The 288,358-nt window shown below is 39.6% G+C and overlaps 6 protein-coding genes across 27 annotated transcripts; 4 read left to right on the top strand and 2 right to left on the bottom strand.

Annotated features, from left to right (window-relative positions):
* Positions 1-10,716: 10,716 nt before the first annotated feature.
* Positions 10,717-16,854, top strand: IZUMO1R (IZUMO1 receptor, JUNO). Of its 2 annotated transcripts, none has more exons than XM_017978511.4 (5): positions 10,717-10,872; positions 11,806-11,946; positions 12,657-12,866; positions 13,334-13,469; positions 13,596-16,854. In XM_017978511.4, exons 2-5 carry the CDS (start codon positions 11,809-11,811, stop codon positions 13,862-13,864), a joined length of 753 nt encoding a protein of 250 aa, XP_017834000.1. In that variant the 5' UTR covers positions 10,717-10,872; positions 11,806-11,808; the 3' UTR covers positions 13,865-16,854. The 2 variants fall into 2 exon arrangements, with proteins under 2 accessions (XP_017834000.1, XP_035120208.1); XM_035264317.3 differs by lacking the exon at positions 10,717-10,872 and adding an exon at positions 10,961-11,038.
* Positions 16,855-82,097: 65,243 nt separating this feature from the next.
* On the bottom strand, positions 82,098-94,198 carry GPR83 (G protein-coupled receptor 83). Of its 2 annotated transcripts, XM_003734147.7 has the most exons (4): positions 93,644-94,198; positions 89,205-89,330; positions 87,247-87,380; positions 82,098-85,216 (listed from the first exon to the last, which is right to left on the bottom strand). In XM_003734147.7, exons 1-4 carry the CDS (start codon positions 94,025-94,027, stop codon positions 84,592-84,594), a joined length of 1,269 nt encoding a protein of 422 aa, XP_003734195.2. In that variant the 5' UTR covers positions 94,028-94,198; the 3' UTR covers positions 82,098-84,591. The 2 variants fall into 2 exon arrangements, with proteins under 2 accessions (XP_003734195.2, XP_035121130.1); XM_035265239.3 differs by lacking the exon at positions 89,205-89,330.
* Positions 94,199-111,264: 17,066 nt separating this feature from the next.
* Positions 111,265-220,569, bottom strand: MRE11 (MRE11 double strand break repair nuclease). Of its 18 annotated transcripts, none has more exons than XR_013523160.1 (21): positions 198,747-198,800; positions 197,750-197,865; positions 195,977-196,109; positions 192,270-192,430; positions 185,339-185,426; positions 184,376-184,517; positions 181,624-181,738; positions 176,948-177,133; positions 175,851-176,022; positions 163,729-163,809; positions 159,786-159,912; positions 157,020-157,123; positions 155,619-155,792; positions 152,224-152,286; positions 143,442-143,661; positions 142,083-142,166; positions 141,734-141,764; positions 128,063-128,121; positions 126,727-126,794; positions 121,161-121,236; positions 111,524-112,109 (listed from the first exon to the last, which is right to left on the bottom strand). XR_013523160.1 is itself a non-coding variant. In XM_035265235.3 (20 exons), the coding sequence occupies exons 2-20, from the start codon at positions 197,767-197,769 to the stop codon at positions 112,053-112,055; spliced, it is 2,130 nt and encodes a 709-aa protein (XP_035121126.1). In that variant the 5' UTR covers positions 197,770-197,865; positions 220,256-220,569; the 3' UTR covers positions 111,265-112,052. The 18 variants fall into 18 exon arrangements, 14 of the variants coding, with proteins under 14 accessions (XP_035121126.1, XP_078196055.1, XP_078196058.1 ...); XR_013523162.1 differs by lacking the exon at positions 141,734-141,764 and adding an exon at positions 132,512-132,625; XR_013523161.1 differs by having other exon boundaries at positions 142,083-142,163.
* ANKRD49 (ankyrin repeat domain 49) lies at positions 198,938-204,501 on the top strand. Of its 2 annotated transcripts, none has more exons than XM_002754669.6 (3): positions 198,938-198,993; positions 201,521-201,867; positions 202,973-204,501. In XM_002754669.6, the coding sequence occupies exons 2-3, from the start codon at positions 201,613-201,615 to the stop codon at positions 203,432-203,434; spliced, it is 717 nt and encodes a 238-aa protein (XP_002754715.1). In that variant the 5' UTR covers positions 198,938-198,993; positions 201,521-201,612; the 3' UTR covers positions 203,435-204,501. The 2 variants fall into 2 exon arrangements, with proteins under 2 accessions (XP_002754715.1, XP_009005474.1); XM_009007226.5 differs by having other exon boundaries at positions 198,938-199,128.
* Positions 220,570-220,615: 46 nt separating the features above from the next.
* On the top strand, positions 220,616-240,720 carry C10H11orf97 (chromosome 10 C11orf97 homolog). Of its 2 annotated transcripts, XM_035265238.3 has the most exons (4): positions 220,616-220,830; positions 225,728-225,832; positions 236,380-236,505; positions 240,409-240,720. In XM_035265238.3, the coding sequence occupies exons 1-4, from the start codon at positions 220,686-220,688 to the stop codon at positions 240,411-240,413; spliced, it is 381 nt and encodes a 126-aa protein (XP_035121129.2). In that variant the 5' UTR covers positions 220,616-220,685; the 3' UTR covers positions 240,414-240,720. The 2 variants fall into 2 exon arrangements, with proteins under 2 accessions (XP_035121129.2, XP_078196062.1); XM_078339936.1 differs by lacking the exon at positions 240,409-240,720 and having other exon boundaries at positions 236,380-236,708.
* A 16,810-nt stretch (positions 240,721-257,530) lies between these two features.
* Positions 257,531-263,618, top strand: FUT4 (fucosyltransferase 4). Its single transcript, XM_009007228.5, has one exon. It carries the CDS (start codon positions 257,786-257,788, stop codon positions 259,418-259,420), a length of 1,635 nt encoding a protein of 544 aa, XP_009005476.4. The 5' UTR covers positions 257,531-257,785; the 3' UTR covers positions 259,421-263,618.
* The last annotated feature ends 24,740 nt before the right edge of the window (positions 263,619-288,358 follow it).

The raw sequence follows: 288,358 nt of genomic DNA, 5'->3' as shown, positions 1-288,358 counted from the left end.
GGTGGGTGGATCACCTGAGGTCAGGAATTCCAGACCAGCCTAGCCAACCTAGTAAAACCCCGTCTTTACTAAAAATGCGAAAGTTACCCAGGCATGGTGGCATGTGTCTGTAGTCCCAGCTACTCACTAGGAAGAGTGAGGCAGGAGAAGCACTTAAACCTAGGAGCAGAGGTTGCAGTGAGCCAAGGTGACAGAGCAAGACTCTGTCTTAAAAAAAGAAAAAAAAAATAAATGTCTTTACACAATGTCTGTAACACATTGTGCATGTACAGTTTAAGTCCTCAGGAGGTAGTGGTAACACAAATGTTCCCCAAACATTTTCATCATGGAAAGAATCTGTTATTTTGGAGACTGGAACTTCAGAAAACATCCTTCAGAGACTGGTACACGGTAGTGAAGCAAAAATTAGAGATATTCTAAACCCCAGTTTCTTCATGGCCACAGTTGGGATGATGGCATTTAGGGTTGCTGTATGATAACCTGAGTGACATGCTTGTCCCAGTGGCTGCCACATGTAGGTGTTTAAGCTTTTCAGATTTTATTATTAGATTTAATGCCAATGATACATTCAATAGACTTTTATTTTCTGTTTAATGTAGAATCGGGGGAACACAGACTTGAAGCTAGATAGACTGGAACTCAAATCCTTGTTCCATTGCTCACCACCGATTATGGGCTTTAACAAGACATACAAAATACCTTCCCGGCAACACTTAGATAACCATTTTGTTGATAATAGGAGGCAATTTGATACATAACAGTCACATGAATCCACCCTTTAACAACTTGGCACCCATACACCTCCCCTTAAGCCACATTTAATATCCAAATAAAGACAACAAAGTGATATTTCCCCTTAACATGACAAAACTATCCTGTGTACAGAAAATGCTAATCCTTTCCATAGGACAGAATGCAGATTCTTGGATGATATTCACTCTTTTCCTTGCATATTTTGTAGCTTAAATAGAGTGGACCACATATGACAATGATGACAGTGGCCCCATTAGAACATATTACTATATTTTGCTGTACCTTTTGTATGTTTAGATGTAAAAATACTTATTATTGTGTTACAATTGCCTACAGTATTCAGTACAGTAACATGCTGCCTAGGTTTGTAGCCTGTATAGGTCATGTAGCCTAGAAGCAATAGGCTATACCATTATATTAGTCTAGGTGTGTGGTAGGCTATACCCTCTAGGTTTGTTTAAGTACACTTTATGATGTTTGCATGATGTCAAAATTGCCTAGTAACACATTTCTCAGAATATATTCTTGTCATTAAGAACACAAGTACTGTGTTGTGTACGGTACTGTGATATAAGGTTAACTATTGGCCAGGTATGATGGCTCACACCTATAATCCCAGCACTTCAGAAGGCTGAGGTGGGATGATCCCTTAAGCCTGGCAGTTTGAGACCAGCCTGGGCAAAATAGCGAGGCCCATCTCTGCAAAGAAAAAGAAAATAGCCAGGTGTGGTGGCGCATGCCTGTAGTCCCAGCCACTTGGAAGGCTGAGGTGGGAGGATCACTTGAGCCCAGGAGTTTGAGGCTGCAGTGAGCTGTGATCATGCCACTGCACTCCAGCCTGGGCAACAAAGTAAGAGCCTGTCTCAAACAAATAAATAAACTTAATTATTACTAATATATCTTCTGTTGTATGATAAGGAGATAAGACTGAACAACTTAACTTCTCCGAGGTGATCTTTAAAAATGGGTTTAGAACACCTACATAGGATTTTTTGCTCATTCCTTCATTCAGTAGTCATTCATACCAATCAATGTAAACTGTTATATTCCCAAAGACATTCATATATGACACAATCTTTGCCCTTGACTAGCAGACAGGCAGTGAGATGGGCTGTGTCAAGAGTTTGGTATGGGACCTGGAACAGAGCCAATGCTTGAGAAATCTTAGTTGCCTTCTTCTTCTTCATGGAACAGGTAAGACACACCTCTGAGAACAACATCCTCATAACCTGGATTCCTTCTCTTTACCCAAAGAGACCATTTATCCTTCAGTAGAAATAACCCCAGAACATTTCTTCCAGATTCAAAGAAAACACCATGCCAAGGAATTTGGCAGGTAGAAGAGATAAAGCCTTTCCACATTTTTATGAACCAGTGCAATGCTTTGTCTTTAAGGGCAATACAGCAAGAGCCTCAATGGTTCCTCTTAAGCCCCGGTATGCATTGCAACCAGACATTCCGCAAATTTTGATCATAAAATAGAACCATCAACTCAAATATGAGGAGATATTTAGCAACTTAAAATCTATTATTGTTTCATAAATTGAAGTCTTTGAATATTCCCAACTATTAACACTTTTCAGAGACTTAAGTCTTAAATAAAGCAATTAAAAAGCTTCACATAATGTTACATCCCATTGGTCTATAATAAAGGTCACTCAAGAGTCACAAAATTTACTTTTCTAGAAATGGCAACTGCTTAATGATTGTATTGCAAGGCAATTTACCCGTAGCCTCTGGAAAATTGATTTTCCTCTCTCTGTCTTTTCATTTGTAAGCACAAGGGCATAACAAGCCAAATATTTGCCACCTTAAAACGATTTACTTTCCTTTATTTTCTTTCTATAAATCTGTAAACTACATTGTGTACCTTCCAACCATTCTACAAGATTTCTCAGACATTTTCAATGTAAGACAAAGACTAAAATCCAGAAAGATGCATATTTGTTTTCTCTAGTCTATGAAGTGTAACCTGACCAATTCCATTCTTCAAACTTGAAATTGTGTACTCGCCTAAGGGGAAAAAAAATTCACCAATTGCATCTGCCAAGCCTTGTGGTTTACAGAGCCATGAGGAGTCAGGAAGAGGAGCCTGGCAAGACACAGGTCACCTAACAATAGGTGAGAGGTGAATAAAGAGAAGAAAAACAATCATTTTTTACAAAGTAGAAATCTAAACACCTGCATTTTGCAAATGTATATGACGATAAAATATGACCATACACAGGAACTCCTATTTCCCAGAATTTTTCCTGGTAAGCTTCTTGGCAAAATGAATCATAGGAATTTATTTTTTTTCTTTAACTGAAAAAACAATCACTTGTTCATTTAACAAATACTATTGAGTGCCTATCATGTACTCAGAACTCTGGTTATACGGGTGAGACTGACAGACACAGTCTCTACTGGTCTAGAAGTTTACAGCCCAATGGGGAACACATGAGTGGGAAGGCAGTTCTGGAACAGTGTGGCAAGTGTTGTGATTGAGATAACCCAAGAGCCATGAGAGAGACTACCTGGGCAGACACTTAACCCAGATTTGGGCTTCCTTGGATGTAGATATCTTCCATTTGAGATCGAAAATAACAAGTCAGCTAACAGAAGATACTACATGTTTTGAGGATGATGGGGGAGGTCCCATGTGGAAAAGAACAGCATGTACAGAAACGTGGAGCAACTGTGATCACAGAGAGTTGAAAGTATTGAAGACAGTTTCGTTTAGCTGGAGTTTGGGGCCCTGTCTTTCCCACATGAGGAAGGATAGGATTACAGATAAAATTCTAAGGCTGATACCAACGTTGACTTACATCCTTGGATAGTGAAGGGAGATGGGGGGAGGACACAGCCACACTAAGAGCCATGTTCTGGGCAGCCATGCCTGCAGGGGGCCATTGGACCATATGTATTATACCCATGCAAAATTGTCCCAGTCTAAAAGAACATATGTGGGAGTGTTTCAAGAGCCTTTGAGAGGAGCTACTGATAAGTTTGTGCCTATTGAAGCACTTTTCATTTTAAGCATACCAGGTTGGCATGAGGGGTATTCACTGAAAATTGGACTGTGAGGAAAGAGCATGGTCTGTGGAGTCAGAAACACTGAGTTGTACCCCAGGTCCATGTCCCATGGATAGTCACACCTAACACATTCCATTCACTCACTCACTCATTTATTCAAACATTCAGAGGCTCTTCTGTGTACCATAAACTGGCTGGAGCTGGTAACAGAAGGTAATATGGTTCAGCTGTGTCCCTACCCAAAATCTCATCTTGAATTATAAGCCTCATAATTCCATGTGTCCAAGGCAGGGCCAGGTGGAGGTAATGGATCATGGAGGCTGTTTCCCCATGCTGTTCTCATGATAGTGAGTGAGTCTCACAAGATCTGATGGTTTTATATGCATCTGGCATTTCCCCTGCTTCCACTCATTTGGTCCTGCCACCCTGTGAAGAAGGTGCCTGCTGCTCCTTTGCTTTCCACCATGATTGTAAGTTTCCTGAGGCCTCCCCAGCCATGTGGAATTATGAGTCAATTAAACCTCTTTCCTTTATAAATTACCCAGTCTTGCACATTTCTTCATAGCAGTGTGAGAACAGACTAATACAGAAGGATAAAGTCCTCACTCTTAAGGAACTCCAGAGTCTAAGGAGGGAGGGGCAAGCAAATATGCAGAATATAGTATTACCCTGTATTAATTATGATGCTGAAAAGAAGCACTGAATGCTCTGGGAGTCCACAGAAGAAGGGGCAAAAGCAGGTTCTCTTGTGATGATGGTGTCTGCGCAGAGCCTGAGATGGTGAGCAGGCCAGTGGAGAAGCAGAGAAAGGTCATTCCCAGCAGACAGAGCTGCAGATGCAAAGGAACAGAGCAGTGATGGCTCATTTAGAGAGCAGGGAGTAGCCCAGTGTGGCTAGCATGAAGGGTGAGGATGGGATGCGGGGAGAGAGGTTTCTGTCATAACCCATGTCAGATGACGTAGAGGCTCAACTTATCATGTTAACGTATTTGCATGAGGTGGCAGAGGAAGATGGGTCCAGCATAGCTCCAGGCACGGTGACTAGAGGGAATGGATCACATTAGCCAATATAGAAAAGGAGACTGAATGAGGGGCTAAGCACAGTTAAGTGTATGGTGCCTGTGAGAAATTCAAATGCAATACCATTGGAAGTATATAGGTATGTAATTCTACAGGTTGGGACTGGAGAGAGATTTAAGAGTAACCACATATAGATCATCACTGAAGCCATGTTGAGGGTGAGACTGCCCAGAGAGACAGTGTACCCTAAGAAGAGGCCCAAGAACAGAGCCCCAAAAGCACTTAAAGGGCAGATGGAGGAAATGGAACCTATCAGAGAGACCAACAAGAAACTATTTGAGATGTAGGAGGAAAGCCCTGAGAATCCAGGAAGACACGGGTTTCAGGAAGTCCAGGGGGACTGAGTACATTGGTCAAAGGCAGCTGAGGGGTCAGGAAGGATACAGATGGACCTTGCCCACTTGACTGAATAATTTAGAGGCTTCTGCAAAATATGGCAAAAGTGGATCCCAGGGAACAGTGGTGGAGCCAGGCAGCAGGGAGGGATAATGAACATGAGGTGACACAGAGGAACCACCATGAACGTACACAGGTTTTATAGAAAACATGGCTAGGAAGAAAAGAGTTTGGTAGCTAGGGTGGAACTTAGGGTCCAAGGGCAGTTCCAGGAAGGGATGTTGGGTGGATTGAAAATGTATTAAGAGGATGGGCATGTGGCTTATGCCTCCCAGCACTTTGGGAGGCTAAGGCGGGTGGATCACTTGAGGTCAGGAATTCAAGACCAGCTTGGCCAACATGGTGAAGCCGCGTCTCTACTAAAAATACAAAAATTATCCAGGTGTGGTGTCATGTGCCTGTAATCCCAGCTACTGGGGAGGCTGAGGCTGGAGAATTGCTTTAACCCCGGAGACAGAGGTTGCAGTGAGCTGAGATCATGCCATTGCACTCCAGCCTGGGCAATGAAGCAAGATGCCATTAAAAAAAGAAAATGTAGGGAGAACAGTTGCATATTGTAAAACTGCATGCAAACCTTAGTTACTAGTTATTAATGGTCTCTGGTATACCCAGCAGCAGCCTGTTTTGAATGTGACAATGTGGCATAAGTGTGAGTGTGATGAAGAGCAAGGCAGCCATCAGCCTGAGAAGGAAAATAAGGAGCAACATTTGTCTTTGTGCCATAGCTTTCTCCCCATCAGTAATTTTCAGTTAATTCCTAGTCCACAGAACATTGGTGTTTTGCTCTCTGTTCTCCCCTTACTTGGACTCTCTTCAACAGTTGATGAGCTTCGCACTCATTTCCCTTGTGCTGATTAGACCTAAAAAGCAGCCTTCTTCAAGTGGTGATGAGAGGCCCCAGCATTAATGCTCTGAAATCTCACTGAAATTATCAGAAACTGAAGAAGCTCTGGTTGGAAAATCTGGGAGTAAGGAAGAAAACTGGAAGAGGAAAGGCAGGTAGGGGAGGGGTGGGGAGCAAAGGCTGAGAGGAGAGATCACTATAAACTAGAAGGAGGAAGAATAGAGGAGGGAAGGCAAAGAAAGACAGGATAGGAAGGAAGAGGGGAGGGGAGGGAAGAAGAGGAGAAAGAGAAAAGAGGGAAGAGATGGGAAGAAAGATGGGGAGTTGGAGGAGAGAGAAGGGAGGGGTCACCTTAAGTTAGAGAGAGAAGGTTAGGTGAGCACATAAAGGAGAAGAAAGGGAGGGAGGAAAGGAAAGAAGGGCGGGGAAAGGGAGAGATGGGATAGGTCAGGTTAAACCAGGGAAGTCTGAATTAATATTCCATGACGAGATGCTGGGTGGATTAAAAATGTATCAGGAACAATTGCATATTGTAAAACTGCACACAAACTTTACTTGCTAGTTATTAACACTCTCTGATACAGTCAGCAGCAGGAAGGAAGAGAGGTGGGAAAGAGACAGAATAGGTCAGATTAAACTAGAGAAGTGTCCGAGTTAAAACTGTTTTCAAGAACTACAGTTTGGGCCAGGCACAGTGGCTCATGCCTGTAATCCCAGCACTTTGGGAGGCTGAGGCAGGTGAATCACTTGAGGTCAGAAGTTTGAGACCAGCCTGGCCAACATGGTGAAACCTCGACTCTACTAAAAATACAAAAAATTAGCCAGGCATGGTGGTGCACACCTGTAATCCCAGCTACTGGGGAGGCTGAAGCAGGAGAATCGCTTGAACCCGGGACGCGGAGGTTGCAGTGAGCCAAGATTGTGCTACTGCAATCCAGCCTGGGTGACAGAGCAAGACTCCGTTTCAAAAAAAAAACATGCAGTTTTATTCTACTCAAGTATTTGTCCTCATTTACTCCACAAATTGTGGAGTATGCACTCTGGGCCAGGGACTATGTTTGATCCTGTGACCTTTCTGTCTTCCTAGGGCTGCTTATCAAAGAGAGGCAAGGTTGAGCCTGTCTGCAGGAATTCATTTCCAATGCAGGAGGTATGTGCAATGACTGCAGCAAGCATAAACTCCAAGAGACGTGTCACCAGCCATGACAGCCATGCAAGCTTCCCTTACGGGGAGTCATCAGGTCTGAAAACTGAGGAGTAAGTATCCCTAGACACAGAGGGCGGGCTATGACAGAACAGCCCCGGAAGAGGGGCCCCTGTAAGGGGCAGTGCAGTGACAGGCCGTCAGGCCTCAGCAATGCCTGGAGCATCGGTGAGAGCAAGGACAACAGATTAAGATTGAAAAGTAAATTAAAACCACATTTAAAAGGGCTGGTGTGCCATGTTAAGGACCTGGGACTTACCTTAAGGTCTAAAAAGATTTTAAACATGGGAGTGTCATAACTGTCTTTACATTTTTAAAAGATCATTCTGAAAAACAAGACTGCAAACAAATGCTGAACACTGGTTAATGATATGCATGCTTGAATTACTGAGGAAAACATCAGTTTGCTGATATTTGCAATTTACTTTGAAATGCATAAAAATAGTAAGACTGATACCTCGATGGAGAAAATGATAGTTGGCTAAATATATAATAAAGAAAATATGATAAAATGGTAATGGTGAAATCTAAGTGCTGGGCATATGAGAGTTAGTTCACTATAAAATTATCTCAACTTTATGTTTGAAGACTTTCATAATTAAAATACTGATAAAAGAATTACATGAAAAATATACCTGCATTCTTATGTTTACAATAGTAAATCAACTTAAGTGTCCATTGACAGATGAATGGACAAAGTAAATATGGTAATATACAATGAAACACTACTCATCCATACAAAAGAATGAAATCATGTTTTTTGCAGTAACATGGATGGAACTGAAGCCACTATCTTAAGTAAAACAACTCAAACAAAAAGTCAAATACTGCATTTTCTCACTTAAAAGTGGAAGCTAGTTTGAATAATGTGTACACATGGACATGGAGCATGGAATAACAGATGTTAGAGATTCGGAAGGGCGGGAGGGGGTGAGGTATGAGAAATTATGTAATGAGTACAATGTATGTCACTCAGGTAATGGGTACACTAAAAGTGCAGACTCCATCACTATGCAATATATCCATGTAACCAGACTGCACTTATACCCCTTAAATGTATACAAATTAAAAAAAATCCTGAGAAATCACATCATTATGACTGCTACATGGTTAAAGAAAATGATGGGAGAGCTCTAATTTGGAGGTTGTTGCAGTAATTAAGGAAAGAGCTGACCATGGTCCAGACAGGAAGTAAGGGATGTGAATTCAAGAGAGATTTAGAAAGTTAAATCAACAGCTCTGGCGATGGGGTAGACATAGAGGGATGGATAAATTAATATCCCTGTTTACCTGCCCTGACCAGAAACCAGTCAAGAGTTTAGATGAGGATGGTCATTCGGGTTTTGGGTGAGAATTCATGAGACCCACTAAGAACTCTGAATCACTGAAGTGTCCTCCGGCTGGCCTCTGACATCAGATTCTCACCAGGAGACTCTTGGATCTAGTTATTCACTTTCATAGTCTGTTCTCGAACTCAGTGGGCTTCAGGCCCTGGGATGACCTCAGGATGGATGAGGGGAGGGAAGTCATCACTGCCCGGCATCCCTAGTGGCCCCAATCCAGAGCTACGGATGGGTTGCTTTACCCACTGCCCTGCCCTCCTTGTCCTCCCTCAGAGCCCTCTAAAGTCTGCTGTACCTCTTCTTTTGGAAATTTAAGTGTTCTGTTTTGCTGTGTGTTTGTGTTGTGTTTTTTTAGAAAAAAAAATTGTTTTGAATCAGCCGCTTCAAATGGCTTCATCTACAGTTAGCTTTGATTTATCTGCTTTCAGTGGGAAAACAGATTTCTCTGGAAGACTCATTCACAATAAGGCAAAAATGAGCTTTGCTCAAGGGTTGCAAGCTATGTCTGCTGAGAGTAGATGCTGGTCAGCCTGATGGTTCTCTGAAAGGCAGCCTTGCTCTCTGGGTAATTCCTCCCTCTCTCCCTCCACCTGCATCGGTGCTGGCTGCAATTTTAGCTCATTTCCTACAGCTTCGTTCTGGAGATCGTTAGCAAGTCGCCCTTCGTCCTTCTTCCCTCCCTGTGAAGTACAGTTACCAGAGGACCTATTTCCATTTCAATAATTATTCATGTCTGGATTCTTGGCTCTGGCACCTCCACAGCCATTTTAAACCCCAAATCTCTTACCTTGTCAAGACTTGGAGCTTCCTGTATATTCGTGAGGAACTGAGCAGAACATGAGAGACTGCTTCTCCCCTTGTTAGGCTACAGAGGTGCTGCTACCATGTGGTATCTGACCCTCAAGAGGAGGCTCCAGGCTCTGCTTAAGGTGGGGATATGGGAGGCTGGGTTGGTAAGCATCACTGTCCTAGAATAAAGCCAACACACACCTCACAATGCATGCACAACCTCATTATAGTATTTAACTTGAAAAAAAAAAGCAGACTTCACCTGAGACCCAGACCGTATCTACTCTTTTAGTCCTAGAGGTTTCTCTTTCACCTGGTCCTTCAGCATTAGATAGGGAGTTAAGTATACCTCAATTTATAACCCAGCTCTGCAACTCGCCACTGAGCCTCAGTTTCCCCACAGCTAAATCAAGGAGGGTGTTCTCACTGGTGGTCTTTTTCAGACATCAGACCCTGTAGACAGCACCAGCCTTGTGCCTGGGTCCTTGCTATGATCACCCAGCTGTGGAGAATGTCATCTTTCAACATGAGTAGGTTTTACACATCAGTTTTGTAGCTGAACACCACAGAATGCATTTTATTCTATTCCATTAAAAAATGCTTTCAGTGTTTTCATTTCCTTAGCATCAATAAAACTTCAGTGATTTCAGCTACTTCTCTATCAGAGAGAACATATTATAAAAACAAAGAAATATACTCCTTTTCCAGCTTTTTATTATCTTTGGGACTCTCCCAAGAATCCTATCCAAGTTTCCAGCCTCTCCTTAGCTGAAAAGTACAGTCTTGCAAATATTATCACTGCTGAGAACACTTGTAGAATGTTTCACAGGACACCGATTCCTGTGTGCTAAGGGAGGCTGTTTGGTGGGTTACGGAGGTACTTTCTTTGCTTTGTTCATATGTTTAAATTCTTGGGTCTCCAAAGCCACACTTCATCTCTGCACCCTGCCTGCTGGATCTGCTCTCGAGAAGGGAAACTCGCTCCTGTGGGCTGTGCAAGAACACTGTCAGAAAAGCCACCAGGGGACTGAGCTGATGCTTGGCTAACAGTGAAGGGGCAGGTAGAGCTACAGAACAGAACACAGGAGGGCGGTGTAGAGAGAGTCTTCAGGGGACAAACGATAAAAGATAAGGAATATAAAAAGATAAAAGAATAAACAATAAAACCATAAGACTTCCTCTATCCCAGGCACAATGCCAAGTGTTTTTTTTTTCCCATGAACTTTCTCTTCATTTTTCCCAATCCCATAATAAAAACTTCCTTTACAGAGGGAGAAACTTACAGAGAGTTTGAGCCATTTTCTCCAGGGCAGCCAGCTATTGAGTAGCAGAGCTGAGAGCTCAACCCAGCAACTTATTGAAGAGCCCCGGATCCTGCCTCTGACGGGGTCTTTGTTTCTCTCGGGAAGCAAACTCCCTCAGAACCCACAGGAGGCCTGCAGAGCTGGGTGAGACAGAGGCTATTTAATGGGAGCCACGTGGAGTTCTGCTCCTGCACCTGAACCTAGTAGAAACCAGGCTTGGTAATAAGTGGGCGGGACATGGAACTCCTCTCAGCCTCACAGTCTCAGGGGTAGAAGGGAGCAGGAGCACCTGGAGACTCCTGCCTTGAAAGTGAGTGTGAAGAGAGTGCTGGAAGGGGCAGCATCTTTCCTCCTTTTAGCTAACAGACCTGACTCTTTAAAACTATTTGAGGCCATGGCTGAGGTGAAACTGGTGCTCTGGAGAGAAACAGCCTTAGATTTAGACTTGAGGATGGGCTCTGAAGAGGGGGCTGGGCTCTTCTTCCCCAGGATGTCTGAGGCTCTTAGCTCCGGTAGGCTAGAAGTTTCCAATTTCACTATGATGGGTCCAGATCAGGCTAATGCCAGACCCAGGGGTTGGGGGAGCCATGGGCTCCTAGGTCATGAAACTGAGGTGCCTTGTTTCCTAAGTGGTTGAGAGTTTGAGGCCCAGGGCCCCTCTGCCTTCTGCTTTGTTTTGTCTCTTTCCTCTACCTCTCGTTACCACTACTACCCAGAACAGAGTTGGAAATATAGTGCTCGAGGAACACCAGAGGAAGGGCCATCCTCCTCATTCCTGTGATGGGGATCAGGCTTTAAATGTGGAAGGTTCCTCCTGTCTGACTCATGCCTGGGCATGACCCTGGCTCTGCTGGGCCAGCAAGGCCTCCAGCACTGTGTCAGGCCTCCAAGGATTATTCGCCTGCCCTGACTTTCTGTGATGCTGCCTCCAAAAGAAGGTCCTAGAAGCAGCCAGAGTGTTGCAGTCACTTGAGAAAGATTGAAGTCCATCCTCCTTTTTCAGTGCCTGCTATGAGGGAGGGGGTAGTGTGGGGTGGCCTTTCCATGGAGTGTGCAGCATAGGTGTCTCTGCAACAGACCATGGCATGGTGGTGGCCGCTCCTGCTAGAGCTGTGGACAGTCATGCCCACCTGGCCTGGGGATGAGCTGCTCAACATCTGCATGGATGACAAACACCACAAGGGAAAGCCCGGCCCAGAAGACAAGCTCTACGATGAGGTACAGAGGCCAGACCTGGGGATGAGACGGGGAAGATCAGGGAAGGGACACAAATGCCAGGGTAGTCTTTGGACCTCATCAACCCTGATCATTTGGTTCCTGGGGTTGGGATTTGAGCAAAGGCAACTAGATGGAAAGAGCCTATGCCTTTTTGAGACCATAGCGCCAAGTGATTCAAAGTTCCCGTTTCTGACTGCTCCAGCCGCTAGGAAAGCAGGGATAGATGGTGATCCTAGAGGTCCATTGGTGACCAGCATAGATGAAACAAGCCTTCCTGCCAACACATCCTGGGGAAGCATATGACTTACGTGACCCCTCCCCAAGCTCCTAAAGGCAATTGCCAGGGATATGGGGGCAAGAATACAGCTGGCATGCAATCCCAGATTCTCCTGGGTCTTGCTGAGGCTCTTCTACCTGTTTTGCCCTAAAATGCTTCTGCTGCCTCTCAGGAGCTGAGAGCCTAGAAGTTGTGTTCCTAGAGGGCTGCAGCAGCCTGTGGAAGAAAGTCAGTGTGCAGGTGCCTCTGCTTTTTGGGTAAATATCGAAAGATTATCAGGGTTCCTCTTATGTAGGGGCTTACCAGCTAAAGGCATTCCACTTGCTCAGGCCTTCTCCTAAGGGACATTTTCATTCCACCGCCCTTCTTCCCTGGACAGTCAGCAGTCCTTGCCCCTTATGCCTGGGCCTTTTGTTTCTTCCTCTGGCTTCAGTGCATCCCCTGGAAGGACAATGCCTGCTGCACATTCGGGACAAGCTGGAAAGCCCACCTAGATGTGTCTCCACTCTACAACTTCAGCCTGTTTCACTGTGGACTGCTGATGCCTGGCTGTCGGAAGCACTTCATCCAGGCCATCTGCTTCTATGAGTGCTCCCCAAACCTGGGGCCCTGGATCCAGCCAGTGGGAAGCCTGGAGTGGGAGGTAAGAGGAAGATCTGTACAACACCCTGTTATTGTGCTAACAGCCAGCACTTTCATCCCATCTTATGCTGATGCCTCTAAGATACTAGTAAGAACAGGAGGTGTTACCTCCCTACGGACAAGAGCAGAGCCAGAGGCCCCGGCTGGAGAACCACATGGGGGAGACTGTTCCGACAACAGTGGGATGAGGGGCTATCACCGAGGGAGGCTTGGTGGATTTAGATGGACCCAAGTTTCAGTCTCATGTTCTGTACTTACCAGCTGTACAGCCCAGGACAAACTATTCAATCTCAGCCTCAGTGGTATTATTTGTAAAATAATACTTAGAGACCATATAAAAGATGTGTATACATATAATGTATACACATATACATTATATGTGTACCTGGCACAAATACCACTGTAGCTATTAGTAGTCTTCACTTCTCTGCTATTATTGTTCTGATCTCCGGCTATGACTACATGCAGGCGGCCCCAAGTGGGCAGGGAGAGCGAGTTGTGAATGCACCGCTGTGCCAGGAGGACTGTGAGGAGTGGTGGGAAGACTGTCGCACGTCTTACACCTGCAAATCCAACTGGCATGGCAGCTGGGACTGGAGTCAGGGTGAGTGGTGCTGACAAGGCCTTGGGTGGGGGGAGCAGGCTCCTTGGTGGCCCCCACAAGGGTGTAGGTGCAAAGGCTAGGGATTAGGGCATAGGAGGTAAGCTGTCCCTCCTCCATCTCCTGCAGGGAAGAACCGCTGCCCTAAAGGGGCCCAGTGCCTCCCTTTCTCCCATTACTTCCCTACCCCAGCTGACCTGTGTGAGAAGACTTGGAGCAATTCCTTCAAGGCCAGCCCTGAGCGACGGAACAGTGGGCGGTGTCTCCAGAAGTGGTTTGAGCCTGCTCAGGGCAACCCCAACGTGGCCGTGGCCCGCCTCTTTGCCAGCCCTGCCCCATCCTGGGAACTGTCCTATGCCCTCGTTGTCTGCTCTCTGTTGCTGCCATTCCTTTCCTGAGAGCCCTTCTTCTCCCACCCACACTCCTGCACATCCACCAACTATTGGTCAGGCCAGGCCATGGCCACCTGTTTCCTCAGGCCTTCCCCTAAATGCAGTGGCACAGGCTAGGGTCTGCAGTCCTACCCAGTCCCCAGCCCATGCCACTGCTCCTAGGGAAGGGCCTGAGGAAGGAAGTGACCACTGAGGCTTCAGCGGCTGGTGCCTGAGCCCTGCACATTTGGTCTGAGGCCCCTTCCACTGCTCTGCTCTGCCTTAGCTGGCCTGGGAGGCAGTTGGGGGCAGGGAGTGCCAAGGTGACTGGCCCCCACCTGCCTTAAGAAACGGGAACTTTCAAGGGGCTCAAGCATCTTCCCGTCCAGTGCACGCCCACCCCTTTCTGTGACAGCTGATAGTGGCAGCCCTGGCCTCCTCTCCTCCAATGGTGTCTCCAATAAATCAGCAGTTGATCTCTCCTCTCCTTGACTTCCTGTTTTAGCTTTATGGGCAGGGACCCAACATGCACACAGTGGGAGTCAGTTTGCTTGCTGTACCGAAGTCTCAAAGTTAGGTTGTTACTTGCCTAACAATTATTAACTTCTTAATATCTGCTGCACATCCTCACAACACTTCTCTGATGGGAGTACTTTCAATGCCCCCTTTTTTCAATAAGTGACACCCCTTACAAAGACATCCCTAGAGCCAGGGTGAGGGATGGGGCCACCCGGCACATCAGTTCTAATTTGGCTACCAAAATTGAAGTGGCTACATTGACTGCTTCCAGGGTTCCCTCTTTCCTTTTAACCCATTCATTTTACCCCCAGAATCACAGCACACTGGTCTAAAATTTTGGAAATCTGAGTTCTAATCTGGCCTTTCTGCTTTCTTTTTTTTTTTTTTTTTTTTTTTTTTGAGACGGAGTTTCGCTCTTGTTACCCAGGCTGGAGTGCAATGGCACAATCTCGGCTCACCGCAACCTCCGCCCCTGGGTTCAGGCAATTCTCCTGCCTCAGCCTCCTGAGTAGCTGGGATTACAGGCACATGCCACCATGACCAGCTAATTTTTTGTAATTTTTAGTAGAGACGGGGTTTCACCATGTTGACCAGGATGGTCTCGATCTGTTGACCTCGTGATCCACCTGCCTCGGCCTCCCAAAGTGCTGGGATTATAGGCTTGAGCCACCGCGCCCGGCCGGCCTTTCTGCTTTCTATGTGACTTTGGGCAACTCCTGTGATCTTCATTAAGACTGCCTTGGTTTCTCTCTCTGCTGAAAGGAATGAGTTAGTTGGATTTAACTTATGAAAAAGAAGGAAGAAAAAGGAAAAAGCTAGCAACCTGTTTGCCAGGAGATAGTGTATGCTTCTCAGATAGTGTGCCATGACCTGAAGATGGAAGCATTAGAATTGAACTGGGGACAGGGCCCTGACCTCACACCCTGGCTGCAAGTGGACCAGCAGCCGACCTACCCACCCAGCACCTTCCAGATCCTGGAGCCAGGCGGTTTCCCAGCACTACAGGATGCTTTCCCCACAATCTTTTCTTTGACAAAGAGAAGATTCTAGCTTGACTGCACTTGATTTGACTGGCTTTTCTAACAACTGCTTATTCTTGCCAGGCACCAGCCAGCCCCACTCATTGGTTAAACTCAGCCTCCATTCCTTCTGCACTCGCCTCACAGGCTCATCTACTGAGCAGACCTTGTCTCAGGAGAGGCACTGGAGTCACAAAACCAACAAAGAGAGTCCTGCCAAGCACGGCCCTCAGTGTCTAGCGTAGAAGAAAGATAACAGCTGCAGTGGGGACAAAGATGTTCATAGGAAGTCTGAAAGAAAGGAGCTGGGTGGGGGTTCCTCACAAAGCCTCACAAAGGGGTGAGTGAGGCAGGAGCCCCAAAGGAGGAGGGAAGCTCACTGAGAACAGAAGGGAAGTGCGAGTGAAAACCCAGTGAAGGCCCCAAGGTATGAGCCATATGAAGCAGGACCTTCAACTGCTCTTAATCAATAATTGTGACTTCAAAAGTACATATAAATGTATCAAAAAATCTTTTAAAGAGCTTAAGAAATTTAAAATCTCTTAAAAATAGAAAACTGAGGTATCTGTGGCTGTGTGCTTGATAATAAAGCAGAGAGGTTAATGCCCTTTTTAACGTGTTTATGAAGAATGGCCAAAGGAAGGTTAAAATTGGAGTGGCCAAACAAGAGTAGTCAGGAAGCCCTAACAATTTCATACTTCACGATCACTTACCATGCACCCTGGATCTCTGGGAATTATGTAATATATGTTGGCTCATTTGATCCTCACAAAAGCCTGTTATCCTCATTGTATTATATTTTCCTTATTTATTATTATTCTCATTTTTCAGATTGGGACATACATATAAGTAGGTTTGAAACCAGCTAAGTCTGAACCCACAGTTCCAGCTCACAGGCTTACACTGAACAGCCTGCTCCATAGTTGAGTGGAACTGAAGTGGATTTGGGAGTGGTTGCAGAGAGGGAGGGATGGCTTGTGGCAAGCCACAGTCAGGAAAGAGACTGAGTCCTACCCCTTCATGTGATCAGGAGTCATTACCTATGGGTCACATTTGACAGTTTAAACAGGCTTCCAAATTAACCCACCTGGGGAAGGTCTTGTGATTCATGGTGACATCCTGTCCCTGAGAAAGAATCTTATTATGAGTTTCCAGATTGTTAACATAGTGATTAATGTGTAGCCTACCGACATTGAAAAGGGTGCTGATTTATATCTACATATTAAAGTTCTATTGTCTTCCACACAGATATTTTAGCCTGTATGTTGCGATCTGTATCCAATGGCTGTAACCTGTTGTACCCTCCAATGAAATGGACTACTTTGGTATGAGAAGTCCCCTCCCTTCTCCTAAGCTTTCCTATAAAGAGCCTTCCCACATGTAGCAGACTCCAGAAGACTTCCAACTTTGTTAGTGTGTCTTCCTGGGTCAATACTGGCTTCCAATAAATCTTTACGAATTGTTTCTGCTTCCAACAAACCTTTACAAATTATTACAAATAGCCTTAATTTTGGTCAACAGGAGTGATGGATTTTAAGCAATGGCGTAGAACTGTCAGATTTGCAGTTAGATTGTGTGTTTTAATCAGAGTGATCCATGCACATGGCTCACACACAAAGGCCAAAGGATTTCTAATGCAAAGCAATAGAGTGGCTGCCAGCTCACCTGTTTACCAGGCTCTTAGCCAGGGAGCACCCCTTCTAACCATTTCTGGATTCAGCTATGAAAAAGTTACAAAATATGGCTGACCTTTTCTGCCACACATTCAGACTATCTTTTTGCTCTCAGCTCTGCTTGAATTTATCAACGTAATCTTCCATTCTTTTAAATTCTGGCAATCCACTTCTAATTTCCAGGAGACCTTTTTATTTCCTTGTTTTTCACAGCTTGTTGTTTTTGATTCATGGATGTAGTATCTTCTCAAATCTCACTGAAGATCTAATTACAATGTTTTTAACCTTGTTTCGAGTCTCTGAGTGACCTGTTTCCTCCAAGGTCAATCTGCTCTGTTTTTTTGATGTTCTGCATGCTGCTGGTTCTCTCTGAGTCTGGTGGCTTTGGCTGTCATATTTAACAGTGAGGAGCTGGGTTGATTTGTATAGTAAGCTAGTACAGATTTCCTCCATGGTTGTATATAAGGATCTTCATTTCCCTTAAATAGCAGCCCTACTGGAGAGTTCTGGGTATGTGGGAGGAGTTTGCTGAGAGAGAGACCTTGCTTCAGAGTGTGAAAATTAACCAAGAGCACTCAAATAAGAACAAGCAAAGGCTATTTGTTCAGAGCTTGCAAGGGAGTCATCACTTGCATTTTGCCAGAGACTCAAGGCAGGGAGGAGAGTGGGAAAGATTTAGAGCGGATAAAAGGGAAGGCTTTGGCCAGGTGCTGTGGCACACGCCTTTAATCCCAGCACTTTGGGAGATTGAGGTGGGCAGATCACCTGAGGTCAGGAGTTTGAGACCATCCTGGCCAACATAGTGAAACCCTGTCTCTACCAAAAATACAAAAAATTAGCTGGGCGTGGTGGCAGGCACCTGTAAGCCCAGCTACTCAGATGGCTGAGGCAGGAGAATCGCTTGAACCCCAGAGGCAGAGGTTGCAGTGAGCTGAGATAGTGCCACTGAACTCCAGTCTGGGCAACAGTGCAAGACTCCATCTCAAAAAACAGGATGTCTTTGGATCTGCTAGGCTCAGAGGCTGTGTGAGCAGGGGCAAGCTATAGGCAGGCTACCTAGAAATGGCCATCCTATGTGTTTGGTTCAGGGAATATATTTAGCTTTTTCTGATTGGTCCTAAGTTGGAAATGGAGCCAAAACTAAGAAAGCTGGATATTATTAATAAATTCTGGGCCATGTTGGGTCGATTGTGATAGGGGTTATTCTTTGGCTCCCTGGACTGGATCTTCCTGAAGCCTTTCCTGAGTGCAGTTAGTAGGTTGGCTACTTGTGGGTCAGAATCCTGTTTTCTATACAGCTACCCATTGCTCATTTGTAGATTCAGTCTTTCAATCCCAGGGATAGAAATTAGGAGACCTAACAGTTATTAATCAACTTCTGGCTGTTTGGGACTGTTGCAGGGCTGATTGTTTGGCTTCCTGGGCCAGTTGCTAGAGAGTTAGTTCTGAGGTCCTGCAAGTCTCATTTACAAGATAGTAGGATGGCTTCTGGGCTGGTTACTACAGGTAATGAGTTAGAGCTCTGTTGTTATATGTGGTCTGGCCATTGTCCGTCAGTATATTTAGTCTCTCAAGACCAAGTTAGCAGGTGCTATGTTGGGGTATGGAGCCTTTGCATGCCAGAATAGGAATGGTTCTCTCTGGGATGCTAACAACCATATGTGAAATTTCAGCACAATCCAATTAGCTGGATGTGGTGGCATGCACCTGTAGTCCCAGCTACTTAAGCGGCTGAGGCAGGAGGACTGCTTGAGCCCAGGAGATTGGGGCTGCAATAAGCCGAGACTGCACTACCGCACTCCGGCCTGGGAGATAGAGTGAGACCCTGTCTCAATACACAAAAACAAAACAAAACCCAACTTCAGCACTATCCAGAATTTTATTTAATTTTTTAGAGAAGGTTCTTTTACCCTGGGGGCTAAAGTTGGCTTGCCTGAGCACTAGATTTGGGGAGCCAATATGGGGGGTGTAGAGAGACTTTCTTGCTCTGCCCTCAGTGCCTGCCAGCTCTGAGCCCAGAGCCTCTCAGAGTTTCTGCCTGATGGGTCAGCTCTTTTGTCTGCTACCGCTGCTGCCTCCAGTTTCTCTGGCCTCCTTGTTTCCTCTGATATGCTCTCATGTGTTTCCTGTCTTCTAAATATTTGTTGAAATCTCTTGTTCACTGATTATTTCCTTTACATGCTCTTGATAAAGGAACATGGAAATAATGATTTTAGTGGAATCTCAGGTATTCACTCCACTCTCTGTGACCAAAAGCTGTAGATTTATTAAAGACTCAATGGTTGTTTAAAGATTCGATGAAAAGAAAGGGAAACGGAAGACAAGAAGGATGAGAACAATGAAGAGAATGAATTTGCAGGAAAGAAATGAAATCAGAAGGCAGATGCTAGAAACCCAATTGTGAGCAACTTTCTGTGAGGCATGAAGTCAAGCTACAGTAGAGGCAGTGGACATGAGAGGAGCAGATTTGGGAACTATGAAGATAGAACCAATAGGAGCTTAGAGCATATTTTTGCATAAAGTGCCACAAAATAAGTATAAAATGTTAGGGAGGGAGAACTGTCACAAAGAAACCAACAGCCTTGGATAACTCAACTCTGATGCTTCCATTTATAAGAGGAACTTTCCCCACCCTGGATTGTACTAGGTCTTGGTAGGAGGGAGATACTGGAGGTCGTTCCTTCTCCTGGAGCAACCCAGCCACTTCTGATGATGTGGGAACATCAAACCCTATTCAAGTCCTTCCTCAGAGACAATGGGAAGTCCTGGGTGGCAGATGAAAAACAAAAACAAAATGGCCCTCTTGTATGCTGCCCTTGCTTTAAGATTTTTTTCTGAGTAACTGTCCTCAGTAAGATCTCTTATTGAGAGCAGCAGTTGCTGCAGCCTGACAGTCATGCACTGACAACTTGTTCCCAGACTGCCTCTGCTGCCTGATGGAGAAGTGCTAAGCACCCCTGCCATTCCTCTGCACCTCACCCCCACTGACCTCTTCCACAAAAAGGACTGCTTCCTTAGGTGCTTCCCAATGTCCTGTTGCTTTTGCTGTTGGAAGACCCAGAAATGAAGATTATTTTGGTGTTCCAGCTGGTGTTGGAAGCTAAGCTACAAGGATGCAAAGGCATAAGAATGGTAAGGAGGATGGGTCAGATCACTTTCTCCAGCTCCAGTCCTTGAGATATTAGTCCCTTCTTGCATCCCCAGGGGACACTTTTCCTGCCAGCAACCCCAGTCGCCCATTTTTTTTGTTTTCCCTCCTACTCTGTTTTCCTTACATCCATCCTCAGATTTACTCTCGCACAGAATCATAAATCACTTTCAATAGTGCTTTTGCCACAAATGAACCAAATAGAAACATCTGGAGAAGGAGAGCGGTCTTCGCAGTGAGGAGGAGCCGATGATGGGCTCTGAGATGCTGGCAGGATGTCAGCAAGGGATTGTCCATCAGACAATTGACCCACAGGGCAGGAGAGAGGTCTGGGCTACAGATGAGAATCCTGGACTCACTTTAAGTGTGGAAGTAGATGAGTTCTCTAAGGTAAATAAAGAGAGAAAAAGGAAAAGCTTGTGGGGAATCTCTCTGACTCACCTACAGTCAAGGAAGTAACAGGGAATGGAGCTGGTAAAGAGTCAGAGATGCAGAAGCCAGGTAGAAAGAGGATGGAAGGGAGCTGCATCTCTGAGGGGCAATGTCAAATTTTAATTAATATTTGCCAGCTACATATTAATTAATTCATAATCACTCCATTTTTACTCTATGCTGGACAATGCTGGTCCTGAAAATTGAAACACTGAATATACAAATGAACAGTGACCAGGCAATATATAAAACAGGACTCTGACCCACAACCAGTAACAGCCAGCGCAGGAAACAAACCTACTATCCACAGTATCCATTTCAGGAAACCAAAGAATAGCCCCTATAACAACTAACCCAAAATGATCAGGAATTGATTAATAACTTCCAGCTTTCCTATTTTCAGCTTCTGCATTTAACTTAGGACCAACTGGGGAAAGCTAAATATGCCCCCTCACCAATTATATCGAAGGCCCTGCTTCTAGTTAGCTGCTGATATAGTTTGGATATTTGTCTCCACCCAAAGTCTCATGTTGAATTATGATTCCCAATGCTGGAAGTGGAGCCTGGTGGGAGGTGTTTAGATCATGGAGGCAGATCCTTTTGACTTGGTGCTGTCTTTGTGATAATGAGTTCCCATGAGATTAGGTCATTTGAAAGTGTGTGGCAGCTCCACCTTTCCACCCCCAAGTCTCTCTCTCTCTCTCTTGCTGTTACTTTTGTCACACAATGTGCTTACTCTCCCTTTGCCTTCTGCCATGACTGGAAGTTTTTAAGGCCTCCCCAAAAGTAGGTGCTACAACGCTTCCTGTACAGCCTGCAGAATTGCAAACCAATTAAACCTATTTATATGTATGTATATACATAAGATATATAATATATAATAGATTTAATAAAGATATAATACATTTAAAATATTAATATTAGTTGACATTAATATTTATTAATAGGTAAAAATATATTTAATCAATATGTATAATACATAAAATACATAGTACCCAGTCTTAGGTATTTCTTTCTAGCAATGCAGGAACAGACTAACACAAATGCCTACAGCTTTTCCCTGCCCACAGCCTTCCATCCAGGCAGACCCAAAGCCTTCCTTTTATTCAATCTAAGACTTTCACACTCCTCTGCCGGCCTTGAGACTCTGGCAAAATGTAAGTGATGGTGGCTGACTCCCTTGCAAGCTCCGAATAGCCTTTGCTTGTTCTCATGTGGGTGGTCTTCATTTATTTCCACAAGATAGAATCGCAAACAAGGCAAACATCATTTCTGGACATGAGGAGCTTATATTGTACTCAGGAATGCATTAACAACATAAGCAGACGGTTAAAACGCAAAGAACTACAAATAAGATGATTCTTAGGAAAGAAGCATACAAGGACCAATAGAGGGTTGAAGAGGTGGCTAATTTAGATGAGGCGGATACGTGAAAGGAATAGGTGGCCCGAGAAAACACTTTGAAGATTGGGGTGCATATTTGTAGGATAAATGGAAAGTGCTAGTGAGATGAAAACAGGGCAGAAGAGCTGAGGGCGGGGGTTAGGTGCTCAGTATTGAACGCAAAGATTTTTGGAGGTGGGACACTTTTTCCAGTGAGATGGGAGAAGAAATAAAATGTTAAAAAGTGATTTCAGAATTAAAATGCTTCAAATGTAACCTTTAACTCAATTAATGTTGAGGCTTGCCACCTGCTGGAAGTTTAGAAGCCCGTATCTGTGGGCCAGTGGGAACATTCTGGCTGCAGTGCGTCACATGGGCAGCTGCTCCTCACGTCCAGTTTCCCAAATTCACATCCTGGGCGGCTTGTCTATTCCCAGCCATATGGTAAATGTAAAATGTCCAAAGGATTAAAATACACCCAAGGTTGATAATGTGACTTTTTTTGGCCCTTTGCTGAATGCGCAGCCGAGGAGCCCCATCTACTCAGCCTGCTGAGCTCAGCCCCTTGCAGGAGGGAGCATGTGAGTGAGCGAGTGTGGTATCTGGCTGCCCCATCGAAGTGCCCACACAGGAGCAAGCTCCAAGTGGGGCCCATGGCCAGATCAGGCATGTGGCCTCAAGGTGAACGTGCAGCACCCAGACAAGGGTGCCTGTGACACCGAAGCCCCAGAGGGGGTATCCAGTGTGATAATTCACTCTTTTAGTTCCATTGTCCACAGCTTGATGGACAGTGTCATGTTAGCAGCTCAGTTGGCCCCTGGCTTCATCACATGAGATGGGTGCCCTCTGCTGGCAAGGGCAAAGTGCCAATGTGACAGCTTTTCTGTGTACCCACACCCAGTAGGCCCTGAGCTCTTGTCCAGCATCCAAGAAGAATGAGATCATGCTGACTGCTGCAGGATGATAAAGGTGGAAAATGTTATTGAGCTACACAGAACAGCTCCCAGCAGAGAGGGGATACAGTCAGGTGCTTTCTCTGTCTCCCTGTATGGCTGGGTCCAGGACTTTCTATGGACTCAGAATAGGGAGTGGATACTGATTTGTTTGTGTGTATGCAAAAAAGGTTAAAGTGAAGACACCGCTCAAAGGCAGGCACAACAGTGTAGAAAACCAATTAGGACAGGATAGGTAAATGTAAAATAGGCAAAGGGTGGGGATCAATCGGAGGAAAGTTGCCAAATGAGAAGACAGGTTCTTAAGCCAGTCCATGGATTTTATTTGTAGCTTGCCTTTCAGGCTTTAAACTGACTTTGGTTTGGAAGTGGGATTTCCTCAGGGACCTGTCCCTATCTGCCTAAGCATTTGGCTGCCTCCTGTTGCTTTCAGTAACATTTTAAAAACTGAGACAGAGTCAGAACATTTTAAGAATAGAAACTAAAAATTGGCACCAGCAATGAAACATCAAAAAACAAGTTCATTTCAGCCTTTTCTGAGCTCTGCATCTGTCTATAGAAAGAGGGGGGCTATGGTTCCAGATCCTAGAACCCCTCATTGTAAAGCTGACGGAGTCAGGCCTGTTGACTACTTTACACAGAAAGAACTTAGCACATATCAGGGTCTGATTACTTCAATTCAAAGGAGATCTTTGGAAAGAAAGAGCAATTTTCCCTGGAATGGAATCTGGAGCCTTAATAACAAGCTCTAGGAAGCCAGATCATAGACAAGAACAAAGAAAGGCAAGGAGAAGAGCTGCATTTCTCATCAATAGCTAAGTTGAGTTTATCCTCCATGGATACAAGTAAAATGTGGTCTGTCCCCTCCCCGCTCCCTTACTCTAGAACTTCAAAATAGCCGCAGCAAGGCATTGAATAATATGTGTTGCTAAGGTTTTATTATTAAGAGGTATGACACCACCCAGTTCTTAACCGATTTCCTATTCCAAGGAAGCTCAGAAGTAAGATAGGAATATTTGTCTTACACATGACTTAATAACTACACACATACATAAACAAACTTACAAATTGATGGTAAGTAATGAGTAGGATAGAAATTTGGGTGAATATTTTCATAGTTTTGATGAGGTGAACTTTCTAAAGGCAGCAGCTACAAAGTAAAAGATTAATAGATTTACTACGATTTTTAAAAGGCAAGAAAGAAAGGAAAGGAGTTTTTTAAACACTGTAAATAAAATTAAAGGACAGATAAAAATAGGAAGAAATCTCTGCAACATATACATACAGATGTTAATATTTTTAGTACAACAAACGTTTTTAAACTATAAGCAAAGGATTTGTATAGGTAATTCACATTTAGAATAAACTTGAAACTCCTGCCTAGAACTCTGACCTCAGCTCCTAAGACTTTTGCTCCTGCTTACCTCTCTCCAGTGACCTGGGATTGCTTCTGGTTCTCAAACAGACTATGCTCATTCCTACCTCAGAACATTTGCACTTGCTTGTTTTTTATTCCTGCGATGCTTTTGTCCATATCATTGCATACCTAGCTCTTTCTCATAATTTGCGTTTTAGTTCAAATATCACATCTTCAGAGAAGCCTTCCACAATTACTCAAGTCACCATTCCAAGTCATCCTCCATATCACCTTGTCTTATTTTTTATAGCTTATGTTACCATCCGAAATTGTGTGTGCATGTGTGTACCTGCACTGTCTCCCTCACCTCACTCTTAGAAAGCAAGCTTCATGGGGGGAGACCCTCCCCTGTCTTATTTATTGCTGTATCCCCAGCACATGGAAAATTTCCTAGCACATAGCAGGGGCTCAACAAATATTTGTTATATGATTGAATGAATAAAGAAAAATGAGAAAATATAATCAATAACCACTAGCAAAAATTTAGTTATGGGGTAATTAAATAAATGCAAATTAAAATAACGAGAACCTTTTAAACACTAATTAGATTGGCAGTGATTAAAAAACAGCACTGTCTGTTTCTGGGATGCAAGTTGATTGATACTTTATAGAAGGCAAACTGTTAAAATGCATTAAAATATAAAATTGTCAAATATTTTCAGCCCACAATTCTACTTCCATGAAAAATCCTAAGGAAATGTCACTTCTACTTCAGACTGAAATGATAAATCCACAGATCCAAGAAGATAAATGAATCTCAGCACAAGAAACATGAAGACAACATCAAAATAAATCATAATTAAATTGCTCAAAATCTGTGATAAAGGGAAAACCTTTAGGCCAAGAGAGGAAAACATCTGATACATTCAGAGGAACAAAATTAAGGGTAACAATGTATTTCTCATAGAAAATACTGCAAGTGAGAAGACAGTGGAGTGACATTGTTAAAGTGGTGAAAGAAGAAAACTGTCCACTTATAATTCTATGCCCAGAAAATACATCTGTTATAGGCTGAATTATGTCCCCTCCCTTCCCCCCCTTCCCCCCGCCAATTTCATATGCTGAAGTCCTAATCACCAGCTCCTCAGAATGTAACTATATTCTGACATAAGGCCTTTATGGAGGTAATTAAGGTAAAATAAAGTGATATACGTGGGCCCTAATCCAATACGATTGGTGTCCTCATATGAAAAGGAGATTAGGACCCCATACGGACTGAGGGGCAACCATCTGAGAACATAGTGAGATGATGGCCTTCTTCAAGCAGCAGAGAAAGGCCTCAGAGGAAACCAAACTTGCCAAACCCTGATCTTGGACTTCTGGCCTCCAGAACTATGAAAAAATTAATTTCCATTGTTTACACCATCTACTCTGTGGTATTTTGGTATGGCAGCACTAGCACCTAATAAAATGTCTTTTTTAAATGAAGACAAAGTAAAGACATTTTTAAACATACAAAGTCTAAACACTCATCCCTAGCAGACCAAGACAATAATAAGTGTTAAACAGGCAGAATAAAAATGATAGATTAAAATGTAGATCTTTGCAAAGGAATGAGGAGCACTGGAAGGATGAACTACGTGGATAGATATCCAAGATTTTAAAAAATGACTTCAATCTTAAGCCCAGGAGTCTGGAACCAACCTGGTCAACATAGAGAGACTTCATCTCTAAAAAAACAAAATACAGTAGTGGGGTATGGTGGTGTGCACCTATGGCCTCAGCTACTCAGGAGACAGGTGAGAGGACCTCTTGATTCTAAGCGGTTGAGGCTGCAGTGAGCCATGTTTGCGTCATTGCACTCCAGCCTGGTCAACAGAACAAAACCCTGTCTCAAATTTTTTTAAAAAGTCAAAGAATAGAAATAGATATGCATGCTAATACTAACCAAAAGACGGCTGCATCAGCTATATTAATATCAGGCAAAGCGCATTTCAGAGCAAAGAGTATTATAAGACAAAGGTCATTTTTTAATGAAAAAGTAGGGCATAACAATCAGTAGGGCATAACAATCAGTAGGGCATAACAATCCTTACTGCTTATATATCAAATAACAGAGCTTCAAGATAAGTGAAGCAAAATATGATAAAATGGAAAGAAATAAAAAATGTATAATTTTAGTTAGAGATGTTCATCTCCTACCTCCATAACTGGTATAACAGTTGGTACACAGAGAATCAGGATATAGAAGATGAACAACATGGTCAAGCAACTTGACTTAACTGGCATTTCTATCATACTCAACTCAAGAATGGAAGACTATATATTATTTTCAAGTCATATAGAATATTTACCAATACAGACCATAATCTGAGTCACAAGACAAGCCTCAATATATTTACAAAAATTCAAGTCATACCAGGTTTATTTTAGACCATAATAGAATTAAATTAGAAATCAATAAACAAAAGATCTCTGAAAAACTCCCAAATATTTGGAAACTAAACAGTGTACTTTTAAATAGTGGATACAAAAGAAATAGAAAGAAAAATTAGATATTACTTTATACTGAATGAAAGTAAAACACAACATATCAAAACTTCATGAAATGCTGCAAAAGCAGTTTTTACTGAGAAATTCATAACACCAAATGTCTATTTTAGAAAAGAAGAAATGCTTCAAACCAATTGTACGGCCAATGCTCCTGACAGCAATAACTTAAGCATACCCTGAGAATGACCTTATGGTTTAAGAAGAATGTGTGTTCAATGTTCTGAGCTAAGGAATCTAGGAGTGGCCAACCCACAGATTCACTCTTTATCTATGAATGACATCAGGACCCCTGACCTGTTCCTGGAACGCAGGATGTGTAAGAAACTGAGGCCTATTGTTTTGGGTAAATGGAGGTTGCCAGGTGAACGGTGCTACGCAGAGGGCGCTAAGCATGACACCAATGACTTCAGCTTCCACTGTAAGAAATTATTTTTTTCAAAAAATGAGCAAAGTAAACTCAAAGTAAAAGAAAGAAAATATTAAAGATTAGAGCAGAGATCAATGAAAAACAGAAAAACAATAGAGAAAATCAACGATTCTTTCATTGCAAATAATGCAGACTTTTCTTCAAGGCGAAGCCTTCCCTGACACTATGAAAGCAAATGCAATTTTTTTAATCAATATATATGTGTAAACCTGTATGTGTATACATGTGCATTTACTAATGATTATGCTTTGCATTCATTTCATTTAACAAAATGTATCATCTTTATTAAAGCAACCCTTCATATATATATATATGTATATTTATATATTTTTAAACTGAGTCTTTCAGATGATTATAAAATTGATAATTCTGTAGTCAGACTGATTGGGAAAAAAGACACAAATTATTAATATTAGGAATGAGAGAGGAAGCATTACTCTAGATTCTACAGATATTAAAATGATTGTGAAGGAATATTAAAAACAACCTCGTGTCAATAAATTGCACAATTTAGATGAAATAAGTGAATTATTTGAAAGACACAGATTATCAAAGCTCACTCAAGAAATTATCTCACTGGGCATTGTAGCACATGCATGTAATCCCAGCACTTTGGAAGGCTGAGGTTTGAGGCTCACTTGAGGCTAGGACCAGCCTGAGCAGCATAGTAGGAACCCCTCTCTCCAAAAAATATTTTTAAAGAAATAGATTATTTAAATAGCCCTATATCTATTAAAGAAACTAACGTTGTAGTTAAAATTATTCCCACAAAGAAAATACAAGGTCCAAATGGATTTACTGGTGAATTACAAAAAATATTTAAGAAAGAAATAATACAAATTCTACAAAAACTCTCCTAGAAATTTGAAAAAAAAAAAAAAAAAAAGCCAGGCATGGTGACTCCTGCCTGTAATCCCAGCACTTTGGGAGGCTGAGGCAGGTGGATCACCTGAGGTCAGGCGTTTGAGACCAGCCTGACCAACATGGAGAAATGCCATCTCTACTAAAAATACAAAATTAGTCAGATGCGGTGGTGCATGCCCGTAATCCCAGCTACTTGGGAGGCTGAGGCGGGAGAATCACTTGAACCAGAGAGGTAGAGGTTGTGTTGAGCCGAGATTGTGCCATTGTACTCCAGCCTGGGCAACAAGAGCAAAACTCAGTCAAAAAAAAAGAAAAACAAAGAAAGAAGGAAAGAAAGAAGAAGGAAGGGAGGGGAGAGGAAGGGAAAAAGGAAGGGAGGGAGAAAGGGAGGGAGGGAGGGAGGAAGGAAGGAAGGAAGGAAGGAAGGAAGGAAGGAAGGAAGGAAGGAAGGAAGGAAGGAAGGAAATTTGAAGAGAAAGACATACATACCTCCCAACATATTTATTTTTAATTTAATAAGTTTAATCAGCACCCTTTTACTGACACATAACAGGCAACATGAATTGTTACCCAAGGAAAACAGAGCTATAAAATAACACAAGAAAAGTTGAATTTGATGAAGTAGATGGAGGTAGGTCCTGGGCAAAGGCCCCTGCCACAAGGAAAGAGAGAGGAAGACCCCTATAAGGAAGAGCCACTCTCTGCCCCAGCTGCCCCTCACATCTCAGTGGTGAGAAACATTTTCTATATTTCACTGAGGTGGTACTAACATTTCCAGAGCACTACACTACTGAAGAGAAGATTGTAGCCAAGAGCAACTTTTCATTCCATATCACATTTTGGTTCATAGATCCTGAGTGTGCTACAGTTTACCAAGGATCTCCCCTGTGCTGAGTTCTATGCTGGGAATTTCCAGGTATAACATTCCTTCTCATCCTTACAACCACCTCTGTTATAGAAAACACCATTCAGTACAATGCACCCTGCCCAAGCCCTAAGTTTCTTTTGCAGGCCAGGAGAGGCCAAGAGATGAGATAAGAAAGGACAAACAAACCATCACAAGTTTCAGGTCAGATTCGCTCATTGGCATAACCCACGTGGCAGGCACCTCCTTTTTCTCTCTCAAAAATTATGTTTGTAATCACCTATGAGAAAGGGAGAAACAGGCAGAGGGGAGGCAAAGAGTCCATCTTACTACTTCCTCAACTGAGCCATCCTTCTAAGGGTGTATCTGCACCCCTTTGTGGTCTGTAATTAAGTTGTTCCCTCAGCCTGGTGAATGAGCTCTTGAGTCGCCTCATTCCTGGTTTCCTACCTTCCCCTCATTGGATTTGGATAAAAATTTAAGCTGATCTTTACTGCCAAAAGCCACACAGAGTTGAAAAAAAGTGACAGACGTTTCCTTGATCTGTCTTTCAGTCTTTGAAGAATAGAATAAAGCCTTATTGACTGAAGCTTCAAAGACATGCCATTTCCCAATGCTTTCTCTGTTTCTCCTCTTTTCTTATCATGGTCCCTTCTCTTTAAGATTTCAGATACCCTGCCTGACCCTCCCTTCAGAGGAACTGGTCCCTTATATCTTTGTTGGACATCAGTGTACCATGGTTGCAGGCATATGACTATCCACAGCTTTATCTAACTTAGTAGAATTGATCTTAACCACACCCGGTTCTACTAGGAAGTGAGGGCATGGGGAGAGGAGAGTTGGGACATGGAATCCTGGAAGGAGAGAAAGTGGAGTTATAAGTTTTCTGCTCTGAGTTGCATTCCCCCTGCCCAAGGTATCTGAAATGCAACATATTTTACCACCATGAAATTTTTTTTCTTTCTTCAGATTTCCTATTGTCAAAATAGGCAATTACAAAGATCAAATTCCTTCTTTTGGCATATTTCTTAGAAAATAGTAATCCCCATTTGAATTAATTAAAGGCTACAGTCAACAAGCAACTAGACAACTCACAGTGAATGCTAGGGTACGAGGTAGAGAAGGGAGACGATGACTGGTCTCTAGCCACCTCTATAGGAACATCCAGAGCAGTGCGGCCCCCAGCATGGTTGGTTTTCCTCCGGTGGCCAGCAGGAGGCAGCAGAACACATGGGAGTTGAGGAAGAGCTGTAGAAATGAAGATGGCCCACTTGAGAACAGAGGCCAATTATTCAGCGGTGGTTATAACAAGGGGGTGAGCCACCATCACTTATACTATGACAGAGGCTCAAGACAGGCAAAGGAGAGTGGGAAAACTTTATAGTTAAAAAAAAAAGTGAGTGGAACAGCTTTAGGTATGCTCTGATTGTAATTTGTCAGTATGCGGAAGCTGGAGGCAGGATGATTAGAAGTACAGCACCTTCCGTGATTGATTCGGGGAACATTCTATGCTTGGGCCTCAGTTGGAAGTAAGAGCAAAGAATAACGAAGCTGGCAGCCATTGACTAAGTCCTCCTTCTTCTGGAAAAGTTGCAACAAAGGTTATGGTTTGGCTTTCTGGCCAGGTTTTTGCAGAGTTCTATTGTAATACACAGTCTGCCATTGTCCACTTATACATTCAGTCCACTTGTACACTCTGATTCAACACCATGTTTGGTCTGCCCTTCCTGCAACTACCTATGGGTGACCAATAGGAGGCTGACTTTGTGTCCTCCCATGGAGGACTCCCCTCATCAACCTTGTGATAGCTATCCATTGCTATGTGTCTTCGTGCATTTCGTGCTATTATTACAGAATACATGAGACTAGGTAATTTATAATAAAAAGAAATTTATTGGCTCACAGTTTTGGAAGGTAGAAAATCCAATATCAAGGTGCAGACATCTTGCAAGGGTCTTCTGCTGTGTCATCTGATGGCAGGAAAAGAGGAAGAATGAAAGAAAGAATGTGTGTAAAAGGGGCCAAGCTCTCCCTTTTATAACAAACCCACTCCCACAATAATGGCATTAACCCATTCACTTCATCTTCATGGCCTAATGGCCTCTCATTAGGTCCCACCTCCCAACACTGCTGCATTGAGAATCAAGTTTTTAACACCTGCTTTTTGGGAGACACATCCAAACCATAGCACTGTGTAACAAATTTCCCCGAAAGTTCGTGTCTTAAAACATTTATTATCACACATTTTCTATGGGTCAGAAATCCAGGTATGGTTTAGCAGCTCCTCTGGCTCAGGATCTCTTACAAAGATGCAGTCAAAGATGATTGTGTCATCATCTTAAGGCTTAACTGGGGAAGGATCCATTACCAAGCTCTCTCACTAAATTTGCAGAATTTGCTTTTTTTACAGGCTGTTGTACCAAGGGCCTCAGTTGCTCACTGGCTGTTGGCCCGAGGCCACTTTTAATTCCTTTTCACATGTTTTTCTCCACAGGACAGCTCATAATATAGCAGCACATTTCATCAGAGTCAGCAAATCAAGAAAAGCCAGGAAAAGAGAATCAAGAGAATCCGCAATCAAAATAGAAATGATGGCCTTTTGCAACCTACCTTCCCTTCATTGGATCTGGATAAAAATTTAAGCTGATCTTTACTACCAAAAGCCACACAGTGTTTCCAATCTAGCCCCAGCAGAGACATTGATTTACCTTTGCCTTATATTTTATTCATTAGAAGCAAAGCATTAGGTCTAACCCAGAAAGAGCCACTGGGTGGCGGGGTTAGGGGGCGGTGAGGATTATAGAAGGGAGTGAACACCAGGAACAGGGATAGTTGAGGGCTGTCTTGGAGGTTGTCTAATCAGCAAACTCTGTTAAATAGAGGCAAAACCTGGAGATACTGTGGGTTTGGTTCAGACCACCGCAATAAAGTGAGTATCACAACAAAGCCAGTCACATGAATTTATTGGTTTACCAGAACATATTAAACTTAAGTTTACACTGTATTGAGGTCTACTGAGTGATAGCATTCTGTCCACTAAATGTACATACCTTAATTTAAAGATACTTTATAGCTAAAAAATGCTGACAAGCAACTGAACTTTCAGCAAGTTGTGATCTTTTTGCTGGTGGAGAGTCTTGCCTCCATGTTAAATACTTTGCTTTGGATTATGCTTTGGCTTAAGGGAATATTGTGGCTGGTTTGATTGTTTTATCCAAACGACTAACATTTTCTCTATATCAGCAAGAAGGCTGCTTGGCTATCTTATCATTCACGTGTTCACTGGAGCAGTACTTTTAATTTCCTTCAAGGACTTTTCCTTTGCATTTGCAGTTTGGCTAACTGGTGCAAGAAGCCTAGGTTTCAGCCTATCTCAGCTTTCAACATGCCTTCCTCATTAAGCTGTTTATTTCTAGCTTTTGATTTAAACTGAGAGATGTGTTCTTCTCACATGTAAAATATATTCATTCCATCCCAATAGCCACAAAAGTGTTAACTTGTTCAGTACCAACTCAAAATTCTATAATCTAGAATCTCATCAAAATACCACCTAGATTAGATATGGGTGAGATTCAGGGTATGATTCACCCTGAGGTTTATTGCTCTCCAACGGTGAACTTGTAAATTCAAACAATTTATGTACTTCCAAATACAATGATGGGATAGGCATAGGATAGACATTCCCAGTTCAAAAGGGAGATATAGTGAGGATAAAAGGGATAATGGGTTCCAAGTAAGTCTGAAACACAATAAGGCAAATAACATTAAATCTTAAGGCTCCAGAATAATCTTTAATTCAATGTCCTACCTTCCAGGTACCCTGTGGGGGTTAGGCCATGAAGGCTCCAGGGTTTTGCTGGGCACATTCCGTGCAGCAACTCTCATGCTTTGGAATCACATGTGTAAGGATCTCCCAGGTCGGAGCTGCATGTTGGTGGCTCTACCAGTCTGGTGTTTAGGAAGTGGACCTGCCTTCATGACCACACTGGGTGTTGCACGAGTGGAGATTCTTTGCAATGGCCCCATCCCTGTGGCATTTCTCAGCCTGGGCGCCAAAGCTCTTCAGGGCATTTTTTGAAATCTAGCTGAAAGTAGTCATGCTTCTATGATTTGTGCAGTCTACACACCTGTAAAGATGGCACTGCATGGACACTGCCATGGCACTACAGGACACTGCCTGTAAAGATGGCACTGCATGGACACTACCACTTGTGCCTTCCATAAGAACAGCCACTGCTACACCTGGGCATGCTTGAGCCACACTTTAGGTGCCTAAGGAGTGCAGCACTGGAATGCAGACAGCAGAGGCCTGAGGTGGCCTGATGCCAAGGTTCTGCAGGTGCTTAAGGCCCCGCATTTGACATACTTGTCTTCCAGGAGTTGCACTCTGAGCCTGTGCTGGGAGAGGCAACCCTGACTATCTGCATTGTGTTCAGGGTTATTCTTTCACTGTCTTAATGAACAGCATTTGGCTTCTGCTACCCATAGGAACCTCCTTAGCAGTTGCTTGGTCACCCCCTTCATTTTCTCTCCCTCCATTGTGCCATTTTATTCTTTACAACATAGCCGTGCTGACAAATTTCCAAACATTTAAGTTCTGCTTCCCTTTTGGTTGTAAATTCCATCTTTGATTTGCTTCTCTATTCTCATAATTGATTATGAGCAGGCAAGGGAAGCCATGCTGCTCATAATAAAACATGAGAATAGAGAAGCCCTTAACTCTTCACTTGTAGATTTCTTCTGCCGCATATCCAATTTCATTGCTCATTCATAAATTCCTCTTTTCATAAAACACTAGGATAAGAATGTAATTCAGTCAAGTTCTTTACTGTATTTTAACAAGAATAGTCTCAGCTCCAGTTTCCAATAATATACTCCTCGTTTCCATCTGAGAACTCAGAATGAACTTTACTGTCCATATTTCTATCAACATTCTGATCACAACCTCTTAGACAATCTCTAAGAAGATTGAGACTCTCTCTATAACTTTCCTCTATTTCTTTTCTTTTTTTAATTGTACTTTAAGTTCTGAGGTACATGTGCAGAATGTGCAGTTTTGTTACATACATATACATGTGCCATGGTGGTTTCTTGCACCCATCCTGTCATCTACATTCGGTATTTCCCCTAATGCTATCCCTTCCCTAGTCCCCCACCTTCTGACAGGCCCTAGTGTGTGATGTTGCCCTCCCTGTGTCCATGTGTTCTCATTGTTCAACTCCCACTTATAAGTGGGAAAATGCGGTGATTGGTTTTATGTTCTTGTGTTAGTTTGCTGAGAATGATGGTTTCCAGCTTCATCCATGTCCTTGAAAAGGACGTGAACTCCTCCTTGTTTATGGCTGCATAGTATTCCATGGTGTATATATGTCACATTTTGTTTATCCAGTCTATCATTGATGGGCATTTGGGTTGGCTCCAAGTCTTTGCTATTGTGAATAGTGCCATAGTAAACATACATGTGCATGTGTCTTTATAGTAGAATGATTTGTAATCCTTTGGGTATATACCCAGTAATGGGATTGCTGGGTCAAATTGTAGTTCTGGTTCTAGATCCTTGAGGAATCATCACACTGTCTTCCACAATGGTTGAACTAATTTACACTCCCACCAACAGTGTAAAAGCATTCCTATTTCTCTACATCCTCTCCAGCATCTGTTGTCTCCAGATTTTTTAATGATTGCCATTCTAACCAGTGTGAGATGGTATCTCATTGTGATTTTGATTTGCATTTCTCTAATGACCAGTGACAATGAGCATTTTTTATATGTTTGTTGGTGGCATAAATGTCTTCTTTGGAGAAGTGTCTGTTCATATCCTTCACCCACTCTTTGATGGGGTTATTTGTTTTTTTCTTGTAAATTTGTTTAGGTTCTTTGTAGAATCTGGATATTAGCCCTTTGTAGGATGAATACATTGCAAAAATGTTCTCCCATTCTGTAGGTTGCCTGTTCACTCTGATGATAGTTTCTTGTGCTGTGCAGAAGCTTTAGTTTAATTAGATCTCATTTGTCAATTTTGACTTTTGTTGCCATTGCTTTTGATGTTTTAGTCATGAAGCTTTTGCACATGCCTATGTCCTGAAGGGCACGGTCTAGGTTATCTTCTAGGGGTTTTATGGTTTTAGGTCTTGCATCTAAGTCTCTAATCCATCTTGAGTTAATTTTTGTATAAGGTGTAAGGAAGGGGTCCAGTTTCAGTTTTACGCATATGGCCAGCCAGTTTTCCCAACACCATATTAAATAGGAAATCCTGGAGGGGACTCAAGATGGCGCTGTAAGAACAACCCAGGATTGGAGCCCGCGTTGAATTCGCAAACGGTGAGTCAGTGCTGCATTTCCAGACTGATCTTTGTTGCCCACAGAACGGGGAAACTCCCAAGTATAAAAAGACATGGGACGCCAGGCAGTAGGTCTGCCTGGCGAAGCCGGCAGCCGGGGCGGCGGCGGCCGGCCCTACCCAGCAATCCCCACAGGGCGCGCTTGTCCGGGTGCCTTGTTGAACCGGCAACCTGAGACTTGAGAGGGCTGGACTTGAGACTGAACGAGACTTGCACAGTAGCCCAGCCCAGGGGATTGCAGGGACAGATCGTTTGGGATACCCAGTGGGACGAACAAAACCGCGATTTCAAACTATCCCGGGCAGACGGTCCGAGACGCTCTGTGGGGGAGGGGCGTCCACCACTACGGAGGCAACCTGCCCCAACTGATATACATGCCCACTGCTGGGGCAGCCAGCCGTTGCCAAGGCAACCCGCCCCAACTGAGATACACGCCCACTGCTGACGCAGCCTGCCGTTGCTGAGGCAACACGCTACAACGAAGAGACTCCGCCGCAGGGCGTGGCAGACACCACAGCAGAGCCAGCAGAAACAGCACGAATCACACAACAGCAGGGCGGAGCCTCGGCAGCGAAACAGTGGCTAGTCTGCCTTTGAGCTGGGCAGGACACCTGATCGGACATCCAAAAATAAAGCCCAAACCCCTCAACACAGAGCATTTGAGAAAAAAAAAGGGTTGTTTAATGAGCTGTGTTGCAGCAGAATCAAACATAGCAGCCTAACAGCCCTGAAGGAACAACAGAGTGCACAGCTCAGCAATTAAACCCCTATAAAGTACAAACTGTCTCCTCAAGCAGCTCCCTGACCCCTCTATATCCAAAAGACTGTCATTAGGCAGGCATCATCCTGGGACAAAGAGAGCAGAAAAAGAAACTGGTAGCATCCCTCGCTGTGCCACGGCTACTAGAGGTGCACCCCAGACAAGCAGGGTCTGGAGCGGACCTCAACAGTCGTACAGCGAAGGGGCTAGACTGGTAGAAGGAAAACCAAGCAACAGAAATACTTCATCATCAACATTCTGGGTGTCCACTCAGAGACCCAAACGAAAAGTCAGCAACTACGCAGACGACCAGCGGACAAATCCACAAAGATGGGAAAAACCAGCGCAAAAAGGAGGAAAACACCCAAAACCAGAACACATCACCTCCTAGAAAGGACCAAGACTCCTCACCAGCAAGGGAACAAAGCTGGACGGAGAATGACTGTGACGAAATGATGGAATTAGACTTCAGAAGATGGATAATGAGAAACTTTTGTGAGCTAAAAGATCATGTATTAAATCAATGCAAAGAAACTAAGAACCTTGAAAAAAGATTTGAAAAAAGATTCGAGGAAATGATAACAAGAATGGATACCTTAGAGAGGAATATGAATGAATTAAAAAAGCTGAAAAACACAATACGAGAACTTCGCGAAGCAAACGCAAGTTTCAATAGCCGAATTGACCAAGCAGAAGAAAGAATATCTGAAGTCGAAGACCAACTCAATGAAATAAAACGAGAAACCAAGATCAGAGAAAAAAGTGCAAAAAGGAATGAACAAAGTTCCAAGAAATGTGGGACTATGTGAAAAGACCTAACCTACGTTTGATAGGTGTACCAGAAGGGGACGAAGAGAATGAATCCCAGCTGGAAAATACTCTTCAGGACATCATCCAGGAAAATTTCCCCCACCTAGCAAGACAAGCCAACACTCAATTGCAGGAAATACAGAGAACACCACAAAGATATTCCGCAAGAAGAGCAACCCCAAGGCACATAATCGTCAGATTCAACAGGGTTGAAATAAAGGAGAGAATACTAAGGGCAGCCAGAGAGAAAGGTCGGGTCACCCACAAAGGGAAGCCCATCAGACTCACAGCAGATCTCTCGGCAGAAACACTACAAGCCAGAAGAGAGTGGGGGCCAATATTCAACATTCTTAAAGAAAAGAACTTTCAACCCAGAATTTCATATCCAGCCAAACTGAGCTTCAGAAGTGAAGGAAGAATAAAATCCTTTGTGAACAAGCAAGTACTCAGATATTTTGTCACCACCAGGCCTGCTTTACAAGAGCTCCTAAAAGAGGCACTACACATAGAAAGGATCAATCAGTACCAGCCATTCCAAAATCACACTGAATGCTAAAGAGCTTCAACATAATGAAGAATCTACAACAACTAACAGGCAAAACAGCCACTTAGCATCAAAATGGCAGTATCAAATTCACACATAACAATATTAACCCTAAATGTAAATGGACTAAATGCACCAATCAAAAGACACAGACTGGCAAATTGGATAAAAATCCAAAACCCATCAGTGTGCTGTATCCAGGAAACCCATCTCACATGCAAGGATACACAAAGGCTCAAAATAAAGGGATGGAGGAAGATTTACCAAGCTAATGGAAAGCAAAAAAAAAGCAGGAGTTGCAATTCTCATCTCTGATAAAATAGACTTTAAAGCAACAAAGATCAAAAGAGACAAAGAAGGCCATTACATAATGGTAAAAGGATCGATACAACAAGAAGAGCTAACGATCCTAAACATATATGGACCCAACACAGGAGCACCCAGATACATAAGGCAAGTTCTTAATGACTTACAGAAGGACTTAGACTCCCACACAATAATAGTGGGAGACTTTAACACTCCACTGTCAATACTAGACAGATCAACCAGACAGAAAATCAACAAGGATACCCAGGGCTTGAACTCAGACCTGGAGCAAGCAAACCTGGTGGACATTTACAGAACTCTCCACCCCAAATCCACAGAATACACATTCTTCTCAGCACCACATCACACCTACTCTAAAATTGACCACATAATTGGAAGTAAAGCACTGCTCAACAAATGCAAAACAACTGAAATCATAACAAACAGCCTCTCAGACCATAGTGCAATCAAGTTAGAACTCAGAATTCAGAAACCGACCCAGAACCGCACAGCTTCATGGAAACTGAACAACTGGCTCTTGAATGTTGACTGGGTAAACAACGAAATTAAGGCAGAAATAAAGAAGTTCTTCGAAACCAATGAGAACGAAGACACAACGTGCCAGAACCTCTGGGACACATTTAAAGCAGTCTCTAGAGGAAAGTATATAGCAATAAGTGCCCATATGAGGAGAATGAAGAGATCCAAAATTGACACCCTATCGTCAAAATTGAAAGAGCTAGAGGAGCAAGATCAAAAAAACTCAAAACTCAGCAGAAGACAAGAAATTACTAAGATCAGAGCTGAGCTGAAGGAGATTGAGACACGAAAAACCCTTCAAAAAATCAATAAATCCAAGAGCTGGTTTTTTGAAAAGATCAACAAAATAGACAGACCACTAGCCAGATTGATTAAAAAGAAAAGAGAGAACAACCAAATAGATGCAATAAAAAATGATAAAGGGGAAATCACCACAGATTCCACAGAAATTCAAACCATCATCAGAGAATATTACAAACAACTCTATGCACATAAACTAGTAAACCTGGAAGAAATGGATAAATTCCTGGACTCCTGTGTCCTCCCAAGCCTAAACCAGGAGGAAGCTGAAACTATGAATAGACCAATAACAAGGTCTGAAGTTGAGGCAGCAATTAAGAGCCTACCTCACAAAAAAAGCCCAGGTCCAGATGGGTTCACAGCCGAATTCTACCAGACACACAAGGAGGAGCTGGCACCATTCCTTCTAAAACTATTTCAAACAATCCAAAAAGAGGGAATCCTTCCCAAATCATTTTATGAGACCAACATCATCCTGATACCAAAACCCGGCAGAGACCCAACGAGAAAAGAAAACTTCAGGCCAATATCCATGATGAACATAGATGCAAAAATCTTCAATAAAATATTGGCAAGCCGATTGCAACAGCAAATCAAAAAACTTATTCATCATGATCAAGTAGGATTTATCCCAGGGATGCAAGGCTGGTTCAACATACGCAAGTCTATCAACGTAATTCACCACATAAACAGAACCAAAAACAAAAACCACATGATTATCTCAATTGACGCAGAGAAGGCATTTGACAAAATTCAACAGCCCTTTATGCTAAAAACCCTCAATAAACTCGGTATCGATGGAACGTATCTCAAAGTAATAAAAGCTATTTATGACAAACCAACAGCCAATATCATACTGAATGGGCAAAAACTGGAAGCATTCCCTTTGAAATCTGGTACTAGACAAGGATGCCCTCTCTCACCACTCCTATTCAATATAGTACTGGAAGTTCTAGCCAGAGCAATCAGGCAAGAAAAAGAAATAAAGGGTATTCAAATAGGAAAGGTGGAAGCCAAATTGTCTCTATTTGCAGACGACATGATAGTATACCTAGAAGACCCCATCGCCTCAGCCCAAAAACTCCTGAAACTGATAAACAACTTCAGCAAAGTCTCAGGATATAAAATCAATGTGCAAAAATCACAAGCATTCGTCTACACCAATAACAGACTTAAAGAAAGCCAAATCAAGAGCGAACTGCCATTCGCAATTGCTACAAAAAGAATAAAATACCTTGGAATAAAACTCACAAGGAATGTAAGGGACCTCTTCAAGGAGAACTACAAACCACTGCTCAACGAAATCAGAGAGGAAACAAACAGATGGAGAAACATTCCATGTTCATGGTTAGGAAGAATTAATATCGTGAAAATGGCTATACTGCCCAAAGTAATTTACAGAATCAACGCTATCCCCATCAAGCTACCATTGACTTTCTTCACAGAACTGGAAAAAACCACCATGAACTTCATATGGAACCAAAAGAGAGCCCGCATAGCCAAGTTAATTCTAAGCAAAAAGAACACAGCGGGGGGCATCACACTACTGGATTTCAAACTATACTACAAGGCTACAGTAATCAAAACAGCATGGTACTGGTACCAAAACAGAGATATAGACCAATGGAACAAAACAGAGGCACCGGAGGCAACACAACATACATACAACTATACAATCTTTGATAAACCTGACAAAAACAAGTAATGGGGCAAGGATTTCATGTTTAACAAATGGTGTTGGGAAAACTGGCTAGCCATGTGCAGAAAGCAGAAACTGGACCCCTTCCTGACACCTTACACTAAAATTAACTCCAGATGGATTAAAGACTTAAACATAAGACCTGGCACCATAAAAACCCTAGAAGGAAATCTAGGCAAAACTATCCAGGACATAGGAGTAGGCAAGGACTTCATGAACAAAACACCAAGAGCATTGGCAACAAAAGCCAAAATAGACAAATGGGACCTAATCAAACTCCACAGCTTCTGCACGGAAAAAGAAACAGTCACTAGAGTGGATCGGCAACCAACAGAATGGGAAAAAATTTTCGCAGTCTACCCATCTGACAAAGGGCTGATATCCAGAATTTACAAACAACTCAAGCAGATTTACAGGAAAAAAACAAACAAGCCCATTCAAAAGTGGGCAAAGGATATGAACAGATACTTTACGAAAGAAGACATATATGAGGCCAACAATCATATGAAAAAATGCTCATCGTCACTGGTCATCAGAGAGATGCAAATCAAAACCACATTGAGATACCATCTCACGCCAGTTAGAATGGCGATCATTAAAAAATCTGGAGACAACAGATGCTGGAGAGGATGTGGAGAAAAAGGAACACTTTTACACTGTTGGTGGGAGTGTAAATTAGTTCAACCATTGTGGAAGACAGTGTGGCGATTCCTCAAGGCCTTAGAAATAGAAATTCCATTTGACCCAGCAATCCCATTACTGGGTATATATCCAAAAGACTATAAATCGTTCTACTATAAGGACACATGTACACGAATGTTCATTGCAGCACTGTTTACAATAGCAAAGACCTGGAATCAACCCAAATGCCCATTGATAATAGACTGGATTGGAAAAATGTGGCACATATACACATGGAATATTATGCAGCAATCAGAAATGATGAGTTCGTGTCGTTTGTAGGGACATGGATGAATCTGGAAAACATCATCCTCAGCAAACCAACACAAGAACAGAAAATGAAACACCGCATATTCTCACTCATAGGTGGGTGATGAAAAATGAGAACACATGGACACAGAAAGGGGAGTACTAAACACTGGGGTCTATTGGGGGGAAAAGGGGAGGGCCAGTGGGAGGGGGAGGTGGGGAGGGATAGCCTGGGGAGAAATGCCAAATGTGGGTGAAGGGGAGAAGAAAAGCAAAGCACACTGCCATGTGTGTACCTACGCAACTGTCTTGCATGCTCTGCTCATGTACCCCAAAACCTATAATCCAATAAAAAATTAAAAATAAATAAATAAATAAATAAATAGGAAATCCTTTCCCCATTGCTTGTTTTTGTCAGGTTTGTCAAAGATAAGATGGTTGTAGATGTGTAGTGTTATTTCTGAGACCTCTGTTTTGTTCCATTGGTCCATATGTATGTTTTGGTACCAGTACCATGCTGTTTTGGTTACTGTAGCCTTGTAGTATAGTTTGAAGTCAGTGTGATGCCTCCAGCTTTGTTCTTTTTGTTTAGGATTGTCTTGGCTATGTGGGCTCATTTTGGTACCATATGAAATTTAAAGTATTTTTCTCCAATTCTGTGAAGGAAGTCAATGGTAGCTTGATGGGGATAGCATTCAATCCATAAATTACTTTTGGCAGTATGGATATTTTCACAATATTGATTCTTCCTCTCCATGAGCATAGAATGTTTTTCCATTTATCTGTGTCCTCTCTTATTTCCTTGAGCAATGGTTTGTCGTTTTCCTTGAAGAGTTACTTTATATCTCTATTCCTAGGTATTTAATTCTGTTTGTAGTAATTGTGAATGAGTGCTCACTCATGATTTGGCTCTTTGTTTGTCTGCTATTGGTGTATAGGTATGCTTGTGATTTTTGCACATTGATTTTATATCCTGAGACATTGCTGACGTTGCTTATCAGCTTAAGAGATTTTGGACTGAGACAATGGGGTTTTCTAAATACATAATTATGTCATCTGAAAACAGAGAAAATTTGACTTCCTCTCTTCCTAATTGAATACTCTTTATTTCTTTCTCTTGCTTGATTTCCCTGGCCAGAACTTCCAATACTATGTTGAATAGGAGTGGTGAGAGAGGGCATCCTTGTCTTGTGCCAGTTTTCAAAGTGAATGCTTCCAGTATTTTCCCATTCAGTATGATATTGGATGTAGATTTGCTATAAATAGCTCTGATTATTTTGAGATATGTTCCATCAGTACCTAGTTTATTGAGAGCTTTTAGCATGAAGCAGTGCTGAACTTTATTGAAGGCCTTTTCTGCATCTATTAAGATAATCATGTGGTTATTGTCATTGGTCCTGTTTATGTGATGGATTATGTTTATTGATTTGTGTATGTTGAACCAGCCATGCATCTCAGGTATGAAGACAACTTGATCATGGTAGATAAGCTTTTTGATGTGCTGCTGGATTTTGTTTGCCAGTATTTTGTTGAGGATTTCCTCATTGAAGTTCATCAGGGATACTGGCCTGAAATTTTCTTTTTTTTTTTTTTTTGTATCTCTGCCAGGTTTTCGTATCAGAATGATGCTGGTCTCATAAATAAGTTAAGGAGGAATTCCTCTTTTTCTATTGTTTGGTATAGTTTCAGAAGGAATGCTACCAGCTCTTCTCTGTACCTCTGGTAGAATTCAGCTGTGAATCCATCTGGTCCTGTACTTTTTTTTGATTGGTAGGCTATTAATTACCACCTCAATTTCAGACCTTTTTATTGATCTATTCATGGATTTGACTTCTTCCTGGTTCGGTCTTGGGAGGGTGTATATATCCAGGAATTTGTCCATTTCTTCTAGATTTTCTAGTGTATTTGCATAGAAGCATTTATTCTCTGATGATAGTTTGTATTTCTGTGGGATGAGGGGTGACATCCCCTTTATCATCTTTTATTGTGTTTATTTGATTTTTCTCTCTTTTCTTCTTTATTAGTCTGACTAGTGGTCTATCTATTTTATTGATCTTTTCAAAAAACCAGCTCCTGGATTCATTGATTTTTTTTTGAAGGGTTTTTCATGTCTCTATGTCCTTCTGTTCTGCTCTAATCTTAGTTATTTCTTGTCTTCTGCTAACTTTTGAGTTTGCTCTTGCTTCTTTACTTCTGATGTTAGGGTGTCGATTTTAGAGCTTTCCTGCTTTCTCTTGTGGGCATGTAGTGCTATAAATTTCCCTCTAAATGCTGCTTTAAATGTGTCCCAGAGATTCTGGTAGATTGTGTCTTTATTCTCATTGCTTTCTAAGAACATCTTTATTTCTGCCTTCATTTCATTATTTACCCAGTAGTCATTCAGTAGCAGGTTGTTAGTTTCCATGTAGCTGTGCAGTTTTCAGTGACTTTCTTAATCCTGAGTTTTAATTTGATTGCACTGTGGTCTGAGTGGTAGTTTGTTATGATTTCCATTCTTTTGCATCTGTTGAGAAGTGTTTTACTTCCAATTATGTGGTCAATTTTAGAATAAGTGCAATGTGGTGCTGAGAAGAATGTATATTCTGTGGTTTTGGGGTAGAGAGTTCTGTAGATGTCTATTGGGTCTGCTTGGTCCAGATCTGAGTTAAAGTCCTGGATATCTTTGTTAATTTTCTGTTTCATTGATCTGTCTAATATTGACAGTGGGATGTTAAAATCTTCCACTATTATTGTTTGGGAGTCTGAGTCTCTTTGTAGGTCTGTAGCAACTTGCTTTATGAATCTGGGTCCTCCTATATTGGGTGCATATGTATTTAGGATAGTTAGCTCTTCTTGTTGCATTGATCCCTTTACCATTATGTAATGCCCTTCTTTGTCTCTTTTGATCTTTGTTTGTTTAAAGTCTGTTTTACCAGATACTTGGATTGCAACCCCTGCTTGTTTTTGCTTTCCATTTGCTTGGCAAATATTCCTCCATCCCTTTATTTTGAGCCTATGTGTATCTTTGCACGTGAGACAGGTCTCCTGAATACAGCACACTGATGGGTCTTGATTCTTTATACAATTTGCCAGTCTGTGTCTTTTAATTGGGGCATTTGGCCCATTTACATTTAAGGTTAATATTGTTGTGTGTGAGTTTGATCCTGTCATTATTAGTCTAGCTGGTTATTTTCCCTGTTAGTTGATGCAGTTTCTTCAGAGTGTCAACAGTCTTTACAATTTTTTATGGTTTTGCAGTGGCTGGTACCAGTTATTTCTTTCCATGTTTAGTGCTTCCTTCAGGAGCACTTAGAAGGCAGGCCTGGTGGTGACAAAATCTCTTAGCATTTCCTTGTCTGTAAAGGATTTTATTTCTCCTTCACTTATGAAACTTAGTTGGCTAGATATGAAATTCTAGGCTGAAAACTCTTTTCTTTAAGAGTGTTGAATGTTGGCCACCCACTCTCTTCCAGCTTGTAGGGTTTCTGCAGAGATCTGCTGTTAGTGTGATGAGCTTCCCTTTGTGGGTAAACCAACCTTTTTCTCTGGCTGCCCTTAACATTTTTTTTCCTTCATTTCAACCTTGGTGAATCTGACAATTATGTATCTTGGGGTTGCTCTTCTTGAGGAGTATCTTTGTGATGTTCTCTGTATTTCCTGAATTTGTATGTTGCCTTGTCTTGCTAGGTTGGGGAGGTTCTGCTGGATAATATCTTACAGAGTGTTTTCAAGTTGGTTTCATTCTCCTCGTCACTTTCAGTTACACCGATCAAACACAGATTTGGTCTTTTCACATGGTCCCACATTTCTTGGAGGCTTTCTTTGTTCCTTTTTATTCTTTTTTCTCTAATCTTGTCTTCTCACTTATTTCATTAAGTTGATCTTCAATCTTTGATATCCTTTCTTTCACTTGATCAGTTTGGCTATTGATACTTGAGTATGCTTCACAAAGTTCTTGTGCTGTGTTTTTCAGCTCCATCAGGTCATTTATGTTCTTCCCTAAACTAGTTATTCTAGTTAGTAATTCATCTAACATTTTTTTCAAGGTTCTTAGCTTCCTTGCATTGGGTTAGAACATGCTTCTTTATCATGGAGGAGTTTGTTATACCACCTTCTGAAGCCTACTTCTATCAATTCGTCAGACTCATTTTCCATTCCGTTTTTTTCCTTGTTGGTGAGGAATTGTGATCCTTTAGAGGAGAAGTGGCATTCTGGTTTTTGAAATTTTCAGCCTTTTTGTGCTGGTTTCTCCCCATCTTCATGGAGTTAACTGCCTTTGGTCTTTGATGTTGATCACCTTTGGATGGGGTCTCTGAGTGGACATCCTTTTTGTTGATGTTGATGCTATCGCTTTCTGGTTGTTAGTTTTCCTTCTCATAGTCAGACCCCTCTGCTGCAGGTCTGCTGGGGTTTGCTGAAAGTCCACTCCAGACCCTGTTTGCATGGGTATCATCAGCAGAGGCTGCAGCACAGCAAAGGCTGCTGGCTAGTCCTTCCTCTAGAAGCTTTGTGCCAGAGGCACACCTGTCAGATGCCAGCCAGAGCTCTCCTGTATGAGGTGTCTGTCAGCCCCTACTGGGAGGTGTCTCCCAGTCAGGATACACAGGAGTCAGGTACCCATTTAAGGAAGCAGGTTGATCCTTAGCAGAGCTTGAATGCTGTGCTGGGTGATCCACTGCTCTCTTCTGAGCCATCAGGCAAGGACTTTTAAGTTTGCTGAAGCTGCACCCACGGCCACCCCTTTCCCAAGTTCTCTGTCTGACAGAGATGGGGGTTTTATCTTTAAGACCCTGACTGTGGCTGCTGCCTTTTTTTCAGAGATGCCCTGCCCAGAGAGGAGGAATCTAGAGAGGCAGTCTGGCCACAGCGGCCTTGCTGAGCTGATGTAGGCTCCACCCAGTTTAAACTTCCAGGTGGCTTTTTTTTACACTATGAGGGTAAAACCACCTACTCAAGCCTCAGCAATGGTGGACTCAAAGCCTCTGCAATGGACCCTCCCTGCATCAAGCTTGAGCATCCCAGGTTGACCTTAGACTGCTGTGCTGGCAGCAGGAATTTCAAGTCAGTGAATCTTAGCTTGCTGGGCTCCGTGGGGTGGGCCCTGCTCAGCCCAACCACTTGGCTCCCTGGCTTCAGCCCTCTTTCCAGGGGAGTGAACAGTTCTATCTCACTGGCGTTCCAGTCACTACTGGGGTATAGGAAAAAAAAAACCAAAAAACTCCTGCAGCTAGCTCTGTGTCTGCCCAAATGGCTGCCCAGTTTTCTGCTAGAAACCCAAGGCCCTGGTGGTATAGGCACCAAAGGGAATCTCCTGGTTCACAGGTTGCAAAGACTGTGGGAAAAGCACAGAATCTGGGCCGGATAGCTCATTCTTCATGGCACGACACAGTCCCTCATGGCTTTGGCATACTCCCTCACAACTTCCCTTGGGTAGGGGACAGAATTCCCTGACCCCTTGGGCTTCCCAGGTGAGGTTACACCTGACCCTGCTTTGGCTTGCCCTCCGTGGGCTGCACCCACTGTCCAGACAGTCCCAGTGAGATGAACCAGGTACCTCAGTTGGAAATGCAGAAATCATCTGCTTCCTGCCTCATCTCTCTGGGAGTTGCAGACTCCTATTTCTATTTGGCCATCTTGAAGCCTTCTCCCACATTCCTCTTTTTCTAACCCTCACCAGAATCACCCTTTATGGCTTATTCATGGCAACAGAGACATTCTCTAGCCTGCTTCTCCACACTTTTCCAGTCTTTGTCCATTGCTCAGTTCCTGAACTTCTTCCATATTTTTAGGTGTTTGTTACAGCAGTACCCCACTTGTCAGTACCAATTTCTATGTTAGTCCGTTGAGATAATAAAATACCTTAGACTGGGTAATTTATAAATAATAGAATTGTACTTCTCACAGTTCTGGAGGCTGAGGAGTTTGAGATCCAAACACCAGCAGATTGGGCATCTGGTGAAGGCTTGCTCTCTGCTTCAGATTGTGCCTCTTGTTGCATTCTCACATGGTGGAAGGGGCAAGGCAGCTCCCATCAATCTCTTTTATAAGAGTGCCAATCCAATAAGGGCTTTGCTCTCATGATGTAATCACTTCTGAAAAGGCCTCACTTCTTAAAAATCTCAACATATGAATTTGGGGAGACAGCAATATTTAAACCATAGCACTATCACTTATAAATTATTTACAGACTGTGGCCTGAGTGATCCATACATTTTTGCCACTTCCTGGATTTTATGTCTTTTATCTGTAAGACCTGACAGTGAAGAAGTGAACAATGTGTTGGGTTAATAGAATCTTAAAAGATTTTCATAGGTGTCCAAGCAGAACTTGGGGAAAACAGGCCACACAAAGTCTCAAGTCTATCTTAGAAAAGGAAACTTTTACAAAAATTGTACAGATCAGGCTCTTTTCATTATGATAGTATCTTCTGCAACATTCTCCCAATGCCAACCCTCCCTGATCCCACCACTAATACACGTCACATCCTATAATAAAACAAATGGACAAGCAGGGAAACTTCCAATATTTGGCTGCTTGAGGTGTTGCTTATCTCCTTTCCACAGTTTTCTAGAACTCCTTGACATTCAAATAACTCCCTTGCTTCTCTAATCATTTCTCACTTCCTGGCACCTACCATGATATTTTAAATTCTACTTGTTCATCACAAGAAATAATTTTCTATCAGGAGAGCTATAAACCACTGCAGATAAGAGGAAATACAGAATGTAACAAAGGTAGGCAATTACGTGAACAACATTAAAAGCTGTTTGGCCTTGGGGAAAATGTGACTCACTTGCTGTGCAAAATCACTTGTTAAAACACAGAACATAGAGTAGAGGGTAAGCATATTCCTAAAATTTTGGTTTTCAGGGCAGCACAAAGCTGTTATATTTGGAAATAGATTTATGAAAAGATCAACCTTCAGCCTCTATCATTTCAATAAATATGAGCAGTATCTTCCTTGGTCCTCTCCATAGCCCTTGGGAGGTTAGTATTATTATCCCCATTTTGTGAAAGAGGTTACCAGGTCTGGGCTTTGCAGGAGCAAAGGCAGGAAGACAAGGTGCAAGGTGAGACTCCATAGGTAGGTACACAACAGGAGCCATGAAAGAGTTTTAACAAGGAATGACAGGTTCAGCTTTGAGCCATTTTAACACAAGGCATGAGGAGTGAATTGGAGCAGCAACGCTGAAACATGGAGGCCAGTTTGGAGACCATTGTGTTTTCCAGAGGGAGGCATAGCAAGTGCAAAATTTAGAGATACTCACTCTCAGGGCTATGCAAGTGCCTGCTTAAATTTGTGTCCTTTTTGGGGGAGATCCAAGAGGGCTGAATAGGAACAGCTCCAGAGTGCAGTTCCCAGTGAGAACAGCACAGAGGGTGAGTGCTCACTGCATTTCCAAACAAGTTTTCACTGCTTACAGATCAGGAGATTCCTGAGCTGAAAAGCACCATGAGTTTTCAGCATGGTGGTTTCAGCCAGTGCCACACTGGTGCACAGAAACTCACACAAATCTGGGCAGCCATTTCAACTGGTGCCTAGAACGCCTGGGAGACAGACCTGCTCATTCAACTGAAAGGGAGGGGGCTGAGACAGGGAGCCAGGCGATCTGGCTTGGCGGGTACTACCCCCACAAAACAAGAAATCTGAAACACTCTGGATTGAGAGTTTCGCAGCAAGTGCAGCTAGACCGAGGACTGTCCAGCTCAGTTGGGGGAAGGGTGTCCCCCACTACTAAGGCAGTCTGTCACTACTGAAGCAATTCACACAGCAGCTGTGTAGAGCCTGTGGCAGCTTAGCAACACCTCTGCTGGCAGACTGTGACTAGACTACTCTGTGTGGGGCAGGGCATCTATGAAAAAAGGCAGCTGCACAACAGGAACTTATAAATAAAACCAACCTTTCTAGGACAGAGCACCTAGGAAAAGAGGTAGTTATGCTTTCAGCTGCAGCAGACTTAAAGGTACTGCCCAGCAGCTCTGCACTGAACAGCAGAGCTCCCAGCACAGCACTGGAGCTCCTATAAGGGACAAACTGTTTCCTGAAGCAACTCCCTGACTTCCGAATACCCAAAGAGACATGTCATAAAGGAGAGCTCAGGCCAACATCTGGGATGAGAACAGCAGAGAAAGACACCGGCGGGAATCCCTTGCTGTTTTTCAGCCCCTGTGGGCAATCCCCAGGCAAGCGAGGTCTCAAGTGGACCTCCAGTGGTCCTGCAGCAGAGGGTACTGACTGTTAGAAGGAAAGCTAAGAAGCAGAAAGAAATAGCTTCAACATCAACAAAAAGGATGTCCACTCAGAGACCCCATCCGAAAGTCACCAACTACAAAAACCACTAAGATGGGAAGAAACCAGTGCAAAAAGGATGAAAACACAAAAAACCAGAATGCCTCTCCCCCTCCAAGGGATCACAACTCCTCATCAGCTATGGATCAAAGATGGATGGAGAATGAATCTGATGAATTGTCAGAAACAGGCTTCAGAAGGTGGGTAATAACAAATTTCTCAGAGCTAAAAGAACATGTTCTAACCCAATACAAAGAAACTAAGAACCTAGAAAAAAAGATTAGATGAGATACTAAATAGAATAAACAGCTTACAGAAGAATATAAATGACTTAATGCAGCTGAAAAACACAATACAAGAACTTTGAAAAGCATACACAATTTTCAATAGCTGAATTGACCAAGCAGAAGAAAGGATATCAGAGACTGAAGATCAACTCAATGAAATAAAACAAGAAGGCAAGAACAGAGAAAAAAAATGAAAAGAAATGAACAAAGAAATCCTCCAAGAAATATGAGATTATGTTAAAAGACCTAATCTATGTTTAACAGGTGTACCTGAATGTGATGGAGAGAAGGAATCAAAGCCTGAAAACACTCTTCAGGATATTATCTAGGAGAACTTCCCCAACCTAGCCAGGCAGACCAACATTCAAGTCCAGGAAATACAGAGAACACCACAAAGATATTCCTCAAGAAGAGCAACCCCAAGGCACAAAATCATCAGATTCACCAGAGTTGAAATGAAGGAAAAAATGCTAAGGGCAGCCAGAGAGAAAGGTCAGGTTACCCACAAAGGGAAGCCTGTCAGACTCACAGCAGATCTCTTGGCAGAAACCCTACAAGTGAGAAGAGAGTGGGGGCCAATATTCAATATCCTTAAAGAAAAGAACTTTCAACCTAGAATTTCGTATCTAGCCAAACTAAGTTTCATAACTGAAGGAGAAATAAAATCTTTTATGGACAAGCAATTGCTGAGAGATTTTGTCACCCCCAGGCCTGCCTTACAAGAGCTCCTGAAAGAAGCACTAAACAGTGCCTCACGCCTGTAATCCCAGCACTTTGGGAGGCCGAGGTGGGTGGATCACGAGGTCAAGAGATTGAGACCATCCTGGTCAACATGGTGAAACCCCGTCTCTACTAAAAATACAAAAAATTAGCTGGGCATGGTGGCGCGCACCTGGTAATCCCAGCTACTCAGGAGGCTGAGGCAGGAGAATTGCCTGAACCCAGGCGGCGGAGGTTGCAGTGAGCCGAGATTGTGCCATTGCACTCCAGCCTGGGTAACAAGAGCGAAACTCCGTCTCAAAAAAAAAAAGAAGCACTAAACAAGGAAAGGAACAACCAGGACCAGCCACTCCAAAAATGTACAAAATGCTGAAGACCATTGACACAATGAAGAAAATGTGTCAACAAATAGGCAAAACATCCAGCTAGCATCAAAATGGTAGGATCAAATTCACATATAACAATATTAACCTTAAGTGTAAATGGGTTAAATGCCCCAATCATGGGAAAATTGGATAAAAAGTCAAAGCCCATCAGTGTGCTGTACTCAGGTAACCCATCTCACGTGCAAGGACACTCATTGCTAAAAATAAAGGTATGGAGGAATATTTATCAAGCGAATCAAGAGCAAAAAAAAAAAAAAAGCAGGGGTTGCAGTCCTAGTCTCTGATAAAATGGACTTTAAACCAACAAAGATCAAAAGAGACAAAGAAGGGCATTACATAATGGTAAAAGGATCAATGCATCAAGAAGAACTAACAATCCTAAATATATATGCACCCAATACAGGAGTACCCAGGTACATAAAGCAAGTTCTTCATGACCTACAAAGAGACTTATACTCCTACACAATAAGAGTGGGAGACTAACACTCCACTATCAATATGAGACAGATCAACGAGACAGGAAATTAACAAGGATATCCAGGACTTGAACTCAGATCTGGACCAAGTGTACCTAATAGACATCTATAGAAATCTCCACCCCAAATCCACAGAATGTACATTATTCTGAGCACCGCATGGCACCTACTCTAAAACTGATCACATAATTGGAAGTAAATCACTCCTCAGCAAATGCTAAAGAATGGAAATCATAACAAACTCTCAGATCACAGTGCAATCAAATTAGAACTCAGAATCAGAAACAAACTCACAACCACAGAACTTCATGGAAACTGAACAACTGGCTCCTGAATGTCGACTGGATTTACAATGAAATGAAGGTAGAAATAAAGATGTTCTTTGAAACCAACGAGAATGAAGACACAACATACCAGAATGTCTGGGACACATTTAAAGTGTCTAGAGGAAAATTTATAGTAATAAATGCCCATATGAGAAGTAAGGAAAGATCTAAAATTGACACCCTATCATCAAAATTGAAAGAGCTAGAGGAACAAGATAAAAAAAACTCCAAAGCTAGCAGAAGACAATAAATAACTAAGATCAGAGCAGAACTGAAGGATATAGAGACACAAAAAATCCTTCAAAAATCAATAAATCCAGGAGCTGATTTTTTGAAAACATCAACAAAATAGACTGCTAGCCAGATTAATAAAAAAGAAAATGGAAAAGAATCAAATCGATGCAATAAAAAATGATAAAGGGGATATCACCACTGATTCCACAGAAATACAAACTACCATCAGACATTACTACAAACAACTCTACACACATAAACCAGTTAATCTGGAAGAAGTGGACACTTGCACCCTCCCAAGCCTAAACCAGGAAGAAGTTGAAACCTTGAACAGACTAATAACAGGGACTAAAGCTGAGGCAGCAATTAATAGCTTACCAAACAAAAAAAAGTCCAGGTTCCAGACGGGTTCACAGCTGAATTCTACCAGACATACAAAGAGGAGCTGGTACCATTCCTTCTGAAACTATTCCAAACACTACAAAAAGAGGGAATCCTTCTCAAATCATTTTATGAGACCAACATCATCCTGAGACCAAAACCCAGCAGAGACTCAACAGAAAAAGAAAACTTCAGGCCAATATCCATGATGAACATAGAGATAAAAATCTTCAGTAAACTACTGGCAAACTGATTGCAATAGCACATCAAAAAGCTTATCCATCACGATCAAGTAGGCTTCATTCCAGGGATGCAAGGCTAGTTTAACATATTCAAGTCTATGACACTAATCCACCACATAAACAGAACCAAAGACAAAAGCCACATGATTATCTCAATAGATACAGAGAAGGTCTTTGACAAATTCCATAGCCCTTTATGCTAAAAACTCTCAATAAACTAAGTATCAACGGAATGTATCTCAAAGTAATAAAAACTATTTATAACAAACCTACAAACTGGCTAGCAGTATGCAGAAAGCTGAAACTGAATCCCTTCCTGACACCTTACACTAAAATTAACTCCAGATGGTTTAAAGACTTAAACATAAGACCTAACACCACAAAAACCCTAGAAGAAAACCTAGGCAAAACCATTCAGGACATAGGCATAGGCAAGGACTTCATGACTAAAACACCAAAAGCCAAAATAGACAAATGGGACCTAATTAAACACCAGAGCTTCTGTACAGCAAAAGAAACTGGCTACCAACAGAATGGAAAATAATGTTTGTAATCTACCCATCTGACAAAGGGCTAATATCCAGAATCTACAAAAAACGAAAACAGATTTACAAGAAAAAAAACAAACAAACCCATTCAAAAGTGGGAGAAGGATATGAACAGACACTTTTCAAAAGAAGACATATATGAGGCCAACAAACATATGAAAAAATGCTCATCATCACTGGTCATTAGAGAAATGCAAATCAAAACCACATTAAGATACCACTTCACGCCATTTAGAATGGCGATCATTAAAAAATCTGGACAGAACAGATGCTGGAGAGGATGTGGAAAAATAGGAACACTTTTACACTGTTCGTGGGAGTGTAAACTAGTTGAACCATTGTGGAAGACAGTGTGGCGCTTCCTCATGGACCAGAAATAGAAATTCCATTTGACCCAGCAATCCCATTACTGGGTATATATCCAAAGGATTATAAATCATTCTACTATAAAGACACATGCACATGTATGTTCACAGCAGCACTGTTTACAACAGCAAAGACCTGGAACCAACCCAAATGCCCATCAATGATAGACTGGACAAGGAAAATGTGGCACATATACACCATGGAACGCTATGCAGCCATAAAAAACGATGAGTTCTTGTCCTTTGTAGGGACATGGACGAATCTGGAAACCATCACTCTCAGCAAACTGACACAAGAACAGAAAATCAAACACCGAATATTCTCACTCATAGGTGGGTTTTAAACAATGAGAACATATGGATACAGGGAGGGGAGCGTCACACACTGGGATCTGTTGGTGGAGGGCCAAGGGAGGGACAGTGTGGGGTAGGGAGGTCTGGGAGGGATAACATGGGGAGAAATGCCAGATATAGGTGACAGGGGGAAGGAGGCAGCAAACCACATTGCCATGTGTGTACCTATGCAACAATCCTGCATGATCTGCACATGTACCCCAGAACCTAAAGTACAATTAAAAAAAAATTGTGTCCTTTCAGTGGTGGGAGGGATAGCATTAGGAGAAATACCTAATGTAGTTGATGTGTTGGTGAGTGCAGCAAACCACCATGGCACATGTATACCTATGTGAAAAACCTGCACATTCTGCACATGTATCCAGAACTTAAAGTACAATGAAATAAATAATAAAATAAAATAAAAATTTGTCTCCTTGCACCTAACTTACCTCACCCCAGTTCCAGCTCACTGTAAATATGAACTGCCAAATTTATAACTGATCATTTACCTATTGTCTGAGGTATTTGCTCTGATGAAAATCTTCAAGATGGAGGAGTCATTACTAAAAATTTGACCCTGTAAAATGCTACTATCCCAACAGACAACAGCACATATAAACACACCTATGAGCCTGATAAAAAGAGCTCATTTCTGTGGTCAGCAAGGTGGGGTTGACTGCTGAGGATGAGTTGCTTGGGAAAGTGTCATGACAATGGAGGAAACAGATGCTTTTCCTTCTGATGTGGGAACAAGTTTATCAAGAGAATGGTGGCTCCTCAGTGTGGGAGGTAGCTCAGTTTTAAGAGCCAAGATCATGCGAAGGAGGAGAGTGTTCATCCATCGGCAAGGCAGCCTTAGAAAAGAATAGAGTTGAAGTTTCTTGATATCCACCTGCGTGCTTCACCAATAGCCTTCAAAAATTTCCTTGCACGTCCTCTAAACAAACAAATCGCCAACCATAACATAACAAAACCCTTGAGGATGAGAACAAGCGGAGGTGAAGAACGGGAAGAATAAAGCCTCAAGGGTTGTTGTGAAAATTAAGTGAGAAAATGAATGGTAAGTCCTGTTAGCACAATGCCAGATACAGTTCTCATTCCCTTGATGTTCAATTGTTTCATCCTTTCTTTCTCAGCTATTTAGGGAATCTGATAGATAATATAATAAGAGCTATCATTTGTTGGACAATTACAAAAGTGTAAGTACTTTGTCTGCATTATTTAATCCTTACAATGACCTCATTTTACAGATAATGAATTGAGGCTCAGAGAAGTTCATTTAGTTGTCTAAGAACATGCAGTTGTAAATGGCTTAAATGGATTTAAGGCCCAGTTAGTCTGACCCTCGTAGAGCCATGACATTAACCACTGCATCCTACTGCCTTTCCTGGCTTCATAGCCAAAGGATGGGTCAAATACCTGGCAAAGGACCTCACACTGATCCCTGTTTCCCAGAAAAGCACCTCCAACAATTTCATGTCTTGAAGCCTCTCACTGGAGCTGCTCTGGGAATATCTCTCTTCTGTCAAAACCTAATTGTTTCTTGCTATTATTTCAACTCATTGAAACTTATTTAGCTGAGTTGGAAAAACTTGAAATAACATGAAATTAAAATGTTATTTCAAAATACTTATGTCATCATTCTTCATCATAAACAGCTTCATCCTTTGGACTCCTGGGCAACAGTGATTCATTTCTGACTTTCAAGATCATGCCCCAGTAGGTAAAAATAAAATGTATTTTAGGGCTAACAAGATAAAATTATTCATTGCCAAGGGACTGAGGCTCAAAAATCATTTTTGCTTGAATAGAATGTATGAAAAATAATCTAGCTGGCTTTTCTAACTATTGGACACCTCTTCTTTGTGCTTTTTTCCTATTGCTGTGCTTTTTATTCATGCTGAAGTTTGAGGGCGGCTTTACATCCTGCACCGCCTGGGATATGTCTATTTGTAGCACCATATGGAATGCCAAATATTCACCAAACAACATATACTGAACTTTCACTATTGTGCCTTCAAAATAAGAAAAAGGAATCAGTTGTAAATGGCTTAGCTGGATTTAAGGCTCAGTCTGACCCTAGCGGACTCACTGCTAGGGTCTCACTGACACGAGACAGCAGATCCTTGACATTTTCCAGAAGCATTCCCAAGAATCTGACAAATCCCTCAGAATGACGTATGTGAAAATGTTTATATTGGAACCTAAATGCCCTCCAAATTACATTTTCATCAAAAGTCATGTGTTTCCTATATACAACCTTGCAATATAATTAAGTAGTCCTATTTCACTGAAGGTTTAGCCTCCTCTTAAGAAGCAAACTAGGGTTGTCTGGGCACTCACTGAAAGTACCATGAAGTCCTCTTTTTTGTTTTTAACTATATTGATTGGTCCTGTTCACATTAGACACCTGAGCCCTTTCTAACATTCCCCTCTTTAAAGTAACTTGAACTTTGAATCTCTGGCCAACCATAGCGACTTCTTAGAAGTAAGTGTAGGAAGCTACTTTGGTCATTCTTCTCAGTGAGTAATCAAAGTAAGTGGTATAAATGTTATAAAACAGAAATGGAAGTTTAAGAAAATTATTTATAATGATGCTCGTTATAGACTGGATTGCTCCCCGCCCCCAAATTCATGTGTTGAAGACTTAACCTGCAATGCAACTGTATTGGAGGTGGTCTTTTGGGAAGTAATTAGGATTCAATGAAGTCATAAGGATGGGGCCCTAATCTAATAGAACCAGTATTCTCATAAAAAGAGGAAGAAATAACAAATTGCTCTCTTTCCTTCTCTTTTTCTGCATACACAAAGAAGAAAGCTCATGTGAAGACACAGCAAGAAGACAGATACCTACAAGCCAGAAAGAAAGCCATCACTAGACATCAACCCTGATGTCAATTTGATCTTTAATTTCCAGCCTCTAGAATTGTGAAAAAATAAATTTCTATTGCCAAGGGTGTCTGGCCTCCTCCTTCTGGCCTCCCTGGGCCACACTGAAAGGAAAAGAATTGTCTTGGACCACACATAAAATACACTAACACTAATGATAGCTGATATGCTTTTTTTTTTTTTTTTTTTTTTTTTTTCATAAAGACAGGGTTTCACCATGTTGGTCAGGCTGGTCTTGAACTCCCGACCTCAGGTAATCCACCCACCTTGGCCTTCAAAGTGCTTGGATTACAGGCGTGAGCCACCATGCCCAGCCAATGTTTTAAGAAAGTTTACGAATGTGAGTCAGGCTACATTCAAAGCCATCCTGGGCCACTTACAGCATGTGGGCTGCGGGTTGGACAAGCTTGGTTAAAGCCCTCCAGCCTGTGGGGTTCTTTTGCTCTGGCAGCTTTAACAAACCAATATAATACCACTGGATAGACTTAAAATAATTATTTAAACAACAAAAGTAGGACGTGGTGAGGGTTTGGAAGCAAAGTCTGGAGAAGTGAGGAAGTAGAGAGCTGTAAGTGAGCTAATTCCTCATGGGTTTTGGCTGTTGCTTTTAAAAGGCTTCATTGTTTAAATAGCAGTTTTCGGTATAGATTTCCCATATATCCTCTGCCTGCACACATGCACAGCCTCTCTCATGATCAACATCCCCCACCAGAGTGGTACATTGGTTACAACTGATGAGCCAATTAGACACGTCATTGTCATCCTAAGTCTGTAGTTTACATTAAAGTTCAATCTTGGGGTTGTACATTTGTATAAACATTGGACAAGTCATGTATCCACCATTATAGTATTATACATAGTAGTTTTGCTGCTCTAAAAATCCTCTATGCTCATTAATTCATTAATTAATTCATGATTCCCTCCCCTCAGCCCCTGGAAACCACTGATCTTTTTAATGTCTTTATAGTTCTGCCTGTCTCAGAATGTCCTATGGTTGGAATCACATGGTATGGATGTAACATTTTTAGATTGTCTTCTTTCATTTAATAATATGTGTTTAAGTTTTCCATCATGTCTTTTCATGGTTTAGTAGCTCATTCATTTCAGCACTGAATAATATTACATTGTTTGGACGTACCACAATTTGTCTACCCATTCACCTACTGATGGACATTTTGTTTGCTTCTAGATTTTGGCAAGTATAAATAAAACTGTTATAAACATTTATATGCAGGATTTTGTGTGGACATAAAATCTTGTTTTTTACCTTTGGGTAAAAAACAAGATGTGCAGTTGCTGAATAGTATGGTAAGAGTATGTTTAATTTTGTAAGAAACCACCAAACTCTCTTCCAAAGTGGATATACCACTTTTTGCATCCACATCAACAATGAATGGGAGGTGCTGCTGCTCCACATCCTCCTCAGCACTTGGTGTTGTCATTGCTCAGGGTTTGGGCCATTTGAGTAGGTATGGTTTCTCACTATTTTTTGTTCTCAATGCTTTCATTTCTTTAAATTTCAAATTATCTTAAATACTCATCATGTCTGAAATGTGTACATATTTTCTGCTTGATTTTCTGTTTATGGGGACTCCTAAGTAAGCTTTTAAGTTGCACACCATGTCTTAAATAATTCATATGTAAGAGAAGGTGAATTTTAAAAACTTCTTCAAGAAATACTTATGCAAAGTGAATTGTAGAATTTTGTTAAGGATGCATGATAAGGCAAATGCAAGATGCTCTGTGACTACTAAACATAGAAATGTTCTTTAAAACTAAAAAATGGAAGGGTCAAGATGTCATCAACAAGAAGTAAATTAACAGCTAAACTGGGGTGTAGGAATTGATGTGATAACTGCTAATGGTGATATCAGGATTGAATATGCATTTTAGATGCTGAATTTATATTGCTTTTGTGAACACAGAGGCTACATTCATTGGTGGGGAAGGGGAAGCTGGAACACCCTGCCTAAAGACAGAAGCCTGTAAGTGGCTTTGCTATCAGAGTGAATAGTGGAAGGAGGACTAGTGGTATGAGTAATGATATAGAAGCTTCCCATTTATCCTATACCATAGAAGTAAAAATAGAGTTACCCACAAGAAACTGGAAATCAAGGACAGCTCCAAGTTTGGATGTAAGGCCAAAGTGACAATACTCACAGGGTATGGAAAGCCTAAGCTGAGAAAAAACTTTAAAACTCATCAGAGTGGTAATGACCAAATAGATTGGTCAGATTCTATAGTAACAACTAAACATATGGAAAAAAGTATTAAAGCAACTAGATGAAGGCCCTGCAGATTTGGATGGGAGTCCACCCTCAAAATACAGCAATTACAATTGGCATGATTTGAGAGCTTAAGATATTACACACGAAACTCAAGGGACAAATTTCAGGGCTTGCATAAAAAGGAACAATATGATGTCCTTTGCAGGTGTATGGATGGAACTGGAAGCTGTTATCCTCAGCAAACTAACACAGAAACAGAAAACCAAACACCGCATGTTCTCACTTATAAGTGGGAGCTGAATGATGAGAACATATGGACATATAGTGGGGAACAACACACACAGGGGCCTGTCATGGGTGGGGTTGGGGAAGAGAGAGCATCAGGAAGATAGCTAATGGATGTTGGGCTTAATTCCTAGGTGATGGGATGATCTGTGCAACAAACCATGAAGACACACATTTACCTAAGTAACAAACTTGCACATCCTGCACGTGTTCCCTGGAACTTAAAAGTTGAAGAGAAAAAAAAAGTTCAGGGATTGTAGAGTGGTAAGAAAATTGGGGGGAAATTGCAGAGGAGAGGGAGATACAGAAGGGGTGAATCCCAAAATATGAATATAGACTGAGCCCAAATCCTGTAAAGACAACTAAACTGTGCATGTGTTGGAGGCCCCAGAGAGCCCAGCTGAAAAGCAGCAAGAAAGTGGGTAGAGATTTCAGCTGCTGCCCACCATAAGGGACATCATGGTTAACTTCCTGCAATACCAAAAAAAGAAAAACAAAACTCCTCAGAGAAACATAATATCTCTCTCTAACAAGCCACTATAATGTCCAGTAGGCAATCAATGAGAAATCACTAGACATACAAAGAAATAGATAAATATGACCCCCTATTCTACAAGAATATCAGGCAATAGAAGCAGTCCAGAGATGACCTAGATGTTGCAATTTGCAGACAAGAAAATTTAAAGCACAGCTATTATAAATATTTTAATATTTTAAAGGAAAATATATTCAAAATGGAGGAACAGATGGAAAATCTCTGCAGAGAAATAGACATTATTTACAAAATCACATGGGGGATAAATGGAACTTCTATAATAATGATATTAGAAGGACACACAATTCCTCTTACAGGTAACAATTATAAAAACTGGACAATATTATTAAAAACAACTATTTGAAGGCACTACAAAAAGTGTGAGTGACAGGCAGGCACTTGTGAAGAGTTTACTTTTGAATGACCAATAATGTATCAGAAACGAAATGTGAGTTTATGACTTTCTTCTTTTTGGAGATCCCCAATTTGCCAAGTTCTGGTGAGGAAATAACTATGGCAGCCTTGCCATCTGGGAGGAACACGTAGGATTTAGAGAGGTAGAAAAGCTGAAAATTTAAGAGGGCAATTCTAGACATTAGAACACTACAAAAGGACTGAGATTTAAAATCTGAGTATAAATTTTGCCAAAATTCTTGGCTTACCACTAAAATATGCAAATATGAGGGAGCTTTCCAGGGAGCCAGGCTTAACAAAGCAGAACCTGGGAGCCAAAAGAACTGAGCACAGAGGTCTGACCACCATGGCTGCTGAAGCCGGGACAGCCTAATTCTCCCACTGATCACAACTAAAAATTCTAAACAAAATTCTAAAGGCAACTACTCGAGGACTCTTAAAAGTCAAAAAAAAAAAAAAAAAAATGGCTAATTGTGGAGGTGAGCCAAAACTTGGAAAAGTGATACTCTAAGGTGTAACACTCTCAGGTTTGGGAGTGCTTTTTCCTTTTTTCTCCAGGTTTTGTCCAGTTTTCAAGCTGCATGGTAGAGCAGTAATGTAGAGAGCTAAAATTTTAATCAAAACTCCTTAATTCTGGCGAGAGAAACCTGATAAGGGGCCTCTGTAAACTGAAGGAGTATAGTGTGTGCGTGCATGTGTGTGTGTGTGTGTGGTTGGCTGGTTGGTCGGTTGGTTGGTTGGTTTGCAGGTGCCCTGGGGAAGAGAGAGCCTGGAAAGGGGACTTCTTAATTCTGTGTGTGAACCTGATGTTGGTGGGCTGCGGAAGGTTCCCAAATGCCGGTAGAACCTCAACCCCAATCGGTGTGCAGACTCTTGACATCATTGCCACAAGGAATTCAAGGATGCATCAGAAAATAATGAAAGTATGGAAATTTACTGCAAAGTAAAAAGTACACACTCAAGAAAGGGGAGTGAGGATGTACTCGAGAGAGAGAGAGAGATGAACAGTTGGGTTTGAGGTTTCTACCTTTATGGATTTCTTTAACTAAGGAGTGGAATATTCATGAAGATTCCTGGAAAAAGGGGAAGATTTCTCAAACTGTGGTGTCACCCATTTTTATACCAAATGTGAGTGTTCCTGGAACTGCCACGATGCTGGTTGTTGTGTGATTTAGTTTGTTAATGAGCATATAATGAGGTCCTAGGAGAAACCTAGGTAAAATCCAGTATAATATTGGGTCCAGTTGGTCTCAGCCAGCTTGGCCCACACCATGATTTTCAGGATCTTATTGGCCCTACCTTAGGCAGCTATTTCAACAGTTTCCTTTTTGTTAGTCATCCAAAACTGCTGCCTGGAATTTTCTGTTCTCCTGCAACCACCCTGTAATATTCCTATCTCAAACCAGCATAGGTCTTGGGCTTACCCCAAGTTTCACATGCCTGGGACAGACCCATAGAAGCATAGCAAAGTCATTGAGAACTAAATTAAAAATTTAAACCAACACTTAAGTCTCAGACTAGCCACTAAGTGGCACATACACGAGATAAACAGCAGAGCAAAGATTGGAAAATTGAACTGAGATTGAAACCACTGGTCAAATAGATGAGACAGAACTTGTAGTCTAAACTGAATTTAGTCGATCTCCTGCTAAAATGAAAAATCAACATTCTTTATAGAATTATAAAGGGGTTCAAGTCTAAACAACACAATATTCAAAATGGTAGGACACAATCCCAAATTATATGACAAACAAGTAACCAAGAAAGTATGACAAATTTTCAAGGAAAAATGATAGTCAGGAGATGGCTCAGAGATGGCTCAGATATTAAAATGATCATACTTCAAGCAAGCTGCTATTACTAGGCTCATGAGATAAAGGTAGTCTCAATTGAAGTAAATGGAAAAGTAGAAGTGCTCATCAAACAAAAACTATGAAAAAAAATGGAAAATTTCAAAAATGAAAAATAAAACATGAAATAGGATATTCACTAGATAGGCTAAATAGCAGAATGGTTATGACAGAGTAACAAGTTAGTAAACTTAAAAATAGATTTTTTAAAAAGTTATTCAATTTGGAGAACACAAAGAAAAACTTTAACTAAAAAATAAACAGATGTAGGAACTTACAGGACAACGTCGAAAGGTCTAATATACATAACATTGGAGTCCAAAAAGTACAGAAGAAAGAGAACATGAGAGAAAAAATATTTGCAGAAAAAACATACCTGAAAACTTCTCAAATTTGGTAAAAAAAAAATCAATATTTAGGTTCAAGAAGTTCAGTGAAATTCAGACTGAATATATTCAAAGAAAAAAAAAGCCTGGCATATCATAATGAAATTGCTGAAAACCAAATATTTGAAAAAAAAAATCTTGAAGTAGCTAGAGAAAAACAACAATTCAAATGAATGCATATTTTTCTTAGAAATCATGGAGGTCAGAACACAGTAGAATAACTTTTTTTTTTAAGAGACAGGGTCTTGTTATATCACCCAGGATGCAGTGCAGTGGCATAATCATGGCTCACTGCAGCCTCTAATTCCTGAGCACAAGTGATCCTCCCACCTCATCCTCCTAAATTGCTAGGACTACAAGCATGTGCCCCCACACCCAACTAATTTTTTAATGTTTGTATAGATGGCATTTTTTCATGTTGCCCAGGATGGTCTCAAACTCCTGGCCTCAAGTGATCCTCCCACATCTGCTCCCAAAGTGCTGGCATTACAGGTTGAGCCACCATGCCCAGAATAACTGTTTTTTGTTTTTTTGAAACAGGGTCTCATTCTGTCACCCAGGCTGGAGTATAGTGGTATAATCATGTCTTACTGCAGACTTGACCTCCTGGGCCCAAGCAATCCTCCCATCTCAGCCTACCAGGTAGCTGAGACCACAGGCATCCACCTCCAAGCCTGGCTATTTTTTTTTTTAATTTTTGTGGAGATGAAGCTTCCCTATGTTGCTCAGGCAGGTCCCCAACTCTTGGGCTCAAGCAGCCCTCCTGCCTTGGCCTACCAAAGTGCTGGGATAATAGGCATGAGCCACCATGCCCAGCCTAGGATAACATTTTTAAATTCTAAAAGACTGTCAACCAAGAATTATATGCATTCTACTAAAGTGAATTACTGAATTTAGTATGGTTGGAGGGTAAGAATTATGTGTAAACACACACACACACACACACACACACACACATACACAATGACCAGACAAGATCTGTCTCAAGAATGCAAGGTTGTTTAAACATTTTTAAATTAATTAATGTAATTTACCATACTCATGGAATAAAGAATAAAGAAAACCCACACTAACATCTCAATATATGAGAAAAAAAATCATTTGATAAAATTCAGCCATCTCTACTCTACTCTAAGGGCTCTAAGAATAGAAAAAAAATGATAAAAAGTATTTATAGAAAACCTATGGCAAACATCATACTTGAAATTCTGAATGCTTTCTACTTAACATCCTAAACAAGGCAAGCATATCCATGTTCACCACTTCTTTGTACGGAAAAATATAATTAGTACACTAAAACAAGGAAAAGATATAAAAGTCATATATTTAAAAAGAAGTAAAACCATTTTTATTTGTGACATAGTAATGCACATAGAAAATCCTAAGGAATCTATAAATGAAATCTATTAAAATGAATTACTGAATTTAGCATGGCTGCCAGATAAGAGTTCAATATTTTTTTTAAAAGTTTTCTACATCTTGGATCTATAAGAAGGGATGAGAAGTACCAGAAGCAATAACCTAGCAAATGCCCTTAGGGGCTGACAGAGGAAAGGAAATTTAATCAAACAGAAATTAAAGTGAGAAAAGGAGACTCAGCAAAACTTTGTATAAAAAGGGAGAGAAGAGATTCCAGTTTCTCCCAAAAAGAAAATCAAACATCTGGCTAATAAAACTGCTTTGCATGTATAAGATCTAAAAATGCATACAGCATTTCTGAGACACAGAGCTAGATAGCTCTTCCTTTGAAGTGGCTATGTCTGGGTTAATTAACAGTTTCTCTACCAAGAGCTAGATGGCTCCTCCTTTGAAGTAGCTCTGTCTTTGTTAACTACCTGTTTCTCTACCTGAAAGCCTCCGATCCCTAGGATCTGGGAGTGTTACTTACATAAGAGGGAAGTTAGACTCTTGTTTCAGTTTCACTGAGGGACCAATTCTACAACTATCAGAATAACACCAAATTAGTATGAGACAGACTTCAAATCATGTCTTATTTTCCTGAATTCCTCAGCTGTACCAAAGATGTAAAAAAAGACTCAGATTTGGAAGAGAAAGATTTATGAAAAAAAATTTTGTAGAGAGCTATTGCCTGTTTATCTCTCATCCCCTTGACAGATGAGAAAAGTGAGTTTCTATTTTTTTTTAATTTTAAGCTATAAAAGTCCTTGGGAGTCTCTGTCCCCTGGAGTTCAGGGACACTGTGGACATGTGTCTGTTCCAGGCACTCATAGGAGGTAGGAAAAGGACTGACTCACTGCTTTGGTGGTATAGCAAAGAGAAGGCTGCCATGCTAGAATTGCCTGCATTGCTTTAGTGTGTCTGCAGAAAGAGTGCTTGAGTGTTCTCTGAGAACAAGATGTCAATCACACGGAGAGAGAGAGAGTAGAACTGAAGTTATGGGGGGGGGGCGGGGAATAGATTCTAGAATGCAAACCACAGTGGAATGGATCAGTAGTAAACAAGAGGCCCAGGGCAGAGTGTTCCCTGGAACACTGATCAAATGCATCCCCTTCGTTGTGAGGATTATATTTTAAGAGGTCTTTGAAGAGCCTCTGCAGAGCCATTGGAAACACCTATAAAACAAAGTTGGCTTTAACTATCTGCCCAAACCAGAAAGGATGGTCACCCCACCAAGTTAAGAACTCTTAGCTCTCTTCCCTCTCTTTGACTCATTTCTGGTTGAAGATCCAAACAGAAGCTAAAGAGTGAAAGTTGTGATGAGTGATGTCAGAGAAGCCAGTCATGCCCCTAATTCTGAGAGTAGAAAACTTCCCCAAATGTTAGAGAAGTGGGAGAAAATTTCCCTTTAGATAAAGATTAAAGTACTGACTCTTGTACCTGATACGTTAATTTCTGAAATAAAAATTTGAAACAATTTTTGATGTAAAGGTCTATTTATTTAAAAGTAAGCAAAAAAATTGCCATAGACCTTACAACATGAAAAACATGACACATGAAAGAAAAAATTAATAAATTGGACTTTATTAAAAGTAAAAACTTCTGCTTTGCCAAAGACACTGGTAAGAGAATAAAAACACAAATCACAAATTGGGAAAAAGTATTTGCAAAATACATAACTGATAAAGGATTTTTGTACAAAGTATACAAATAACTTTTACAGCTCAACAGTAAGAAAACAAACAACCCAACTAAAAAGTGGGCAAAAGATCTGAACATCTCATCAGAAAAAATATGCAGATGGAAAATAAGTGTATGAACAGATGCTAAGCACCATTCATTATGAGGAAAATGTAAATTAAAACAACAATGGGATACATTCCACACCCATCAGAATGGCTGAATTCTGAGGATGTAGAGCAGCAGAAACACTCATTTATTGCTAGTAGGAACGAAAAAATGTAACTCATTTTGGAAAACAGTTTGACAGTTTCTTACAAAGCTGAACATAGTCTTACCACATGATTCAGCACTTAGGCCCCTAGGTATCTACCAAACAGATTTGAAAACTTAAATTTACACAAAAAATTAGCAAGTGGATATTTATAGAATATTTATTTATAAATGTCAAAAACTGGAAGCAATCACTATGTCATTGAATAAAGGTAAATGGATGAACAAATTCACACAATAGAATACTATTCAGTAAAAAGAAAAAAAAAGGAATGAGATGTCAACCCACGATGATGGATGAATCTCAAATGCATATTGCTAAGTGAAGGAAGCCAGTCTGAAAAACTATATACTATATTATCCCAACTGTATAACATTTTGGAAAAGACAAAACTATAGAGACAGTAAGTAGATCAGTGTTTGCTAGGGGTTCAGAGTAGAGGAGTAAGGTGAGGGTTGAATACATAAAGACAGGGATTTTTTTTAGGGTAGTGAAACTATTTTGTGTGATACTATAATGGTGAATATAAGACATTATGCATTTGTCAAAACCCATGAAACTTTATAAAACAAACCTTAATGTATACAAATTTAAAACATCATGTTAGGATGTCAAGAGATGCCTGGATGGATCTCAGGATAGAATGTAGGTAGAACAAAAGAATCTAACTGTATTACAATTATTTAAAACAGTATCACTGAAGGGGATGGAGAAAAAAGTTGGTGAATTTGGAAATTATAACTTTCCAAAAGTAATTTTAAAAATGGAACCTGTGAGACTAAAGGCAAAAAGAACTGCACATATGCACAGTACTCTAGTTAATAAAGTTGTTTCTCACAGGAGTATGAGTTAACAATTCTGCTATTGCTGTACGTGTATATTGGAAGTGAACAATTAAGTAAATGGATGGTCAATAATGTGAGCCAGTTTTCTCACTGTCAGAGGGGGAGTTTAGAGGAGGTTAGAATGATCCATTTGGCAATGGTTTAGAGTTGAAGACATCAACATGAACTCATAATTAATATATATAAATGGTTACAGATACACAGAATATACAAACATATTTTCTTGCTCTGCCAGCTGAGAAGTCCTAGAAGTAATGACAACCCAGTAGCAATGGACACATTCAGCACTCAGATCTTGATTTCTTTCTTTTTTTTTTTTTTTTTTTTGGTGCAATCTCCGCTCATTGCAACCTCCACCTCCTTGATTCAAGCAATTCTCCTGCCTCAGCCTCCCAAGTAGCTGGGACTATAGGTGGCTGCCATCGTGCTGACTAACTTTTGTATTTTTAGCAGAGACAGGGTTTCACCTTATTAGCCAGGCTGGTCTCAAACTCCTGACCTTATGATCTGCCTCAGCCACCCAAAGTGCTGGGATTACAGGCATGAGCCGCCACACCCAGCTTCAGATCTTGATTTCTAAATTCCTTTCCCAACAAAAGAAATCAGTCTTCTTGAGGAAATAGCTGATTTTAGGACAAGAGCAGGAAATATACCAGATAAGCCTGGAGCATCTCATAGCTCAAGAAAGAAAGTACTAAAAAAAAATCCAAAACAAAAAGCAAAAACCACATTGATGGAAGCATGTCAACAGATAGAGGAGCTAACTAAAGGAGCTCCTCACAGCCAAAGCTGGAACAAAATGAGCAAAATTAAGTAGTATTGAATTATAACCCACAGGTAAAAATCCATGAGTCTGTATTGATACAAAAAAATGATTGAATAAATAAATGGGAGAAGAGACAAATCTGCTGTGCAGTAGAATTTCAAATAATTTATGTAGCTAGCTTTACCTTCAAGAAGGTGGAGCATAACTCCACTCCTTAAGTGTAGGCTGCACAGAGTGACTTCCTTCCAAAGAGTACAGAATGAAATCTGCAGTTGGTGAGGGAGAGTAACTGTACAGTGTGTGATGGTTAATATTAGGTGTCAGTTTGATTGAAGAAAGGCTAGATGGCTGGTAAAGTATTGTCTCTGGGTATGCTTATGAGAGTGTTTCCAGGGGAGACTGACATTTTAGTCAGTGGACTGGGAAAGGAAGACCCACCCTTAATGTGAGTGGGCACCACCCAACTGCCTGCAAGCACAGCTAGAACAAAGCAGGTGGAAGAAGGTGGGATAAGTTTGCTTGCTGAAGCTTCTGGCTCTCTTTCTTCTTCTCAAGCTGGACACTTGCTTTTGCTCTTCTTGGACATCAGACTCCAGGTTGTTCAGCCCTTGGATGCTGGAACTTGAACCAGTGGCTTCCTGGGGGCTCTTTGGCTTTTGGCCACAGACTGAAGGCTGCACTGTCGGCTTTCCTGGTTTTGACGTTTTCAGACTGGGACTGAACCACTACCAGCTCCTTTCTTTCCCCATGCAGATGGCCTATCATGGGATTTCACCTGGTAATAATGTGAGTCAGTTCTCCCTAATAAACTCTCTTTTGTATATGCATATATCCTATTGGTTCTGTCCCTCTGGAGAACTCTGATTAATACATGGTGGAAAAACTTGAGCAAAGTTACTTAGTCAGATTTTAATATCAATAGTGACAATTCATGTTTTGATATAATGCAGTAAAAATAGCACTTTACTTCTATGGTCTTTCTCCCTCAAATTCAAAACTCCATCTAATCATGAGAAAAACATCACACAAATCTCAGCTGAGGGACATTCTTCAAAATACCTGACCAGTATGCTTTCAGACTGTTGAGTTCATCAAAAGCAAGGAGAGTTGCAGAAATCATCACAGTTGAGAGGAACTTAAGGAGACAGGAAAATGAAATGAAATAAAATGTGATGTACTGGAGGGAATCCTGAAACAGGAAAAGGACCTCAGGTAAAACCTAAGAAAATTTGAATAAAGCATGGACTTTAGTTAATAGTTATGTATGAGTATTAATTCAATATTTTGACATATATGTCATACCAATTTAAGATATTTATAAGAAATAATAACTAATTTTAGGTAATTTTACCTAATTTTATTACCTTGTAATTATGTGAGCCAATTAGGTATTTTACCTAATTTTAGAAAAATTTTCTTACTATAAATATAATGGTATGACATGTATGTCAAAATATTGAACTCTCTATACTGCTTTTGCAAATTTTCTTTATGTCTAAAACTATTTTAAAAGATAGAAGCTTATTTTAAAAAGTCATAGAGTCTGTCCACCTTCATCTAGGTATGGTAAAAGATTACAGAATGAACAAATGTTTAAATTATGAGGGAGTCAAAAAATAAAGTTTGATAAAACCATACAATTCATCTAAAATTCAGGGGTCCTGACAGAGGCGAATGCCAACTTATTCATCAGAATACCTGTGCATACATGAAACTTCTACAGTTCTTCTATAAAAAACAATTCTTGCCAAATATGAGCTAATAAACAAAAATTACAAAATATACATGGAAATTCACCCTCATAAAAGAGACAATTACAACAAATTGGAAAATTTATAGTCAAGAAATGATGGAAAATGGCTCAATCTCTGAAGAACTTATATGACTTACCTGTTCAAAGATATAAAAGAAGGAATATGGTTCATCATACCACAAGAGGATATTCAGAGAAAAAAAGCAGATATATTTCAAAAAGGAATATACAGTCACATGAAAAATATAAGAAAATAGTCATTTGGGCCAGGCACAATAGCTCACACCTGTAATCCCAGCACTTTAGGAAGCTGTAGAAGGTGGTGGGTCTCTTGAGCCCAGGAGTTAGAGACCAGCCTGGGCAAAATGGCAAGACTCATCTTTACAAAAAATACAAAAGTGAGCTAGGTGTGGTGGCACATGCCTGTAGTCCCAGCTACTGTGGAGGCTGAGGCAAGGAGGATCACTTGAACCCAGTTGGAGCTGTGGTGAGCCATGATTGCACCACTGCACTCTAGCCTGGGTGACAGAGTAAGACTCTGTCTCAAAAAAAAGCCATTTCCATTTTTTAAAATGCAGTAAGTAGTAGACTCAATTCAGGTAAAGAGAGAAGGAATGGATTAAAAGATCTCTAGAAATTATATGGATGTAACACAGAGACATAAAGAGATGAAAAATATGAAAGAGAAATTAAGAGTCAAAGGAAATCTAATAGGAAGCTCCCAAAAACTGACAAGTGTTTCAGAGTGAGGAAAAGAGAAAATACGGGTAGGTAATTGATGTCCACTCCAAATCCAATGTTGAAATGTGATTCCTGATGGGAGAGATCCAAGATAGCTGAATAGAAATAGCTCTGGAGTGCAGTTCCCAGCAAGAACAATGCAGAGGGTGAAAAATTATCACGTTTCCAACTGAGTTTTTACTGCCCACAGACCAGGAGATTCCTGGGCCAAAAAGCACCATGAGATTCCAACACAGCTGAGCCGGCACCATGGGTTTCTGCACAAAAGCTCACACAAATCTGGACAGCCATTTCAACTGCCACCTGGAACTCCTGGGAGACAGAGCCACCCAGGTGATCTGACTTGGCAGGTCCCATCCCCACAAAGACCAGCAATCTGAAATGTTCTGGAGTTAGAGTTTTGAAGCAAGCGCAGCTAGACCCAGGATGGTCAAGCTCTGTAGGGCATCTGCCATTACCAAGGCAGTCCACCACTACCGAGGCAGTCCGCTATTACAAAGGCAGCCTGCCATTACTGAGGAAATCCACCATTACTGAGGCAGTCTGCCATTACTGAGGCAGACCGCCATTACCAAGGCAGTTCTAACCGAACCTCTGTAAACAAAACTGCAAGGACGTTTACACAGCAGCTGGGCAGAGCCTGCAGCAACTATGCAATACCTCTGATGGCAGACTGTAATAGGCTACCTTCCTGCTGGGCAGGACATCTCTAAAAAATGCAGCAGCATGTCAGGAACTTATAAATAAAGCCCCACCTTCCCAGGACAGAGCACCTAGGAAAAGAGGTGGTTATGAGTTCCACTGCAGCAAACTTAAACATACCTGCCCAGCAGCTCTGAACGGAACAACAGAGCTCCCAGCACAGCACTTGAGCTCTGATAAGGAACAGACTATCTCCTCACACAGCTCCCCAACCCCCATATATCCAAAGACACACCTCATAAAAGAGAGCTCAGACAGACATCTGGTGGGTACCCTTCTGGGACAAAGATAACAGAAGAAGAAACTGGCAGCAACCCTTACTGTTCTGCAGCCCCCACAGGTGATCCCCAGGCAAACAGGGTCTGCAGTGGGCCTCTGGCAGTCCTACAGTAGAGGATCCTGACTGTTAGAAGGAAAACTAAAAAGCAGAAAGAAATAGCTTCAACATCAACAAAAAGGATGTCAACTCAGAGACCCCATATGAATGTCTCCAACTACAAAGACCATAGGTAGATAAATCCACAAAGATGGGAAGAAACCAATGCAAAAAGGATGAAAACACCAAAGATCAGAATGCCTCTCCTCCTCCAAGGGATCACAACTCCTCACCAGTAAGGGAACAAAGCTGAATGGAGAATGAGTCTGATGAATTGACAGAAACAGGCTTCAGAAGGTGGGTAATAACAAACTTCTCTGAGCTAAAAGAACATGTTCTAACCCAATGCAAAGAAACTAAGAACCTTGAAAAAAGGTTAGATGAAATGCTATCGAGAATAAGCAGCTTAGAGAAGAATATAAATGACTTGATGGAGCTGAAACACAACATAAGAACTTTGAAAAGCATACACAAGTTTCAATAGCTGAATCAACCAAGCAGAAGAAAGGATATCAGAGATTGAAGATCAACTCAATGAAATAAAATGAGAAGGCAAGAACAGAGAAATAAGAGTGAAAAGAAATGAACAAAGCCTCCAAGAAATACGGGATTATGTGAAAAGACCTAATCTATGTTTGAAATATGTACCTGAATGTGATGGAGAGAATGAATCCAAGCTGGAAAATACTGTTTGGGATATTCTCCAGGAGAACTTCTGCAACCTAGCAAGGAAGGCCAACATTCAAGTCCAGGAAACAGAGAGAACACCGCAAAGATATTCCTCAAGAAGAGCAATGCTAAGGCACATAATTGTCAGATTCACCAGAGTTGCAATGAAGGAAAAAATGCTAAGGGCAGCCAGAGAGAAAGGTCAGGTTACCTACAAATGGAAGCCCATCACACTCACAGCATATCTCTTGGCAGAAACCCTACAAGACAGAAGAGTGGGGGCCAATATTCAATATCCTTAAAGAAAAGAACTTTCACACTAGATTTTCATACCCAGCCAAACTAGGCTTCATGAGTGAAGGAGAAAGAAAATCCTTTATGAACAAGCAATTGCTGAGAGATTTTGTCACCATTAGCCTGCCTTATAAGAGCTCCTGAAAAAAGCAATAATCATGGAAAGGAGCAACCAGTACAAGCCACTCCAAAAATGTACCAAATGGTAAAGACCATCAACACAATAAAGAAAATGTGTCAACTAATAGGCAAAACATCCAGCTAGCATCAAAATGGCAGGATCAAATTCATACATAACAATATTAACCTTGAATGTAAATGGGCTAAATGCCCCAATCAAAAGACACAGACTGGAAAATTAGATAAAAAGTTAAGACCCATCAGTGTGTGGTATTTAGGAAACCCATCTCATGTGCAAGGACACACAAAGACTCAAAATAAAGGGATGAAGGAAGATTTACCAAGCAAATGGAGAGCAAAAAAATGCTGGAGTTGCAATCCTAGTCTCTGATAAAAGGGGCTTTAAACCAACAAAGATCAAAAGAGACAAAGAAGGGCGTTACATAATGGTAAAAGGATCAATACAAGGAGAAGAGCTAACTATCCTACATATATACACACCCAATACAGGAGCACCAAAATACATAAAGCAAGTTCTTAACAACCTACAAAGAGATTTAGACTCCCACACAATAATAGTGGGAGACTTTAACACTCCACTGTCAGTATAAGACAGATCAATGAGACAGAAAATTAACAAGGATATCTAGGACTTGAACTCAGATCTGGACTAAGCAAACCTAATAGACATTTACAGAACTCTCCAACCTAAATCCACAGAATATACATTCTTCTCAGCACCACATCACACATACTCTAAAATTGATCACATAATTGGAAGTCAAACACTTATTAGCAAATGGAAAAGAACAGAAATGATAACAGTCTCTCAGACTACAGTGCAATCAAATTACAATTCAGGATTAAGAAACTAACAGAACTGCACAAGTTCATGCAAACTGAACAACTGGCTCCTAAATGTCAACTGGATATACAATGAAATGAAGGCAGAAATAAAGCTGTTCCTCAAAAGTGACAGGAACAAAGACACAATGTACCAGAATCTCTGGGACACATTTAAAGCAGTGTCTAGGGGAAAATTTATAGCAATAATGCCCATGTGAGAAGCAAGGAAATATCTAAGATCCACACCCTATTGTCAAACTTGAAAGAGCTAGTGGAGCAAGATCAAACAAATTCAAAAGTTAGCAGAAGACAAGAAATAACTAAGATCAGAGCAGAACTGAAGGAGATAGAGACACAGAAAACCCTTTGAAAAATCAATAAATCCAGGAGCTGGTTTTTTTTAAAACATCAACAAAATAGACAGAGTACTAGCCAGATTAATAAAAAAGAAAAGAGAGAAGAATCAAATAGATGTAATAAAAAAGATAGAGGGATTATCACTACTGATTCCACAGAAATACAAACTACCATCAGAGATTACTAAAAACAACTCTATGCACATAAACCAGTAAACCTGGAAAAAATGGATAAGGTCCTGGACACTTGCACCCTCCCAAGACTAAACCAGAAAGAAGATGAAATGATGAACAGACCAATAACAAGGGCTGAAGTTGAGGCAGCAATTAATAGCCTACCAACCAAAAAAAGCCCAGGTCCAGATGGGTTCACAGCCTAATTCTACCAGACGTACAAAGAGGAGCTGGTACCACTCCTTCTGAAACTATTCCAAACACTCCAAAAAGAAGGAATCCTTCCAAAATCATTTTATGAGACCAACATCATCCTGATACCAAACCCTGGTGGAGACTCAACAACAAAAAAAACTTCAGGCCAATAACCATGATGAACATAGATGCAAAAATCTTCAGTAAAATACTGACAAACTGATTGCAACAGCACATCAAAAAGCTTATCCATCACGATAAAGTAAGCCTCATTACAGGGATGCCAGGCTGGTTCAACATATGCAAGTCTTTAAATGTAATCCACCACATAAACAGAACCAAAGACAAAAATCACGATTATCTCAATGGATGCAGAGAAGGCCTTCGACAAAATTCAACAGCGCTTTATGCTAAAAACTCACAATAAACTAGGTGCTGATGGAACATATCCCAAAATAATAAAAGCTATTTATGATAAACCCACAGCCAATATCATACTGAATGTGCAAAAACAGGAAGCATTCTCTTTGAAATCTGGCACTAGACAAGGATGTCTTCTCTCACCACTCCTATTCAATATAGTATTGGAAATTCTAGCCAGAGCAATCAGGTAAGAAAAAGAAACAAAGAGTATTCAATTAGGAAAAGAGGAAGACAAATTCTCTCTATTTGCAGACTACGTGATTGCATATTTAGAAGACCCCATTGTCTCAGCTCAAAATCTGCTTAAACTTATAAGCAACTTCAGCAAAGTCTCAGGATACAAAATCAATATGCAGAAATTACAAGCATTCATATACGCCAATAACAGATTAACAGAGAGCCAAATCAAGAGCTAACTTCCATTTACAATTGCTACAAAGAGAATAAAATACCTAGGATTACAAGTAACAAAGGATGTAAAGGACCTATTCAAGGAGAACTACAAATCACTGCTCAAGGAAATAAGAGAGGACACAAACAGATGGTAAAACATTCCATGCTCATGGTTAGGAAGAATCAATATTGTGAAAATGGCCATACTGCCCAAAGTAATTTATAGATTCAAGTCTATCCCCATCAAGGTACCAATGGCTCTCTTCACAGAACTGGAAAAAATCACCTTAAACTTCGTGTGGAACCAAAAGAGAGCTTGCAGAGCCAAGATAATCCTAAGCAAACAGAACAAAGCTGGAAGCATCATGCTACCTGACTTCAAACTATACTACAAGGCTACAGTAATCAACACAGCATGGTAATGTTACCAAAACAGAGACATAGACCAATAGAACAGAACAGATGCCTCAGAGGCAATGCCACACATCTACAACCATCTCGTCTTTGACAAACCTGATGAAAACAAGCAATGGGGAAAGGATTCCCCATTTAATAAATGGTGTTGGGAAAACTGGCTAGCCATGTGCAGAAAACAGAAACTGGACCCCTTCCTGACACCTTATACTAAAATTAACTCCAGATGGATTAAAGACTTAAACATAAGATCTAACATCATAATAACCCTAGAAGAAAACCTAGGCAAAATCATTCAGGACATAGGCATCAGCAAGGATTTCATGACCAAAACACCAAAAGCATTGGCAACAAAAGCCAAAATAGACAAATGGGATCTTATTAAACTCTAGATCTTCTGCACAGCAAAAGAAACAATCATTAGAGTGAACTCGCAACCAACAGAATGGGAACAAATTTCTGCAATCTACCCATCTGACAAAGGGCTAATATCCAGAATCTACAAATAACTAAAACAGATTTACAGGAAAAAAACAAACCCGTTCAAAACTGGGAGGAGGATATGAACAGACATTTTTCAAAAGAAGACATATATGAGGTCAACAAACCTATGAAAAAATGCTCATCATCACTGGTCATTAGAGAAATGCAAATGAAGACTACATTGAGATACCACCTCATGCCAGTTAGAATGGCGATCATTAAAAAATCTGGACAGAACAGATGCTGGAGAGGATGTGGAAAAATAGGAACACTTTTACACTGTTCGTGGGAGTGTAAGTTAGTTCAACCATTGTGGAAGACAGTGTGGTGATTCCTCAAGGACCTAGAAATAGAAATTCCATTTGACCCAGTAATCTCTTTACTGGGTATATTTCCAAAGGATTATAAATCATTCTATTATAAAGACACATGTACACGTATGTTCATAGCAGCACTGTTTACAATAGTGGAGAACTGGAACCAACACAAATGCCCATTGATGATAGACTGGATAAGGAAAATGTGGCATACATACACCATGGAATACTATGCAGCCATAAAATCTATGAGTTCATGCCCTTTTTAGGGACATGGATGAATCTGGAAACCATTATTCTCAGCAAACCGACACAAGAACAGAAAATCAAACACCGCATGTTCTCACTCATAGGTGGGTGTTGAACAATGAGAACACATGGACACAGGGAGGAGAGCATCCCACATTGGGGTCTGTTGGTGGGGGCTAAGGAAGGTACAGGGGATTGGGGAAGTTTAGGAGGGATAACATGAGGAGAAATGACAGATATAGGTGATGGGGGGATGGAAGTAGCAAACCACCATGCCATGTATGTACCTATGAACAATCCCACATGATCTGCACATGTACTCCAGAACCTAAAGCACAATTAAAAAATAAAAAAGAAATGTGATTCCCAATGTTGGAGGTGGGGTCTGGTGGGAGGTGATTGGATTTGTGGGTATGAATCCCTCATGAATGGTTTAGCAACATCTGCTTGGTGATAAGTTATTTCTGTCTCTGTTAGTCCATGCAAGATCTGGTTGTTTAAAAAAATCTGGGACCTCTCCTCTCCCTTGCTCCCACTTTCACCACGTGACGTGCCTGCTGCCTGATCCCACTTCGCCTTCCGCCATGAGTAAAAGCTCCCTGAGGCCCTCTCCAGAAGTCAGGCAGATGCCAGTGCCAAGTTTCTCATTCAGCCTGCAGAACCATAAGCCAATTAAACCTCTTTTCTTAATAAATTACCCAGCCTCAGATACATCTGTAGAGAAACACAAAGATGGACTAATACAGTGATATTCCATATGATAAGGGCATTTTATTTTTCAGAACTGAAAAAAACCATAAATCCTTAGAGTGAAGGATCACACAGAGTTCTAAACAGAAGAAATAAAAACAAATATACACCCAAACACTCAATAATAAAAAGTAAAAATGTCAGAGACAAGATCTTAAAAGCTACCAACAAATGAACCTTAAGGATTTTATGTCAAGTTAAATGAACTAGGCACAGAACTACAAATACTGCATGATTTAATTTATATGTGGAATCTAAAAAGTTGAACTGATGATAGAAGTAGAGGGTAGAATGCTGGTTCCCAGGGGCTGGGTCATGCCAGGAGGGAGGTGAGAGAAATAGGGAGATGTTGGTCAAAGGGCGCAAAGCTTCGGTTAGCTAGACAGGATGAATAAATGCTGGCATCATGGCACAATGACTACGTTTAGTAATAATGCAGGATATACTTGAAAATTGCTGAGAGTAGATCTTAAATATTCTCCCTACTAGTAGAATGACTATTACACGAGATAATAGGTATGTTGATTATCTTGATTTAATCATTTTATAATGTATATTTATGTCAAAATGTTATGCTGTATACCATAAATCTATATGTTTTATTTGATTATGCCATAATAAAACTAGAAAATAAAAAATAAGATAAAAAGGAAATGTTTTCCCTACCAAGTAAAGACATTCCAGTAGCAGATTCTGCTTCACTAATAATAGATGCCAGAAAGAATAAAATAAAGTTCTAAAAGTGTTAAGGTAAAATGACAGTCAACCTGTTATTCATTGCACTGCTAAACTAATATTCCAGAGTAAGTGCATAGTAAAGTGATTTTTAGACTTTCAAAGTCTGAGAGCGATTGCTTCCTATAATCTTTGCTATTACAAATACATCAGATTGGTTCCTTTTTAATATCCACTCCAATGGCTTCCTGACATTATAGAGGCTGGAATGCTTTAAAAAATGACATATCCTGAACCCTTTTGTAGTTCGTGATCTGCTTGTAATTCAGGTTCTGGTAGGGGACAAACTCACAGGGACTTGGAAGACAAACGTGAGCTATGTAATGTAGAGGCTGTGAGAAGGTCAAAGAGCCCCTCTGGAAAATGCTGAGTTGGGGGCATTTGGTTCATCTGTTGCATCTGCAGCAGAGATTCTACTATCCTAAGTGTTTAATGATAACCAATTGCAGCAATAGGTTTTCTTCCAGTGCAGTCTCATAGAATAATTGGGCATTTCTCTTGGTTGACTACTTCTGCTTGTTAAATTTCCAAACCTTGCTCCCTAGTGTTCCTGAAAAGATTGCCATCTCTCAGATATCCTGTAATAAATTACTTTTACTTAAGCTAGCTAGAATAATTTTTGTTTTCTACCACAAAGAACAGTGATCAATAAAGAATTCATTCCAGAAATCCTGACAGACTACGGATTTTCAGGACATGGGAATCTGGAATTTATTCTTATTTCATAGGGTTTGAAGGCCATGAGGATTAGGTAGCATTATAGGATGAGGCACTGGTGTCCTAGAGCACACAGTGGACAAGTAGTCACCATTCACATTCCCACCAAACGTGAATTTGTGAGGAGTCAAATGATAAAGGGAATTTCGACTTATGTCCTCCTCATGGGTTGGGGGCATGCCTTGCCTGTAGTTAGTTCCTGACTTCCTAAGTGTAGAGAAGGAATACTTAAAACTGGAAGAATCTAAACATGAGAACAATCATAGTAGTGTCACATGCAGGCTCCAGGAGCTTCTCCTCCCAGTGAAGACAGTAAACCAAAAGGAACATCACGTCCTTGGAGGAACCATAGAGGCTTGTCCCAACATCAAATATTTGAAAGGTATGGAGATGGGAATTCCTATTAAAGCCCATTTGAGTCACTTGCTTGGTCTCTACCTAAGACAGATGGGTCTTAGTTCACATGCATAGAACTGGGGATAGCAAAGTATCCAGTTTCTCAACAGAAGTGCTAGAAAATAGAAGAGAAAGGAGAAATGCTGATTGGCAGCATAATGGCCCCCAAATGATGTTCATCCCAATCCCTAGAAGCTGTGAATATGTTCAGGCAAAGGACAAGTAAGTTTGCAGATGGATTTAAGGTTGCTAATTAGCTGACTTTAAGACAGTAATAGATTATCCTGGATTACTAGGTCAACCCAATGTAATCACAAAAGTCCTGAAAAGTACAGGGCAGGGGCAGAAGAAGCAAGTCAAGGAAATACGACTATGAAAGAAGTTCAGAAAGATGTAAAGTGGTTGGCTTTGAAGCTGGAGGAATGGACAAAGGGCTATAGGACACGGACAGCCACAAGAAGCTGAAGAAAGCAAGGAGACGGATGCTTCCCAGAGCCAGTAGAAAGCAGTGAAGCCCTGCTGATGCCTTAATTTTAGCTCCAGGACATCTGTGTCAGACTTCTGAGGTTTCTACAGAACGGCAAGATTATGCATTTGTGTCGTTTAAGCAAATTAGACTGTGGTCATTTGTTAAGGCAGCAATATAAAACTAATATAAATGTCTTCAAAAGAGAAAATGCTTTTCAATCTATTATCCTGTACTTAGACATACTGCTAATTAAATGTGAGTTTAAATTAAAGACATTTATTTACAGCTATGCAAGATCTCAAAAGAAATGAATTCCTATGCATCTAAGCAGTTTTGGGAAACTGCTGCAAGATGTGGACTTCCAAAATAAGGGAGTAAACCAGATAAGAAAAAGACAGGAACCTTGGAAACTTGCCTAGAGCTAACACTGGAGAAAGTAGAAGGGAAGTCCTGGGAGAACAGGCATTCTGCAGATGTAGAGAGCAACTAGCCCAGAGCAAAGTAGCATAGATAGCTCAGGAGGTTGAGCGGAACCAGTTCTGATGCTGGCTGGCAGAGCACTCGAAATGTGTAGCCAAGTCTCAAAGGGGTTTTAACTGGAAAAATTGGAGAATTCATTATATAGAAAACTAAGCAAATAAACACAGGAAAATTTTAATTCAAGGAAAACAAAGTTGTTTTGAAAAGGAAATGTAATTGTTATATCTTGATTGCCTTGGCAGTGAACTATATTTGCATGTTTTAATAATGCAAATATAAATGTAACCTGATTGGAAAGATGCAGGGGAGAAAAGTGAAGGCCTAGACTTCTAGGCCTCCATTTCCATTGGTTTACTGCTTGTTTGTTTATAGACCACAGGGGTACAGAATTGGATTGATCAGACTCCAATTCTGGTACTCTTTTAATGTTGGTCCATGTATGAACTGCTTTTGGCAATCTGGTTCTTTTAAATAATGTAATAAAAATCCAGGAACTCACTGCCCAAAACAAAATAATGAACCTAGACAATTATCTAAACTTGTCTCCATCCCATACTAACCCACAACCTTTTCCACCATCTGGGGTCACCAACATTCTGAATTTGGTGTTCACAATTCCTTTGCCTTCCTCATATTTCAGCTGATTCACAACTAATCTGAAGACAGGGTCCCCAGTGGACTAGAAACAGAAATAGAGAAGGAGCTATTAAAATAAAGCACTATCCCCATGAAGTAGTAGATAGTTCATTCTCTGCAAGAGATTATAAAACCTCAAAAAAGATTCTGAGCCCCAGAGTTTTCTCACATTAAATATCATTTTTTTAGTCTTTCAAAAAAGCATATAGTATTGCATGTATTTCATTTCTTCCTTCCCTAACCACTCCTTGAAATGAAAGAGAATTAGGGGGGTGCACAGAGATACAGAAGATGCTGAAGATGCTAATGATCAATGCTAAGGGGCTGGCAGCATCCACCTACCATCCTCAGGCTACACTCTAAACCAGGCATGTTTCCCCAGTGGAAGCTGCAAGATCCCCAGTCTTCCCAGATTCCTCCCTGAATCCAGACACCTGGGAAGGACTCCTATCACCATAGAGATCCCTGTGGCACATCACAGCAAGCTTAGTAGCAGTGAGGGTTTAGTGGAGTTCCACCTGTGCTACCTGAGGAGCTTGAGTCCAGGGTGGCTATGGAATGGCTGTTTTTCTTGGCAACCTGCCATCATCAGTGACATAGCTTAGATATTTGTCCCCTCCAAATCTCATGTTGAAATTTGATCCCCAGTGTTGGAAGTACGGCATGGTGGGAAGTGTTTGGATCATGGGAACACGTCCCTCATGACCAGCTTGCTGCCATCCTTGTGGTAATGCATGAGTTCTCACTCTATTAGTTCTTGGGGGAAGTGATTGTTAAAAAGAGCCAGGCACCTCCCTCCTCTGTCTTGCTTCCTGCCTCTCATCAGGTGATGCCTGGTGCCCTTTACCTTCTGCCATGAATGGAGCTTCCTAAGGTCCCACACGAGTGGCAGATGCTGGTGCCATGCTTCTTGAACAGCCTTCTGAACTGTGAGCCAAATAAATCTCTTTTCTTTATACATTACCCAGTCTCAAGTATTCCTTTATAGCAAGTCAAAGTGGACTAAGACAGTCAAGCAGGCTTCACCAACTTGGGAGCCACTTAGAATCTTTTTTGGAAGACAATTCTAACCAGAATTGACCTCACAAAGCAGCCATATATCTTGCCTAAACTAAAATGATGGATTCCTTGACCACTGAGCTGCAAGAGGCTTTGGAGCTCATCTAGTCAAGCATTTCCCAAAGTATGTAACTCAAGCACTAGATTTTTAAGATGGTTGATAGATTTTACCCAAAAAGGTGTCTCTTAATGAGGGAAATGTGAAGAATCCTAGATTTTTTAAAAATTAAGATTCTATTCTGCATACCTTCTCAGAACCTAATCTCCAAGAGGGTAGCTTATTCCCAGTTTATCTGTGTGTGATCTTTAGCAGGTTATCTAAGTTAGGTGAGCCTGTTTCCTCATCTGCATAATAATGCCCACCTTGGAGGACTGCTGTGAAGGTGAGTGAGATAATGAGCTCTGAGGCATTTAGCGCAATACCTCACATAGACAGTGGTAACACATTCTTAGTTCCTTCTCCTTCTCCTATGCCTTTCATTTTTCTTTCAAATTTTCCTCTAGGCTTAACAAATTACCCCTATTTACAAACTTCTGTGAAATTGTTTGAAACTAATTTCCTGAATTCTGAATAGCTTCAGGTAATTACGTATGTAATGAAGGCTTACTCAGCTTACCTGGTAGGAAAGCAGGACCCCAGGCTATGGGGGGTCGAATGGTAAACACAGGGAATGCGGTGTGGACTGCACATTGGCAAGTGGGAGAATCACTCTCAGGGCTTGAGTGGCAGCTTCGCCTCATCCTGAGTCACCAAGGAACAGATGGAGTCCCAGGTTAAAACATGTGAAGAAACACTAGACGAAGAGGCAGAGGTTCCTCAACTGGCTATTTACTTTTTCAGAGGTTTAACCTCTGCATCTGTAAAATGCAGGGCTGGGTAGATACTCTTCATGCTCCCTTCCTCTCATCCCTGCTAACCCCATCTTAAACGTTACCAGTTGTGACATAATTGCAAATCCAAGAGGCACAGTCCACACACCTGAAATAAATTTTATTGAGATGAGCAATTTACGATAAAACACTTTGCAACACATTGGAAAAACTCATGTTTCACAAATTTTACATTCACAAATACAAGTCACTTTTGCTCAAAGGCACACAGGGACCTTGGGGAAGGGACAGACCTAATGAGCCATCAGTGGGCGCTCCCCCAGAAAAGGGTTTTCTCTGAGACTTGGCAGTACCAAAGTTCCCTAATTATGGGTCAACATAGGATTTAAAAAAATTTTATGATGATGTGAAAGCAATACCCATTGAGTAGAAACAATAGTTCGCATATCCATACAACCATTGTGGTTTTCACTTTCAGTACAGTATTCAATAAATTACATGAGATGTTCAGTACTTTATTATAAGATAAGCTTTGTGTTAAATGATTTTGCCCAACTGTAGGCTAATAGAAGTGTTCTCAGCACATTTAAGGTAGGCTTGGTTAAGCTACGATGTTTAGTAGGTTGGGTGTATTCAATGCATTTTCAACTTCCAATATTTTTGACTTACCATGAGTTTATTGAGATGTAAGTCAAGGAGCTTCTATATTCCTAGACACTCTCAGTGAGGAGTGAAGTGCAACATTCTCCATGCTTCCCAGAGCAGGACAAACCTGTATCCCTGCTGCCTTGTCTTATTCTGGTTCACAGGATTTCTATGGTAACATTCAGATGAAATCATTAGCTACTTCTTGACACGAAAGAGACAATAAGTACAGACACATGAGCCATTTGTCCTGAAAAATCCATCTGGGGATCCCTGTGCGCTTAGAAGACTCTCTCTGCCCAATGAGAGTCATGTTTTTGTCCATAATTCAGTAAGTGAGTTTTCAAAATTTTGTGTCTTAACTAGGATAATGAACCCTCATAGTTCATTATATGAAAGCAGATGATGTGACCAAGTTCAGTTTCAATGAACAGCCACGAGGTCTAAGTGACAAACTCTTTCTCCCGCAAACCTGTTTCCTACTGAGCTCATATCCATGCTTTGCTTTCAGGGTTTATCTGGTACTAGAAGGAAACCTATAAACCAATGCTAAACCTGCAAACCAGGGCTAAACCAGTATGACAGTAGCAATTGTTTAGAGCAGATGAATTAAGCTGGATTCTGCCTGACAGGTCTATTTTCTGGTGACGCACTGAGCCACTCAGGACCAGACGGAAGGTGATAAAAAACAATCATTCCTTGGAACGAGATTTCTCTGGCAAGTTAGACCCTTAAGTATGAAGGTTTCTTAAGGATTCCATAGGTTTCTGAAAGTGAAAGTGACACCTGAACCACTAAAATGATGTTGACAGCAAGAACCCTCATTACTCAGACAACACAGAGAAACGACCTGTCTAGACAGCTTGGAAGGATGAGGTGTCTAAACACAATTACTTTCAGCATATTGGAAAGCCTGCTCCCTCATCTCTTGTGAAAACAGAACAATTTTTCACCACCTTTTGTTTTTGCGTGATTGCGGGGGAGAAGGAATCATGCCTCCTAGTTGAGTTTGATTCCCTGGTTCATCTTGAGGCTGCTCTGAGGAGGAGCATGTGATCCAGGCCCTTCCTACCACTGTCTATGACAGGGCCAGTTCTGCCTGCATGGTGACAGGCTTCACCTTGGGTTTTCTCACCTCTTCAACTCCTCTGGTGGACACCCCTGGGAAAGGTGGTCAGAAATATTTTGCTGTGCCCCTGTTTCTTGTTAATCATTACAATCTAAATGAAAAAGGGTAAATGAAAAAAAAAGTTCATGCAAACATGCACACAGTCACACACACAAAGGAAAACATTGCAGATAGAGCCACAGCATGTTCACAGATGTTATCACAAATTGATGGGATAAGAGAGTGATTGTGTGTGTGTGTGTTTTTCTGAATTTTTCTAAGTTGCAATAATAATTTCCCTTTGTTTTAAGGAACCCAAGTTGGTCCTTTCTTCTCTGGATATTGCTAGGCCACTGAAGACTTGTGATTCTTCATGGCCCAGTAACTCCAGAAAGTAAGGCATGAAAATATCCATGCCAGCTCTGGCTTGCTGGCATTTCCCTGGCCTGTGCACCTGTTTCAAGCAGAGCTCTGTGCATCTGGGTCACCATACCCAAAGTATGATTCAGGTCTCCCTTTGGGATGCTCAGCAGTAGGAAAGGCTGTAAGGAAGCAGCTGCCTCACAGATGGAGGCAGTTGAATGATTCAGCTCCTATCTGGGCCAAAGTTGTCCTCTGTCCACTTACTCAGAGATCCAGGCTGCTATACCTCCAAGTATGTCTTAGATGGGAATTTATGAACACATGTCTAGTTGGTGGTGCCTTTTAGTTTTCACATCACATGGGGCTAGGAGGCTGGACAGTTTCCTAGGAAGTGAAGAGTCCTACAGCTTCTGCAGGAGTGTGTTTCCAGCACTCTCAAGATCATGTGTGAGAACAGGTTCTCTTTCTCTGCCTCAGATGGAGATAGACCCCTCCCATTGCCTCTTTCCTACCTCCTCTAACTCATCATCACAATGGGTTCCACAGATGACAGATCTGTCTTCCCAGACTGGAGTTGGGAGGTGGGCAGGAGGTTATTGGTGAGGGGAGCCCTCTGGCCATCATTCTTCTCTGTCCAGGCCACCCTGAAGGAAGGAACTGGGGAGGGTGGCCTCTCCTCCTGAGGCTTGGGAGGTCTTTGGCACATGTTCAGTAATGCCTTTAGCTCAATCCTGAAGTTCTCGTTCAGCCAGCAGTATATGAAGGGGTTGTAGCAGGTGCTGCTCATGGCAAACCAGTGGAAGGCAAAGTAGAGGGCATTGTTGGTGCGGATGACCTTGCTGGACAAGAGGAGGACGTAGCAGTTGAGGGGGAACCAGCAGAGGGCAAAGAGGACTACCACCAGCATCAACATCTTGATGGTCTTCTTCTTTTTGCGCCTCAAGGCAAGGTACTGCTCTGTGGTCACATCGCCAATTGTGTTACACAGCCACAGTTTCTTGGCCACACGAGCGTAGGCCACAGAGATGATGAGGAGGGGCAGCATGTAGAGTAGGATGAAGGTGGCCAAGTCCAGGTACTTCCAGAAGAGGTCAGCTGGCTCAGGGAAGTCTGGCAGGCAGAGGGAGCGCACAATGTCCTCGCTGGGGGCAGGAAGCCGGAAGGCAGAGAGAGTTAACAGAGAGGGGATATTAGTGTGGAAAGCCTTCATTCCAAGAAGCACTGGTCTCTCCTTCCACTGGGCTCCTGGTACATCCATCTAATATATCACTTTTGATGCTGTAGCCTAATCATCTGATTACATTTCTTCCTCCCCCACTAGGCTGGGAATTGCACAGAGGTAAATAATACACCTGAATTTCTCTGTGTTCTCTACATCTTGTGTTATTCCTAGCCCATAGTAGAGACCCAATAAATATTTGTTGAATAAATGAATGAAACACTCATGTTCTCAGGTTGAAAACTAACTCATCCTTGAGGAAATCTTAGATTTTCCCATTTAAAAGGGAAAATCTTTTTTGTTTTAAAGGGAAAACTAAGGCATGAACAAAAGAAATGATGGGTCTTGAGCATATGAGTGGTAAAGCCTGAGCTAACATTCCCTTTGGCCACTCACAGAAAAAGTATTATTTCATGTGGAATTTACCCCAGTCCTCTTCAGCCTTTTAAGGAATACCCATGTGGCTTGGTGCTCTAGTTCTATGTGCTGGTGGCCATTACTAACAAAAGAGAGAGGAAACTTCCTTTATTTTTTGTTAGGGGAAAAAAGGAAGTCTTTCATATGGAAAGGTAGAAGGGCAATTTGGATGTTGGGGGTTCTGGGTGTGTGATTTATTTCACCATCCTAGAGTTCCTGGAGGGGGCCTTTATAAATTAGTTGAATTCTGCTTTCTGGGCTTCTCTTAACCCTGCTTTTGTCACAGGGGTGTGGGACAGGGTGTAGGAAGACCTGTAATAAAAGACTGAGAGATGGAGGAATAGGAAAGCCCAGCTCCCTGGCCTCAAGGTGAGGCAAAATCTGCACTCTCAGTCTCCTCCAGAGCTCCCTGGGAGCAGGGGCAGCTTCCCCTGAAATCACACCCTTCCTTGGACTCTTCCTGGTCCCTGTCCAGCCTCTGCCACTCTCTTTCCCATTGAAAGCACTGCCTCAATTAGCCACTTGCAGATGTACCTGCCTTTACCACAATACCTGTCTCTAAGGAAGCTCATCTAAAACAATGAATGACAAAAATTACTCTAAGAGGCTGGGTGCAGTGGCTCACACCTGTAATCCCAGAACTTTGGGAGGCTGAGGTGGGTGGATCCCCTGAGGTCAGGAGTTCGAGACCAGCCTGGCCAACATGGTGAAACCCCGTCTCTACTAAAAATACAAAAAATAAGTTGGGTGTGGTGGTGAGTGCCTATAATCCCAGCTACTTGGGAGGATGAGACAGGAGAATTGCTTGAACCTAGGTGGTGCAGGTTGCAGTGAGCTGAGATCCTGCCATTGCACTCCATCCTGGGCAACAGAGCGAGATGTCTCAAAAAAGAAAATCACTCTGAGATCATTCATTCATTCAGTAAATATGTACCGAGGGCTTGTTATGTGGAGACAGTAAGCTAAGTGTTGGGATCACCAAGTTAACAAAGAAACGGCCAGTTCTTTCCAAACTGACAGTCCAGTAGGGAGATCCCCTAATGAACCAGTTTAAGCTTTAAAAAACCGAGTGTTGCAAGAAAGCTATTCTCATTCAGTGAGAACTATGATAAACATGCGGGAGGTCGGGGAGGTAGAGAAGGCTGCCTCAGGTGCAGGCACACATGCAGATTTTGTTTGTAGGTAGTGTGAAAGGATTTACACCTTGCTCCTTTTCAACAAGGCCTTGGTGACTCAGATCTCAGGCTGTGTGAGTACAGCACCCTGGTGACAGAAGCTGATAATTACCGCTTTGTCCTTGCAGAGAACCGGAAAGAGAATAAGGAAGAAGCTAAAGAAGAGAGAAAGCAGACAATATGTAGAGGATAGGCATGGGCCAGGAGGTAAGAGGATGGGAGCGAGACAGAAAAGGGCTCAGTGAGGCAGGTCCTAGTTACGCAGAGAGTTGTGAGCCTGGGGGCCTCCGTTGTCCCTTGGTTGAGGCTGACTCGGGAGAAGACAAGAGTCCCCAGGCAGATTCCTACGAATTCATCTCACCTGTATTTGAAGGTAAATAATTTCTGGCAGATAGCGTGTGGTAGTGAAAAGAACGTAGCCATGGTCCAGATGACAGCGATGTAGATGACACCCTTTGTGATTGAGATCCGGGGTTTCAAGGGATGCATAATGACCTGGAAAACAAGCAAACTGCATCATTAACTGAAGACGTTTTGGAACAAATCAGAAATCTGGGCCAGGTGCAGGAGCTCACACCTGTAATCCCAGCACTTTGGGAGGCTGAGGCAGAAGGATCACTTGAGCCCAGGAGTTCTAGACCAGCCTGGGCAACACAGTGAGACCCTGCCTCATAATAATTTTAAAAATTACATAAGTATATAAAAAGAAATCTGGATGGCACAGCTCACTTGTCACATAAGGCAGGCCCTATTGATAAAGTCAAGCACCACTTATGTTCATTACTGAGCCCCTGAGCTATACCAGGTAGCTATGAAGGAGAGGAAGCCCAGCCATGCCCCACCTAATAGCCCACCTCCAGCGGTAGAAAGAAAGGTTCTTCTGGATTCAGAGACCCCAGGCAGGTCATACTCAGGCAGGTCATACATTTGCCTCTTGCTGGTCATACTCAGGCTGAACCAGGGTCCGGTGAGAGGACCAGGAAGGTCCGGGAGGAAGGCTGTTCACATGGCACCAGAGCAAGTCTGGGAGAGGGGCAAACCCACAGTCAGTCCCACCTCCTCGGGATCTGCGTTCATCTTCCCATGATTCTAGACCCCTTAGGTTGTGATGGACTCCGATAAGGTCTGAGCTGACAGACAGGAAGAGGCCATTCTCATCACTCATCCTGGGAAGTTGCATGGACAGTTATGTGTGAGTTCCCAGCATGTTTATGAAAGCCGTTACTAAAATTGCACCAGGGCCCAGCTCTCACACACCTATAATAAAGTCAATGTTACAGGCTTCAGGCTGAAATGCATCTTGGAGTTGCTACTGTATGTCAACCAATTCTCCAAAAAGGTTTAAATAAAGACTTAGGGATTTTAAACCATCTTCATATTAAAATGAGAAACATTATATTTTGGAAAAGGCATTTTGGGATAGGTGAGTCCAGGGTCAGGAAGAAGAGGTGAGGAAGAGCTGCCACACCTCTAAATGCCATCCCAGAACACACTGGACCTTCTGGCTGTGTCCTGAGTTTTTTTTATTCCTCTCAATGTTTTCAAGGTTTTATAAGAAGAAGCAATGAGGCTTCAGAAGTTGCCAGCACATCTCTGTTCTGGATTCAGCCATCTCTGCCCCTCACATCCCCGTGTTCAGATTGCTGAAGGGAGTGGCAGCCTGGGCCAGGAGCTCCAAGCACTTCTCAAGGTCTCCATTGGCCTTGGGACAGAGCCCCTTGTCGGGGTTTATGTTGCAGCAACATGGTCAAAATGAGCAAGGCTTAGCCCCCATTCCTCAAACTCAACCTTAGCCCATGGTCAACACTCGGCTGCGTTAATCTGGGGTAAGCACAGGCCAGGTAAAGGTAATCCGAAGTCCTTCTAGATAAATGAAGGCAGATGGTTAAGAAAAGGCAGGAAATATTTATATGCAAAGTTTTCACACTTTACACTAAAGCACCTGCAACATAAATTAAGAGTTGATTCTTAGAAAATTATGGCATTTCAGAGATAAGTGTTGTCTCTAACCTGCATTTACTCCTCTCTCCTTTTTTGTGATTTTCCAGGTTTGCTTTCCTATCCTCAAAACAAGCTCACTAATTTCTGAGACAGAAAATGCCAGCAATGAGTCTTCATCGGATCAACAAAGAATAACTTTTTGTGACCATTAGGACAAAGGGTTTAATATCCCTAACCTATGTGTTCATGTTGATCAATAAGAATACAAAGATACTCATTGAAAACTGGGCTAAAACCCTGTCTTCCGAGCCCCTGCAACTTCCTGGAAACGGGAAGCAAGAGAGGGAGGAGCAGAGTGTTAGAGGTAGCTGCCCTCACCTGGTGGCGGTCCACTGCAATGGCTGTCAGCGTCAGTGCTGAGACGTGCAAGGAGCAGTACTGGGCAAAGCGGCTGACGTGGCACATGCCCTTCCCAAACACCCATGTGCTGTTCACAAAGCGAACCTGGAGATGAGCCCAAAGACGTTAGGAGACAGGCCTTGACTTTGACACCCATCCCCGGAGGTCTCTGAGGAGCATGCCTTCGGGAGGATTCCTCCAGCTCCTCCCTTCTTTCTGCCTATGATACTGAATTGTGAAGTAAACATGATTTTCTCCAGCACAACTCATTTTCATTCATTCAATTCAACAAACCCTGCCATGCTTAGGTGCCAGGAGAGCTCGTAAAGGATGTGGGCTTTGGAGTTGTACTTCCCACCGCTAATAGTTTCTTGTTGTGAGGCCTTGGGCAAAATAGGTAACCTGAACCTCAGTTTCATTTGCAAAAAAAAAAAAAAAAGCCCTCAAAAACCTCTGCCTTATGGGCTTAGCATAAGGTTTAAATTTTTTCAGTGTCTGTAAAGGGTAAAACACAATGCTGGCAGATTGTTCTGCTATTATTAGAAGTAAATAGTTGCTATTTTTACGTGCAATCATAGAATTCATTCTTGGTCCACACAAGTTCACTGTAGTGTGGGAGAAACATCTGAATTGTCACAACATAGCATATGGGCTGTGTTGGCAAATCTTGGCTAAACTGGCCTTGTAAGTCATCATTTGGGGAGGAACCCAGGGACCTGGAAAGGTGGGGACAGGTGTGGGGAGAGAAGACAAGCTCCCCAAACTGTGTAGGGCTCTAGAAGCAGGCCCGGTCCTTATCCCACATCACCCAGCACTACTTACTCATTCAATTAGTACTTGAGCAGCTCCTGGGAGTAATGACCCATGCCTGAGAGAGATCAAGCATTGATTTTGATTAAGGAGTTTGCAGCCAGGGCAGAGGAGGGCTCAAATAACTCAAGTGCAAGACAGAAAGTAATCAATGCTCTGTAGAGACCCAGACAAAAAGCCAATGGGGCCATCAGAGAGGGATGGGAGTGGACAGAGGCACAGAAGCATAGAAATAGAGCAAGTTGGCCCAAAAGAAGGAGTATAATGTAGTGACTTACAGCAAGGTGTCTGCCACTGAGCACTGTGAACTTGGGCAAGACAATGGGCCCTCTGAGCCCCACTTTCCTCATCTGTAAAATGCGCTAACCCTTTTCACATGGTTGTTAAATCCTTCAAGATTGATAACACATGTAAAGGAGGTAAAACAGTGCCTAGTACATAGCAAGTACTTAACGCTATCAATTGCCGCTATTATGACATATGAGACATTTAAACTGAGGAGGTATTTGTGCATGTGGAGATGAGGACAAAAGACACTGGCACTAGATCAGAAGTTCCAGGACCTGTTTGGGGAATAAGGAGTGGATTGGTTTGTCTGGAGTGTGTGATCCAGAGTCATCACAAGTCAGGCCAGATCTTGAAACTAGGACAACAGACCAGGGATTTACTCTCTTTGTGGAAGTCAGGGAGGAGCCATTGAGGCTGTTGAGCAGTTCAGTAACAATATAGAGCTAGAAGTCTTCAGCTACTCCTCCTTCTCATTCCCCACATTGGAATTACCAAATCTAACCAGTTTTGCCTCTCACTGTTTTTTAAAACTGTTCCCTCTTCTTCAGTCCTAAAGCCATGGGCCTCGTGGGATACCCCATCATCTCTCCCTTGGACTATTAGAGCCTCTGAACAGCTTTCCTCATTCTCCGGGTTTGTTCCCTTAGAATTCAGCCTTGACATTGCTGACAGCATTTCCGCTAACCACAATCAGATTGTTGTCACCCTCCTGCTTGGAAGCATCCTGGCTCTTAGTGGGACAGACTATCCAGGTGCCTTCACAACCTGGCCCCGCCTTCCTTTCTGGCCACCTCCACTTCCCCTTCCCCTGCCCACTCCTCCATTGTTTCCTGCTGCTCCAGCCTCATTGAGCCACTCAACGTTCCCTCAACACACCATGAACTTTGATGCTTCCAGGCGTTTGTTCTCCCTGGTGCTTCTGTCTGCACTAAGTGTTCATCTCGACCTAGGAAATTCCTGCTCAGCCAGGTCTCGTTGAAATGTCACATTCTTTGTAGTCTCCTTTGACCCTCTCATGGGACTCTGATGGGTCAGAATGAAAGAGCCCCCCCTCCAGGATCTATTACATTCTGTGTGTGTCTCTACCTACCACGGGAACTGTCAGTAATTGTCCGATTTTCTCTCCATCATTCAGAGCTGGGCTTCATGCTGACTGCAGTAGATGAAGTGTATAGGAAGGAAGATCAGAGAGGAAGGATATTGTTGCTAATCAGCCAAAGGCAGGGGTGCCTGTCCTAGTTGGGGGGCCTGTGCTGAGTAGGCTGAGGGGTTGGAAGCTACTCCCCACAACCTTTTCCCTTTCCTACCTGCCAGCACCTTATAAGCTGTAATTAGAGTTTGGATTGGGGGGATCTTGATGAATCAGGTTCAAGGCTAAACTGCTTTGGCTCATACTGGAGGGGGTGCTGGGTTCTCAGGACCTTGACATCCCTTCTCTTATAGATTCTCTGGGACAGGCATTGCCAGTTCTCAGGTATAGCCTGTCATTGAGTTCGTGGTCTCCCTACCCCTTCTTGTGTCTGCTGCTGATCCAGCCCTGTATCCTGACTCTGGGCAGCGGCAAAAAATAACCATGTTGTGTGACTTCCAAGTTCCCAACCTTGGTGGCCCAGCCCAGCCACACCATTGTAGGTTCTTAGGACAGAAACCAAGGGAGGGGTCACAGGGAGCCAGGATGCTGTTGTCTTGTGCTTCGAGACATCCAGGGAGAAAGGGAGTATTTGCAAGTCTGCTCATCCTTGGGTAATGCCCAGGGGATATTGAGCGGCCACCAGTATGTTAGATGTAGGCTGAAAGGAGATCAGAACACGTCCAGGGTTTGGAGTAGCAGAAGCTAAACATGGTCCAAGAGTGTCCGTCACTCCCAGCTGGCTGGCTTAGTTGGACCGACCTCTGGACTTGAGTTAGGGGATGGAATTCTCATCCTGGCTCTGCCAACTACTGGCCAGGTGGCTTTGGACAAGGGAATGAACCTCTCTGTGCCCTAGTTTTCTCATCTGCAAAATGTGAGTAATATTCTAATAGGTGAGTACTAGAAAGAGAATGTGAGGGTAATTTTTCAATATAAGGTCTGGAAGGATATTTACCCAGGTGGATGCACTTATGGGGGATCATCCTGTGTTTTTTACTTGTCTATTATATGTGGTTATGTGTGTATGAGAGACAGAATGGGGAGAGAGACAGAGAGGGATTAATAGATTACTGCACTGGTAATCACTCAAATAACAAAGTTATTCCAAAAAAAGAAAAAATATAACACACTAGAGAAACATGCAGTATAACTGTCACTACAGTTGCTCAGTCATTGCCCTCACAGTCCCAAATCATCCATGAGAGCCACACTCCCAGGTCACAGCAGGACACCACCAATGCTAAGTAGCCAGGGCTTGGGGAGGAATCCCATCAGCTGCCAATGTGCAAAATGCCCCCAGCCTGCCCCATCTGTGGGGCCCAAGTCCACCTTCCCTCAATTCTTCCTCAACATAAACCTCAAACACAGCCTTATTATCAAATCACAGAAGGGAAATGCACTTTAAATAAGTGGTCTAGGAAAATACACTTAATGTTCCATGAACAATTAGCAATCGTTTGATATTTCAGTTGTAGTGTAAAGCAGCATCCCATGGGTTCGGGTGGGCACTAAATAGGCTGCACTTCAGAGGAGGGGGACCTGATCATCTCTGCTGACATTTCAGGGTCACTGATTCATTGCTCAATTATCAAGGTAGCCCAGACCCAGTGAGATGAAACAGGAAACGGTCATTCATTTCAGCTGGCTGCAGACACTCAAACCATTGACTCAATGCCACTGCCCCAGAAGCTCTGGCTTAGAAGGTGATGAGACAGAAAGAAGTGGGGAGGAATCAGAGAGTGGGGCAGGGGAAAGAGAAGAAGAGAGGAGGTGGAGAGAGGAGAGGTAGGGAGAGGAGAGGAGAGAGAACAGAAAAACAAAATCACAGAGAGACTGGCAAGAATAAAAAGCAATAAAGAGAGGAGACAGAGACAGACAAATAGGGACACAAAGAAAAAGGATGAGAACAGTGAGAGAGATAGAGAAGAGAGAAGGAAAGACTTCAGAGAGAGAGACAGAGACTGAAAGAGACTAAGAAAAACAGGAGAGAGACAAGAACCGAGATGACAGAGAAAAGACTAGGACAGGAGGACAGAGGCAGAGGAGAGGAGAAATGAGGAGGAAAGAAACAGACGTGGAGACAGAAGTGGCGACCCACAGAGAGACACAGAAAGGCAGAGGGAGGCGAGGGAATTGAGAGGAGAGGGGGAGGAACAGAAGGTGGGACGGCAGGCGGCGGGCCCCTTACCAAAGTGAAGGGGGTGTTGAGCAGCGTGATCATGATGTCGGCGACTGCCAGGTTGACGATGAAGAGGCTGGTGGCCGAATGCATTCGCTGGTTCTTGAAGATGACATGACAGACCAGGACGTTGCCAAAGAGTGAGAAGACGATGATGAAGGAGTAAGCCGCGATGAGCAGGGCTTTCACTGTGGGGTTCTGGGACTCAGCGCCGTAGCGCCTCCTGCCCACAAAGTTCTGCCAGTCGGAGAAGGTGTAGTTGTTCCAGGAGAAGTGCGAGGCGTTGGCCACAGCCAGGGCCGCCTCGAGGCTCTGTTCGTCGTCCCGGTCCTCGTGGGACTCGGTAGCTCGCCCCAAGGGGAGGAGGCAGAGCAGCACCAGGTGAGAGACCATTTTGCAGGAGCCCCCCCACCCCTGGGAGCCTGCTGGCCGGGCGTCCCTGCCCGCCGGTCTCCGAGCGCACAGCCGGGGTGCGGGGCGCAGAGCGCGCAGGGCGGTCCCGCGGACCAGGGAACCCGGACCCGCGGAGCACCGCGCCGCCAGCCACCAGCCCGCGCTCGGCACGCCAGCTCGGGGCTTGTTGGAGCACTTTTCTATCTCTGCTCCCACCAGGCTGCTAGGAAGAGCCTCCGCCTATTGGGCAGCGCGGCGTCTCTGTCGGCTACGGTGACGCGCTCCGGCTCTGACAAGCCTGACTCCCCCCACCGTGCTGGGTGGCGCCGTTGCTGCCCCCACGCCCAGCCGCTCCCACTCCCGCCTGAAACTCTTCCGACAGGGGTTCCAGGGCTCTGTGCCCAGCGCGCACACACTCGCGTGGTGTCTGCTTAAGCCTCTTGTGAAGGAAGCAGGCAGGCGGGTGGGAGGAAGCCCACTGGGGCACTTGGGATGATGAGGGGGCATGCTGCTAAAGCCGGGTCAGTGACAAGGATATATTCATTTGTTTCTACCTAAGCCTTAGCCTTGGCACAGTTTCAGTGTCGAAGTGGATCGCTGGCGTCCTGGCGGTCCCAGGAACAAGGCAAACCAAAAAATTGGAGACATTAAGGATTCTCGAAGTCCCACGAGTATCCAGTTATCAGAGGTGCTGGAGCGCTTATTACAGGCTGTTTCTTTGACAGCTCCCAGAAATGCAATGTGGGGAGCTTTGTTTTTCAAGGAAATTCTTCAAAGCAGTTCTGATAGCATCAAAGAAGCAAAGAAGAGGAGTTTAGCTATGTGCTCCCCACTTGGGTAACTGAGTTTTTCTGCCATGGAAGTCCATGAAGCTGTATCTTTAAGGGGTATTATGACCCAGGCTGTTTTTCATTCCCCACCTACTTCTTCAGGAAACCTTGCTATCCTTGCTCACCTGTTTTCACTTCTACGGTGAAAACTCTCCCACTCACTTGTCCTCTGCCACCCACATGCCTGACCCTGTGGTTAAGACCATGGGGTCTGGAATTAGGGTCTAATCCCAGCTTCACAGCACTTCCTAGCTGTGAAATCTTCAAGCCATTTAACATCTTTGGCCCTCGTTAAGAGGTTTTCTTTTCCTAAATGTGAGGTTTTCAGAGACGCCTGTATACATCTCTCACTGCATTGCCCTCTGGTGCAAGAGATGCAATTATCTGTTTGACTACTTGTAACCACCCCTGACCCTCAACAGGAAACACCATGTAGATTCTTTCCATTGTGCCCTGAGGAGCAGTGTCCTTGGGCTGGGACCCAAACAATGACTCAAGCTTAGGTATCACTCTTGTCTCCAGTTTTTCACTTCACATTTACTCTTCAAGCAACTGTGTCTGGAGGAAAGGATGGCCAGTCGATATCCCTCAATTAAACTGAAGGACCTGGCAGGTCTCACAGGATTAAGTGGCTGAAATAGGGGATTATGTGACAGATCCTAGAAGGGACAAGGTGCTAGGCTGATGAAATAATACATCTTTAGCTCCAGGAAATAAACCAAGAGACTGCCTGTAAACACGTAACTCAAAGCTTGGGTAGACGTGCTGCTCCATCAAGATGACTTGGCATCATCTTAGGGAGGCAAGGCTGGAGTATGATGTTTATTTAGAAACAGAATCCTAGTCAATCAAATTTCAAACTGTGCCCAGTGTCAAGAAAGAGCATATGGATAGGAAAGGAATAGTCAGCGTCAAGCTTAGAGAAAGAAGTCAAAGGGAGCCAGTGCCCTTCCAAGCACTCTCCTCCAAGTACCCCAGCAGGTGCTTGCTAGCCGGCATATTTGTAATTTGGGCCACCTAACTAACGTCTTCACTTTGATTCCCTGCTCATAATGCCCACCTTGTAAGTGTGAGGGCATTTATGCCAGAAGCCTGAAACATCCTTTCTGAAAGAAAAGGTGAGGCATTGTAGTTCTTAGCTTTCCCCAAAAGCATCTCCTGAGACGAAGACTCTAGTGAGAGGGCTCATTTGGGAGATGAAAGCAAACACCAATAGGGAAGTGAAGATATGTGACAAGAAAGGGAAAGCAACCAAAAAACAGTGCTGTCAAGCCAGTGTAAGGCGTACACATCAGCTACTCAAGCCAAGGGGTGACAGAGCTGTGATATCCATACTCCACCTCCTGTTAGTCACTGGATGAAGGCTTCCCCTAGGAGTGTGCTCCTTCTCCCAGGATGCTCCTGAACTTCTTGCCTGCGAAGTGGACAGCCAAAATGGGCTCCAGAGGCAAAAGAAAGGCTTGGGCAAATAAATGCTACTGCTGGCAGTTACAAGTTGCACTGGTGTGCTCTGAAGGAGGAGGCCATCCTGAGAAAATCCAAAGGTAGGGTTGAGGTCTGGAATCACTTCCTCTTCCTCTTCTCCAGGCATTCAGTTCTCCACTCAGCCAGGCCTGGGCCTTCTGAGCCCTGCCTAGCCCTCCTCTCAGCCCCATACCACTGTCCCCAACTTACCCTGAACTTCTAAAACCATGGTCTTTAATGAAATAAGAATATCCCCTCACTTACCCCACAGGAAGGCTGAGGTTTTTTTTTTTTTTTTTTTTTTTACTGAGACAGAGTTTCGCTCTTGTTGCCCAGGCTGGAGTGCAGTGGCACAATCTCAGCTCAATACAACCTCCATCTCCTGGGTTCAAGAATTCTCCTACCTCAGCCTCCCAGGTGGCTGGGATTACAGCCATGTGCCACCACACCCGGCTAATTTTTTGTATTTTTAGTAGAGACAGGGTTTCTCCATGTTGGTCAGGCTGGTTTCAAACTCCTGACCTCAGGTGACTTGCCCAAAAGACTGAGTTATTAAAAGAAGTTCTTTCCTCAGAGGTGTTACGGGTCCTGTAAATCACTGTTGCTCTTCCTAAGGGGTTACGGGAAGACACAAGCAGCCCTTACAGTGAACCAGCCTCTTTTGTACATTACAAATAAAACCAAGGACACTGAATAGTCAGTCTGTGCCAAACAGTAAGTATATTCCTACATCTCTAATAACAGTCCCACATAGTAAACATAGCAAAGAGCAGAGGGTTTATTGTTTTACTCTCTCAAATGTACTTGAAACAAAGAAAGAAAAACAATAAACCACTTTGCACATATTTTAATAAAAATGAGACCAATAATTACCGAATATAGTCCCCCCTTATTCATGGGGTACACATTCCAAGATTCCCAGTGGATGCCCAAAACCGTGGATAGTACCAAACCCTATACAGGCTACACATGAATTTCTTTTTCCCTCTTCACAATTTCATGGATAGAGAATTCGCTCTTATTACAGATCTTAGAGGCCTCAGCTTATGATTCCCCTCCCCCCTTCCTTATTAAATCAAGAACTTTTACCTTTTCACATAAAGGAAGTACTTTATGGCTTCTAGCTGGCATATGCTAATTGCCAGCATTGCTACTTTTGCAGCTTTGGGGCCATTATAAGCAAAATAAAGATTAATTGTACACAATCACTGCAATGCCTTGACAGGCACTCTGACAACTGAGGTGGCTACTGAGTGACTGAGGAGCAGGTACTGCACAGATATGCTGAACAAAGGGAGGAGTCACATCCTGAGTGGACAGAATGGGGTGGTGTGAGATTTCATCAGAAACTGCAGAAAGCGAAACCTTGGATAAAGGGAGACTACTGTAATATCACATAGAGATCCAAGAAAGAGGTTTTGAGAGCCTCACCACATCAGTATTCCTAACACTGCAAACAATGCCCCTTTAACACCAATATTATTCTCTGAAAAGGCCCTGCTTGAGTTAAAAACTCAACACACTCACAGATCCTTATGGTACTAATCACAGTGGCAGAAGGGAAGAAACAGCAGTTCAACAGTGCCAGGCACATGACAGTCACTCCTAGTTTGTTTAATTGTACAAGTTGTATGTTATCGTACTTGAATTACGAATGAACCAAGGAGGCCTGAATTACCAAGTACAGCAGAAGACATGTTCAAATGCAATAAAAATGCAAAATGTGTAGGCAGGCTACGCTAGGAATTGCTTTCCAAGTTCCAATACACTGAGCCATAGAGTAAAAAGGTATTATTTAGGAAATGTAAAAAGAAGTACACCCAAGCTCCAACTTCAAACAGTTTGTGGCCCCAAATTAAATTGTAAGTTTCTTGAACTTACTCTGCCCTTTTACATAGAAACTTTTCTAAATGGTGGCTAGGGTCCTGAGCCAAATCCAACAACCCATTTAACCCATATAAACGGTAGCATTAGTTGTACCACAGGATTGCTAGCTAAAGTTTGGGGCTCCAAGGGTTTATGCTTCATTATCTGCTCCTCTTGAATTAAATGTCACCCGGGGTGATCTCAGCCACCTTCACCAGTTTAACCATCTATCACTCACCAATGACTACAAGATCTGTACCTCACTTACCACCTCTGATAAAAGCTCCAAATCTGTATTATGTAATATTTCACTGTTAATTGGACATTTTCACCTGGAATACCCACACACTTCAATAGGCTCCAAACTCTATAATCTTGCTCTTCCCTCACTTTCTTGTACTTGATCATTTTCCTATTCACTCGTCCACCATGGTTAGAATCTTGTGGTCATCTTACCCATCACCAATTTCATGACACTATGTATTTGAGGATGCTGTTTCTCTGCCTGAAGTCATGCTCTCCACCACCTTAGAGCCAGAAAAACTCCTCTTTCTTCTTCAAGACCCAGCTCAACTGTTATCTCCCCTCTGAAGACTGTCTGATGCCCCTGACTGCCACAACCCCAGAACAAGCAAAGACAGTATTCCCTAATCTGCTCTTTTAAAAGTGCAGATGCATTCTCTGATACTGTACTTCCATTGTTGGGGTCTCACAATTTGCTACACATGTATTTCCTATGAGATTCTCAGCATTACCAGGCCAGGAATTAATGTATTCCTAATGTTATCTCCTACAGCCTACTACTAAGACAGGGAAAACAGGTAGTACTGAGTTTGAGAAACTGGCCCTGGAATCAGACAACCCAGGATGCAGGTTTTTATCTCTCTAAATACTTTTTTATCTGTCTAGTAAGTTCCTGGGACATATCTAATTTATTAATTTTAATTTTTTATTTTTCCATAAGCTACTGGGGAGCAGGTCTCATTTAGTTACATGATTAAGTTTTTTAGTGGTGATTTGTGAGATCCTGGTGCACCCATCACCTGAGCAGCATACTCTGCAGCATATTTGTAGTCTTTTATCCCTTGTCCCCTCCCACTCATCCCCCGAAGTCCATTGTATCATTCTTATGCCTGCCTTTGCATCCTCATAGCTTAGCTCCCACATATCAGTGAGAACATACGATGTTTGGTTTTCCATTTCTGAGTTACTTCACTTAGAATAATAGTCTCCAATCTTATCTAGGTCACTGCAAATGCTGTTAATTCATTCCTTTTTATGGCTGAGTAGTATTCCATCATATATATATAATATATACATATATATAATACTATATACACTATATTATGGTGTATATAATGTATATATATATAACCATATACTACATATATTATATACTACATATATAATACTATATATGTACATATGTATACTATCTATTATATATGTAGTATATATATTACATATTATATACTATATGGTATATAGTATATATATACTATATATAATATATAGTACTCCATCATATATATATATTAATATACATTATTATATGTTATATATAAGTATATATATAATACAGTGTATATATATAAGTATATATATAATATAGTGTATATAATATATAGTGGAATACTATAATATATATTATATATCATTATATATACTGATATATATTATTATGGATCACATGGTAGTTCTACTTTCAGTCCTTTAAGGAATCTCCACACTCTTTTCCATAGCAGCTGTACTACTTTACATTCCAACCAGCAGTGTAGAAGTGTTCCCTGATCACCACATCCATGCCAACATCTTCTGTTTTTTTGATTATGGCCATTCTTGCAGGAGTAAGGTGGTATCGCATTGTGGTTTCGATTTGCATTTCCCTGATCATTAGTGATGGTGAACATTTTTTTGTATGTTTGTTGACCATTTGTATATCTTCTTTGAGAATTTTCCATTCATGTCCTTAGCCCACTTTTTGATGGGATTATTTTCTTACTGGTTTGTTTTCATTCATTGTAGATCCTGGATATTAGTCCTTTTTTAGATGTATAGATTGTGAAGATTTTCTCCCACTCTGTGAGTTGTCTGTTTACTCTGCTGACTGTTCCTTTTACTGTGCAAAAGGTTTTTAGTTTAATTAGGTCCCAGCTGTTTATCTTTGTTTTTATTGAGTTTGCTTTTGAGTTCTTGGTCATGAACTCTTTGCCTAAGCCAATGTCTAGAAGGGTTTTTCCAATGTTATCTTCTAGAATTTTTTATAGTTTCAGGTCTTAGGTTTAAGTCCTTAATCGATCTTGAGTTGATTTTTGTATAAGGTGAGAAATGAGGATCCAGTTTCATTCTCCTACACGTGGCTAGTCAATTATCCCAGCACTATTTGTTGAAAAGGGTGTTATTTCCCCATTTTATGTTTTTGTTTGCTTTATTGAAGATCAGTTGGCTGTAAGTACCTGGGTTTATTTCTGGGTTCTCTATTCTGTTCCATTGGTCTATGTGCCTATTTTTATACCAGTACCATGCTGTTTTGGTAACTATGACCTTATAGTAAAGTCTGAAATGAGCTAGATATGATGTCTCCAGGTTTGCTTTTTTTTCCCCACTTAGTCTTGCTTTGGCTATGCAAGCTCTTTTTTGGTTCCATATGAATTTTAGAATTGTTTTCTCTAACTCTATGAAGAATGATAGTGGTATTTTGATGGTGATTGCACTGAATTTGTAGATTGCTTTTGGCAGTATGGTCATTTTCAGAGTATTGATTCCACCTATCCATGAGCATGGTATGTATTTCCATTTGTTTGTGTCATCTATGATTTTTTTCAGCAGTGTTTTGTAGTTTTCCTTGTAGAGTTCATTCAACTCCTTTGTTAGGTATATTCCTAAGTATTTTATGTATTTATTTATTTTGCAGCTATTGTAAAAAGGGTTGAGTTCTTGATTTGATTATCTGCTTAGTCACTGCTGATGCATAGAAGGGCTACTGATTTGTGTACATTAATCTTGTATCTGGGAACTTTGCTGAATTCTTTTATCAGTTCTAGGAGCTTTTTGGAGGACTCCTTGGGGTTTAGAAATTAAATAACCTGCTCCTGAATGAGATTTGGGTCAAAAATGAAATCTAGATGGAAATTTAAGAATTCTTTGAACTGAAAGACAACAATGACACAACCTATCAAAACTTCTGAGATACAGCTAAGGTAGGTGCTAAGAGCAAGGTTCATATCTCTAAATGCCTACATCAAAAAGTCTGAAAGAGCACAATCTAAGGTCACACCTCAAGGAACTAGAGAAATTAGACCAAACCTAACCCAAATCCAGCAGAAGAAAGGAAATAACCAAGATAGAGCAGAACTAAATGAAATTGAAACAAAAAATACAAAAGATAAATGAAACAAAAAAGGTGGTTCTTTGAAAAGATAAATAAAATTGATAGACCCTTAGCAAGATTAACCAAGAAAAGAAGAGAGAAAATCCAAATAACCTCACTAAGAAATGAAACAGGAGATATTAAAACTGACACCACTGAAATACAAAAGATCATTCAAGGCTACTATGAATACTTTCACACACATAAACTAGAAAACCTAGAAGAGATGGATAAACTCGTGGAAAAATATAACCCTCCTAGCCTAAATCAGGAAAAACTGGATGCCCTGAACAGACCAGTAACAAGCAATGAGATTGAAATGGCAATTAAAAAATTATCAACACAAACAAAGTCCAGAACCAGATGGATTCACAGCAGAATTCTATCAGACATTCAAATAATTGGTACCAATCCTTTTGACACTATTCCACAAGACAGCAAAAGGAACCCTCCCTAATTCATCCTATGAACCCAGCATCATCCTAATACCAAAACCAGGAAAGGACACAACCAAAAAAGTAAACTATAGACCAATATTCTTGATGAACATAGATGCTGAAATCATTAACAAAATACTAGCTATCTGTATTCAATAACGTATGAAAAAGATAATCCACCATGATCAAGTGGGTTTCATACCAGAGATGCAGGGATGGTTTAACATAAGCAAGTCAATAAATGTGATACAACACATAAACAGAATTAAAAACCAAAATCACATGATCATCTCAATAGGTGCAGAGTATGCAGAAAAAGCATTTGACAAAATCCAGCATCTCTTTGCAAATAAAACCCTCGGCAAAATTGGCATACAAGGGATATACCTTAATGTAATAAAGTCCACCTATGACAAACCCACAGTCAACATAATACTGAATGGGGAAAAGCTGAAAGCATTCCCTCTGAGAATAGGAACAAGACAAGGATGCCCCCTCTCACCACTCCTCTTCAACACAGTACTGGAAGTCCTAACAAGAGCAATCAGACAAGAGAAAGAACTCAAGGGACTCCAAATTGGTAAAGAGGAAGTCAATAAAGTGGCATGTTCTGGGGGGGGGAAAAAAGAGTAAGTCAAACTGTCCCTGTTTGCTAAGGATATGATCAATTACCTTGGAAATATCTAATTTAAAATGATATCAATATCCATCTTGTATATACCTACCTTCTGTGAAAGGAACAATTTTTCTGGTTCTGTTGCTGGATAACCACTTAAAATGAGAATTTCTTCCTTTTGCCTAAATACAGTTCTTCTAATGGGTAGAGCCATACAATTAGTGTTTCAAGGAGATTTTCTATAATTCTATAGGTTGAGTCACATTTCTTAACATCAGCTCTCATTCTATGCTCTTAATTGCTATTGGGCTATTTTTTTCTACTTCTTTTTCATTTCTTCTGTGTGCATTCTTTTGAATCAGATCCTCAGAATGAGAAAGAGGATAATTAGCCATAATACTTAAGCTATTTGATTAATACTGCATCTTATAGAGGAAGAATGATTAAAGTGTTTTTTTTTTAAATAGCATTACCAAGTTAAAAATTTGTTAAGGATATTTCTAGAAAGCATCACAGGATCAGCAACTCATTTTCACAGGATGTAAGCAATAGCTATCATTGATCTTAGGCTCTTTTGAAAATGCTTTAATAGGGTTCTTTTTTAATTTTTTTGAATTACCACTTGAGGCTGTTAATTTTGAGCATCAGAAAAATAAGTCTTTTTCCATATTAATTTTACACTGACCTATTTTATAAAGTTCGTGCTATAATAGAAATAAATTCTAGCAATTACAGTTGAAGATGCAGCTTGCAGCCAATGGAACCATCAAGACCTTGCTAATCACTTCATAAGCATCATTGCATCTAATCACAAAACATACAAGGTAGGTATTTTAATCTACTGAATGGGGAAGCAGATGTTCTGAGACTGACTTGTATGAGTCACAGAGCTAAAAGGACTGGAAGATTGAAGCCCAGGTCTGACTGACCAACAATCTTATCATTAGCTTCTGGGTGAACAATATCATTAAAGCCTAAAACCAAATGGAAGAAACCTTTTACAGTGCAGTTCACAAAATCAAATAAATGACTAGGTATTGGTTAGGGTGCAGTGAAAGAGGTGCTCTCATGTTGCTGGTGGGAGTATAAATGGATATATCCTTTCTGCAAAGCAATCTGGTAAAACTGTCATAAGCCTTAAAATATTTTCATCTCCTTTACCTGAAATTCTATTTTTTACTCTATCCTAGCCTAAGGATATTATTTTTTAAATGTCGTCAAAGATTTATGTACAACTGACTGTATATTTGATTTTAAAAGAGCCCTTTTGTTTACTGTATATTCACATGTGCATATATATGCAGATTAAATAATACAATGTCTGGAATTTGCTTCAAAATAATGTGGACCCAAGAAAAGAGAAATGGATTCAAGCAGAATGATGGATACATGTAGGTTTATCACACCCTATCTCCACATAAAAAAATTTTTAAAATTATGTAAAAAGATGATTCCATCAAGCATTATTTATTATAGTGAAAAACATATTATGCTGTGGTATTCCATGACCCAAAACACTTTGCAGTCATTAAAAGGGATGCTTTTGAGAAAAATCTAGTAACACAGAAAATGCTCTCAGAACAACACAAGCAGGACACAAACTGAAACAATTTCACTTCAATTATGTGAAGAGTTAAAGGGGGCACAGTGAAATCTTAATATCAGGATCATTATGGTATCCTTTTTCTTCATATTCTTTTGCATTTTTCACAAATACCATTTATACCCAGAAAAAAACCAATAGTTTACAGAGGGTAATAGTCCATCTTTATCTGTAACAGGTTCTTTATTATTGTCACTGTCCAGAGATGGATAATTGGTCTGATGAGCCAACGGAACCAATCTGACAAGGTGGCAATTTTGGATAAGGAGCTGTTTAGACATCAAGTTGATGGCTTCATAACTTAAGATTCTAATGCCTCTACTGCATAACACAGTCATTTGTGTTTACAAGAGGTATTTCCATTGTCAAAGATTGAGGGTGAAATTAACAGCTCTGCTTTATTTCTGTGAGTGCTTTGGAATTTTTTTCTTTTAATAAAGTCTACTTAGGTCTTCACATAGTCATTAAGTATTCAGTAATACTTAGCACATAGCATTAAGTATTTAGTAATGCATTTAGGCACCATGCTAGGCTTGGTTTAAAAGACAAAAAGAGCCAGGGGCCTTCCTTTAAGGTAACTCAATTTCATGGGAAAGGCAGTGTCGAGAGTTATGGCATCGTAAAATAAAAGGTTGTGGAAGAGGATAATTCAGGATGAACCCAGGCTGGGAGTCCACAGCCTGCCAGAAGGCACCTGCTGTTAAGAATTGTTATTTAGCAATTAAACTTGTAGCTATAGTATAAATGGCATGGTCTGAGCATTGTGGCTCATGCCTGTAATCCCAGCACTTTGGGAGTCTGGGTGGATCACCTGAGATCCAGACTTCGAGATTAGCCTGGCCAATGCAGTGACTGTCTCTGCTAAAAATAGAAAAAAATTTGCTGGGTATGACGGCTCATGCCTGTGATACCAGCTACTCGGGAGGCTGAGGCAGGAGAATTACTTGAATCTGGGAAAGACGGAGGTTGCAGTGAGCCAAGATCGCATCACTGCACTCTAGCCTGGACAACAGAGCAACACTCAAAATTTTAAAAAAAATGGCATAATTTTCTTCACATGATTTAGAATTTTATCATTCTGCTCTTAATTTCAGCCTTTTAGAATATAATGTAATTTCGTCGAATAGGTGGGTCAAGATTTTCACCTTCAGATCCTATATGTTTCCTTTGCTGTGTACAGTTTTTTCCCCTGAGATGTATGATCATATTTCAAACACCACAACCTTCCCTGGTTCCACTGCCTGAAAGCTGCGTCTCCAACAGTAATTGCTAGAATTTGTCTTTATCAGAGCATGGACTTTATGAAACACAAGGAAGTTAGAGTCAGATGAAAAATACAACTTTTCTTTTTCTGGTGCTCAAAATTAATGGCCTCAAATGGCAATTAAAAAATCTTATTAGAAGCATTTTTAGAAAGCATGTAAGATCAATGATAACTATTGCTTGCCTCCTGTGAAAATGAGTTGCTGATCTGGTGATGTTTTCTAGAAATATACTTAAAGACATTTTTACATGATATTGTTCTTAAAACAAACAACCTACTTGAATCATCATTTCCCCCTCTGTAAGATGCAATATTAATCAATGGCTTCTGCTAACAAATAATTATTTTCTTTCATGTTCTGAGGATCTGATTTGCAACAAAGCACACAGCAGAAAGACAATAGAAAAAGCCCCACAGCAATTAAGAGCATAAAAATCAATTCCCAGCTGGACTGTAGAGTTCAATTGGAAAGGCAAAACATAAAGTTCTGGAAGGTAACATAGAAGAAGCTCATGACCTTAGTAAAGAAATGCTTTTCTTGAACACAATATCGGTGGCTCACGCTTGTAACCCAGCACTTTGGGAGGCCGAGGCGGGTGGATCATGAGGTCAAGAGATCGAGACCATCCTGGTGAAACCCCATCTCTACTAAACATACAAAAAATTAGCTGGGCATGGTGGCGTGTGCCTGTAATCCCAGCTACTCAGGAGGCTGAGGCAGGAGAATTGCTTGAACCCAGGAGGCAGAGGTTGCAGTGAGCCGAGATCACGCCATTGCACTCCAGCCTGGGTAACAAGAGCAAAACGCCGTCTCAAAAAAAAAAAAAAAATTTAAGCCTGAATCAATGTAAGTTGGACTTCATAAAGTCCAATTATGCAATTATAAAAAAAAGCTACATTTTTTAAAAGAACCTCTGTTCAATTAGACACCATTTATACAACAAAAACCAAATCCAGATGCAAGACCAGATAAATTTGACTATATTCAAAAGAAACTGTTGCATTGCAAAAAAAAAAAAAAAAAAAAACCCACCATAAGCAAACTAAAAATACAAACAAGAAGTTGGAAAAATTTTTTGCAATATGTTATAGACAAAGGGTTAATATCTAATATTTAAAAATATTTTTTATATTGAGGGAAGAAAAAGGAGACCAGACATCCTAGAAAAATGAATAAAATACACGAACAAGCAATTCACCAAAAATGGATGTAAAAATGGCCCTTAAACATATTTTTAAAAATTCAACTTAATTCATAAGATAAATGCAAATTAAAGTTACACTAAGATGCCATTTCTAGTCCATCAGTTTGGCAAACAATAAAAAATTTGATGACATACATTCTTCTGATGGTGAGGCTATAGAGAAATAGGTAGGCCACACATTGCTGGTGGGAATACAATCTTTATAAAAAGGAACTTGGCAGCACTTTACAAAACTACATGTGCATTTACTTGTTTACCGAATAATCATACTTCCAGGAATTTACTCTGAAGATAACACTTCCAAAAATTTTAAAATACTGGTAATATTATTGCAGAATTAAAAATACTAGTATTAGTATTGCAGTATTATTTGTAATTGTAAATATTAGAGCCACCAAAAGGCACAAGCACAGGAGGATAGAATAAACTATGGCATTTAAACTCCATGGAGTACCATGAGGCTATAAAAAAGTAAAGAAGATCTCCATAAAATGATATGGAACAGTTTGTACAATATAATGTTCAGACAAAAAGAATAAATATAACATAAAACTTTTTTTTTTTTTTTTGAGACACAGTCTTGCTCTTTCACCAGGCTGGAGTGCAGTGGCATGATCTCGGCTCACTGCAACCTCATCTCCCAGATTCAAGTGATTATCCTGCCTTAGCCTCCTGAGTAACTGGGACTACAGGTGCACGCCACCATGCCTGGCTAATTTTTTGTATTTTAGTACAGACGGGGTTTCACCATGGCCAGGATGGTCTCTATCTCCTGATCTCATGATCTACCCGCCTTGGCCTCCCAAAGTGCTGGGATTACAGGTGTAAGCCACCACGCTCAGCCTATTCTTGCAAATTTCTGTAAAGTCGATACTATTTCAGTTTTTAAAATATGATCTGGACGTAAAACTACTAAAAACCTCAGAAATCAAACTGGAATGAAAAACCACTAAAAACTTTCTGGTATATCTATGATGGGTTTACTTATTCATCTCATTGTTTATGGTAAAATACTTTAATGAGTGTAAAATAAATGGCTTCATTTACAGACTATCCAAGAGCCAATGGAAATGCAGTTGTGCCTCCCATCTATTAAGCAATGGCCTTTTGCCTCTAGCAAAATGTACTCAAAGTCAGATATACCATGCAGTCAGTTCAAATGCACTAACAGGAAGACTGCACTTATATTTATAAGCTTATATGCAGAAATTTTTGATTTTTACATAAAATGTAAACATGAAACAGTTGGTATTGATACTAAATAGGCACTGTGATCAAGGGTACTTATGCACTAGTTTTGGGTATTTGTACATGAACCAACTTGACTACACAGTGGCTGAGAGGCAGAACAAAGTTTGTATTGGCCAACCAGCCTAATACCCATTGAACCTCTTTTGTTAATCAACCATAATGTGCAATAACCAGCCAAGTGCCCCTTAAAAAAATCACTTTACCACTTTCAATGTCAAGGCACCACAGACTAAATATCCTTTGATTTGACTCAAACTGAACAGTAACATTTAAAACACACACTGGAAAGCAGTGCAGTTACCTCTCAAAATAGACAAAGACGGTTTAATTAAGAGGTTGATGAACCATATGTAGAATAATCAGAATGTCAAGGTAAGTACCAAAGAGAACATATGTAGCTATACAATGTGAGGTTCTAATTCACCAATTTTTCTTAGTAGTTGTGCCAACAGTAATTGGAGAAACATGTTCCTAATTGTTGATAGGTTGCATCTGGGGAGAGGATGACAGGTAAGCATACACATTTTGATAGGTACTCAATGTCTGAACTTGAAGAATAAAAATGCATTGCTTTTACAACTTAAAAAGTGCTAAAATCAGATCCAGTTATCTGATACAGCAGACATACAAATGTATATGGCAATAGCAAGTTATGTAAGCTTGCTCTTTAGCTCAAACTAAAATTCTAGTATTTTCTGACCAAACTAAGTTCAAAAGTACTAAATGAAAATAAGATAAGCAAATGATGAAATGTGGATCCTTTTCATTCAATATGGAAACTCATTGGACTGAAAAACCCAAGTCTTTATTATACCAAACTTCTATAATAATCTTAATGATAGTTAGCTTTTAAAAAACACAAAATACAAAATACTATGAATTAAATGTATGACAGATACAAAAAAGACATCAGATTACTTTGGGAGAAAGGTGCTTTTAAAATCTGTTTCCAAAGAAAATATTTTACATTGAGATACTTTTTTTTTTTTGAGACTGAGTTTCACTCTTGTTGCCCAGGCTGGAGTGCAGTGGTGCTATCTCAGCTCACTGCAACCTCTGCTCCTGGGTTCAAGTGATCCTCCTGCCTCAGCCTCCGAACGAGCTAGGATTACAGGTGCATGCCACCATGCCTGACAATTTTTTTGTATTTTCAGTAGAGACAAGATTTTACCATGTTGGCCAGGCTGGTCTTGAACTCCTGACCTCAGGTGATCCACCCATCTCAGCCTCCCAAAGTGCTGGGATTACAGGTGTGAGCCACTGCACCCAGCCCATTGAGATTTTTTTTTAGCTCATTTTTTTCTAAGAATGTATTTTTCTCTTTATGAAAACATAAAATGTTCCTTTTCTTTATAAACCTTTATATGCAAAATTGATCAAGCTCGTAAATTCCATAACAGGGTGAACCAAATGAAATACATAAGTAAAGGAATTTACATGATTAGAAGGCTAATTATGGTATCACAGCATAGGTTTAATATTAATGCATAGGTTTTAAATTTATTGCAACTATACTAACTTCCTAATTTTAGATTTGCAGTTGCGTCCTCCTAACTGCATCTAATGGCAGAAGCACCACCTTGTGGCAAAAGTAGGAGCTTTTAAATTACAGAAGTCAGGGCTGGTAACCCAGAAAGGAGAAAACAATTTAATGGGCTTGCAGGACACTGCTATTTTATTTCCTGACCTGGATTAGGATTCCATCAATGCTCACTTTATAATTATTTGTTAAACCATATGACTTTTCTGTATTTATTGTATTTCCTACTATTAAAAGTTTAGGGAAAAAACTCTTATTGTACCTGAACTAAAGGTCACACTCCTAAATGCTTGAATTTTCTAAGCATCAGTTATATTTTCTGGAATTTCCTATAACTTTGAGGAATTTTTAATCTTGTAAATGGACTGTTGTGTTTTTATGATAGGAAACAAAACACCAGAAAGATATTTATTCTTTGGTAAGCGACAGAAGAATTCCCTACAGATGTTTTCCTCTGAATGTTTTCATCCCTGCGAGTCTCCCACAGCCTCCAAGAGCAAATGTAGGTGCTTTCAAATCATCTAAAAGACCTCTACACTCCTATACCAGCAGGTCTGAAAACTGTTAGAAATGAAAAACAAAACCAACAGATTTGCAGCATCAATATAAAATATTAAGGATTTATAGCACATTTAACTATGTAACAATATTCAATCAAAAAAAGGTTTCCCTGTCACATTTTATTTATCCTATTTTCAGGTCTTGATACATACTATTCACAAAATGATCTGAATTAGCTGGAGAGATTTTCATCCTCTGTAACTGCTATGGCATCACTTTCCTTAGAGGTGAACTAAATTGCATTTAGTACCTCTTCTTATAGCCAAGAGCAATTTTTTTATTAAGGGGAAGAAGCCTTATTCCTTTTTTCCTAGGAACTTGTCAGGATACTTTAGTGACCAAACCCTCACTATTACTCTCATCCAGACCCATCTAACTGATGCCTAAGAAGAGCCACTAGCTGATGAGGCCCACAGCTCACTCAGAGCCAGTGTGCCTTGTGCAGGAGTGGGGGGACAGCATCACCCAGACACTGCCTCCTGGAAGACACTGCCTAGTAGCTTCCATTCCATCATGGACAGCACTGCTCACTCCTGACTTAACCTCTGCTTTGTTCAAATACTAGAAATATTAGATTTCAAGTGCAATAAAGATGTGGGCAGATCTGCCTGAGAATATTTCACAGGACAATGCCTTCCACTGAGTTAATGTTACTTGCTCAAATAACTCGTATGCTCAAGTTAGGTACAGAAATACTTTTAAGAAAGTCGTTAGACTGTAACCTTGCAATTTTTGACTTAGGCCTCTTCAAAGGTGCTATAACGAGGCAGCCCTAACCAAATGTCTGTTTCTTATAATTTGACACATTCCAGGTATGACTATTCTAAAGGTCATTGAGTATCATTGAATCAAGTTTTTGTTTCTACCTATGAATAAATGTCAGGCTGTTGTACTCCCAAGATGTATATCTTCCTTGAAGAGTTTTTAAGTGAAGCTGTCATGTAAGACTAAAAGAAGGAATAATCTCAGGGATCCTTTTACAGAGTATTAAAGAAAAGAATGGGATTATTTAACTTAAATCTGAAGATGTCTGATTCTTATTTCTCACTGAAAACAAGTAAAAAAAGAAAAACTTAACATGAGTTACTAATATTTCCAGAACTGCCCATTCAGAAACGTTTCATGGGACCCAAAGTTAAGATAAAATATTGTTAATGAGTAATCTTGGCATTGATGTTCTACATTAGATATATTTCTATACTTTACTGTAAGGTTCAACTGACCACTCTACCAAAAAAAATTCTTTAATCTTTTCAAGAAAATGTATTTTAAAACAATTTTTAGCTTTTTCTCCTAGAAATAGGCACACACATATGTATGAAACAGAAGAAAAATAAAGGGAGAAAAGGAGAGGGGGGATGTGGGCAGAGAAGGAGAGACAGAACACCATTAAGGATACAGAATAATAAAGGAAATTACTACCACTCAATGAGAACATAATCTTTTGAAATCTTTGCTATAAATGGAATAAAAAACTAAGTAATTCTGATAGGTTATTCTACTCTTTTTAATAAAAACATATCTAATCAAACTATTAGGTACTTCTAATCATTTAGACTTATAAGAAGCATTCAAAAGAAACAAACATAGTAACAAACAGTGAATTTAGGCACAGGTTCACATAGATTGCTTTACTTTCAGGGAATCCCGAACCTTTAAGAAATTACTAAAATTATCAAGAAGTTAGTTAAATTTTATAAGCTCTTTCCCTCAACTTTGGCTAAATGTAACCATATTAAAATATTGATATAGTTTTTTTATCATGAAGCAGAAATGTTAAATGATAAATTTATTTTAATCTTTACTCAGGAATGGTATTGAAACAAAGCTCTTACTATAACAACCAGGTTAAAAAACAGGGTGAATCAATGCTATTGTATACGTCCTTGAGCTAGAAATTTCTTACTTATGGAGTCGTGCTCAGGAAACAATATTTAAAATCTTCAACTGTAAACTCTGAGCTTGCAATGCTTTGATTTTTCCTGTATCTCACATGTTTTTCAGTGCCATTAAATATATTATCTTCTTTTCCTTCTTAAAGAACTAGTGTTCATGAAAGGATCATCATCGTCATCCTGAAATGAGATACAAATGTTGTATTAGTGACTGTTTCACGCTTCACTGAAACAAGACAGAAGTTCTTATGGGCAAAATAATACCAGTGAGAGTCATTTCACATGGGGTAGACTTTATTTTTCTATTTCCTTTATAACTGTGAAATATATAAATCCAATTAAATTCTTAGTGAGCATTAAAATAAAAATTTATCCTGCTGTGTGTGTGTGCATGTATCTACAATATAAACCACATACATTTCCCTCACTAACCTTAATAAAGAGAAACGAAGTACAGGTAAGCCAGAAAAAAAAAATTCCTCATTTTATATTTGGTTTTTGAATAGGTTTTTTCATTTACATTTTATTACAGTTGTTATCTACTCTTCTGGAAATTCACAGTCAAAAAATAATGACGCCACATGGAGATCTAACTCAGAAACAGCTGTAATTTTTATTTCCCATTACCCATTTAATGCTAGAAATAACTAGCTACTCTCATACTCATGCAAAAAACAACCTAGCAAAACAAGCTTTCAAATAGTTTTTTGGATTAAAAAATATATATATGTAGATTTCAAGAGTTCCAGTGCTACCGGGCTATAGATTATATGCATGGTAAGAATTAATAGAAATACCAGATATTAACTAATAATTGAAAAGAATGAAAACAACCTCAGATAAGCCCAATTATATGATTTTATCAGGATAACATAAAACTGATTCCTAAGTATTCTATAAGTATTCAGAAAACAAAGCAAATTTGTTTATAAATTTTTTTATTTGTGTTTAAGACATTAAAAGAAGAAATCATTTGATGCTAAGCTTTGTTGGTGGTATTAGCACTTCCAAATGTTAGCTAAATTAACCATCTCTGGTGAGAAATGGATGCCTTAAGAAACACAAATTCATTATCATTTACTGATTGATTTTCTGCTACTATCAAAGGCAAAACTTAAACCAGAGACAATCCAAATGAAGTGTAACAGATAATTTGCTAATAGTTTGTCTTTGCAGTTAACACAGCCAGTATACAAATTTTTAACTGTAACATATAACCGCATGTATATCTAGATGTTTTGGGATAAACAAATGAGTCAATAACTGCTCACTTCCCTCCTGGAAGCAACCTATTAGCACTTAACAGGTAGGCTGATCTCTTGCTGCCATTTTTCTTGGCAGCCTGAGTTGAGTCTTCTCAAGCTGTTTTAAACCACAGCTGAAATATAAGGAACATGGCAACAGCAGCCAAAGCTAAAAATAAAAGGCGTAAGTCACAGGTTACAGAGTAGATAAACCTTCAGGAACTTACACTATGTGAAATAAGCCAGTCACAAAAAGGCAAATACTATATGATTCTACTTATATGAAGTACCTAGAGTAGCTGATTCATAGAAAGAGAAAGTGGAATGATAGTTACTAGGAGATGAAGAAGGAGAAATAAAGACCTGTTATTTCAGGGATACAGATTTTCAGTTTTGCAAATTGAGAAAGTGCTGAAGATCTGTTTAATATGGATATATTTAGCACTGCTGAACTGTACACTTAATAATGGTTAATTTTATATTTTTTGCTACAATTAACAATTATTAAAATAAAAAAAAATAAATGAAAGGGGTGATAAGCCTAAGAGAAACACCTTCAAGCAATTCAACAAAAACTAGCATGTAAGTCCCTTAAAATGGTCCCCATGAAGGAAAGGGGAAGGGCAGTATCCTTCAGTCATGTAGTTTTCTTTAAACTTAACTGAAACAACAAATTAATAAAGGCAAGAGGCAAGTCCTGACTTAAACCTCTTCCTGTTCCTCCTTTTCATTCATGCTGGAGGATATTTCATGGTTGCAGACAACCATCTGGAATTAAAGTTTTTTCCAGAAATCCTCCCAGAAAACATTTCAGACAATGCTTGAATACCTACATGTCATGAAATCACCACCATGTGCCACCCTCTACATGACACATATAGAGCATGTAGTGAGTACTAAGTATTCATTAAAGTAATATTGAAAGCTCTTGGGATATCATCATCATTTCTCCAAGTGTAAGTAAATGTTAGCAGCTAAACAAAATTTTGATTCCACTGTTAACTGGGCAAATAAGAGCTGAGTGAATATCATATTTTAAAAATCTACAGGACTTTTAAATCTAAGGTAGATACATTCATGGGCACTCAACATATGTTACTTATTAACTCTTAACATTAACTATAGTTCAAAGGAAGGTTATCAATAAAACTATTTTTTAAAATAATTTTTAGTGGAAGGACAAGATGGCCAACTAGACACAGCCAAGAAGCACCACGGCCACTGATAAAGACCAAAATATCGAGTAAGCCAACATTTTGAGCAGATCTTTGGAAAAATGCACGAAGAGTTGATAAAGGTGACACAAACCGGAAGCTGAAGAGGGAGACAGCTGGGAGCCTTGCAGGGGTTGCCCAATGCCAGGGCTGGTTCCCGGTCTCGAAAGGCTCCTAGGAAGTGGTGAGTGAAGGAACGATGAGACAGCCCATTCTCACTATGGACCTCCAAGATCCTAGCTATAAGAGCTCTCGTTTCCCCCAGAGACATTTCAACTGGCAGGGGGATCTGCCCAGACAGCAGGCAGAGACAGAGCTCCAGAAAGCACGGAGCCCAGGAGTTTTCACACGCAGGGCAGCTGCAGCAGAAGGTGGCCACAGGAGCCCATCACCCAAGACTTCTTATTTCCCTTGGGGCAGGACTAGCCTCACCTGACTGCTAGGGCAGGATGGAGTGGGGCCAGCTTCCCTGTGGGACAGAGGAACATCGGTTCTGCAGGCCCTCCTCCCCTATGACTCCTTCCAGGGCCTCTGCCAAGCTGCCCTGCAGGAATGTGTGCACAGTGCAGCCTTTGCTGCCCAGCCTGAGTGTTTTGCTGGTGGCTCCACCTGAGTACCTTCCTGGCAGCCTGGGAGCATTTCAGATTCCCCAGCACAGCCGGTACCTGACTCTGAGGGTTCAGATGATGGAGCCATAGGCTGGTCCCAGTGCCACAAGGCTACAGCACACAGCTTGGGGCTTCCAAGCTAAGAGCTGTGGCTGGCACTCAAGTTGGGGAGAAATCTTTCAGAACACTGAGAGGAGTGGGTTTATGGGCTGGTGCAGGAATGGGATGTGCTTTCCTCCACAGTGCTGGTCTGGGAAGGGTATGGCCTGTCTGCCAGCTGTGGCCTCTGGCTGAGAGAGCTCTGCAACCCAAGACACCTAACAAGGGAAATGCAGTTGAGGTGCCAGTGATAAGAGAAGCCTCACCCATGGCCCAGGAATGGACCTGGTAAAGTGGTCGTCTCTCTCTCTGCTCCCACCATAGAGCACAGCTGTGAACACACAGAAATACAAAAGAACTATGCAGCTGAGTAAGAGCCTATCTGCTTGACATTAATGTTAAATGTTAGCTAACAGATCACAGCCAAAATTACAACACCAAAAAAATTCTGCCAATATACATATCTGTGACAAGCAGGGCAAGAATCTAGCCACAATAAAGATCTATATAGAGCTGTGGCCCTCTGAAAGCACCCAGAAACAAGGCCAACTGACTATACTCAACTTACACTGCAGTTGTAACATGAGAAAGAATCTATATGAGATATGTAGAAAGAATCAGAGCAAGAATTCTGGCAATTCAAAAAGCCAGAATGTCCCCTTACCTCCAAATGAGCCCACTAGCTCCCTAACAATAATCCTTAACCAGATTGAAATTACTGAAATGACAGATGTAGAATTCAGAATCTGGATGGCAAGGAAGCTCATCAAGATTCAGGAGAAAGCTAAAACCCAATCCAACGAATCCAGTAAAACAATCCAAGGGCTGAAAGATAAAATAGCCATTTTAAGAATAAACAATACTGAACTTCCAGAATTGAAAAATTCACTACAAGAATTTCATAGTACAACTGAAAGTATTAACAGCAGAACAGAATAAGCTGAGGAAAGAATCTGAGAGCTCAAAAACCAGTTCTTCAAATCAACTTGGTCAGACAAAAATAAAAAAAAGGAATGAAGAAGAATGAAAAAAACCTCTGAGAAATATGAGACTATGTAAAGAGGCAAAACCTATGATTCATTGACATTTCTAAGAGAGGAGAGAGAATAAGCAATATGGAAAACATATTTGAGGATTTAGTCCAGAAAATTTATCCCATCTTGTTAGAAAAGTTGGCACGTAAATTAAGAAATATAGAGAATTCCTGTGAGACATTATATAAGATAACCATCCCCAATGCATACAGTCAACAGGAAAAAAAAAAGAACTTAAAAGCAGCTAGAGAGAAGGGTCAGTTCACTTACAAAGGGAACCTCATCAGACTACCAGTGGACATCTCAGCAGAAACCTTACAAGCCAGAAGAGACTGGGCGCCTATTTTCAGCATCCTTAAAGAAAAAAGAACTTCCAACCAAGAATTTCATATCCCACCAAACTAAGCTTCATAAGCAAAGGAGAAATAAAGTCTTCCACAGGCAAGCAAATGCTGAGCAATTCATTACAACTAGATCAGTCTTAGAAGAGGTCCTTATAAGGTGCTAAATATGTAAACAAAAAAACACCACTGGCCGGGCAGGGTGGCTCAAGCCTGTAATCCCTGCACTTTGGGAGGCCGAGGCAGGTTGATCATGAGGTCAAGAGATCGAGACCAACCCGGTCAACATGGTGAAACCCCGTCTCTACTAAAAATACAAAAAATTAGCTGGGCACTGTGGCGCATGACTGTAATCCCAGCTACTCAGGAGGCTGAGGCAGGAGAATTGCCTGAACCCAGGAGGCGGAGGTTGCAGTGAGCCGAGATTGTGTCACTGCACTCCAGGCTGGGTAACAAGAGTGAAACTCTGTCTTAAAAAAACAAAAACGAAAACAAAAAACAACACAACACCTACTACCACAAAAACATATTTAAGAACATAGCTTAGAGATGCTATAAAGCAACTACATAATCAAGTCTAGAAAACAACCAGCTAACAATACGATCGTACGACTGAAATCTCATATCAATACTAACCCTGAATATAAATTGTCTAAATGCCCCCACTTAAAAAGAATACAGTAGCAAGCTGGATAAAAGGACAAGACTTGACTGCTGTTGTCAACAGATCCATTTCACATGTAATGACACACACAGGCTCAAAGTAAAGGGATGGAGAAAGATTTAACATGCAAATGAAAAACAAAAAAGAGCAGAAGTCGCAATTCTTTTATCAGATATAACAGACTTTAAACCAAGCAACAGTAAAAGAGAACAAAGAAGGGCATTACATAATGATAAAGGATTTGATACAACGAGAAGATCTAACTATCCCAAATATATACACACCCAGATCCATAAATCAAGTTCTTCTTAACCTACAAAAAGGCTCAGACAGCAACAGAATAAGAGTGGGAGGCTTCATCACCCCACTGACAGTGTTAGAAAGATCATCCAGGCAGAAAACTAACAAATTTAGGACTTAAACCTGATCAATTTGACCTAACTGACATCTACAAAATACTTCATCCAATAACTGCAGGACACAATTTCTTCCCATCTGAAAACAGAACATATTCTAAGATCGACCACATGTTCAGTCATAAAGTAAGTCTCTATAAATTCAAAAAAATCAAAATCATACCAAATATACTCTTGGACTACAGTGCAATAAAAAGAGATATCAATATTAAGAAGATCTCTCAAAACTACACAAATACATGGAAATTAAACAATTACTCCTGAATAACTCCTGGGTCAGTAATACAATTAAGGTAGAATCAAAAAATTCTTCAGAATTAGTAAAAATTCATTCATTCATTAATGAAATTAATTTCATTAATGAAAATGAAAATAGAATCACAACTTACAAAATTTTAGGGATATAGCTAAAACTGTTGAAAGGAAAGCTTGTAGAACTTTACACCTTGATTAAAAGGATCTCAAATTAACAATTTAACATTGTACCTAGAGGAACTAGAAATAAAAGAACAAACCAACCCCAAAACTAGCAGAAAAAAGAAATAACTAAAATGAGAAGAACTGAACAAAACTAAGATGTAAAAATCCATACAAAAGATCAATGAAACCAAGAATTGGTTCTTTAAAAGAACAAACAAAATTGATAGATGGCTAGCTAAACAAAGGAAAAAAAGAGAAGATCCAAATAAATACAATCAGAAATGACAAAGATGACATTACAACTGACTCCACAGAAATACAAAAGATCTTCAAAGAATACTATGAACAACTATTCACACACATTAGAACATCTAGAGGAAATGAATAAATCCCTCAAAACACACAACATGCCAAGATTGAACCAGGAAGAAAGTGAAAACCTGAACAGACCAATAATAAATTCTGAAATTAATCAGTAAAAAACTGACCAACCAAAAAAGTCCCAGACTACATGGATTCACAGCCATATTCTATCAGACATACAAAGAATGGTACCAATCCTACAGAAATTATTCCAAAAAAATTAAGGAGGGAGGCTCCTTCCTAACTCATCCTACAAAGCCAGCATCAGCCTGATACAAAATCTGGCAGAAACAACAAAACAAAGAAACGTCAGGCCGATATCCCTGATGAACACAGATGCAAAAATCCTCAAGAAACTAGTAAACCAAATCTAGCAGCACATCAAAAAGTTAATATGCCATTATCAAGTATGCTTTATTCTTGAGATACAAGACTGATTCAACATATGCAAATCCATAAATGTGATTCACCACATAAGCAGAATTAAAAACAAAAATGATATGATCTCCTGAACAAAATAAAATCCAACACCCCTTCATGATAAAAACCCTGAACAGACTAGGCACTGAAGGAACATACCTCAAAATAATAAGAGCTATCTATAAAAATCCACAGCTAACATTATGCTGAACAAGCAACAGCTAGAACCATTCTCCCTGATAACTGGAAAAAGACAAGAATGCCCACTCTCACCACTCCTATTCAACATAGTACTGGAAGTCCTAGCCAGAGCAATCAGGCAAGAGAAAGAAAGAAAAGGCATCCAAACAGAAAAAGAAGTCAAACTATCTCTCTTTGCTGACGATATGATTCTATACCTGGAAAACCCTAGAGACTCTGCCAAAAGGCTCCTAGAACTGATAAACTACTTCAGCAAAGTTTCAGAATTAAAAAAAAAAATCAGTGTACAAAAATCAGTAGCATTTTTATACACCAACAACGTTCAAGCTGAAAGTCAAATCAAGAACACAATCCCATTTACAATAGCCACAAAGAAAATTAAATACATAGCTATACAGCTATATAGCTAACCAAGGAGACGAAAGATCTCTATAAGGATAATTATAAAACACTGCTGAAAGAAATCACAGATAACACAAATGCAAAAACATTCCATGCTTAGGAATTGGAAGCATCAATGTCATTAAAATGGCCATACTGCCAAGAGCTATCTACAGATTCAATGCCATTCCTATCAAACTTCCAACATTATTTTCACAGAATTAGAAAAAACTATTCTAAAATTCACATGAAACCAAAGAAGAACCCAAATAGACAAAGCAACCCCAAGCAAAAAGAACAAGGCCAGAAGTATAACACTACCCAACTTTGAACTATATTATAAGGTTGTAGTAACCAAAACCAGTATTGTACTGGTATAAGAACAGACACAGAGACCAATGGAATAGAACACAGAGCTCAGAAATAAAGCTGTGCATCTACAGCCATCTGATCTTTGAAAATGCTGACAAAAACAAGCATTGGGAAAAGGACTCCCTATTCAATAAACAGTGCTAGGACAACTGGCTAGCAATGTGCAGAAGAAAATGGATCCCTATCTTTCACCATATACAAAAATTAACTCAAGATGAATTAAAGATTCAATAGTAAGGTCTCAAACCATAATAACCCTAGAAGAAAACCTAGAAAATAGCTTTCTCAACATTGGTCCTGGCAAAGAATTTTTGGCTAAGTCCCCAAAAGCAATGGCAACAAAAACACAAATGAACAAGTAGAACCTCATTAAACTAAAGAGCTTTTGCATAGTAAAATAAACTATCAACAGAGTAAACAAAGAAACTACAGAATGGGAGAAAATATTCACAAAATATACATCCAACAAAGGTCTACTATCTAGAATCTATAAGGAATGGAAATAAATCAATAAGGAAATTCAAATAACTTCATTAGAAAATGGGCAAAGGACATGAACAGGCACATTACAAAGAATAAAACATACAAAGCAGCCAACAAACAAGAAAAAGTGCTTATCATCACTAATCATCAGAGAAATGTAAATCAAAACCACAATGACACCAATTCACACCAGTGAGAATGGCTATTACTACAAAGTCAAAAAACAACAGATGCTAAAGAAGTTGTCAAAAAAAGGGAGTGCTTATACATTGTTGGAATGTAAATTAGTTCAGCCAATATAAGCCATTTGGAAATTTCTCAAAGAACTTAAAACAGAGCTACCATTCCATCCAGTAATCCCATTACTGGCTATATAACCAAAGGAAAACAAATCATTCTATCAGAAAGACACATGCATTCATATGTTCACTTATTCACAAAAACAAAGACATGGAATCAACTTAAGTGCCCATCAATATGGACTGGATAAAGTAAATGGTGGTACATATACAACATGGAACACTATGCAGCAATAAAAACAACTTAAAAAAATTAAAAATAACATCAAAATTATGTCCTTTGCAGCTAGAGGCCACCATCCTAAGCAAATTAACATAGGAACAGAAAACCAAACACCACATGTCCTCACTTATAGGTGGGAGCTAAACACTGAGTATACATGGACATAAAGAAGGGACACTGGGGGCCCTAGTAGACACTGGGGACTACTAGAGCGGGGAGTAGGATGTGGGTTGGAAAACTGCCTGCTGTGTACTATGCTCACTACCTGGGTGATGGGACCTGTACCAAACATCATGAAATTCCCATGTTATAAACTTGTACATGTACCCTCTGAACCTAAAAGATGAAATTATTTATCAAATAAAAAAGTTCAGTAACTAGCTAGCAGTCTCAGTGTAAATATCATAAAGTTATAAATTAGTTAAAATTTAACAATATTACTTAGTTACCTCACTTGATTCAAAATCAACCCCTTTCGACACTTGGCTCTGGGACATGTTTTTGTTAGATGATGCGCTGGACCACCTGAGGCAAAACAAAAACAAAAATAAACACAATGAACTACATAATTCATCAAGTGTGCCTTGCTAGCTAAGTTTTTCAATCTAGCAGCCACTATGAACATAGATAACACACAATTCCCTTAAAATTTACATTAGAGGCAATAAAACTTAACTGTAAGGAAAAGGACTCGGGCAGGCTTGACTTCTGGTTTTGCCATTTACTAACTATGTGGCTTTGAGCAAATTACTTAACTTCTACGTGGTTCAATTTCCTCACCTATAAAATGAGGACAATTGTTTTATAAAGATTAAATGTGTTACTATGCTTAAACACTTAGAACAGTGCCTGACACATATTAAGTACTACAACGATGCTTACTTATATTATTATAGTTACTATCATGTACTAAAATATATCTATTACCATCTTCCACTTCTGAAAACTGTGGGAAAATTGAAATATTTTCTATTCAAATCTCAGTTAATAAGAAAATCATGATTCCTACTTTTTTTTTTTGAGACGGAGTCTCACTCTGTTGCTAGGCTGGAGTGTAGTGGCGCAATCTTGGCTCACTGAATTCTCTTGCCTCAGTTTCCTGAGTAGCTGGGACTACAGGCGCGTGCCACCATGCCCAGCTAATTTTTGTATTTTTAGTAGAAGCAGAGTTTCACCATGTTGGCCAGGACAGGCTCGATCTCGACCTCATGATCCACCCACCTCGGCCTCTTAAAGTGTTGGGATTACAGGCATGAGCTATCGCACCCAGCCTATGCCTACTCTTATAAAACTTAACTTGTAGTAAATTCCTATGTATTTGAAGTAATAAGAAATTTAAGTCATTTTAGATTGGGGCCGGTAAGCAAATCTAGCCCATGGCCAGGTTTTTTTTTTTTTTTATTAAATGGCCCATAAGCTAAGAATGGCTTTCACATTTTGAAATGGTTACATTTTAAATGGTTATACTAGTATCTATCTATGTAATATCCCTGGTTTTGCCTCTTGATCTGCCAAGCCTAAAATACTCCCTATCTGGCCCAGTAAGAAAAAGTCTGCTGATTCCTGTCTTCAATAAAAGCGGTGTTTATAAATTCTTAATCAAAAACTTCAACATGATTTAGGCTGTTATAGTGAAATAAATATGTCCAAAGGTTTTATCTAGAAAAATAGAATGAGAATCACAAGATCTTAATGGAAGAAGTAAATAGAAAAATTCACAGGTCCTTTGTACAAAAGTAAAGGGCAGGAGGATTTGTCAGGCAAACTTGAAGAGCAACTAAAGTTCAGAGGCAGCAGATCAGCACATTTATCAAAGTCCACTCTACTAAGTGGCAGAGCTTAAAGGGTTTAAACTATAAATAAAACACCATGCATAACCTGCAATTACTAAAAAATTCTGCAAAAACAGTCTAAATTAGAAACACAAATCTGCCAAGGCTGATTTCTGATTTGTTTCCAAAATGTCAATTTCTAAACGGCCTCTCAAAATTTAAAGGATTCTTATGGCTTGCACAATGGACAGAGAGGTTAATTACTGTACCAAGAAGCAACAACAAAGATGAGTTTGGGGTCAGAATGCCTGGCTTGTCTGACTAGTTGGGTGACCTTAGGTAAGTTACTTAGCCACTGTGCTTCACACTTCATTGCAAAATGGGGATGATAAAGTTATAACTATATCTATCTCTCGGGGATGTTGTGAGGACCACAGAAGTTAATTCACATGTAAATTGCTCAGAGCAATGGCTGGCACATAGGAAGTGCCAAACAATATAACTGTGAGTTATATTTCTATTTCATGTCTAAAGGAATTGGCAGACATTTACACAGCTGAAATGTAAGCCAATCTACTGTGATAACAAAAGGAAACTATTTTTTCTTTAATATCCTTAAGCATATATCAAAAACAAAAATATCAAAATAGTATTTTGATTCATTTCTGAAAAAACAACAAAAAAACCTAGGAAGCTAGATTGGATTTGTCTGTGTGTGCTTTAATTCACAAAGATAAGAACAACCAAACAAGGAGTTAGAAAGGGGCCCTTATTTCCTTCCAAAACCTGAGGTATCCTGAAAATCTTCCAAGAAATCTCATTTTCCCTAAGAGAATCTGAGTTAAGTTTTCTATCACCTGGAACCAAAGAAGTTCTATTTAATACACAAAAATGAGCCTGAGAAATTCAAGTAAATCTTTATGAGCTAAAAGAAGTCCCTCCACTACCTACCATAAATATATAAACTGACTTGCATCTGTGCCTATCTTGGTATTCTTGACTCTCTAAAGGCAAGTATGGGCTTCTGCAACTGTACTCTCCCAGTTTTTTCTTGTGTCTTTCTTGTTTTTTTTTTTTCTATTCTACCCAAAGGCTGGGTAAGGTTAAAACTGCAGGCTAGGAAAACAAACCCTCTTCTGCTCTGCCTTCTTTTTTCAGGTGATCCCATCCATCCCAATGGCTTTAAGTACCATCTGCATGCTGTCCAGAGGTAAAACTTAAGTATCATTTCAAAACCCTTATCTGAGTTCTGAACTCATACATTCAATTGCCCATAACCTCCCTTCATTTAAGTTTCTAGGCATCTCAAACTTTTCACATCTAAAGTGGAACTTTTGATTATATGCCTATCATTCCCTACAACACATCTGTCCTTTCTTCTTTTATACCCTTCTCAATATATGGCACAAATCTAAATGCTCAAGCAAGAAACCAAAAATAGACATTGATTCCTTATTCTCTCTCACTCCAAACATTTAATCCATCCCCAAGTTTTATCATGTCTATCTTCAAAATACATCCTGCAACCAACTGTTTCCTTCATTTCACCCACCACCAGCCCGTGCGAGCCTCCATCATCTCTCTTACCCCGACTCCCTACAGCACCCTCCCTTCAGGTAAGCTTGTTTACACTTGTTCTGCAACCACAGTGATCCTTTATAAATGTAAATCAAAGGTGCCACTCCTCTCTTTAAATCCTTCTGTGGATTCCCACTGCCTTTGTAACATTCAAAACCTTTGTCATGCTTATCTGTTCCTGCAGCATGATTTACCCTGCCTCCCCTTTCTATTCTCACCTCAAACCATCTCCTTTTCCATCAGGCTTTAGTCAATGGCTCATAAATAACATTATTAAACTTGCTTCTTCAACAGACTGTGAAATGGTTTGGGCTGTGTCTCTACCCAAATCTCATCTTGAACTGTAGCTCCCATAACTCCTAAGTATTGTGGGAGGGACCTAGTGGGAGATAACTGAATCATGGGGCAGTTCCCCCAAAGTATTCTTATGGTAGTGAATAAGTCTCACAAGATTTGATGGCTTTATAAAGGGAAACCCGTTTCACTTGGCTCTTTTTCTCTTTTCTTGTCTGCTGGCATGAGATGTGCCTTTCACCTTCCACCATGACTGTGAAGCCTCCCCAACTACGTAGAACTCTGAGTCCATTAAACCTCTTTCTTTTGTAACTTGCTTAGTCTCTGTACATCTTTATCAGCATTGTGAAAATGGACTAATACAGGCTGCATGTACTTGTCCCTCTGCTTTTTGGAAGGCCACATTTCCTTTCTTAAAATTTCGGCTTAAATGTAGCCTCCCCAGAGGCTTTCCCTGATCATCCTTCAAAGTAGATGCCAATGTCCTGTGCCATTGTTTCTTCTTTCTGCACCAGATAATTTCCTTTAATGCGTCCTATCTGATCTGCTGATCACCAGCTCAAACGTTACCCACCTTCTTTGTAAAACCTTCAATGATCTTTCCCAGGAAGACATTGGCACATCCCTTAGATTTCATTACACCTGAATAGAACATTTATCTTGGTGGATTAGCAGTGCCCTCTAATTAGCATGCCACTAAAGTGTAAATTCCTTGAAGGAAGAAATATTTCTTTTATCTTTCTATCCCCAGAACCTAGCATAATGTTTAAAGGATCCAATAAGTGTGAATGTGGAACTATACTTACACTCTTTCTAACATTAATCTCTAAGTCCCATACAGCTTATATTCTCAGTGTGGTCAACACCACAGTCAAAGAACAAAAATAGAGTGGGGTGAAAAATCATAGCTATTACAATGGTATTTCACCCTCTTATACTCAATCCTATGCAACAAAAATTTCATTCTTTAGGTATTTAATTTCTAACGTTAGGGAAAAATTGAATTAAATCTAAGTTAATTAATTTTTCTCCTTGGATAATCAAGAAGTGGATGAGATCATAAAAAAAAAAGCTTGAGAAACATTGATATAAGCCTTTTTCATCAATCACCCTTCTTTCTGGAGTTCCTGCTCATGCCTTTACTCTGAGCTGGGACAACCATTCTCTACCCTACTAATCCAAATCTTGCCTTTGAAACCTTATCACTGTCTCCATTAAGCTGCTTCTTTTAGGTCACATTCCTTGCTCCTTTTTTCACCAGCCCATCATACTTATGGGTCTGTAATATAAGATTTCATACCTAATTATGTACTAATTCACTCTCTGATGAATTCAAATGTTTATTTCTCTTTTCCACTATAATTGAAGTTACCTGAAGGCAGAGACCATATTAAAATATGCATATGCCCATCAGACCTAATAAAATGCTCAAACAGAAAATAAGTACAAAATAAGGCAGCTGATTACTGTGTTAAGTAGAAATTCTCATTAATCGAGCTTTAGTTAAGCAGTGTGCAACCAAAATGTTAATGCATAAAAGCAAATGGTAATAGTGAATCAAGTCGGGCTTAACAGCAACAATGGGAAAAAACTCCAAAACACACAGGAAGAGCATGCAAGTCCTCTGAAAGCAGAGTGAGTCTATGTGATCCCCTTTTTAGTGTTTAATACAGCACCATGTGTAGTCAAGTATATTTAAAAAAAAAGACAATGACAAAAAGCTGAAATCAAATGTTAGCAAAATACAAAAGTATTTTCTGTTAGGAGAGAACAAAGTCTTCTATTAAGAAAAGCACAGAGGCTGAGTGCAGTGGCTCACATCTGTAATCCATGCACTTTGGGAGGCCGAGGAGGGTGGATCACCTGAGCTCAGGAGTTCAAGACCAGCCTGGGCAACATGGCGAAACCATGTGTCTACCAAAAATACAAAAAATTAGCCAGGTATGGTGTGCTTGTCTGTAATCCCAGCTACAAATTTCCCATCCTCAGGAGGCTGAGGTGGGAGAATTGCCTGAGCCCAGAAGGTGGAGGTTGCAGTGAGCCAAGATCACATTACTATACTCCAGTCTAGGTGACAGAGTGAGACCCTGTCTCAAAAAATAAATAAATAAATAAAAAGAAAGAAAAGTACTAATAAAGTCAAAAGGAAAAAAATTACAGGCGATTTCAATTTTCACTGAAAATCCTTGTACTAATGCTGCATCAACTCTATAAACTCTTGGTCTGTTTTCACTCCCCTTCATACTTTGCAAGTTGAAAATCAACTAACATAGAAAACTTTTATGGCATAGAAAAATGTGTAACTATGGAATTCTGTATAATTTTAAATTTTTTTCAGATGTTTATTTTTCCAGAAAATCGCTGTACCTACCTTTGATCTGTCTTTGAAGTGGTAGGAAAAAAGTCTTCTTCCATATCTGATTCATCTACCTCAATCACCTGGCAAAGAAACAAAGCACCAAACAGTTCTCGTGAGAATAGAATATCTGAATAAAAATGAAAATGAAGAAGTGCATTAAACAATTAAATCTTAGTTATATATGAGCCACAAAAAAGGAGATAGAATACCATAACTATTAAAACTAATACTCAGCCTGGCCTCCCTCCAATGTTGCTCTTCATTCACAAATGTTACTTTCTGTTCACCTCCGTTCTGGCCATCCCAGGTGCCTGAGCACCTAAGGGAACACAGTTAGATTTGTGAATGATTTTCATAGGCTCATATGCAGACCTTGTGACTTTCCTCTTGGTTTCTGATGAGAGACCATCAGTGTTCCATCTCTAACTTTAAATGAGGTATCAGACCATGTGGGAAATACTAGATATCCTTCTGTTAAATCTGTCCCTTTTAAATACCATTTGTTAGTGTTAAGACCCAATAAAGATATTTCTGGCTATTAAGTATATGATCCAAAATGATATTTCTCTACATTTTCTGTTATCTTGACATTTGATACATATATTTGCCGTATCTTCATCCAACTGAAGTGCAGATGAAGATGAAGCCAGGGACCAAATACTGAACAAACAGCTCCTGAGGCTAAGGATACTGCTAAATATCCTACAATGCATAGGAGAATCCTTCACAATGAAGAATTATCTGCTCAAAATGTCAACAGTACCACTACAGAGAAACCCTGATATAGAGGGAAGAGTATTGGCTTGGGAGTTAAAACACATAGTTTTGAAAGTGAGGTAATAATAGAGGTCAAAGCCAATTTTGACTCTTTGGAATCAAAGGAAGAGCAGAAGCCCCAAGCTAAACATAGGGCAGACCACATGGATCACTGGACTCCAGTCTTTTAGTTCATCTTAAGTCTAGCATCAGCTCTTATGTCATAGCCAGTATTTTGGGGAGATAAGTAAGAAAATGAAATCTAGTACAGATAAAGCCTCTATATGCACTGAACTCATCTTCAACATTAGCATTCCACGCACGAGCTCTTTTGGTTCAACACTGTTATCTTTGAAAATATTACTGTATATATAGTATTTATGGATTTCTATAATAACCATTATTTAAAAAAACAGAGCAACCAAGAAAAAATATCAAATTCTAGAAACTCTAGATAATTGGTAAAGCACCTTCCAGCTTTAATGTTCCATACTTTTTCTTCTTTTATTTACTTCGTAAATCAAAAAGTTGACAACTCATAAGGCAGAAAACATAAATTATTAACACACAACTATAAAACTTTTTTTCTTACCTCTGAATAATTCTTAGTAGTAACATTTTGGGAAGGCTGCTGTCTTGCAGATTTAAAGGCTAGAATGAAAAAGATGAAACATGCATTATGTTATTCTTAAAACAACTTAGAATAACTTGCATATTTCTTTAAAGATTTTCTGAATCCTATCTGCAAAACTGCATGATGCCTAATTACAAAACTATTTTTTATATTTTAAAATCTAAAGGGAGATAGAATTATAGGTACAAACAACTCAATGCTGTCAGTCTCATTATTTCCCAGCTTATTTGAATACTGTAGTATTTATAAATATACACACACTAAAAATATTTTATAGAAAAATACCTGAAGGATAAAATCTAGTCACCTAACCAACTGAACTAAAAATGTATTGAAGGAAAGACTCCTAATCCCTTATTTCTTTGTTGCTGATGATACCTTTATCCCTGTCGCTACATTAGGAGCCATGGGGTTCTAGTGGTTTCTCATTTTCCTCTACCTTGGTAACCATATTTAATACCTAAGAAATATTCCACATGAGAATTCTAGAAAATAGCATATCTTTTATTCTATGATAAAAATTATTTTGTATCCATACCTTTTTTTCTTTTAAACTTGGTTAGATACTTGAAGTTTGGGTAGCTCTTTATCTTTCCTTTTCTTTTCCCTTGACATCTAAACCTACAATAAGGCTAGGTATGGTGGTTCACTCCATAATCCCAGCATTTTGGGAGGCCGAGGCAAGTGGATCACTTGAGGTCAGGAATTCAAGACCAGACTGGCCAACATGGTGAAACCCAAACTCTACTAAAAAATATATACATAAATTAGATGGGCCAGGTGGCAAGCTCCTGTAATCCCAGCTACTCAGGAGGCAGAGGCAGGAGAAGTGCTTGAACCTGGGAGGCAGAGGTTGCAGCGAGCAGAGATCATGTCACTGTGCTACAGCCTGGGTGACAAAGTGAAACTCCGTCTCAAAAAAAAAAAACCCTTCAATAAATTTCAAACATCTCATTTACATTTATTTTCTCCTACACCTTACCAGTTTGCTACTATCAAAAATATCTTCCCCAAGATAACTTACAAACTAAATAGGGCAAAGAAAGAAAGAATTTAAACAGTGAAATACTCAGAAAATCCTGCAAAGTCCAAAATTCTCCTAGTCAGAAAATTAACGAATTTTTCTATTTAACCTAAATGTGTTTGCACTTATTTCCTATTCTAGGTTCTATCCCAAAACTTGTAACATCTAAGAGTAGAGATGAGAGGCAGAAACGGTGTACTTATCTGCTTACTCAATTATTGGTTTCACAACCTACTCTACTCAAAAGGCTAGACAGGGCATTGAATAAAAAGCCAGTGAATATGATGGTTTCAAAGAGTATTTCTGCTCAATATTTATTCACTGACTCCTCTAACTCTGAGATCCTAGAAAATAAGACACCTTTGTTTTTATCTCCAGTGGAAGGCAAAAGATGAATGAATGTTTGTGAAATAATTTTAGTTTAGAAACTAAGCACTATGTTCTGTTAGGAAGACAATACAGTCTGGTGGTTAAAAGCTCTGGTTTTGGAGTTAGGCTCATTTTAACTTACTAGCTCGACTATGGCCAAGTTCCTTGGCTTCTTTAAATCTCAATTTCCTCACTTGTAAAACAGTGTTAATACTTCATGCAGAAAACTGTTGAGAGGGTAAGAGGTAGTGTCTAGCAGATAAAAAGCATTCAAATACATGTAGCTATTTGTGGTAGTAAACACAGTAGCAGCAGTGGCATCCACAGTGGTATAAATGAAACGTAAAGGCAGCGGCTTCAGAGGTACTTTTATTCACTTAGCCACTGTCCTCTGCTGACTAACTTCAGTGGAAAATCTGGGCTGTCAACTCTTATTTACGACTCCTGTGGCTATAAGTTCTACCTTTTCCAATAAAACTGCAGCACAATAATACACCATGGACCTTGTTATAAGAGAATTTGACCTTTACTTATCTCTTCACTCCTCCATTTATAAAGGGATCTAGAAGTTACAGTCTTTATTTGTTGCTCTGTCCCAAAGGGATGACAAGTATAGTTACTACACAACAGGTATTCTGTAAGAGACTTAAAAAAAAAACCAAAAAACCAAAAAACCACCAAATCCAACCTGACAAAAATGTTTCACAAATGTATACTTAAAAAATCAGTTCGTTTTTCAAAAAAGGCCTAGTACTGGAGGTAATCAGTTAAGTTAGCAAAACCAATATATCAAATCAATTAGATAAAAGGAAAATTTAGACCAGTGATTCACATAAATTCATCTTCACAATCTTATTAAAAAACACCACCACTAATACCAGCTGTCATCTATTGCATTTTTACCAGTTGTTGTGATTAGTAACGTAAATATTTAAGCTCATTTAATATAATTACTTTGAAGTCAGTACAACATTGTCAATTTTATAGCTAAGGGATCTGATGCTTACAGAATAACACCAGTTCACACTTACTGAGGGCTTAATATGCATAGATTCTGCCCGGTACTTCACATGCATTTTCTCATTAATCCTCAAAATAACAAAATGACGTAGACGCAATCATTGACCCATCCTACAGATGAGAACACTCAATCCTAAGACGGAAAACGTAACGTATTTGCTGGAGGACACACAGCTAGTAAAATCCAGAAGTCAGGATTCAAACCAAGATCTTCCTGACTTTAGAACCATAGTCTTAACCCTTATGCTACACAGTCTTTAATTTTTACTCAGTCATTGTCAAGTATTTAACAAGCATGTACTGTAACGTGTCAAGCACAGTGGATACAGTGATGAGCAGGAATGGTGCAGACACCCTTCTCACATCACTTACAGTGCAAGGGTGCTGAGCGAACAATAAAGAGCTGGCTGTGGCTGACCCAATGGGCCTGACTCCAGAGCCTGGGTTCCCACCATGCTCTGCTGCAAAAGGCACCATAATAAGATTTTTGTCTACAACATAACTCAGGAAATCTGATGTTTTGTATTTAGTTTATTTACGTAGCCTCTTTTCATGGAGGAATACTGTTTCCTTAACAAAATTAGTCAAGGCAGTCTGTAAAACTTTTAAGGCACCATAATTGGTCTCCAGTCTCGACACAAATAGGTTTATTCTATGTTGTCAATGGGTAACAGTCATTACAGACTAGGTTATTCAGACAAAATGATCTCTTATTGTTTCCAAACTCACTTCCGCTGACAACAATCCAAATTAGTATCTCAAACATTAAAAAAAAATTCTCAGTGGCACTGAAGAGCTGATCACATAGCAAGGAATTACCAGGCCAAAACTGAAGAAAAGCTAGCACTCAGAGGTAAGCAGAGTCCTTTCCCCGAGTTCACTTTTCAATAGGGAAAATGTTAACACTGGTTTTTAGAGTTCTGAAGAAAAAAAGAGAGAGAGCTACCATAGCCCAAGGCCTGCCCAAAGTGGGAAGCCTGATTCATTTCCTCCCGTGTTTAGGTGGGGCCCCAATGGTTAAAGAGAGAAGCAGAGGTAAAAGCATGTAACTGAGAATGCCCATTTTTCTTTTTCTTTTTTTTTTGAGACAGAGTCTTGTTCTGTCACCAGGTTGGAGTGCAGTGGTATGATCTCGGCTCACTGCAACCTTCACCTCCCAGGTTCAAGCGATTCTCCTGCCTCAGCCTCCCGAGTAGCTGGGACTACAGGCGCATGCCAACACACCTGGCTAATTTTTGTATTTTTAGTAGAGATGGGGTTTCACCGTGTTGGCCAGGGTGGTCTCAAACTCCTGACCTAGTGATCTGCATGCTTCAGCCTCCCAAAGTGCTGGATTACAGGTGTGAGCCACCACACCTGGCTGAGTACCCCCACTTTTCTAAGAGATAGTTCAATTATTTTTTTTTTCTCTCTCTTCTTTTCTCAATTCTCCTTTTCCCTACTTTCTACTTAGTTCTTTAGAAATACAATTACAGTCTTTTACTTCCTCTTTATCAGACACTCCCTACAGGGGGAGTTCATCTGACTATGTGCTTAGAAGCTCCAGGGTGGGACGATCACCCACCAGGGGGTTGCCTCTAGAAATAACAGTGGATTTACAACCCAAAGTCCTGTTATGAAACTCTCTCCCATCTTGAGAATTTTTGGCCACCTTTATAGCCTATTCCTGCCCATGAAGATGCCAATTCAACTCCCTGGTAGGAAAGATACCAAACTGGCATGCAGACCCCTAACTTGTTCGCTTCCTCCCCTGCAGGCCATTCCCGATAGGACCCCTTTAAAAGCATCCACTTTCTGCTACAAAGTGGGAAGCAGTATCCTTAAGACAGGAACCCTGTATTTCTTCCCCTAAGTTAGCTTTGGAATAAAAAGTCACTTTCTTTATTCCACACTTTGGTCTTTTTAATTGGACTTTGCCAGCAGCAAGTGACTGAACCTGCATTTTCATTACAAGCACGTATCACCTGACTGGTCCAAGAAACCCTCAAATTCACCTTAAAGTGGTCTAAGACCTGTGGTGACCTAGAAGTCTGGAGAAACAAACGTGAATCTTCTCTGGAGGAAAACAGCTTCACCCAAGGTCTCAATTTATTCCTGCAGATGATTTTCTAGGGACAGTAAATAACAAAGCATGGAAGGAAATACGTCACCATAAATGAGAACCATAAATGAGACACTAGGTTATTAGATACAGAATACAAAAGAAATCCTTACTGTGTACACACAAAAAATTAAAGACAGGCCTAAAAACATCTTCAGGAAAACTTTAAAAATGATCAAAAGTAACAGAGCATATTTTGAAGGAAACAAATAGGCTGGATGTGGTGGCTCATGCCTGTAATCCCAGTACTTTGGGAGAAGGCAGGAGGATCACATGAGGCCAGGATTTGAGACCAGCCTGGCCAACATGGTAAAACCCCATCTGTACTAATACTACAAAAATTAGCCAGGTGGACAGGTGTGGTGGTGCACATCTGTAATCCCAGCTACTTGGGAGGCTGAGGCAGGAGAATTGTTTGAACCCAGGAGGCAGAGGTTACAATGAGCCAAGATCACACCACTGCACTCCAGCCTAGGCGACAGAGAGAGACTCTGTTAACAACAAAAAGGGATCAGAAATAATTACTCAGAATATAGCAAAGAAAGAGAAAACAGAAAATATAAGAGTCATGGGAGGACAGAGTGAAAAGGTCTTATATATATTTAACTGAAGACTCAGAAGGAAGGAGAATATGAATAGCATAGAGGTAATATCTGAAGGGATAAATAGCTAAAGATTTTTTAGAAGTGATGGAATACCAGTTCAGAGATTCATGAAGCTCAATAAATCCTAAGCAGGATAAAAAAGGATACCATCTTTAGAGACATCACAGTGAAACTGCAGAACATAAAAACAGCAAGCTGAGGGAAAAACGGATTACTTTTTAAAAAACAAAACAAATAAGCTTAATATCTGATTTCTTAACTACAGTGGAAACTCAAAAACACATTTTCAGTGATGAATTCTACCCAATGGAGTCAAGGAAAGCTTCACATAAAACAAGCCAGGTAACGATTTCACAGGGCAGAAAAAACAAATAAAACAAAAAAGCCAGGACAAAAAAAGATAATTTGGGCAAAAGTAAAGGTAGATAATCTACATATACGACTAGCAATTGCATGCTACATGGAAGTGTTCATTATTTTATTCACTCTTTTTCTATGTTCCTGTTTTCTCATTTTTAATATTAGTAACAATAACATTTCATAAATGCCTACTATGTGCCAGGCTTTTTGATCATTTAATATTCAGAATAACTCAATACAATAGAGATTACTATTTGCAATTCATATCTAAACAAACTAGGAGAGTGAGTGACTTGTCTCAAGTCACAAAGCTGTCATTTGTTGAATGCAAGGTTGAACTCAGCATGGATCCTTTACAATTTACCAGGGTGCCTTTTCTCTTTCTTCCTCTTTTATATTAAATCTACCAAGAATAAAACAGCATCTTTCCAGATGCCATTTACTAAATGGCAATAAAGACAACATGTTTCTGAAGCAAAAAGGTAAGGATCTTAGCTGGCTCTTCTGAAGTACTAAATAATACTTGAGTAAAATTACAGCAATGGAATTTTTTGTAAGCTTTAAGAGTCATTTAATCAACCTGACTTTGTATCTTTTCTTCAGTGGCAGCTGTCATCTGATAAATGTTGAAAATTCCTTTAATGGAGTGATATTTACGACCAAGGCAAATTAGTCCATCTTTATATTAATTACATAGGTTATTCTGTATAATGTAAAAATTTTTCTATGGAAAACCTGCAGCTAGATCTCTAATCTTATCTTGCTCTGGAAACCAGTACAGTGGTCAGCTACTGGTTGTGGAGTTCAGAGAATGTGAGATCATTCTCAGATCTGGTACTGACATATTATGAGATCTAGGGTAAATTATCTATCTTCTAAAGCCTCAGTTTCCTTTTCTGTAAAACAGGAATAATATAGTAAGTACCTACTCCACAGATCTGTTAAGAGGCATGCAGTTTCATAAATATTAGCTATTACTGCTACTATTAGTGGTTTTATCAATTGAGGGCGAAACTGCTTGGCTCAGTTCCCTCACATATAAAACAAGGCAACAGTTGTTAAATCTTTCAGGTCCATTCTATCAGATGAGAAACTTAAATCAGTATGTTTCTAGCAATTCCCATCCACCCCTACTGGGCCAGGAGTTCTTAAGCTGGAGAACACGAATGGGCTTCATGGGGGTGGCTGAACCCTTTGAAATTCGGTGCAACTGCATGTGAAAGCTTATTTAAAGGAGAGAAGACACAGGTCTAATCAGAGTTTTAGAGAATCCATAAGCCAAAATAGATTAAAAAGCACTGCCTTTGGGACTAAACAAATCAAACCTATTTATTACACATTTTGCATGACAGAACATAATCTACATAAAGACCCGAATCTTTCCTAGGTTAGATATTGTATGTTCCTTCAACCTTTTTTTTTGGAGACAAGAGTCTCACTCTGTCACCCATGCTGGAGTACAGTGGCACGATCTTCGCTCACTGCAACCTAGGCCTTGAGGATTCAGGCAATTCTCCTGCCTCTTCAGCCTCCTGAGTAGCTGGGAGCATAGGCGCACACTGCCACACCCAGCTAACTTTTTGTATTTTTAGTAAAGACAGTTTCACTGTGTTGTCCAGGCTGAATTCAAACTTCCTGGCTCAGGCAATCTGCCCACCTCGCCCTCCCAATATGCTGGGATTACAGGCACGAGCCACCGGGCCTAGCCAATCATTTTTTTTAAATTGTGACTTAAGTTCTGGGGTACATGTGTATATCTTGCAGGTCTATGGCATAGATACATATGTGCCACGGTGCTTCGCTGCCTCCATCCCCTGTCATCTACATCAAGCATTTTTCCCAATGTTACCACTCCCCAACCTCCCCACCCCCCCGCTTTCCCTCCCCTAGTCCCCCACCCCCCAACAGACCCCAGTGTGTAATGTTCCCCTCCCTGTGCCCACGTGTTCTCATTGTTCAACATGCACCTATGAGTGAGAACATGCGGTGTTTGCTTTTCTGTTCTTGTGACAGTTTGCTGAGAATGATGGTTTCCAGATTCATCCATATCCCTACAAAGGACATGAAGTCATCCTTTTTTATGATTGCATAATATTCTATGGTGTATATGTGCCACATTTTCTTTATCTGGTCTATCACTGATGGGCATTTGGGTTGGCTGCAGGTCTATGCTATTATAAACAGTGCCACAATGAACATATGTGTGTTTGTGTCTTTATAATAGAATGATTTATGATCCTTTAGGTATGTGTACCCAATAATGGGATTGCTGGGTCAAATGGTATTCTATTTCTAGATCCCTAAGGAATCAATCACCACACTGCCTTCCACAATGGTTGAACTAATTTGCACTCCCACCAACAGTGTAAAAGTGTACCTATTTCTCCACATCCTCTCCAGCATGCTGTCTCCAGATTTTTTAATGATCGCCTTTCTAACTGGCATGAGATGGTATCCGAATGTGGTTTTGATTTGCATTTCTCTAATGACCAGTGACGTTGAACACCTTTTCATGTTTGTTGATAGCATAAATGTCTTCTTTGGAAAAGTGTCTGTTTATACCCTTTGCCCACTTTTGAATGGGTTTGTTTCTTTCCTTATAAATTTGCTTTAGTTCTTTGTAGATTCTGGATATTAGCCCTTTGTCAGATGGGTAGACTGCAAAAATATTTTCCCATTCCGTTGGTGGCCGGTTCACTCTAATGATTGTTTCTTTTGCTGTGCAAAAGCTCTGGAGTTTAATTAGATGCCATTTGTCTATTTTGGCTTTTGAGCTTTCGGTGTGTCAGTCATGAAGTCCTTGCCTATGCCTATGTCCTGAATGGTTTTGCCTACGTTTTCTTCTAAGGTTTTTATAGTATTAGTCTTATGTTTAAATCTTTAATCCATCTGGAGTTTTAGTGTAAGGTGTAAGGAAGGGGTCCAGTTTCAGCTTTCTGCATATGGCTAGCCAGTTTTCCCAACACCATTTATTAAACAGGGAATCCTTTCCCCATTGCTTGTTTTTGTCAGGTTTGTCAAAGATCAGATGGTTGTAGATGTGTGGCGTTACTTCTGAGGCCTCTGTTCTGTTCCATTGGTCTATATCTCTGTTTTGGTACCAGTACTATGCTGTTTTGATTACTATTTTTTTTTTTTTTTTTTTGCCTGATTGCTCTGGCTAGAACTTCCAATACTATATTGAATAGGAATGGTGAGAAAGGGCATCCATGTCTACTGACAGTTTGCAAAGGGAATGCTTCCAGTTTTTGTCCATTCAATATATTGGCTGTGGGTTTGTTGTAAACAGCTTTTATTATTTTGAGGTATGTTCCACTGATACCTAGTTCACTGAGAGTTTTTAGCATAAAGGGCTGTAGACTAAAGGGTTGTAGACTTTTGCTGAAGGTCTTCTTTGCTTCTATTGAGATGATCATGTGGTTTTTGTCTTTAGTTCTGTTTATATGATGGATTACATTTATAAATTTGTATATGGTAAACCAAACTGCATCCCTGGGATGAAGTCTACTTGATTGTGGTGGATAAGCTTTTTGATGTGCTTGCGTTCAGTTTGTCAGTATTTTACTGAAGATTTTTGCATCAATGTTCATCATGGATATTGGCCTGAAGTTTTCTTTTTTACTTGTTTATCTGCCAGGTTTTGGTATCAGAATGATGTTGGTCTCATAACATGAGTTAGGGAGGATTCCCTCTTTTTGTATTGTTTGGAATAGTTTCAGAAGGAATGGAACCAGCTCGTCTTTGTGTATCTGGTAGAATTCGGCTGTGAACCTGTCTGATCCTGGACTTTTTTTGGTTGATAGGCTATTAACTGCTGCCTCAACTTCAGACCTTGTTATTGGTCTATTCTGGGATTCAACTTCTTCCTGGTTTAGTCTTGGGAGGGTGTCAGTGTGCAGGAGTTTATAGATTTCTCCCAGATTTACTGGTTTGTGTGCCTAGAGCTGTTTATAGTAATCTCTGACTGTAGTTTGTATTTCTGTGCAATTGGTGGTAGTATCCCCTTTACCATTTTATTGCAACTCTTCGATTCTTCTCTCTTTTCTATTAGTCTGACTAGAAGTCTATTTTGTTGATCTTTTCAAAAAACCAGCTCCTAGATTTATTGATTTTTTGAAGGTTTTTTGTGTCTCTATCTCCTTCAGTTCTGCTCTGATCTTAGTTATTTCTTGTCTTCTACTTGCTTTTGAAGTTGTTTGATCTTGCTCCTCTCGCTCTTTCAATTTTGATGACAGGGTGTCTATTTTAGATCTTCCCTTGCTTCCCATGTGGGCATTTATTGCTATAAATTTCCCTCTAGATACTGCTTTAAACGTTACCCAGAGATTCCGGTATGTTGGGTTTTTGTTCTCATTAGTTTCAAAGAACATCTTTATTTCTGCTTTCATTTCATTGTTTATCCATTCACCATTCAGGAGCAAGTCGTTCATTTTCCACGTAGTTGTGCACTTTTGAGTGAGTTTCTTAATCCTGAGTTCTACTTTGATTGCACTGTGGTCTGAGACTGTTTGTTATGATTTCCATTCTTTTGCATTTGCTGATGAGTGATTTACTTCCAATTACGTGGTCAATTTTAGAGTAAGTGCAATGTGGTGCTGTGAAGAATGTATATTCTGTGGATTTGGGTGGAGATTTCTGTAGAAGTCTATTAGGTCCTCTTGGTCCAGATCTGAGTTCAAGTCCTGGATACGATTGTTAATTTTCTGTCTCACTGATCTGTTTAAATATTGACAGTAGGGTTTTAAAGTCTCCCACCATTAATATGTGGGAGTCTAAGTCTCTTTGCAGGTCATTAAGAACTTGCTTTATGTATCTGGGTGCTCCTGTATTGGGGGCATATATATTTAGGATCATTAGCTCTCCTTTTACCATTATGTAATACCCTTCTTTGTCTCTTTTGAACTTTGCAAGTTTAAAGTCTGTTTCATCAGAGACTAGGATTGCAACTCCTGCTTTTTTTTTTTTTGCTCTCCATTTGCTTGGTAAATCTTCCTTCATCCCTTTATTTTGAGTCTATGTATGTCTCTGCACATGAGATGGGTCTCCTGAACACAGCACACTGATGGATCTTGAGTTTTTGTCCAGTTTGCCAGTCTGTATCTTTTCATTGGGGCATTTAGGCTGTTTACATTTAACATTAATACTGTTATGTGTGAATCTGATCCTGCCATTTGTTACTGGCTGGTTGTTTTGACCATTGTTAATGCAGTTTCTTCATTGTGTTGTTGGTCTTTACCATTTGATATGTTTTTGGAGTGGCTGGTACTGGTTGTTCCTTTCTGTTTAGTGCTTCTTTCAGGAGATCTTGTAAGGTAGGTCTGCTGGTTACAAAATCTCTCAGCAATTGCATGTCCATAAAGGATTTTATTTCTCCTTCACTTATGAAGCTTGGTTTGGTTGGGTATTAGATACTGTGTTGAAAGTTCATTTCTTTAAGGATGTTGAATATTGGCCCTCACTCTCTTCTGGCTTGCAGGGTTTCTGCAGAGAGGTCTGCTGTGAGTCTGATGGGCTCCCCTTTATGAATGACCTGACCTTTCTCTCTGGCTGCCCTGAGCATTTTTTCCTTCATTTCAACCCTGGTGAATCTGATGATTATGTGCCTTGGGTTTGCTCTTCTTGAGGAATATCTTTGTGGTGTTCTCTGTATTTCCTGGACTTGAATGTTGGTCTGCCTTGCTGGGCTGAAAATGTTCTCCTGGATAATATCCTGAAGAGTGTTTTCCATGTTGGATTCATTCTCCCCATCACATTCCAGTACACCGATTAAGCACAGATTAGGTCTTTTCCCATAATCCCGTATTTCTTGGAGGCTTTGTTCATTTATTTTCACTCTTTTTTCTCTAATCTTGCCTTCTCATTTTATTTCATTGAGTTGACCTTCAATCTCTGATATCTTCTCTCCTGGTTGATCAATTTGGCTATTGAAACTTGTGCATGTTTTGCAAAGCTCTCATACTGTATTTTTCATCTCCATCAAGTCATTTATGTTCTTTTTAAAGCTTGTTATTCTAGTTAGAATTTCATCTAACCGTTTTTCAAGGTTAGAACATGCTCCTTTAGCTCAGAATAGTTTGTTATTACCCACCGTCTGGAGCCTGTGTCTGTCAGTTCATCACACTTATTCTCCATCCTGTTTTGTTCCCTTGCTGGTGAGGAGTTGTGATCTCTTGGAGGAGGAGAAGTGGTCTGGTCTTTGATGATTTCATCCCTTTTGCACTGGTTTCTTCCATCTTCATGGAGTTATCTACCTTTGATCTTTGAAGTTGGTGATTTTGGATGGGGTCTCTGAGTGGATGTCCTTTCTGTTGATGGTGAAGCTATTTCTTTTTGTTTTTTAGTTTTCCTTCTAACAGTCAGGCCCCTCTGCGGTACGACTGCTGGAGGTCCACTCCAGACCTTGCTTGCCTGGGAATCACCCATGGGGACTGTAGAACAGCAAGTATTGCTGCCTGATCCTTCCTCTGGTAGCTTCCTCCCAGAAGGGTAACTGCCAGTTGTCAGCCAGAGTTCTGTATATGGTGTGTTTTTGGTTACACAGGGGTTGGTTAGTCGCTTGAGGAGGCAGTCTGTCCCTTGTCTTCCTGCAGAGGCGCTGCTGGTCTGCCATGGGCTCAGTCCAGCTGCTGTGAAGCTTTCTCTGGTGATTGTTTACACGGGTAAGATCAGCAATGGCGGACGCCCTTCTCCTCAACGAGCTCGATCATCTTGGGTTAAGCTTTAACTGATGTGCTGGCTGCGAAACTCTCAAGCGAGAGGGCTTCAGTTTGCTAGTCTTTGTCGGGGTGGGACCCACCAAGCTGTATCACCTGTCTCCCTGCTTTCAGCTCCCTCTCTTTCTGGGGAGCAGGAAGTTCCATCCCGCAAAAGCTCTTGGTCCTAGTCAAAGCATCTGCTCACATCTGTGTGAACAACCTGTGGTGCAGACTGGAGCTGCTGCTCAGATCTGTGCTAGTAACTTGTGGTGCTTTTCAGTCCGGTGGGGATCTCCTTGTTTGTGGGTTGCAAAGGCCATGGGAGAAGTACAGTATCTAAACTGGAGTACCGAAGGGGAAGAGTCCCTGATCCTCCATCCAGTTGCACTTTCTGGATGAGGCAGTGGCCAATCATTTTTTTATATTATTTGGTATCTCTTCTGAATGATCATATATAGTTGATAGTCTCCTTGAAATATAATTCCAAAGAGGAGTATGGTATTCTTGGCATGATATGTCCGATTTAGTACACAGGGAGAACTTCCTTGCTGTGCAAGCTTGTCCAATCCATGTCATTTTGTTATTGTTGTTGTTCTGTTTTGTTTTGTTTTAGGTTTTTAGCACCCTGATGCCATAGTTTTTAGTTTCTGTCACTAGTGATACAAGGAAAGAAGGGATAAGAAAGGGACTTTACTGGCCCAACCAGAAAGAGAAACTAAGAACCCATGACTGTATTCTCTCCCTTGGACACCCCTACAAGACTCATTAATACTGTTTATTTATTTTATACTATTTATTTCTATTAATACTGTTTAAGACATCAATAGATATGGACAGTTGGGTCTGCAAACATAACTCTTACTGACCTAAGTCTTTTCACCTTGGTCGCTGTTAAACTCACATACCTCTCACTCTATCTGTGCAGCTGTCCTTCTGGACATAAATAGAGTTTATATTTCCCCTGATAAACTTCATCTTCTGAGACTTAGTTCAGCTCCCCAGTGTGTCAAAAATTAATCCTAGCTATAAGATTATAAATATTATAATTATAATATTTAATAAATTAATATTTAAAAATATTATAAAAGTGAGACAACCAAAAATAACTAATAGGGTAATATAAATAAAATACATATGAATATATTCTAAATGCTAAATAAAAAAAATCACCACTTATCTTAACACATACTTTTTGTAAATATGACTAACATTTTAGGGTAATCACAGAATTTATAATATTAAAAATAGTTAAACAGATCCCCTTAAGTTGAGGCCAATTTTTAGAGCATGAAATATATAAAAATTAATTTCAAGAGCCTAGCCATAATTTCTTTTAAATATAGGTCACATGACTTCTCTATATGGAAAGTAGAAACTGACAGAGCAGCAAGAGGAAAGCAAGGAAACAGCACATGCCATTCCTTTTTTTCGACCACTGTCCATATAGTGACCTACCGATTCACTTTCCTATGTTTCCAGGATCTCTCTGTCAAAGAGAAACAACAGTAACATTTAACTAAAAGTAAGAAATTATAAAACATAATTTTAAAAGCTTACTTTCTTCAGTAACTCTAATACATAGCAAAGATCTTTCTTTTTCCAGTTTTTTTTCTTCAATTGTTTTTTTTAATTGCATTTTCTGTTTACAATAGTAAAGACCTGGAGCAAAGATTTCTAAAAACAATTTATCCTGTGATTCTAATTGCCCTTTTAATTTCCTAATGATGGCAACACAAATAAGGGCTATTAATGGGGATTATCTAATATTGGAATTTATAAATAACCACTTGCAGTCTATACTCACCATCTATAATAGACATATTTCTAGATGCTGACACAGTGGTCTTTGAGTTTCTGCTACGAGTAGAAGTTTCCAGACCAGTGCCTGCTTTCAGAATAATGAATAGTCAATGTACAATCGTATCAGCAGCTAAGGTTTATTTTACACAACACCAAAAAATGAAAGCTAAATAGACTTATGTAAAACACTCTGTCTGTAAAAAGCCAGACATATATATAAGAACAAATATCTAGAGTCTGACCAATTTTCAGAGACTGAAAATTCTTTTAGGCCACATTGTAGTTAATATTTATCCAATTAAAATGTAAGCAAATAGGCCGGGCGTGGTGGCTTACCCCTGTAATCTCAGCACTTTGCGAAGCCGAGGCAGGAGGATCACTTGAAGTCAGGAGTTCAAGACCAGCCTGGCCAATATGGTGAAACTCCATCTCTACTAAAAATACAAAAATTAACCGGAAGCAGGAGAACTGCTTGAACCTTGGAGGTAGAAGTTGCAGTGAGCTGAGATTGCACCACTGCACTCTAGCCTGGGTGACGGAGCAAGACTCCATCTAAAAAAATATAATAAAAAAATAAAAATAAAAATAAAAAATTTTAAGGAAAAATTTTGTAAATGTAAGAATAGTGAAAATAATCATCATTAAAAGACAGAGATTTCTCTCCCTGGAGATTTTAAACCAAATTACTATTCATTTTACCAGCTTAAAATTCCTATGGATACATATTTAATAAAAAATTTTAATCCTTAGAGATGAATTGACATAATGTGTGAGAAAGTCACTGAATGACCAATTTCTATTGGCTTGAACTATTCAATGACAATAGTCTCACAGTAAACACAATGACAATGTTAATGACTACTTTTAGAAATCAAATTGGAGGCAGTTTTCCTTCTTAAACTGACTTGATTAAGATATTTGATAAGCATGTGGGTATTTGTATCTTATGACCATAACAAAAAAAATAATTTTATGATCTGAGTTTTCTTCCTGTTGCCAAAGGCTTTTAGCTAACCATTTTCTTTAACAACTCATATTTGCCTATTACTTTGTACTTATGAGAATATATATGACATAAAATGTACCCAAAAGGTACTGTGTGACAAACACAGTGAAGCTTTTATAAGGTATGTGTTAAAAACAATTAAAACCCTAAGTGCAGGTGGCCATTCAAAATTTATTTAAGTAAAAGGCACACGTGAGAACTGCCTTAAAGACTGTCTTTATATATTACAAAAATAGATTTTTAAAGAACCATGTTTTAGAAATAAAAACTTATAATTCAATTCTGATGAGATCTAATTCTGTATTTTCCACTCAACTGCCAAGTCTGAATGTGCATATGACTAAACTCAGCGCTTACCTCTTCCTCTTTGAGACACTCCTCTAGATGCTGAATTCTGCCCTCTTCCTCCTCGTCGACCTCTTCCTCGGCCTCTTGCTTTGCTGGCTGCTCCTGAGATGCTATCATCAGAGTCATCAGCCATCTGTTCTGCTAAACCTATACTCATAAGGTCATCAGCACTAAAGGCAGAAGCAGACTCTTCTGACTGAGATCTGAGTGCTCTGGCCCTGTTCATAGCCTAAAAGGGAGAAGAAGGAGAAAGTACACACAAGCAGATAATGCACTATCCTACAAATAATTAATTTAGGCATTGAGATGAACTAATCATGCTATAAAAAGATAAAGAAGGATGGCAAGGTGGTTCATGTCTATAATCCCAGAACACTGGAAGGCTGAGGCAGGAGGATGCCTTGTGCCTGACAATTCAAGACAAGCCTGGGCAACATGGGGAAACACCGTGTCTACAAAAAAAAATACAAAACTTAGCCAGGCATGGTGATGTGAACCTGTAGTCCCTGCTACACAGGAGGCTGAGGCAGGAGGATCACTTAAGCTGAGGAGACAGAGGCTGTGAGCTATAATCACACTACTCCACTCCAGCCTGTGGTGACAGAGAGAGAGCCTGTCTCAAAAAATAAAAACAAATATATTTATATATATGTAAAGGAAAACCTCCCCACAAATCAAATTTAATGCTTATTATCTGTGAGATCAATCTACCATCCTACCTGTAAAATGAGACCCTCTGAAAAGGTTTACCAAGAAAAATAAAATCCCACAGAATTAAAACTTTCAGAACTGGAAGGAATACTGGCAATCATCCCTAATTCAATACCACATTTGACCATAACAGACTGTCATCATTTGAGCTACTTTCAAGAATAGGCTTCTAGTAAATAACAAGGAAAAAAAAATTACAAAAAATAGCTGTTATCTCTGGGCAGTAAAATTTTAGGTGCTTCCGTTTTTCGTTCTTGAATATTACATATTTTCTACAACATGCTTTTTCTAAAAAATTACTTTTGTAATCAGAAAAAACATGAGCAACAATGTCTTACAAATATATGCTAAAGAGAATTAAGGGCTGGGCATGGTGGCTCACGCCTATAATCCCAGCACTTTGGGAGGCCAAGGTGGATGGACTGCTTAAGATCAGGAGTTAGAGATCAACCTGGGCAACATGGCCAGAACTTGTCTCTTAACAAAGTATGAAAATAGAAAAAAGGCTCCAAGAAATATAGGATTATGTGAAAAGACCTAATCTACGTTTGATAGGTGTACCTGAATGTGACAGAGAGAATGAATCCAAGCTGGAAAACACTCTTCAGGTTATTATCCAGGAGAACTTCCCCAACCAAGCAAGGCAGGCCAGCATTCAAGTCCAAGAAACACAGAGAATACCACAGAGATATTCCTCAAGAAGAGCAACCCCAAGGCACATAATCATCAGTTTCATCAGGGTTCAAATGAAGGAAACAATGCTAAGGGCAGCCAGAGAGAAAGGTCGGGAAAAGGGAAGCCCAGGAGACTCAGAGCAGACCTCTCGACAGAAACCCTACAAGCCAGAAGAGAGTGGGGGCCAATATTCAACACCCTTAAAGAAAAGAACTTTCAACCTAGAATTTCATATCCAGCCAAACTAAGGTTCATAAGCGAAGGAAAAATAAAATTCTTTACAAGCAAGCAATTGCTGAGAGATTTCATCATCACCAGGCCTGCCTTACAAGAGCTCCTGAAAGAAGCACTAAACAGGAAGGAACAACCAGTACCAGGAACTCCAAAAATATACCAAATGGTAAAGAGCACTGACACAATGAGGAAACTGTGTCAACTAAGGGTAAAACAACCAGCTAGCATCAAAATGGCAGGATCAAATTCACGCATAACAATATTAACCTTAAATGTAAATGGGCTAAATGCCCCAATCAAAAGACACAGACTCGCAAATTGGATAAAATATCAAAACCCATCAGTGTGCTGTATCCAGGAAACCCATCTCATATGCAAGGATACACAAAGGCTCAAAATAAAGGGATGGAGGAAAATTTACCAAGCAAATGGAGAGCAAAAAAAGCAGGAGTTGCAATTCTCGTCTCTGATAAAATAGACTTTAAAGCAACAAAGATCAAAAGAGACAAAGAAGGACATTCCAGAATGGTAAAAGGATCAATGCAACGAGAAGAGCTAATGATCCTAAATATATACGCACCCAATACAGGAACACCCAGATACATAAAGCAAGTTCTTAATGACCTACAAAGAGACTTAGACTCCCACACAACAATAGTGGGAGACTTTAACACTCCACTGTCAGTATTAAACAGATCAAAGAGACAAAAAATTAACAAGGATATCCAGGACTTGAACTCAGATCAGGACCAAGCAAACCTAATAGACATCTACAGAACTCTCCACCCCAAATCCACAGAATATACATTCTTCTCAGCACCACATCATACCTACTCTAAAACTGACCACATAATTGGAAGTAAATCACTCCTCAGCAAATGTAAAAGAATAGAAATCATGACAAAGTCTCTCAGACCATGGTGCAATCAACTTAGAACTCAGGATTAAGAAACTAACTTAGAACTGCAGAACTTCATGGAAACTCAACAACTGGCTCCTGAATATTGACTGGATAAACAATGAAATGAAGGCAGAAATAAAGCTGTTCTTCGAAACCAATGAGAACAAAGACAACATACCAGAATCTCTGGGACACATTTAAAGTAGTGTCTAGAGGAAAATTTATAGCAATAAATGCCCACATGAGAAGCAAGGAAAGATCTAAAATCGACACCCTATCATCAATTTGAAAGAGCAAGAGGAGCAAGATCAAAAAAACTCAAAACCTAGCAGAAGACAAGAAACAACTAAGAGCAGAACTGAAGGAGATAGAAACACAAAAAACCCTTCAAAAAATTAATAAATCCAGGAGTTGATTTTTTTGAAAAGATCAACAAAATAGAACACTAGCCAGATTAATAAAAAAGAAAAGAGAGAAGAATCAAATAGATGCAATAAAAAACAATTAAGGGGATATCACCACTGATTCCATAGAAATACACACTACCATCAGAGATTACTATAAACAACTCTATACACATAAATCAGTAAACCTGGAAGAAATGTATAAATTCCTGGACACTTGTACCCTCCCAAGCCTAAACACGGAAGAAGTTGAAACTCTGAATAGACCGATAACAAGGGCTGAAGTTGATGCAGCAATTAATAGCCTACCAGCCAAAAAAAGCCCAGGTCCAGATGGGTTCACAGATGAATTCTACCACACATACAAAGAGGAGCTGGTACCACTCCTTCTGAAACTATCCCAAACACTCCAAAAAAGAGGGAATCCTTCTTAAATCATTTTATGAGACCAACATCATCCTGTTACCAAAACCCGGCAGAGACTCAACAAAAAAAGAAAACTTCAGGTCAATATCCACGATGAACATAGATGCAAAAATCTTCAGTTATTTTACTGTGCAACAGCACATCAAAAAGCTTATCCATCATCATCAAGTAGGCTTCATCGCAGGGATGCAAGGCTGGTTCCACACATGCAAGTCTATAAACTTAATTCACCACAAAAACAGAACCAAAGACAAAAACCACATGATTATCTAATAGATAAAGGGAAGAGCTTCAACAAAATTCAACAGCCTTTATGCTAAAAACTCTCAATAAACTAGGTATTGATGGAATGTATCTCAAAGTAATAAAAGCTATTTATAAAATCACAGCCAATATCATATTGAATGGGCAAAAATGGAAGCATTGCCTTTGAAATTTGGCACTAGACAAAGATGCTTTGTCTCACCACTCCTTTTCAATTGAGTATTGGAAGTTCTAGCCAGAGCAATCAGGCAAGAAAAAGAAATAAAGGTTATTCAATTAGGAAAGGAAGAAGCCAAATTGTCCCTATTTGCAGATGACATAATTGTATATTTACAAGACCCCACTGTCTCAGCCCAAAATCTCCTTAAACTGATAAGCAACTTTAGCAAAGTCTCAGGATACAAAATCAATGTGCAGAAATCACAAGCATTCCTATATACCAATAACAGATTTAAAGAGAGCCAAATCAAGAATGAACTGCCATTCACAATTGCTACAAAGAGAATAAAATACTTAGGAATACAACAAATAAAGGATGTAAAGGATCTCTTGAAGGAGAACTACAAACCACTGCTCAGAGAAATAAGAGAGGACATAAACAGATGGAAAACATTCCATGCTCATGGTTAGGAAGAAACAATATCGTGAAAATGGCCATACTGCCCAAAGTAATTTACAAATTCAACACTATCTCCATCAAGTTACCCATGACCCTCTTCACAGAACTGGAAAAAAAAACACCTTAAACTTCATATGGAACCAAAAGAGAGCCCACAGAGCCAAGTCAATTCTAAGCAAAAAGAACAAAGCTGGAGGCATCAAGCTACCTGACTTCAAACTATACTACAAGGATATAGTAATCAAAACAGCATGGCATTGGTATCAAAACAGAGATATAGACCAATGGAACAGAACAGAGGCCTCAGAGGCAATGCCACACATTTACAATAATCTGATCTTTGACAACCCTGACAAAAACAAGTAATGGGAAAAAGATTCCCTGTTTAATAAATGGTGTTGGAAAAACTGGCTAGCCATGTGTAGAAAGCAGAAACTGGCACTAAAATTAACTCCAGATGGATTAAAGACTTAAACATAAGATCTACACCATAATAACCCTAGAATAAAACCTAGGCAAAACCATTCACGACACAGGCATGACTTAAACACAAAAAGCATTGGCAACAAAAGTCAAAATAGACAAATGGGATCTAATTAAACTCCAGAGTTTCTGCACAGTAAAAGAAACAATCATTAGAGTGAACCATCAACCAACAGAATGAGAAAAAATTTCTGCAATCTACCCATCTGATAAAGGGCTAATATCCAGAAATACAAAGAACTAAAGCAGATTTACATGAAAAAAACAAACCCATTCAATAGTGGGCGAAGGATATGAACAGACACTTTTCAAAAGAAGACATTTATGAGGCCAATAAACATACGAAGAAATGCTTATCATCACTGGTCATTAGAGAAATGCAAATCAAAACCACATGGAGATACCACCTCACACCAGTTAGAATGGTGATCATTAAAAAATCTGGAGGCAACAGATGCTGGAGAGGATGAGGAGACATAGGAACACTTTTACACTGTTTTTGGGAGCGTAAATTAGTTCAACCATTGTGGAAGACAGTGTGGCGATTCCTCAAGAAAAGAAATAGAAATTCCATTTGACCCAGCAATCCCATTGCTGGGTATACACCCAAAGGATTATAAATCATTCTATTATAAAGACACATGCACACATATGTCTTTAATCATATAATAGAATGATTTATAATCCTTTGGGTGTATACCCAGTGGCACTATTTACAATAGCAAAGATGTGAACCAACCCAAATGCCCATGGATGATAGACTGGACAAGGAAAATACACCATGGAATACTATGCAGCCATAAAAAAGGATGAGTCTGTGTCCTTTGTAGGGATATGGATTAATCTGGAAAGCATCATTCTCACAAACTGACACAAGAACAGAAAATCAAACACTGCATGTTCTCACTCATAGGTGGGTGTTGAACAATGAGAACACATGGACACAGGGAGGAGAGCATCATACACTGAGGTCTGTTGGGGAGGACTAGGGGACGGACATTGCGGAATAGGGAGTTCAGGAGGGGTAACATGGCAAGAAATTCCAGATACAGGTGACGGGGATGGAGGCAGCAAACCACCTTGCCATGTATGTACCTATGCAACAATCCTGCATGTTCTGCACATGTATCCCAGAACCTAAAGTGCAATAAAATATATTTTTTTAAAAAGTTAGGAGAAACAAAATAAAGCTTGTCCAAGTATTAGCATAAAGATAAAACCATAGATTAATACATTAATAGATTTCAAATGAAAACATTATAATAAATAAATCTAATCACTGGGTCTTTGGGTCAAAACAATAACATTAATAAAAATCACCACATAGCTTTAAAGAAAGGAAGAAAACACAATTATACATCATTAGAAATAAGAAGGACAGGCATAGAGGCTCACACCTCTAATCCCAGGACTACAGCTGTAGAGGCTCATATCTCTAATCCAAGCACTTTGGAAGGCCAAGTCAGGAGGATCACCTGAGCCCAGGAATTAAAGACCAGCCTCGGCAACATAAGAAGATTCCATCTATGTAAAAAAAAATTTAAAAATTGGCTGGGAATGGTAGCACACTACAGAATGAGACCCTGTCTTAAAAAAAAGAAATAAGAATGGGAGGGCATACTCAAGACTTAGGAGAGAATGATCAATTCTAAATAATCTGGAAAATTAATACCTAATCTGACCCAAGGGAAAAAAAGAAACATAGGTTCAACAAATCAATTATCAAAGAAAATTTCGAGAAAATTATTAAAAGAAAAATACTCCTAAAAAAGAACCACAATCAGAAAGTTACATAGGTAAATTCTACCAAACTTTAAAAAAACAGATAAGCCCCCCACTATTTCAATAGCGCCAGAGCATACAGAAAGACAGCTTCCAAATTGTTTTCACAATAACACCAGTATGACACAGTACTGACAAAGAACTTCATGCACAAAAAGAAAATTACAGAATATTATTTATGATTAAGAAAGCAAACAGAGGGACTCCAGAAGCATATGGAAAGACCAGTATATCCATAACCAGGGGGTTTACAAAGTGATACCAGGATGGTCTGATAATAGGATATCTATCTATCTATCTATCTATCTATAAATATATAGATATAAATATAATTCACTATATTAATAGAACAAAGAAAGAAAAAAATCCAAATATTTATCTGCATATATACAGAGCCATGTAATTCACCAATCATTCTTGATTTAAACAAACAAACCTGAGGAATAAGTAGATATGTTCTTTATGTGTCAAAAACCCTAAATATGCTTATATTACTATGTGTATGTATCCCAAAGTGCTGGGATTACAGGTGAGCCACAATGCCTGGCCTAAAAGACTTTAAGGCATTATGTTTTTTCTCCAAATAGAAGAGCTAATACTCCTGTTTGTCTGTTTAAGTAATTTAAGCATGGTGTTAGGATTCATATTCTAAGCCAAATGATTCTGCAAAGCTGTGAATTACAGCTTGGCAGCACGTCAGACTCCATTTCCTAAGTTCTAAATAGTATGCGGAAAATGAAAAAAATTGTAACATTCTATGGCATGCTGAAAAATTACCTAGGAAGCCCCGATTACATTTTAAGGTTAAAATATAGCTGAATATCTGAACTCATAAGTTATTTCTTCTGTAAAACTCCCATTTGAAATTTGTCACTGCCTCTCCTACCTTCCTTGTATAAGATGTTCACTCTTACTCCTTTAAAAGCTTAATGAAAAACTGAGGTTTGTGGCTTCACACATAAAGAACTCATTCAAACATAAAGAAACATTGTTGTACCATGTTAAATTGAAACTGTTAATCAAATTTAAGCCAGATATTTAAGAAACAGGAATCATTTCTTCCTAGCATTTATTCTTGCAATTTGGCAAACTATTTCTATTTTAAGTGTGCCTTATAAGATGAATATAAATAAAATAAATGTGTTAAGGCATTTCTAATCTATAACTTCTTTTCCTTAGTTTAAAATGTTGATAGGACAGAGGACAGAAAAGTCTAGACTTGGAGTCAAAAATATGTTCAAATTCTACCCCACTATATGACCTTGAGTCTGTTCTGTCTGCTCATTTATAAAACGGGCACCTAGGAAAATTAATTCAATAAACATCTTCTTTACACACATGTCTCTTACCTACTAAATTGAGAAAATCTAGTGGATACAGACCATAGCTTTTTTATATGTATAGTCCTAATATAAAGCAGAATATCTAACCCATAACAGGGACTATGCAGAATGTCTGCTGAATAAATGAAATCAAGACAAAACTAACAGCACACAATTTATAAGATAACTTTTAAGTACTAGATAGCAATGATAAAACACTAAGGACAATTAGAAAATAAGAAAATACATTTCAATCATAAATTCACCAAGTACCAGGTAGAGGCCCCAAATTTAAATGAAGAGTTGCTAACTTGTAGTTTCAACCCTGCAATTAGACTGACAAGACAGTGATGATGGTGCTTAAGCTAATTTTAATATTTTAGAATAGATAACAGAAACTATTTATCCATGCTTGCTTACTCATGGTTAACACTGGTAACCAAAACACTTTAAGTTTCTTTTTTGCCCCAAATAATATTAGCTCAGTAAGATAAGATTTTATCTATAAGATGCTCTGGTAACAATTGGATGTAATTTTGAGTAATAGGGGCTTTTGTTGTATATATCCCCATACACATACAATTAAATAGGTTTTATTTATTTTTATTTATTTATTTTAAAGACAGGGTCTTGCTCTGTTGCCCATGCTAGAGCGCCATGGTGCAATCATAATACGGCCTTGAACTCCTGGGCTCAAGCAATCCCCTACCACCTTAGCCTCTCAATTAGCCAGGACTATAGGTGTGAGCCACTGCACCTGCTAAACAGCTTTTAGGCAAAAGGGAAAAAAAGAGCAATGAGCAGAATATTTGTGGCTGAACTGAAATCAATCAAAGGCAGCTATCCTAAGCCAACCCCAGCAAACTCCAAACCACCAAACCTACAGACTGACTATTCTAAACAAACCTACTAGTTATTCTAATTTAAGGAAGTGACATATAAACATAGGAATTTATGGCAGAATAATTACCTCACGGACTTCATCATCTTCTTCATTAGTATTTTTTTTTCTGCTTTCTCTGAAACGACGCACCTAGATCATGATAGAGTAAATCACAAACATGTTGCTTATTCCAGTTATGTAAATATAAAACAAGGGGCTATAATTAAGAAATGCTTTATGTTATAACATAAAACTTGGAAATTTAACAATCTGACTCACAAAAGAGTAAATAAATTATATCTTTCCAATTACTTATATTAAAACTGCAGAATGTACTCTTAAAAAAAAAACTCATATTGACCCAAAGCAAAATTATATTACCTCCTGCCAAAATGTTTCACATCACTGAAAGTCTTTCAGACTGCAGAGGCAAAACTCTAATACCCCATGGGTGTTACATTTCAGTAAAATTAGTTAAAAACAAAAATATCTTCTTGACAAGCCTCGAAATATTTATTACATTGCAAATGACTCTTGTGTACCTGGCTACAAGACATCCAGGAGGCTCTATGAAATGGCATCTTAAGTGGGTAGCCCCTAAAAATCCATTTTTATTAATAGTCAACTCCTGAAGGTTGCAAAGCTTGGTACCTGGTTCTTATTTAATGGTTCCTGTTCACAAGGCTCTTAATATACAGCTAGGTAGTTAGAGACAAGCCCATTTATTTAATAATCTACTCAGCACATATTTACTGAGCACCATGTGCCATGCACTTTCACAGAAACTGAGAATACAGTTATTAACAAAACAGACAAAAACCTGCTCTCATGAAATCTATGATCAAGTGTATACATGAGAGAGGGAACAGCAAATAAGACTCCAGTGTAAGAGGCTGGAGCAATTAGAGGAATCAACAAAAGTAACTGAAAATATGCAGCTAGTGAGGCAGGAAGAAAACAAGAAGAGTCCAGTATCTTGAAATCCAGCAAATAACATGTTTCAAGAGAAGGTTGAGTGAGATGTAAGATAAAAAACTGACAGTGGATTTAGCAATCACAGTCACTGGTGACCTTGACAAGAGCAACTCCACTGGAATGATGGGATCAAAATCCTGAGTGGATAGATTCAAGAGAAAAAGGAGAAAGAAGAATGAGGCAGCAAATACAGAAAACTCTTTCAAGCAATGCTGCTCTAGAAGAGGAACAAAGAAAGAGAGCAGTAAAGGAAAATGGGACTGAGAGTTTTGTTTGTTTCTTAAGCGGAAAGAAATAAAAGCATGTTTGTTATGATTGGTAGAGGAAAAACACAAGAATAAAAATATTTTAAAAGATGACATAGTATGTAATACTGCCCTGGGTGATATGTAGCATACCAAAGGTGCTAAGCCATTCACAGAAAAGAAATGAGAGTCAGAGTAAAAACAATGAACAGGGCCTAGGGGTCAGACGGTATTCTAAAAATTTTACATGAATTAATTCTTTTAATGCTTACAGCAATCTTGAAGGAGGACCTATTATCATTTTATCCTCATGTGAGGATACTGAGAGATAGTTAGGTTTAGATAACTCAATAATGGGTACACAGCTAATAAGTGTTTTGATTTTTGAACACAGTTGGTCTGGTCCAGAGCAACCATGACATACACACACACACACTCCCCCCCGCAAATGCACACCACACACACACTTTGCTGCTCAGGAGTCATAATGTCACTCCTAGTGAGGATGGTCATGTTTTATTTCTGGTAGGTACCTGAAAAATCTATTTATGCTATAAATCGGCAAACCCTAAACATCCAGAGTCAGAGTGAATGGTTTTAAGAGTGTGAACTGCCTGTCCTACCTCTAGAAGTACGAGGCATTAAATAATATTAGTTACACATTGGCACCATAAGGCTTTAAGAGAACCATTTTAACCAAAAGCACTAAAATAAGGGAATGAGTTTGTTTTCTTTTAAATGATACTGTTTTATTCTTCTGCTTAGGGGGAATTAGGGAAATAGAGAAAGTGATTGCCTGTAATACAACTACCTTGACATAACTATTGATAATATATCTGGGATATTTTCTTTATTTACATAAACATACACAATTACATATAAAATAAAAATAACTGAGATCATACTATTCACAGTTTTTCATCTTTGAAATTCTTTTCCCGCTTAACATTATCTTAGAAATATCTTCTCATGTTCTTCTTCCAAAATGTTATTTTTAAGCCTGTGTAAAATTTTATATGGAATACGTGCCAACATTTATTGTATCCATTTCCAATTATTCCCCACTACCAACTTAGTGTTCTAAGATGAATCACTCCATACACAAATCTCTATCTCACCATTTTTGTATGGTAATTTCCCAGGCTGAGTTAAAGGGTAAAACTTAAGCCTCTTAATATACACTGCCAAACGGCTTTTCAGTAAAGCTGTTGAAATGTTATGCTCCTACCAGCAGTGTGTTAGATACTATTTTCTCAAATTGCTGCCAATTTGACAAATAAAAGATGTATTTGAGTTTCTTTGATTATCCTAGGCTAAACACCATTTTCATGTGCTTATTGGCCATTAATATTTCTTTTATGAACCACCTATTCATGTCATTTGTTCATTCTTCTAACAAAATGTTTAATTATTTTTAAGATTCCTAAGAGCTCATTAATATATTAAGAATATTAACCTTTTTTCTGCCCACATACAAATATTTTCTTCATGTCAATAACTTTTAATTTTGTTTCTTGGCAATATGATACGCAAACATTTACAATTTCTATGTAGTCAAGTCCAGACAGCTTTTTCTGTGATTATTTCACTGCTTCTTGGTTAGCAAAAATTTTCTAGATGAAATTCAAGATCTCAATCAAAACTTACGAAAAAATTAAAATGAACAGAAATTACCATCCTACAAGTTCAGTTTTTTTTTTTTTTTTTTTTTGGAGACAGAGTTTCGCTCTTATTACCCAGGCTGGAGTGCAATGGCGCGACCTCAACTCACCGCAACCTCCGCCTCCTGGGTTCAGGCAATTCTCCGGCCTCAGCCTCCTGAGTAGCTGGGATTACAGGCATGCGCCACCATGCCCAGCTAATTGTTTGTATTTTTAGTAGAGACGGGGTTTCACCATGTTGACCAGGATGGTCTCGATCTCTTGACCTCATGATCAACCCGCCTCGGCCTCCCAAAGGGCTGGGATTACAGGCGTTCCACCGCGCCCGGCCCCTACTTTAAAGCCCTTTCAGGATCTTCAAGAGATACTATCCATGGGGAACAAAACGCTTATTTAGTACCAACCATATGCAAGACTCGGTTGTAGGCATTTTCTTCATTGTCTAATTTAATCTTCATTTTATCATTTCAATTTTATAGATATGAAAACCAAACAAATCAGAAAGGTTAAAAAGTGATTTACCAGAAAAAAAGAAAATCTCAGAACTACTCTTAAATAGAGAATATTTAAATACACCTAGACACTCAAATTAGTTACTTACCTCCTCATCGATTTTGTCTTCTAGGGCATCAATATGACGTTCTTTAAGAAATCGCTGTGTTTTCTCCAACTGATATTTCACTAATTCCTCAATGGCATCTTTCTCCTCCTTGTCCACAAATTCTTGTACTGCTTCACCCATCCCTCTTTCTGTTAGTAGTGAGAGCTGCACATTCTGTAAGAGTCATACAAAATCACTGGATGCAGAAATAGCACCTATGCTGAATATGTTATCAGGAAAAAAATACAGGACTGGTGAAATGTAGAGGCCTGATGGCTGGGATACTGAGTCCAAAAATGGCAGCTATGATTAACAATGAAATTAACCAGTGTGGTAGGCAAAATAAAAGCACCATAAAGATGTCCACTTCTTAATCTCTGGGACCTGTGAATACATGGCAAAGAGGAACTAAGGGTACTAATCAGCTGTCTGTAAAATAGGTAGATTATTAGAGACTATCCAGGTTGGCCCAGTGTAATCCAGAAGGTCCTAAAAAGCAGAAGACAGAGGCAGATGGGAGCTGGAAGGAAAAATAACTGCAGGGAAATGGTTAGAGAGATACAACATTGCAGGATTTAAAGATAAAAGGGGACCAAGATCCAAAGAATGAAGGAGGTAACTTAGAAACTGGAAAAGGTAAGGAAATGGATTCTCCCTTAGAACCTCCAAAAAGGAAGACAGTCATGCCAAAATCTTGATTTCAGTCCTGTGTAAAATTTCTGACCTACACAACTATAAGATAATAAATTTGTGTTGTTTTAAACCACTAAGTTTGTGGAAATCTGTTTCAGCACCAATAGGAAACTAATACAACCCGAGGATCTTAGAGTGGCACATACTCATGGCAGTAAGTTTCAGTGGCTTCACCATCATGTGGCTGTCTTTGTTTGCAGAATTCTAATTACATCCAAATATGAGAAAACTAAATCTGGATTGAGACCTTTGCAACAGAGACACAAAATAAAGTAAGAGAATAACAACATCAACAGTAACAGTTATGTTAATAATGGTATTCAGAGTTAACATTAATTAAACACTAATTTTTTTTGATGTGCAGCAACTACAAATGAATTGTCACCCTACTTACTTCTAAGTTGCTATTACGAATGTCCCTGATTTAACAGTTAAAATTATTCATTTAGTTTAATAATTGCAACCGAGAGACAAAGAGAATAACATCAACAATAATGGCTATATTAATAATGGTATTAATAACATTAATTAAACACGAATTTTCCCTGATGTGCAGCAACTGCAAATGAATGTAATCGTCACCCTACTTACTTCATAGAAACATTTTGAGGATTCATTTTGTTTAAACTATCAACTAAACATATCCTATATTAAAATCTGTTACTATAAGGTATCCATTATTCAAAATGTGAACTCTAAGAATATTACCTTCTCTGTGGTTTGAAAATACTGTTTTACAAGATCTTCTACCCTTAAAGTTGTTCCTTCTGAAGAAGGTTTTGTGATAAGTTTCCCAAAGTTGATCTCTTCTCCTAGAAAAAAAGCAGTATATCAAAAAAAACCTTTTATCATAATGTTAAAGCGGACATACTCATTCCAAGCTGTCAGTGGAGCAGGTAAGGCCAAACTTTACCAACACCCAGCTTGCTCAACCTGGTAAATTTTGAGGCAAAACAAGCCATTTTTGTTAATAGCTATGACGGACAAGTCAGTATTCCTTGTCCGTACTCCAGGTAAAGGTCTCTTGTAGCCGTTCTCACTGGGTGAAGCACAGACTTCTGGAGGTCCTCAAGTCCCTTTCAGGGACTTGACATTTCAAGTATAATGTCAAAAATACTCTCATAATAATCCTAAGATGTTATTCGCCTTTTTGCTGTCTGCCATCATTGCTACACTGATGATGAAAAAGCCGTCCTGGGTACTGCTGGTGCCTTGCGATGGGTCAAGGTAGTAGCACAAAACTCTGCTACGAATAGTAGTCACGACCATGTACTCATAGCTCAATATACAACAAGCCATTTTCACTTAAGAATGTCCCTGATTTAACAGTTAAAATTATTAATTTAACTAAATCTCAGCCCTTGAGCACATAACTTTTTAACATCCTGTGAGATAAAGGGGAAGTATGTTTAATGCACTTCTGCTGCATTACTAAGCAAGATGATTGTCTCAAAACCAGTATGAGACAAGAAGTTAGGAAGCACGGAGTCCAGTATTTGTTCTGTCAATAACCCTTGTCAGGTAAATGAATGTCAAGTATCTACAAGTGTTAAAAACCCAATGACGAAAAAGATAGAATCCCTGCCCATAAGAAAAATGACTACAATACAAGGTGGTAAGTGCTCCCAAGAATATAACACATAGAGAAAAAAGCAATTAATTCCTCTCAAAGAAGGCAGAAAATCATGTATAGGTATCAAACGCAGCTGTCATTTGAATCAAGGCTTGCAGAACGATTAACATTCACTGAGCAAAACAGGGAGAAAAAAATTTCAGGCAGAAAAAAATTTCAGGCAGAAAAGACCTAGAAGGGAAAGAGACACAGTGTTCACTGTTTTTCTTGCCAAATGGTGGGACAGGTGAAGAAAAATCTCTTTTGAATTTCAAAGCAGGAGAGTTAATGTTACTAAATAAATATGATTACTACATTTTACCATGCCAGACACTGTTAAGAACATTTACACACAGTGTATCATCTAATCCTCACAACAATCCTGTGACACCAGGATACTTCTTAGCCTGATTTTAGAGATGAGAAAACCTAGCAGAGGTTTAGTAATTTGCATGGTGTAGTTAAGTGGCAGAGCTGGCAAAGCAACAGAAAATGCTTTCAATAAAACACACAAAAATGCCATTGTTTCCATTGAGCAACTTGGGTTTACACAAAATTTTAGAAATCGCTAGAACAAAACTCACTACAGATGAAACTCTTGAAAGATATTTGTATATTCTAGTGGTGTATTCTGTTTTTCTTCTAAACGTTACACCCATAAAATTTCAAGCAATTGATATAGATGCATAATCTATTGCATAATGGAAATAAACCATTGTCAAGAAACAACTAATTGTAACTTACAACACAAAAATATAATTCTCTGATATGGATTTCCCCCTCCTAAAGCAGTATTATATGAGCGCTACTTGAATATCTGAATGATTGTTTCAGGTTGAATTCATAGCATACCCAATATCTGATTACAATTTGACAGCAAAAATAGAAGCCTATTAAATTTAGGCTCATAAAAAGCTAGGTAGCTTACTTGTAAACAAGAACCATACATTTCTATAAAAATTCTCTGACTCAATAACTCTAATAAGAGTCTCTATATTTCATATGTACAGTACTTCTTATGAAAAAGCACTATTTAAGTCAGATGACCCTTTTTTTTTTTTTGAGATGAAGTCTCACTCAGTCACCCAAGCTGGAGTGCAGTGGCACAATCTCAGCTCACTGCAACCTCTGCCTCCCAGGGTCAACAGATTCTCCTGCCTCAACCTCCTGAGTAGCTATGATTACAGGTGTGTGCCAACACGCCCGGCTAATTTTTGTATTTTTAGTAGAGATGGTGTTTCATCATGTTGGTCAGGCTGGTCTCAAACTCCTGATCTCATGAGCAGCCCGCCTCGGCCTCCCAAAGTGCTGAGATTACAGGCATGAGCCACCATGCCTGGCTGTGACCCTGTTTTATAAAGGCTAAAAAAGGGGGAATTATTTTTTGTGAAATTTAATTGGAAATTAATTACCTGGATCATCAGAAATATCAAATTATAAAACAACCGTTATTTCCAAAGTCTGAAGTCGTCCTAAATCGCTGTATACTTGAAGGTCAAAATACTTAATAATGCAAAAATTAAGAGTACATTTCCTGAACATTAACAATATATACTAAGTAATACATATTTATTTTGAGCAGTAAATCTCTAAAGTCTGTGTTATTACTTAGCAGGACTGTTTAAAAAAAAAACAATATTTACAGAGAAAGTCTTCCATTTCTTTATTGATATCCACAGGTTTAAGAATGATTGCTATGTAATTTTTAGAAGACAAGAGACTTAATTATTCTAACTGTCAGTTTATTTAAGACATTACAATCATATAAAAACATCTTTCATTATTATATTGCAGTTTTTACTAAAGATTCATTCACAAATCCTGTATGAGCATTTTTTAACCTGTAAAAATAACTAGCTTACCTGTTTTTTCCTTTTGTTCTCTGTGCCTGAAGAAATGGATAACGTCTTTTGGATTAGCTACCCGATCCACAAATTTCTGGCTAAAGCGAAGAACATTGAAAGGTTCAAAACCTCCACTATAGTCCACCTGAAAACACAGAATAAGCTATGAAGACTAAGAAACAACAATTTGCCAATTCTTAAGAAACGCACTAATCCTTCAGTATTCAGCATTTATGCTTGATACTTTCAAATTTATGAATTAATTTTCTACAATAGATCATGATGGACTATATCATTTATCCTATTGAGAAACTAACACTTGAAAAGTTTATAAGCATAAGCAAAATACTTTGTTGGATAGAATCAAGGTATGGCAATAATTTCCACAATGCAGAATGATTATGTATAACACTAATAGTCTACCATGCAAACCATTTGAAAAGGAGACAGAATTTCTACACAATCTCCTGAACTTTTAAAACAAAAAAACACCAAAATAAAATACTAGCCCTAGATGCATTAGTAAATTGGTCTATCTTAGAGATATGCCTTCACACTACAGAAAGATGAATGCTAGGAAAATCCAGGTAAGAAGAATGACATCTGCGAGCCTTGAGAAATGATTACCTTCAAAACATGGTATCTCACTGAAACTGACAACTTTTCTCAAGGTAGGCTCTTTCTACAGAAGACTATAGTGGTAAACAGACCTTTACAAAGAGAAATACCACCTTTCTTTTTTTTTTTTTTTTTTTGAGACGGAGTTTCGCTCTTGTTACCCAGGCTGGAGTGCAATGGCGCGATCTCGGCTCACCGCAACCTCCGCCTCCTGGGTTCAGGCAATTCTCCTGCCTCAGCCTCCTGAGTAGCTGGGATTACAGGCACGCGCCACCGTGCCCAGCTAATTTTTTTTTGTATTTTAGTAGAGACGGGGTTTCACCATGTTGACCAGGTTGGTCTCGATCTCTCGACCTTGTGATCCACCCGCCTCGGCCTCCCAAAGTGCTGGGATTACAGGCTTGAGCCACCGCGCCCGGCCCCGAGAAATACCACCTTTCTTTCTCAGAGATATGTTCTCCTAAACTAGCTGTTCTCAAAGTATTCTCTGGGGACCAGCACTGCACCACCTCACAGCTTATCCAAAGAGCTCCCTAACTAAAGTGCTCCCACTTTCACTCATCATCATTGTCTGCCAAGGTTTTTTCTTCATTTATTTGTTATTTGTGTATTATGTCTCTCTTCAGACCTCCACCTCCTATAAGCTCTAAAAATTCAAAATCTCATGTTTTACTGTCCCTGTATCCTGCAGCATCCGTAACAGAAGGTACTCAATAGGATTTATCCAATGAATCCATGAATGTCCTTTAGTCAGTACAATGTATTATTGCAATATTACTTATATGACAATATGTGCTGTTTTATGAATAAATTTGTAATTTATCATGCTTAGGAAAAGAAACGCCAATTTTCTATTTAAGTCTAGTTAGTTCTAATGCCACCAGGCAGACAAAGATGAGAAAATAGGGATATTTTGCCATGGTGAAGAGAACTATGTGATTCCCTTAGAGTAATTATTTTTGTATTACCCAGACCATTTTTTCCTTTTTTTTTTCTGAGATGGAGTCTCGCTCTGTTGCCTAGGCTGGAGTGCAATCTCGGCTCAATGCAACCCATACCTCCTGGGTTCAAGCATGCCACCATACCTGGCTAATTTTTGTATTTTTAGTAAAGACGGATTTTCACCATGTTGCCCATGCTGGTCTCAAACTCCTGATCTCAGATGATTCAGACGCCTAGGCCTCCCAAAGTGCTGGGATTACAGGCATGAGCCACTGCGCCTGGCCTCACCCAGACCATCGCTACAGTTATCAGACTATAAAAGAGAAAATACTAAATGCTAAATTTATTAGGTCTCCCTCTCAAATTCCTCATTTATAAACGTCTGGTCATTAACAAATTTTACCGGATATCCTCAATATTCTAGATATGCTGCTCAGAGCCAGGGATATAACAACAAATAAACACAATCCTGGTTGTCAAGAAATTCACAAGCTGACTGGGAAGACAAACATGTCAAAAGATCATTGCAAGCAGAATGTGAGTGGTGCTATAAAAGGTATGTATAAAGTTGAATGAGGACACAAAGGAAGAAGCATGTACTCTGGGGGGAGGTCAAGAAAGCCTTCTTTAAAGACGGAGGTTTTAGGTGGGTACTGAAGAAGATAGAAGGGAGGAGAGAAGTATGCAGCAGGATCACATGGAAACGGTTCCAGTGAAATAAATTCCACTGCACCCAGGAAATAGAAGCTTTTGGTCCAATGAGACTGGAGTTCAGGATGTGATGGGAGGAAAAGGAGGAGCTAAAATGTTTGGTTTAGAACAGATCATGTAGACCCATGAACGCTACCCTAAAAAGTTTAGACTCTTTCCTGTTAGTGCTAGGGAATAATTAAGTTATTTTTAGCAGAAAGACATGCAAAACTATGTTTTATGAAGAGGATTTTGGCATTAGTGTGGAGAGAGAACGAAACCGGAGGCAGGGTCCGGGTAGGAGGCTGCAGCAATAGGCCAGGAAGCATTAATACAGGCCTCACTACACCAGTGACAGTGGGATAAAAAAAAGGGACCAGATTTACCAATTGTGTACCAGACACTATTTAATCCATTTAGATCTCATAAATCTATGAAGCATTAGGGTGGTGCAGAAGTAACTGCAGTTTTTGCCATTACTTTCAATGACAAAACCTGCAAAAACTTTTACACCAACCTAATGCAAACCACGGGATGAGATGCAGTTGCTTGAGGTCATACAACTGGTGGTTGGGACGGAATGAAGCTCAGGAAGTCTGGCTCTAGATTGCACTCTTTACCTCTAGTCTACATCCCAGGACTTCTCAAATTTTAATGAGCATATACATTTCTTGGAGATTTTTGTTAAAATACAGTGGGTCTGATGCAGGGCCTGAGACTCTGCATTTTTAAAAATTTCCCAGGGGACAACAACACTGCTGGTCTAAACACTACACTCCTAAGTACCAGGCTTTAGGGGGCCCTTGCAGATACAGAACAACAAGGAGGTCTAAATAAAGACTTAGAAGTCATCACTCTATTAGTGGTCGTTAAACCTGTATGCTTAGACTGAAAAGAGGGCTAACTATGAGATAGGAAGGGATACACATAATTCAGAGAATGCCCAAGAGTAATTTAGCAAGGTGAGACACAATCTATTACATTTAACAATTAAAGATCATCTTTTCCACTGGCTATGAAATCAGAGCCTTGGTTATAGTGAACCGAGGAAGAGAAAGTTAGATGAGAGCTATAGGTTATGTACTTTTAGGGGCTTTGAAGGAGGGTAAGCAAGATGGGGTAGGTGTTAGGAAAAGGGAAAAGCATATTGGCAAAGAAGTCTGTTGTGTTTCTTTAACATGATAGAAAGGATAAGCAGATTTATAGGTACAGGAAATAATCCAAACAATAACCAGAACAAACTGTACAAAGTAGATTAGAAGGATGTGTTATAGGAAAAAAATAAGAACAAAAGCGGAAGCAGAAGAAGGTAAGTGAAATCAGAAGCACCAGAGAAGAGGTGGAGCCTCAGTGAGGTGACATGGGAGCAGACCAAAGGGAGATAAGGGCAGGTCCCATTTGCCCGAGAAACTGCAAGAAGGCCAAGGTGCTTAGAATGAACTGCGTAGAGGAGGGTAAAGATGAAGTCAGAGAGCTCGGCCAATCTATTAGATATAACAATAAATTATTAAGAAAATGAGAAAAATAAGTTACAAACCTATCACTTAAACTGTGATTAACTCAAATCCTTATACCTTTGTTTTTGTCTCCAAAGGTGATTGTTCATATTATTACGAGCACTCTCCTCACTACTTTTCAAAGAAACCATGTAAATTGTACATTACTATGCTTTGAAAATTAATAATGTTCAATTTGTATAAATAGGACTTACTCGCAGTCGTACAAGAGGCTTCTCTGGCTGGCGAGAATTACCCAGACGTTCCCGTTCAGCATTTTCAAGCATTCCTTCAATCTCAAAAATTTTAAAAAGATTAAAAAACAAAGTGGTAAATGTAGTTTAACTTGGCTGAATAGCAGCTTGCAATCAAAGGAATTTTCCTGAACTACATAATCATCTTTATTTCTTAGGCACCTTTTAAAATATACCTTCTTGTAATGCTCCTTTAATACTATTTGTTAATGTTTTTCCTTCATGAAAGTTCTTAATAATTTTTCAATCTCTAATTATTTTAGAATCAGATTTAAAATATTACTACTCATGTTTCAATTTTCTACTCATGTTTCAAGAAGGCTTCCTTCATCTTACCAAATTAAAACCAAGTAAGTCTAGTTTTTCAGTCATATGATCCATGGGAGGCTCACTAGAATATTTAGGGATCTATAAGCAAGGACTTTGGATTATTTATCTTGGAAAAGTTCAAGGTAAAAGAAAAGCAGATTGATGCTTTCAAATATCTGGATTTATCTCATACTCTGAGAGGACAAGATAATAACATCTTAAACTTGTAAGAGATCTGAAGACAAAAGCACTTGTTCTATACTGTTCTTAACGGGAAGACCAAGTTACAAGGAGACAGTATTAGATTCTTTCCACAAATTATGTGCACAGTGATTAGCTATCTTCAGATGGCCAACTTCATAGCTGAACAATTCTAGTTCTTAGGGAGTTCTTGTGTTGGAACAAAAACTGCCTTCTTACAACTTGGTTCTGATCTCAAGAACAATATAGAAAGACTGCTTTTGTCCTCAGATTTCTTTCACATCTAAGATTTTATAATCTTGTCCTTTAAATTATCTGTAACAATGAAGTCTAAAATAACTTTCTGCAATGATTTTTTATATGTGCATATTCAATATGGTTATGTAGATATAAAGTACTTGAAATGTGGGTAGTACAAGTGAGAAACTAAATTTTAAATTTAAATTTAATTAATTACATGTAAATAGCCACATGTGCTAGTGACTACCATATCAGACAGCACAGAGGAGATCTATAAGAACATGATCTCCTAGGTCAATTATTTCAATTCAACAAGCATTTACAGAGCATCTTTTTGCCAGGTACTAGGTCCAGTGCTAAGACAGAAAAGAAAGATATGGGGCCTCTCCTCAGAGTTCAGAACAGATTCACATGCTTATAAATAATATAACTTAACAAAGTACAATAATAGAAATGTATATAAAATGCAGAGAAAACAGAAAGTTATATGCACCTCTGGTGTTTAAAATGAACCTCTATTACTTTTATGTCATCAGCATCTGGATTCGTGTTACCAAAGCCCACAGAATTTAGGAGAGATTCATCCAGTGGACCTCAACCAGAGGTAATTTTGCTTCTCTAAGGACATTTGGCAAGGTCTGTAAACATTTTTGATTGTCATGACCAGTCAGAAGGGGTACTACTGGCATCTAGTGGGTACAGACTAGAGAGAATACTGCTAAACATCCCATAGTGCACAGAACCGCCTCCCACAACAAGGAATTGTTAGTTAAAAATGTCAACTAAGCCAAGGTTGAGAAACCCTGGGCTGACTCCAGGGAAGGGCATATGACTCAGGCCTGGATCAATCAGTGCAAAAGCAACTAATGCATTTTCTATCTCTCTGGCTTGAGAGACTGGATTTAGGGGGATTTGGAAATTTTAACCTAGGTTTGAGTTTCTGGAGTCAATCATCTTGAAACCAGCATACAACATATTACTCAAAAAGCTGTGACACTGAATGAATCACCTTATCTAAGGTTCAGTTCCTATAAACTATAGATGGTAGAACCCACCCACATTTAGCATTGTTGGCTAGATTAAATGCTGTCAACGGTGCACGTCACATACAGTAAGTCAGTAAATATCACTGGGCATACTTATTATCATTGTTACTATATTACATGATTTTTCATGAAAATAAAACATAAAGTAGGACAGCTGACAGAGAGCAAGAACTGAGCGTCAGCAAATGATACTAATTAAGCTGTCAATCCACATACTATTATTAAATACATTCATCTACCCAACCTCAGTAGTGGCTCGATTTTCTACAGAGACTTAGGAATGGCAATCTGCATACAGAGGAAGGTTTGGGACTTACTTTGCAGCAAGAGGGTGCATAGCAAATATATTTTTCACATTTGGGGTAGCTTTCAGGGCAAAAGGGACGCCTAATACAGATTATTAGAGGCTAAGGCTTTTCCCACACATAATATTCTTTCATTTCTCAAGCAAAGTCACTGCCTGCTTTCATAAATAAAATGAACAAATTATCCAATCAAGATTAAAAAGGAGAAAAGCATATTTCTCAAGATGGCTGAATAGCAACAGCTATAGTCTGCAGCTCCCAGCGAGATCAACACAGCAGGTGATTTCTGCATTTCCAACTGAGGTACCCAGCTCATCTCACTGGGATGTGGATGCAGCCTAAAGAGGGCAGGCAGAAGCACGGTGGGGCACTGCTATACCCAGGAAGCAGAAGGGGTTGGGAAACTCCCTCTCCTAGTCAAGGGAAGCTGTAAGGGACTGTGCTGTGACGAATGGTGCACTCTGGCCCAGATACTAAGCTTTTCCCAAGGTCGTTGTAACCTGCAGACCAGGAGATACCTGTGGGTGCCTATGCCACCAGGGCCTGGGTTTCAAGCACAAAATTGGGCAGCCGTTTGGGCAGATACTGAGCTAGCTGCAGGAGTATTTTTTTTCATACCCCAGTGACACCTGCAATGCCATCAAGACAAACTGTTCACTCCCTGGAAAAGGGGCTGATGCCAGGGAGCCAAGTGATCTAGCTCAGCAGATATCACCCCCACTGAGCCCAGCAAGCTAAGATCCACTGGCTTGAAATTCTCGCTGCCTGGAGAATAGCAGTCTGGAGTTGACCTGGGACACTCGAGCTTGGCAGGGGTAGGGGTGTCTGCATTACTTAGGCTTGAGTAGGTGGTTTTCCCCTCACAGTGTAAACAAACCTATCTGGAAGTTTAAACTGGGAAGAGCCCACTACAGCTTGGCAAAGCTGCTGTACCTGGACTGCCTCTCTAGATTCCTCCTCTCTGGGCAGGGCATCTCTATCTCTAAAAGAAAGGCAGCAGCCCAGTCAGGGGCTTATAGATAAAACTCCCATCTCCCTGGGACAGAGCACCTAGGGAAAGGGGCAGCTATGGGCACAGCTTCAGCAGACTTAAACATTGCTGCCTGCCAGCTCTGAAGAGAACAGCGGATCTCTCAGCACAGCAGTTGAGCAGAACATACTGCCTCATCAAGTGGGTCCCTAACCTCCAGGCCTTCTGACTAGAAGACACCTCTCAGCAGGGGTCAACAGACACCGGAAGGAACAGGCAGCAATCTTTGCTCTTCCGCAGCCTTTGCTGGTGATACACAGGCAAACAGGGTCTGGAGTGGACTTCCAGAAAACTCCAGCAGACCTGCAGCAGGAAGGAAAACTAACGGAAAGAAATGGCATCAACATCAACTAAAAGGATGTCCACACAAAAACCCCATCCAAAGGTCACCAACATCAAAGACCAAGGGTAGATAAATCCATGAAGACAAGGAAAAACCCAGCGCAAAAAGGCTGAAAATTCCAAAAATCAGAATACCTCTTCTCCTCCAAAAGATCACAACTCTTCACCAGAAAGAGAACAAATCTGGATGGAGAATGAGTTTGACGAATTGAAGAAGTAGGCTTCAGAAGGTGGGTAATAACAAACTCTTCCAAGCTAAAGGAGCATTTTCTAACCCAATGCAAGGAAGCTAAGAACCTTGAAAAAAGGTTAGATGAATTGCTAACTAGAATAACCAGTTTAGATAAGAACATAAATGACCTGATAGAGCTGAAAAACACAGCACAAGAACTCTATGAAGCATACACAAGTATCAATAGCCGAACTGATCAAGCAAAAGAAAGGATATCAGTGACTAAAGATCAACTTAATGAAATAAAGCTTGAAGACAAGATTCGTGAAAAAAGAATGAAAAAGAACAAACAAAGCCTCCAAGAAATATGGGACTATGTAAAAAGACCAAGCCTAGATTTGCTTTGTGTACCTGAAAATGACAGGAAGAATGGAAACAAGTTGAAAAACATTCTTCAGGATATTATCCAGGAGAACTTCCCCCACCTAGCAAGAGAGGCCAACACTCAAATTCAGGAAATACAGAGAACACCATAAAGATACTCCTAGAGAAGAGCAACCCCAAGACACATAATCGTCAGTCACTAAGGTTGAAATGAAAGAAAAAAATGTTATGGGAAACCAGAGAGAAAGTTCAGGTTACTCACAGAGAAGCCCATCAGAGTAACAGCAGATCTCTCTGTAGAAACCCTACAAGCCAGAAGAGAGTGGGGACAATATTCAACACTCTTAGAGAAAAGAATTTTCAACCCAGAATTTCATTTCCAGCCAAACTAAGCTTCACAAGCAAAGGAGAAATAAAATCCTTTATAGACAAGCAAAAGCTGAGACATTTTGCCACCACCAAGCCTGCCTTACAAGAGTTCTTGAAGAAAGCACTAAGCATGGAAAGAAAAAACTGATACCAGCCACTGGAAAAACATACCAAAGTGTAAAGCCCATCGAAACTATGAAGAAACTGCATCAACTGATGGGCAAAATAACCAGCTAGAATCAAAATGGTAGGCTCAAATTCACACATAGCAATATTAACCTATAATGTAAAAGGGCTAAATGCCCCAATTAAAAGACACAGACTGGCAAATTGGATAAAGAGTCCAGACATGACGATGCGCTGTATTCAAGAGACCTATCTCACATGTAAAGACACACCTAGGCTGAAAATAAAGGGATGAGGAACATTTACCAAGCAATTGGAAAGCAAAATAAAGCAAGGGATGAAATCCTATTCTCTGATAAAACAGATTTTAAACCAACAAAGATCAAAAAAGACCAGGTCAAGTGCAGTGACTCATGCCTGTAATCCCAGCACTTAGGAAGGCCGAGGTGGGCGGATCAGGAGGTAAAGAGATCAAGACCATCCTGGCCAACATGTGAAATCTCGTCTCTACCAAAAATACAAAAATTAGTTGGGCTTGGTGGCATGTGCCTATCATCCCAGCTACTGGGGAAGCTGAGGGCTTGAATCCAGGAGGTGGACGCTGCAGTGAGCTTAGATCACACCACTGCACTCCAGCGCAGTGACAGAGCAAGACTGTCACCAAAAAAAAAAAAAAAAAAAAGACAAAGAAGGGCATTAAATAATGGTGAAGGGATCAATGCAACAAGAAAAGCTAACTATCCTAAATATATATGCACTCAAATACAGGAGCACCCAGATTTATAAAGCAAGTTCTTAGAGACCTACACAAGACTCTGACACAATAATAGTGGGAGACTTTAACACTCCACTGTCAATACTAGACCGATCAACGAGACTGAAAATTAACAAGGATATTCAGGACTGGAACTCAGCTCTGGACCAAGCACACCTAACAGACATTTACAGAACTCTCCAGCCCAAGTCAACAGAATATACATTCTTCTCAGCAATACATTGCACTTATTTTAAAATTGACCACATAATTCGAAGTAAAACATTTCTCAGCATATGCAAAAGAACGTTAATCATAAAAGTCTCTCATAATACAGTACAATCAAACTGGATCTCAGGATTAAGAAACTCACTCAAAACCACACAACTACATGGAAACTGAACAACCTGTTCCTGAATGACTACTGGGTAAATAATGAAATTAAGGCAGAAATAAGTTCTTTGAAACCAATGAGAACAAAGATACAACATACAAGAATCTCAGGGAAACAGCAAAAGCAGTGTTTAGAGGGAAATTTATAGCACTAAATGCCCTCAGAAGAAAGCAGAAAGGATCTATAATCGACACCCTAGCATCACAATTAAAAGAATTAGAGAAGCAATAAATGCAAATGCTAGTAGAAGACAAGAAATAATTAAGGTCAGAGTAGAACTGAAGGAGATAGAGACAAGAAAAACCCTTAAAAAAAATCAATGAATCCAGGAGCTGGTTTTCTGAAAAGATTAACAAAATAGATAGACCGCTAGCCAGTCTAATAAAGAAGAAAAAAAACAAGAATGAAACAGACACAATAAAATATGATAAAGGGGATATTACCACTAATCCCACAGAAATACAAACTACCATAAAAAAATACAACAAGCACCTCTATGCAAATAAACTAGAAAATCTAGAAGAAATGGATAAATGCCTGGCTACATACACCTTCCCAAGACTGAACCAGGAAGAAGTCAAATCCCTGAATAGATCAATAACAAGGTCTGAAATTGAGGCAGTAATTAATAGCCTACCAACCAAGAAAAGCCCAAGACCAGAAGGATTCACAACCAAACTCTACCAGAGGTACAAAGAGGAGCTGGTACCATTCCTTCTAAAACTATTCCAAACAATGAAAAAAGAGGGACTCCTCCCTAACTCATTTTATGAGGCTAGTATGAACCTGATACCAAAACCTAGCACAGACACAATCAAAAAATAAAATTTCAGGCCAATATCCTTGATGAACATTGACGCAAAAATCCTCAATAAAATATAGGCAAACCAAATACAGCAGCACATCAAAAAGCTGATCTACCATTATCAAGTCAGCTTCATCTCTAGGATGCAAGGCTGGTTCAACATATGCAAATCAATAAACATAATCCATCACATAAACAAAACCAATGACAAAAACCACATGATGATCTCAATAGATGCAGAAAAGGCCTTCAATAAAATTCAACACCCCTTCATGCTAAAAACCTTCAACAAGCTAGGTATTGACGAAATGGATCTCAAAATAAAAAGAGCTATTTATAACAGACCCACAGCCAATATTATACTGAATGAGCAAAAGCCGAAATCATTCCATTTGAAAACTGGCACTAGACAAAGATGCCCTCTCTCACCTACTATATTGAGTAGGAGTCCTACTCAATATAGTATGGGAAATTCTGGCCAGGGTAATCAAGCAAGAGTAAGAAATAAAGCATACTCAAATAGGAGGAGAGGAAGTCAAGCTGTCTCTGTTTGCAGATGACATGATTATATATTTAGAAAACCCCATTATCTCAGCCCCCAATCTCCTGAAACTGATAAGCAACTTCCACAAAGTTTCAAAATCAATGTGCAAAAATCACAAGCATTCCTATACACCAATAATAGACAATCAATGTGGAAAAATCACAAGCATTCCTATACACCAATAATAGACAGAGAGCCAAATCATGAGTGAACTGCCATTCACAACATCTACAAAGAGAATAAAATGCCTAAGAAGACAACTTACAAGGAATGTGAAGGACGTCTTCAAGGATAGCTACAAACCACTGCTCAAGGAAATTAAGAGGGGACACAAACAAGTGGAAAAACATTCCATGCTCATGGAAAGAAAGAATCAATATCATGGAAATAGCCATACTGTCCAAAGTAATTTATAGATTCAATGCAATCCCCATCAAGATACCACTGACTTTCATCATAGAATTAGAAAAGACTACTTTAAATTTTATATGGAACCAAAAGAGAGCCGGCATAGCCAAGACACTCCTAAGCAAAAAGAACAAAGCTGGAGGCGTCATGCAACCTGACTTCAAACTATACTACAAGGCTACAGTAATCAAAACAGCATGGCACTGGTACCAAAACAGAGATATAGACCAATTGAACAGAACCAAGGCCTCAGAAAGAATACCACACATCTAACAACCCTCTGATCTTTGACAAACCTGATAAAAACAAGCAACGGGAAAAGTATTCCCTATTTAATAAATGGTGTTGAGAAAACTGTCTAGCCATATGCAGAAAACTGAAACTAGACCCCTTCCTTACACCTTATACAAAAATTAACTTAAGATGGATTAAAGACTTAAAACGTTAAAACCTAAAACCCTAAAAACCCTAGAAGAAAATCTACACAATACCATTCAGGACATAGGCATAGGCAAAGACTTCATGACTAAAACACCAAAAGAAATGGAAACAAAAGCCAAAATTGATGAATGGAATATAATTAAACTAAAGAGTTTCTGCACAGCAAAACAAACAAACAAAAAAGTATCATCAAAGTAAAGAGGCAACCTACAGAATAGGAGAAAATTTTGCGATCTATCCATTTGACAAAGGGCTAATATGCAGAATCTAAAAAGATTCTTAAATTTACAAGAAAAAAACAACCCCATCAAAAAGTGGGCAAAGGATATGAATGGACACTTCTCAAAAGACATTTATGTGGTCAAAAAACATCTGTAAAAAAGCTCATCATCACTGGTTATTAGAGAAACGCAAATCAAAACCACAATGAGATGCCATCTCACACCAGTTAGAATGGTGATCATTAAAAAGTCAGGAAACAAGAGATGCTGGACAGGATGTGGAGAAATAGGAATGCTTTTACACTGCTGGTGGGAGTGTAAATTAGTTCAACTATTGTGGAAGACAGTGTGGCAATTCCTCAATGATCTAGAACCAGAAATATCATTTGACCCAGCAATTCCATTACTGGGTATATACCCAAAAGATTATTATAAAGACACATGCACACATATGTTTATTGCAGCACTATTCACAACTGCAGAGACTTGGAACCAAGCCAAATGCCCATCAGTGACAGACTGCATAAATGTGGCACATATACACCATGGAATACTATGCAGCCATAAAAAAGGACAAGTTCACACAGGAACCTGGATGAAGCTGGAAACCATAATTCTCAGCAAACTAACACAGGAACAAAAAATCAAACACTGCATGTTCTCACTCATAAGTGAGAGTTGAACAATGACAACACATGGACAGGAAAGGGGAGTATCACACACCGGGGCCTGTCAGGGGGTGGGAGGCTAGGGTAGAAATAGCATTAGGAGAAACACCTAATGTAGATAACAGGTTGATGGGTGCAGCAAACCACCATGGCATGTGTATACCTATGTAACAAACCTGCATGTTCTGCACATGTATCCCAGAACTTAAAGTATAATAAAAAAAAAAGAAAAAAAGATAATGTATTATTTTTTTGAAAAGGAAGAAAAAAACTAGAAGAGGAATTTAAATAAAGATTTTTTTTTTTTTAACAAACATTGTAAGAGGTAACCGAAGATAAGATTGTAAGAGAGCACCTGACTACTCTAAATAAATCCACCACTCCTCTAAATAAATCCACCACTTTTGGCCTGAACAAATTACACTCCAGAATTTTGATAAAACTTGCCAGTTAACACAATAAACCATTTGAGAGAAATCTGAGAATTCATGTAAAAATGAGAAAGAAACTTGCTAGAAACCTGGTGATAACTAAAATAAAGGTGAAAAGATGGTGAAATCTGCAAATGAAACCATACATCAAGGATATTAGTATCGATTCCAAATAAGATTCTAGAATGAACTGTCCAAAAGATGTGTTTACAAACAATTAGAACAAAAAGTAACTGCTAAGTCAGCATGGGTTTACTTTATTTATTTTTTTTTTTGAAAGAAAGAAAGACAAAGGGGGAGAGAGAACAGGAGTCTTGTTCTATTGCCCAGGCTGGAATGCAATCTAAAAATAGGTATTAAAAAACTGTTTTATGCCAATAATTGTGCTTAACAGCAGAGACAAGAAGGAATAAGGGAAGAAAATAACAAACAAACAGCCAACCAATATTTCATTTAAGTCTGTGAAATGCTATGCAAATGCTGAAGAGTGATTTACTTCCAATTATGTGGTCACTTTCAAAATAGGTGTAATGTGATACTGAGAAAAATGTATATTCTGTATACCTGGGGTGAAGAATTCTATAAATATTCACTGAGTTTACTTGTTCCAGGTCTGAGTTCAAATTATAGATGTTCCTGTTAATTTTCTATCTCGTTGATTTGTCAAATATTACCAATGTGGTATCAGAGTTTCCCGCTATTATTGTGCAGGAGTCCAAGTCTCTTTATAAGTCATTAAGAACTTGTCTTATGTATCTGAGTGTTCCTATATTGGCTGCATATATATTTATGATCATTGACTCCTGTTGTTGCATTGATCCTTTTACCATTATGTAATGTCCTTCTTTCTTTCAGTCTTTGTTACTATTAAAGTCTATTTTGTCAGAGACGAAAGTTAGAACTCCTGTTTGTTTTGTTTTGTTCTTGCTCTCCATTTGATTGATAAGTCTTCCACCAACCCTTTGTTTTGTCTTTGTGTGTCCTTGCTTATGAGATGGATCTGGATACAGCGTATCGATGGGTTTTGACTTTTTATTCAATTTGCCTGTCTGTGTCTTTGATTGGGGCATTTAATCCATTTAAATTCAGGATTAATATTGATATTTGTGATTTTAATATTGTCATTTAATGCTAGCTGGCTATTTTGCATATTAGATGACACAGATTCTTCATTATGGAGATACTCTTTACCTTTTGGTAAGTTTTTGGGATGACTGATACTGGTTGTTCCTTTCTGTGTATAGTGCTTCTTTCAGAAGCTCTTGTAAAGCAGGCCTGGTGGTGATGAAATCTCTGAGTGCTTGCTTGTTTACGAAAAATTTTATTTTTCCTTAATTTATGAAGCTTAGTTTGGCTGGTTATGAGATTCTGGGTTGAAAATTCTTTTCTTTGAGGATATTGAATATTGACCCCCACTCTCTTCTAGTTTGCAAGGTTTCTGCTGAGAGATCTGCTGTGAGTCTGATAGGCTTCCCTTTATGGGTAACCTGACCTTTCTCTCTAGCTGCCCTTAGAATTTTCTCCTTTATTTCAACCCCGGTGAATCTAACGATTATGTGCCTTAGGGTTGCTCTACTTGAGGAATATCTTTGTGGTGTTCTCTGTATTACCTAGAGTTGAGTATTGTCCTGCCTTACTAGGTTAGGAAAGTTTTCCTGAATAATATCCTGAAGAATATTTTCCAACTTAGATTCATTCTCTTCATGACATTTGGGTACACCTATCAAATGTAAATTAGGTCTTTTCACATAGTCCCATATTTCTTGGAGACTTTGCTCATTCCTTTTTACTCTTTCTTCTCTAATCTCGTCTTTTCGTTTTATTTCATTAAGTTGGTCTTCAACCTCTGATATCCTTTCTTCTGCTTGATCAATTTGACTGTTAAAACTTGTGCATACTTCGCAGAGTTCCCATATTGTATTCTTCAGTTCCATTAATTCACTTATATTCCTCTCTAAATTGTCTATTCTCGTTAGGATTTCGTCAAACCTTTTTTCAAGGTTCTTAGTTTCTTTACACTGGGCTAGAACATGTTCTTTTAACTCACAGAAGTTTCTTATTATCCACCTTCTGAAGCCTAATTCTGTTAATGGGATGCACTTGTTCTCCATCAGGCCTTGTTCCCTTGTTGATGAGGAACTGTGATCCCCTGTAGAGGGAGAGGCATTCTGATTTTGGGTATTCTCAGCCTTTTATGCTGGTTCTTCCCATCATTGTAAATTTATCCACCTGTCGTTTTTGTAATTACTGACTTTCAAATTAGGTCTCTGAGTGAACGTCCAACTTGTTGATTCCCAGTGCTGGAATCTGAGCAACCCACTGCACCAGCTAAAACATCGGCATTAAGATTCATGGTGCTTTTCTGCCGGGAATCTCCGGTCTGGCTTACTTCTTGAGTCCCTTTTTCAGTAAACTGAATAGGCAACTCTGCCTTCCCAGAGCTCTGAACGTTGACCAAAAGGGGACCCAGTCTCATTTACTCTGCACCAAGAACTGCTGCGACAGCCACAAGAGTCGCACGGGCGACCCGTGGGGCTCCTCTGCTGGGAATCTCCTGGTCCGTGAGCAACAAAAATTTGTCTGAAAGTGTGGCATCCTCTCGTTCTTTGCGCTTTCACTGGGAGCTACAATCCCGAGCTGCTAGTAATCAGCCATCTTTGACCTCTCTAAACAAACATTTTTTTTAACATCCAGTATTACCGTCTCTCAATTATTTTAAAAAATATCTTGGACACAATTAAACATGTTCAGTGAAGAACAGTGGTTCCTTACAGGCTTCATGAGAATATAATCAATATAAAGGCTTCCCTCTACTCTATTAAAAATTATTTAATTGAAGGTGAATAATTCTTCAACTAAAGTAGATTTCACTGATTTTATCAAAAAGAATTACCTTCTCCAAACAGAAGCTTTGTATGGCTTGAGTTACTTTAGGATTATCTGGGTTAAAGATGTCTGGATGATTAGCTAGAACAATATCCTCCATGAAAAACTGCCGCACTGTGTGAAGAGGAATTTTCTGCATATTCATCTTCCTCCCTTTAATACGCAGCAAACCAACATGTCTGAAATGGAAAGAAATGAACACTGAGTCACAGTGCAAATTTCCTCAGGAAAATGTGCACATCAAACCTATTATATTTCCTAGTTTCTACAAAATGTTTATTTATAAAATCATACTCTTAAAAATAAATGTTTCTGGTAATTTAACCTTAATGTTATCACCACAGGAAAAGATGGTAGACATTTTCCTTCCCCAGAGTAAAATTGAGTCATCCATTATTATTTTTGTTTGATCAGTCTTGTAAGGCTAGACAGACATAACAATAAGTATAATAAAATTTTATCAGGACTATGATGGTAGTATATGTAGACTATAGTAGTACACCTATATACCTATATATATGAACATACATGTACACAAATAAACAAAATGATTTTTGTAGTAGACTCATGAAGGAAAAAAAAAACAATGAAAATAGATCCTATGACCATATTGATTTAACCCTATTATCATTATAACAATCAGAACTCAAGTGATTCAAAGGATAAAGCCTATAATAAAAACTGAGTTTAATCAGCATTAACTATTTAAAATCATATCATTCCCCTAAAATTTTTTAAAAATAATATACTACAATATTGCATTTATAACCAGAAATTTTTCAATTAAATGCTTTTAGGAGAATTTTTTATAAATAAACTTTGTGAAATTAGTAATCAACAAAGCATGGAAATATAATAAAAATGTGCATCTTGAATTTGCCTAATGAGCAGCAAAATAACACCAATTGGATGTTCTCTTTTTGAAAATGGCTTAACGTGAAAAAACAATATAGAATAATCAACTTTCAAAAATAAATCTATCATATAAACAACAATACTGCCAGTTAGCAGTAACCTTAACATAAGCCTTAAACCTATGAGATGATTAGTTATTATAGTAAAGATTTCTTAAAAATTGGCTCAAAATATGTAACAATCACTCACTTTTTTACAGCTTCTCCTGGGGAAAGAGAAGTAACCACTGAGCTTCCAGGTTGTGAAATATAAAACAGCTGTTGCTCATTTTTGGTTGGAGCTATTTTACACTCATGTTCATGTCCCCAGATAACAAGATCAATGAAGTCATCCAAAAATTGTTCTGGAATGAAGTTAGTACTTCCATGTTTACTTCTGTATCAAGATTTTGAAAAATAAATATAAATTCAGTGATTAGAAAAATTTCGTATTAATGAAGTCTATACAGATCTTTCTTTCTCCATTCACTAAAGCTTTTATTCCATCCTTCTATGTACCAGAAAGTGCACAGGATTGGGAATGTAAAGATAATCAATACTAATTCCTGATCTCAAGAGCTTTACAAACTTGTAGGACACAGAGAAGTGGAAACCCTAAGACAAAGCAGTCAATTATACCTTTGGAGGAAGATCATGAAAGGTTTTACACAGGAAGGAGTTCCCCTTTGGTTAATCAGAAAAGCATGAACTCCATCAGTAACAGAAATCTATAAATCAGCCTGACTATATACTAAAGAAAAATACAGAAAATGAAAGTGAGTTAAGTAAGTATAAATGTGTCCAATAATTTCTTAACATTATCTTTTAACTAAAAAATTTAATGGGAGTAAAAATGTCAATCTCACATAAGCGCTAAGAGTTTTCAAAATCAAACATTAAATAAATGATTTGCAAACTATGACCTTATACTTAGATTAGTTATAATTTAAAGATACATGAAATTCCCTAATATTAACTTACATCATTGGAAATTCAAGTAAAAGTGTTCACATACTTCAACTGAGCATTCACTTAATCCAAACCAATATTCTTTCATTCACCCAACAAATGCTGTCACCCAAACACTTTCTACTTTATGTCAGATGTCCCAGGCTTCTTCTAGATATTGCAGACGCAGTGGTGAACAAAGTCATTGTTCCAGTGTGGGAAACAAGCAATACAGGTTGAGTCCCTAATCTGAAAATCTAAAATCCAAAATCCAAAATATTGTAAGTGCCAACATGGCACCACAAGTGGTAAATTCCACACATAAATACTTAACACAAACTTTGTTTCATGCACAAAATTATTTTAAAACATGTATAAAATTAAGTCCCTGTGTATAAGGTATATATAAAATGTAAACAAATGTCATGTTTAGACTTGGGGTCCATCCCCAACATATGTGCAAATATTCCAAAATCCAAAAAATCCAAAATCTTAAACACTTCTGTTCCCAAACATTTCAGATAAGGGATACTCAATCTGCAGTGTAATATGTATATGCATGTGTGTATGTATCACATGTATAACTTGTCAGTTAGTGATAGGTGCTAGAAATAAAAATAAAGGAAAAAGTGACATAGAAGTAGCATACTACTCTACATACACAAGTAGTTAAGAAAGGCCTCTCCAACTAGCAACAAATGAGCAGAGAAGTGAGATGAAGCATCAGTACACAAAGAGAAATTCCTAGGCAGTAGAAGAGCAGATGGTGCTTAAGTGGGAGTGTGTTCAGTGAGTTCAAGAAACAGCAAGAACAGAAGGGCTAAGCAGAATAAACACAGGGAAGACAGAAAATAAAATCAAAGAATACACAGGTTTGTGTATCCAGGAATGTTTTTATGTAAAAAACATATATCTAAGGTATGAGATTATCACAACTACTAAATTCCCCAATAAAACATCATGCCATTGGGTCTTCATTGACTGCTGGCTCTTTCCTAGAAGAAGGAGAGGTTATACTTGTAGGCTGACAGTAATTTGTGACCTAGAAGGGATCATAACATCCTTGTTGAAAGATTTTGCATGACAAAGTTGTCTGCAGACTCAGATTCTTTTTTCCTTTGAAACAAGAGAAAAAAACAGTCAATATAGAGAAATAAATGTGAAATAAGGTAAAATGCAGAAAGCTCAAGATTCTCACCCAATCTAAAAAATCTTTTTTTAATAACTCTTATGAAAGCAGTAACAGAAGAAGTAACTAAGGATGCACAGGGTGACAAATGAATCTAACGGCATTATCAAAGAATCACATAACCACAGTGAAGGGGAAGGGGAGAAAAGGAGCTAAGTAACTTTGGAAAATTAGGTTTCAACTAAATATAGAAACACTAAAGACTATTAAAATAAGTTACATATACATTGCAACTTAGTTGGGAAAGTTGTTTTTCACAGGAGTATGAGTTCACAATTTTGAAATTACTTTATTATTTCAAATTATACTAGGATTGGAAATATAATTAAACCAGGATTGAAAAAATAAGAATGTTATATATATTTATAATATGATCCAGACTTCTGTTAGACAAAGAAGTCACAAATAAGGAAACGGAAAAGACAAAAATGGACCTTATAGGGCTGGGTAAGAATCAGTCTTATCATTGGTTTTTTAAACACATATATAGACATGTATGTATGCATGGGGTTACTATACACACATCTATCAATTTCCTTAACTCTGTTCATTAAGAGTGCTGAGCCTGGTAGCAATAAGCATACCTGGTACCCATTTGTGGGTTTCTAAATACCACTCTCCAATAAAAAGAATCAGAGCTCCTTGGAGAAATGGTTGACTTCATGGCTAGGTAGGAAAATATTAGGTTGGTGCAAAAGTAATTGTGATTTTTGCCATTACAAGAGCCTAGAGTATCCTACGGTGCCAAAAAGCTAAGGTCATACCCCCTAAAAAGGTGGAGAGATGTTGAAAAGACACAGAAGCCAACATAAAAGAGAATGCAAGGGTCAAAGCTAGAATAATCTGAGGAAAAGTAGCAACTAAAAAGCTGATAGTACTGCATCTTCAAGTCCATAATGACATAAACAAACAAGTAAATAGAGAAGAGACAAATTTTCCTTAGAGAAGAATTCCATTAATAAATATAGAAAGAATGAAGAAAATCAAAACTCACAATTAAAATATGACAGCATTAATTATTGGAAGTAAGATCACCCATGGATGCTAAAGTTAGTGGGTAAAAGTTTAAGGTGAAACAGGGCATTTGCATAGTCTCAAAGTATTTTCCCCCAAATTTTTATTAATTGAAAGGTGGAAAATTGGAACTTTACAGCAGAGAAATCTGTTATATGTCCCCTTAATCAAATGATGAGGGGGGCAAGGAGAAAAATCAATAATATATGGTGACTACCCATTCCCCTTACCAATGCTGCCATTCTGCCTTTCATTCTGGCTTAAATTCTTAGAATTACTTATGAGTTTTCCTTTCAACTCATCATCCCTAGTTTGGCATAGTACAAAAAAAGTGGCAGAACTGGAAAGCTTTACAGAAGGAACAAATCCCAATGGTGCAAAGTTATATGAAGACCACACATATCTAAACTCTGACTTGCTCCTCCTTTGAAACTCACAGTTTATTCAAGAACTTACACATAAGGAACACAAGTCAGCCTCCTAAACCCTTTCTTTTACTGAGTATTTAGCATAAGTCTGCATTCATTGAATGCTCGGAGTAGTTTGCATTCAATAAATGTGTTCTGTAAATATAGTTGGCCCTTTGAATTGGCAGTTTCATGGATTCGACCAACCACAGATAAAAAATATTCAGGAAAAAAGAAACAACAATAAAAAATAATGATAAAAAACAATACAAATTTTTTAAGCAATACAGTATAACAAATATTTACACAGCATTTACACTGTATTAGGTATTATAAGTAATCTAAAGATGATTTAAAGTACACAGGAGGATATATGTAGGTCATATGCAAATGCTGTATCATTTTATTCAAGGGATTTCAGCATCCCAGGATTTTAGGTCCTGGACTCAACAACCCTGTGGATACCAAGGGACAATTGTAATAAATTATATAATCAGGCCCAAAACCGTTGAGTTCTTCACCGACAACTTCTCAGCTGTAACCTTCACATTTGTTTCACTGCCATCATTGTCACCACCTCACATTTTTATTGCAGTGATCACATAATAAATCTTGTTTCTTCAAGTCTGTCTTCCTTTCAATCAATCCTATACCCTACCAACAGATTAAACTTCTTCAAACTACTAACAAAAGAAAGCTAATGTAGCTATATTTGTTCCTGGAAGAAAACTTGCATATAAGCAAAAGGAAACATGTCTAAGAATGTTCATAACAGCAAGGTTTATAAAACCAAAAACTGTTCACTGACAGGAGGCAAAGTATAAATGTACACATCAGTAAAAATAAATTACATTTCTAAGCATCAAAATGGATGAATCTCAGTAACGTAACGCTGAAAGTAAGTTAGCTGTAAAATATATAGCATAATACAATTATAGGTATACATGTGATTAAACAGCAAGGAAAAGCAATGAAATGATTAATTCAAAATTAATAATGCTTCCCTTTGGGATATGGCAAAGCAGGTGAAATCAGGGAAAAGGAGTGGGATAAAGGAATGGACAATTCAACAAAAAGATTCTACCTTTTTGTTGAATTGAAAAGTATTCATGGTACGCCTTATACATATGCTATAAATACTCTTGTAGGTATTAATATATACTAAAAACAATATCAAAATAAAATCACACAAAGTAAATCTACATTTTGTCTGATTCTGCACTGACAACCTTGAAAAACTGAGGGCATTTCATTGTAATAGGTGAGCTGCTCAGAAACAGATTTGGAACCTCAGCACTCAGCTGAAACTTTTTCAGAGAAAACTTTTACCTGTTCTGATGAATCACAAATAAGTTAAACCAAGAGTTCTCATCTTCTTTGGGTCTCAACATTGTTACTTTTTTATTGACAAACATTCGATAGAGCCTTTCATCTGGAATGGATCCTGAAATGGACATTACATTATTTTTAAATTGTTTTCTTATTTTGGCTTAAATAAAATGAATCTATTTTGCTTCTAAATTATGTGCTTCTCAAAGTATTTCACTTTACTCGAGATATGTATCTGAATTCTGGAATCATTTATAAGTTGGACTGTACCAGGTTCTTTTTTTTTTTTTTTTTTATCTTTGTTCTTTTTTTTAATTGAGAGAGGGTCTTGCTATGTTATCCAGGCTGGCCTCAAACTCCTGGGCTCAAGCAATCCTCTTGCCTAAGCCTCTGAAAGTGCTGGGATTACAGACATAAGTTACAATGCCTAGTTTTGCAGGGTTTTTTGTGTTTGTTTGTTTTTTGGGTTTTTTTTTTTTTTGAGACAGAGTCTCACTCTATTGTCCAGATGGAGTGCAGTGGTATGATCTCAGCTCACTGCAACCTCTGCCTCCAGGTGCAAGCAATTCTCGTGTCTCAACCTCCTGAGTTGCTGAGATTACAGGCATACACCACCATGTCTGGCTAATTTTTGCATTTTTAGTAGAGATGGAATTTCACCACATTGGACAGGCTGGTCTTGAACTCTTGACCTCAAATGATCTACCTGCCTTGGCCTTGTGCTGGGATTACAGGTGTGAGTCACTGTGCCCAGCCTGTTCCAGGTTTTTGATAACAGCAGTTAATTGCATTTGAAAAACATTTTCCATTTCAGGCATATATATGTTCAAAACCAGCAAAATGTAGAATAAAAATCTGAGTTTTCTATGCCTAAATTCTTATTAAAACTTCTAGTAATACTGTTTTCACTATCCCTTTGTTATAAATTCCATATTCTTTTGATCTAACATATAAATTATAACATGCATAAAAATATTAAAAGGGATCATGGCCGGGCGCGGTGGCTCAAGCCTGTAATCCCAGCACTTTGGGAGGCCGAGGCGGGTGGGTCACAAGGTCAAGAGATCAAGACCATCCTGGTCAACATGGTGAAACTCCATCTCTACTAAAAATACAAACAATTAGCTGAGCATGGTGGCGTGTGCCTGTAATCCCAGCTACTCAGGAGGCTGAGGCAGAATTGCCTGAACCCAGAAGGCAGAGGTTGCAGTGAGCCAAGATAGCGCCATTGCCCTCCAGCCTGAGTAACAAGAGCGAAAATCCGTCTCAAAAAAAAAGGGGGGGGGGATCATAAAAAGTATATTTAAAAACAATATCCTTATATTGTTTTAAATAAAATACAGGGTGTTTTTTAAATAACTCAATGACTTTCAAACAGTTCTCAGATTCCATAGGCTCACCTTGATCTAGTGAAGGAAACTAACAAAAACAAGTAAACAAAATGATTATAAATATTAAATATTATAGAAGGAGAAAAAGCCAGGATGCTAAGATGGAGAATTAACACTACGGAATTAAGGAGTGGACAATGCTGCTACTTTATATACTGATTAGAAAGGGTATCAGAAGAAAAGCCAACAACATAGAAGTCTAGGAGCCAGAAGAGGCCTAGCTCCCAAGGAGAATTCTACAAGAATAAACAGCTGGGGTGGAATGCAGAACATGTAACTGGAGACAGAAGTCAACACACACAAAGCCCAAGGCACTAGAAGATTAATCTACTTGAGTGTTGAAACACTGAAAACACTGGCAAAATTGATCATAGGTAGGTAGGTAAAAAGTCTGAGAGAAAAAGCAATAAAGTTTAGCCAGGCAGCATAAGCTTAAAGAGAATGGGGTGTTTGCAGGCAGAAAAGGAGGTGGTAGGTGGAGCATGGAGAACAGAGATCCCCACTTCTGTCCAAAAGCCAAGGGTAAGAGAACTGCATGGGACACAGGAACCTCGGGGGCCAGCTGGGCTTCACTGAAGGTTAGAAAGTGAAGGCAACATGCAGAGAAGACACTGATAATAATGAGGAATTTGATAATTATAAAAAGAGTTTTAGAATTTATAAAGAAGAGCTGGGGCACATGGAGGGGTGCAGGATGGAGAGAGAGTCCAATTAAGGAAGGTATAATAGAACAGGATGAGATAAGATTTTGGGAGAAAATAAATGACCGAAGAGATGTGCTTCTGGAGGTGACTGAGGCATAATGGAATCTGTCCTTAGTCTGAATGGAGGAGGAAAGACAACTTTTCTGGAGATATGATCCCCATTAACACTGCAGTGATTAAAACAACTGATAATAGCTTTTTTTAAAAAAGCATATTTCGCTTCCTGTTCTATCACTTGCAGAATCATATATAACACCCAGATTTCATTTTCCTTATCTCTAAAATAGAAATAACCATGATGCTTTTCTACTTGCCAGAGGTATTATGAAAGCTGGACAAAATTATAAGCTAGTTGTATCATACACTGAAGACTTCCAAGATATCAAAATGCAGTTTTGCTAATTATTCTACAATTCTAACATTCAGGATTCTGTATCTGAGTCTAAAAAAAAATTCAAAATAATAAATAGTAAGGAAAAAACATTTTTTCTCCAAAAATTTTTACCAAAACCATCCATCATTTGTTATAGTCACCAATAAAGAATAATAAGGTTTGCCCCATTTTTCCAAACAGACACAACTTAACTCCAAAATTTCATTTCTCAATTGTTTAAAGAATCATATATGGACATTAATAGTAAAATATAACTCTCTTACCTAAACCATATAGCGCAATCTTTGTGCTTCCTTTTTGAAGCAAAACCGGACTAATGTCTATCTTCTCCACAGACATTGAACGTCCAAAGTGATTTACAAATCCAGCACAACTTAAAATGTCCAGGGCACACAGTGCATCTGCCTAAACAAAATAATTTCAAAGAATATTAGTGTGTATATAAAAGTAAGTATCTGCATGAAGATCGTCTCACCTGTTAAAAGCATACTCCATATACTACTTACAAAAACACAGATGAGGATAGTGTCTTCTCAAAACAAAATTATAATAGTAAAAGTATTTGCTACATTTTTTTGTACTATAAATCACACACAGCAACTGGAATCACAGGCCAAATGCAAGGTAAACATCTCATCAAAACTTATCATGATGTCTCGGCCACAAAAAAGTAAAAATCAGCCATGAGATAAATGCTTTGTAATATTAAGCAAACCTCTTAAAACCTGGGGAAAAAAACACCATAGATAATCAGTGATATTAATTATAATCAGTCATAATATTAATGACCAGATAAAACAAAAAGATACTTTGAGTGTAGGATCTCTAGTCTTACTTCCATAACAAACAAGTAGTAAGATAATCTAATTTAGATTTAAAGATGTTCATGAAACAATCATTTCCTAAAAGTGAGATTTTATAAGATAGTTATGAAAACACTGGCAAACTGTAAAGCTATATAAAAATGTTAGGTATTCATTCCTACTCCTGGCTGCTTATTGTTAATATCAGCACTAATGACATAAAAGCACAGCTCATACACCAATTCTTATTCCAGATTTTTAAAAAATCTAAAAAGCAGCATAAAAGCTTGTATGAATGTGAAAAGTCAACTTGACTTTTTGACTCAATTTAACTACACAATGGGAAAAAAGGGAGGCATGCTTTCCACAAACTAAACTGACCATTTCCAAAATTCCAACAAACTGTAAGAAAACAATAATTACCCCCGTGGGATCATCATGATTGCCATGAATACTAAACACTGGAATTGAAATGTTGAGATTGCCATCTTGATAGTTCACCCATGGAAACCTTAAAAATAAAAAATAAAAAGTTACTTAAAAATTCCTATAAGGGACAAAAGCTGTTTTCCCTAAGATTCTCCACCAAAATATTAATGCAATCATAGGCAAACTGCATAATCTACATTGGCATATGACCCTAGTTTAGAGCTTTAAAAAATAAAATCTGAGGCAACAATTCATTTCAATTAAAGTTTGAAAATATCTCAAAGTACTACATTTTAAAGAAACTCCAACTATAATAAACACTGCTTGTGGTATGTATGAGTAGTATATCTGATATCTGATTAATGAAAAGTTAATAGACCTTCAGAATTTTAAAAACCTAGTATATGGTTTTTATCTGTAGTGGGGGGAGGGAAGAAAACCCATATACTTTAGAATCCTGAAGAGGTATATTAAAACGCCCAACTCTGAGTGCAAATTAGTTCAGCCATTGTGGAAGACAGTGTGGCAATTCCTCAAGGATCTAGAACTAGAAATATCATTTGACCCAGCAATCCTATTACTGCGTATACACCCAACGGATTATAAATCATTCTATTATAAAGACACAAGCATACATATGTTTATTGCAGCACTGTTCACAATAGCAAAGACTTGGAGCCAACCCAAATGCCATTAACGATAGACTGAATAAAGAAAATGTGGCACATATATATCGTGGAATACTATGCAGACATAAAAAAGGATGAGTTCATGTCCTTTGCAGGGACAAGGATGAAGCTGGAAACCATTATTCTCAGCAAACTGACACAAGAACAGAAAACCAAATGCCACATGTTCTCACTCCTAAGTGGTTGTTGAAAAATGAAAACACATGGACATCAGGAGGGGAACATCATACACCAGGGCCTGTTGGGAGATAGAGGGTTAGGGGAGGGATAGCAGGGGGTTGGGAACAAGGGAGGAATAGCATTAGGAGAATTACCTAATGTAGATGACAGGGTGATGGATGCAGCAAACCACCACGGCACGTGTATACTTATGCAACGAACCTGCAGGTTCTGCACATGTACCTCAGAACTTAAAGTATATATATATAAAAAATCCTGCCAGCTCTATCACTTACTACCCATGCAATTTAAAGTCTCCTGTCAGCTCCTACCCCCAGCTATCCAGATACCCTTCTCAGAGACAAATAATGTAAGCAATTTCTAGTGCATCTTTCAAAAGGATCCTATACCTATACACACAGATAGATTATCTTCCTCCTTACATAAATGATAGCAAAATATGGATTTCTGCATCCTGCTTTTATCACTCAACATTCTAGAAATCATTCCACATCAGCACATGAAGACCTTTCTTCTGCTCTGTCAGCCACACAGTACTCCATTGCATGGATTACCACAATGTGTTTGAACAGTTCCCTACCAATGGACATTTAGATTCTTTGCAGTCTTGTTTTGCAAACAATGCTACAGTGAGTAATCTTGTACAAAATAATCTTGTACAGTGATTAACCTTGTACAAAGGAATCTCGCACAGTGAGTAATCTTGTTACCCTTATGAGTCTATCTGTAAAGAAATACCTGGAAGGGAATTGTTTGGTCAAAGAGTACATGCATTTGTAATTTTGATAGGCACTGCCAATTTCCCACCATAGAGGTTGCTAAAATTTACATAATGCAATGGTAATGCACTAGTGAGGGACGGTTTACCCCTACCTCACTAACATAGTATGTTATCCAGCTTTTAAATCTATGCTGGTAGTTCTCAATGCTAGCATCATGTTGGAATTATCCTAGGGATCTTTTAAGAAATGCCAATGCCCATGACATACTTGGAGAGACTCTAAGTCAGTTGGCCTGGAGACTGGGCATCCATATTTTTAAAGATTCTTAGGTATCTGTACTGTGCACTCAGGATTAAGAGTAACAGACCTATGCCAACCTGACAGGAGAAAAGTATTTCAGTATAGCTCTGTCTCTTTCTTATGAGTAAGATCTAACTTTTTTTTTAAATATGTTTAAGTGTCATTTAAGTGTCATTTTATTTCCTTTTCTATGAAGTATGCCCATATTCTTTATGTATGCATAAGTAACTCCTGAGTTTTATTGTCTTTAAAGAACTGCTTATTGGTGAATTCAGCCTTAATTTGCAATCAGTTGCAAATATTCTTCCTGATTGAACTCTGACTTCTGGCTTTGCTTCAGACAGTTTTTGGCCTATAGAAATTTATTTTTGCAAAGACGAATGTATGAATCTTTGATGGCTTCTGGGTCTTGTACCATACTTAGAAGCCTATTCCACATCTAGATTTTTAAAATATGTCTAACAGTTTCTCCTAGCAGTTTTACTGAATCCGTTATTTCCCCTGAATTGTGAGATGGCGACTTTCATTAAATACTAAATTCCTGCATTTATTTGAGGCTATTTCTGGAATTTCTATTCTTTTTCACTTACCTATCCATCAATTCATGAGCCATATCACATTTTCAATTACTGTAGCATTGTTATATATACTTCAAATCTAATTGGCAACTCACTCCTTAGTAGTCTTCTTTTTCAGGATTTCCCTATCTGTGTTTGTCTGTTTCTACATGAACCATAAACTGGAAGATTAAATTATCCAAAATGTAACACAGAAGTAAAGTTATGGGCAATATTTTTTAAGAGTATGATATATAAATAATATTCAGAAAGAAAAAGAAGGGAAACAATATTTGAAAACATAATGAATAAGAATTCCCCCAAGTTGCTGAAAAACAATATTACATTAAAATATATGAAAAGCCCATGCAGGATAAACAGAATTAAATCTACAGCTAAGTAAGACCGAAACATGTTAAAAACAAAGAGATAATCTTGATAGTTACCTGAGTATTGTCTTTATTCTAGTCACTACTCTAAGCATCTTTTTTATCATCTCAATCTTCTGAACTCTATAAAATTGGTGCATTTCTTTCCCATGTTGTAAATGACAGAACTAAGGTAGAGTGGTTAAGTGACTAACCTAGTCTCACAACTACTAAATGACAAAACCAGAATTTGAACTCAGACTGTTTTATACCAGAACCCATGCTCTTAATCACTATGCTAAACTTTCTAGCAACTCAACAACAGCAGACTCTTCAACAGCAACAAAAAGAGTTTACCACTCACTGACACTCCATGAAAACACTACTGAAAACTGTACTTCAGAAAGAAGAAAAGTGAGTCTAGATAAAAGAAATGAAACACAAGAAACAACAGTGAGCAAAGAAATGGGTAAACATGTACATAGGGTGGAGAAACCGTTTTTAAAACAGAAAGCAGTTTAAAAATAAGATTAAAGAAAGAAAACACTAAAGTCAAAATATGTCCCATTTGGGGGCAGTGGCTCACACACCTATATTCCCAGCACTTTGGGAAGCTGAGGTAAGAGGGTCACTTGAGGTCAGGAGTTTGAGATCAGCCTGACCAAGGTAGTGAAACACCGTCTCTACTAAAAAAAAAAATACCCAGATGTGATGATTCACACCTGTAGCCCCAGCTACTCAGGAGGCTGAGGCAGCAGAACCGCTTAAACCTGGGAGGTGGAGGTTGGAGTGAGCCAAGATTGTGCCTCTGCACTCCAGCCTGGGTGAGAGAATAAGACTCCTTCTCAAAAAATAAAAATAAAAAATAAAAAATGTCCTGAGTTTTAGATTTGAATAGAAGGAGGGCAGAGACACTGATCACAATTTTTAAAAACAAGGATGAAGTTAAGTATTATAGGAATCTTTCAAAACTCAGTTATTATGCAGCCAAACTATCAATCAAGGGGAAAGTAAACAGAAAGATTTTCATGTAGAAAAAAAACTCAAAAAAATTTACCTCCCAATTTAAAGTCACACTTTAAAAAATAAGTAAGAAATAAATCTGGCACTTTGGGAGGCCAAGGCGGGTGGATCACAAGGTCAAGAGATCGAGACCATCTTGGTCAACATGGTGAAACCCCATCTCTACTAAAAATACAAAAAATTAGCTGGGCATGGTGGTGCCTACCTGTAATCCCTGCTACTCAGGAGGCTGAGGCAGGAGAATTGCCTGAACCCAGGAGGTGGAGGTTGCGGTGAGCTGAGATCGCGCCATTGCACTCCAGCCTGGGTAACAAGAGCAAAACTCCACCTCAAAAAAAAAGAAATAAATTTGGGCGGGGCATGGTGGCTCAGAACTGTAATCCTAGCACTTTGAGAGGCTAAGGCACGAAGGCTGCTTGTGCCCAGGACCAGCCGGGCAACACAGTAAGATCCCATCTCTACCAAAAATAATTTCTTAAAAATTAGCAGGGCACGGTGGCTGATATGGTTTGGCTCTGTGTCCCCATCCAAATCTCATCTTCTAGCTCCCATAATTCCTATATGTTATGGGATGGGCCTGGTGGGAGATAACTGAATCATGGGTCGGGGGGAGCTTTCAGTGCTGTTCTCCTGATAGTGAATAAGTCCCATGAGATCTGATGGTTTTAAAAACGGGAGTTTCCCAGCACAACCTTTCTCTCTGCCTGCCCCCATCCATGTAAGATATGACTTGCTCCTCCTTGTCTTCATCATGATTGTGAGGCCTCCCCAGCCATGTGGAACTGTACGTCCATTAAACCTCTTTCTTCTGTAAACTGCCCAGTCTTGGGTATTTTCTTTATCAGCAGTGTGAAAACCGACTAAAACAGTGACACATGCCTGTAGTCCCAGCAACTTAGGAGGCTGAGATAGGAAAATAAGCTTGAACCCAGGAGGTTGAGGCTACAGTGAGCTATAATTATGCCACTGCACTACAGCCTGTGCAAGAGAGCCAGACCCTGTCTCAAAAGCAAAAATTAAATAAATAAATAAACATGAGTATGTCTATCCTTATGGGTTAGTAGGTACACATATTTTTCTTAGCTCTGTCCACTGAGAGATTAGAAGCAGAAACAATACAATAGTAATGTGCACATCTAACATCCAGATATTGGTTTCCAAATAACATTCTCCAAAATGAACCAGGGCTCCCTGAAGAAATGGTTGAGTCTGAAGCTAAGAAAGATAAAGTACAAAATTAGCCTGGAACATCTTACAGTGAAAAAAATCAGAAGAAAGGGTGGAAAATGGGGGCATATCAAAAGCATACAAGAGCCAATCTCAAAAAGAATCCAATAGCTAAAGCTGGAATAATTTAAGCCACAAGTAAATTATGTTGGTATGAAATTATAACCTAAAGAAAAAAATGAGTTTCTACTGATATAACAATTGAATAAATAAATATGGGAAATGAGACAAATCTTCCTTACAAAAGAATCTCAATTAATACATGTAGAAAGAATATAGCAAACAGAAAATCACAATTAGACTATCACAGTTATAACTGTTGTTAAGTAAGATCCACTAATGAATGCTAAAAGTAATGAACAAATTTTAAGAAGAAACAGAAAAGTTGCATAGCCTCAAAATATCTCCCCTAAAATATTTAATAATTACTTTGGTAGTTTTAACTTATGTCCATCAGAAATGGAAACGTAACTCCCCTCCCTTTGAGTGTAAGCTGAACTCACAGAGACTCAATTCTAACCAACAGCATATGGAAAAGAAGAAATAATAACTTTAAAGTGGAGAAACCTGGCAGAGGCCAGCTTAACCAAGTGATCAAGGTTAACATCACCAGTGATAAATCAGGTTGATGTCATGCATCTCCTGATGTGATGCAAATGAAAGGGTACTTTGCTTGTTGAATATTCTCCCCACAAACCTGTAATCCCAATCTAATCATAAGAAAGAAAGAAAAAAACCCAAACTGAGGGACATTCTACAAAATACAGGACCTTTTTATAAGTATCAGGGTCATGAAAGACAAGGAAAGACAGAAAACCTGACACAGGCTCAAGAAACTAAGGAAACTTTTCTACTAAATGCAATGTGGGATTCTGTACATTTCAGAAAAGACATGACGGGCGGGGAGCAGTTGCCCATGCCTGTAATCCCAGCACTTTGGGAAACTTAGGCAGGCAGATCACCTGAAGTCTAGAGTTCAAGGCCACCGTAGCCAACCTGGAAAAACCCTGACTCTACTAAAAATACAAAAATTTGCTGGGTATGGAGGTGGAGGTGCGGGGCTGTAATCTCAGCTACTAGGGAGGCTGAGGCAAGGAGAACTGCTTGAACCCAGGAAGCAGAGGTTGCAATGAGCCATGATCACACCACTACACTCTAGCCTGGGCAACAGAGTGAGACTCCGTCTCAAAAAAAAAGAGAAAAGAGAAAAGACATGATGGTTTGTTTATAATATAGGAATTAACAAATATCATAAACAGTCCCAAAGGCACTAATGGAAAAAAGAAAACCCAATAGATTTAACTACATAAAAATTAAATATTTCTGTCAACAAGAATCCATAAACAAAGTCAAAAGACAAGCTACTGATTGGGAAAAAAAATACATGCATCACACAGGTTTAGTAACTAGAATATATAAGTAACTTCTGCAATTCAGGTAAAAAAATACACAAAAATATCTCAACTTTTAAAATAGGCAAAGGACATGAACAGAAGAGGATACCAAAATGTATAATAAAAACCTGAGAATATATTCAATCCCATCTTTTTTTTTTTTTTTTTGAGATGAACTCTTGCTCTGCCACCCAGGCTGGAGTGCAATGGCACAATCTTGGCTCACTGCAACCTTTGCTTTTGGGGCTCAAATAATCCTCCCACCTCAGCCTCCTGAGTAGCTGGGTCAGTCCCACTATTAATTAGGAAAATACAAATGAATATGATGATGTACAAAACTTCAAACAATGACATTTACTATGAAAATAGCTTATAATGAAGGCAAAATGGTTGTGTGTTTATGTGTCTTATACAGAAAATACTATACACAAGTAATCATTGAATCAAGTAAACCAGTATACTTACTTACTAAAACCAAAGTTGACTGATTGATCACTGAGAATTTCAAACTGGACAGGCCGATCACCCATACAATATTTTCTTAATAACTCGAGGCAGGTATGTAATGTTTTCCTTGAGGGCTTATTTTCATGAAAAAGATCACCACCTAACAAAATGAAATCCACCTGATCAACAGAAAATGGTGTTAAAATTAGTCTGTTTTACAGGTACAAATTTTGTAAACCAAAGATGAAAGAAAAAAAACTCACAAAAGACACTATTATGTACAGCAATTTAAAAATTTACATTTTATTCAAAGGGACTTTTCATCAGGTAATTAATCTGACTCTAATTTAGCTGACTAAGCTATCTTCAAAAAAGCCATCTTCCAATTACTACACCAAGTCTGATTCAGGCTACTCAAGGTGATCATATTTTTTCTATTATTCAAATCAAATTTAAACTTAGCACTTTAACAGAACATATGGAATAGATACCAAATTCAATCCAAATCATTCATTCAATTCATTCAGCCATTATTTACAGAATCAAGAGAACGAGTAAATGTAATATGCCTCTAGAAGTCCCTACATGGGGCTATGGTGTGGTGGGGGGTGGGGAAGCAGTTATGATTAAGGAATGCAGGGAAGGGAAACAAAGGAAGCAGAAGGGCAGGAAAGGGCAAAGTAGAAGTAAGTAGCTTACACTCAGGGGAGGATTCTGTTTTAGGACTCAAGAATCACAAAAGCAAGAGCACATGCAGGATTCTCCAGCAGGAAACAGACCTCCTTTGGCCACAGTTTCTTTGCCTTTGAGGAAGGAAAAATGTACCTTACAAGGATTCTTTTAAGAATCCAGCCATTCTATTACTGAAAAGTCAAAAAAGAACAGATGCTGGTGAGATTACAGAGAAAAAGGAACACTTACACACTGTTGGTGGGGGTGTAAGCTGGTTCAACCATTATGAAAAGCAGTGTGACGATTCTTCTAAGAGCTAAAAATGGAACTACCATTTGACCCAGCAATTCTATCACTGGGTATAAACCCAAAGGTATATAAATCATTCTATCATAAAGACACATGCACACGTATCTTCACTGCAGTACTATTCACAATAGCAGCAACATGGAATCAACCTAAATGTCTATCAATGGTAGACTGGATAAAGAAAATGTGGTACATAGAGACCATGGAATACTATGCAGCCATTAAAAAGAACCAGATCATGCCCTTTGGAGGGACACAGATTAAGCTGGAGGCCATCATCCTTAGCAAACTAACAGAGGAATAGAACACCAAATACCACTTCTCCCATTTAGCTGGGAGCTAAATGATGAGAACACATAGACACAGAGAGGGGAACAACAGACACTGGGACCTACCAGAGGGCAGAGGCTAGGAGGAGGGAGAGGATTAGGAAAAATAACTAATGGGTACTAGAATTAGTATCTGGGTGCCAAAATAATCTGTACAACAAACCACTGTCATATGAGTTTACCTATATAACAAACCTGCACATGTACCTCTGAACTTAAAAGAAAGAATCCAGCCACTGCCTCACTCAATTATCAAATTTAAAACGTGTACTCACTGCTTTCTGATCCTTTCCAAGCATTAAGATTTAGCATGAACAAACAAAAGATTTTTCACTCTCATGGAGTTTTCCTTCTAGTGAAGATGACAGATAAAAAACAAGTAAAAAATTCAATAAATTATTTCAAAGAGTGCTATTAAAAATATGCTATGAGGCCGGGCGTGGTGGCTCAAGCCTGCAATCCCAGCACTTTGGGAGGCCGAGACGGGTAGATCATGAGTCCAAGAGATCGAGACCATCCTGGTAAACATGGTGAAACCCCATCTCTACAAAAAATACAAAAAATTAGCTGCGCATGGTGGTGCGTGCCTGTAATCCCAGCTACTCAGGAGGCTGAGGCAGGAGAATTGCCTGAACTCAGGAGGCGGAGGTTGCAGTGAGCCGAGATCGCGCCATTGCACTCCAGCCTGGGTAACAAGAGCGAAACTCCGTCTCTCTAAAAAAAAAAAAAAAAAAGCTATGAAAAAAATAAAGCAGAGTAATGTGATAAAAGAGTGCTTGGAAGCATCAGGGAAGATGTCTCCAAAAAGGTAAGACTTGAACTAAGAATTCAGAGGTTGACCCCAGCAAGATCAAGGTGCTCCAAGCAGAAAGAACTAGATGTGCAAAGGCCTCAGAGTAGCACATGCCAGTGTGGATGTAGCATTGTAAATCAGGCAGAGGGTAGCAGGACGTAAAGTTTCATGGCAGGGGCCAAGATTGAGTTGAACCTTGAGTATGAATTTTATACTAGATTCAATGGAAGGACACTTGGAATATTTTAGGCAACAGAGTGCCATGATCTGATTTATTATTTTAAAAGTTCACTTTGGCTGCTATGCTGAGTAGATGTAGCAGCAAAGAATGGAAGCAGAAAGACCGAAGGGGACCTACTGTAGTCCATGTGAAATGTGATAAAGTTTTGGACTAAGTTTACTAGTGTGAAGACAGGAGTAGAGAGGCACCATTTACATTTGAGAGGAAGAACTAAGGACCTAGCAGATAAACTGAAGAGAACTCTACAGAAAAGTCAAGCTTGGAGGTGTTAAGCTGCAAGTCATCATTTATGTTTATTCTCCAGTTCTCTCCTGGGCTGATGTTTCAACTGCCTGAATTTTTCAATTTTTCCTGACTGTCCCATTGCAGTCACCAACTCTAAATTTGTCTAAATCAGAATTTGTCAACTTCCCACACGAGGAAGTTTCACTTCCTTATCTATTTCTATTTTTGTGTAACTATTCACCCAAACTCCACATATCTAAGAGTCACTGTCATCCATTTGCCCTCATCCCCATCCTCTACAACTAACCAAAGTACATAAATCCTCTCTTTGCAGTATCTCTTGCATTCATTTCCTCTTTTCCATCCCTAAGGTCAGCACTTCAAAAAGTCTCAAACTGGTCTCCAATTCATGCTATTATACTCTGCTGCCAGAAGACTTTCTATTGAACTGGGTGGAAATTTCTCAGTCTGATATTTGAAGCCCTCCTTAATGCAGCTCAAACCCTCAATTCTAGTCTCTCAGCATGCTTGCTAACTATGACCTGATGGAGAGGCAAACTGACTACAGGGCCCCTAACATACCTAATACTGTCTCACCTGTGCCCTCACTCCTGCTTCACATGGATGTACATTCTCTATGCTCCCCACTGGCCAAAATTCTACCCTTCCTCCAAAGCCCACGTTAAACACAACCTTCTTCATTAAGCTCATCTTGCTATCATATAAATGTGATCTTTTCTGCCTCTAAACTCAAAAGAAATGCTATTCAGAATTTTCTTAGGGCTCCTATCACATACAACCTTGCATCAGAGGATTGTGGATATTTGTCTTATCTTTCACACTGGTTGGCTTCTATGTCCTCTGAAAGCAAAAGCTTTGACAGTCACATTTCAAGCAGACACTACCACAGGATCCTGCATTCAGTAAACACCCCAAAAACATCTATACATTTTAACAGACTATTTACAAAAGTAGCTCCTACTTGAATTTAGCACACAAAGCACATAAAAATTGGCGTTGAGCTTTTAGTATATTGACATTTAAGCAGGCAAAGTAAGCACCTGAGCTTATAAAACAATCTCTAATTTTAGAAGGGAAAATAACTTGTTAACCAAAAGAATATAGTAGAAATTGCACAAATATAAACCACACTCACTTCATTTTCCTGGGCAAGTCTTAAAATTTCATTGAGTGTTACAAAGGTATCATTTCCTCTAACTGCATCTTTCTCCATAAATCCAAGATGAATATCTGTTGCAACTAAGATTTTAAACGTGTTTTCATCATCACTATATTAAGAAAGAAACATTTCAGTATATTAATAATTTATTAAAAGGATATTCAAACAAATTGAGACTTAACTTATAAAACAAATAATAACAGATATGGAATAAAATCCTTTTTTAGCCTTATAATTCATCTGAAAATCTAAAGCAGTCAACATATCACTAATGTTACAGTTTTCCTAACCACTAGTTCAATATAGAACAAATATACATAAATCTTTACAAGGCTCTATAACTGCTTCAAAAATTTATAACCTTGTTATAACCAGTTTTACAAACTCATGTAACCCAGGCCTACAGTCGGCTTGTTTTCCTCTTCTGTTGCACAGCAAAAACCAAAGAGGTTTGAACCTATATCTAAACTTGTTATTAATCTGACTTTGTACTCTTCTAGAAAAATCAAAGTTAATTTAAAAAGCCTTCCTCTAAATTTATAAGTCAATTTTATACTAATATTATAGTAAGTTACATTCAGGCCCCTGAAGTCACCTGCTTGACTCTACTCTCTCTATACAGAGTCAGGTTTCATTAATAAAATTGGCCAAGTAACAAAACAGAGTTGTTTCAATTTCAATTTGGCAAGATTCAAAGGTACTTAAACGTGAAGTAGCAATGCAATAGTTATTAATACTCACTTACACTAAATTTAATTTTAATTGTATAAAATACTTTTATTTCTATGATCTTATCTCAACCCCCCACAGACAGTCAGGCATTAGTATCTCTGACAAATGAGAAGGCTAAACCCAGATAAATTAACTTCTCTATTACAAAATTAGGGACAGAAACAGGACTAAAACCCATGATGAAAACTCAGGCTATTATCAATAAACCACAATGAATTTTCTAAAAATTTCTGTATATACCTCCAAAATTCAAATCTTTACAAAGAAAGGATATTTCCAGAAACAATTTCTCTTCAAAAACTTCAAAAATGATACACACACAGTTCTGACTGCTATATCCAAGAAGGTATGTCAGAATACCTTTCAAATCACAATACACGTTTCTGTAGCAATTTATAAAGTATTTTCACATGAATTCTCTCATTTAAGCCTCAAAATTAATCTGAGAAAGGTATAATTATTCCAATTATACAAATGGCAAAACTGAGGCAAGGCTCAGAGAATTGTTGACTTGCCCCAAGGTCACACGGCTAGTAGCATCCAAAGACGGAAACCAGGGTGAAGACTCCAAGTCTAAAGTCTTTCCCACGTAACTTTTACAGTCCTTTTATTTAGTCCCATTTTGCTCAAATTCATTTTGAGCTTATTTAATACTAGAAGAATTTACTCTAAAAATCTCAAACAGAAACTGCATTGACTAATAAGAATTTGTTAGGAAAATTCAGGAATATTTATAACTTCAATAATTTACGACAAAGCCTAAGAACATATGCTTAATACTATAGCAATATATATCGGATTACGGCAAGACTCAATCTATAGCTGTATATTAGCTTCCAGTTAAGAAACAGATAAAAATTTAAAACATTCTAAATATCCTTTTTGATGACTAATATTTCTGTTCACAAGCAGGTTCCTTATTTACTGTTTATTAAATAAGTGTTCTTTTATTGTGATCACAGTTGACAAGCTTTAGAAACCCAAAATAAAAAGGGATATCAGAAGTCAGGTGCTTACAGTGCATCTGCATGGCTCATTTTTATGGTCAGTGAAGCTCCTCTGGGACCAGGTTCTTCTCCAAAAACCCCTGGGTCCAGTACTCAAATGTCAGAAAATGCACTCGATTCCAAATTCTAAAAACAAAATTACATCATAAAACACATTTTTTTTAAAAGCCTGCACATATTTAACCAACATGATTTATACTGCATAAGGTACAGACGTCTTAAATAAGCAGACTGGCAAATCTAGAAGTCTCATTTTCATGTAAACACCCACCATACTTTTAATTTTTAATGAGCTAAGCATAGAAAATAACACATCTCCATGCCATTCTAGTTTCATCAGCATGATTAAACTCCTATTTTCCTTTACCGTGCTCTTATGGGAAATTAATATATGTTAAATAAATGTGCAAAAAGAGTGTCACATACAGTTCTGGTTCAACACACAACTCTAGATATGCAGATATTTTTAAGTTTCACGCATAAGTTACTCTGGAGAAGGGAGGCAATCCTGTATTTCCTGCTCAAACACTCGATTTTTTTTTAAAGAATCTGGCTTGTTTGGAAAACGGAAGGGGCCCGCGTTTAAAGCAAATGTAAATAAACACTTGGTCTGCGAAGGAGCACCTTTAGACACCAGCAGGATGACTGAAAAAAAGCTAAATTTGGGGAGGCGAGGCTGCCACCGCGAGACAACCCCCACCACCTCTGGAGCTCCAAATTCCGCCAGGATTCCAAGCCTCAACACGCCCTTACTGCGGGGCGCCTCGAAATTAGAACGCAGAGGACCCGCCAGGACCCCTCCCTGGCCCACTCGGCCCAGTCTTCCCGAGGTTCCAATGAACTCTGGGCTTCGGCCTGGGAACCTGCAGAAACAGGAGGCGGATACAATTTCTAAATTACTCCATTCCTGGACTCTTCAAAGCCCCACCATCGGGACCCGAGGCAGTCTACTTTCCGGAAAGAAACGGCGGGATCCGTGAGAAGAAAACAGCACCATCCGAACTTGCCTCTGAGAACACGCAGGGCCAAAAACCTGAATTCGGCGGGAGAGAACGGCATCCGTTTCTCTCGCGACACTTCAAGGACAACGTAGGCGCTTCAAGTCCAGTTTGGCTCTCATTGGCTGCCGCACGCCGTGAGGGGGCGGGGAAAGTAGCGGAGAGGACCGGCCTCACGCAGGAGCCAATACTGAGCAGCCGAGGAAACGAACCCGGAAGTGAGATGATGCACCGAAGCGATTTTCCCTTCTGTCAGGTGGGTAGTTATTCCCTGTCCCGGACCTCGCTTCCTGGTGGACTCGCGCCATCTAAGAACTCCTGAGCCCATTGGAGTGGGTAGCCTGTGGACACAGGTCGAGCCCTGCAGGTCGGGCCGCGTTGTCGTCCCCAGGTAGGGCTGAAGCCGCTTCGCCGCTCTTGGCAGTTTGGAAGGCCGCAGACGGATCTCGTGGGCCTGTGAGTTCTCGGCCGGTGGCAGTGTGCCGGAGCTAGATGCCCTCTCCCTCCCTCCCACTCGCCAGAACATCTACAGGTGTCACCCCTAGGTCCTTGAGTTCAGCACGTCTGTATTGCTTTGTGCTGAGAGCAGTAAGATATATAGTGCAGTGAAAAAAATAATGTGGAACTTTTGAATTAGAATGTTTGCCCTTTCAGTTCCATTGAATGGTCCTTGATCTAGGGCAAGTTGTTTTAATCCATCTGAACCTCGGTGCCTTCACCTGCAAGGTTTATAGCCGCGCTCATCACTGAGTTGTTTGTAAGGAGTTGACATAGTTCGGTTATCTCTCAAAATAGGATGTGCCCTTTAAGTTAGGAAACATACCCTGATATTCCTGATACCGTCATTAAGTAAGGATGCTAATCAGTTTTGATTTTTAACTGTGAATCGGGTAGGTGCGCCTACGTTTGGCTTTTTAAACTAAATATGCCAGTAAATTTTTTAATTTATTGTACATGGATCTGTAAACTCAAAATTTATATAAGGCGAGTTTTTATTAAAAGGAAAGGCACGTTGAGGTAAGCGTAAGATCTGTGATATAAGGTTACTATATTTGATATAATTACAAGTGAACTTTACATTATTTATTAGCATCCGTTAAGTGTTTAATGAATTGATGTATACTCATTTTTGTGTTGCAAGGTTCAGGAATTAGTTTAAGAAGGAAAAAGTGGAAGCTCCAGGAGAATTAATAAAACACAAAGCAATTCTGATTGGGTGTCTCTGATTGGGACTGAAAAGTGGGATCGGCCTTAGGAACACTTTAGTAAAATTCTTACGTTTTACAATAAAGTAACAGGTCCAGAAAAGTTACTGGACATGAGTAATAAATTTAAACTTGAGTTTTGTGCTATTGCCACTAGTAATAAAATTTAGTACATTAGGATTCTATACTGTTAAACTTGTGAGATTAAGTACAAAGAAATCAACATCTTGGGGTTATGCCTAACTCTGGAACTTCTCAGAATCCATTCCAGGCAAAATCAAGTGCCAAGACTTTAATTAAATTTAATGCCAGATGTATTTCTTAATGCTTTCTATAGACAAGTGGTAGATAAATATAATTTAATGTGGTCCTTATCTTTAAGCTTATAATATTTAAGGGGTTAAAACAAGAACAAAGTTAGTGGTGAAATACAACAAAGTGTAGCACCCAAAAAAAGTAGAAAGCAGAGTGAGATCTAAATGGGAAGATCAAGAAAGAATGAAAGAGATAACATCTGAGAAGAGCCTTGAAAGACTGATAAGATTTCAACACATATAGTCCGGAGGCTAATAATTGGTATGTTTAAATTCTCTATTGATTTTTCTCCTTTTCTTTAATTAAGGTTTATATGCTGTGTAACTCTTTAAGCGGATACTGGTTTATAAATTAATGTGGCAGCTTTGTAGAATAAACATCAGTTCCTTCAGGAAGCCTTCTGTAATCCCTTAGGACTAGGGGAATTAGGAACCTACTGTATACTCATGGTTTCTAGACATGGTTCTGTTACACTTATCATGTTGTCTTTGCCAGACACCTGGTATCTTTGCCAGTCACCTACACTAGAGTAAGCTTCCTGAGGTGAAGACATGGGTCTTGCTCATTACTGAATCCGAGTACCCAGAAATTGGCACATACAAGACATTCTATTCATATGAGTTGTATGAAGGAAAGAATGACAGCCAAAATTCAGTTGAAAACAAGGAGCCAACTAAGAACTATAGTTGCCTATCAATGAATAGGACTACTTTTTAAAGCAGGGAAGTTTCCTAGGCCTGAAATTATCAAAGTTGAAATAGGATAATTAGTCTAGATGTTGCAATAAAGATATAAACACTGATCAGAGACTAGGACAGATGTCCTTTTGGGGGCTATTCCATCATCAAGAATCCCTGATTCTTCAAAGTAGTTTTTTAGGAATTAGAAGTTTTTATGTCTGCTCTATATTATCTGTGTGTCTAGTTTATAAAAATCTTGAATGCACCTGTCTTCATTGTATTAGTTATACTTCAAAACCTTCAAGCATTCATCACTCTTAGCATAATACCATCATACCTAAAGATTAAAAATATTACAGTAATATAGTTTACTTAGAAGAAAACAACAAAAGAAGCATTAGACCATTAAAGAGCATAGATAACTGAAATCTGTCAGCGCCAGTATTCAGTGTATGTAAGGGATATCCTGAGGAAAACAAGAGTTTAGACAGAGTTTAATTGTGTATGTTTGTAAGATTTATCTGTATAATTGATAAAGCTTGAATTACTGTTTTACTAATAACTTTTGTATTTGTATTTTCAGATCTTGATGAATAAAGCAGTCATAATCCATCTCTAGAAAGATTGTTTTTACCCTGGCATTTGAAATGCTTTTTATTTAGAATAATAGTAAAAATGGAAAAAGAAAAAGGAAATGATAGAATACCAGATCAAGAGAATTCCTTGGATTTTTCTGAACACTTTAACCAACTTGAATTGTTGGAAACACATGGACATCTTATTCCTACTGGGACTCAAAGTCTCTGGGCAGGCAATTCTGATGAAGATGAGGAGCAAGATGAAAAAGATGAAGAGTGGTATCGATTGCAAGAAAAAAAAATGGAAAAAGACCCAAGCAAATTGCTTCTTTGGGCTGCTGAAAAAAACCGGGTAAAAAAAAAAAAAGAGGGAAGCGTAATAGTAGGAAAAGCACTGGGTTCAGTCCAGAAGACTACCCTTACCATTGTGGCCATCGTACCTATCTCTCAATTATGAGGATCAAATGAGGCAATGTACATGGAAGCACATATTAAGCTGCAAAATATCATGCTAGGTATTATTTGGGGGGTTAAGGATAATTATCCATAAAGATAACAAGCAAGCATCTATATTTTAAAATAATTTAAAGTCATTAGGCTCATTTAGGAAAGAGAGGATGGAAATTAACATTTATTAAATACCAACGATACCAGGTACATTATTACATTATTTAATCCTCATATATCCCTAGGAGTAATAGTCTTCTCTTTTATAGAGTAAGAAATTGAGATTCAGGAATGAACCCTACTTGGCCACTTCCACCTCATTTTACAAAGTTTCCCCATTGCCTGTGTTAGTAAACTAATAATTAAAAGGATCTTGCATTTTAAATAGCTTTTTAACCTAAGAGCATGCCACATTTAACCAAAGACCCACATAACAAACTAAAAATTACAACCTGAAAGGGTGTTTCTAAGATTGTATTTAGAAGGAATTGAGCTCTTGAATCCCTAGAATTCCTTATTAATACTTTATTCTTCTGTTAAAAGTTTTATTTTTAAATGTTTCATACAGTGTGTATATTGATGTGATAATCCTACTATGGAAAAATCAAGCAGTTATGTTTTCTTCACAGATAACATATAAAATATTAAATACAATTAAAGCCTATGTTATTCATTGGACTAAAGCTCTTATGCAGTAAATCTTAGTTGGACCAGGAGTAAATGTATGATTTGATATTCAGAGAATCTCATTCTTAGAAGCAACAAAGTGTAGTTAACACTAACTTCTTAAATCAGTAGTCCTCTCTTCCCAAAAAAGAGATCTTAAAAATCATTTTAATTTTAAAGTCATCTACTGACAAGGATTTTTTTTTTTGAGATAGAGTTTTGCTCTTGTTACCCAGGCTGGAGTGCAATGGCACATCTCGGCTCACCGCAACCTCACATGGCAACTTTGTTTATTTGTTGTTTTGGTTTGACTTGAGTTGAAAGATTTCTTTTTTTCTTCTCAGCTTACTACAGTGCGGAGACTACTTTCTGAAAAGGCCACTCATGTGAACACTAGGGATGAAGATGAGTATACCCCTCTTCATCGCGCAGCCTACAGTGGACACTTAGATATTGTCCGGGAGCTCATTGCACAGGGGGCAGATGTTCATGCAGTGACTGTGGATGGCTGGACGCCCCTGCACAGTGCTTGTAAGTGGAATAATACCAGAGTGGCTTCTTTCTTACTGCAGCATCATGCAGATATCAATGCCCAAACAAAAGGCCTCTTGACCCCCTTGCATCTTGCTGCTGGGAACAGAGACAGCAAGGATACCCTAGAACTCCTCCTGATGAACCGTTACGTCAAACCAGGGCTGAAAAATAACTTGGAAGAAACTGCATGTGATATTGCCAGAAGGACAAGTCTCTATCACTACCTCTTTGAAATTGTGGAAGGCTGTACAAATTCTTCACCTCAGTCTTAACAGTTCTAGTAATTTTCTTAAGTTTCTAAGTGCCAGCACCTCCTTTGTGTGAGATGTAAAGTATTCCCATAATCAAAGTTGATGTCAAACATCTTACTACAAAAATTCAGTGGTATTCATTATAATATTCTTCCAAGCAGATTGCCTGACTTTGATGTCAAATGTATTTGAAAGTTGTTTGCATATATATCTTTAATGATTTCTGTGGAGTTTTTGATTTTTATCAGAAATAATTTTAATGTGTGTATACTTCAAAACTTGACACGGGTTGTATAGAAACTGATATTTTTGGTGCTGATCCAAGAGAAATGTATTTTTAAATATCCCACATCCTAGATCTTTGTTGAGTAATTAGTATATTGACATATATTTTTATAAGGTGAGGTAACTCAGAACCTAATTTAAACGTCTAAAATATTCTGATATAATTCAGCTGTCATCTCTACCTTACCATAGCCAGTTGCTTTCATTTTAAACCAGAGCAAGTAACATATTAGTAACTTGAATCTTCATAAGTTAAAGGAAAAAACAGCAAAAAACCTAGATCCTTGTCTTTTAGAACACAGACCATTTTCAGGAAAGCAGGTAGCTAGGTGTTTAATTCATGAATATTGTATACTGCCTCCCCTACCACAATTTACACAACCCCTTGGATAGTCCTACCTCACCCTGGTCAACCTAATGATCGTTATGCTAATGGCAAATCGCTATGACCTTGTAGACATGCACACAACTATACCTTTATCCAAGAGATCATAATATATCTGCTCTCCAACTGGTTTTACCTGCCTGATCCTACTGAGTTGGGCACTGCCCTCATAATCTCTCGAGTTCACAGGAAATGTTTATTTTCTAAGGTCCTCATTTTTACAAACGATACAAAGACAAACTGATGGGAAAATGAATTCTGAGAATAAGGGGATGATTATTATATTGAGAATAAAACCACAAAGTGGCTCAGGCTTTTAAAAAAAAAACAAACAAACAAAAAACCACTGTGGATAATGACAAACAGCATAAGTAAAAATATTTGCGAATAATAAAGTACAAGTTTTGAACAACACAAAGGCATGAATTCATTTTTTTACCTGTGTATGTCTTTCTTGGGTCCAGAACATTATTCATCCAGCACGTGCTTTGTTATTTAATATCTACTGTCAGTCTCTACAGCAGCAATTTCCCATTGACTACCTAGCCCCTCTCTGATTGTTGCCAAAGTTTTATCTTCTCAACATCAGAACACTTTAGGGAAAGGGAATTACACCAATTGCTCTTTAAATTAAATTTTTAAAATATCCACCAAGGCTTATCTCTTTCAATCCATTCTATGTAACCCAATCACCCTAGACTAAGTAATAATGTTATTTAATCAAATATTAAATATTTATTTTTGGTTAGAACATACTAGATTATTTCAGAAAGTCACAGATAATATATGAACTGAATCATTGTGACAACAGGATCTTGAGAGTGAGTACTTTAGTTTATGTTGTGATTTCTATCTAGGGAGATACCTTGTGGCAGAAAGAGGTTACTTTCTGCTTGATATGGCCTAAGTTAGTGACACCAGATGACAGGTACAGCTGACAGCTAGTGATAATAGAAAAAGACCTTATCTATTCAAGCAGATTGCTGAAAGAGGCTTCTTTCTCACTTGAGAATGGACTGCACCCATTATTCCAAAACTTTCTAAGTATGGACCAAGGAAGTCTTGTTTCTGTTAAGGACCTAAGATGTATCCACTCACGTGTTTTCAGGCCTCAACACTCACTGATGCTAGAGAGCAAACTCTACAGATAAGAGAAATCCTAGCCCCTGAGGGCAGAATTTGTATTGTCTGCTTCCTTTATACTTTCCAGAGCATTTTGCTAGATTGCTCTGTCCATGGAAAGCAGTCATTAATTGTGCTTTGAAAGGATTACTTCTACTTTGCAATTTAAGCAGGCTAAATAGCTCAGTTTGCAAACAAAATATTCTCTAATCTTGGAAAGTTTAGACTTTATTTTTATAAAAACTGAGTTTTTCATAACCAAGGGTTTGATTTTGATTAACATATGCTTGAGGAAGAGATAATTTCTAAGATTATTCAAATTTCATATCATAATTCTTAGGCCTAAAGTAGAGCTAGTTGACTTTGCTGTTATGAATCTTTAATAGGCTTTTTCAGGGAGCCTTCTAGCCTACAATGTATCACAGTGGTGGGATTTGGAGTCTTTATACTACAATATTAAGACATTTTATTATTTGACATCTATTATGTTATCTATCACAGTGCTAGAATATCATGATGAAAAGAAGCCCAGAGACTATTCTGAGATTTATGTACCATACCAAAATGAAATCTCTGGATCAACTCTTGATTCCTGATCAACACATATACCATCTTCACCCTACCTGCAATGGCTCTAGGAATTTATGCAACAGCCTACAAAATAGGATCACCAAATCATTGATTATGTCTTTGCTATAATCCATCTGTAGGATTGCTAGATGACCATTCAACTTGTCCAATATGAAATGCTTTCTCTAAAGGGAATTTAAGGTCTATGCTTATTAAGTTCAGAAAGCAGTAAACCAAGAAGGATTAAGTGTAGCTGACTTGTTTTAAATTCCTGGAAATTTCCCTTTGACTAAAATTTTACTTTTCAGAACCGAAGTGGAAATGAACTAAATCAATGCCAACACATAGAAACATGCAAGCCACGTAAGTAATTTTAAGTTTTTTTCTAATAGCCATATTAAAACAAAAATGGGTAAAATTAATTATATACATATATGACAGTACATCCAAAATATTCAATATGAGATACACATTTAAAAAGTATTGAGATGTTTTACTTTTTTTGTAGTAAGTCTTCAAAGTACAGTCTGTATTTTACAGCTCCTCTGAATTTAGTCACATTTCAAGTTTTCAGCCATGTTTGTCTAATGGCTACTCCATTGAAGCACAGATCTATATGCCTCAATCATTCCCTGAAGGTGCAGAAGGATGGTTATGAAGAGCATTAAACTTTGAGTGAGACAAACTGGGTTCAAATCCTTAGCCACCTGTGAGTGACTTTGGGAAAAAACACTCCCTCAGTTTTCTCATATGTAAAATAGGGATAACATCTATCTTGTTGCAGGCTAGTTATTTAAATGTAAAAATCATATGGTATAATTTTGTCAATTTCTTTTATACCTTAAAAATAAATTTCAATATGAAATACATCGAAGTCATATCATTTTAAGAAAAGCTGCATGTGTTTATCAACATCCTCCACTTGTCTTTTATGTAATGCATGAATGAAATAGTCTCATCTGATCTTGGAAGCTCTTATATATAAGATGTGGTACACCAAACTACTGTGACAATATTAATAGCTAACAACTGAGTGCTTGCTGTGGGCTGACTGTGCTCCATGTGTTTCATATGTATGATATCATGTGAGCCTCACAACAACCCTCTGAGATAGATACCATTGTACAAAAGGAAATCAGCCTTGTAGAACTTACATGGAATGCCATGTGCACATGATGGAGATTTGTCTATCTGATTCTACCTTTGCTGTTCATCACACACTAACATTTGATATTTACTTGTAAAGTTGATTAAAGAATGCATCATTTCGTGCATGTTCAGTGTATTTTCTTACGTTCCCAGAAAGCTCATATTCAAATGTCACAGCTTCTCACCTGTGGTACTTTTGAATATTATCATATACCACCAGTTAGTCTGTCAATCAGAATAATTCCATTTTTAAAAATATTATTCTTATGTAGTTTATTTACAGTAGGGTTTGAGGACATAAAAATTACTATCAGGAGCAAAACCAACTGCCTTTGCTTTTAAAGGTACAGTTTATATTTTTTAATTTGGTTACTTATATCTACTTTTAAATATGCTTATCATATATTCACATATAAAGAATATATTGTACATTGGCTATAACTAAATTTATTTAATTTTTAAAAATTTTTATTTTTATTTTTTTCTTTTTGAGACAGAGTCTCACTCTATTGCCCAGGCTGGACTGCACTGGCACAATCTCGGCTCACTGCAACCTCCACCTCCCAGGTTCCAGTGATTCTCATGCCTTAGCCTCCCAAGTAGCTGGGATTACAGGCATGTGCTATCATGCCCAGCTAATTTTTTTGTGTTTTTGGTAGATACTGGGTTTCACTGTGTTGGCTTGGCTGGTCTTGATCGCCTGGCCTCAAGTGATCTGCTAGCCTCAACCTCCCAAAGTGCTGGGATTAAAGGTGTAAACCACCATGTTTGGCCACTAAATTTATTAATTATATTCACCTTCCATGTAAAATTCCATCCTTTTTCTTAGATGTAAATTTCTTGTGATTGTGTGAAGAACACTTAACAGGAGATCTGCCCTCTTAAAATTTTAGTGTATAGTATTTTTTTATCTTAGAGATCTCTAGAATTGCAGAGATTCTAGATTGTACAGCAGATCTCTAGAAATTTCTCATCTCGTATAACTCAAACTTTATAACCATTGAATAGCTACTTTCCATTTTCCCTTGCCCCAGATCCTAGCAGCCACCATTGTACTCTCTGCTTCTAGGAGCGTGACTATTTTAGACATCTCATATAAGAGGACTCATGCAACAAGGAGAGAATTGCATTTTATGGCACACAAACATAGATAAGTAAAAATCCTAGAAGTTGAAAATCATAAGAGCCAAAGCAATATTTAAAAAGAAAACGCAGTGACTCACGCCTGTAATCCCCACTCTTTGGGAGGCCAAGGCAGGTGGATCACGAGTTCAGGAGATTGAGACCAACCTGGCCAACATGGTGAAACCCTGTCTTTATTAAAAATACAAAAATTAGCTGGGCAGCAGTGGCACATGCCTGTAGTCCCAGCTACTTGGGAGGCTGAGGCAGGAGAATTGCTTAAACTCAGAGGGTGGAGGTTGCAGTGAACTGAGATCGCACCACTGCACTCCACCCTAGGCAACAGAGTAAGACTCCATCTCAAATAAATAAATAAATAAAAGAAAAGGTTAAAATCAAGATTTTCGCAACCTGATTTTAAGACTAGCTATGAAACAACAGTATTGAGATAGTGTAGTATTGGTGGTCACATATGTGGATCCATAGAACAGAATAGAGACTAGAATAAATCCAGATATAGATGATCAATTAATTTTTAACAAAGGTGCCAAGGAATTCAATGGGACATTCTCTTAAACAAATGGTGCTGGCATAACTGAATATCTTCTTGGAAAACACATGAACTCATTTAAAGGCAGAAAGCCATTCAGTGGTTCCTTGGTCACAGGGACAGAGGTTGGACCACAAAAGGTAAAGGAGAACCTTTTGGAGGTGATAGAAATCTGCCATGGCTTGATTGTGGTGATTATTTTGCAGATGTACACAACTGTCAAAAGTCATTAGGTTTTAAAGAGTAATGCAGGGTTTTTGTACGTAAGTTTTCTTTTTATGAAGTTGATTTTTAAAAATAGCCAGATATGACTAATTTTATTCTTTTATTATTTTCCATGGCAAGCATAAGATGACCTCATCCTCAAATTCTAGAGATATATCTTCAGGGGGGCCTGTAAAGTCCTGTGAATTATTTTACAAAATTCATTTCACAAATTCACTGGGATTTTAAAATTCCAAGTAACAAGTCATTTATAATTGAAAGGAGCAATTTCCCTATTAAATGACAGAATGGGAAACAAAATAATTGCTTTAAAACAATTAGTCCATTTGGCAGCATTCAAGAAATTTTAAAAGATGGCTAGTTACTATAGAAGAAGGATTTGGTTGACTTTTAATTTAGATCAGGACTGTTAGAATCTGGAATAGGATACCAAAGTGGTTTTAGCATCTACTTTTCTGAAGAAAAACCATAGCATTTGACATCCCATCGTTTATTCAGTTATGCTGTAAAACAAATGGAGATGATTTCCTGAGATCTGTTTTAGATCATAAAATTAAACACCATTAAGTAATATAAAGTAACCTATGAACTTTGGTAATATATTAAAACTATTTCTTTGATAAAGACTTCATATTTTACATTAATGTGTAACTTTTTAATGAGAAAAATTTAGTATTGTGTTTTGTCTCCATCTAAGTGGTCATGTTAGTCTTTTCCATTTACACTCAGGCTTGGGTAAAAGACGTATCGCCTATACTAAGGGTGGTCTCCTACGATTATAATGGAGTTAAAACTTCCTATCACCTAGTGATGTTGTAGCTGTCATGTCATAGTGCAACACATGTTCGAGGTGATGCTAAATGTAAACAAACCTATTGCACTGCCAATCATACTTACATACAATTATGTACAGTACATAACACTGGATAATGATAATAAACTACCGTTACTGGTTTATGTATTTACTATAGTATACTTCCTGTCATTATTTTAAGGTGTTCTACTACTTATTAAAAGAAAGTGAACCATAAAACGGTTTCAGGCATTCCGTTCAGGGAGTATTCCAGAAGAAGGCATTATTATCATAGGAGATGACAGTTTCATAGGAGATGACATAGGAATAACTCCATGAGTGTTACTGTCCCTGAACACCTCCCAGCGGGACGGGATGTGGAGGGGGAAGACAGTGATCGTGATGTCCCTGTGTTGGCCTAGACTAAGTGTGTGTTTGTGTCTTTGTTTTTAACAAAAAAGTTTTAAAAGTAAAAAAAATATATAAACAATGCATATTGAGAATACATAAAAGATCATAGAATGAGGCTATAAAGAAAAAATACTTTTTAATAGCTGTACAAGGTGTTTGCATTGTAAGAAAAGTGTTATTATAAGACTTAAAATGTTTTTAAAAATTTAAAGTTTATACAGTAAAAAAGGCACAGTAAGCTAAGGTCAATTTATTACTGAGAAAGAAAAATATTTTTGTATATATTAGTGCAACCTAAGTGAACAGTGTTGATAAAGTCTACAGTAATGTACAGTAATGTTTTAGGCCGTCATATTTGCTCACCACTCACTGACTCACTCAGAGCAACACCAAATCCTCCAAGTTCCATTCATGAAGGATACATTCTACAGGTATATGTTTTAAAATCGATTGTGCCTTATTTTTACTCTATCTTTTCTATGTTTAGACTTCTTAAGATACACAAGGCCGGGCGCGGTGGCTCACGCCTGTAATCCCATCACTTTGAGAGGCCAAGGTGGGTGGATCACGAGGTCAAGAGATCGAGACCATCCTGGTCAACATGGTGAAACCCCATCTCTACTAAAAATATAAAAAAAAAAAATTAGCTGGGCATGGTGGCTTGTGCCTGTAATCCCAGCTATTCGGGAGGCTGAGGCAGGAGAATTGCCTGGACCCAGGAGGCGGCGGTTGCGGTGAGCCAAAATTGCGCTATTGCACTCCAGCCTGGGTAACAAGAGCGAAACTCCTTCTCAAAAAAAAAAAGATACACAAATACTTCCCTTGTGTTACAACTGCCTACAGTATTCAGTATAGTAACATGTGCTATAGGTTTGCAGCCTAGGAACAAGAAGCTATACCAAGTAGCCCAGGTGTGTAGGAGGCTATGCCACCTAGGTTTGTGTAAGTGCACTGTGATATTTGAACAACTATGAAATTGCCTAACGACACATTTCCCGGAACATATCCCCATCATAAAGCAACACGTGGCTGTAATTGAAATTTTAAAAGGATAAGCCAACCATCCGGAGTTTTTTTCATTATGTTTTTGTTGTTCATTTTTAGTTTTTTTGGTAAGGATTGAAAATCTATTGGGTAATATCCTTATTACCTGGGTGATGAAACAAGTTGTACATCAAACTCCTGCAACATGTAATTTTCCTATGTAGCAAATGTACCCCCAAACCTAAATAAAAGTTACCACCATGGCACGTGTATACCTGTGTAACAAACCTGCATGTTCTGCGCATGTAGCCCAGAACTTAAAGTATGATTTTAAATAAATCCAACATAAAAAGTTAAAGAGAGAAAAATGGAAACCATAGTTCACCTAAAACAGTGCCTTTTATACTTGTGTCAGTAACTTCTTTCAAGAGAATAGGCATTGGTATATAATTGAAGACACACATATAACAATTGGAAATAAAAAAATCAAAGGCCATTTAGAAGGAGAAAGAAGGAAATAAACACCTAAATCAATATAGTTACTAAAACTGATGAATTATCTTTAAGGTTTTTGGTAATGAAGGAAAAAGAGGAAGACAGTAATTGCTTTTTTTTTTTGAGACACAGTTTTGCTCAGTCACCAAGGCTAGACTGCAGTGGTACAGTCATGGCTCACTGCAGCCTCAAACTTCTGGCCTCAAGCAATCCTTCTGCCTTGGCCTCCAAAAGTGCTGGAATTATGGGTGTGAGCTACTGTGTCCAGCCTTTTTAAATGTTTGTTTTGTGAATATTTTTTAACTTGATCAAATAAACCACATTTTTATAAGTAAAAATATTTTTAGATTTTTTTCTAACTAAAATATGCTTAATTTTTGTATAATATTATAGAACTATAGCATACACAAAGTAAAATTCAGAAATCATGGTGAATTCTTGACAGTGAATACAGTTACATAGCTATCACCAGCTCAAGATCTAGAACATAACCAGCGACTCCAACAGCTACTTTTTGCTTCTTCTCAGTGTTCCCTCGAAGGTGACTATACTCTAATTTTTATTACCATCATTTAGTTTTGCCTACATAAATGTAATGTTATTATGCATATTTTTGCACTTGGTTTATTTCACTCAACATTATGTCTATGAGATTTATCCATTTCTGCAGGTAGCACGGGTTTGTTCTTTTTATTGATGTATTCTGTTATATAAATATGTAACAATTTATATATACATGATAGTGTTAGCTTTTGGTGGGATTTTGCATTGTTTCCAGTTTGGGGATTTTATGAATAGTGCTGCCATAAACATTCTAGTACATGGTTTTGGTGTACATACTCTACATTTCAGTGCATATCTAGTAAAGCCTGCTGAGCCACAGGATCTACTTATGTTCCACTTTAGGAAAAACTGCCAAAACAGTTCTCCAAAATAGTTGTACCAGTTTACACTCTTAGCAGCAGGAAATGAGAGTTCTGATTGCTCCACATGCCCATGGCTCTTGTTACTGTCAGGTTTGTTGATTTTCATTTCTTTCTTTTTTTAAATAGCCATTCTAGTAGGCATGTAGTAACAGCTCATTGTAGTTTTAATTTGCATTATCCTGATGACTAATGATGTGAAGCAGCGTTTTTACATGTGTGAACTGACCACTTGAATCTCCCCTTTCATGAAGTGCTTCATCTTTCTCCACCTCCTTTCTAGGATGTGTGCACTTTTTTCTTATTGATTTTTAGAAGTTCTTGATATATTCTGGATACTAGTTATTTTTTGGATATATGGTCTGTGGCTTGCCTTTTCACACTCTTACTGGTGATTTTAATGAAGAGAATATCTTAATTTGATTGATTGATTGATTGATTGATTTACATCACGACACGGTCTTGCTCTGTTGCCCAGGCTGGAGTGCAGTGGTGTGATCATACCTCAGTGCAGCCTCGAATTCCGGGGCTCAAACGATTCTCCTGCCTCAGCCTCCCAAGTAGCTAGAACTACAGGTGCATGCCACCATGTCCAGCTAATTTAAGTATTTGTATTTGCAGAGACAGAATCTTGCTATATTGCCCCAGGCTATTCTCAGACCCCTGGGCTCAAGCCATCCTCCTGCCTCAACCTCCCAAAGTGCTGGTATTACAGGCATGAGCCACAGCATCTGGCCTGACAATATCTTAATTTTTACAACCTCTAATTTATCTATTGCCTTCTTAAGATTAGTCCTTTTGGTTTCCTGTTTTTAAAATATTTGTCTATCCCAAGATCTTGAGTTTTTTTATGGTTATAATTTAGAAGCTTTTGTTTTTTACCTTTAGTGCTATTTTGAATTGATATTTGTGTTTGACGTGCAGTAAGAGTTGAAGTTCATTTTCCCATATTAATATCCAATTTATCCAACGACATTTACTAAAAGGAACACACACAAACTACATTGCAGAGACACCTTTGTCACTTATCCGGTGATCATATTTGGTTGGGTCTTTTGCTAGACTCCATTTTTTTTCATTGAGCTATCTTTGCCCCAATACCATTGGCTTTATCATAAGTCTTAGTGTGTGGTAGTGTAGATACCCCAACTTCATTCTTATTGTTCAAGGTGTTTTGACCATTCTTGGCCCACTACATTTACGTTTTTTTTGTTTTGTTTTTAGAGACAGAGTCTTAGTTCACCCAGGCTGGAGTGTAGTGGCACAATCTCCACTCACAGCAACCTCCGCCTCCTGGGTTCAAGCCATTCTCCTGCCTCAGCCTCCCCAGTAGCTGGGATTACAGGCGTGCACCACCATGCCCAGCTAATTTTTTTATTTTTAGTAGAGATGGGGTTTCACCACGTTGGCCAGGTGAATCTCGAACTCCTAATCTCATGATCCACCAGCCTCAGCCTCCCAAAATGCTAAATTTACCTTTTAATTTTAGAATTCCCTTGTCAATATCTATTTTAAACAACCCTGCTGAGATTCATATTTGGATTACATTACCTTTCTAGATCTATTTGTGGAAAATTAACATTATAATATTCAGTGTTACAGTTCTTGAATATACTGTAATATATTCTGTATTATATATACTTGAATATATACTGTAATAAATTTCTGCATTTATTTAGGTATTACTTTTTCTTGATAATGTTTTAGAGTATTCTGTTGGAGTCCTTTCTTTTTAAAGATCTATTCTTAATGTATTTTTTTGGATGTTGATGCTGTTATAAATGTTATTGTCTTTTACATTCATTTTTTAATTTTTTTTGTTACTATATAAAAGTAACATTTATTTTTCTCTATTGAACATCTGTCCAGTGGTCTTGTTAAATTTATTAATTCTAATAGCTTATCTGTACCTTCATGTGATCTTTCTATGTATACAGCCATGTTGACAGCTAATAGCTGTTTAATTTCTTCCTTTGTTACCTTTGTAATGTGGTAAGTTATGTAAGTTGACTTTAACCTTGCATTCCTACAATGATCAAAACTTGATCATGATGTATTATCCATTTTGTAACATGCTACATTTGGGTTACTTTTGCCAATATTTTATTTAATATCTGAATTGATCTTGAGAGACATGTCCTACAATTTTTCTTTTTAGTAATGTTCTTTCAGATTTTGGTATAAAGATGAGTTGGTCTGTCTAATATTGACAGTGGAGTGTTAAAGTCTCCCACTATTATTGTGTGGGAGTCTAAGTCTCTTTGTAAGTCATTAGACAGAACAACCAGACAGAAAATCAACAAGGATATCCAGGGCTTGAACTCAGACCTGGAGCAAGCAAACCTGATAGACATTTACAGAACTCTCCACCCCAAATCCACAGAATATACATTCTTCTCAGCACCACATCACACCTACTCTAAAATTGACCACATAATTGGAAGTAAAGCACTGCTCAGCAAATGCAAAACAACTGAAATCATAACAAACAGCCTCTCAGACCACAGTGCAATCAAGTTAGAACTCAGAATTCAGAAACCAACCCAGAACCGCACGGCTTCATGGAAACTGAACAACTGGCTCTTGAACGTTGACTGGGTAAACAATGAAATGAAGGCAGAAATAAAAAAGTTCTTCGAAACCAATGAGAACGAAGACACAACATGCCAGAATCTCTGGGACACATATAAGCAGTCTCTAGAGGAAAGTATATAGCATTAAGTGCCCATATGAGGAGAATGGAGAGATCCAAAATTGACACCCTATCGTCAAAATTGAAAGAGCTAGAGGAGCAAGATCAAAAAAACTCAAAACCCAGCAGAAGACAAGAAATAACTAAGATCAGAGCTGAACTGAAGGAGATTGAGACACGAAAAACCCTTCAAAAAATCAATAAATTCAAGAGCTGGTTTTTTGAAAAGATCAACAAAATAGACCACTAGCCAAATTGATTAAAAAGAAAAGACAGAACAAACAAATAGATGCAATAAAAAATGATAAAGGGGAAATCACCACAGATTCCACAGAAATTCAAACCATCATCAGAGAATATTACAAACAACTCTATGCACATAAACTAGTAAACCTGGAAGAAATGGATAAATTCCTGGACTCCTGTGTCCTCCCAAGCCTAAACCAGGAGGAAGCTGAAACTATGAATAGACCAATAACAAGGTCAGAAGTCGAGGCAGCAATTAAGAGCCTACCACACAAAAAAAGCCTAGGTCCAGACGGGTTCACAGCCGAATTCTACCAGACACACAAAGAGGAGCTGGTACCATTCCTTCTGAAACTATTCCAAATAATTCAAAAAGAGGGAATCCTTCCCAAATCATTTTATGAGACCAACATCATCCTGATACCAAAACCCGGCAGAGACCCAACAAGAAAAGAAAACTTCAGGCCAATATCTATGATGAACATAGATGCAAAAATCTTCAATAAAATATTGGCAAGCCGATTGCAACAGCAAATCAAAAAACTTATTGATCATGATCAAGTAGGATTCATCCCAGGGATGCAAGGCTGGTTTAACATATGCAAGTCTGTAAATGTAATTCACCACATAAACAGAACCAAAAACAAAAACCACATGATTATCTCAATTGACGCAGAGAAGGCATTTGACAAAATTCAACAGCCCTTTATGCTAAAAACCCTCAATAAACTCGGGATTGATGGAACGTATCTCAAAGTAATAAAAGCTATTTATGACAAACCAACAGCCAATATCATACTGAATGGGCAAAAACTGGAAGCATTCCCTTTGAAATCCGGCACTAGACAAGGATGCCCTCTGTCACCACTCCTATTCAATATAGTACTGGATGTTCTAGCCAGAGCAATCAGGCAAGAAAAAGAAATAAAGGGTATTCAAATAGGAAAGGTGGAAGCCAAATTGTCTCTATTTGCAGACGACATGATAGTATACCTAGAAGACCCCATCGCCTCAGCCCAAAAACTCCTGAAACTGATAAGCAACTTCAGCAAAGTCTCAGGATATAAAATCAATGTGCAAAAATCACAAGCATTCGTCGACACCAATAACAGACTTAAAGAAAGCCAAATCAAGAGCGAACTGCCATTCACAATTGCTACAAAAAGAATAAAATACCTTGGAATACAACTCACAAGGAACGTAAGGGACCTCTTCAAGGAGAACTACAAACCACTGCTCAATGAAATCAGAGAGGACACAATCAGATGGAGAAAATTCCATGTTCATGGTTAGGAAGAATTAATATCGTGAAAATGGCTGTGCTGCCCAAAGTAATTTACAGAATCAACGCTATCCCCATCAAGCTACCATTGACTTTCTTCACAGAACTGGAAAAAACCACCATGAACTTCATATGGAACCAAAAGAGAGCCCTCATAGCCAAGTCAATTCTAAGCAAAAAGAACACAGCGGGGGGCATCACACTACCGGATTTCAAACTATACTACAAGGCTACAGTAATCAAAACAGCATGGTAATGGTACCAAAACAGAGATATAGACCAATGGAACAAAACAGAGGCACCGGAGGCAACACAACATATCTACCACTATACAATCTTTGATAAACCTGACAAAAACAAGCAATGGGGAAAGGATTCCCTGTTTAACAAATGGTGTTGGGAAAACTGGCTAGGCATGTGCAGAAAGCAGAAACTGGACCCCTTCCTGACCCCTTACACTAAAATTAACTCCAGATGGATTAAAGACTTAAACATAAGACCTGGCACCATAAAAACCCTAGAAGGAAATCTAGGCAAAACCATCCAGGACATAGGAGTAGGCAAGGACTTCATGAACAAAACACCAAAAGCATTGGCAACAAAAGCCAAAATAGACAAATGGGACCTAATCAAACTCCACAGCTTCTGCACGGCAAAAGAAACAGTCACTAGAGTGAATCGGCAACCAACAGAATGGGAAAAAATTTTTGCAGTTTACCCATCTGACAAAGGGCTGATATCCAGAATTTACAAAGAACTCAAACAGATTTACAGGAAAAAAACAAACAAGCCCATTCAAAAGTGGGCAAAGGATATGAACAGACACTTTACGAAAGAAGACATATATGAGGCCAACAGTCATATGAAAAAATGCTCATCGTCACTGGTCATCAGAGAGATGCAAATCAAAACCACATTGAGATACCATCTCACGCCAGTTAGAATGGCGATCATTAAAAAATCTGGAGACAACAGATACTGGAGAGGATGTGGAGAAAAAGGAACACTTTTACACTGTTGGTGGGAGTGTAAATTAGTTCAACCATTGTGGAAGACAGTGTGGCGATTCCTCAAGGACCTAGAAATAGAAATTCCATTTGACCCAGCAATCCCATTACTGGGTATATATCCAAAGGATTATAAATCGTTCTACTATAAGGACACATGTACACGAATGTTCATTGCAGCACTGTTTACAATAGCAAAGACCTGGAATCAACCCAAATGCCCATTGATAATAGACTGGATTGGAAAAATGTGGCACATATACACCATGGAATATTATGCAGCAATCAGAAATGATGAGTTTGTGTCATTTGTAGGGACATGGATGAATCTGGAGAACATCATCCTCAGCAAACTGACACAAGAACAGAAAATGAAACACCGCATATTCTCACTCATAGGCGGGTGATGAAAAATGAGAACACATGGACACAGGGAGGGGAGTACTAAACACTGGGGTCTATTGGGGGGAAAGGGGGAGGTGGGGAGGTATAGTCTGGGGAGAAATGCCAAATGTGGGTGAAGGGGAGAAAGGAAGCAAAACACAGTGCCATGTGTGTACCTACGCAACTGTCTTGCATGTTCTGCTCATGTACCCAAAACCTAAAATGCAATAAAAAATTAAAAAAAAAAAAAAGATGAGTTGGGAAGTGTTAACATTTTTTTAAATTCCTGCAAGGGGTAAAATAGAATTGGTGTTAGTTCATTCTTAAATATTCAGAAGAATGTACCAGTAAGGCTTTTACTTTGTGAAATGGGTTTTAAATTCTATATCTTTAGTTGTATATTTTTATAACTACTTCTGTTAAAGCTATCTTTCTTCTTGTGTCTATTTTGGAAAGTTTTTAAGTAATTTCTTTATCTAAATGGTCAAATCTACCGGCATCAAATTTTTCAAAATATCTTCCTATTTTTTTAATACCTGTAAGATCTTTAGGTATAGATTTACCATTTCTGATATTGTTGAAACTAATCTTAAAGAAATGTATTCAGCGAGAACAAATGATAGTTGACAGAATGAACAGCATCTTTAAAAATGGTTTCACTTAAAATTCAGAAATATTTCTTATTTAACTTTTTTCCCACTGGTTCTTGATAAAAGTTAAGAACATAATATTAAAATATCATGTATCAATCAAATGAAACCTAGGTGTCTTTGCTTTCAAATTATATAAACCCATATTAGGTATAAGTCACTTAGAATAACTTTTTGGAAATTATTTCAGCCATTTGGACTTCTGATAGGTGAAGGGCTCAGCAGAAGCCAAGGCATGTTGGCAGTATCATAGCTGGATGGGAATGGCAATGAATTCACTCCAAACATGTTGGGGAAAAGTTATACACATGCATACACATACATCAACATCTCTGTTCAAATCAAATCTTGGGCCGAATGTGAGCTCAACTACATAAGGACAGGGATTTTTGTATGTTTTGTTCATGGCTGCATCCTTAGCACATATAATAGTTCCTGACACAAAATAGTCATTCAATAAATATGTATTAAATTATTGAGGAGTGCCTGAACTGCCTCGAGAAGTACTGTGGGTACTTGAAAGCAATTTGAAATCAATGATTTCAAACTCGTGTTAAGAAAAATCTCTCAGGAAATAGTGCAAAACTGCAGAGATATAAAAAAGGAACACAGCCTTTCCATACAACCTTTTAATTGCCTCTCTTCTTCCATATATATATGGATCTATGGAGAGAGAGAGAAAGAGAGAGAGAGAGAGAGAGAGAGAGAGAGAAAATCAATCTCCTGCTTTTGCTATGTGAGGTGCCTATTCCTCCCTTGCCTTAACCACCATGATTGTAAGTTTCTGGAGGCTTCACTAGAAGCCAAGCAGATGCCAGCATCATGCTTCCTGTAAAGCTTGCAGAACTGTGAGCCAACTAAACGTTTTTTTTTTTATAAATTACCCAGTTTTGGGTAGATAGCAGTGCAAGACTAGCCTAATACAAGTGTCATAATAATGTAAACATTAAATATTGCTCTAGCCAAAATTTCAATTTATCTATAACGGCAATATAGAGGAGCATAAGTATATGAGACACAGGGAGTATGAAAGAGAAGTCTCATCTTTCATCGCAGGAAATCAACATGATATGTAAAACTGAAAAACATAAAAAGCAGCAATACAAGGATTTGGTGTTAAAAGTGTTTGGCTCTGGAGTTCAGTGGAGACAGAGGAAGTCTCCTGTATTTGGTTGCCAGCCTTGTGGAACGATTTAATACTGTAAAACAATGCACATTCAACTTCCATAAAACTATCATAATGTAATTCATTTTTTAAGGACTACAAAACCAAAACAAAAGCCACCTTATGCTCCAAATAAAACCCTTAATTTTCCTATTTGCTCTTAAAAATCAAAATTTGCTGAATTTGATTTCATCTGCTAAGTTAGTTATTAGTTTATTAGTTTTGTGACTACAAAAGAGCTTGGAAACTACAATTTGCTTAATAGTAATAATAATAATTTACAATGTGAAAGTTGGGAATCCTCAATATTTACATATTCAATCACGTTGTGTGTGTGTAGCAGGGAGCGGGACGCGACAGGCACAAGGCTGCGTGAAACCAGCAACGGTGCCTTGCACTCACCTGCACACCGGTTCCACTCCTACCTTTTCTGTTCTGGGCAGTGATCCATCTGTTCTGCCGGCTTTGGGACCAGACTTTTCTGGGTCCACATTCCAATGGTGCCGCTTCCTTTCTATGAGGTCTCAGGCAGTTTCCTTCGCTTTTTCTGAATCTCAGATTCTCTATCTGGGAATAGTAAAGCCTCTCTTGCCGACCTCGTGTGAAAAATTAACAAGAAATTAATGGAAAGTTCTTTGATAATGATAATAACCCCAGATCTGTAGCTTCAGCGCCTTCTGCGGCGCGCGGACACCTGGGGCCTCCTAAGGGCGTCTGGGGGCGGGAAGGATCGGCAGTCACTATGGCAACCCGAGACGCCTCGTGTGCCTGGCCGCCAGCGACGGAGCTGAGAAGGAAAGCAGGCTTGGGGTTCTCAGAAGACCCCTGCGGCATGGCAGGCGAGGAGGCGGTGGTGGTGACCACAGTGGTGGCGCCCGAGGCGGGTCGCGACGAGGAGCAGCCTCTGCTGCCAGCAGGGCTGGAGTGCGGGGCGCACAGGGAACCCGAGCGCGGCCCCCTGGAGCACAGCCAGCAAAGTGAGTTCAGCTCCCACTGCTGACGCTATGGGAGGAGGGGCGCGGAGAACGAGGAACCGGGTAGCTGGGGGAAACCGCAGTGGCACTGGCTGAGAAGGTTTGGGGTGGGGGAGGTGGAGCTGTTGTTTTTGGCAGAGCCAGAGGTGATGGAACTGTGGCAGAAAGCATCGGTTCATCTTTCCAAGCCCTCCTTATCAATAACCTGCCTGAACCCAGGGTCTAAGCATCAGATCCAAATTAATCGGTAGTGGCATTATTCTGAAAGGAATTAAAACACACACACGTATACCATTTTATACACACATTTGTATATGTTTGTGTATACACCCTTAGAAACACACAGCTCATTTTTCCAGTTATTTCATTTTATAGATCAGGAAATTGTGATCTAGACCAGAGAGGAAGGGAAGTGACTTGCCACAGTCAGTCAGTGCCCGAGAAATACTTAAATCACTTTTAACTTCCATTTCTTGGACTCTCAGTCTACAATTACCCAATCCTTTTAACTCTCATAATTATGGGCCACATTTTAATGCACTGTTCTTTCCTCTCTGCCCTGCCAAACACACAGTGTTCAAACAGGTAAAGAGAGTTCTAGTCCACAGCCACAATGGAAGTGGTTGTAATTTGAGTCCTAGTCCCGCTGCCACTCACCCATACTGTTTCATGAATTAACAGTTATTTCACAGCATCTTGCACCCACAGGTCTTCAGCAGGTGCTAAGGAATGATGGTGAGAATAACAGGCCAGAGGAACAGAGTAGTTTCCAGCCCTCCTGCAACACCTCCTTGATTGCCTCTCTGGAGAGCAGACTAGGGCTCTCCAGGGTTCCTCTGCACTGGTGGGCCCCAGGAGGGAGGGTTGAGCTAAAGCACCTCTGCACTTGTGCTTGGTGGACCACACACTCTCCTCCCCAGAGACCTCATCAAGGAGTTACAAAACCACTGCCTTCTTGGTGAAAGGGGCCTCTTCCCTGAGCATCAGCTCCCGTATGACTATGAACTGTCATTCCTTTTGTTATTAATTTCAGCAGCATTCAGAGGCCTTGCTTAGAACACCCAAATTAAGTATATTTGGGTAATCGAGATTCTTTACTCCTACTTAAAATTATTATTGTTATTATTATACACCTGTGTTGCCCAGGCTGGAGTGCAATGGCATGATTTGGGCTCACTGAAACTCCACCTCCTGGGTTCAAGTGATTCTCGTGCATCAGCCTCCCAAGTAGCTGAGATTACAGGCACACACCATCAGGCCTGGCTAATCTTTTTGCATTTTTAGTAGAGACAGGATTTTACCATATTGGCCAGACTGGTCTTGAACTCCCAGCCTCAAGTGATCCTCTTGCCTCAGCCTTCCAAAGTTCTGGGATTACAGGCATGGCCCACCACACCTGGCCTCCTACTTAAAATTCTATCAGGAAACTTCCCCATTAAAGATGCTAGTATCTAAATTTCTTTAGTCCTGTGGCTTTTGGAATAAAAGGTGGGATTAACATTCACTCATCAATTTAACATATATCGAGTCTTTACTACAAGCCAGGCATTGGACAAGTTGCAGGGAAAGGACTAATGACTTAAGGCAGGCATCCAAACTTTCACAAGCTCACAAAGTTGGGGTAGGAAAATGAAAGAGTTTCTGCCTCACCCTCCCTCAGAACCTCCTTTTAGACCTCAGCCTAAGTAGAGACAGGCTGTTCACACAAACACAATATACTCATTCAATTTTTAAATGTCTCTAATTATTGGACAAGCCTTCACTCTCTCTACATTTTCTACTCCCTAATCACAGACCTGCTCTCAAACACAAAGTGTGGTCCTTTCCCATGTAAACATCCTTGAATTACATAAAGGTGACTCTTTGAGCACCAACCAAATCTTTCACGGACTTAATGTCACCTTTATTTTATTAATTCATTTTTGTCTTTTTTTTTTTTGAGACAGTCTCACTCTGTCACCCAGGCTGGAGTGCAGTGGCAAGACCTCAGCTCACTGCAGTGCAACCTCGGCCTCCCGGGTTCAAGCAATTCTTTTGCCTCAGCCTTCTGGGTAGCTGGGATCACAGGCATGCACGACCATGCCTGGCTAATTTTTTGTATTTTTAATAGAGACGTGGGCCATGCTGGTCTCAGACTACTGACCTCAAGTGATCTGTCCACCTTGGCCTCCTAAAATGCTGGGTTTACAGGTGTGAGCCACCGTGCCCAGCCAATGTCACCTTTAAGATCACTTGTAGTGCTTGCTGTAACCTGGCTGGCTGGCCACTTCTTTCAACAATCTCCAGTTTATTAAACCACTGAAAACTCAAGTTAATAAAAGACAAAAATGAGTTAATAGAACTGATTAGTAGAGTGCTATAACTATGGGATGTAATAAACTATAAACAATTTTTAATAACCCTAGGAGTTTGGGAGACTCAGGCAGGTGTGGCTTTTCATTTTCATGATTTTAGTTTTATGACTTAAGGCAGCTACTTTCTCAACTATAAAACAGGAATAATTATACTTGCGAGAAAGGAAAGGTCATTGTGAGAAAGGAAAAAAATAATATACGTAAGATACCTAGAGCATGAGAGCATTCAGTAAATTGTACCAATTGTTATTAGCTCTCGGCAAAAACAAAACAAGACAAAACCCTGAAATAATTTTGTTCCAAAAGAAAGTCTGGAATAATGTTGCCCTTAGTCATTCTTCTCAGTGATTACAGCTCCTCATCGTCTATAGACACAAGACATCTATCGACCAATCTACTCAAAATGCTGGTAAAGATCAACATCAAACTGCTATGTTAGAGTTTGTAGAGTTTTCTCTCTTTTTCCTTTCTTCTTTCTCTTTCTTTCATTTCCTTCTGCTTCCTTTTCCCCCTTTTCCCTTTCCTTTTGTTTCCTCTTTCCTTTCTTTTCTCCTTTCCCTTCTCCTTTCCTTTCCTTTTTTCTTTCCTCTCCTTTTCCCCTTTCTCCTTTCCTTTCCTCATTCTTTTCTTTTCTTTTCTCCTTTCCTCTCCTCTTGTTCCCTTTCTTCTTTCCTTTCCTTTTTCCTTTCCTCTCCTTCCCTTCCTAGCCAAGTCTGTGGAACCTTTTTCTGCCTGAAAGTTCTGCCTCCCCTCCCTTCCCTCCTCTCCCCTCCTTTCCTTTCTTCTCCTGAGCAGGAAATGCTTTCCCATAGTAGCTCCTTAGTACTCTCTCAGTTATCACAATTTTTAACAGTGCTTAGTTCTAACTAAACACACATTTATCACCATTCCTCAAATCACCTTTAGTGATTTCTTCTGTACATTTTCCTAGCAACAAGCCTGGAATTTGTCAGAAGATCCGAAGTGAGAGCTGGTGATCTTTAGGTTTAGCTTTTTTCCTAGCCATTTTTCTGCCTGAAGATCATGATTTAACAGAAGATTAAACCAAAGTTAGGCTTCAGTAAACTGATTCCATATTTTATATATGACTTCCAACATTGGGGAAACAAGAATGCGACCCTGAAAGTATGTAATTCTTACTTTTTCATGTCTGAGGGTGTGTCTGGGTGTTCATGATCGGGAATGACCTGGGATCACTGCCGGAAGTAGCAGGTCTCTTGTCCCCTTTGGGCCAGTCTGCATCCCCCTCAAATTTACTCACTTTTGCTGTTTATTGATTAGTCTGGAAAAGATGAGATACCTGCCCATATATTTGTGAGTTTAAAATCAAATCTTAAACAACTAAAGTATTTGGTCATTTAGGTTTTCCCTGGTTCCTTGAATTGAGCTTTTCGGTACTGAAATTAGAACTATTGGTTGACTGACATTCACAGTGACTGTATAACTGCATTGACAGACATGCGCACGGAATAGTCTTAGTTGAGCTTGAATTCAACAGTGCTTAGTTCTAACTGAACACATTGTTGAGCATCTATTATTACGCCAAGCTCTGTTCTGTGACTCTGATGAACTGAAGAGACAACACCCTGCCCTTTTGAAGTTTGTGGTCTGGTAAAGAAGATAGATACTAAGTGAATAGCTACACAAATAATTGTATAGAAAGAAATGACGCTGTATACAAATTGCAATAAGTAAAATGAAAGAAAAGAGGGTGCCATAATAAAAACTCCTTTCTAGGTTGTGGAGTAAGGGCAAGTTTCCCTAAAGAACTGATGTTTAAGCCAAGACCTAAAATTTGAGTAGACGTTATGTAGGCAAAACCAAGAGAAAGGCAGCTCATGTAGCAAAACCAACATGTGTAAAGGTAGAAATGAACAGGAAGGTCACATGGCTGGAGCTCAGAGAACAAGAGAGAGAGGCTGACAGGAGAGATTGGGGATATGGGTAGGCCCAGTGGCACAGAGCTCTTTTATTCCTCTGGAGTTCTGACATCTGGGCTGAGCAGAAGAAATGTAGCTATGGTGTTTAGAACAAGTAATCCAGTCCTGGACTGTTGTAGTCATGTCCTACAGGTCCAGGTTGGAGGCCGGAAAAAAGTCCTACGGAATTGCTGAGATTTCATTCTCTTTTCTGCACCTGGATTGCAAGCTCCATACACACATCTGTCTTATTCAGATTGCTCTGTCTACAGTCTGTAGCCAAATGCCAGTAACAGAGGAGGTCTTTAATAAGAATTCACTGAATAAACAAGTGCGAGTTTTTTTGAAGCTAATGAGAAAACTTTATCTATTTCTTCATAACACCTAAAAGAGGTACCTGAAACCTACCTTGCAAGTTCAGGAATTACATGAAAGCGTGAAGTCCCAAAAGAACCAAAAGTTCCCATGGAAGAGACTGTTCCAAGATAGAGCCTTCAGGGCAAATTGTCTGAGATCTCTATGGAATAATATGTCTTCTTTAAAAAAAATAGTTATCAGGTAGATATAATGACTAGAAGATTGGGCAGAATTTATACTAAGTAATTGATTTTGTTAATGCCTTTATAGGGAAGAAATTTTTATATTGCGAACCACATAAGAGAATTAAGGAAGTACTGGAAGAAGAACTTCGTATTAAGAGAGACGAATGCTGCATTAAAAATCCAGCTGCAGGTAATCTCAGTGACAGATGAAGCATATTTTTGAAATGCATATAAAATTGCCTATTTGATGACAGAATATTTTATTACAAAGCCATACTATTGAAAGAAAAATAGGTTTCTGGAAAGTTCTTGAGCTACTTTATAATTATTTTGCTTATATCCAAATAAACCTTTATATCTAGAAAGAAATGAGCTAGATATCAGTATGTACTTTGCTGTCCCATTTTTTGGTGGAGTGATTTCTATTTAATGGCATGTACAATTTTTTCCAAGTGCCTGAAAAACACAATAACATCTTTAATTTTTATCAATATAGGTATGGCCAGTAACAGTGGTTTTCAAACTTTAGCTTGCATCAGAATTCCCTGGGATCTTGTTAAAAGCAGATTGCTGGGCCCCATACATCTTTCAGATTACATGATATATGTGCCCACATTTCCTTTCTTCTTTCCCTCCCTTCCTTCCCTTCCTTCCCTCCCTTCCTTCCCTTTCTTCCCTTCCTTCCCTTTCTTCCCATCTTTCTTTCTTTCTTTCTTTCTTTCTTTCTTTCTTTCTTTCTTTCTTTCTTTCTTTCTTTCTTTCTTTCTTTCTTTCTCTGGCTCAGTAGGTCTGCAGTGGGGGTCAAGAATTTGGATTTCTACAAAGTTTCCAGGTGATATCGATGCTGCTGGTCCAGTACCCACTTTGTAAATCACTGACTCAGAAATATCTAAGTCATTTACATGATCAAATTATCCAAGGATTTTATCCCATAGAGGATCTGAGCATTGGTAGCCTTTATTGATAGTTTATGTGTGAAAAGAAATGCTCTAAGAGATCCAGAATCCCAGATGTTAGTTTGAAACTGCTGGCAGGCTTCATTTTCATGGTTCCTTCTCAAGGATTACTAGATGCATATTTCATGCTCTCCAAATTATCAGATTTTTATTGTGACACTCTTGGGTATGAGCAATTGCTAGAAGAAATAACAGAACCATTCCACAGACTCCCTCATTCAGAGAACTTGACATTTTCTGTGGAGAATTGTTGGTCAACCTGCAAGTGAGGTCCAAATTCACTAAGGATTCCTAAGAGAGGTGCTGCAGGCCCAGAAGTCCATCATTTCAGATTACATGATATATGTGCCCACATTACATTTATTTATTTCCTTCCTTCCTTCATTCCCTCCCTCCATCCCTCCCTCCTTCTTTCCCGCTCTCCCTTTCTCTCTCTCTCTCTCTCTCTCTTTCTCTCTTTTAACAGCTATGTCAACCCAGGCTGGAGTGCAATGGTACAATCTCAGCTCACTGCAACCTCCGCCTCCCGGGTTCAAGCAATTCTCCTGCCTCAGCCTCCTGAATAGTTGGGATTAGAGGTGCACGCCACCAAGACTGGCTACTTTTTGTATTTTCAGTGGAGATGGGGGTTTCACGTCTTGGCCAGGCTGGTCTTGAACTCCTGACCTCGTGATCCGCCTGCCTTGGCTTCCCAAAGTGCTAGGATTGCAGGCATGAACCACCATGCCCGGCCCCACTTTACATTTCTAAAGCAGACATAGAAACTCCTTTGAATATTCTCGTATCACCCATTCTTACAAAAGGAGAGACCAGTAAAATGGTAAAATTCGCTCAGATATCTTCAAGGAAAGTTTTAAAGTCCATTTTGACCTTAATGAATAAATGTGGAATGACCTACTAGATTTCAGCTGGGAAACTGCCAACATGTACAGTTTCCTGGTGTTTAAAAATTTTTTCTAAGTGTATACTGTTACATTTTGGATCTATCTTCACTGTTTTGGATTTATCTTTCACTGTATAAAGCTAGTGTATACACTATTTGTATGTTTTATTATTCTTATTGGATACATTTGATTATGAGACAGTCTAAGTGAATAGGATATATCATTTGGTTTATAAAAATTCATTTTCCTGAGCAATATTTTTATATCCTTTATGTAAAACGAAGACTGTCTGGGCTGCTTTTAAAATAATATCCACTAGAGGTCGCCCAGAGATACTATTTTATCCTAGAAAAAAAATCTTTCAATGCTGATAATAGATTCTGTAAGTTTGGGTTTTAAAAGACTCTACTTATGGGAAATCTTGCTCTTTTTAAAATATACATCATGGCTAGACGCTACATACCGTTGGCCAGAACAGGGAATTAGCACCTAGAGAGGTTGCCACATGCTTTCAGCCCAGCCTGAGAGCCTGGAGGCCAGCCTTTGGACCTTCACTTCTAGTTCAGTTTGTAGTGACCCCTCCTTTAAATATCTGATGACAGCCATGGCTTCTTTTCCTGGAAGACACATCTTGTCACATCCATGCAGAATTCTACATAAAACTTTTTAGAGAATTGTGTGGTTCCTATAGCTGCTATTCCTAGATGTCAAGGATGAGTACATGTTACCCATTTTCTCCACATATTCACTTCTCCTTTGCTACTTCATCTATTCCAATTAGGCGTTTGTTCCCATGAGTCCAGGGAAACTGTTCTTTCCCACATTGCAAATAGCTTCCAGATCCAGTGATCCCTCCATCATACTCAGCCTCTCTGTAACGTAGTTGTTTCCTCCTTCGCTCTAAAAACACTTTCTCAGCTTGGCCTCTAGGTCACAATGCTCCAATTTAAAAATATAAGGATTTTTAAATTTTTATAAGGATATAAAAATATTGCTCAGGAAAATGAATTTTTATAAACCGAATGATATATCCTATTCACTTAGACTGTCTCATAATCAAATGTATCCAATAAGAATAATAAAACATACAAATAGTGTATACACCAGCTTTATACAGTGAAAGATAAATCCAAAACAGTGAAGATAGATCCAAAAGAGACAGAGTCTCTCTCTGTCATCCAGGCTGGAGTACAGTGGCACCATCTCAGCTCACTGCAACCTCTGCCTCCTGGGTTCAATCAGTACTCTGCCTCAGCCCTCCAAGTAGCTGGGATTACAGGCACCTGAAACCACGCCTGGCTAATTTTTGTATTTTTAGTAGCGACAAGGTTTCACCATCTTGGCCAGCCTGGTCTTGAACTCCTGACCTCATGCTCCACCTGCCTTGGCCTCCCAGTGCTGGGATTACAGACGTGAGCCACTGCACCCGGCCCGACTCCAACATTTTGTTAACCCTATCATATACTTTTCCCCACTAAATCCCAAAAACCTATTTGATTCTCCACTTGGATATCAAATAGGTGTCTCAACCTTACAATGTCCAGAACAGAGCTCTTATTCTCTACCCCCAGGCTTTTAAAAAACCGGTAGGTCTTTCCCATATCATGAGATGGTACCACCAAACACCTAGAAGTCAAGTCCTCGAACTTCATATCCAGGCCATCAGCTAATCCTGTTGAATTCAATATATATCCTAAATCCCCTACTGGCACCCTTGTCAAGCCACCGCCTCTTTCAGGCCCGGCAATGGCCTCCTAAGCCTCTACTGCTGCCCGTGCTACTGTTAATTCTCTGCACTGAAACCAGAAGGATCTTGTACAAACATAAAGTGTTACATGTCACCTCCATGCATAAAGCTTTCTGATGGTTTTTTATTATTCTGAGACTAGATTTCATTCTCCTATGACCACCTCACCTCTCTCATCTCATCTCCTATACTCTCCCACTCCACTTGAACCACACAGACTTTCTTGATATTCTGGAACATGCAAACCCATTTTCAACCCAGGACATTTAAACATTACCCAGACATTCAGATGGCTTCCTCTCTCTTCATTCAGGCTTCAACTGCATATGCCATCTTCTCAGAGAAGCCTTTCCCCTCCACCAGGTCAAAATAGAAAACCGCCCTCCAAGTCACCCTCTAATCCCTTAGACTACTTTCTTCTTTCTCTTGTTTTCTATTGCTACCTGAAATTTTATGCAGACAGTCCCCAACTTATCATAGTTCAACTTATGATTTTTCAGTGTGATGGTGTGACAGTGATACAGGTCAGTAGAAACCCTACTCCAAATTTTGAATGTTGATCTTCCCTGGGCTAGCATAGGCTGTTGGATACTCTGTTGCAATGCTGGGCAGTGGCCACGAGCCGCAGCTTCTAGTTAGCCATTCTAATGTAAGTGTTCTGAGCATGTTTAAGGTAGGCTAGGCCAAGCTATGATGATGTTTAGTAGGTTAGGTATATGCGCGGTGGCTCAAGCCTGTAATCCCAGCACTTTGGGAGGCCGAGACGGGTGGATCACGAGGTCGAGAGATCGAGACCATCCCGGTCAATATGGTGAAACCCTGTCTCTACTAAAAATACAAAAAATTAGCTGGGCATGGTGGCGCGTGCCTGTTATCCTAGCTACTCAGGAGGCTGAGGCAGGAGAATTACCTGAACCCAGGAGGCAGAGATTGCGGTGAGCCGAGATCGCGCCATTGCACTCCACCCTGGGTAACAAGAGCGAAACTCCATCTCAAAAAAAAAAAAAAAAAAAAAAAAGAAATGCATTTTCTGCTTAGAACTTTTTCAACTTAGGATAGGTTTTTCAGGATGTAACTCCATTGTAAGTCGAGGAACATCCATATTTCTTTGCCTATCCCTCCCACTAGAACACAAGCTACCTGAGGATAAGGGGCTTAATTTTCCTTATGCCAAATCCTCACAAAGCTTTTTGATACTGATATTCTGATCCCCATCTTAGGATGAGTTAACTGAGATTTTGAGTTTTTTTTTGTTTTAACTTGCCCAAGGTTATACATTAAGTAGCAGAACCATATCCAAATTCAGGTCTGACCACGCCCCCCACCCCCACCCCATTCCCATTGACTTTCTACTCACTATGGTGTCTCTGTGACACCTATGGCTAAATGCAGTGGATACTGCTTTGCCTCAAGGTGGCTTGAGATTTCTGCAACATTTGACATGGCTCTCTCCTTAAACTTTGCTCCTTCCTCAAATTCCATGATACTTAACTGTCCTGGTTTTCCCTCTACTTCATTCTCATCCTCCCGTAAGCACTCTTTTTATTCACTCCATTCTCCAAATCTTGATGTTTATCATAGTGTTTCCCACACCGTTCCATTCACTTTCCTGGGACCTTCTCATACTTTCCACTATGGCCTCCCTAGGATGCCTCTGAAATGTGTCTCTCCAGGCTACACCACTTTTCCTGGATGTCCCATAAGTCATAAGATAAACTCAGGCCCAACATGTCTAAAACAAAACTCACACCTCTCCCCGACTTGCTGCATCCCATGTATCACCCATCCCAATGAATGGCATGGCCTAAGGTCCAAATGCAAAACCAGAGAGCCGTCCTCTATCCCCACACCAGACTATCATGTTCCACATTTAATTAGACTGTGAGGGTTACATTAGTTTGGCTCAAGATCCCAAAATGTTGACCCATATGCCAGGTTCACCTTGCAGATATATTTATTTGCCCTGCAGTATAATTTTTAAGTTCCTGAACCAGTTGTCAATATTTAAAAATTAGAAATTTTATATACAAATCTAGATGTCTAGATTTTCTTGAGTGGGGATGGAGCGGGGAAGATAAAGGATGATTTGACAACACCAGGGCACTATTTAAACCAGGCAACAGTGGCTGTGGTTGGGCTACAATGCCCTCTGCTGACCTTCCCACTCCACTGTTCAGCATCCTACACCAAGTTCTCCACTCCGGGAAACATCACAAGTTATGTATGTTCATGTGCTTACTGCAGCTTTTTTCTTCTTATTGTAGAAGTAGGAAAAATTGTTTCTCTTGTATGATGCCTCCATCAAAAGTGGTAAAAAAAAAAAAAAAAGAAAAGACTGAGAGAACAAATTATTTCTTACCCTTGGCCTAGCCATCTTTACTTACATTACATGCCTGGTCTCTTCCTATATATATTTGAGTTTGGGACTTTGGATAAATACTGCATACTATTTTGTACATATGCCCAAGCCTGTGTAAATTCTAGTGACCCCAACATATATGCATGGATCTAAGCATATTTGTAGAAATGCATGAATTGGCTGGGTTTGTTTGAATTTTAAGTCAATCAACTCCACATGCTCTCACAACAAAGTCATTATTGTTGAAGGTGAGATTTCAATAAGAGTCCAGACTGGATTTTCCTTAAACATAGATAAAATACTGCAATACTGGGCTATGTAGCAAAGCATGGGTAAACTTATTGAAGAGTCTATTAAGACGGCAATCTGTCCTGGAGGTAAACAACTTAAATTATAGCACATTTTATTTTTGAATGAGTTAACAATGACAATTATGGAAGTATCCAGAAGCTGCGGGGTTATTTCTGTGCTTTTTCTCTTCTCCTTTGGTTGAATGAAATTAGTAAAAAATCAAAGGATTAAGAAGTTAAGTTTATGAAAGTTTAATAGAATGAACATTATATTTCTTTTGGGATACTGTTGGTTGCATAGCAAGGGGACTCAGGAGACAGTTGTCCAGACAGGGGCTCTTATCTGAATGAGCTGTCCTATTTGTTCTTGTGGTCAGGTTGTGATGACCACAAGTTAATAAGGGCTGTGAAGACACTGAAATGGACAAGGTGTCTCATGTGGTTGTTACTTTGCACTCTATACTTGGGTCTAGGGAATGCCATCACTGACAATAGAAATAATGGGCTGACAGACCTCTCAGTCCTCTCTTCTCTAGACTTTTGATTCCTTGAGGGCTCCTGACGTGGTGATACATGGGCTGAGTTAGAAGCACTGGATGCTGGGATAAGAGGTAGGGATGTCTCTTTATATGATGATGTTGATGTTGGGAATTATGGCGATAATAATAGTAATAACGGTTATCGTTTACAGAGTATCTTCTGCAGATAATTTTTTTAACAAATTATCTCTTTTAATTTTTGCAATAAGTTAGTGAGATATATGCTCTTTTAATTCACATTTTGAAGAACTTGGAGCTGAGGCTCAGGGGAGTGCAGTGACTTGTTCAATGTCATATTGATACCTGGATGCAGGTTTGTCAGAAGCTAATGTTGCTCTTAGCCATTGGGTTCTTTTATCTCTCTTTAAAACATAAGATTGTGCCCTCAGAAAGGAACAGAGATTTGAAATTGATTTGGTAGCAAATACAGTTTTCTTCAGTTAAAAAAAGAAATGTTGCTAGTTTTCTCTAGGTTCAGTTGCAGTTTAGCCTCCAGGTTCAAATTTGAGGTAAAACAGGTTTCAGAGGCTTTCCACATTCCTATCAGACATGGGCAAAGAACCTAGGTCTACTTGAAAAGGTTACCCTCATCCTGAAAAAAAAAGGAGTATAATTTTCTTTTCAGATCTTTTAATAAAATAAAAATGCAATTTGGGCAACTTATAGAACTTTTTGGATAAAGAAGAATTTAGCTGATGTCTATCATTCATGTATTCTCAGTGATTTCTTGAAGATTTTCCTTTCCTTACAACTTTTCAAAAAGAAAAATGTTGAATTGGCTGAGTGCAGTGGCTCATACCTGTAATCTCAGCACTTTGGGAGGCCAAGGCGGGCCAATCACACGAGGTCAGGAGTTCGAGCCCAGCCCAGGCAACATGGTGAAACCTCGTCTCTACTAAAAATACAAAAATTAGCCAGGCATAGTGGCATGTGCCTGTAGTCCTGAGGCTGAGGCAGAAGGATTGCTTGAATCTAGAGGCAAATGTTGCAGTGAGCTGAGATCTTGGCACTGCACTCTAGCCTTAATGTCAGAGCAAGACTCCGTCTCAAAAAAAAAAAAAAAAAAGGAAGAAAGAAAAATGTAGGCCTGTGAGATGTGCATTATGGAACTACTGCATTTATTGTATTGTCTATTTTAAAACGATTTCTGTATTTCTAAGAACTTCTATAAAGGACTTTGTAGAAATAAAGTGATGTATTAATTTAATGTTTTCAAGTTGCTAGGGCTTTTGTATTTTTCTGGCTAAAACCTACAGAGGTTATAGTAGTGATGAAAAAGTTGATTAATAAACTTATTAATTTTCCCCTTATACAACACTTCCTTTTCCAATGAATTTCAGAAGTGTATTGCCAAATATATTAATGTTTGTCTATATGTGCCTTAATATATGAAAACTTAATTTTGAATCCAGTTTATTTACTATGTTAAGTACGAGCTTAGAAAGTGCAAAATGTTGCTAAGCAAGTGTGGATATATTTGTTATCTATTACTTCATTCAATTAAAACTTTTCAGCACCTACAATATAGGAGAAATTTACCAGACACCTAAGGCATGTCAAGACAATTATGGAGCCTAGGAGTTACCAGACATAAATTAAAATTACTTAAATTTTTATTTCTTTAGTCAAATCTCTGACCTTGTTTATGCAAGAGAAATACAGACAATATGGCTCTAAACTGGCTTTTCAAGCTCCAATGTTTATCATTTAATGTCCAGAGAGAGCTGAGAGGAACTAAAATATTTCGAAGGAGTGATCTTATCTTCCCTATAAGACCAGGCCAGTTCCCACTGGCTAAAATTTTTGGCATAAAGACATGGTTTAGTAATTTTAAAATTCAGGATAAAAATACACCTATAAAGGTTTCTGAGTAGAAGGTGTTGGAGGCATGAGAAGAGAAGACAGAAGAAAAATCTCTAGAAGATTCTGAGCAGTAAGAACAGATTTGATTGTTTTCTTCTAGCTTCTCCCCTTGTGCCACTGACCTTTTCTTTTTCAGTTGAGAGGAGCTGACATTTGAAGTCTTTCTGGCTCTGTGCCCCCTTTGTCTGCCTTCTTCCTTCTGGAATGCGCATGCCCTGAGCTGAGGGAGTTGTTTCCTTAAAAGAAGCAGCTACCTCAGAGGGCATCCATATTTTTTCTAGACCCCCTTTTCTCCAGTCAAATATATCAACTTCTGTGACTTCTTCACCCAAACATCACTTCAAATGTAGGAAGGGCTATTTTTTTTTTCCAGCAACCATTATCCCTGAATATAGTAAATTTGTATGCATAATATTATTTTGCTTTGAGGGTTTCTAATGCATTTCTGAGCATCTGTATTTATATTTCAGGTATTTTCTCTATGACATTCTTGTGATTGCAACTGAAAATGCATACTTACATTTGAATAGTACAATTATTTCTTCTAATGTGATGTGATTTGTCTGCACAGTTCTGCTTCCTGATTTTATACTGCTTTCCATGCACTGGATCATTACAAAATGTCAATCACAAGTCCAAATCTATTTTCTTGGTCTCCCACAGGGTATCATGCACCGGGGGCATTGAATAAATATTATGTGCTCATAAATTTGAGAGTTTATTATCTAGAGGCTGGGGAGCAGCCCTTTTCTATCTCTGAACAGAACAGAAGAGGAAACTGGCTTTAATGGCAGAGGATGGTTTAGGTTAGATAGAAGAAATAGCTTAAACTTTGTAAGGACTTTACAGAAGGAGATTGTGGAATCATTCTTGAAGGTCTTTGAAGAAAAGAGAAAGTAATCTTGACAGACAGCTTTAGCTGCTCCACTCAGGAGTGGAAAAGGAGAGGCAAGTATTGACATTCAGCTTGGCAAGTCAGTTCAATGACTGCACCTCCAGTCACAGAATCTTAGTCCATGCTTGGTTAGTAAAATCATTGTCCCTGTAAAAAAGATAGCTATCATTTATTGAGTACAAAGCACTTTATAGCCATCTCATCTAAATCATACAATAATCCTTCAAGTAGATATTATTATCTTAATTTAAAAATAAAGAAACTAAGACATAGTGGGTTAAATAACTTGGCAAAAATCATACAGCTGATAAGACGGCAGAACTAAGATCAAAACCCAGATCTCCTCTGAACCCGGAGACTATGCTGCTAGTAATTACTTGCTATGGAACCCTTTAGAGAGGGATCAAATATCAGCGAGGATGCCAGTGGGCAGCCTTAGATCTGTGGAGAATATTTGGCATTAATATTTGCAGCCTTAGCAACTCACCAGAATCCACCAACTTACTAGGCTTGGCTTGCAGTTTTCTACACAGTACACATTCACCACATGCTGTTGACTGATTCTCAAAACCTAACCTGGTGATTTTAGGATATGGAGGATAACCCAGTGCAAATCGTTGCTAAGAATGGCATCAGGATCTAAGACCTATAATTATCAATGGGCAAACATCATTTTCCAGGTATTTTGCAATGTTTTAGATGTAGGATCCAATGAGTTTATTGTTGCTTTTTTTCAAGGAGAGAATAAACAGCATCTAGTGTGTGGCTTTTAGAAGATTCTTGAATCTACTGGATGAATTAACTATTAGATGAATTAATGTAGTGATTTTTGTTCCTATTATCTTTGGAAATATTTTCTCTTACTGTAGGAATGACATCAGAATCAGATAAAGTTGACTAAATGAATTCTATTTATTAACTTTTATTCCTGATCCTTTTGTGTTTCTATGCTGACTTTTCCATCTATTTGTTTAAAATTATCGAAGAGTACTTTGGAGGTTTAATTGCATAGCAAATAGTTGAATCAATGAAATTGAATAAAAGATTAAACAAATGACAAAGATTTGCGTGGTATGATTAGTCAAACCAAATAAACCCCCACCCAAATAAATGAAAAAAAATCACCAAGTAAATACTTTAAAAACACTTTGTGCTAAAGAGAATATGCTAATAATTATTTTCTTGCCTTAAAAAATATTGACAGTGGCCCTGGAAGGGATTTGGAGCATTAAAAGGAATCTCCCTGTGGGAGGCTTGAAGCCAGGACTGTCGAGCAGAAACAGTTTATTGCCACAACCCAAGTACTATTCCAGACATGGAGGACTGAGAAGTAAGACCCTGATCCCCTTGACTTCCACTGAGGCCCCTGAGGGGACTTTGCTGTTTACAAACCAGTCGTATATGCTCTGTTTAAAGATCTCAATCAAAATTTAGCATTCCTTTGACTTGTTTCTTGAGTTGCTTTTAGTTTTGCCATATTATGTAATTATGGAACTCAAATAATAATAATTCATCTAACCAATTTACCTCCATGGATACAACAGAAGTTCATCCTCTGAGTTACACTCATACTTTTTTTTTGACTTTCTATCGACACGAGACTTTCTAACATACAGTCAACCTCTGTGAAGAGGAATCCTGCACTGTCTTTTCTTCTAGATAGATGATTTTTGTTTTCCAGTGGAAATGAGGAAAGGGAAATGAGGGAATGAAGAAAGAACATGGCAGCCACTTTGCTTGGCTCACTTAGTTTCACCCTATTTTAGGAATGAGGCCACCAGACTTGGCCCAGGATACTGTTGTTCCTTAGTAGACATAAACTTTGGAACAAAATATTAGTCATTCCTCACTGTCATTGCCAGTGTCTGCCAGAAACATTTGTAGCAGAGTGTGGGGAAGACAGAGGTCTTCATATGGGAGCATAGTGTCCAGATAATCTAGGGACATGCAGCTGGATACATGAATCCTCAGAATGACCTACAACTGGGAGATTACCATGGCTAAAAAGGGAGAATTAGATAAAATTCAAGCTTAGGTACTCAACTAAGATGAATCATAATAGCAGTGCTATATAGCACTGCTTATTCTAGAGTCTTAACATATACAATAATAGCCCGGGCACAGCAGCTCATGCCTATAATCCCAGAACTTTGGGAGGCCCGAGGCGGGCAGATCACCTGATGTCAGGAATTCAAGACCAGCCTGGCCAACATGGTGAAACCCCGTCTTTACTAAAAATACAAAACTTAGCCACACGTGGTGGTGCACACCTATAATCTCAGCTACTCGGGAGGCTGTGGCAGAATAATTGCTTGAACCTGGGAGGCCAAAGTTGCAGTGAATTGAGATTGCACCACTGCACTACAGCCTGGGTGACACAGTGAGATTCCACCAAGGAAAACATATATATATATATTTTTAATAGACATATTTATATATATAATATATTTACTATATATTACATATATTTTTTTCATATATATTTCAGGGAGGTGAAATGATTTACCCAGGGTGACTCACCTAGTAAGCAGAAGAGTAGAAATGCTGAGATTTGGACCAAGGCAGCCTGTCTCCAAAGTCCATGCTTTCAACAACTAGGCACTACTGCATCTCTGATCCAAGTGCCCACAAGCTAGGATGCCTACCGAACCTGAAATGAGATGAGAGCTCAATAAAAGTGCCACACAGGAGTAAGGTCCCCAGGAGGCCAGGGATGTAGCCTCTGGCTATGAATTCAGTAAAGAAAAAAATACAGCCACTAAGAAACTGAGACAAGAGGTTAAAAAAACAAATACAAAACTTGTTACTAAAGGGGATTCATGTAGCAAACAGGAACCAGTTAGGAAGAGTTTGGTTTAATGAAAATAAAGTGTAGTAGCCACCATTTATCATGTGCCAGGCATGGCAGCAGGTGTTTTATGTAGTTATGTAATCCACACGATCATATGAGCTGAGGATTATAATCTCCATTTACTGGGTAAGAAAACTGAGGCATATAGAGACATCCACTACCTAAGATCCCATTTCTAGGAGGCAGTGGAGCCAGAACTACAAACCCATGTCCATCTGGTTTCCAAGACTATGCCCTTAGTTCCAAGACTATGGCCCAAGACCACTGGGCCATCATGGCAGAGAATCTAGTCACTGTGCAACAAGCAACAGTTGTAGTATTGTGGTTAAATAGGTGCAAATGCCAGGGATATGGGAACACAAAGTTTTAGGAATCTGAGAGGCAGCTACCTCCATAATTCACAAAGATATTAGTGTCCCGAAGTAATGGTTGAATCAACCAAAGTCTGGGCCACTTGCCTATTGAAGGCTATTTATCTCAACTTCCCACTCAATTTCTTAGGTTCCACTTATCATAGGTAAATTCATCATTCCAAGAAAACTCACAAAGTAATTTGTTTTAAAGATGAATGGTCTTCTCTGCACATATTATGAGACTGACTGAATAACAAATTACCTCTATTTGAAGACATACAAGTCCAATAAATTATCTAATTTATCAATTGGGGACTATGATAAAAATTATGTTCATTTTGACCATAATTGCATTACTTTCATCCATACAATTTAAGAGATATTTTATGGCTCCCCCTCATTTTTACTCATCCACACTACCTTCCTAATAGCCCTCAGCCCTCTATTTATTTCCAGCGGGTGCCGAGACCTTACAGTGGTCATGTTACAATATGTAACTGTTATTGACATATAGCTTAACTTCATCTCTGTAGGTTTCCCACTGCATTTTTGTCTTGACATATGAACTGCTACTATCTGCTGTACAGTCACAATTGATCAATCTATATGTTAGACTGATAACCAATAATTTAGACCTTTCTCATTATGAATGAAAAAAGGAAGATGTAGGCACACAAATATCATAGATGAATAAAATCCACAGATAATTTCCAAAAACTGTCAGTAGTAATTAATATACTATCAAAAGCTCTATGAAGGTAGGGACTGCGTGTTTTAGTCAACACTGTGTATCTGGCACTTAGCACAGTGTGTGGCACAGTAGGTACTCAATTGCTATTAGTCATGAGAATGACCAATTAATGAATGAATCAGTGAGTATATGTTAAATCCCTTCTTTATGTTTAGAATCTTCTTGCTGCTAACTCACATACATTCCCCACTCCCTCAAAGTATATGGTTTTCTCTACTTGAGACTGCTAAACTAAACCAAATGCAAACAACCGAGGAAAAAGCAGTGCAACCTACTGTCTTCAGTGTGTGAATCATGAAAAGTTGCATATATTTTAAACACATCTTGGAACTAACACTTTCAAAGAGTGGTCTTCTGTGGATTACAATGAGTTTTCTAGGAACTTCTCCCATAAAGTATGCTTCAGTGAGATACTTCAGTCAAATTTTACTGTCAATTTAAACAATTCACTTGTGCTTTTTTTCCTTTTTCTCATGAACAATGTGATCATGATGATCATGGTAGTTAGGACTCTTCCAACATCTAATACACATCATTTAAAGTTTAAATTTAGAATCATTATCATCCAACTGTAGTTCTAAAGCATGTTTCCATTAGACTATGAAGCATCTACTGCTTTCATCACACTAAGAAATTTTATTCATTTACTTTTATCAATCCCAGCACTCTGGGAGGCTGAGGCAGGTCAATCACTTGAGGCCAGGAGTTCAAGATCAGTCTGGTCAACATGGTGAAACCCCGTCTCTACTAAAAATACAAAAATTAGCAGGTGGGTGATGTATGCCTCTAGTCCCAGCTACTGAGGAGGCTGAAGAATGAAAATCGCTTGAACCTGGGAGGTGGGGGTTGTAGTGATCCAAGATTGTGTCAGTTCACTCCAGCCTGAGTTACAGAGCAAGACTGTCTCAAACAAACAAAACTTCTTATTCTGTGCCATAAAACAAGCAAAAAAAAAAAAAGTGTTGTCTAGTCTGGTGCTAAGCTTGAATGTGCCTACAAATCACATGGTATCTAAATAAAATTCAGAGTCTGATACAATAGGTCTGGGGTGAGGTCTGAGATTCTGCATTTGTAACCATCTCCCAGGTGATGTTGATGCTGCTTGTCTGGAAACTATGCTTCAGTTGTGAGGGTTGGGAAGACTGAGTAGTGGCTTTTCCGGTTACTGGTATGACATGGGTATGGCTCTTAATTTCTGCTCTACCAAATGGGAACATGAGATTAAAAAGCAACTTCCCAAAGTAAAACATTTATTTTTTCATGTTTTCTTAACTCTAGGATAAGATGAATAGAATTTTCCATTAAGAAGGAACCTCTTTCTGCTGATATCTGAAGAACAGAAAAGAAACTCAAGCTTGTTTCAGGATTTAAGATGTGTGCAAAAAATGTATGATAGCCTATAATTACTATTATCAGTATGAATACCTATCTATACATTAATCCAAAGTAATGAAAGACTATTGGAAAAGTTCACTAAGCACCTGAAAACTATAAAGGAAAATATTATATTTGTTTTTCGTTGTCACAGAATACATTGGGCTTCTAATTCAGCTTATTTTATTAAACATGTGAAACAATGATGAAACAACAGCACATTTACTGAGTATTTACTTCAAGGCAAACATTATAAATCTTAACCCTCTACTACTGCATAATGTGTCAGCCCATTTTTAAAAAGCAGAACTAAATCCACATACAGATAATGGTGAGTAAATGAATAACATAGACAAAAAGCCGTTTGACTCAGAGATAAACATTTTTATGCTAACCTTGATAGAGCTAATCATTTCTCTAGAACTTATTCACTAAATAGTAAGGAACCAGGAAATTTATGGTAAGATGTTAAAAAAAAGTATTTAGGCCAGGTGTGCTGGCTCACACCTGTAATTCAAGCACTTTGGAATGCCAAGAGGGCCAATCACCTTGAGGTCAGGAGTTCAAGACCAGCCTGTCCAATATGGTGAAACCCTGTCTCTACTAAAAATACAAAAGTTAGCCAGGCATGGTGGCACACACTTGTAATCCCAGCTACTTGGGAGGCTGAGGCAGGAAAATCACTGGAACCTAGAGGCAGAGGTTGCAGCAAGCCAAGATCAGACCACTGTACTCTAGCCTGGGAGAAAGAGACTCTATTTCCAAAAAAAAAAAAAAAAAAAAAAAAAGGAATTTAAATAATACTGTCAAGTTAAAAAGAAGAAAAAAACCCTCTTCCTTTTCCATCATTTGTCAATATATTTGTCTATATATGTGCAATATAGAAAAATTGGAAAATGAAGATATATAAAGGAAAAAAAACTCATCTGTAATTTCATTTCCAGAAACAACTACTGAATTATATAATGTCCTGTTCATTAAAATATCATGTTAAACAATTACATAAATTCTTTATACATTCTAAATTTATTCATTTTTTACTCTATTTTTTGAATATTTGGGTTTCCCCAATTTTTCATTTTATACATAACTATTGTGATTTGCTTACAATTCCAGCCCCTACCCCTTACAAAGTTATTTTTTTCTAGTATTCTGGTAATACACTTTTCATTCTCCTTACTCTCTAGGCTAAGCTCAAAAAACTTCCTCTGTTCCGTGTTCCCAAATTTATTATTCTTTTTAATGCAACAAATCAAGTTTAGTCAACAGATTTGTTGACTGGGTATGTCCCTTCCCTACTTAAAAATATTTACACTGTGAAACAGTCAATAATCTTGAGTCAAGATCCAAACCTTTCCAGATTTAATATAAAAATTTCCATTTAGTTACTGCTTGCTAGATGAGATCCTAAATGCAAGTCAATTCCAGCCACCACCTTGTTTATGGAACTTTTTCATCACTGGTTACTACCAAAGAATGTTGCAGGGCAATGCCTAAAACTGAGGGATTACATCTGAAACTGGTCAAGAAATATAACATTCAAAATTCCCTAGAGTTAGGGCAAAGTATTTACTATTTGTAGACATCTAGTCTTTAAGCTTCTAAAAATTCTTACCACCCACCTGATTGCATGTATGTTAGGATGTCACGCAGAAAGTGAAATGGGTGGGGGAGAATTGACTTTTGTTTATCCATTGGAAATGATGTCCTCTTCCTACTTGAGTTCCCAGTACGACTTTATAAACATGCTCAGAGATTTCCTTTCTCGCTTCCACTATATTCCTGCCAATAAACAAGCTTCTTGCCATTTATTTTCAGATTTGTTGCCTGGGCTGGGTGCTCTGAATTGGTCTTTCCTTTTCTGACAGCCTCTAATACTACTTAAAGTTGTTCTCCTGGCACTGTTTCCGTGTTAAAGTTTTATTCTTATTCCCCTCTGGGGACCTGGTTCCTTTTGTAGTTAAATTCTGTTCTTCACTGCCCCATTGCATATTTTCCCAACTGGCTTCATGTACAGGCATTATTTTTATTTTTTTAAATTTTTTATTGGATTTTAGGTTTTGGAGTACATGAGCAGAGCATGTAAGACAGTTGCGTAGGAACACACATGGCAGTGTGCTTTTCTTTCCTTCTCCCCTTCACCCACATTTGGCATTTCTCCCCAGGCTATCCCTCCCCACCTCCCCCTCCCACTGGCCCTCCCCTTTTCCCCCCAATAGACCCCAGTGTTTAGTACTCCCCTTTCTGTGTCCATGTGTTCTCATTTTTCATCACCCACCTATGAGTGAGAATATGCGGTGTTTCATTTTCTGTTCTTGTGTCAGTCTGCTGAGGATGATGTTCTCCAGATTCATCCATGTCCCTACAAAAGACACAAACTCATCATTTCTGATTGCTGCATAATATTCCATGGTGTATATGTGCCACATTTTTCCAATCCAGTCTATTATCAATGGGCATTTGGGTTGATTCCAGGTCTTTGCTATTGTAAACAGTGCTGCAATGAACATTAGTGTACATGTGTCCTTATAGTAGAACGATTTATAGTCTTTTGGATATATACCCAGTAATGGGATTGCTGGGTCAAATGGAATTTCAATTTCTAAAGCCTTGAGGAATCGCCACACTGTCTTCCACAATGGTTGAACTAATTTACACTCCCACCAACAGTGTATAAGTGTTCCTTTTTCTCCACATCCTCTCCAGCATCTGTTGTCTCCAGATTTTTTAATGATCGCCATTCTAACTGGCGTGAGATGGTATCTCAATGTGGTTTTGATTTGCATCTCTCTGATGACCAGTGACGATGAGCATTTTTTCATATGATTGTTGGCCTCATATATGTCTTCTTTCGTAAAGTGTCTGTTCATATCCTTTTCCCACTTTTGAATGGCTTGTTTGTTTTTTTCCTGTAAATCCGTTTGAGTTCTTTGTAAATTCTGGATATCAGCCCTTTGTCAGATGGGTAAACTGCAAAATTTTTTCCCATTCTGTTGGTTGCCGATCCACTCTAGTGACTGTTTCTTTTGCCGTGCAGAAGCTGTGGAGTTTCATTAGGTCCTATTTGTCTATTTTGGTTTTTGTTGCCAATGCTTTTGGTGTTTTGTTCATAAAGTCCTTGCCTACTCCTATGTCCTGGATAGTTTTGCCTAGATTTCCTTCTAGGGTTTTTATGGTGCCAGGTCTTATGTTTAAGTCTTTAATCCATCTGGAGTTAATTTTAGTGTAAGGTGTCAGGAAGCGGTGCAGTTTCTGCTTTCTGCACATGGCTAGCCAGTTTTCCCAACACCATTTGTTAAACAGGGAGTCCTTTCCCCCTTGCTTGTTTTTGTCAGGTTTATCAAAGATTGTATAGTGGTAGATATGTTGTGTTGCTTCCAGTGCCTCTGTTTTGTTCCGTTGGTCTATATCTCTGTTTTGGTACCAGTACCATGCTGTTTTGATTACTGTAGCCTTGTAGTATAGTTTGAAATCCGGTAGTGTGATGCCCCCCGCTGTGTTCTTTTTGCTTAGAATTGACTCGGCTATGCGGGCTCTCTTTTGGTTCCATATGAAGTTCCTGGTGGTTTTTTCCAGTTCTGTGAAGAAAGTCAATGGTAGCTTGATGGGGATAGCGTTGATTCTGTAAATTACTTTGGGCAGCACAGCCATTTTCACGATATTAATTCTTCCTAACCATGAACATGGAATGTTTCTCCATCTGTTTGTGTCCTCTCTGATTTCGTTGAGCAGTGGTTTGTAGTTCTCCTTGAAGTGGTCCCTTACATTCCTTGTGAGTTGTATTCCAAGGTATTTTATTCTTTTTGTAGCAATTGTGAATGGCAGTTCATTCTTGATTTGGCTTTCTTTAAGTCTGTTATTGGTGTAGACGAATGCTTGTGATTTTTGCACATTGATTTCATATCCTGACACTTTGCTGAAGTTGCTTATCAGTTTCAGGAGTTTTTGGGCTGAGGCGATGGGGTCTTCTAGGTATACTATCATGTCGTCTGCAAATAGAGACAATTTGGCTTCCACCTTTCCTATCTGAATACCCTTTATTTCTTTTTCTTGCCTGATTGCTCTGGCTAGAACTTCCAGAACTATATTGAATAGGAGTGGTGAAAGAGGGCATCCTTGTCTAGTGCCAGATTTCAAACGGAATGCTTCCAGTTTTTGCCCATTCAGTATAATATTGGCTGTTGGTTTGTCATAAATAGCTTTTATTATTTTGAGATACGTTCCATTGATACCGAGTTTATTGAGGGTTTTTAGCATAAAGGGCTACTGAATTTTGTCAAATGCCTTCTCTGCGTCAATTGAGATAATCATGTGGTTTTTCTTTTTGGTTCTGTTTATGTGGTGAATTACGTTTATAGACTTGCATATGTTGAACCAGCCTTGCATCCCCGGGATGAATCCTACTTGATCATGGTGAATAAATTTTTTGATTTGCTGTTGCATTCGGCTTGCCAATATTTTATTGAAGATTTTTGCATCTATGTTCATCATGGATATTGGCCTGAAGTTTTCTTTTCTCGTTGGGTCTCTGCCGGGTTTTGGTATCAGGATGATGTTGGTCTCATAAAATGATTTGGGAAGGATTCCCTCTTTTTGGATTGTTTGAAATAGTTTTAGAAGGAATGGTACCAGCTCCTCTTTGTGTGTCTGGTAGAATTCGGCTGTGAACCCGTCTGGACCTGGGCTTTTTTTGTGTGGTAGGCTCTTAATTGCTGCCTCGACTTCTGACCTTGTTATTGGTCTATTCATAGTTTCAGCTTCCTCCTGGTTTAGGCTTGGGAGGACACAGGAGTCCAGGAATTTATCCATTTCTTCCAGGTTTACTAGTTTATGTGCATAGAGTTGTTTGTAATATTCTCTGATGATGGTTTGAATTTCTGTGGAATCTGTGGTGATTTCCCCTTTATCATTTTTTATTGCATCTATTTGGTTGTTCTCTCTTTTCTTTTTAATCAATCTAGCTAGTGGTCTGTCTATTTTGTTGATCTTTTCAAAAAACCAGCTCTTGGATTTATTGATTTTTTGAAGGGTTTTTGGTGTCTCAATCTCCTTCTGTTCAGCTCTGATCTTAGTTATTTCTTGTCTTCTGCTTGGTTTTGAGTTTTTTTGATCTTTCTCCTCTAGCTCTTTCAATTTTGACGATAGGGTGTCAATTTTGGATCTCTCCATTCTCCTCATATGGGCACTTATTGCTATATACTTTCCTCTAGAGACTGCTTTAAATGTGTCCCAGAGGTTCTGCCATGTTGTGTCTTCGTTCTCAGTGGTTTCGAAGAACTTCTTTATTTCTGACTTCATTTCATTGTTTACCCAGTCAACATTCAAGAGCCAGTTGTTCAGTTTCCATGAAGCTGTGCGGTTCTGGGTTGGTTTCTGTATTCTGAGTTCTAACTTGATTGCACTATGGTCTGAGAGGCTGTTTGTTATGATTTCAGTTGTTTTGCATTTGTTGAGCCATGCTTTACTTCCAATTATGTGGTCAATTTTTGAGTAGGTGTGATGTGGTGCTGAGAAGAATGTATATTCTGTGGATTTGGGGTGGAGAGTTCTGTAAATGTCTATCAGGTTTGCTTGCTCCAGGTTTGAGTTCAAGCCCTGGATATCCTTGTTGATTTTCTGTCTGGTTGATCTGTCTAATATTGACAGTGGAGTCTCACACTATTATTGTGTGGGAGTCTAAGTCTCTTTGTAAGTCATTAAGAACTTGCCTTATGTATCTGGGTGCTCCTGCATTGGGTCCATATATGTTTAGGATCGTTAGCTCTTCTTGTTTTATCGATCTTTTTACCATTATATAATGGCCTTCTTTGTCTCTTTTGATCTTTGTTGCTTTAAAGTCTATTTTATCAGAGATGAGAATTGCAACTCCTGCTTTTTTTTGCTCTCCATTTGCTTGGTAAATCTTCCTCCATCCCTTTATTTTGAGCCTTTGTGTATCCTTGCATGTTAGATGGGTTTCCTGGATACAGCACACTGATGGGTTTTGGATTTTTATCCAATTTGCCAGTCTGTGTCTTTTGATTGGTGCATTTAGTCCATTTACATTTAGGGTTAATATTGTTATGTGTGAATTTGATACTGCCATTTTGATGCTAAGTGGCTGTTTTGCCTGTTAGTTGTTGTAGATTCTTCATTATGTTGATGCTCTTTAACTTTTAGTGTGATTTTGGAATGGCTGGTACTGGTTGTTCCTTTCTATGTGTAGTGCCTCTTTTAGGAGCTCTTGTAAAGCAGGCCTGGTGGTGACAAAATCTCTGAGTACTTGCTTGTTCGAAAAGGATTTTATTTTTCCTTCACTTCTGAAGCTCAGTTTGGCTGGATATGAAATTCTGGGTTGAAAGTTCTTTTCTTTAAGAATGTTGAATATTGGCCCCCACTCTCTTCTGGCTTGTAGTGTTTCTGCCGAGAGATCTGCTGTGAGTCTGATGGGCTTCCATTTGTGGGTAACTCGACCTTTCTCTCTGGCTGCCCTTAGTATTTTCTCCTTTATTTCAACCTTGTTGAATCTGACGATTATGTGCCTTGGGGTTGCTCTTCTTGCTGAATATCTTTGTGGTGTTCTCTGTATTTCCTGCATTTGAGTGTTGGCCTGTCTTGCTAGGTGGGGGAAGTTTTCCTGGATGATGTCCTGAAGAGTATTTTCCAGCTTGGATTCATTCTCTTCGTCCCCTTCTGGCACACCTATCAAACGTAGGTTAGGTCTTTTCACATAGTCCCACATTTCTTGGAGACTTTGTTCATTCCTTTTTGCGCTTTTTTCTTTAATCTTGGTTTCTCATTTAATTTCATTGAGTTGGTCTTCGACTTCAGATATTCTATCTTCTGCTTGGTCAGTTCGGCTATTGAAACTTGTGCATGCTTTGCGAAGTTCTTGTATTGTGTTTTTCAGCTCCTTTAATTCATTCATATTCCTCTCTAAGTTATCCATTCTTGTTATCATTTCCTCATATCTTTTCTCAAGTTTCTTAGTTTCTTTGCATTGATTTAATACATGTTCTTTTAGCTCACAAAATTTTCTCATTATCCACCTTCTGAAGTCTAATTCCGTCATTTTGTCACAGTCATTCTCCGTCCAGCTTTGCTCCCTTGCTGGTGAGGAGTTTTGGTCCTTTCTAGGAGGCGAGGTGTTCTGGTTTCGGGTGTTTTCCTCCTTTTTTCGCTGGTTTCTTCCCATCTTTGTGGGTTTATCCGCTTGTCATCTGCTTAGTTGCTGACTTTTCGATTGGGTCTCTGAGTGGACACCCAGATTGTTGATGATGAAGTATTTCTGTTACTTGGTTTTCCTACTACCAGTCTAGCCCCTTCGCTGTACGACTGCTGAGGTCCACTCCACGCCCTGCTTGTCTGGGGTGCACCTCTAGCAGCTGTGGCACCGTGAGGGATGCTACCCGTTTCTTTTTCTGCTATCTTTGTCCCAGGATGATGCCTGCCAAATGTCAGTCTTTTGGATATAGAGGGGTCAGGGAGCTGCTTGACGAGACAGTCTGTACTTTTTTTCATCTCAGTTGCTGAGCTGTGAGCTCTGTTGTTCATTCAGGGCTGTTAGGCTGCTATGTTTGATTCTGCTGCAACAGAGCTCATTAAAAAAAGCCTTTTTTTCTCAAATGCTCTGTGTTGTGGGGTTCAGGCTTTATTTTTCGATGTCCGTTGAGGTGTCCTGCCCAGCTAGAAGGCAGACTAGCCACTGTTTGGCTGCCGAGGCTCCGCCCTGCTGTTGTGTTATTCTCCCTGTTCCTGCAGGCTCTGCTGTGGTCTCCGCCATGCCCTGCGGTGGAGTCTCTTCATTGTAGCGTGTTGCCCCGGCAATGGCAGGCTGCATCAGCAGTGGGCGTGTATCTCTGTAGGGACGGGTTGCCTCGGCAACCGCTGGCTGCGTCAGCAGTGGGTGTGTATCTCAGTTGAGGCGGGTTGCCTCGGTAGTGGTGGACGCCCCTCCCCCTCAGAGCGTCTCGGACCATCTGCTCGGGATAGTTTGAAATCGCGGTTTTGCTCATCCCACTGGGTATCCCAAACGATCTGTCCCTGCAATCCCCTGGGCTGGCCTACTGTCCAAGTCTCGTTCAGTCTCAAGTCCAGCCCTCTCAAGTCTCAGGTTGCCGGTTCAACGGGGCACCCGGACAAGCGTGCCCTGTGGGGATTGCTGGGTAGGGCTGGCTGCCGCCGCCCCGGCTTCCGGCTCGCCCGGCAGACCTACTGCCTGGTGTCCCGTGTCTTTTTTATACTTGGGAGTTTCCCCGTTCTGTGGGCAACAAAGATCAGTCTGGAAATGCAGCTCCGACTCACCTGTTTGCGGATTCAACGAGAGCTCCAATCCTGGGTTGTTCTCACAGCGCCATCTTGAGTCCTCCCCCCACAGGCATTATTTATAATAGTGAATAAATAAAACCACCTAAAATGCCCAAAGTAGGAGATGATTTCTAAAGTAACTATATAATATGATGCAACTGTTTTGTTTTGCTTTTTAACTCAGTATTTTTCTTAATAAAGCAGGATTATAAGAAGGTTTCTTTAAAATTCTAAAAATATACAGCAATCTTAAGCCAACAGTCATTTCCATACTTAATGGTGTAATACTCTAGAAACACTTCTATTGTGATCTGAAATAAAACAAAAATGCTGTTTTTCCAAATCTGTTTGAAACTTGGTTACTTTGCCTTTTCATTTTATTTGCCTCCTGGCTCCAGAGTCCTTGAGTTTCAGGGCTCTTAGTTTCTATTTCTGTCCCAGTTTCTCTTTCTGTTTTAGGGTCCTCAGTTTCTGTTTCCTCAGAGTTTCCTCAGTTCGTGCCAGAAATAGTCACTACCAGTACTGGATAACTTGGTGTCATAAGGGCTTACAGCCTGCTTTTTTTTTCTCTTACTCTGTTGCCTTGGCTGGAGGAATCATGGCTCACTGCAGCCTCAACTTCTTGGTCTCAAGTGATCCTCCTGCCTCAGTAGTACTGTAATCCCTCAAGTAGTTGGGATTACAGGCATGCACCACCATAAAGCGAATTTTTATATTTTTAATAGAGACAGGGTTTTCCCATGTTGCTCAGGCTCCACCTGCCTTGGCCTCCCGAAGTGCTGGGATTATGGGTCTGAGCCACCATGCCTGGCCACAGTTTTCTAATTAATTAGGCCAAATAGTAATGGCAAAAGCATCTTTGAAGTACACATATTAAAGGTAGAAAATAAAAAATAAAAATGATTGGGAAACTATTTTCTTACAGCTCCATCTGTTGGGACATATTTTTTTAAAGACAATTTTTTAATCATATTTTTAAAGAGCTCTATCCCATGGTTTATCTTATTAACACAGCCTTTATCTTACAATTGAAACAGTTATAGAGATAGAAATTATCAAATGAAGAGACTTTTGGTTTTGTTTTAATAAAAGTACTATCATATTATATACATTTTGCAAACCACATTTTTTCACTTAGCCATACATTATGATCATTTTCCTATGTTATATATTTGTCTAAATTACTATTTTATAGGTTATATATCATTATATGGCTGTACCAAAATTTACTCAACCTCAGCCTTATTGATGAGCATTCATTCTATATCCAATTTTTCTACACTTGGTATTTTAAGGAGTATTCCTAACTCCTCCCATACAATGAATAGGAAACCCCTTATGTGTTCATAGACTGGATTACTGTCTCCCTAATCCTGACAGAAATCTGCAAGTTTACACTCTGGAAGGAAGAAATCAGTAGGACTTTGGATGAAAATAGGGTGATCACCTTTGTAGTCAACATGGTCCATTTTAAGAACCACACCTCTTTAGTATACAGAATGTTTCAGCTCCTATCAAAGCACACACACAAACACACGGATTGGAGGTTAACATGGATGAACCTGGAGGACATTATGCTCAGTATAATAAGTCAGTTCCAGAAGGACAAATATTGCATGATTCCACTTATATGTGGAATCTACAGCAGTCAAATACATGGAAGCAGAGAGTAGTTGCCAGGGGCTGGGGAAGGGGACTGCTGGGGAGAATGGGGGAGTTGCTAGTCAATGAGTACAAAGTTTCAGTTGTGCAAGGTGAATAAGTAGAAATCTGCTGAACATTGTGTGTAGAGAGCATGGCTTGTGACGGGTGGTTTTCTCTGTATATGCTGTTGGTAACAAAAAAAATCCTAATTAATACAGCTGCCTTTATTTTTATCTGGTTTAATTACAGTTCTTGCTTGGAGCACATGTTTGTGGGCTAAATAACTTCCTTCTAATTTATAATTCAGTATCACGTCACCATACCTAAAGGAGAGAGAGTGGAAAGTATTGGGTGGAGCCACTCATGTCTACCTCTCTCCCCTAAAGGAAACTTGCTTCCCTTTAACTTGACTTTTTTTTGTTGTTGTTGACATTCTGAAAGGCCTTGCTGAACAAATGGTAAATGGGAATGAGAAAGTTGCAAAGACGAGTGTCTAATTTTTTACTCTGACAATAACACTTGATCAATACAGAAGTCATAAAGGATGAATTGATAAGGCAATCAAGGAAATATGGTTTCAAAAGGCAACTGGTCAGGGTTACTGAAAGTCTAACACATTCACAACTTCAGACATCAAGCTTTTGATTCAGGTGTGGAATTGCTTTGAGGCTATAATTAAAACTGGTGGGTTGAGCATGATAGCTACCATGTCCCACAAGGGCAGATCAGTTACATCTCATATGCCTGGCACATAATTGGCATTCAGTAAATATTACTGAATGAAGTTAAAGCTTTTGCAGATTTGTAAGCCCAAATAAGATGTTGCCCTAATGTACTCCTACAAACATCAATATAGTACAACTCTCAGTTCATTTCTTGGAAACACTTTGAAAATGGCACCCTAAGCCTGCTAATGATAAAAGAGTCATGCCATATTATATAAAAGTAAATAAAACCGAAAGTATTTTATCTTTTTAAGTAACTCAGCAAATACTAGGGTCATCATATCAAAATCTCTACTAGCAATCTTCATCAATATTTCTCAAACTGTGAACTGGGAAATGGGAGGGCCTCAAAGGAGCCAAGGAAGCTAAATAGCTATTCAGTGGTGGAAATGATGAAGAGTGGGCTCAGTGAATGGGTGGTCAGAATGCAGCTACATTTTTCATTTAAGAGTTGCCACTATTTCCCTGATGATCCAGGAAATTAAGTGTTTGAACAGTGATCTCACTCAAGAAAGAGGCTATCTTTTCATGCAGTGCCCAATGGTGCTACCAGAACAGTTATTCCTGCAATGCTGTTATGTCTCTCTGTCTCTCTCTGTCTCTGTCTCTGTCTTTGTTTTCTCTCTCTCCCCCCCTCCCCCAGCCCAAGACCAAAAGTTTGTTGACTTGCACTAAACATTACTAAGATTAAATACAGACCAAACATTTTCTTTGGAGTGGTTAAAAATAATACAGCCAGCATTGTTAATGTGATTTCACCCTTAAACACTGTGTAAGACTTCTGGGCTGTGGTTTATTTGGCCACAGAAATCTTGATCTGGAACTACAAAATTGACTGTTTGACTTCAAAAATGTTTTTTTTTCCTTGTAACATAAGCAACATGCATTTAACCTTCCATTTTCTATACTTGTCAAAAATCTACTATGTGTCCCTGATTTTGTCTACTTCAATCCAACAAGTATTTCTTAATATTACAAGTGCCCCAGGCCCTTGTAGAGGAAGAATCACAGAAAGGAATTCGACAGAGCCCAGTTAGAACCACTGTTCTGTGCTGATTGGCTGTTGGTGTGGTCAAAGAAGAATGACTTGACCTGTAGGGAAAATGCATCATTTCTCTGTCTTCTTCTGTGAAGCATGTCCTAGGTCTATGTAAGAAATGAGTCCAGAAAAGGGGAGGAAGAGGGTAGGCAAGATCCCTTCCTCTATCTGGAGAGAGTTGGTCTGCCTCTCTGAGTTAGGCTCCAGCTATCTTGAATTAGGGTGCAGCCACGTAGAAGTGCTGTGAGCAGGTATCACAGTAAGCCCAGACCACACATATTTGAGTTTCTGAAACTGTACAGGATTTGAGCTAACTCATTTGAGGATTCAAGTAGACTTGGGATGGTGGCAAGGAACAGTGTTTGTAAATCTGGATTAGATCTGGGGAGGCCAATGTGATACTTATCATTTTTACCCTATATTTGGGTACCATAATATTTACCTCAATCATTATTTTATAGCCCAAATTCTTCTGTATAAATCTTTGTAAGTGCAGAAATTAAACTGTTTCACTAGTGCCTCAAGCAATGTAAAATTAATAGTGCATTCATTCATTCATTCATTTAATAAATATGTATTAAATATGTGTCAGGCATGTGTCAGGCATTGCACTGTCACATTAACATATTTTTCTCAATGTCAAAATAATTTTATTTTGTGTAAGCCTTGTATTCTATAATTTTTTCGGTGTGACTCAAAATAAACTCTATTTTAGGAAAAGGTAGTTTGACAACAAGAATGTAGAGGTAAACCCTTGAAATATATATCATGAAAATACAGTTAGCCTCTATAGCTGTGTGTTTCATATCCTTAGATTATCAAGGTCAACTAAACTTGGATTGAAAATACTCAGGGAAAAAAAAAGAATGGTTCTGTCTCTACTGAATATGTACAGACCTGTTTTTTTTTGGTCATTACTCCTTAAACAATAGAGTATAACAACCATTTACATAGCATTTACATTTTATTAGGTAATATAAGTAACCTAGAGATTGTTTAAGGTATACTGGATATTTTTCTTTGTATTTTTAGAAAACAGGTTTTCACCATGTTGGCCAGGCTGGTCTCAAACTCCTGACCTTATGTGATTTGCCCGCCTCAGCCTCCCAAACTGCTGGGATTACAGGCATGAACCACCGCATCCAGCAGTTTTATTTTTCTATAAATGATTTAGCAGGCTAATGAACAATAAACTGTGGATGTCATTGATTGTACACAATTTTTGATTTTTAACCAACAGTCCATTCCATACTTATCTGTCCAAGTACACATGGTTAAAAAATTGTTCCTGACAAAGTCAACTGTCTCCACCTATTTGCACACAGATCAGCCATTCCAACACCTGCTCACTGATACCCTCATCATTTCCTGGTAAGTTCATAATAAAGTACTCAACTGCCTTTTTCTCTCTTCAAGGAAAAACATTTAAAACATAGTTAGCAAGTCAATGTTCAGTAACAGAAATCTCAGATCCAACCAAGGGTAACAACCCACTTGAGGGTAGCCTGAATCACAGGGAGTTTATGCTGACAGAGCTTGGCTCCACCTGGAAAGCTAGGCAGTCAGAACCTATTCTGGGGCTTCCACAGGAAACATCAAATCTCTCTTCCATGAGAAACACGCGAGGCTTTAAAATGAACTATGATAGTCTTATTATCAAATGAACTATTTCCCTGAGAAAGAATAAGGAATGAGTTTCAATTTAAGGAACCACAGTTGGCCTGTTTCTTGCTCCCAAAGAATCCTGTCCAATATAAAATTTTGGAACTGAATAAGTTACTTTTGGCATGTTGTGAGTTGATTGCTTGTTCGGTGTCATAAATTGAGTCTTGAACTATGGAGCTTTCTGCTACACTACTTTTGCAACCTCAGGGCCCATAGAACTTTCTCCATGCCTGATCGTGTCTTCACGCTTGCAACTGAAAGCCAGTTCTTTATGTGCAATATTCTGTGGAAACAGAGAGGACTTTAAATGCACAAAGAATCACTTATTGTCACCAAATGTAAAAGAATCATAGAACGTTCTTCCATGTCCCAAATCTAAGATGATTTAGAGTTCATTTAGTCCAACCTCTTCATTTTAAGAATAGTAATATCTCCTTCCTCGTGGGTAGCAGACATGTTTTTGCCCAACCAGCATCCTTTCCCTCTTTTTCAGGTACCACCTCCTCATTTTTTCTTTTGGGTAACTTATGTCCCTGCACTGTTATTCAAGAATAACAGATTATTCCACATCTGTTATTAAGATGGGATTGATTCTAGCTCCAGAGGACAGTCTAAAGAGAGTACACATTCCCTGACTACAGTGATTGCTTCAAGAATGAGCACATGTTGCAGGTTTGGCCAATGAGAACAGCCTAATTTGATACATTTCTGATGCCTGTCCCCAGAACTTTGATTAATACGTTCACAATATTTTCCACCGAAAGCTTAAAGGTCATCTCAACGTCATAGCAAGCCATTCACATAGCCAGAATCGCCAGATGCCTTCCCATTTTGTAGTGGGGAAAGAGATATCAACAGTTAATTTTAGTAATACATTAAGAGCATTTATTCATTCAAAAAATATTCAATGAGATGATGAACACTACCAAATGCCTGGTTTTGTTGTGGGTGCTCAGGATGGAGTTATGAATGAAACAGTCATGATCTCTGAATGCCCTGTGATGTTCTGAATGGTACATGTATGAGACAGCACAGGAGAGCCATGTAAACTACCTTGGATGTATGTTTGTGGGTATCCAGAAAGGCTTCCTAAAGAAAGGAACCAGCCTCCTAAATCTCTCTGAATCTATCCTCCTTGAATTTTCTTCCTCATCCTCACAGCTACTGTCTCAGTTCAGGCCCTTTTTATTTCGCATCTGAATTACAGCAATAACTTTCCAAGGGAATACCACACCCCTACTCTTACCCTGTTTTTACCCAACTCACTCTTTACTAATGAATTTTTTTTCTTAGAAACTTTTTTTCTAAAGCATAATATCCACCCATAAAAATACATATGTAAGCATAAAGTTTGATAAATTTCCTTAACCAACACATACTCATTAACCAGAGCCTACATTAACCAACAGAGCCAGCATTCTGTAGCCCTCCTCAAGTCACCATCCACATACTCACCCTCCTGATACATAATAAAAATAAGAATTCATTTAAAAAGTAAAATCTCATAATATTGCTTCCTTCCTATGTTAAAGCCTTCCAAGCACATTCCCGACAGCCTGCAGGATAAAACCCCATCTCCTTCGCCAAACTATACCCTAGTAATTCCTTGCCTACTGCCTCAGTCTTCCCTGCCTGGCCTCTGCAGTGCTGCTCCCTCCGTGGGGACTAACATAGCCCTCTTCCTCTGCATTGTAATGATTCCTAATTATTCCAGGAGCCACCTCCTCAAAGTCTTCCATGATCCATTCCCTTCCCACTATCTGTTTCTCTCGTGGATTTTTGAAGATAGAAAAGGTGTTTTCCATTTGTTTCCCAATTTGTTAAATGAGTGAGTAAATTTATTACTTTCCCATAATTCCTTTCCTCGCTTTCCCTCCCCTCTACCCCACCAGTGGTTCTTTTAAAATAAGAACAATCCAGTTCCCTGTGAATGTTTGTACATGTATGAGATGCACAATAACCACATATGACTTTCACTCAGCAGTTTGCAAAGTGATGACTGGTTTTCATTGATCCAGCCACACCTTACTGCCTAGTATCCCCTCCTCTCATACCAACTAAGGCTTAGTAGGGCACTTTGTGGTCTCAACCCTAACAAGGTAAGTGAGCACAAAGAAAACTGATGTGCACCACAGCTCGGGCATTCTTCAGGTAAAAAGATGGCTTATATAGAACATTTGGAGGCTTAAAAGAAAATCGGGAGTAGGGGAAGGAGGCAATCAAGCAGGAAAACATTTCCCAAATGCCTACCAGCCATGTTCTGGGCACAATGGTAGGCTCTATCTGTGATGTCTTATTTAACCTAAGTGGGAGAAGAATGTGAATAAACGGCTGGATTTCTGAATTGCATAAAAAGAGAAGCCAATAACTTTTTCCTTTATTTGACTGAAACCAATTATTTGTGCATTTATAGCTTTTGCAGTTAAAAATAAGAGTGGAAAAGTCACTGGAATGTCCAATTTCAAATAAAATATTTGATTTCTGATTTCTGCTTTTCAAACAAACCAACCACCACCACCACCACCAACAAAAACCTAGAAACATTATGAAAGATTTTAGTGTGTAGGAGGAAATGTCACTAGGTTGATGGGCCTAGCCAGAACACCTAACACCCTCCATCCACCCTCCAAACAGGCTGCGGCCCTGCAGACAGCACCACCTGAAACCACTTTTATAGAAGGTTTTACACTCTATACTTGATTTTTAATGAAAACATTCTTAGCAATAAATTCATATGGCTAATCCAAGTTTGTTTTCCATAGGCATAAAATTAAAAACACCTGGCAGGATTGCCCCATTCCCAGCAATATTATTTCTCCCCTAATATCCTGTAACTTTTAACACACTAGGCTGGGACTCCACTGTTGAACAGCTGTGATCTATAAATTCTCTCAAAACTACCTCCTCTCCTTAGGTCAGCAGCCCCGCCCTGATCTATTTATTTATCCCCTGAATAAATGTTGAATATCAAAAACCAAAGCCAAAATCCAGAAATTTAAATTCAACCCGTAGGTAAAAAATTTCTCAAGTGACTGTGGACGTAGATGTCTCCAGTGTCGACTCACTAATAAAGCAGAAGAGGCCAGTGTGATAATGTCTTTATACCCTTAACTTGGGTGCTAGAGTATTTATCTTCATCATCATTTTATAATCCAAAGTATTTTGCATAACTTTCATCAGTGCAGAAATTGTTTCTTAAGTGATAGGTAAAATCAACAGTGATGTTCATTCATTCATTCGTCTCACTGAATAAGCAATAAATTCCTTGATGCCAAGAGCCTCGGGGGGCACATCTTCATCTTTGGTTTATGAGTCCTGAGCGACCTGGAACAAGGAATACTACTATGAGCCGGAAAGTCAGACCTATTGGGTAGGGGACGAAAGGAAGGAACTTGTTTTGATTGCTAAGAAAATGTTTTGTTCTCTATCCTTTACTGGGCTGGCAGGCAAAGGGAATGTTCTTTAAAAACACTCACATTGAAAACTTAAGTTTCACTAAATGCACAGTCTGTGAAGGCCGCGCCTCTGGGGGCTGCCTCCACATCCCGCCCGTCTCGACCGGCCACGAGGTCCTGACCACGGACGCTGTGGCTGCGCCTCTGCTCGCACTTTCCCGCGGCCTCTGGACTCCCTCCCTCCCTCAATCCCTCCCTCCGGCGGCGTCGCTGGCTGGTGGCTGGGCCTAGCCGCAGGAAGCAGACGCGGATCCTCCGTCCAGCGGCGCCCGTTCGGCCTTCCGTCTGTTCCAGCGCCTGCTCCTGCGCTGCAGCGGCTTTGGAAGGTCTCGGGGCCCCTGCACCTTCCCAGGGATGAACCGGGGCTTCCCTCTGGAAGCGAGGGTTCGGGCCACCGTGAGCGAGTTCCGGGCGGTGGGCGTGCCCAGAGGGAGACTGTTTCAGCTGAGACAGAATCAGAGTAGCGGATGAGGCGCCTGTGGGGTGCGGCCCGGGAGCCCTCCGGCGCGGGATGGGAGGAGTGGGCAGAGGCGCCACAGGAGGCTCCCGGGGCCTGGTCTGGCCGGCCGGGCCCCGGGCGCCGTGGAGGGAAGGGATGGGGGGCGCCCGGCTGGGCTTCCTGGCCAGCTCACCTTGCCCTGGCAGCGGGCCCCGCCCAGCACTCGGGAGGAGCCGGGCTGGGCCCGCGGCCTTCGGATTCCCGGACCGCCCCCTCCCGCTCCCGGGCCAGCGGCGAGCGGCAGAGACGGCTGGAGCCGCAGCGGCAGCATGAGAGCCGGTGCGGCTCCTCCACGCCTGCGGACGCGTGGCGAGCCGAGGCAACTCTGCCTGTTCGCGCCATGGGGGTGCCGTCGGGCTCGCTGGCGGCTGCGGCAGCGGCGGGCGGGCGGCGCGGGTGGCGCCGAGGACGGGGGCTGCCGTGGACCATATGGGTGCTGGCGGCCGCCGGCTTGACGTGTACCGCGCTGATCACCTACGCCTGCTGGGGTCAGCTGCCGCCGTTGCGCTGGGCGTCACCGACCCCGCCGCCGCCGACCCAGCAGCCGGCGACCCCGCCGCGGCCGGTGGGCGTGCTGCTGTGGTGGGAGCCCTTCGGGAGGCGCGGCGGCGCTGCGAGGCCGCCCCCAGACTGCCGGCTGCGCTTCAACATTAGCGGCTGCCGCCCGCTCACCGACCGCGCCACCTATGGAGAAGCTCAGGCAGTGCTTTTCCACCACCGCGACCTCGTGAAGGGACCCCCCGACTGGCCCCCGCCCTGGGGCGTCCAGGCGCGCACTGCGGAGGAGCTGGAGCTGCGCGTGTTAGACTACGAGGAGGCAGCGGCAGCGGCGGCGGTGACTGAAGCCCTGGTGACCTTGGGTCCCAGGCCCCCGGGGCAGCGCTGGGTTTGGATGAACTTCGAGTCGCCGTCGCACTCCCCGGGGCTGCGAAGCCTGGCAAGTAACCTCTTCAACTGGACGCTCTCCTACCGGGTGGACTCGGACGTCTTCGTGCCTTATGGCTACCTCTACCCCAGAAGCCACCCTGGCGAACAGCCGTCGGGCCTGGCCCCGCCACTGTCCCGGAAACAGGGGCTGGTGGCCTGGGTGGTGAGCCACTGGGACGAGCGCCAGGCCCGGGTCCGCTACTACCACCAGCTGAGCCAGCACGTGGCCGTGGACGTGTTCGGGCGAGGCGGGCCCGGGCAGCCGGTGCCCGAAAGCGGGCTCCTGCACACAGTGGCCCGCTACAAGTTCTACCTGGCTTTCGAGAACTCGCAGCACCTGGATTATATCACTGAGAAGCTCTGGCGCAACGCGTTGCTCGCCGGGGCGGTGCCAGTGGTGCTGGGCCCAGACCGTGCCAACTATGAGCGCTTCATGCCCCGCGGCGCCTTCATCCACGTGGACGACTTCCCAAGTGCCTCCTCCCTGGCCACTTACTTGCTTTTCCTCGACCGCAACCCTGCAGTCTATCTCCGCTACTTCCACTGGCGCCGGAGCTACGCTGTCCACATCACCTCCTTCTGGGACGAGCCTTGGTGCCGGGTCTGCCAGGCTCTGCAGAGGGCTGGGGACCGACCCAAAAGCATACGCAACTTGGCCAGCTGGTTTGAGCGGTGAGGCCACCCTCCCCTGGAAGTGACCCGGGGGAGGCCAAGTTGTCAGCTTTTTGATCCTCTAATGTGCATCGTCTTGACTGCTGAATCATGGGACTAAGTTCCTCAAACACCCATTTTTGCTCTATGGGAAAAACACGATTTACCCTATTACTCAGCACAGAAATGGGGGCTCAGTTTCCATATTTTTTGCAGAGCTAGCACTTGGGCTCCCTTTGTTGTTGATGGGCATCATTGTTTAGGGGTAAAGGAGGGGGCTGTTCCTCACCTTGTAACCAGTGTAGAAATGAAATTGCTTAGCTGCAAGAAGCCGTTGAGGCGGTTTCTCTAAATTTCCTCGTCTACCACAGGCCATATTTGTGTCCCGTGCAGCCTCTAAATCGCATACACACTGTTCCCAACTCACATTTTTCTGGACCGTGAAGCAAATCTCTGGTTTTAGAAGGAGGCTTGTTGGTGGAGAGTGGAAGGACTGTGGCTGCAGTGGGTTGTTTAGATTCCTCACAACCTTGACTCCTGAGAAAGGTAAGGAGAGTAGTCCAAGAGGGGCCTCTGACTTGATTAACAAGTACTATCTGTTCCCCTGTCCTGTGAATGGAAGCAAAATGCTGGATTGTCCTTGGAGGAAAATTAAGATGAATACATGGGTGTACCTCACTTTACCTAAGAAATGTATTCCTGAAAAGCTGCATTTAAATCAAGTCCCAAATTCATTGACTTAGGGGAGTTCAGTATTTAATACCCTATGGAGAATCATCCCTTTACAATGTGAATAACCATTTCCTAATTTATTTATTCTGTCTTTATGTTTTTCTATACCCTGGATTTTTTTTAAAAGTATAGTAAAATCACAGAGGTGAAAATAAAGCAGGAGCAACCCTCTTCCCTCCTCCCAGATAACCAGCGTTTGTTTACAGACAGAAGAAAAGGAAGCCACAGTGTCATTTCCACAAAATTATTTATTTCATGTCTTTTCTGGACCTGAAATTTAAACTGGAATGCCAGTCCTGCAGGGCTGCTGGTATTACCCTCTGCAGAACAGTGAAAGGTACTACACTACATTATGGAATCATGTAAAAGGAAAAAAAGTTTCATGATGTCTGTAAGTGGCAGTTTTTGTTTATCTCTGTCAGTTCTTAAATGTTTAGATCCTAGGAACTACATCAGTGCCTACTATTAACTTACTCTGTCTCTTGTTGAAGGCTAAATCTGCACTTCTCCCTGATGCCAGCAGGTTCCCCTTGTAGTCAATGTAGTAATATAGCATATCCTCACATTTCCAGTGCCCTTGAGACTGTGCTATGGAACCAGACTTGAACCTACATGCATTGACTTGACAAGTTACTGAGTGAGCAGCATATTCAGCACGTGCCACTATGTGCCTATTCTGTGCCAAATACTGATCTTGGAGCCCTAGGGAAGATAGAGAATTATGCAAGACAAGGTCCTCCTTTTTAGGGCTCTTACAATCTGTCACTTCCAAAAAGTAAATAGTGACTGATAAAACAATTGGCAGGACCTGATTGATTACTGTGACAGTCTTAATGATGCCATAAATCATTATTAGAAAGCTAGTTGACTTAAAGCTTGGAATATTGTGAGTTTTCTCCTCCACTTATTAGAATAAGGACATTCAGTGACTAATTACTGTGGGTAGAGTCAAGATTAACTAAGTTTTATACAGAGTTCTGCTGTAAATAGTCGTTTGTATTTGATTAGTGCAATTATCTAAATCATAAAGCAAGTTTTACCTCTACATTTTTTTGCAGACATACTTGAAAACCTCACTTAAATCTAGGTGCTTCAGTTCTCTTTCTTGAAAGGAGAAATGAAAAGCTGTGGATAAAATGTCCTCATTAAAGTATTATAGTGGGCGGAATTACAATTACAAGTGCCAGCCACTCAATAAAGATAAAAGTTCTATTCTTAACATGAGTTTTTATGAGGTAACAGTCAGTGATTTTGGTGTTGCTGGGATTCTATATGGGGCAGTGGGAAAGAGTTCAGGTATTGAAGGTAACGTAGTTTAGATTTGAATTCCAGCTATGTGACATTAGGTAAATTAGTCGTAGCCCTGAGCCTCAGCTTCCTCATCTCTAAAATCACTGAGGAAAATACTTCACAAGCTCATTCTGAGCATTTCAGCAAGTAAATGAAGGTACCCAAAATTGCAGATACCCAATCATTGATTTTCTATCTTCCTTCTTTGCTTGCAGTGATTTCAAGATGTCCTCATTTCTATTTATAGGTCTAAAATGAAATCTCAAGGTATTTTGTAGAATGAATCTGAAATAAAAAGGATGGTGCCTCATATCGTATATTTCAAACGAGTCCCTATAGCTAAGCCATATTTCAAGAATCATGATTACCATTTAGATTAAGCTTGAACTTGCAAACTAGAAGAAGCACTTAGGCTTTCTTTGAAAAGAATTTTTTTGTTTTGTTTTGGTAAAGCTCTCTCGTTAAATTAGTGTCTATTATTTTACCAATTTTTTAGTATTAAGTCCATTTAAAACTAACCATGTTTTTATAGAATATTTAGCATGAGGAAAGTATAAATGCATTTTTTTGTTTGTTTTTGAGATGGAGTCTTGCACTCTTCTCCCTGTTGGAATGCAGTGTTGTGATCTTGGCTTACTGCAACTTTTGCGTATTGGGTTCAGACGATTCTCATGCCTCAGCCTCCTGAGCAGCTGGGACTACAGGCATTTGCCACCACACCCGGCCAATTTTTTGTATTTTTAGTACAGATGGGGTTTCACCATTTTGGGCAGGCTTGTCCTGAACTCCTGACCTCGTGATCCACCCACCTCAGCCTCCTTAAGTGCTAGGATTACAGGTATGAGCCACTGTGCCCAGCCATTGCATTTTTATTCACATACAAGTTGTTAATATGGAACAATTTTTCAACACTAATCTCATCAGAGAGCAAGATAAATGTGGCAATTGCTCATTTTATTTTACATATACTAAACTGAGTAGGTTCAGCTCTAACATACCTTAAGAAAAATGCATATCAATTCACTGTATGTATTTCAAAATGCTTTTCCTATGATTGTCATGTCCTCCCTTAAGGCTTTTCCCTTAAATTTATTACAAATTTAGTATTTTTAATACTTGATGACTTTAATTACATAAATGCATCTGGAATGACATTTGTATCAGAAGAAAATCTGACTTTCTTTCAGTATTCACAGGTTCTTTCCAGTTTCCACGTCTTTCCCTACCAGTAATTTAGGGGAGACAGGGTGGTTTCATGTAAAGAGCTTGCAGTTTGGAATCAGAACCTGGGTATGTGACTCTACCATTTTCTGCCCCTGTGGCCTTGATGAAGCAAGTTACTTAAACTCTTGGGTTTTAACTTTCTCTTTATAATGCATGATTGCTCATCTCCCTACAAAACAAGGATTAAATGTGATGATATATGCCAAGGTGCTTTGTATATTGTAAAGTGCTATATAATTATAAGATGTTCTAAATTTTCAAGGAACTATACTTGGGATTGGCAAATAGTTTTCCAGAGAGTAACTACTTTAAGCTTTGCGTATATAATTTATGTAGGTGTTGAGACAACAGATTAGACATTTAAAGTACTTAGGATAGTGCCTGGCTTGTAGGAAGCACCTGGAAAATATTCGCTGTGATTACCATCAGTCCATTTTCCCAAGGAAGGAGCCAAGGTCCAGGCTCACTGAAGGACTTGTATATGATTACAGTAGCAGTAGCAGAACCAGCCATGTTGTACAAATCACAACCCCATTGAGCCTCTGTCACATGAACTGCAAAATGAGCTGATTAGACAAAATCATCTCTTGGGACCTCCTAGTTCCACTTGCTATCATTCTACTAACTGGCACCCTAGGGTTGAAAGTGCTAATCTGCTTTCCAATGTGGCTTCCTTACAGTCTGGAACTGACAAGTAAACTGGCAGAAAACCAGGAATCAGAGAATCTGATTTAGCTTTAAAGATGTAAATTACATATATAGTATACTATATATTTTTTAAAGCATTATATGCCTCAGATATCAGGGAAAAGAGCCCAGCCCTTGGTAGTTTGGTGAATCCTTGTACTGAATACATGTCAAGTCATTTTTGAATGTGTCTCAGGGATTTCTATGCTACACATTATTTTAACAAATCAAGTATTTATGTACACATTTCAGATTTTTTGACAAAATGATTAAAATAATGAGATGGAAAATGACTCCTTGTTTATAATGTTTATCCTCCATGCACTAATGTTTTCAACCATCAACCATGGGATATTTCCTGGCTGGGTCAGTTTCTTAAGTTCACTATTTCTAGATTGGTAATTGGAATGTGATGGGTTTGCCTCTTCTGTGTTGTGCCAAGTCCAATTCAGCCTGTACTCTTGTTCTTTCTTGCCTGTCCTTTTTACTTCATTCTGAGGAATCACCATCACAAAGGGCGTAAGTAGTGTACTGCTTTCTCTTAGTCCAGTTTATTTCACTAAGTGCTCTGATGTGATGCCTTCCATTTACTGTCTCTAGCTCCTGTTCACTAAATTCAATGCCATTTTAAAAGAGTGGGATCAGAGCTGGGAACATGATGATAGGCAGAGAGCAGGGGAGGCAAGCTTTCTGCTTAACAGTGGATACTCAAATTATTGAAATAGGAAAATATGAAGTTGTAATAAACACCAACTATTGTCTCTTTTTTCCTACCTGCCCCCCTCCACCACACACACACACACACACACACACACACACACACACACACTGACATGCTCATTTAAGCACAGACTTTGAAAAATGAAGACGACCAGCTGAAGATAGAAGCAGGACTGGCAAGAAAAGAGGATTCAATAATGAATGAGTAAAAAGAAAATTGCATTATAAAATAGAGCAGGTGGTGAATATAGAAGGGGAGTGAAGAGAAAAAGAAAGATATAGGGGTGTGGATAAAAGTACAAAGTGAAGACCAGATAGAAAAAAGTGAGAGGATAGGAAACATGAGAAAAGTAAAGGAAAGAAGGGTTAAAGGACAACAAGAGGCTGATGCCTCTAATCCCAGCATTTTGGGAAGTTGAGGTGGGCAGATCACCAGAGGTCAGGAGTTTGAGACCAGCCTGGCCAACATGGTGAAACCACGTCTCTACTAAAATACCAAAAATTAGGATGTGGTGTCGTGCGCCTATAATCCCAGCTACTTGGGAGGCTGAGGCAGGAGAATCGCTTGAACCCAGGAGGCGAAGGTGGTACTGAGCCAAGATCATGCCATTGCACTACAGCCTAGGCATCAAGAGTGAAACTTCGTCTCAAAAAAAAGAATCTTTTGCTCCAGCTTGAAATACAGCATCTGTTGACAAATGGGGAGTGAAATGAGGAAGTCTGAATTCACTGACAGGGAAAGTTGGAAACTTAACAAGAAATCAACATTTTTTTTTTTTTTTTTTTGAGACGGAGTTTCGCTCTTGTTACCCAGGCTGGAGTGCAATGGCGCGATCTTGGCTCACCGCAACCTCCACCACCTGGGCTCAGGCAATTCTCCTGCCTCAGCCTCCTGAGTAGCTGGGATTACAGGCACGCGCCACCATGCCCAGCTAATTTTTTGTATCTTTAGTAGAGACGGGGTTTCACCATGTTGACAAGGATGGTCTCAATCTCTTGACCTCGTGATCCACCCACCTCGGCCTCCCAAAGTGCTGGGATTAGAGGCGTGAGCCACCATGCCCGGCCCAGCAATCAACGTTATAACAGAAATATAGAACTGTCCCTTGATATATGACAACAGATTCCTGAACTTGATTGCTCCTTTTTTTCATGTCGGAAAATTCACATCCATGGCCATTTTTTCATTCCTAGACAGCGTATTTCATCTGTACTCAATATTCACTTTTAAAGAAATCTATTTTGTTATACTGTCAAAATCACCGTTTTAAGGATTAGAAAACATAGAGGAAAGAAATTTGAGAACTCCGGATATTTAATATGCTTAGTAGTTTCCTGTGGAACTGCATTATAAAACTATTTCATGTAAGTTTTAAAGAACTGGATTTTTATGACAAATTCATTTTCAGATCTTCAAATGAATGTTTTAAAAAATTACTGAAGCCAGGTGCAGTGGCTCATGCCTGTAATCTTAGCACTTCGGGAGGCCAAGGTGGGTGGGTCGCTTGAGCCCAGGAGTTCAAGACCAGCTTGGGCAGCAGGGTGAAACCCCATTACTACAAAAAATACAAAAACTACTGGGGCATGGTGGTGTGTACCTGTAGTCCCAGTGCCTTGAGGGGCTGAGGGAGTAGGATTGCTTGAACCCAGAAGGTCAAGGCTACTGTGAGCCAAGATTGTGCCACTGCACTCCAGCCTGGAGACAAAGTGAGATCCTGTCTCAAAAAATGTTACTAAATCTCACCTAATATACAAAAAAAAAAAAAAAAAGCCCTATGAGACCATGAGTGCTAAGCATCTTAATCTGAATTATTTTTAAAAAGGGGAGAAATGAGACTATTCAGCAACTTTTAACCAACGTTTCTCAAGTAGCTTACAAGTGTAGGCACTGTGCTGGGACTTGAGGATGTAAATAAAACTAAAGCAAGGACCTTGCACTCAAAATAGTCTTTTGGACAAGTGTATGTCTTCTCAGGGAAACAGACATGTTGAGAAATAATCCCAATGCATGATATATATATTAGATCATATGTAGAACCAAGTAATTTAAATAACTCTTAGTAGGAGCCTCAGAGTTGTCAGAGGATTGCATTTCAGGAATGAATGTCCTTCATGAAAAACTAAGTTTTCTTAATGTTATTTCTGGAAAATACAAGTGCTGCAGACTCCAATCTCAACACTTTAGGTAACTGATGGTTTCTACTAATACTACAGTTAAAAATAAGTGTTATTAAGCATTGCCTTCAAAATTACTAATCTCTATAGGGATTTTGCTCTCCTAGCAACTGGGAACACCTGCCCTTACCCTATGATTTTTCTGTTTCTCATATGTTGAGTACACATTTTAGAAATCTCTGTTCCATTAGCTGAAACTTATTCTGAAATATAATTAAACACAACCATCTTGGTCATCAAATAGTAACACGTTTAGATAACTTTAGATAACAGGGTTTATCAAACCTTCTTGGGGAGGTAAAAATTTGTGGCTTTGAGGTTAGGATTCTTTGCCAGAAGTCTTAATTCACTAATATTTGTTATTTAGTAAGCTCATACTATGCATGGGATACTTAAGTACGGTTCTATTGTTTAACTCTTCAGTTAAAGGCATTGTGGTAGGCAGCACAATGACTCACATTGGTCCCTGCCTCCTGGTATCCATGCCCTCCTATAATCTTTCCCTTTGAGTTTGGTTTCGATTTAATGAATCACTTCTAATGAACAGAATATGGGAGAAATGCAAGGCTGAAGCTTCTTAGATTAGGTTATACCTCTTATAGGTTATTGGGAGCCCTTTCTCACCCTCTAGCTTGCTTGCTCTGAAAGAAGCCAACTGATGTGGCGTGAACTGCTCTGTGGTAAGAAACTGAGGAAGGCTTCTGAGGTCATCAGTCCAACAGCTGGCTAACAGCTGAGTGCTGCCCATCAGATAAGTGAGTTTGGAAGTGATTCTCCCCAAGGTGAGCCTTCAGATGAGGCTCACATGTTAACTGCAACCTCAAGAGAGACCTTGAGCTAGAGCCTCCCAACTGGGCCACACCAGGATTCCTGACCCGCAGAATTTATGAGATAATAGACACTGTTGTTTTCAGGTTTGTTATGCAGCTGTAGATAATGCAGGCATTATCCCAATTTTAGAGATAAGAAAACTGAGAGTCATACATGTTAATCATGGACAATCATGCAGATAGTAACTGAGCCAGGATTCTAATAGATCTATTTGACTCCAAAGTCTGTGTTCTTTCAATATCATACTCTTTCATTAAGTCTAAGTTTTGCAGTAACTCTGAGGTTTGCCACCATGCCCCAGTTTATGTATGTCTCACTGATCTTTATGTGGACATGTTTCTCAACTTCTCTGAATTTGAGTTTTCTTATCTGTAAAATCTGAGGCACATCTCTAGCACTGGCTAACCAGGAGACTTGCTGGGTCTCAGTGTCTGGATATTTGGAATGAAGCAGGAGACAGAACTAGGAAGGGCTTCTTATACAAGGTGGGCTGACTCACTAGAGAAAATGCCTTGGGTGGTTGCCAGCAATTCTTATGGTGTTTACAAGAGCCTACAAACCTTATGGTGAGGGCCATTATTAGGTTAACAGCGGTTGTGATCTTGTGGGATGATATTCTCCAGATGGACATTACATGGGGCCAAATGGGTAGCAGCCTTGCAGTTTCAGGTGTCCAGTCCATGTTATTTGGAGCATAATCACCATTAGTGGCCAGCATTATAGGAAACAGGGTCCAGGGTTGCTCTGGTGCTGGGTTCCTTATCATTCTACCACCTTTCTAATTTTCTGCATTCCCAGTGATGAACAAACAGGGAATACCGGTAAAATAAAGAAATTATAAAGAAATAGTACTGGTTTTGTACTGACTTATTGCAGGTTCTTGATTTCCGAAGGTATTTTTAATTTATAATATGTTGTAATGTGTGCCTGTTTCTCCATATTTCCCAATTCTGGGTTTGAAAATGTGGTAATTTTGGAGGAAAGCCTCCCTGTTCACAGATGGGTGATTGCAGGTTTAGGCTATCCATAGAGGATGCCCCAATCCAATCTTAACAAAATCTTTTTGCCTGTGAGTGAAGAGGGAGGAGAGGTGTGTGTGTGCTGGGATGGGGGCACAGGGGTGAGCAAGGTGATGCTGCTGAGCTGCCAACTGGGGCCTCTGAACCCCAAATTTTTAATTTGAAAAACTTGAAGAATATTTGGCAAAGGAATTTGGTAGCTATCTGCAGTATTTTGGCCTAAGTGTTGTTAATGTAGTGTGGATTTGTGGATTGTTCCTCACGTGGATTTCTCTACAACTGGAGCACTAGAGTGTACCTATCTCCTCTTAAATATCAGCTATGTCCAGTCTTGTTATCATGTCAATATGCTGGAACTACATTCATATGTAAGACATCTTTCTTGAGAATTATGTTTCTATTACTTAAACTTTAAGCTACAGGCAAACAAAAATAATTAGAAGCTATAATAAAATTTGGGCAATAGTTATTCCAATTATCAGAGCTCAGTTTTTTTTTTTACTCTGATATTCAATATTATTTTAATAATAATAGCCTGCCTATGAGGCAGAGGTTGCAGTGAGCTGAGATCATGCCACTGCACTCCAGCCTGGGAAACAGAGACCCTGTCTAAAAAAATGAAAAATTTAAAAAACAGACTGATGGTTGCTTTTCTTTTCATAGCTCATTATATGCATATTTACAGTTATTCTTATTACATGGATTATCTGCTACACCAATATATTAAACTTAAAAAAACAAGTCATTGCGATGCCAAAAGTACATGCTCAAAGTACTTTTTAATTTTCAGGTTGCTTTTTCATGTGTAGCTACTTATTCATCTTTTTTCATTTGTCTAAGCCTAACAATTATCAAAGTGTCTCCTCCTCTTCCCTCTCCTCCCACTACTATACTTCTCCTTTTCCGTCAATGTGGAGTGGGCAGAATTCTAGTTATATTTCAGTTATTTGAACTTATACTTGAGATTAAATCTGGGCCTATAGAATCATGTCAAATTGGAACAGTATGTAGTAGCTTTGACTTGTCTGATTTGGCTGGTCATCTTGATATTGTACAAGTGATTAGACTAGTATTTCCTGAATGGTGCTGCCACAAAGATTATCTGTGGCCAATGTGTGAGTCTCCTCCAACCTGCCATGTATTATCTTCTACCACAATTACAATCTGGCTTAATCTGTATAAATGTCATATGTGAAAACAGAGTGTTGGTGGGATAACTAGAAATCCAAAATCAGTCAATCAGATTTACTAATGCACAAGGATCATAGAGACACAAATTTACAGTTCCCAAAGTGCTTTTTACATACTTGTTTTTTTTTTTTCCTTATTTTTTTATTGCATTTTAGGTTTTGGGGTAGATGTGCAGAGCATGCAATACAGTTGCATAGGTACACACATGGCAGTGTGTTCTGTTTGCTTTCACCCCTTCACCCACATTTGGCGTTTCTCCCCAGGCTATCCCTCCCCACCTCCCCCTCCCACTGGCCCTCCCCTTTTCCCCCCAACAGACCCCAGTGTTTAGTACTCCCCTTTCTGTGTGCATGTGTTCTCATTTTTCATCACCCGCCTATGAGTGAGAATATGCGGTGTTTCATTTTCTGTTCTTGTGTCAGTTTGCTGAGAATGATGTTCTCCAGATTCATCCATGTCCCTACAAATGACACAAACTCATCATTTCTGATTGCTACATAATATTCCATGGTGTATATGTGCCACATTTTCCCAATCCAGTCTATCATCAATGGGCATTTGGGTTGATTCCAGGCCTTTGCTATTGTAAACAGTGCTGGAATGAACATTCGTGTGCATGTGTCCTTATAGTAGAATGATTTATAGTCCTTTGAGTATATACCCAGTAATGGGATTGCTGGGTCAAATGGAATTTCTATTTCTAAGGCCTTGAGGACTCGCCACACTGTCTTCCACAATGGATGGACTAATTTACACTCCCACCAACAGTGTAAAAGGGTTCCTTTTTCTTTACATCCTCTCCAGCATCTGTTGTCTCCAGATTTTTTAATGATCGCCATTCTAACTGGCGTGAGATGGTAACTCAATGTGGTTTTGATTTGCATCTCTCTGATGACCAGTGACGATGAGCATATTTTCATTTGATTGTTGGCCTCATATATGTCTTCTTTCGTAAAGTGTCTGTTCATATCCTTTGCCCACTTTTGAATGGGCTTGTTTGTTTTTTTCCTGTAAATCCGTTTGAGTTCTTTGTAAATTCTGGATATCAGCCCTTTGTCAGATGGGTAAACTGCAAAATTTTTTCCCATTCTGTTGGTTGCCGATTCACTCTAGTGACTGTTTCTTTTGCCGTGCAGAAGCTGTGGAGTTTGATTAGGTCCCATTTGTCTATTTTGGCTTTTGTTGCCAATGCTTTTGGTGTTTTGTTCATGAAGTCCTTGCCTACTCCTATGTCCTGGATGGTTTTGCCTAGATTTCCTTCTAGGGTTTTTATGGTGCCAGGTCTTATGTTTAAGTCTTTAATCCATCTGGAGTTAATTTTAGTGTAAGGGGTCAGGAAGGGGTCCAGTTTCTGCTTTCTGCACATGGCTAGCCAGTTTTCCCAACACCATTTGTTAAATAGGGAATCCTTTCCCCATTGCTTGTTCTTGTCAGGTTTATCAAAGATTGTATAGTTGTAGATATGTTGTGTTGCCTCCGGTGCCTCTGTTTTGTTCCATTGGTCTATATCTCTGTTTTTGTAGCAGTACCATGCTGTTTTGATTACTGTAGCCTTGTAGTATAGTTTGAAATCCGGTAGTGTGATGCCCCCCGCTGTGTTCTTTTTGCTTAGAATTGATTTGGCTATGCGGGCTCTCTTTTGGTTCCATATGAAGTTCATGGTGGTTTTTTCCAGTTCTGTGAAGAAAGTCAATGGTAGCTTGATGGGGATAGCATTGATTCTGTAAATTACTCTGGGCAGTATAGCCATTTTCACGATATTAATTCTTCCTAACCATGAACATGGAATGTTTCTCCATCTGTTTGTGTCCTCTCTGATTTCGTTGAGCAGTGGCTTGTAGTTCTCCCTGAAAAGATCCCTTACGTTCCTTGTGAGTTGTATTCCAAGGTATTTTATTCTTTTTGTAGCAATTGTGAATGGCAGTTCGTTCTTGATTTGGCTTTCTTTAAGTCTGTTATTGGTGTAGACAAATGCTTGTGATTTCTGCACATTGATTTTATATCCTGAGACTTTGCTGAAGTTGCTTATCAGTTTCAGGAGTTTTTGGGCTGAGGCGATGGGGTCTTCTAGGTATACTATCATGTCGTCTGCAAATAGAGACAATTTGGCTTCCACCTTTCCTATTTGAATACCCTTTATTTCTTTTTCTTGCCTGATTGCTCTGGCTAGAACATCCAGTACTATATTGAATAGGTGTGGTGAGAGAGGGCATCCTTGTCTAGTGCCGGATTTCAAAGGGAATGCTTCCAGTTTTTTCCCATTCAGTATGATATTGGCTGTTGGTTTGTCATAAATAGCTTTTATTACTTTGAGATACGTTCCATTGATACCGAGTTTATTGAGGGTTTTTAGCATAAAGGGCTGTTGTATTTTGTCAAATGCCTTCTCTGCATCAATTGAGATAATCATGTGGTTTTTGTTTTTGGTTCTGTTTATGTGGTGAATAACGTTATAGACTTGAGTATGTTGAACCAGCCTTGCATCCCTGGGATGAATCCTACTTGATCGTGATGAATAAGTTTTTTGATTTGCCGTTGCAATCGGCTTGCCAATATTTTATTGAAGATTTTTGCATCTATGTTCATCATGGATATTGGCCTGAAGTTTTCTTTTCTCGTTGGGTCTCTGCCGGGTTTTGGTATCAGGATGATGTTGGTCTCATAAAATGATTTGGGAAGGATTCCCTCTTTTTGGATTATTTGGAATAGTTTTAGAAGGAATGGTACCAGCTCCTCTTTGTGTGTCTGGTAGAATTCAGCTGTGAACCCATCTGGACCTGGGCTTTTTTTGTGTGGTAGGCTCTTAATTGCTGCCTCGACTTCTGACCTTGTTATTGGTCTATTCATAGTTTCAGCTTCCTCCTGGTTTAGGCTTGGGAGGACACAGGAGTCCAGGAATTTATCCATTTCTTCCAGGTTTACTAGTTTATGTGCATAGAGTTGTTTGTAATATTCTCTGATGATGGTTTGAATTCTGTGGAGTCTGTGGTGATTTCCCCTTTATCATTTTTTGTTGCATTTATTTGGTTGTTCTCTCTTTTCTTTTTAATCAATCTGGCTAGTGGTCTGTCTATATTGTTGATCTTTTCAAAAAACCAGCTCTTGGATTTATTGATTTTTTTGAAGGGTTTTTCATGTCTCAGTCTCCTTCAGTTCAGCTCTGATCTTAGTTATTTCTTGTCTTCTGCTGGGTTTTGAGTTTTTTTGATCTTTCTCCTCTAGCTCTTTCAATTTTGACGATAAGGTGTCAATTTTGGATCTCTCCATTCTCCTCATATGGGCACTTATTGCTATATACTTTCCTCTAGAGACTGCTTTAAATGTGTCCCAGAGATTCTGGCATGTTGTGTCTTCATTCTTATTGGTTTCGAAGAACTTCTTTATTTCTGATTTCATTTCATTGTTTACCCAGTCAACATTCAAGAGCCAGTTGTTCAGTTTCCATGAAGCTGTGCGGTTCTGGGTTGGTTTCTGTATTCTGAGTTCTAACTTAATTGCACTATGGTCTGAGAGGCTGTTTGTTATGATTTCAGTTGTTTTGCATTTGTTGAGCAGTGCTTTACTTCCAATTATGTGGTCAATTTTTGAGTAGGTGTGATGTGGTGCTGAGAAGAATGTGTATTCTGTGGATTTGGGGTGGAGAGTTCCGTAAGTGTCTATCAGGTTTGCTTGCTCCAGGTCTGAGTTTAAGCCCTGGATATCCTTGTTGATTTTCTGTCTGGTTGATCTGTCTAATATTGACAGTGGAGTGTTAAAGTCTCCCACTATTATTGTGTGGGAGTCTAAGTCTCTTTGTAAGTCATTAAGAACTTGCCTTATGTATCTGGGTGCTCCTGCATTGGGTCCATATATGTTCAGGATCGTTAGCTCTTCTTGTTGTATTGATCCTTTTACCATTATGTAATGGCCTTCTTTGTCTCTTTTGATCTTTGTTGCTTTAAAGTCTATTTTATCAGAGATGAGAATTGCAACTCCTGCTTTTTTTTGCTCTCCATTTGCTTGGTAAATCTTCCTCCATCCCTTTATTTTGAGCCTTTGTGTATCCTTGCATGTGAGATGGGTTTCCTAGATAGAGCACACTGATGGGTTTTGGATTTTTATCCAATTTGCCAGTCTGTGTCTTTTGATTGGTGCATTTAGTCCATTTACATTTAGGGTTAATATTGTTATGTGTGAATTTGATACTGCCATTTTGATGCTAAGTGGCTGTTTTGCCTGTTAGTTGTTGTAGATTCTTCATTATGTTGATGTTCTTTAGCATTTAGTGTGATTTTGGAATGGCTGGTACTGGTTGTTCCTTTCTATGTGTAGTGCCTCTTTTAGGAGCTCTTGTAAAGCAGGCCTGGTGGTGACAAAATCTCTGAGTACTTGCTTGTTCGAAAAGGATTTTATTTTTCCTTCACTTCTGAAGCTCAGTTTGGCTGGATATGAAATTCTGGGTTGAAAGTTCTTTTCTTTAAGAATGTTGAATATTGGCCCCCACTCTCTTCTGGCTTGTAGTGTTTCTGCCGAGAGATCTGCTGTGAGTCTGATGGGCTTCCCTTTGTGGGTGACCCGACCTTTCTCTCTGGCTGCCCTTAGTATTTTCTCCTTTATTTCAACCTTGTTGAATCTGACGATTATGTGCCTTGGGGTTGCTCTTCTTGCGGAATATCTTTGTGGTGTTCTCTGTATTTCCTGCATTTGAGTGTTGGCCTGTCTTGCTAGGTGGGGGAAATTTTCCTGGATGATGTCCTGAAGAGTATTTTCCAGCTTGGATTCATTCTCTTCGTCCCCTTCTGGCACACCTATCAAACGTAGGTTAGGTCTTTTCATGTAGTCCCACATTTCTTGGAGACTTTGTTCATTCCTTTTTGCGCTTTTTTCTCTGATCTTGGTTTCTCATTTTATTTCATTGAGTTGGTCTTCGACTTCAGATATTCTATCTTCTGCTTGGTCAATTCGGCTATTGAAACTTGTGCATGCTTCGTGAAGTTCTCGTATTGTGTTTTTAAGCTCCTTTAATTCATTCATGTTCCTCTCTAAGTTATCCATTCTTGTTATCATTTCCTCATATCTTTTTTCAAGTTCCTTAGTTTCTTTGCATTGATTTAATACATGTTCTTTTAGCTCAGAAAAGTTTCTCATTATCCACCTTCTGAAGTCTAATTCCGTCATTTCATCACAGTCATTCTCCATCCAGCTTTGTTCCCTTGCTGGTGAGGAGTTTTGGTCCTTTCTAGGAAGCGAGGTGTTCTGGTTTCGGGTGTTTTCCTCCTTTTTTCGCTGGTTTCTTCCCATCTTTGTGGATTTATCTACTTGTCGTCTGTGTAGTTGCTGACTTTTCAATTGGGTCTCTGATTGGACACCCAGATTGTTGATGATGAATATTTCTGTTACTTGGTTTTCCTTCTACCAGTCTAGCCCCTTCGCTTTATGACTGCTGAGGTCCACTCCAGGCCCTGCTTGTCTGGGGTGCACCTCTAGCAGCTGTGGCACCGTGAGGGATGCTACCTGTTTCTTTTTCTGCTATCTTTGTCCCAGGATGATGCCTGCCAAATGTCAGTCTTTTGGATATAGAGGGGTCAGGGAGCTGCTTGAGGAGACAGTCTGTACTTTTTTCAGCTCAATTGCTGAGCTGTGAGCTCTGTTGTTCATTCAGGGCTGTTAGGCTGCTATGTTTGATTCTGCTGCAACAGAGCTCATTAAAAAAACCCTATGTTTCTCAAATGCTCTGTGTTGGGGGGTTCGGGCTTTATTTTTGGATGTTTGTTGAGGTGTCCTGCCCAGCTAGGAGGCAGACTAGACACTGTTTGCCTGCCGAGGCTCCGCCCTGCTGTTGTGCTGCAGGCTCTGCTGTTCTGCTGTGGTCTCTGCCACGCCCTGCGGTGGAGTCTCTCTGTTGTAGCGTGTTGCCTCAGCAACGGCAGGCTGCGTCAGCAGTGGGCGTGTATCTCAGTAGGGATGGGTTGCCTCAGCAACGGCTGGCTGCGTCAGCAGTGGGCGTGTATCTCAATTGGGGCGGGTATCTCAATTGGGGCGGGTTGCCTCGGTAATGGTGGATGCCCCTCCCCCACAGAGCGTCTTGGACCACCTGCACGGGGATGGTTTGAAATCGCGGTTTTGTTCGTCCCACTGGGCTTCCCCAGACGCTCTGTCCCGGCAATCCCCTGGGCTGGCCCACTGTCCAAGTCTCGTTCAGCCTCAAGTCCAGCCCTCTCAAGTCTCAGGTTGCCAGTTCAACAGGGCACCCGGACAAGCGCACCCTGTGGGAAGCGCTGGGTAGGGCCGGCCACCGCCATCCCGGCTGCCGGCTTCGCCAGGCAGAGGTACTGCCTGGCATCCCGCGTCTCCTTTACACTTGGGAATTTCTCCGTTCTGTGGGCAACAAAGATCAGTCTGGAAATGCAGCTCCGACTCACCTCTCTGTGGATTCAAGGAGAGCTCCAATCCTGGGTTGTTCTCACAGCGCCATCTTGAGTCCTCCCTACATACTTGTTTTATAGTGTTGATTTATCTCTCCAACCATCATCCATTCATCCACATCCATTTAGCCATTCATTTAGTTGATATATATTTATACATGATAGGTGCTATGCTGGGGACACAGATGAAAAACATGGTCCTGTCCTCAAGGAAATAATAGTCTGGAAGCAGGCACAGATAAGTGAAGCAACAATTTTCAAACGACTTGAGACGAGTCATGGTAGAGGGATACATGGAGCATATGGGAGCATGGACAAAGGGTGTCTAATTCAGTTTGGGAGCTGAGGATAGCTGGAGATTAGGGAAAGTGTCCCTGACATGGAGGTGATATTTGGATGAGTTCTCAAATCTAAAGAGGAGTTTCTAGTACACTTTAGAGGTGAGCATGACCACAAGCGTGAGGGAATATGGTAGGTTAAAGGACTTGCATATAATTCTGGACTAAAAAACAAGGGTAGACGGGGGGCAGGAGCAGGAGGTGGGGATGGTATGAGATGATCCTAGAGGAGAAAACAGAGTCTGATCACAAAGAGCCTTATAAACCTGGCTAAGAACTTTGGATTTATTTTGTAAGTGAATAGGAAACACTGAAGGATTCAGTTTAGAATAAGTGCCTAGAATAAGTGCCAAGGAGAGATACTGCCTTTGTCCTTGCTTCCTCGCCACAGATTTTTGAGCAGACAGCAGTTCAAAGCACTGGGGTTCACCATGTTCCATTTATTTGCATGTTCAAAGCCTAATGAGACTTAGTTAATTTACTTCAGTGATTGTGATAGTGCAACACTGCCAATGCCACTCCAGCATCTAGGAAACAGGACTTGTGGTCAAGTTCTAGCATTCTCAAAACTTTCCTTATGCCTCTCTGGACACAGCTTCTTCTACTACTCCAGCTCCTGAACCACTGATCTGTTTTCTATTATCAAGCAGTATGTAGCTTTTCAATCAGGTTTATTTTGCTTAACATAATACATTTGTGACTCTTCAATATTATTGTGTCACAGTAGTACCTTTCTTTTTACTGCCTAACAGTATTCCATTAATTCTTTATGTATTCTGTATACAAGAGCTTTATCAGATACATCTTTTATAAACACTTTATTACATAGCCATCTTTTCATTCTCTTAATAGCATTTTTAGTTGTGATTAAACTTTTTAATTTTAATAAAGTCTAATTTAAAGCCAGGCACGGTGGCTCATGCTTTTAATCCCAGCACTTTGGGAGGCCGAGGCGGGTGGATCATGAGGTCAAGAGATTGAGACTATCTTGGTCAACATGGTGAAACCCCGTCTCTACTAAAAATACAAAAAATTAGCTGGGCATGGTGGCCTGTGCCTGTAATCCCAGCTACTCAGGAGGCTGAGGCAGGAGAATTGCCTGAACCCAGGAGGCGGAGGTTGTGGTGAGCCGAGATCGTGCCATTGCACTCCAGCCTGGGTAACAAGAGCGAAACTCCAACTCAAAAAATAAATAAATAAAAATAAAAATAAAGTCAAATTTATTAATATTGTATGGATTATGCTTTTGGAGTTGTATATAAGAATTATTTCCATGGTCATGCAAATTTTCTTCTGGTGGAAACTTCTGGAGGAACGAGAAAATAAGTAACCAAATAAATAATTTTTTATGGTATATGAGGGCTCACTGTTCAGAATAATATCCAGCATTGTCAGAGGTGTTTGAATCAGAGCAACAACATCTTGAATAGGGGTTGGGTACAATAAGCCTGAGACCTGCTGGGCTCATTCCCAGTAAGTGAGGCATTCTAAGTCACAGGGTGAGGTAGGAGGTCAGCACAAGATACAGATCATAAAGACCTTGCTGATTAAACAAGCTGCAGTAAAGAAGCAGACCAAAACACACCAAGACCAAGATGGTGATGAGAGTGACCTCTGGTTGTCCTCACTGCTACACTCCCACAAGCACTATGACAGTTTACAAATGCCACAGCAATGTCAGGAAGTTACCCTTATGGTCTAAAAAGGGGAGGCATGAGTAATCCACCCCTTATCAAGAAAAAGCCTTAAAATATGGGCAACCAGCAGCTCATGCTACTGCTCTGCCTATGGAGTGGCCATTTTTTAAATTCCTTTACTTTCTTAATAAACTTGCTTTCACTTTACGCCATGGACTTGATTTCTTTCTTGCACAAGATCCAAGAACCCTCTCTTGGGGTCTGGATTGGGACCACTTTCTGGTAACAGCATCTTTTTATCTTTGCTGGGGCCAAAATAAGAAAAAACTGGTTTTGCACCATGGGGTAGGAAAGAAGTTCCTTTAGTAGGGAGAGTACACGAGGTTGACCTAAGTGGGAAAAGGGCAGCTCAGAGAAGGTGAACTCTATTGAAGCTGCAACATGGCTAAGCTGGGTACTTCCCTACATACATTATCTGATTTTACACTCACAACCCCCCTGTGAGTTAAGTTTATAATCCTCATGTTACAGATAACTGAGAGGCAGAGCTACTGACTTCAGATAACGCAGCTCCTCTCTGCACAGCTAAGGCTGATTCTACATGTCTTGGACTCCAAGGTTACTTGTTTTCCCTGTGAACTACCCTGAGTTTAGGTGGATGAAAGATCAACAGTCTAACTACACACTGGGGTCTGTTGGGGGGAATAGGGGAAGGACAGCGGGGGGTGGGGAGTCGGGGAGAGATAGCATGGGGAGAAATGCCAGATATAGGTGAAGGGGAGGAAGGCAGCAAATCACACTGCCACGTGTGTACATCTTGCATGTTCTTCACATGTACCCCAAAACCTAAAATGCAATTAAAAAAAGATCAACAGTCTAGATCTTTAAGCTTCTGTTTAGGATTGCTTAGGTAGTTTCTGCAATAAAAGTAAGAAAAAAGACTATATTGGTGACTTGCAAACTTCTTTTTTAAAAAAGCAAAATCTATTTTTCAAACAAAAGTTTATGTCGAACCCCAATATATGAAACAGATTCCAATAGAGCAGTCCTGTTGGAGCTGTTACTCATGACTCCCCTCACCAACCCCCTCAGGAAATTCCCCCTCAATGACTAAGCCCCAATGTCCCAACAACCTTCTCTTTCCCTCATGAATATTACCATGGTACCGGGCCAAAACAGGATCTGAACCAATTAGGATGTTACCAGATTTTAATTTTATTACCTTGAGAAATCTCAGCTTTCATAACTCCATGTGGGAAGACTTGACTGGCCATAAAGTCTGACAATAGTGTGGATTGGGGTGATTGTTATTTGAGGCATGAGTGCAGTAAGGAAATTAGTGGGTCTGAGTTCAGTGGTTAACAGAAGGCTTACTGTTCCCACTTTTTCGGACTGAGGTCAACAACTCTAAACTTTGTATGTCTTAGCCCAGTTTGCTACTCTTGGTAATTCTCCCTTATTTACAAAGCTGCTATTGAAAGATATCCCTCCGTTCCAATCACCAGCACTGAGAAAATTAAAAGCTTTAACTGAGTCCTTACTATAGTCATAAATTTGGAGCCCTTCCTTGGGGTAACAAAATAAGCATCCGATGTTGAGAGAATCTAACTTCCTTATTTATCCTGGTAGGCCCCAAGCTGGAACTGGAAAGACACCAAATGCAACTCTGCACAGTAAGTGGGGAAGTACTGGCCTGGGGGAAAAAGGGAGGAGCTTTGCTAATTAAGGAAATAGTTCCTTTCCCAGGGTGTCTGTAGGTGGTCCTGCTCTCTACCCACCTCTATATGTTACCTGTCCTTGGGAGAGATACACGCACTGCTCTAACACATTCCATAACTAAACAGAGTAAGTGGACATGCCTGCACCAGAAGGGACTATTGCAGAGTACCCAGGTCTACCCTGGCCATTGATATTAGAGGGCCAGAGATCCTCCCTCACCCTACCTTCTGCATGCTTCTGTGGGGCTTGGGAGCCAGTGGCCATCCTGACCTATTCCTGCAGTCCCCGAGTGTGCTTCTACATCCAATCACTCAGACTGCAGGATTCATATGGGGGTAGGGCAAGACCAATGTTGTATGTTGGGCACCATAAGTACAGTGCATAGGGCCTACAATGCTTTTGGGGGCCCATGAAATGTTTTAATTTCTTTTAAAATGAAAAGAAAAAACTTGGCCAGGCGCACTGGCTCACACCTGTAATCCCAGCACTTTGGGACACCAAGGCAGTTGGATCACCTGAGGTCAGGAGTTTGAGACCAGCCTAACCAACATGGTGAAACCCCATCTTTACTAAAAATTCAAAAATTATCCAGGCATGGTGGCACATGCCTGTAGTCCCAGCTACTTTGGAGTTGGGAAGCTGAAGCAGGAGAATCACTTGAACCCAGAAGGCAGAGGTTGCAGTGAGCTGAGATAGCGCCACTGCACTCCAGCTGGGGCGACAAGAATGAGACTCTATCTCAAAAAAAAAAAAAAACCTGAGAAAGAAAAAAAAATTCTTAGAAGAAAATGTTTTAGTTACAGTACTAACATATTCATTTTTTTTCCACCAAAGTTGTAAGATATAATTTAAAATTATTTTTGTAATGGAAGAAAGGGCTCACAAAGGAAAGTGCTCAGGGCTGAGGAAGGTAAACCTGACAAAAACAAGCAATGGGGAAAGGATTCCCTGTTTAATAAACGGTGTTGGGAAAACTGGCTAGCCATATGCAGAAAGCAGAAACTGGACCCCTTCCTGACACTTTACACTAAAATCAACTCCAAATGGATTAAAGACTTAAACATAAGACCTAACACCATAAAAACCCTAGAAGAAAATCTAGGCAAAACCATTCAGGACATAGGAGTAGGCAAGTTCTTCATGACCAAAACACCAAAAGCATTGGCAACAAAAGCCAAAATAGACAAATGGGACCTAATCAAACTCCACAGCTTCTGCACGGCAAAAGAAACAGTCACTAGAGTGAATCGGCAACCAACAGAATGGGAAAAAATTTTTGCAGTTTACCCATCTGACAAAGGGCTGATATCCAGAATTTACAAAGAACTCAAACAGATTTACAAGAAAAAAACAAACAAGCCCATTCAAAAGTGGGCAAAGGATATGAACAGACACTTTACAAAAGAAAACATACATGAGGCCAACAAACATATGAAAAAATGCTCATCATCACTGGTCATTAGAGAAAAGCAAATCAAAACTACATTGAGATACCATCTCACGCCAGTTAGAATGGCGATCATTAAAAAATCTGGAGACAACAGATGCTGGAGAGGATGTGGAGAAATAGGAACACTTTTACACTGCTGGTGGGAGTGTAAATTAGTTCAACCATTGTGGAAGACAGTGTGGCGATTCCTCAAGGACCTAGAAATAGAAATTCCATTTGACCCAGCAATCCCATTACTGGGTATATATCCAAAGGATTATAAATCGTTCTACTAAAAGGACACATGCACACAAATGTTCATTGCAGCACAGTTTACAATAGCAAAGACCTGGAAGCAACCAAAATGCCCATCAATGATAGAATGGACAGGGAAAATGTGGCACATATACACCATGGAATATTATGCAGCCATCAAAAACGATGAGATCGTGTCCTTTGTAGGGACATGGATGAACCTGGAGACCATCATTCTCAGCAAACTGACACAAGAACAGAAAATGAAGTACCGCATGTTCTCACTCATAGGTGGGTGTTGAACAATGAGAATACATGGATACAGGGAGGGGAGCACTACACACTGCGGTCTGTTGGGGGGAATAGGGGAGGGACAGCACGGGGTGGGGAGTGGGGAGAGAGCATGCGGAGAAATGCCAGATATAGGTGAAGGGGAGGAAGGCAGCAAATCACACTGCCACATGTGTACCTATGCAACTATCTTGCATGTTCTTCACATGTACCCCAAAGCCTAAAATGCAATTAAAAAAAGGAAGTCATTCATGTTGTTGGATGTATCAATAGTTCATTCCTTTGTATCGCTACATAGTTTGCTAGTACATGAATATACCACCATTTGTTTTCCATTTACCTGCTGATAGACAGGGTTGTTGGACAAGGTCATTGGGTCGTTTCCATTTTTGTAATTACAAATAAAGGTACTATGAACATTTTGGCCTCCCCCCAAAAATGACACCGTTGAGTCACGGGAATGGGGCTTCCTGTTGAAGGTGGAGGGATTTTCTTGGGGAAAGAAAGTGCTTGTGTGAAGAAGTGTAAACGTATTGGAGAGGAAACTACGGGAAGAACTAGGGAATAGAAAAGCTCTCTATTGTAATCATTTCCTTCTATTTTATCTTGTACATGTAGAAATAATCTTAAATCCTTTCTGGAGCACAATGACACAAGGAAGCAGATGATGCATTTTGGAAAGATTTCCATTACAATGGTTAAGCAACTTAACATCTAATGCTTAATGGGAATTTTTCTTTCTCTGAATATATCGATAATATATTTCTCATAATTTTTTTTAAAAAAGAAAGCAAGACTGTTCATGTTACAGATTCAAGAAGAGTAAAAAGTCATGAGTGAAAAATCATGACAACTAAATGCTAGTGCATTATTCTGACCTAACCATATTCTGGGCCAGAAAAAAAACTGCTTTTTTGGGGGGACATTTGAAGACACTTAGCAAAATTTAACAATGGAGTATAGATTAAGCAGTAGTATTTACCCATTTTAAATTTCCCACTTTAGACAACTGTGCTGTGGTTGTATAAGGGAATGAAAAAATATTATTACTCTTAACAAATACCGTAAGTCCTCAGCATTGTCACTAGGTTCTTGGAAACTTTCACTTTAAGCCAAACAACATATATGAAACCAATTTTCCCATAGGCTAATTGATGCAAACAAGAGTTAAGTTTCTACGGCTGACTTCTGGTCACAAAGATATCATCAAACTTAGTATAGACCCCAAACACTTCTAATATTAAACATTGGAATGTGAGCTCTGTGTACATTTAAGAAAGGTTAATAAAAACAAGTAAGGTGGGCCGGGCACGGTGGCTCAAGCCTGTAATCCCAGCACTTTGGGAGGCCAATGTGGGTAGATCACGAGGTCAAGAGATCAAGACCATCCTGATCAACATGGTGAAACCCCATCTCTACTAAAAATACAAAAAATTAGCTGGGTATGGTGGTGTGTGCCTGTAATCCCAGCTACTCAGGAGGCTGAGGCAGGAGAATTGCCTGAACCCAGGAGGCGGAGGTTGTGGTGAGCCGAGATCGTGCCATTGCACTCCAGCCTGGGTAACAAGAGTGTAACTCTGTCTCAAAAAAATAAAAATAAAAAATAAAAACAAGTAAGGTAATTATTTACCCAAATTTTCCAGTTTAGGGTAATAGGTGCCTGGAGCCTATCCCAGCAGTTCAGGGTGCAAGGCAGGAACCCTTCTTGAACAGGATTCCATTCCATTGCAGGGAACACTCATGTCCACACCCATATTCACTTAGACTTGGATCTTGAAGACATGCCAATAAACCTAACATGCACAGTTTTGGGATGTGGGGGGCAATTGGAGTACCCAAAGAAAACTTATGTAGACAGGGGAAGAATATGCAAACTCTAGGGGCTGTGGCTGAGAATAGAAAATGATGTTGAACAAAGCAACATTATTCAAAGACCTGACGCACACACTAAGCTATTTAAAAGTCAAAGATCATGATGTCAATTTCTTTGCAGAATGGACCAGAAAAAAAAATATATATATGTATACACACACAAAGAAAAAATAATAAGGCAAATATAGCAAAATGTTAACTGGTGAATCTTGGTAAAATGCTTATGGGTATTCTTTGAGTTATCCATGCAACTTTTTTATAAATGTATTTCAAAATAAAAAGTTAAAAGAATGAGACTGTTCAAAATTAATCCAGTATTATTAAAATAAGGCTCAACAAAGGTAACACATTGATGCACTAATTTTACAGATTTTTCAAGCACCTACACCTGTGCCCAGGGAATTAATTCTGTGTTAGCAGGAACCATGGATACTGACAAATGAATTAGCTCATGCAAACAGGCCTACACTTGTACGTGACCGTTCTTTTCTGATCATTCTTTCTCTTTCTTTCTTTCTTTTTTTTTGAGATGGAGTTGTTTTGCTCTCCGGGCTGGAGGGCAGTGGTGCAATCTCAGGTCACTGCAATCTCTGTTTCCTAGGTTCAAGCTATTCTCTTGCCTCAGCCTTCAGAGTAGCTGGGATTATAGGCATGCATCACCAGGCCCAGCTAATTTTGTATTTTTAGTAGAAACGGGGTTTCTCCATGTTGCTCAGGCTGGTCTCAAACTCTCACCTCAGGTGATCTGCCCTCCTGGACCTCCCAAAGTGCTGGGATTAAAGGCGTGAGCCACCACACCCAGCCTATGATTGTTATTTACAGGGTTTACCTAATAAAAGTCATTGAAAAAACTAAGTTGCAGCCACAGACAAGACTGAATAACTGAAAAACTAAGTTTTACACCTGACTTGCAGGGTGAGTTCAGGCAAATCTTTGAATTGTGCTTTCTCATTGATAAAATTTAGAAATGAATGCTTGGACATTCAGATACTAATGCTTGGAACCATTACCATTTACAGTATTCCACAGCAGGCATGGAATATGTTTTAGAATGAATTCTATATTCTCCTACTGAACTATGTTAGCTCGTTTCCTCCCAAATACAACCTGAGATAAGGGCTTGCAAGTGGGTGGTCTATTTTGGTAAGTGACAGCAAGGAACAGGAGAGAGGGCCTGAGAAGGGTGAAATAAGGGAGGATGAAATTAAACCCAAGGATGCATTATCAAGCTCATCACTTCTGTGGCATCTGCTACTTGATCCCACTAGGGACCCATTGTGAAGCCAGAGAATGCACCGCAGAATTATCTTCTCTGTGGATGGGAGAGAAAGGATTTATCCACATTCTCCCATCCCTTTTAGCCAATGGTTGCCCCATGAAAGTGTTAACTTGAGGTTTACTACAGTGTCAGTATGGCTGTGGTTGTCCTGTTGCAGCAGAGAGGCCCTGGGACAGAACTGAGAGATGCAGGATTCAGTTGAGGTGTGAAGCTATCAGGTTACACTGTGTGCAGGTGATTGCCATAGCAATGGCTGGAGCTGAAAGATGGACTGAGGAAAATGTGAAGGAAGGGTAGCATGAGACAAGAGGCAGCTACGACTAGTAGTATCCTAAACCAATACGTGCACATGGAGTGATCTGACACAAGTTCAAAAGTATGACATATTGCAAAAATTGTATCGAATTTGTACAAAATTTGTTCATCGCACACAATAATAATCAATTATGCAATTTTTATTGCATGGCAAACACTATACAAACATCATTATTATTTCATTTAATCCTCAAAACAATCCTTAGAGGAGACATATCTCAGCAATTCTCAACCAGGAGCGACTTGCCCTTCCAGAGACAAGGAGCCGTGTCTAGAGACTTTTTTGGCTGTTACAATTGGAATGCTATTACCATCTAGTGAGTAAAGGCCAGAGATACTGCTAAACATTCTGCAATGCATAGGACAGACTTCCACAACAGAGAATTTTCCAGCCCAAAATGTGAATACTGCTGAGGCTGAGAAATCCTAGTGTGACACTATCCCCACTTTACAGTCAAAGAAACTGAGGCCAAATGAGAAAATGCGATTATGTAAATTTCCTTGGGTGAGGCTAGTGAGCAATGGAGTTGGGATACAAATTGTGGTCTGACTTTAAAGCCCATGCATACACATAACCTTACTGTACTGCCTCCCTACTGATGTAGAACTTTGCTCCTTAGTTCAGCTGAAACAGTTCTTGTCACACAACCAGGAAAAGTTAGGCATGCAGACACACCAAAGGGAGAGGGAAATGAAATTTACTGGGCAAAAAGGAAAAAAAAACTTTCGGCAAAGCAAGAGGCACCCCACCTCACAGATTCATTCCAGGCCACACACAGGGACTGAAGTGCCCAGGCTCCTCACTGCAAGCAGTTGCTTCCAACTTGCTGTGGCTCTAACCCCATTTTCCCAGTGTGCGGACGGGTCAGAGATTCTCCGGGGAAGCGCCCTTATCTTTTTCCTGCATCAATCACTACCACAGGGAAAGTACATGTGCATTTAAAAAAAAGCACATGTGGAAGGCACAATGTAACTGCTTTGTATGTCAGTTATTATAGTAATCATAGCAGAGTTGAAAAACGCAGATAATGATTAGAAATCATTAATATTCTGATTTTATAACACATTCGTAGTTGGAAAACTGAAAGGATCTGACCATTCAAAGGTCACATGGATTCTCAGCCTTTCTTGTCACTCTCTCATGCTACTACATCAATGCAGGTCACATGAAAAGGAATGTGGTATCTGGAGGTGGTACATTTGAAAAACGTGGGCTAGAGATTATTTTAGCATTTAGAAACAAAGCACATATTTTTAGAAGTAGATTCCTTGTCCACAATGTGTTTTCCACCCGCCCCTCCTTTGTAACACAGCAGTTTATGATCACTCACAACTTTCAGACTCATTAATTTTCAAATAAATCTATTATTATTCATTAAAGTAGCTTCACTGAACCAAGACCAAGACTGGCCATCTCTGCCCAGGGCCATCATTATGTCTTTCACTTGCCAGCAGTCAGGGTTAATGTGTTCCAAGAGAACCTGGTAAAAGGGTATTCTGACAGAGAATAAATAGAAGGGCAGAGCAGGAAATAACACACCGGCTTTGGGCTTTTTCCTTTAGTAAGAGCTGCATCTAAAGTAAGGCAGATCACCTTCTTGGAGGGAGGAGAGTAGGAGATGAGTGGATACAGTGTCAGCTCTACAGGTTGACAGACTTGAATTGGGATCCCAGCTATGCCATATAATGTAGGGCCTGGGCAAGTCACTTAGTTTTCCTAAGTTTTAATTTCCTAAACTACAAAACTGGGACAATAATTCCTGGCATACTGTAGGTATTCAATAAACATTAGCTATTATATTTCTTTAATTTTAAGTCCCCAAGTACAGAAAGTTGAATTAATCATATTCTTTGATTCATTTTATATGATTCTCATGGATCTGTGCACATTCTATATTATACTGTATTGTCTTTTGCTTTCTCTTCCTCTGCCCCATTCACATTCCTATTTTATTCCCTTATATAAGTACTTAATATATTGTGTCTCTTCTTGGATATATACATTTACTTAAAAAATTAGTATGTATCCCATATGCAGGTTTTAAAAATTAGCGTAATGTTTTATCATTGTACAGATCTCAACCTTTTTTAAGCTTTTCCTTTATTCAACAGTGTGTTTAAGATCTATTCATGTTGCTAAATTTATAATGTCATTATTCCTGAGTGTTAGCCTTGTAATTGTTCTTTCTGATGGGCATTTAAGCTGCCCCAAACTACCAGCCACTCCAATAATACTCTGACGAACAGCCTGTGTATGTGCCCTTATAACTTCAACACGAGCTTTTCAACAAATCCAGTTTGCTATTTAATAAAATTCTACATACATTTATAATTAAAAGAATCTTAGAAAAGTAGGACTAGAAGAAAGCTTTCTTATGATAAAGACTATAAATTAGTTATTTATAGCAAATATCAAACAAAATGGAGACATTTCAGTCTCTTTAAAATCAGAAAGAAAAGAATTCCAACTACCACAGTAACCTTCAACATTGTACTGAAAAATCTGGGCAACATAAGACAAGAAAAACAAATAAAAAGAAAAAGAATAAATGATGAGACAAAATTATCATTATTTGTAGATGATATGATTATCTACATACAAATTCAATGAAATCAAAAGACAAGCTCTAAGACCTGAGGAATTCAGCAAGCTTGATCAATATCAACTTTACAAAAACCAGTATTATGTGTCTACACTAATAATTACCAAGTATGAAACATGACAAGAAGATACAGTTCACAGTAGTAACTATGAAATTTTCAAAAGGTAACTTAGTACATGAGACTTCTATGAAAAAATTAAACCCAATAAAAAGGTACAAAGAGAAACTTGAATGGAGGAATTTAACATTGTAAAGACGTAAGTTCTTCCTAAATTGATTTATATATCAAATACAATGCTCTTGAAATTTAAGCAAGATATTTAAAGACACTTGACAAACTTATTTTAAAATTTATATGGAAGAATAAAATTTGTGAATAAATAAGTCAGGTGGAAAAAAAGATCAAAGAACAATGACTAATCCCACAGGATTTTATGAATAATACCAAGAAAGAATAATACAAAGTGTTAAACTGTTGATGCAGAAATGGAAGGGTTAGAGTAGATCTATGCACACATGGGAATCTGTCATTTGCTGGAGATGGCTTCACAAACTATTAGAGAAAGTATATGCTACTTAATAGATGATGTCAAGGAATAATGGCTCACTATATGGAGATAAAATTGGATCTCTATCCCACTCACATATATACTTACATATGAGTGAGTGTAAATTCCTGAAGGATAGAAGATACTTAACTGTGAACAGTAAACTTACAAAGTTAATAAAAAGAAAATATCATATCATGCCCTTGTTCTTGTGATAAGTGGAATTTTCTTTTAAAAATATCAAAAAGCACACATTTTTAAATGGCTGAGTTTGACAACATTGAAATGCAAAATTACGGTTAAAGCACTGTATAGTAAAAATTAACGAGTGGTATATTGGAAGTAGATATTTGCAATTTTTTAAAAAAAGGTTTCTTCCAAATCACAAAGATGAGAAACTATTT

This window comes from Callithrix jacchus, chromosome 10, assembly GCF_049354715.1.
Source record: "Callithrix jacchus isolate 240 chromosome 10, calJac240_pri, whole genome shotgun sequence".
NCBI lineage: Eukaryota > Metazoa > Chordata > Mammalia > Primates > Cebidae > Callithrix > Callithrix jacchus.
The sequence above is the reverse complement of the archived record's forward strand: the minus strand, read 5'-3'. Positions and strand labels throughout refer to the sequence as shown.

Excerpts from the sequence above, each read along its gene's own strand:
- IZUMO1R (XM_017978511.4), top strand. The coding sequence starts at position 11,809 with ATGGCATGGTGGTGGCCGCTCCTGCTAGAGCTGTGGACAGTCATGCCC. Across the intron at positions 11,947-12,656 it reads AAGACAAGCTCTACGATGAG|TGCATCCCCTGGAAGGACAA; the intron begins GTACAGAGGCCA and ends CTCTGGCTTCAG. Across the intron at positions 12,867-13,333 it reads TGGGAAGCCTGGAGTGGGAG|GCGGCCCCAAGTGGGCAGGG; the intron begins GTAAGAGGAAGA and ends GACTACATGCAG.
- GPR83 (XM_003734147.7), bottom strand. The coding sequence starts at position 94,027 with ATGGTCTCTCACCTGGTGCTGCTCTGCCTCCTCCCCTTGGGGCGAGCT. Across the intron at positions 89,331-93,643 it reads TCAACACCCCCTTCACTTTG|GTTCGCTTTGTGAACAGCAC; the intron begins GTAAGGGGCCCG and ends GCTCATCTCCAG. Across the intron at positions 85,217-87,246 it reads TTATTTACCTTCAAATACAG|CGAGGACATTGTGCGCTCCC; the intron begins GTGAGATGAATT and ends TCCTGCCCCCAG.
- MRE11 (XM_035265235.3), bottom strand. The coding sequence starts at position 197,769 with ATGAGCCATGCAGATGCACT. Across the intron at positions 177,134-181,623 it reads TTTGTGATTCATCAGAACAG|AAGTAAACATGGAAGTACTA; the intron begins GTAAAAGTTTTC and ends ATCTTGATACAG. Across the intron at positions 121,237-126,726 it reads ACTTCAAAGACAGATCAAAG|GTGGTCCAGCGCATCATCTA; the intron begins GTAGGTACAGCG and ends GTTTTGCCTCAG.
- ANKRD49 (XM_002754669.6), top strand. The coding sequence starts at position 201,613 with ATGGAAAAAGAAAAAGGAAATGATAGAATACCAGATCAAGAGAATTCC. Across the intron at positions 201,868-202,972 it reads GGGCTGCTGAAAAAAACCGG|CTTACTACAGTGCGGAGACT; the intron begins GTAAAAAAAAAA and ends TTTTCTTCTCAG.
- C10H11orf97 (XM_078339936.1), top strand. The coding sequence starts at position 220,686 with ATGGCAGGCGAGGAGGCGGTGGTGGTGACCACAGTGGTGGCGCCCGAG. Across the intron at positions 220,831-225,727 it reads CCTGGAGCACAGCCAGCAAA|GGAAGAAATTTTTATATTGC; the intron begins GTGAGTTCAGCT and ends ATGCCTTTATAG. Across the intron at positions 225,833-236,379 it reads CATTAAAAATCCAGCTGCAG|TGGCCCTGGAAGGGATTTGG; the intron begins GTAATCTCAGTG and ends AAATATTGACAG.
- FUT4 (XM_009007228.5), top strand. The coding sequence starts at position 257,786 with ATGAGGCGCCTGTGGGGTGCGGCCCGGGAGCCCTCCGGCGCGGGATGG.